Source organism: Lepeophtheirus salmonis, chromosome 1, assembly GCF_016086655.4.
Source record: "Lepeophtheirus salmonis chromosome 1, UVic_Lsal_1.4, whole genome shotgun sequence".
NCBI classification, from domain to species: Eukaryota; Metazoa; Arthropoda; class Copepoda; order Siphonostomatoida; family Caligidae; genus Lepeophtheirus; species Lepeophtheirus salmonis.
Genome location: NC_052131.2, coordinates 42,122,085 through 42,348,717, shown reverse-complemented (window position 1 = coordinate 42,348,717; position 226,633 = coordinate 42,122,085). Strand labels below are relative to the sequence as shown.

Below are 226,633 nucleotides of genomic sequence, written 5' to 3'. Positions count from 1 at the left end.
CTCCTCAGTTCCCATAGGAGTATACTACGATTCCATATAAGATCTGGAGCGGCGAATACATTCTTAAGTCGATAATCTATGAGATTAAAAGTCACTATCATGGACTTTTACGTTAAATTGTAGATTTGTAAATGGGTTGGAGTGTTGATAGGATCTGAAGTCCTTTTTGTTTCTAAATAAAGATGAATTTAGAAATAATAATATTCACAGGAATTGTTCATTTTGATATAAGATTCAATTTTAAAATAACTCTTACATATGTTTTGAATTAAAGTTCGTTTAGAGTTGAACAAAGAATAAAAAGTTTCATAAAGTTCCCCTGGATAGTCATGTAACTTCTGTGTGTATCAATAAACGTTCGAACTCTTCATAATTATCAATGCCAAGCTGTCTAAATAGTCTGGAATTGAGGGAATGTGACTGGATCTTCTTTAGCTGTGATAAAAGTATTAATTTATTTGTGGAGTCGACCACTAAGATTTTTATGGTACAAGACACAGCCTATAGATTACACAAAGCACTGCAAGTACACCATGTTCGGCTTTTGAAGAAACATATGAAACAATGATGATGATCTATCATTGATGTTCAAAGCATTAGCCCGATCAAGAAATCCTGAGCGCGCCAATGTTAACTATTAAATATATATATTTACAAAATCAATCAAAAAAGTGCTTGGCATAACTTTTATTCAATATGTGAACCCATAACTTTAATAATTGCCTCAATGCAAAACCTAAATCCCATGTAGACCTTCACTATGTAGTCGGACTCGAGCTTAGTCAATTCCTTGATGAAAGCAGACTCCTATGAGGTGTAGCACACATTTTTTCTGACAGACGCGCTTAGATAGAGAAGTCCAAGGGATTTGCGTCTGAAGAGGAGGGCACCCACATGTTGAGGTCTCAAAAGTCTGGAAATTTCTCATTCAGGAAGGCATGTCTCAAATCTGTACCTAGACCACATCTGTGACCATGTAGTAAAGATGTTTTAGTGTATTATCCTTTGATTGATTGTTTTTTCTTCCATATTAAGGTTCTTTCAGTACTTTACCACTAACAAACTTGGTGTTGACTTTTTTTTTCCTTCCCACTAAACCAATTCCTATAAAGAAGGTGATTTGCAGGCCTTGTTGTAGGAAATTAGCAGCACGAGTCTAGGAAGTGACCCCTACATGAAGAATCAAATCGGCAATATTTCCTGTGAATCTTTTCAGCTCGCCTGTTGATGTTAGGGTATGTTCTTAATAGCACTAATCGACAGTTCTAGGGCGCTGGTTAAAGTTGTGTGGTTCATCAGGACCTACGAGAGTACCAAGGATTGAACTTTTCCAAGAAACAGCCATTCTATACTAATAATTACTCAAGGTCTTTATTACTTTAAAAACAACTGGGCCTTAATATATCAGCAAAACAGAGATTACTTGATATTTTAATTTCAAAATATACTGGAACAGAGTCCTAAAGTACCTAAACAATATAGATAAGTTTATATATACCTAAATATCTGTATTTCTTTATCCTTAATACATAAAATCATGGGGTTGATCACCATAAACCAATGAAAGATTTTGAGCGTAAAAATTTCTGATTTGAGAGCTTACTCTTACAAAAATATGTTTCTTTGGAAAGCAAAACCATTGTTTATACAATTTGAAAAAACAGATTTCCATTTTAAAGTCATACTTAACCTTACAATAACTTTGTACTGGGATGATATTTTTAATTTTTAAATATTTTGATTAATTAAACCAATCAAACAGAGAGATGGTCTTTTTTTTGAGCTCATATAAGACATTTTTAAATTTGATAAGAAAATGGGCATCAAAATTTTCTTATTATAATTTATAATTATTTAACCTACGTTTGATCGATAATATCAAATTTGTGACTGTACTTAATGGTCCAAAATAACTCGTTTCTTTAAAACTTTAAACAACTAAATCTTAGAGGCCTTTTATTTGGCAACCATTTGAAGACCATTGAAAGACCATACTTATTTATTTTTCAATTGTGCCCAACAAAAACTTGTGTTGCAAACATTTGTCGTTAAATGAGAACCTAAATTACGTGCATTTACAAGGTTAAATATACAGCGTACTTGAGTATACTTATATCATCACTGATTTGTTTTATAATTAACGTCATTAATTAATTAAAAAAGATGAATTAAATTATATATAATGTTATAAGTAAGTAAGAGTATTCGATTTTTTCAAATAACTCTTTAGAGGGTTAAGCTTGTTTATATAACCTTTCATGGTAAGTTGATTATTTGAAGCTTTTAATAATATACACAAAAACACTTTTGATTAGAGTATATGTATACAATTTTGTAAATTTTGAATTAACAGGTCATTTCTACAATAAAAACGGAAGATCTTTTAAGTCAAAGAACGCAACCTTTCCTTATAAATATTTTTGTAGGATTCAAATTGCTATAATATCAAATAGGGTCAGAGATCTTATCCTGTAGTATTTTCTAATGAATGAGTGGGCTTATAAAGGTAAAAACTATTTAAAAAAGTTTTATACAACAAGAATATTAATTTACATTCATTAAATCAAATCCTTCTGATTACTAATTAATTTAACACTCAAAATAAGTGTTGGAGTTGACAAATATATAACACTTATACCTAGACTAATGTATTTCTATTAACCTTGATTCATACTCGAAATCTATTTGCAAAATGCATACTGTGCGTCATAAAATGTAAATAATATTTTAAACTACAACTTCATTGTTGAATAGCAGCTGATAATACATTTATTTACTATGCATATAAAACTTCACATCTTTTCTTGTTATGCATTCCTGTCAAAATGTATTCTTTTACCGGGTTCTACAGCCAGTACAAACAGACAGACAGACAATGCTGTAAAAGCCGTAAAATAGGAGGATTTGTAGAGACCTGCTGCCCTTTTTTACTTGTAAAACTTCTGCATGATTTGATACAGTAAATAAATAACTCTTTCGATGCATATGAACAATCGTCACGGGAGGGATCCTTTTAGAAAATATGTAAATGTATACAATATAAAATAACTCATAGTAAAAATATTTTATGGATTAGCTCCTAAGACCCCCTATCAAATAAACTGTAATAGACGTCACTTTAAGGATGGATTCAATTCCCAAAAATCCATTTTATATTCATAACAAAGAACACAAATAATTACACTTCCCGATGGTACAAAAGAGAAAAGAAGAAGAAAAGTCCTCTAGTAAGAAGCCGTCTGCCTTCTCTCTATAAATAAAAAGGCGGGAATGGTTTTATATAAGTTCTTTACAGGTTCTGCTATCCTATTAGTAATGAGCACTCCATTGGTATATTTCTTCCCTTTTGTCAGTGCGCACGGACAGGCGGCTCTGCTGAAGTAGTTATCAAATGGTTGAATTGGTATATCAAAAAGCAAATGGTTGTGTGTCCAAGGAAAACCAAATATACTTAAATATGTATATAATGTATGTTCACGAAATATGTGTACGTGAGAGGTTTGGTTATAATAAATGGATATTAGGAAAATAAATTATATCTATAGTATATAGATATTTTTTGTTTTGTTTTGTTTTTTGGTAAGTACCTCTAATAAAATATGGTTAGAATAACTTATCATTTGGTAATATATTATGAAAATTTAATCATTTCGTGTTTGTTTTGATGAAATTAATAAAATAATTATCAGATTATTTGATTAATTAAATATTCACGAAACATTTATTATATATTTATCACACAACCTTGTTTTGTTAATAAATGGTTTTTAATCCCATATCGATGAATGTAAAGACAAGATATGTATTAAATATTTCATTGCTGTACTAATTAGATATGGAGTGAGTCTATTTCAAATATTGCATAAAAATGAGGATACAGAGTATTTATTTTGTTAAAATAATAATGATTGATCTTCGAACAAATAGTTCTGAGAAATATATATATATATATTTATTATTTATTTGATATTGAATATCGTGGGTAAAATGCAATTTTAATTTTTAATAAATTATATCTTGTTAAAGTTTAAAATTCAAAGTGTTCAAATTTTCATGGACTACTCGTTAAGAAAAAGAATATATGACTCAAGTGGGGAAAAAATACGTTGATTGACTCCATGAATCATTAAACAAAATAAAAATGCAAGTCTAATTTTTATAAACTTTCAGCGTTGCAAACGTATTGCCTCAACGAAAAAGAGCAATAATTTTTTGAAGAATTACAAATCAAATTTCATAAATGTCATATGGAGAATATCTTTATTTATTTATCAAAAATGTTTATAAAAATCAGTCAGACTCTTTGAATTTGTAAAAAAAAAAAATCAATTTCTAACCCCGATAACTACAATTTTACCAGTTAAAAAAACTAAATAAAATTTTTTTCTTACAAATGGACAAGAAATCAAAATCAACAAAACTTTAAACACATTAATTTAGTGTAAGTATGTTTTTTTTTTTTTTAAATAGATTTTTTGATTTTTATATGAAGAGAAGACTAATTATTTGAGTGGACGTTTTCCTATCTTGCCCTTGCATATAACCACCCCCAGTTAGAATCAACTTCAATAAATGAACAAACCAAATATTATTGTGCCTTTATTTTATATTACATAAGTGAAAAGTTTCAACACTGATCGTAAAAACCTCCACAATATTCTGACTCACAAGCCTTGGCACAAATCTTTCTAATAATGTAACTATGTCTATTATCCATTTTGCAATAGCCTTTTGCCTTAAAGTTATTGCAAACAGCAGTATAAGCCACTTTATTTCTACATTCATCTGAAAAGTACAATAAAAGTTAAAATGGTAATGAAGTATTCATGAAGGGAAATTCTTACATTTACACTTATTGCAGGTTCCAGCACAAAAATATTTTACGTTTTCCACGTGGCACAAATATCGAAGTTCCTTACATAACTCATCTTTAATTAAATTTTCACAACCTGAAATAAATGACTGTTATAGTCAGAACTATGCAATTATCTAGGAGATTACCGTCACATAGTCCACAGAATCGATAACAGTTTCCATTGGTACTTAAACATCTATCCGGAATCTTGAAACAAACTGAATCTCCATCCTGACAATTACCTGTAAATAGGTATACATTATTATGGAAACTGAGTCCTTTATGCTGAACGTTACCTTTACATCCGCAGGTCCTCCTACACTTGAAGTAATATGCAGGTTTTATACAACTAGTTGCATCAGCTTCGCAGTTATGAACCTCATCACGACAATAATCTAATCCAGGAAAAATACAGTCCATTATTCTCCTACTTTAAATATTACTTATTGAAAGAAAAAGGTGCAGATTGTAATACTTAACGTGAAATATATAATAGTTATTTTGCAATCCTGAGCATCACTTATTATTTAAATGATTAAAAAAAAATATAATTTGAATAAAATATTAAACTAAACTTTATCATACATAAAGCAACAACAATATTGAAATAGGTATCTTACTTAAGCCTTCAATTTCCACTCCTATGACAAGTAAAAACAAGAGTAACAACATTTTCAAAAGCATGTTACTCCACTCAGAAATAACTTTTGAATAACCAAAAATTAGAGGGTTGCATATTTTTTAAATGGATTTAAGGTGAATATCCAAGTAACAGACATCATTGTTGTTCAAGTTGTCGTTTTAAAAAATATATTTTTGTACAATAAATAAATTCAAAAGTTTTGCAATGGCATTGAACTCTGCAAATATTTGCTTCTTACATCTGTGTTTGATCCATTTACAAATTAATTGCATTTCATTTGATAATAAATGATGAAAAAAACAGAAAATGATGCGTTAGAGGGTCAATTAAAATTTGCCTTAGAGTTTCATAAAAACGCTATTTTTTAAAATATAAAAACATTGAAATCGGTCGATATGGAATTCCTTTAGAAGATTTGATGATTTTGTATATGAATGCCGTATAATTTTTTTCGATAATATTTGCTCATTTCTTATCCACGGCTATCTATCCGTAAACCAATGAGTGAGTATTTTGATATATTGTTTAAGAAAGTTGGTTTTTAAATACATAAAAATATTTTCATCCAGTCTGTTTACAAATCAATTAGCCCTTGAAGAGATTGCAAAATTATATTTGTATCTGCAAATTATATTGACAAATGAAAGTATCTGACATTCTCCAGCTTTTCATCACATAATAATTAAATTTGAAAACGGCTTATTTTCACATGTGGTTTTTTACGTACTAAATGTTTGATTTATTTGCAAAAATATAATCTATGTCTTTGTTGTCATATTTTTTTTTGCCAACAGATGATATAATTATGTCAATAGGACTCGTAAGTCGTAATAAATTGTTGGAAAAAAAAATTACTTACCAATAGCAAATGCACACACTTGCAATAAATTGCTCAAGTCAGCAAAAAAATTTATAAAAGATAACTAACTGGTTTTTTTTTTGTATCAGTTCTTCCTCTCAAGAATTTTCCAAATTCAGGTATATCGACATTTTTTATCTCTTTTATTAAAGTGGCAAATTTATAAATAATGTTCATAAATAAGATCGGTAAAAATTACTGTTTTCACAAATTATAGATAAAAATATAGTGAAGAGATCACGTCAAAAAAATAGTCCATAGTGTACTCATGATATCAAATAAGTAAGCCTTACAGCACAAAAGGGCTTGCACTACATTTAGAGAACGGTTTTTGCCATGGCAGTAGGATATGACTGTGGAAGTTAGTAAAATCTTCAAAGGCGCAAGATGGTGCAGACATCCTGAGACGAGTAAATAATAGTCAAGTAATATGTTCTAAGAAAATGATCAATGTAAAAAATAGCCAGTCATTTATTAAAAAGTTCAGATTTCAATGTATTAACATAAATGAATTAGTTTCAAAAAGATTTCAAATTGCATTTGATTTTTAGATGAAGTTGATACATTCTTCAATGTTGTTTTTTGTGTCTAATTTGAATAAAACTCTAATTACGCGAAACCCTAACGTATTTTTACCTCAACCAATGAAGTTGAACGGAAGTTATATAGTTGGCTCTGTTAGTTGGTATTATTGTTACTCACCAGGATTACGGCAAAAGTTACGGATCAATTTTGATCAAACTTGGTACAAAGAATAAATAGGTTCAAAGTAAAAGGCCATTGAAATAGGATTTGCTTGAATAGAACCATCAGTCAGTGCAACTATATATTAGTTATATAGATAAAATTCTTAAAAATGGCAATATTTCAAGAAAAAATATATATTAGTTAATTCAATTACCGAGTGGTCCAATAAAACCTGAACACTTATATTGAAGAATCATTTTTCATAAGTGAGGTTTATTTCCTGCATGGAAAATTTCCCTTGGGAAATTTTCCATGCAGGAAATAAACAAAGTTAGGACACATTAAGTAACAAAATATTCATAACTGCCAGGTGGTGTTAAGATCTTGAGTCTAAGTCAAGAAGCGACCAATTAAAATAACCCTATTAAGAGGGCATCTATATATTAAATGCGAATGTCTGTGAGTGTGTGGGTATGTATATTTGACCGGGAATTTCGCCCAAACCAATGAATGAATTGTTCTAAAAAAATTCCTATAGGTTTTTAAGTCTCAAGAAGTGGTTATGGTATCCATCTTTTTAGCCTTCAAGGACATGGAGGTCTTAAAATAGCATTTTTCAAAAACCAATATTTTGACTATTTTATATAAAATAAAAGTCGTACAATTCTAAAAATTATTCTTGCTGCATTTCGGTATGTATCTTTGCACACTTTTTTTAAAAGAGATTATAAGATTTAGAGAAGAAAAAAACGAAGAGAGAATAAGACAAATAGTTTTTGACAATAATATGAAAGTTAAGCAAACGATACTTAAATTTGAATATTTTTTCTTCTCTAATCCTTCAATTCTTTAAAAAAAGGTATGTAAATGACGGATAAAATAACATGCAACGAAAATAACAGGGGCGTATACAGAATTATACATATATATATATTTTTTTTTTTTTTTGGGGGTTGGAATGTTTTCGAAAAAATTCCAATTCCAATTTTTGCTCTGCTTCATAATTTGATCTAAATAGTTTTTTTTTAGAAAATAAATCCTTAAAAAACAATTTTTTACCTATATTTTTTTAGTACAAAGCAAAAATTCCTTGATTTCACGGGAGGGATGTAGCCAACTCCCCCTACGGAGACTTCTGATTAATTCTTTATGTTTCATTTTATATAAAGCAGAAGAGTTCATATTTAATTGTGATTTCTTAATGTCCCTGTCAACGCTAGGAAAACCTACTCTAGTAGCCATGAAATGTCAAACATTACCTTGTGAATACAAATCTTATGGAGAAAAAAATTTATCACCTTGAATTCTTATTTAAAATTTTAAAATGTATTGATAGGTTTATTTGTCGAGAAAAGTTACAATTTTATTCTACTCTTGCTCTACCAACGTCATTGTTTCTCTATCCTTTGATCAAAATGGCGTAATTTTAGATACCTACATGTTTTTTTGTTTCATTATTTTTTCAATTGTCTTGCAGCTTCTTTTCTTGGGTATCTTAGGTAGATACAATTAAAAAAGTTTAAATTATTTTTCTCTGTTATGAAATATATATATACCTGTCATATTATAAAAAAAACGAACGTGTGAATTTGTTAGTTGAGTCTTATAATTTTATAAATATTGTAAGAAAATAAATTATGATAAAAAAGGCTCCAAAACTAAGAAGAACCAAATTGAACACAAACTAAATGTGAACCAAAGTGTTCTAAACACATGCAGTAAGTGCAGATATTGTTATTTTAAGGGAATAAGTTGTGTAAAGGAATCTAGGAAAGTTCGTCGTCGCAAAAATTTGCCTATAGAAAGTTTGCCGCAGGATTACTCGCCCTAGGATAATTTGCCTTAGAAAAATCTCGCCGGGCAGAGGAATTGCCTTCCTTCATTAAATGTAAATATTATTTACATTAAATAAAGGAAGGGAATTTATTTTATGAATTGTAATTCTTAGAGATTTATATCAAAATGATCTTTTAACTATTATTTAAAATATTAAAGAATGGGAATCAGCATACGGATTTTTTACTAGAATTATATTGGAATCGTCCCATCCCTATTTTACATATTGAAATGTCATTTTTAATAAATGGCGGACAATTTTCTTGAGGCCAAATATTGTATGTATTAATTATAACTTCAATTACTTGAAAATATCATGGTCACTTTTTTCCTCCTGATTGATACATCCATATACCTATGTTATTATCTTGCATTATAACATTTTTATTTCAGATCAATTAAGTATTTTTATTTAATTTAATTTATATATTATATGGCTTATGGAAGTCAATTACTTAATGTACAAACATTTTCTTACTTGTAATCCTCTAATTTTTAATATAAATTTTTATGCATAAAAAAAAAAGGAGACATAATTATGTACCTATCCACGAATTTCTAAACACCTCCATAACCTATCATAACGTCAACTCACTGACATAAAAATTTATGCTGTATTTTGTCGTCAGCTTTCAATTTTGTAGCTTATTGCCTCTTATTTGTGTTCTGAATGTAAATATATCCTTGAAATCTTTTCAGAACTTTCAGATATTAAATTTTATAATAAAAAGCAAGATTAGATTGACATCAATATGTCAAATAAAATATTGCCTACAAAGAATTGAATTTTAATATTAGTGATGAGATATAATAGATTATTATTATTTGTTTTAAAATCTGAAATATAAAAAACAGTATTTATCAATTGATTTGGTAATTACGTACCTACAAAATTAAAGAATCAATCAAAAAGAATAAAAGATAGGATGTGGACTTTTAATTATTAATCAGTGGATGAAATTTGTAAAACTTACATAAATACAATTAACCGTTTGAAAAGTTTGTACGTATTATGATTGGTGTGTTCAAAAAGAAAGGTGAGTTTTCAAATTTCGCGGTCAACGTACATTTGGTTATTTCGATTTTTTTATTTTTTGATGTTAGTACACTCGTGGTGAACATATATTTACTATTTCAGCTATATAATATACTTAGTTTATGCGTGTTCGGCTATTTTTTGCTATTGAAAAACATTGATAAAAGAATTTACATCAAATTTTGTGTACACAAATGAAATTAAGTGCTCCAAAGCACTTGAAATGTTGACAATGGCATAGTGTGAAAATGACCTTCGTAAAAATAATGTTTACAAGTGGTACAATCTCTTTCAAGATGGCCGGAAAAATGTCAATGATGAACCTCGCTCTGGACTCCCAAGACCGCCAACAATAGATGAAAAACGTAGCGTAGAGCATCGGGAGTTCTTACTATATGATTGGAGACATTCTCTTGAAATTATGCGTCACTTGCAAGAAGCAATACTAAGAAAACGTCCGGAATAGTGGAAAAACAATTATTGGCGATTGCATCAAGGTAACATTCTGTTTTATTGGCGAAAAACAATACCGCAATTTAATCTCAGCCATCATATTCACAGGATTTGGCCCCAATGTGACTTTTTGGTGTTCCCAACTCTGATGAGACCTATGAAAGGACGGAGTTTTGTAACAATTGTGGAGATAAAGTCTGCATCGATGGAAGAGCTCAATGCTATACCAAAAACTGCTTATGAGAAGTGCTTTGAGGATTGGAAAGGGTTGGCACAAGTGTATTGTATCTGAGGGGCGTTACTTTGAAGGGGACAGCATAAATATTTATCAATAAATAAATATTATTTCTAGTCTAATACAAAGTCACCCTACTTTTTGAACAACTTCGTACATATAAATGATATCGGGATAAGAGTTCCTAAAACAAAAACATGATTCATTTACCAACCGTTTCTACATTTTTTTAATGTTATTACATGGACATGTTATATTTTATATACTACGTAAATAAATACAATTTGGTCCACCTACAAACTTTTGCCTACCTCCTCCCCAGAGTATAAATTTCAAATTACGTGTATGAGCCTGACCCCCCAACATTTAATCTAAGAGAACTCTAATCAAAGTTTTGTTATTTATTGTGTAAAACTTGAGATATTAGGAATATAATCATTTATTTAGTAAGAAATATGACATTGCAATTGTAAAAAAAACTTAATTGCTAAGTGATGAACGAACTGATTTTTGTTGAAAATTTGTAGCTCCCCTAATACCAACATATGAATATTTACACTTCTTATACAACTATTATTATACAATTATTTATTACAAATCAATCATATTTATTACATATCAATTACAGTTTATTTTTCATAAATCATTCGTTGACACATTACTTCACTATTGATATATTTGCAATATTTAAATGAATATATCCCGAGCCAATTTTAAATACAAAAAAAGGGTATATTTAAATGCATCAATTATTTTCTCACCACATGTTGTATTTGGTGATTGATGTATGCAATATAATGTCTGAAGGATCAATTAAGCATAAAATGTTAGATAAAAGTCCTCTTTTCAAGAGAGCTTCTATGATGGAAGTACAGCGTTAAAGGTACACATTTATTTTTTTTCAATCCAGAATGACATAGGTGCACTATGTGTATTGGAGGAGGACAATGAGGCGTCATATTTCTGAATAGAGCCAGCTGAGAAGGTTGAAAAGAGCAAAGAAGATTTTAAATTTTCTCAAGGCCAATACAAATTGGGGCAAAGTTTCGCTCTTTTTTGATGATTTTTTTTTTCACCATTGATGCCACTATGAATAACTAAGCAGACGATACATCATAACCGAACATCCAGCCAATGTGAGACATATTTTCAGAAAAGAAATCCAGCCGGAACCATGATCATGGGTGTTGTGGCCAGAAGAGGCCTACTTTTGTGGAGAGGAAGGAACGGCTCAATGCAGATTTTTACATCGAATTTCTGGATAAGAAAGTGTTTTTTTAACAGATAAAAGTTCGGGGTAACTTTATTTTCACTCGAGAGTGAGCTCCTTTTCATCGCGACAATGAGACACAGGCCATCCTGAGAGAGACAGCATTTGGGACGTTGACATCCCCAGACGCAAACTCCTTGGACTACTATCTAGGTGCGTCTTAGAAGAGGGTGTGTGGTACTCCTCACCCGAGTGTCCAGCCTCTAGAGGCTTCCATCGAGAAAGAGTGGACTAACCTCCATTCTGACTACATAGTCAAGGTATGCAAGGGATTTATGCCTCGTATTGAGGCAATTATTTGAGCCGAGGGCTCACATATTTGAAAAAAAGTTGTGATGAGCACTATTTTCAGATGATTTTGTTAAATGAATGTCCTCACAAAATCTTTCGTTTAAATTTACATTAGAAAAATTGAAAATAATTAATTGCATACCACTTCATTAGATCAACCCAGTACATACATGAAACTTCTTCAAATATAAATTTTTTATCAAGCATATGTAAATTGATATTATTCCCATTTTTCAAGGTCTAAACTAACTGTATGTATACAGCAGTTACTTTGATTTAGGGCTTTGGCTATGTCTGGCTTCATTCATGACGTTTTTTGAAAACGGTGCAAATGAATTAAAAAAGTTCCCAAGTATTGCTACCATATTCTAGAAAAATGTATTTTCTTTAATTTGGTACCCCTTTCAATGGTATATAGCATCAACTTCTGGGAAGCTACTTCTTGGAAAACAAGGACATAAAACCCCTACTTTTGTAGGGGTTTAAATAACGTCCATTACACATATTTCTAGAGGATGCCATAGATAAGGTCAAGTCGACAATAATACATCATGCCTCTGAACAGAGCCAGCTGAGACGGTTGGAAAGAGCAAAGAAGATTTTAAATTTTCTCAAATCAAAATCAAATCATTTCTTTAATCAAAGTAACTGCTATATACATACAGTTAGTTTATACCTTGAGAAATGGGAATAATATCAGTTTACATATGCTTGATAAAAAATTTATATTTTGAAGAAGTAACTGGTCTATTTAGTTAATTTAAATTTCTGAATGGCAATAATATCAATTTGTATATATTTGACATACAAAGACCAATTTGATAAGGTATAAAGTGCATACATATAAATATACCTTGTTACAGTATAAAAGAATCAGTGATTTCTTGAGTGTATTGTATATTTGTAAATAGTTGTTGATTTATAATAATTAACCCACTCATTTTTAAATATTGTTTTCTCTTTATGAGATAAGCAGGAACGTGATGATTCAATTGAGTCTTTATGCCTATTATGTGGAAGACAAATTGATCACAATTAAAACGGTTACTCACAGTGACTCTGCTACAAACAATGACCCATTCATATCATTTTACACAATTGTATCTATACTAGAGTATGACTAGGTGTGATTCTTTCATTATTTGCATTAGTTGGGCAATAGTTGGTTAAATAAGCAAATAAATATATGTATTTTTCATACCCTTCCAATTGATAAAACAGTCATTTAAACATTACGAACCTTTGAGGGACTCCTCATTCAAAAATACGCCCTCATTAAAGGGAATACTTACGGATGTGTCACGCCTTTCAAAAGACTACAATTTTTTTCTTTAAAATAGGAGTATTATAGACTTAGTGTGTACTCATAGATCCACATTGTTCCAAATCGTGTTATGCACTCCTTATTTAGGTCTGAAGACTGCAGGCCTGTCCCATTCAGTCTTGGTTTGGTCCAGTTCAGTCCTGCATACAAGTCCAGGAGCTTCTGCAGGAGGGTGGCTAGAGGGGCTGTCTTTTTTTCATCCTATATTTTTCTTATTTTTTTTTTCTTATTAGTATGAAAAATAGGGGTAAAATTACATTTTTTTAAAGATTTATTTTCTTAAAAAAGGTCATTCGGGCCAATTATGCAGCAGAGCCAAAAATTTAATATATTTTTTTAAATCTAACTTTTAGTGAATAGCTATGGATTTTTGGAAATGTTTTTCCAAAAATTTAAATTTTTGTCATTGAAATTTTTTTGAAAAAATATAATATTTGAAATTTTTTTGAAAAAAATATAATAATTTAAATTTTTTTGAAAAAATATATTATTTGAATTATTTATCCAAAATACTCAATTTCCTGTGAAAAAAATTAAATTTTGTGTGAACAGCTGTGGATTTTTGAAATTTTTTCCAAACATTAATTTTTGAATATTTTTTTCCAAAAATATTCAAAAAACCAAGCACTCTCAAAAAAAAAAAAAATATATAACATAAATATATAATCCTGCGGACGCCCCTGCAGGGACTGAAACTTATAAAGTTCGGTCTTTGATTACGTCAATCAACTTTATTTCTTCTTTTTTTAAATTAGTTCTAGTACTGACAGTCGGAAGAACCAACAGTCTTGAGGACTGCTCCCAAGGACTGGTACACCATTAATTTCACACTCTACATTAGTTTTTTGTTGTTCTTTTTATTTTGTGTTCAGATGAATAAAAAAAGATAATCATCAAGACAGAGAATCTGGAATACGGACTCATAGACATGGTCGCTAAAAATAGTCTGGAATATACCACACGGTATATTTTCATGGACAACTGAACAAATCTAAGTTGTTAATGAGTTACAAGTATATACACAGGTTTCTAATCTACATTAAATTTGTTCTTAACTTATAAAGATGATAATCATTGGATGGATTATAATATTTTTGTAACAATTAAATGTATTTAAATTAACTAACCGAATTTCCTACATGAGGTAGTAAAGGGATAAGTATACAGAAACAGCAGGATGCTACCTTCAAAAGTATAGGGTAGTGTATTAAGATGAGTCGTACTTTCCATTTCTTCAAAAATCAAAAATGAGGGACTCCAATTCTATTAATTTGTGGATTGGGAATCCAAATATGAAGTTTTTAGAACGATTAAACAACTCTTAGCTACATAAATTTTAGTTTGAAAGTATTTTTAATCATGTTAGTTATATGTATTATCGAAGATAAACTTTACACAAATATTAATACTTTTTTGAACTGTCAATCCAAAGTTATTGATTTATTCTGAAAAATTATGAAATATTAGTCGTTTATACAGTTATTTATCTTAGGAAAAAGTAAGCTGTTTTTAGTAAATATATTATAACTCGACTAGAAATCAGCAGTTTACCACATTACATAAGGTACATAGAAACTGTACACTTAACATAATTAAGCTCGTACTTTTGTAGTTCTGCCTTAAATTTATATTGTATCGAGTCAAACAGAATACAAATGGCTTATGTTAAAACGAGAGCAAAATCAATCTCCCATTTGGGTATCTTTGACGGGAATGTCCGAGAGCTACTGATGTCTAACTTGAAAACTATGAGGATATCCTGAAATATGAAATTTACTTGAAGGAACAAAGTCAAGATGACCAGAGGAACTATCCTGTGGATAAACTGGTGGGTGACATCTACTCATGAAAACACAATGCTTTTTTCAAGCCACCTTTCATTAATAAAGAAGTCACCATCATTTCCAAGCTAAATGACATCCAGAATCAGGCAGTGAAGCTTTCCTTGGAATGAGCAAAAATAGAAGAAAAAAAGAGGTTCATGTTAAAATTGGACAAATTATTTAATATTTTTAGTTCGAAGCGTCCAATAACCAATTGTGAAGGCTGTGTGAACCAATTCCATATTCATTGTTCTGTTATAGAAAAGAGCTTACCTACATCAAAGGTCAGAAATAGAAGATTGGACGTGAAGGGCCCAACCAAATGAGGGAGTGGGGCCTTCCAGCGCACAAGAGACAGACGACGAAGTTAGAGAGGGATGATTGTACAAGAATAGACTTAAAAGGAGATGGATGAGAGGGGAAACATCCGGAGGAGCAGGAAAGGCAGCCAAGAAGGAAGGCGAAAGGTTCTTGCTAGATTTATGTGACGATTATCAGGAAGTGGATTAAAGTGATGCTGAATATATGATTTTCCTGAAACTTAGTTTGAACCTTGAAGATACGGAAAAAAACCAAAAAAAACTACATAGCCCTCGCTTTTATAAGATATGGCATAGGGTTGAGGCCAACTGCAGCCATAGTAACTGCAGTCCTGATTGATTCAGGAATAATTCCTCAAGACGACACAAGAAAAGGGATTAATCAGTATCCGGTCAGGAGTTACTTAATATGATGGTCAGAGGATGTATTATAACCAACCCTCACCTGTATCCTAACCCCTTCAGAGTTGAGAAAATTCATCAATACCCCTATGAAGGTACCCAGCTGGCCTTGTCACACATAAAGCGTTGAAAGGGAAGTAAAAATGGTGACTGAAACCTCGGTCAATTACTTCTCGCATGAAAAAAAAGAGATGTAGGAACTAAGACTCGAGGGACCAGACGATGACTAATCTCAAAAAATGCATCGAGGTAGGACTTGAGCAACTTGACTATGTTTATTTATTAATAAAATTGTTATTATTATTTTTTTTTCTCATTTATTTGGAGAAATCTTTGAAAAATTATATATATATATATATAACACTATTAAACATATTTTCAAACTAAAACTAATGTAGCTCACACTTGTCTATTCGTTCTATAGACTTCATTTTTTGATTCACCATGTAGAATACATAAATAAAGCAACCTTCATTTTTGATTTCGAGGAAATTTAGTAGGGTATAGTATAGAAGGGACAAAATACCCACTCAAGTGTCCCTCCCATAATAAAAAAACGTTTCCACGTATTACATCCAACACTTTTGATGATCAAACTCACAAAGTTTCTTCAGAGAGATTCTACTCATTGTTCAATTCGTACTTTTAATGCTTAACTATAGGCATGTTCATCACTAATTAAGTCCCATTCTTGAGATTTAATTATATAATCCATCCATCTCTCCTATTTACATTGCCATAACGAAGCTTCAATTTTTTGGTTTCTACGAGAAAAGAGTTAAATTATCTTCCATTTAGAGAAAGTGACTCAGTCAATTTAATTAAAAGTCCTCAATGTCATAAAGATCTTTGTTCCTATATGAGTTGTCTTCATATATTGAGATCCTATACAAATATATAAAATGATTATGATCAATCTAAATTTATTTATGAAGATCTGAAGGTAGTAAGAAAGAGAAACACTGGAATTGCAAATGAAATTGCCTTAACAATGAAATGATATGCCCATTTATGTAAATACATTTAAACAGCTAGCAGTATATGCATGCATATATATACATTAAGTGATAATGACTCTGGTAACCTTAATTTAATTATATTTCCTCTCATTCAAAGAATGATTGATTTTATAAATTTTTCATTTGTGTCTATAAATATAGAGTGACATAGATTAAAATGAAGGATCGAATTTCATGTGTGCCGGTTCATATCGAATATTAAAAGGGCAATAAAAAAACTATGACACAGACTTGATTGTGAATATCTTTCCAACTATTTCTCTTAAATTACGAGCACATACCTTTTAAATGAGACTAAATCAAGATAGGATGTACAATGTAGATATTTAAGAGGACTTAAGACTAATCGAACTCATAAAAACGTGTTGTTAGTAACAAGGCCTATTGTTTTAAAAACCATTTTTACTGCGATGCTGGTCCGAACCCAATCATCCTTAAAAAATTATTTCATTCCAAGACCAGTTTATAATTTATAGACCGAAACCCAACACAACTATGTAAAAGACAAGTGTGCTCTGAAAAGTCGTATTTTTCTGACTCGTAGTCATAAAGTTTCATAAAATCAACTAGGACTCGTGGATTTAATGAAACTGTTGAGCAACAGTTAATACTTGCTTTCTCTTTTGTTTTTTAGGGCATGTGTCTTATTGTTAATGTTTGATATCTACTATGACATTATGCATGCAAGTACATAGAGAAGTGGTTAGTTGATGACTTTGAGCTCAAACAAAAGTCTTTTGAACTCACGGAGGCTCATAGTAGTACAATATAAAATATTTTTGTAACGCTATATTTATTTATAAAAAATAATATTTGACTTTCAAATAAATTTCTTAGACTTCTTAGAAATAAATAAAAATATTATTTTGTAAAAAAAAAATATTGACACAGTTCTAGGAAAAGGGTCTTAAAAAGCTTCAACTTTTCCCAAATAGGGTAATTAAAAACCCCATTCTTTTCTTTAAAAAAGAATCAAATTATTTTATTAAGAAAAAAGTTTCTAAAAAATATACTTATTACTATAGAATTTATACCTATCTTTAACACCAAGCCCTTAAAAAAGCTTCGAACCTTAGAAATAGCCAAAAATAAGCAAAGAAGAAAAATATGATCTTTTTCTGAAGGACACGAGACTGAAAAGGAAAAAACAATGCTGTATTTGGTATTAAACTTTAATAAGTAGAGTATATGCTGTTCTAGTCCTTAAAAAAAGTTTGATTACGTTGGATAGTGTAATTCGTCGAAGAATACAAATACACATGCAGTTTGAAAAAAATCATTCTATCTTGTTTTTGTGTTGATGGGCCACATATGTTAATAAGCAATATGTTACAAATACTTTTCTTACTTAAGAACTATAACAAACGATAATGCAGAGAATACGCACTGATTCAAAAACCTTTGATATTGCAACTAATTATAAAAGGATGACTATATATGTTTCAAGAAGCTGTTGGAGTAAAGCATATTGCAGAGGGGGACAATGTTCTTGAAGGAGATTGCTTATTACCAACATATGCACTATGTATTGGTTAATCTGTAAAATGTAATCAAGGACAATGTATTTATATGAAGAAAAAAAACATCTTATCTAGAATGTAAGACATTGATTCATGAACACCAAGTGGTCCTTTACAATCTGAACACTTTGAATTTTAAAATTCAACAAGATATTATTTGTTAATTAACAATAGAAATTCATCAAAATTAATAATATAAAAAAATGTGGATCTGAGCTCTCTTAATCATTAATTTAGCTTCCCTTAGGGGGAATGATGACCTCACACCCCCTACGGATGTATTCGTCTGTCATGGCGTCCCAGTAGCTTTAAGAGCCTTGGTGTCTGGATGAAAGACACTGCAGACCTTCTCCTAAACATAAATCTAAAAGTGTTCGTCATCAGGGGTGAAGAGGGGGGGCGGGACGTGTCAAAAATGAGTTCAAAAGAGGCTTGTAACGAAGAAGATAAGGTTTCTTTCATTGGTTGTGTCAAAAGTGGACTCTCCACCCTCATAAGTCTCTTTCCACCCCCTTTTTTTATAGCTTTCTGTACAGTCCGGCGTGAAACTCAGAGATCTCATGCATGGGCCCTAATGGACTTGAGGAAATTGGGCTGTACTGTTTTCTTTCATTCATTCGGGTCCAGTTTGTCCTTTTTGACAGTGCCCTTATTACTTTTACAATTTTTCGGGCTTGCTTACGGCGTAGATGCTGGTCCTGGAAACGCCCAACTGCTTGAAGTGCGCGGTTGGAAATTTGCCGATCACGTTCAACTGTCATTTTCTCAACTTGTACGTAAGAGCTCAAGTTTTTTATTATTATTGTAACTAATTGTTTACATGTTAATATATCGAGATATTAATTTATTTCAATCACTCAACCTTCTTTAATTATTGATTTTGTAAGTGTTCAGATTTCAATGGACTACACGGTAAGAACGATCCATTTGCAAGCACCTTATGAATGGTTTAGTAACATAAACTTTATGTGTGGGATATTTTTTTGCAGTTTTGCTAGCTGTTGTACATATGATCACTCACTATAATTACTTTTTTGTCTGGAATATGCAAATAATGTATTAAATTTCTGCCATATTTTTTTTTTTTTTTTTTTTTTTTTGTTAATATTGAATTAACTCATACTTACAAAAACAAATACATATATATTCATAATAAAGAGATAGATTAAACATTTTTTTATCTTAGTTTTTTTCATTTCCCGGTATATAAATCCCGTTAATAAACAATAAATACTGTGAAATAGAAGTAATATTTTTCCCATTTTAAGAAATAATAAAAATTTTAAGCTTGTCCAACAAATATACGGGGTGGAAACTTGAAACATCCACACTTGTATTATATTGACTTGAAATAGAACAGTCTATAATTGTATCTCAAGCACGTGTTTCTTTTTGAATGCATTCAAATCGGACTACAATTGTCATCGCAACTACATACAAGGATTAGGATATTCACTCTTCTTCGCTGCTGCAATGGAACTGAACTTCATTCGAAATACTTGTAACTCTTTTCGTAAGAGACTTGTTGCCATCTGTGAGGCCAATGAATGCCAAACAGAATAAATAAATTTGACATTGGCTATGTATCAGAAAAAGATTAATAAAGATTTTTGTGAAATGTATAATTAAATAACTTTCTTTTTTCTTTCCCATTGTGAAAGATTACACAGTGGGTCCCAGGCCTTCTGCCATCGCCTGGAAGCAATCATTGCTGCTAAGAGCGGTTACATTAATGATTAAGAGAGCTCAAAAAAACATCTACTTATAGTACTAATTTTGTTAAAATTCAACCGTTAATAAATAAATTATATCTTGTTAAAGTTTTTTAATCTAAAGTGTTCAGATTATAATGGACCACTCCATATGTATTTAACATTTAATATATGAATTAATTATTTATAATTAAAAGAAGCCGATATTATGAAATACTTAAATGTATCCCACAATTCCCTGTAGGTGTAAAACTTCTTGAAAAATGAACCTTTTTTGTAGGTAAAGAGAATGAAGTCAATGCAGCCAATGGAATTAAAAATTGAACAAACTAAGGACTCTCCTTCATATGCATATAGTAACAACTTGAAATGAAGGCCAGCTCTAATGGTATATTCATTACGTGCAGAAACTACGTAACCAATTATAATTAATGGTCGACATACACACATTACAGTGTAGATTATGATCCAAATGATGGCCCCACTATATATAATAGTAGGAGCTATTGGTAGAATTAAAAGAAACTATGAGTCATAACATATTGCAACTTTGTTATCATACCCTTTTGGTCATGTCTCTCTTTTTCCAACGAACCAATTAATTTAGAAACAATGTTTTAACATAATGTAGAACAAAAGTGTCAAAAACTTTTTGGTGCCACGCCCTACATTATCACCTAAAGAATACAAAAGTTGAACAAAATCGTCAAAAATCAACAGCTGATTAGAAAAAAATTATAAATCATCAGCTGTTCACAAATTTAAAAAAAAATTAAATGATAAATATTAATTTTTTTGGAAAAAAAAATCAAAAATTCGAATTTTTTTTCAAAAAAAAAATTGAAGAATTCTGCAGCATTTCAATTTCATTAAAAATATTTTCTAGTTACAAAAAAAAGTCTACTCAAATCATGAATTGCAAGGAAAACTTAGTAGAACTAAGATTGTGTAAGGTGGAAGTTTTTTGAATTATAATAAAAGGATTGAAAGAGCTTCTTTCGTAGAATATTGAATACCCATTTAATGGGGTATTATATGCGTATATGTACGACTACGTAGGTATGAACAAATGTACACATACACGTATTGAGATAAATTACCGTTTGTCTTTAACGGTCGACCATCCTTTGTATATAGTGAATCAACTTGGTCTGTATTGCTTCATAACTAAAGGTCGTAAAAAGAATGAAATTTATTTTATTTTTATTCTTAATTGAATGTGGTATGGATAAAGGAATGTTTGAGACTAATTAGGATTCATATCAAAACCCTTCACCTGTCATGTTATTGAAGTAGTCCTTGCTCCTCATCTCGGAGATTATCGATATATTAGACACATTTATGGGATGACTATACTTTAACCATTTGGATCTGTGCTTATCTTTGTAATAAAGCTCATACCTATGTTTTAAAGGATTTGTGCATAGAACATTTTATTAGTAATGTATCAGTACTTAATATGGGAATTTAAACCAGTCATGTCGTACATTTTATAGGAGGGCAATCCAAAGGAGAAATTTTTTCAAATATTTTTAAAAAATCAATAGCTATTCACAAAAAATAAATTTTTTTATCAAAAAAGATGGAAAAATTAAATTAAGATTTTAAATAAATGAAAAAAACCAAAAATTATAGGAAAAAAATTTCAAGAATTTATAGGCATTGACAAAAAATTTAATTTTTTGGGAAAAAACAGTTAAATTTTTAATTTTTTGGAAAAAATTATTCCAAAATACTTACACAAAGTTCAATTTTTAGGAAACATTTTTTTAATTTCAAAAATCCACCGCTATTCACAAAAAATAAAAAATTTTGGAAAAAATTTCAAAAATCTACTACTATTTACAAAAAATTTCAAAAATTTTTTTTTACCAAAAAGTAAACATTCCTTTATTTTGGGGTGGGGCTACTGCTTTCCAGCCCACACTTCCTGCGGACACCCTTACATAGGTCTTTGAAAAAGTCCCAAATTTTAAATTGCCATCTAAAAGTAATTATTTCAATAATATCAGGACTGAAGTAACGATGTTTAAATGGGAGGAGGAAATTTAAGGGTGCACTAGATCAATTATATAAAATTTGAAGGGGGGGTTTCAATCTTTTTACCACCCCCTTACAGCACCCATGTCTAGGGCTGGGATTTCTAGGTCAGATAAATTAGTGTTTTCAGATTAGAAAAGGAAAAACGATTGTTGCGTTCTACATTTTTCTTATTTATTCATTCTTTATCAAATTATTGTTGTGATCACATCTCCCTCTAATGAAGAATCTATAGTTTGCCGCGTACCTTTGTACAAGATAATTAACATTATTAGTGTAGTCCCTAAAAAAATTATCCCTCTGTCTGGATTGAAATTAATAGGATCTGCATCTAATTCATTTTTCCTAGGAGCTCATATTTTTCCATTTGGATATCCTAGCTACACACCTTCTAATCCTCTCTTCATGTTCTGTTCAAGGGATCTCGGTATGTGTGTGCCTCACTCAGTGGATCTCATTTTCTTTAAACTAAGGATCGTTCATTGTGCAGATGTCCCTTCGCATCAAGTTCCTTGATCGTGACTTCTGAGCATTGTATCTATGTTCAAAAATATATAAATTTATCCAGATCTTCTACGGAATAATCGTATACTTCTATAAGAACTAATGAGTTCCATTAAAAGACGGAATAATCGACTGAAAGCCCAAGTAAGGAATACAAAGAGTTATCAACTTCCATCTACTGTTTATTCATTTAAATTCTGAAGTCTTTTTTTTCTTAAGTCAACTCTGTTTCGTATATATATGAATAATTATATTTCTTTATTACTTGGGTGTGGTTCTTTTGTCATGGAAAAACTAGTGTTGTGTCGGTCCTTACTTATTCTGTCCAGTCCAATCTTAGATCTGGTCCTATCAGTCCTTGGGACCGGTCCTTTGGACTATGACTACTACAATTGGGTAAAGAAAAAGAAGGAATAAATTTGAGAAACATCATCAAGGTCCGAACTTTATAAGTTTTAGGACTGATATGCAAGACTAAACTGAAGCAGACAGAGACTGAACTGGACGGCATTGAAGTCTTCAGTGCCAAATAACAAAACACTAACCATGACTAATATTACAGTGAAGTATTTCACTTTGCCTATTAAATACGTTTATTTTAATTCTTTAAGTACAATATTTCATACACGAGAATAGTTTTTTATTACTTTTAATTAAGGCTTAATTAACCTTTTGATTATTCTTAGAAAACTATGGAACAATATTTCTTCAAAATAATCAAGATAAAGGGTAGGGCAGCAAAACGTGGACTCGAGAGATGGATTTAGAAATACATTTTCAATAATAGGCAAAAGAATAATATTAACATGAAATGTAGACAAAGTTTTTGCAAAACTTTTTTCACTCAATATTGCCAACTTCATTATCAATCTCAGCCTTTACATGTCACCAGAAGGCTCTATAGGAGTTGATGAAAAACTCCTCTGACATGTTGTCCCATGCAAACACTATGGAGAAGTTCAGTGAGTCCACATTTGACGGTGAGCTAATGTTGGTTTCCCTCTCCAAAGCGCTCCATACAGAAAAGTCCTGTGGGTTCAAATCTGGTGAGGGACGAGGTCATATCTCTCTGGACAAGAATATAGCCATTTTATCTGAGCAGAACTTTTGGCACTTGGTGGACGTATGAGAGGAGATCCCTTCCTGAGTCCACGTGTAGTTACCCTCTGGGTAGTTGGTCTTCAGCCATAGCAAGATGGTATACCTAAGCACCTTGTAGTAGGCCTCCTGACCTATTTTCTGTCCAGCCTTGGAGAAAAAAAATTCGGAAGTAACTTCTTTCCATTTGAAGCATCAACGCCTAAGAACATCGTTTGGGGCGGATGTTTGGTGAGGTATTTGATCCCTTTGATCTCTCCTTCTGTTTCAACAACTCCCACTCGTTTAGGCAGTTGTGGAATTGATCAATTGTGAAAATATTCTTGTCCGAGAAAATTTTCATAATTGACCCATTTGCCTTGATCCTTTTGAGGATTTTCTTGCACTTCTCGAGCTTCTTGGTTTTCATACCCTATGTCAGAGGTAGCGTGGGCTCTTTTTTTTAATCCCAATTTGTGCGGTATAACCCTCCTGATGGTCTTAGGAACCACAGGGAAGTCGTTTGCGAGGTGATTCATCGACTTAGTGGGACCCTCTTTTATATTCTTCTCTAAATTATGACCTCCACTTCCTGACATCCTGGAGAGGTCTTGTCCGTTTTTTTTTGTTTTTATCACATCAACTTCAGGATCTAGGATATCTGAGATGCGCTGTCTTTTTGCTTATGGCTTGCTCATGATGATGAAATGACTAAATGACGAGTATATTTTTTTGTATATAAAAAGGACGGTGGAAACAGAATCTCAAAAAATAATAAAATTAACCTTTTCATAGTAATTAGCAAATAAACATTAATTGACAGTCCACGTTTTACTGTAAATAGATGATGATGACACTGGTTGATATTTACAATTACATTATTAAACAAAAGTTTTTACATTCAAGGCATGTTTTAGTATGAACGCGGCCTGAGACAAAGACAAATATGCATGGTCCTTTTTTTCAAATGATCTTTTTTTTTTAGGAGAAAAAAAAATTGAGTGGCCTTTTTTAATTATTTAATTTATTTTTTCTTCTATATTAGAAAAAAGTCAAGTGATCTTCAAAAAATACTATTTTTGGACATTATAGGTAGAACAGTATTTTTTCTCATCACCTCAAAGTGAAAAGCATCCATAAAAAACAAAAAATTACCACTCTCTAAAGATTTGAAGCTGTTGAATTGGAATTATATCTTCTAAATATGTTAAGCAATATTTTGCTTCCATTATGTGAGACTTTAAATTTTCGAATTGATATGGATCAAATTAATATAAACAAGTTTATAGTGTTTATATGATGCAAAAAGAAGAACCAATTAGTCACAGGCAATGAAGCAAATATTAACATATCTTGAATTTCTTTTCCATTTTTTTAGTAATGGATAGTGACTTTTCGAAAAAATCATACGTACGTAGGCTGATATATATGTGCATCTATTTCTGGCTTAACAATAAAATTCGAATATTATTAAACCCAAAAATGGTTTTATTGTTTTTCAAAGTATTCTCCAGCATGATTTATACACTTGTGCATGGGCTCAACCCAATTGTCGAATCTCTTTTTCCACTAAGAATGAGACACCTCCAAAATATGGTTTTTAAACGCTTCAACAGCATCTTTTGTCGACGAAAATCGTTGACCACGCATTTTTTTCTCTTGATGTGCAGGAATAAAAAGAAGTCATTGGGTGTTAAGTCAGGGATGTACAGCGGATGACCCATCAATTCGACGTATTGGCCGGTCAAAAAGGCGCTGGTTTGAGCCGATGTGTGAGAGCTCGCATTTTCATGGTGAACAATGATTCGTCTTCTCTTGTCGAATTTCTCCAAAGAACTCAGGCAAACAAATTGAGATATACCACTCAAAATTGACTGTCCTACGATGTTCAAGTGGAACAGCCGCCACATGACCAGTTTTGCCCAAGAAACAGGAGACCATTTGCTTCGAAGTATTTCTTCCACGAACAATTTTCGTTGGATTTGGCTCGTTTTTGAAGAACCACACGGTCGATTGTTGTTTTGTTTCGGCCTCATACGCATAGATCATTGATTCCTTACCTGTCACAATCTTATAAGCGTATTTTGAAGCACTGTGAGTGTAATTTTTCAATATTTCTTAGCCCCAATCGACACGAGCCTTCTTTTGAGGATTGTCAAATTGTGCGGGATCCAACGAGAACAAACCTTTTTTTATGGCCAGGTGCAATATTGAATGTATGCTGGGAGAAGAAATGCCCAAGGATTCTTCTATCTCACGGTATGTCACATAATGATCTTGCATTATCACTTCACGCACAGCATCAATGTTCTCTGGGACAACGGCCGTTTTTGGACGACCTCCAAGGAATTCGTCTTTCAGCGAGCGTCAGCCACAATTGAACCAATTCTTCACAGGGAAGAATTGGATGGTACTTCATCGTCTACAAAGATTTCAGTTCATCAATGCACTCTTGTCATGATAATCCACGTCGAAAGTTGTGAAAAATTATCGCACGAAAATGTTCATGACTTAATTCAATTTTATTGCCAAATTAATTTTTTCAAGTCCCTGTAAACAACAGAAATGATGGTCGTACGTCAAAACATTCTAAGTACGATTATGCTATTAAAATGTCAAACTTACCAAAGGAAATGTCAAATTGCACCAGACAACACTTAGTATAGCCTAGGGCAGAAATATATATAAAGCAGCCTACGTAACAATTAATAACCAGAATATTATAATCTAATATATATATTCTTTGATAAAAATTTTAGGCACATTCAAGAACACAAAAATGTGATTTCTATGGGTTTTTTATGATCTTTCTTGAAATTTCATTGAGTTTGTACTAAAGGTAAATATTAATATTAGTGATGTACGAATAAAAAAAAATCAGCCGAGTCGGGTTCCACTACCATCTTTATGGACGATTCCGATTCTTGATTATATATAAAGGAATTTCTTAAACAAATAACAAACTTACATATATAAATTTTGTAATATATAACTTTTTATTAATTTTAGATAGGAATAAAAAAAAATATATATATTTTTTTATAATGTATATCATAATTAGTTTTTAATACATTTTTATTTTTAAAATTTAATTAGTCTCCACATCTCAAGAGTAAATTAATTTCTGTTTGGCTCCTATTAGAGAGTTTGACCCCCCGGCCTTTGTTAGATATTTAGATATAGCCTCCTTGACTCCTCCGTCAATAAAAAAAATGTTGGCAACACTAACACAGGCTATTTTCTATTATTTTACTGCTTCGGCCCACATGAGATCAAATGGTCTTGAACAGTCTCCAGTTCCTAATTGAGTTTTATATGCTTGCCCTAGGAATTGACATATGTGCTCGAGCATGGACTCGTGTCTTTTTTAATGAAACCGGGAAGGATACTGATGACTCGAAATTAACTCAGAAATATATACTTGATTTTACTTCTGTTATTAATAATATTGTTCAACAAACATACAAAAAATAAATATTTAGTGAAAAGTTAGTTAATGGCTTTAAGAGTAAACCCCTCAATCCAGCTCATACCATTAAATACTTATTGAACGACTCATGATACAACTCAAATGTATGGGGCACAAATCTGGAAATTTGTATAAATTGGAGGTAAGAAAACTTCTGGAAGCTTATATTCCATTGGGAGAAGCAACATCAAACTTTTCTGAAAGAGATTCCAATCTCTTCACATGTGAGCAGGTGATTATTCACGCTACAAATAAATTTCGTACAATAGACATGTAATCCGTCAAAATTTGAGATATACTTTTATCAAAAAAAATCCTGAAGAGACGTCAGCCTGAACCAATGCAACTCATTCAGCATTTTCATGATTGTAAATATTTGACTAAAAAAAAGCTGCTTTTGATGTTGATTTCAAGTCCATTGTAAGTCGGTGAGAATACTTTTTTTCCAGTGAAAACGAGCCTCGTACTTAAGAAGTAATAGCAATTGTAGTTGTTTAAGAAGAAACCTCAATTCCAAAAGGCCAAACTTATGGAGTAAAGATAAAGGAATTATTAAATAAAAAACTACTTCTAAAGTAAATAATAATTCATTTTGCACTGATAAAGTATTTAAAAGCTACAACTTTGTATGACCAAAGTGGGGACTTGAATGAAACTGAAGTCCTTGTACATTTAAAAGAGTCATTCTTAACTCTATCAACAACTTCTACCGAACCTATACGAATTTTTTAGTCTTCGAATTTATTATAATAAGCTTTGCAATCGATAAGCAGATGATAATCTTATGATCTGCAATTATTACAAAGAAATATCAATTTAAAGGATCTAAAAACTAAAATGTAACCCTTATTTGTGTCAATAATTTTCCGATAATTTTTTAAGGCTTATCCATTTAAGAGAATCCCAAAAAGATTGATAATTTATCTGCTCTAGTAATTGATTATATAGAATGATAGATATTGTATTTTTATTTTTGTATGTTCTTAAAGGAAAACTTGATTAGAGAGTCGTTCAAAATCACTTTCTAAAGAGATGAATTTGCAACTCTATATTGTATTCTAATAAGGTTGTTGAATGGAGAGCAGACGAGAAGAAAGTGGACACATTCTTGCTTTATTAATATTCTATCATTTTAACTACATAACACAGACAGTCTACGTATATATACGTATAAATAGATTTATTAAATTAAATATATAGATTGACATTTATGTAGTGGAGAATATGTGGCCTGACGACTTCCATATATAATAATATGCCTTGATATTTATAAATAAAGCATCTCTTTATATACATAAACAGTAAAACTCTTATTATTATACCAAGACATTATTAAAATCAGACACTTTGAATTTTAAACTTCAACAATATATAATTTATTAATTAACAATAGAATTTCAACAAAATTAATACTATAAATAGATGTGGGTCTGAGCTCACTTAAAGATTATTATAGCCGCTCTTAGCGGCAATGATGGCTTTCAGGGAGCGGCAGTGGAAGGACTGGCACCCACTGCGAATGTTATGGTATCCCAGTGCGTGCTGGCTGACAGTGGATTTGAGAGCTTCGGTGTTTGCATGACGAACATTGCTGCTGTCCTTCGATCTTGACATGCATGCAAAAGGTGTAGTCTAGAGGGTTGGCCTCAGGGCTGTAGGGGAGCCAAAAGTGTCAGAAAATAGTTCAAAAGAACTCAAAGAATCATTCAAAAGAGTCTTGCAACGGAAGAAATGGGTTTCTTTAATTGTATTTATCAAAAGTGGCCTCTTCACCTCAACAGGCTCTTTCCATCCACTTGTTTTTATTTTTTTCAAAAATTTATTCCCTAATATAACAATATCTACACCGACTCCATTTGTTTAGAACACTTGCTCACATTTAGTTTGTGTAAAATTTGTGACTTTTCGGTTTTCCTATCTTTACGGATATATTTAATAATTTTTAATTAATTAAAAATACTATTTTACTGTCAGGGGCGTCAACAGAATTATACTTTAGGAGGAGGGAAGGCTTGGTTTTTGGGTTTTGTAAGAAAAAAATCCAAAAATTATAATCTTTTGGAAAAAAATTTGAAAAATTGTATTTTTTGAAAGTAAATTTCAAATAAACAATTTGATATTCATATTTTTTTTGGAAAATCTATAAATATTCACAAAAAAATTAGAAAAACTTATGTCTATTCTCAAAAATTTAATTTTTGCAAAAAAATAATCAAAAATCAACAGTTATTCACCGAAATTATATATTTGGAGAAAAAATTCATTAATCCACAGTTGTTCACAAAAATATTTTTTTATATAAACATTTAAATATTAAATTTTTAATAAAAAAATTCCAAAAATCCTCAGCTATTCTCAAAAAAATTTTAATATTAAATTTTTTAGTAATAAGCAAAAATCCCAAAAAAACATTATTTTACAATGCCAATCTCGATTCCAGAAAAAAACACCTGATTCTGATTTATCGTTTCTTCCTACGATCAAGTATTTATTTTTCTTTTTTATATATAAAATTAATAAAAAAAGCTAATTAATTTTTTTAATCAGAACAATAATTCCTCATAATTCAATTTTAATCTTCTATTATTTTTTGTATATGGCGTCAATATGTCTTCTGAGATCGAAACTTCTACTCTAGTAGACTAAAGTCGATTTTTTGCAGTCAATCGCTCTCTAATTATAATAAAAATCAAATTGTATGTGTTATTTTTTTGATTTTCGTCCTAAATTGTTTTTTGTTAACTTGATTCGCATCCTAATGTCAAAAAGGTTATACAAATATGTTAATATTATCCTATTTAAATATGTTTGAGATCCTTTGAAAAAAAAAAAAAACTAATGCCTTTTCAATATTTAATCATAGTCAAAGAAATTTTAAGAGATGAGTTGTTGACGTGCAAATATGGTGTTTGTTTGGTATGATTCGCCCACCTCAAAATAATAATAATAAAAAAGCAAAAGTTTTTGTCATATTTGTTAATGTCACAAAATATTAGGTTGGAGAAAAAGTAATTTCGTATTTCCCACCTTTTTTTTAACTAAGTATATCTTGTTCATTATTGATCACATCGGTCATACGATAAGGTGTTGAAAATGTTATAATGTAAACTAGTAATGATTGTATTATACTTGAGCCGTTCACCCGTGAATTATCATGCGTCTACTTTAGAAAGTCTCAGAGGAAGAAATTCACCATATTTACATTTTTAAAACGTAAAAACAAACAACGTATCGAAAGTGACCAAAAAAAATTGCCATGTATTCGGGGGCAATACTCTTTTGGTTCTTGTTGCACAACAGTGGTTCGAGCGATTTCATTCTGGCGTAGTGGAAGATAATGATTCACCACACACTGGAAGGCTTGTCGTCAAAGATGTCGGTAAATCATGGAAAATATCAAGATAAACCGCCATGTTAGCAGTTGTAGCATCACCTAGGAGCTGAACATTGATCATAAAACCGTTTTGAACAATTTGCATAAGGCTGGATACGAAAAGAAGCTTGATGTTTGAGTGTTACACAAACTGACCCAAAAAAATCTCATGGACCTAATTTCCATCTGTGAATCACTGCTGAATAGAAAAAAAATCTATCCATTTCTGAAGAGGATTGTAACTGGCGATGAAAAATGGGTCACTTACGTCTTTGTCAAGTGACCCAGACCGTGCCCAAACCAAGATTGACAGCTGGGAAAGTGTTTTAGTTTGTTTGGTGGAATTGCTTCTAATGCATCCATCCTACAGTTCGAATCTGTAATCAAGTATCTATCACCTGTTCCTCTTCACATGTCCAACACGCTTGGGGATACAAATTTGACCTCAATAGAGACTTGTGAAAATTGTTTGTGTAAGTTTTTTGCCAATAGGGACAAGGGATTCTAAGAGAATGGCATTATGAAGTTTGGTTCTCGTTGGTAACAAGTTATCAAACAGAACGGTGCATACTTGACTTAAATCGGATTAGTGTAACATTTCCTATAAAGCATTGAAATAAAGAAAAAAATACGAAATTACTTTTCCCCCGACATATTATGTAGTTTGTTTGTAGTATACTTATGCTTAAAGTTTATTTACCCCACCACTTTGGCAAAAAAAAATTGCATGCATTTATAAGAATGTCTTTGCAACATACAATAAAAAGATAAAAAAACCTGGCTTGATCTTTCAGTTTTGTATTTTCTTCATATTTAAATGTGTCATCATAAGAACAAAAAAAGGAGTAAATCCCAATTAATATATTTACTTCATATAAACAAGTACATATAGCTCATGGACTCATATATGTCAATTATAGGTTTCGTATTCTAATTTGTGGGATGAGTATTCATACTTAAAGCTTAGATCTTATATTTGATTTAAGTGACTTAATGTGGCCCCGATATGGTTTTTCAAATAAAATTGATCAACTTTTAATTATTTCACTGTAGCAATGAGTCTTTGATACATTAAATGAACCTTGCAGGTCCTCAAAATAATTAACAAAAATAGTTTGCTAATATAAATTGACGATAATTATTCGTCGAAGAATAAAAATGTAATTAAGACTCTATTTCGAGAAAAATAATTGAGGTTTGCTTCTTTTTTGTTGACGGGGCGTGTACGAGAGTCGTTTGAACAGTCCACACAAAGTCCAAGAGATGACATTACTGGTGCGTATCGAGGTTATGTTTAGTTAACAACATCTCTTAGAAGAACACTCACTAACTTTCAGCCAGATTGTTCTATTTCTTTCTGTTTAGTATTCGTTTGAATCAAGGAAGTGGAGTGATTTTCAAAGAATGGACGAAAAAGAATATCGTGTGTTGATTAAGCATTACTTTATGAATGGTAAAACACTTCAGTTGACTGAAATAAGCTTGATAAACATTACGGGGAATGCACCTTAGATGACAACAGTTTATAAGAGGTTTCAAATTTTTTGGAGTGGCCATATTGGCACAAGTGACGATGAACGTTCTGGACTCCCTGTTGAGGTTACTACTACAGAAACCATTGATAAAATCCAGGATATGGTGATGGATGAAATAAGAATGAAGGTGTATCAAATTACTAGTGCTAAGGTCATCTCAAGTTGGAACCCTAATTCCATTAATTTTGCCACCACAACTGGTGCAATGACATGATGTAAAATGACTTTTTTGTGGGCCACTCCTGGGAGTTTTCCTTACAGCTCGGGTTTCAAACTGTCCAATTACGATGAATAATTTACATTTGTAATAGTTTTACCCTTTCTTAGATAGTCGATGAGGATATTTCATGAAAAATTTGGTTGTTTCATGTAAAAGGCTGTCGATGTACGATAACATTTCAGCTATTTAAAAAAATGCATGAAATTGCATGAATACATTGCTAATATTTTTATATTCCTTGCGAATCCAAAAGACAATCGCTATAATCTTTCCGACCAATTCCTCGATTCAAACAAATGTCAAACGAAAAAATATAGACCGATCTGGCTGAAAATTGGTGAGTGTTCTTCAAGAGATGCTACTAACTTAATATAACTTCAATAAGCGCCAGTAGTGTCATCTCTTAGACTTTGCAATGCCTTTTTAAACTACCCTAGTATATGAATTGCTTCAAGAAGCAAATTAGGAAAAAAAAGATATATTCGTCAGAGGCTCTCGTAACCAGAGGCGGCAAATTGTACAGAATTCTTCTTTTCTTTAATACAATTTTTTTTATGTCCTAATAATAATAAAAATTCCCTCTCTACACCCCCTCCCCCCTCAAAAATGATTTTTTTAAAGGGTATAGAAAATTTACATTTTTACCCCTTGTTTTGAAGTCGCATCAGCCAAATAGACCGCCACTTTTCGTGAAGGATGGACAAAAGAATATGAAAATATTAAAAAAAAAATCGTCAAGATGACAAATAATTGTGTTATATGTCATGAATGTATTTCAACACTACCTCTACCCTAGAAAAAATACTTTAAAATGTCAAGAGTTTACTGTAACAAGTATGGTGCAGGTACAAATGAGTCATACTGAGTGATTTCCCGCCTTGTCTTATCTCTGGAAATTAAAAACAAGCTGTGGTCAATTCCTTATATAATAAAAAACAGAGACTTGTTTTAAATTAAAGAAAAAATTGGGGAAAAGGTAAGAAGTAAAAAAGAAATAGGAGTTAATTTTCCATTTCCGTTCTTGACGTCATTACAAGAAGAAGAAAAAGTTATAATTTGGAAGACGATCAATAAACATGCATTATCAGTGCTTATCTCCTTTTTTTCTTTTTTCAAGCATTTTTTTAACTGAAATGTTATCGTACATTGACAGCCTTTTACATTAAACATACCTATACTTATGTTGAACAAAAATGAAAAAATAAAAAATTCGTGTTAAATTTATGTGGGTGAAGGAAATTATCTACTTTTTTTTCAAAAAAAAAAAACTTTCTCTCTTTTTTTATGACTCTTTTCAAGTACGTTGTTAGAGTGGGAAGGGAGTAATTCCTATGATGAAACAAGAATTTAAACATGTATTTCAACAAGAGATGGAGCCAAGTGTGCACTTACTTTGTAAGTGAATCACGACCCATTATAAAGGAAGGGGAAGTGCGCCTGTGAAACACAAATTTAGGGTTTCTTAAACTATTACGGGATTTGTAAGGAATATATTTTACACATTGGGGCTTATGGTTGTCATATTTCACTATGACTTGGAGATGGATAAAATAGGTAAAATCTTATTCATAAAAGAATGCGTATATAAGTCATATTAAAGACTTGTAAGGGGTAACAAATTAGTCATAAGCTACTAAAAAATTTAGATATTGTATTCCATTTTTATTAAAAAGATTCAATTAATCGAAAATCGATTTAAAAGGATCTTTACAACAACCTAATCTTCTTTCAATGATCAAACTTATACAAATCGAAAGGATTATTCAGATGATAAAAAAATATAGAATCCGGATATAAATTTGTGGATTTGAGGTGGAAGGTACTAGAATAGCAATGTGTTCAAGACAAACACAGCTTTGGAAAACCGAAAGTGGGTGTCGCAAGATTATTTTCAGAGAATAAGAATATAATTTATATTAACATTAGTTAGAATGGTATCAAAACTTAAATCATTGTGCATGTTCTTTTTTTTTTAAAAGTCTCTTCTGGATCATTTTAGAAAGTACTTTACGGAAGAGAATGCTCCAAAAAACATAACATGGTACACCCTTTTTACCGCCAGAGCTAATCATCTATTGTTTGATATGGAAGATGTACTTATCAAACTTTCATGTGAGCAAACACTAAAGACAAGATTTTGATAAAATACTTTAAGCAGCTTTAGACTTACTTTTACCATTTGGATTAACTTATTTATGTGAGAAGACCTTTTTGTATTAACTTACATCACAAAAAAAATACAGATCGCGGCTTAGCGTTGAGAATGATCTTGGAGTTGCTGTATCAATAATTAAACAGAGTTTTTCACAATGCATAGTGACCATCTGTCACATTAATAAAATGTCACATCTATAAACCTATTTGCATATTCACAGTCTATTATTTCGTCGTTGTATTTCTTATTTATTTTTTAATATATGTAGAATTAATATCCTTATTTTGGATGAATAATGTCAAAGAAATTATATTATTTGCCTCCGTTTGGAGCTTTATAGGGTTGATTTGGCCCTTAAGTTATTTATTTACATAAAAATGTTATATTCAACTCTCAATGAGAGGTGTAGGGGTCGCACATTTTAATTTTTTGCAACGATAATTCAAATATAAAATTTTTTGGACAAAAAATTCAAATAGGATTTTTTTTGCTCCCTCCAGCCCAACCCCTGCAAACGCCCCTAACCATTTATAATTGTTCTAAAAACTTCGTCTCCATCTCCCTTTAGTCCAGCAGAGCACTATTGAGTTTCGAGAAGGATCCAAAGGGCTTCATAAAAGAAACTAAAAAAATTAATGATCTGAAATATAGGACTAACTGAGTTTTTTTTAACGCAATCGTATCGTAATATCAAAACATTATTTACAGTTCAATCACTTAAAACCGACACTGCAGAGGCCTCAAAAATTACAGGACTGAATAGAAATGTATAGCTTAATTTACGAGTAACAGGATAAAAGATACGACTATTATTCTTGATTTCATTTGGTAGTTTAATCATGAGTAGAGAATAAAGATAAATATAACATAGGTAAGTTTCTCATGAAGAAACAGAACACGTTTCGACACACTAATTTATATAATTGGAGATACCTTAGTACACCCAGTACCCCTCCAACGAAAAATAAAAAACTACCTACATACATTATGAACAGATCTTACCTAGATCTTGTACGCATCATGAGTTCTTTAATTATAGCCAATATTATCAGGGGCGTCCACAAGTTGTAGGCTGCTGTGGCTGTAGCCCCCCTCCTCAAATTAAGATTTTATTTTATTTTTAATTTTTTTTCGTCATTTTCGGCAAATTATGCAACAAAGAAAAAATATTAATATTTGAATTTTTTTTACACAAAATTAAATTTTTTGTAAATTGTTATGAATTTTTGATTTTTTCCTCCAAAAAATTTAATAAAAAATTGCATTTTTGAAATTTTTTTCTAAAATTTTTTTAGCAAATATTTTTTTTCTTCTGAATAGCTGTTGAATTGGATTTTTTTTTTTCAAAATATCAATTAATTGAAATTTAATGTTTGAATTTTTTTACCAAAAATTTAATATTTCAAATTTTATTTTTGAAATTTTTTTGCGAATAGCTGTAAATTTTTGAAATTTTTTTCAATAAATTTAATATTCGAAATTTCATTTTGGATCTTCAATAAAAAAATATAAATTTTCAAAAAATAAAAGCAAAAAATTTAAATAAAGTTTCTATGGATATTTGAATTTTTTTAGAAAAAAATTATTTTTTCAATTTTTGAAGAATAATTCTAATTTATCAATTTTTTTTTGCAAAAAATAATTTCTCTCCATAGCTATGGATTTTGAAATAATTTTTTAAAAAATTTCAAAAACCAAGCTCCCCCAAAAAAAATTGAATAATAATAATATATATAATCCTGCAGACGCCCTGTTTATGAATCATGCAGAGGTTGTAGAGCGCGAAGAGATAACTAAAAATATGTATAAGTGAGTAAATTGAATCTAGGATGGATCACCCATTGTTTCTATAATGCTTATCGTCATATGGAAAGAGATCTGAGAAGAACAAATCTCTTGGTTTATTTAAAGAATAGGATGGCAAAATGGGACGTAAAATTACAACCTTGGAAAGAAGACGAACCATGGTAATTTATTGTACGGCGTGGTTAATATAAATTCAATGATTAATAAAGAGGTGAAAAGGAATACAAGAAGAATAACTATGAGTAGAGATGCAAAAATTCTGTAAATCCTTATGAGTGCAAATTAAAAAAAAGAAGTTTATATTGACAATTTAGATAAATGACATATCTGCCAACAGAGGTAACTAGAATTGTATAAAATATGACGTTAGGTAAAAATTGAAGAAATTGAAAAATGACATAGTAACACTCATAATTTAAATAATGTTTGAGAGAAGAGCAGCTTAGCTGCCATGAAGATTTATTCGATTATCTGCAAGTATGGAAATAAAGAAAAAAACAGCTACGTATCTCTCAAGTACATAGGCAGGAAGTGCATCCATGGCCATTCTCCATTTTACTCCTCAGTTCAACGATGACTTAGCCCCCAAATCATTTTTAATACTACTGAGTGCTCCCTAAAAATCTGAATACTGAATTAATACTATAAAAAAATAGATGTGTGTCTGAGCTCTCTTAATCCTTTATGTATCCTTCCTTAGCCGCAATGATGGCTTTCAGGGGCGGTGGAAGACCTGGCACCTGCTGTGGATGTAATCTTCTCATGGCGTCCCAGTGCTAGATAATAATGACTTTGAGGGGCGCGGTGTTTGGATGATGGACGCTGCAGGCCTTCATCAGGTTAGCATCAGGGCTGTAGGGGGTCCAAAAGTGTCAAAAAAGGGTCTAAAGAGGCTTGTACCAGAGGTAATGGGTTTATTTCATTGCTGGTGTCAAAAGTGGCCTCTCCACCCTCACAAGGCTCCTTCCGTCCACTTTTTGATAGTTCCCTGGACCGTCTGTTGTGAAATCCCAAGATATTTTGCATGGGCCTGAGGGGATTGGCTTAGGCTGTTGGCTTTAACTAATCGGGGTCCAGGTTAGAAAATGTCCTGAAGACGCGCACAACTACTTCGAGTGTGTGAATGGAAACTCGTCGATTACGTTCAAGTGTCATTTTCTCGAATTGAACGTAAGCTAGAGAGATTTGTTTGTTCTCTAATTTATTTTTTATTTTTTAATATATCAAATAATTTTTATCACACAACCTTAATTTATTATTGAATTAATAAGTGTTCAGATTTCAATGGACCACCCGGTAAGACCAATCCATTTGCAAGCATCCTATAAATGGTTTAGTGACATACATATGGGCTGTGTTCATAATTCAAGGAACCATCCTGTACTATCCGTCATTCATGACCACATACTACTTTGATTTTCTCTCTTTGGGAATTTAAGAATAATGACAACAGCATTAGAAAGTTAAAAAAAACAATAATCTTACGTGTTAAGTTCATACTATACAACTTGGGGGATCACTATAAGCTATGATATGGCTATTTGCTCACAAATAGCCTTAAATTTCCAAAAAGGGATAAATAATTAATAAGAACACTAATATTAATAGCATTTAACAATCATATACTTTTTTTTAAATTTATCCTCACAAGGATTTCGACAATTTTCATATCTCTAACCATGAGTGAAAAGGTGGGAAAAGTTATAATAATGAACTCATTAATTTTAACTAAGTTTAAATATTGAATGGAAAATGATAGTGGAACATGTTTTTTGTTCATTTTTGAGTGCCTGAATGCCCCCCAACCCGTTACACGATTAACCAGAAAATTACTAAATAAAATATTTATTATTTTGAAAATGTTCAACCCTTTTTTGAACCTCCTGAATAATTTTGCTTAAAATGTTTTTTCATGATGTTTCATATTGGGAAGAGGTTGACTCTTTATATGAATCCCTTTTGTACTTCCCTGCATAGTATGTATTTCAATTGTTCAAGACTTTGTATATTCTGTCATGAATAAGACTTATCTTTTTAAGTGCAGTCTACATGGCATCTTTCAACTAAGGTTAAGAGCTACAGTTTGGCAATTCAATTAGTTAAGTAAACCTTTATGTATATTTCATTCAAAAGTTACTCTTAATTTATACCTAATAAAAGTATTTATTTTTTTAACGAAATATTGGAGCCTTGGATGATCGAAATTGATGGAGTCACTAACTGATATCTATAATGACATCATTTAATTAAAATAATATATGGGACACGACTTTTCAATCCCAAAGAATTAGGACAGGACCAGAAATTTCGGGACAATATAAGTAATTAATAATTAGGAATATTTACTAAATTTAATAACAAAGTTTGGATTACATACAAGTTAAAACTCAAAATTTGAGCCCTCAGGTAAATTGCATATTTTGGGAGGAAGGGGAAAACTCCAACAACCCCGACCAATTTATTATGGGTCCAATTTGGCTCATTCCAGGATTATAGAGTCCTGGAGTGCATAGGCACTTAAATGGTGGGCATGGCAAGCCCGCCATTCCAGAACGTCACAAAAATAAAAATCCAAAAGGATTTAGGTCTATTGATGAGAGGGGACATCTCCTTTGCCCAAAAATTTCCTAAATGTGTCGAGCAGAACTTTGATTTTTTAGACATTGTGACAAAAATTATCATCTTTTTGCAAACAGTTACAAAATTGGTGTCCATCCAGGGCTTGAAAACAACCTGGAGCACCTAAATGTAGGCATTGATGTCAATTTTTGTCCCATTGACAGTAAAAAAGTGGGGTGGTATGACTTTACCATCTGATGAGATGACACTCCAAATTCCAGAACAATAGATACAGTAGGGTCGATATCCACCAATTTTCCGGTCAATTCGTCTCAATCTCCTGACTGGGTCGTCCAGATCTCTGGATCTGTATCACGGCTCCATACAGGTTTTTTATACTCTCTTGGACCTTATAGAAAGTCAATTCAGTTACTCCATCGATTTTCGTGATTTTCGTTTAAAATAAACCTACATCGGCGTAGAATAAACAAAATTTTTTGTTGCCTATGGTGTTGGTGTTTAATTTAGCCCTCAGCGTTTATATAGTCGCTCCTTTTTTATTGTTCTCCAAAGACCAAATAGTGATATGATGACCACATGATCAATTTTTGAAGCAGAGGTTGTCGTTTTGTTTTAAAAAAATGAACGTAAAGAAATTAATGCATGAGCGACTGAATGGAAATTTTTCAGAAATGAACGGATGAACAAAATGAGTGTGATCGGGCCAAAACCTAATATAAACATTCATATAATTTTTAGCTATCTTTGATCGCCATACTTTTCTTAGTCCTCCAGGGGGAGAAGAAGGTAATCAGAGCCTTTATTGTTCTATTCATCATTTTTTTTAAGGAGATGGGAGTGCCGAATTTGGAAAATAATTGAGAGAACCAAACAATACGTACAATCTACGTACAAGCACATACTGCACTTAATTATGAGGATAAAAAAAGTCAGTCAACGACCCAAGATTGAGTGAGCAAGTATTGATTAAATAGTATCTTTTAATTAAAACATGTATTTATTAACTATCATATAGATCCACACATGATTGAATTATCCCCGAGGCTCAAAATGTTTTAATTCCCACGTAAAGCATTATTGATAAGAATATAATTATCTTTAGTTTCCATTAAGAATATTGATAGATTCTCCATTTTTTAAAGGAGATCAATCAGCTGATTTACTTAATTGCATTAGAATAGAGAATAATTATTGGTGAAAATCATTTTATAATGTAAGATACATTTATCCTTAATAGAAAGTTTGGAATTAATGGACTGCATCAAATATTTCTTTGCATTACCTGACTAACACAAAAAGGTCAGGGGCGACCGCAAAATTATATTGGGAGGGGTTGGGGGGAGGGCTTTGGTTTTTTTTATCGAAAAAAAAATCCAAAAGCTAAATTTTTTTTGAAAAAAAAAATTCAAATACCAAATTATTTCGAATTTTTATTTCAAAAATCCATAGTTATTTAAAAAAAAGTTTTGAATATTAATTTTTTTGAAAAAAAAATCAAATATCCCCAACTGTTCACATAAAAATAGATTTCTATGAAAAAATTTCGAATACTAAATTTTTTCTTTGCTACATAATTTCTCCGAATGACCTTTTTTTAAATAAATAATCTTTTAAAAAAATATTTACTTCCATGTTCGTGAATTTTTTTTCATCCCGACCAAAAATATTCTAGTAAATAAGGAAAATATTTAAATTGGTGAGGATCAAGGATTTTCGGTCATTTGGACGGGGGCTACAGTTCCTCCAGCCCTTGCAGACGCCCCTAAATGTACTACGTATTTTGTTGTTAGCTCTTAATGTTTCTGCTTCTTTTCCCCTCTAATCAGTGTTTTGAACGTTGATTGATTGAATTAGAATTAGCTCCTGTTAATCTGTGAACAATCCTCAACAATTATTGAATAACAACTCTAAAGTTGGGATCGCTATTGGTAAAATAATGTTAAATTTACAATTCCGATTCTAATTTATTATTATTTATTACTGGTATTTAATTATTCAAAACTTTTAAAAAACACCTCCAAATGAAGGATTTTTGGTTTTTTCTAGAAAATATAATATTTGAAATTTAATTTAATTTTTCTATTTTTTTTTACTCCAGATACAATGTCAATGTGGTATCATTATTGATTCCCAGCTATAAGGAATTTAGAGTTTGATGTGGAGCATAAATCGTTTAAATTTGCTATAAGAAACGGGGAGAAACTTCATTTTTATAATCACTCTTGAATTCCAAAATAACCTTATTTTCCTCGGAAGACACTTTAATGACTTGACTTCTTCAGGCATATGTATCATAAATCATCCTCATTCATTCAGGTCTTTTTTTGGATTCATTCATTACTTGTTTTTATTTTATAACTGAAAAAAAAATTTCAAAACTTTATAACTGTCATCAACAGTGCAGAAAAAAAAAATATATATATATATAACTTCTGCTAATTTTAATCTAACCAAAGATGTTTCCATAACAGTGGATATAATGAGGATACTCAATATATGCAATTTTTAATTTTAATTCAATTTAAAATGATAGTATGATAAATAATTATACTTCAAATGCTTGTTATATGCCACATAAGGTAAATAAATTAAGTGTTTTTTTGCAGACAAATATATTTTGTCTGCAATTATAATCATTATACACAATCTATATCTTTTTTTTTTTTTTTTGTTTCAGTTCCGACAATTTGAAATTTACTTTTCTCCAAAAACTTTTGCACACTCAATTATATTTCATCACTTTTCAATTTACCCGTCACCTCAGGCATTGATATAATACTAGTTCTTTGTTTAGTTCTCACTCATTTTTCTGTACTTTCAAGAGCCTATATCATTTTTTCTTAAGATATGTCTCTTTAGTTTTCCATTTAGTTTTTGTTTATCATGAAGAGAGCAAACAACTTTATTTATAGCTATGAACGGATTTACCATTTATATAGACAATAATAATTATCTAATATCACTTATAAAATGTTACTTGAATAAATATATATTATTTCTTAACAGTATTTAATAAATTGCTTAAGCTTATTGTAAGTATTCGTTTATTCTGAATTTCCATGGTTGTTTTTTTTGAAAATTTATGCGAAAAAGTTCTTATTTAATTATCTTTGAGCTTTGGAACAGATGTTTTAGCGGTGGGGCAACAAGGAACCACGGAAGTTGGAGGCACGTCTATGAAGAATAATCACTTATTAATCAAATTATATATTTATTTTTAACTAATGGACGATAAAATATATAATTAATTGAATCAAAACAGTAATGGTTATAATAGAGAGATTGTGTTATTTTAAACGTGAAGAGTTTATCCAAATGTTAAGTAATCCATGTATTGTATATGGTTATGTAAAGGTTGATGTTGCTCATCGGTGATATCTAATTTTGTGAAATAATCTGAACCCTTGAAGATCCAAACTTAATTTCAGGTGTTAAAAAAACAGTAATGTACTTCTGTAGGACATCTTTGCTATCCAAATTAAAATTGTTAGAGGTACTAGAACGTTATGATTAGGGGTACAGAGATAAAAAAGATGTAACATAATTGGATTGTAAAAAATGAATATGAATATCTACATTTATTCATGAAATAAAGATCTAGAGTGAAGGCTGTACCAAGAAGTATGTATATATTTTTATAAGGATTTTGGATGTCCTTCTGTGGCTCTATATTATAAAAAAGGTAATATCCTTCGATTTATCAAAGGGAGAAATGAAGAAAAAAATCATAAATATGTCATGAAACTCTTATTTCTTGATTATTATTTTCCTACAAATTATTACACACTAAAATTGTTAGTCTTGATCAAGAAATATCAGATTAATTCGAAAAAATTCTCCAAGCAGAATTACCAAAAAAGATTATTGGAGTTTCCTCAAGGACAACCTACACAATGTCCGAGCACCTGGATGTTAGAGACTACTTTAAACATCTTCTTTTGACTGATTTTAAGTTCGACTTAAGCTAAACTAGAAAAGCCTTGCTTGAGAACAAAGGAATTATATCCTCCAAAGAGTCCAGACCTCAATCCTTTTGACTTTTCAATCTAGCCTGCAAAAAATCGCACAACTGATTGGACGAATCTAAGACTTCTGTCAACAAGGTCGTGGCCTCCATGAGTCCCAAGTATATTCAAAAAGTCTTCAAGAACTTTAAATCTCTTTAAATTGGGATTATAGATGCCAATTGTGGTTTCATTAAAATGAATGTACTTTTCATAATATCAAATTTTGTATTTGTAATTATTAATTATTTTTTTTAAATTGAATTATCTCACAAGCTTTGGATATTTATATACATAAAATCTAAAATATATATAGACATATTATCATGAAATTAATTTAATAAAATTTTAATGGACTATATTTTCAACAAAATTATTTTCGGTCCCTTTATTTATCTAAGTATATCTTGTTCATTATTGATGAAATCGGATCATACGACAAGGCATTTAAGGGTATTAGAGTATAATACAAACGTTTTTCGGACAGTATTGTACTTGCCCTTGGTTATGAATTATCATGCGTCGAGTATGAACTTATCAAATGAAACATTGGCCATTTTTACTACCTATAATAGAAAAAACGTCGAAGCGACAAAGAAAATTTACAATTTACACGGAGCCGATACTCTTTCGGTTCTTGTTGCACAGCAGTGATTCAGGCGATTTTTTATACATTTCTTTACACTCAATTCTGCCCTCCAGTGTGAACAAATCGTCCGTTTTGAGCTGGCGATCGAACAGAAGCTGCCAGCTTAGTTGAATAGAAGACAAAATACATCATCAAGGTACCACCAGGCTGCATATATGTTAGATGACACCCCAAAAACTCCAAGAGCTCGGAATGGAAGCTCTTATGCATCCACCCTCAATTCCAGACCTGGTACCAAGTGACTAGCCCCTGTTCATGACCTGTCCATGGTCAACACGCTTTGGGGGTACAATATGGCATCAATGGATACCTTTAAAAATTGGCTGTCCGAGTTTTGTGCCAAAAAGGGATAATAGCTTCTATGAGAAGGGCATTATGAAGTTGGATTCTCGTTGGAAACAAGTTATCAATCAGAACAGAGCATGCTTAGCTTAAATCGGATGATTGTAACTCTTCTTATAAAGCATTGTAATTGAAAAATATTAAATTACTTTTTCTCCTACCTACAGTGTTAAAAGAAAGTAGCGCATCGAGGCAGCTTGCCTGTAAAAATTCGGTATACCCGGGTTGCCATTTTTTCTTACAATATGTCGCTTTTGAATCAACATATACGTTTGAATTTTCAAAATATGGATAAATAATTAATAAAAGTATGCTTGTGTGGATTTGTAGAATCATCACATTCTACAAATTCACGTAAACAGTAACATGACGTATGATGCATGTTATTAATCACATTCAAAATATAATTTAAATTATCATCCATTCAATTCTACTTACTTCATTCTTGAATAATTACGAGCATTTAATTTTATAATAGTTTCATTACTTATAAAGAGATACTTCAGGTAAAAAGGAACAAATTCACTGAGTAAAATTTTACAAAATTCTGTCAATTGATTTTAAAAACTAAATATGAATTATATAGAGCTATTGTTAGGGGCATATATACTTTAATTATTTTAAACTAATTTTTGACATATTCATATAATTCATATAGTTTGTCCTCCTTGTTCATTTTTTAGTTGTTGTTCAGATTACATTCATTTTTTTCTATTATGAGTGAATGCTCCGTGCTCGGATGTATGAGCCGAACTGTATCCAAATACAAAAAAAAATCCTGAAACATACAGTTCTTTAGATTTCCTTTTCCAAAAAATGCAAGAGAACTAACTAGAAGAAGACAATGGTTATCCAACCTTAAATATTTCCCTAATTGGTAACCAGCTCCAACCTCACTGATTTCTGAAAAATATTTTGAAGGCAAAACGTTTTGCCCAAATACGATGGGCAAAAAAAAAGTTAAAATGTGATGCAATTCCAACGATTGACGATCCTTACTATCGGATTGAATCCAGTGAAGTAGAATTAAACTTGTCAACCTTTAATTCTGAAGACCATGTGACATGTGTTACAATGGAAATGTTCAGCCCTCTAACTTTATTCATTTACAGCAATTATATTTAAAAGAGATAAAACATTTAAATTATGTTATATCTTCAATGAAAAAAAAAAAATGAAATTATGGGAAAAAAATTAAGTGCCTTGAAGACGAAAGTATTTCAAAACTTAATTCAATAAACACAATGATTTGTTCTTTAATGCTGGGATTGACGAAGTGACACGATCTTTTCATAGATTCAATTCATCAAGGAGTGACAGCCAATACAAATTACTAATAACAATACATATGGATTGAATTATAGAATTGATGATGACAAGGCTAAGGAGTAAACATAGAATAATCCTTCAATTTCATTTACCAAATGGGTTTGAGTGAACTCAGACAGTTTTCTTAGTAGATTGTATTGACAGACTTGGAGTAGGGGGACTCAGGACTCCCGATTCTTTGAAATAAAAGAACATTTTTTTCTTTGTGAAAGTCTTTCATTTTTTAATAAATGTTTAGGATGATTTCATACAAGATACAATATCTATTTATATTTAATAACAGAATATAATATGCTTTACAGTCCCAACTATAGAGGATAAAGATTCTAGAATGAGTTTCCACTTGTTTTTGAGTAAGAAAAGAGTCCAGCTTCTATAATTGACCATGTAGATCGTATATCATGGGCTCCACCTAATAAATGGAATTAATGTAAATGTGATAAAGATAAGTTATTTCTGCGTGATCTACATCAAGGACACTGAATGACTCTGAAGATAGAAATAGGTTTCTTAGAGATGAAGCAATGTTGACTTAAGTAGAAATGGACGCACGGATTTCAATGAAGGAGTGGAGGATGCAGGGAAAAAGTGAGTAACTCTCTCTATTTCTGAGTCACACACAGCATTGGAGTGAGTTTTATGGAGCTTCCTGTTTCTTGTGAAGTCAATGATAAGTCCGTAAAATTTTCAAAAAAAAAAATTCAAGAACCTATTGCTATTTACATAAAAATTAATCGCCGTAACTCATAGACAACATACTCGGAAGAAGTTATTCTCTTGAACTTAATGTCTCTACGTTAGCGCCCATGTGATTCCTAGAGAAAGAAATATACATTATGTATGTATATGGATTGCACTTAAAGATTCCTAGGTTAGATGGAGTAAATGTAATACTACATACAATGTTTACTTATACCTAATCAGTACAACTCCATCTAACCAATCAAAGGAACATTTAGAAAAAATAATATAAAAATTAAAAAATTAAATTTTTTGTAAAAGAAAATATTCCAATATTGAATTTTTTGCTGTGCTGCATAATTTAACCAATAATCTTTTTTCAAACAAAAAAATCTTTCAAAAAAAAAATTTTTTTTGCGTAAATTTTTTTTTTCATCTTGACCAAAAAAACTATAGTAAAAAGCAAAATTTCCTATATAGGGATTGGGGGGTGGAATAAGGAAATCGTATTATATGGTGTATAGTAAAATATTATAGATTTTCTCATATTGCCTTTTAGCCCCAGGTAAACTTGTACTAAATAACAGAATATTTTCGGAAGCTGGCAATATTGTAACAGTAAATGGATCAGGGTCTATTAGCAGAGAATGAAAAATAGGTAATTTTTTTATTTATAAAAAGTTGACTTGATAAGTCATAGACTTGTTTGTATTTCTTTATGGACAGTTTTGATAATGGTGAGGCTGACTTTTTCTTAACAGCTACTCCCAGGTCTTCCTTTGAGGTTTTCATATTCTTTTTTAGCTTTTCCATCTTGTAACTGAAGCAGTTCAGGAGGTTGTCGATCCCTGTTTTGGACCAACTCTGGTGAAGAAGCATTTTTGACCAAAATTCGTTTGACACCTATTTTAGTTTCACGAGCGTTCTATGATATAGTTTATTAAACAAAACAAAAAATAGAAATTCCTCTACCTTGTAGTAATAAAAAAAGTTTCAGTCTAACCGACGAGAAAACGACTCACTAAAAAAGTTATACAAAATATTTTCAAAATATACAATATTTAGATGCTGAAATAATCCGGTGCTTCTCAAACTTTTTCAGCTAAAGATTTTTTCAAATGAAATTTTCTATGACAAAGTTTCTAGTTTCTTCGAGTCCCTTTATATGTTAGAGAAGTTGTTAATTAATGAAAATTAGTAAATTAATTTTAGCCCTACTTTTCTAGTAGTATTTTGGTGAATGGTGGTCAAAATTTTTAAATCGACCACCAATAATAGGATTCATGAAATATTGAATGCGTGTGTTGTATAAAAGAAGTACTTTTTCTCTTTTTTTTTTTTGTTATTGATCTTGTATGGACATTATATTTCATAATATAATAATAGCCTTTTTAGTATATGTCAAGATTTGAACTAAACATAAACGCTACAATAGTGGCCACGGGGAAGGAAACACCCACAATAGTATCCAAGGCAGTTGCTACGTCAAATATGACCTTTAGGCAGGCTGTGAGAGAAGCATATTTTATTTTTTATATTCCCAAACGACGCCAGCTCATTGATGTAACAATTATAATCCTAAATTGCGTTTCCAACGTATTGGGGGGGGGAGAAGAGACCTTTTAGGTACTAATACTATCGGGGTCAGACCCCAGAGGCCAAGAGTGGTGTAATTTGTAGTATCTCACAGATTTCTATCTCGACTGAGGTTTCGGTCGGAAAGATTTTAGAATACAGTCACAGCATGCCATTGAATTTTGAATTCGTTAAAAAAATAAATCAACTTCATCCTTATCTCAAGAGCTGAGCAAAAGTATAATTCCAATTAATGGGGCTTCCTTTAAATGAAGTTTGAATTAGCCTCTTAGGAGTTACAAGAAATGACCATTTTCGTTGGCAGGTAAATTTTCCGTATTTCTTAAACACCCTGTAGTTTTAAACATTTGATTCTGAGTTGTGAAGAACAATTCATAAAACTCATTAATTCCCTTAATTAAGCTCAGTATCTATTTCTAAAAGATCAAATAGAGCAATTTTTATTGTGGAATCAAAGAACCTTAGGATTTAATTGAAATATGGATAAAATAATTAATCATAAGTATTAATAATAAAGCTTGGATGATTTGCATGAAGACATAATCCCGGATGGATAAACAATACTTGCTAATATAAATTGATCTTGTTAGGTATAAAAATGTATAACACAAAATGACGTTTCAAATAGTTCAAACACTGTGCATACATATATTAAAAGAGTGTTTGTCCATCAACTTAATAATTCCATGGTCAATCGACTCCAAACAATACAATACCTAGAACAAGGCCTTATTAAAAAGAGAAACAATTAGCAAAATATTAAAATAAATTGAAATGCACAATGCAAAAAACCTTAAATATCATTTATTCACAAAATATTATTATCTGAATACACAATATACATTACAAAAGAAAAAAAAAGTATAAAAGACGAGACTCAGCCATGATATAGGTGAGAAATGACAGCTGTACTATTATTATGGCAAGAAAATAATAAATACGAACTAAAAAGTTAGGAGGTACCGATGTATCAGAAACGGCAAAAATTGGCCTTTTTTGAAGTATCGGAAACGGTCATCGGCTCAATAATGCCGATTCCACCAATACCTATGCATAATTATTTATATGGATAATACAACTTAGTTGAACTCCTTTTGGGAGCTAGACTAGACGACGTCGTTACTTATATTTATCACGCAACTTTTCCATCAAAAAGAAACCAATAACCCCAGTAAACATCTGGTTGTTAACCAAATAAGTCAGTAACATCAAATGTTATTTATCTCTTATGTACTTCCAAACTATCACTGTCATATTTTTTCTTCAAATGCTTAAAATAAGTTACATATAGCTATTTTATCCTATGAAAATCCTACGTAGTATTTTATTTGATACTGTATAATAATATTGCCTTGTAATATTTTAGTAGATGCGTAGCTGTATTTCTATATGATTGCCAAAATTTCATCACAAAAATAATAAAACGGACCATATATATATATATTACATAAACGTTGAAAGGGATAAACAGGAGATTACATTCCTGTCCTTACTGTATCGGAGCTTAAATCTTTGTTATTACTTTGTTTATTTATCAAAAAGAATAAATTATGAAATAAATTTATTCTTTTTGATAAATAAACAAAGTGTTAGCGAGGTAACTATATGTCAGACAAATTAAAAAGAAAAAAGTAGGGGGAAAGTACATTGAAAGATTATACAAATTTGCTATTTTGTACAGGAAAATTACTTGAAATTAACAATTTATAAACAACGACATTTTTAGTATTCCATACATTTGAATTGGAGCATGAGTCGTTCAAAAAGTCTGTAACGGTAGGAATTGGGCTGAGGGGTTTACTCATAAAACCAATAACTAACCTTTTCACTATTTTTTTCTTTTTGGAATCGTCCAATCACTAATTTAATACAAAGTTTAGAAAAACTAAAAATAATTTAATCTTTATTATTCAATTTGAAATCCTTTTAATTAGTTCATAGATTATTTATACTTTAGACTCCTCCATGACGTTTTTGTCGCACGTCTTTTAAAAAAAAACAGATGATGACATTATGAAAAATATAGTATAAAAAAAAATATTTCAAGATGATTGACATGTACTACCATTTTCCTTTCTTTTTTAAAATGATGCACTAGGCTTTAGCTACACACGCTCATTGCTACATTTTTATTTATTAGATCAAGTAGTCACGTAGTTCCCAGTCTTTCATATTTTAACTAATACTATTTTAGATTTTAAAATTTTGGTCGATTTTTAACATGCACCCTTCACACATTATAAAAGCAGGCATTTCATAAATTTATATTTTTTTAAAGTTCCTGTACGTCCCGAGCAGGATGTAAAAAGATGGCAAGGGTACAGTTGATCACTTTATCTGAACAGCATAGAAGAACCACATTAATTACGGTGTTTATCCCACTAATACACAAATGTAAGAAGTACTTTTTTGGTCAGCTGTTGATTGATCTACTAATGATGTGCCTTATTAGTGGGTTGAACGTTAATTAGTCGAATTTTAATTAGCTTTTGTTAAGTTGTGAACAATTCCCTATTATAATTAGCGTTGTATCGGTCCTTATCTAGGACTGAGGACTCCAATCCCTTTTGTTGGTCCTTAAAAAAGGAAAAATGGTTCCTTTGTGACGTCATAAATAACATTTTATCCTTCGTAAATAGTCGGTTGCTAGCCAATATTCAGAGGGTAAGGGCGTACATATTTTTTATATTACAATATTTATAATGTATAATTATTACTAGTCTTAGAAAGCTTATAAGTTACAATATTATTCTAAAAATGGTCTAATTTCTAAGGCTGCAGCAGCTATATTAAGTGGGGAAGAGTCTTCTAGTGTAGTCGAAGAGCCTGTTGATGATGATGCAATGGATCTATGGAAAGCCATCTCCTATACAACAGCCAGAACCAAAAATTCTTCTTTATTTTTGGCATCAAATAATAGTTCTCTCAAAGGAGAATTGAGTTAATATTTTCTGGAATTAGTAGTCTCACCGAATGTTAACTCGGAGCAATGCGGGACATCTAAAGGAAAATATTCATTTCCTAAATTATTTGATATTAATAAGCAATATAGTGTATACCGGGCTCATCAGTTCTTTCAGAACGATTATTTTCTTCTGCTGGCAGAATTATCACCCAAGCGGGAAATCGATTGAGTGGAGAGCTATCATAAATTTTAATCACTCTGAATGGAAATATGAAAAATTAATTTTATTTATTGCCTATACATTAGTAGTTACTGATAGGATCGGTCCTAAGACTAGGTTGGATCGGACCGAATAAATTGGGACCGACACACCACTAATTATAATTATTGAAGAATGGTCTTATAGTTGCAAAAAATCGGCTGACAATCAACTGATTTAAAGGCGTTTTTCTTTTTCTTTTCTGGGTGAAAAGTTGCAAGATACAATAAAAATCCAACTATGTTATGGAATGTGAATTATGAAAATATACGTCTATTAATGTTAATGAGGTACTGATGCATTTAAAACGGTACAATATATAATTAGTATTACAACCAACCAGTACTTGCAGATTAGGTTGTGTGCATCTTTATTTAGGACTTAAAACTGCAATCCTGTTCAGTTCAGTTTCAATCCAGTTCAGTCCTGCATATCAGTTCCAAAATCAAATATAGTTTGGTCTTTGATGACGTCACTCAACCTTATTTCTTCTTTGTTTAATCAGTTCTAGTACTTACAGTACCAATAGGACCCACCTCCAGAGACTGGACTGTATATAATAAATAAAGACAGGGGAAAAAAAACTTTTAGAACCATTATTTCATGAACTATTGATAACCCAAAGAGTACAAGAGAAAAGGAGAGCCCAACTAAATATTTGAGAGGCTTCACTCTGTCTTTCTAGATTTGAACTTCTTTCCGTTTAAAATACAGCTTCCCCGTATGACTTTGTTGTATTATTGATATTTAAAAAAAAAATAATCCAAAAACCAAGCCCACCATCAAAACTAGGGGTTTTCATTAAGAGCACTTCAACTATTTTATAAATAAAACCCAAACGATTAAAGATTTTGTCAAATTATTTTTTTCAGTTCAAATTGTAAACATATATCAAAATATATTTTTCTAGCGTGACCTCTACTTTTCCCAATAAATTGACGGATATTGAAACAATTTTGGGTTTGATTTTTTCTCTGAGCTATTTTGACATCACCAGCTGATTGGTGTAGACCAATGGCTTGCCATGACCTCATATAAAATTGTTAAATTGCAAGATGGAAGCAGTAAATCAACTGTTTCAGTTCTAGAAATAACGCTCTCACCAAATTTGCTTTACAATAAATCGATTGTAACATTTGCTGTGTGACAAATGCTGTGTTATTGTGTTGAAACCACATGTTTGCCAAGCCCATACCTTGCAATTGGGCCAAAAAAAACCCAGTTATTGTGGTACGATAGCAATTGCCATTTACTAGAACGTGGCAATTATCATCATAAGGAAAAAATATGGCCCAATGATCCCTCCAGCATGAAGTCCATACCAAACAGTTTTTTTAGGGGGATGGAATTATGTCTCGTGAAGCACTTGTGGATTGCTGCCTGACCAATAACGAATATTTTGCTTATTACCAAAGCCAATGAGCCACAAACGAGCTTCATGACTAAAGGTAATTTTGCGATGAAAATCATCACCACCATTAAATTGTTATTTTATAATAAATTTGGATAATTTGCAATTGTTTATCAAATGTATATCGCTCCATGATAAAATATACAATAATTAAGCGTATTAATGTCAAAAGAAGAATAGATGGCGTCTTTGTTCACTAACAGAAAAAAATTAAAGCGTTTCTAATGAAAAACCTTCACAAAGTCAAACGTATGTATATATATTTTTTTTTTAAAGAAAGGGAAAAAATAAAATAGTTTATTATAGATAAATCATATAAATCTATTATATGTTATAAAATACTTTTAAATTAGAACCGTTTCGTGTACTAAAATTAGCTGGCTGCCCAACGTACTTTCAAATGCAAGTATAAAGTAAATAAAAAGGCAAATTTCAAATGAATAAATATTTGAAATACAACTCGGAGACAACATCAAATTCCGACCCTGTATGTACTTAATTTATGTAACAATAAATTAATATTAAATTATTAAAACACGTGTCTTTCAGAAAAGTAGACTCATTTAAATATCAGATATATTATAATTTGGAGTATTATGCCATACCCCCTCCACAAGAAAAGGCAAGAAGTAATATTTAATCTGTTCAATCCATTTTTTCATAGTCTCCTACTCTTAAGTAAGATCTCATCAGCCGTTAAATGGAAGGATAATAAAGAAAAGCTTTATCATCTTTTTACGTACAATTCCGATGTTGATCCTTAGAAATCTGTGAAATAAAAGGGATCAAATTCCTCCTTGATCTTCCAAGGTGGATTTATCTCCCAATTTTTATACATAATTATTGAAACAGTATAATAAGCAAAGAAACAAAAAGAGCTAAAGATAATTAATATGTGCTTTAAGGCCTGAGTAAGAAGAAATTAATAGAAAATTGGAAAACTAATCTGTCCCCTTTTTAAATATGCCTAACCTAAAAATATTTCTGAGGTCGCAGGGGTGTCTTATATATATACATATATATTTAAATTTTTTTTTGTTTGGTTTTTGGAATATAAGAAAAAAACCAAACATTAGAATTTTTTTTTTTAATTAGAAAAATTGATAGCTATTCAAGAAATATTTCAAAAATACAACTTTTTGTGAAAAATAACAAAATTTAACTTTCAATACTAAATTTAAAAAAAAAAAATTAAAAGTCCACAGGATTTCTGGAAGAATATTATTTTTTGAATAAAAAATTCAAAAATCCAAAAAAAATTAAAAGTCCACAGGATTTCTGGAAGAATATTATTTTTTGAATAAAAAATTCAAAAATCCACAGCTGTTTAAAAAATTATTGTTATTTTTTAAAATGCAGTATCAAATATTAAATTATTCGAAAAAAGCAAATATTAAATTTTTTGCAAAAAAAAATTCAAAAATCCATAGTAATTTTTAAAAAAATATTAAAAAATTACAGATATTCTCAAGAAATTAAATTTTTGAAAAAAAAAAATTAAAAATCTAAAGATATTCTCAAGAAATTAAATTTTTTGGAAAAAAATTTAAAAGTGTAATTTTAAATATTAAATTATTTAAAAAGAAATTCAAAAATCCATAGCAATTCACAAAAAAATAAATTTCAAATATTGAATTTTTGGTAAAAATTCTTATCCATATTTACGGGATTTTTTTTTTTATCAAGAGGAAAAAAAATCCAGAAAAAAGAAAAACTTATTTAATTTGGATGGGGGTACAGCACTACCAGCCTAACCCCTGCAGATGCCCCTAGGTAGCCACCCTGGCTATAACTTAAAATCTCACTGTAAGTGCATGAATGTAAATTTATTCTAAAAAGCATTAAAATACCGATTTCTATTTTTGTATTGGAATTTGTATGAAAATATTGCTGTCGTGACAACACTAATCCCTATATCGTATTAATCTTTTATTTTTAATGTCGTAATAACATAAAGTAACATTATATTTATAATTGGATTTTATAAAATATGATTTAATTACAAGTAGAAGTAGATTTTAAAACGAATTATGTACATGGTACGCACATAAGTAGATACAAGGTGCGGAAGAAAAATATAGTTAAATAAAAAAAGTTATGAGTTACCCTAACAAATGCCAAGATGTGTAATTGACTTGATGCTTATAAACATGCAATTTATTTAGGGGATGCATTCAAATAAAAATACATAGTTATTCCAAATAATTTAATTTCACGACCCACGATTTAAATTTCGTTTCACAGTTTCAGAGCGCAAACTGAACCAAAATATTGTTCTAGATCGTTCTACTACAACACAAAAATAAACACTGTATTTTGATGTTAGGTATTTCTGCTAATTTTCTCATAATCAGTACTCTGAACGTTGATGGGTTGAGTTTGAACTCGCTCTTGTTAAGGTGCTGTGAACAATTTCCAACAATTATTGAATAATAATTCCATACATAGCCTCTTGTTTTTTTGTTGCTTTTCTGGTGAAAGGTTGTGATATATAATTATGGTAATGCCCTACTAAAAAAAAATTACTTCAAACAAAAAACAGAGTCTTAACATTAGCAAATTCATTCTAAAACGTAGAAGATGTGAAGAAGGACTCATCACGGTAACCAAAGCTGCGTTAACTAAATGTAGATATCGGATATTTGTGAACAAAAAACTAAGAATAGCAAATTAGAAAATAAAAACCGGTTGAACTTGTTCTCTTTCTTCTTTTTTTGTTCATTATTTAATAAGTCGATTAATATCTTCCTCTGAAACAGTGCTCGTGGAACAGGATTAAATTAACCTAAATGGAGCAATTTATAATATTTTGGGGGTATGGGAGTTCCATGCCATAAAGAAAGACTTTTACTTCCTAGTGTTAAATGAAATAATCATCATGCCACTAGTTTGGTATAAATTAATTTTACTACAATTTATTTTAGTGCAACGCTAAAAAAATTTACCCAGCCAATGGTCTAAAGGAAGATTTATTGCTTATCTTTTGTGTAAGTTATTTTAAAAATAGAGATGAATAAATAATAACGGTTGGCCTAGTATGTGTTCGAAATCTTTTATGTCACGTCTTGTATAGAGTTAAAAGGAAAAATTTTTTTTTTTTTTTTTTAGGGAGTGGGGGCTACAGCCCCTCCAGCCCATCCCTTGCGGACGCCCCTACTACTGCTATACTTTTGTGAATTTTGAGTATTATTTATAATCGATCTTCTTACTTAATATATTGTTATATATAAGTAAATATCTAACAGAGTATATATTTGAGGTGAAACTCTGAACAATATGTCAATCATAATTTTGGTTCGCTAAGAGAATTAGTTGCATTTTCTTTCAAAGTCAATGTACTTAAATTATATAGTAATAATTAGAGTTGTAAATGTGAGGCACTTTTGGAATGTAAATAGGGCTCTAGTTATCATTCTAGTTGCAATTACTATCAAAGTGGTCCCTGCTGAAAGCTGAAAGAGTACAACTATTTAATTAAATTTAGTATACATATATACTACTTACATAATTAGGTAATTATCTTAGATAAGTGATGTTGGCACAGGAAACCATTAGCTACCTCTGTTTTGAAAAAATGATGAAAAGTTTCGTGTCATCGTTTATGAAACTACACCAAACTTATAAATTGTTTCCCGCGTCCACACTTGTATTTAAGAAAACTTATTATTATATTTGAGCGATGTAAAATCAATGTATAAAAAATGCGGAAGGAAACACATTTTCCTCTCTACTATTAAGACAATCCGATACATAAATCAAATACAAATCCAATCATCATTGACATGTCAAAAATTGTTGTTTTTTGAGAATGAGGTGAATGCCTTTAACTACCACATGGGGATCCTATTTTATTTTATTTTTCAAATCAACGAATTCATCACTCATTCATTTACAGAGCATTACATATTCTTTATAGGTATAGTATTTACTTTGTATGTTGAGCCTTTCCAGATAGTAGTTAAAACGAATGGTTCATATGAATATTATTAGATTAGCCGAGATAATTAGTACAAAGAAAATATATCTACAAAGTGGTCCATTAAAAGCTGAAACTTTGAACTTTAAGCTTCAAGAAAGATAAAATTCATTAATTAACAATAGAATGAAAACAAAATGAATACTACAAATAGATGTGCGTCTGAGCTCCTTTAATAATTAATGTAACCGCCCTTAGTGGCAATGATGGCTTCTGGGTGGCGGTGGAAGGCATGGCACCCTCTTCAGATTTATCCCTCTGTCATGGCGTCCCAATGCTGACTGACACTGGCTTCGAAGAACCCAGGGTTTGCATCAGGGCTGTAGGGGAGCCAAAGTGTCAAAAATGAGTTCAAAAGAACTCAAAATAATTTTGCAACGGGGAGATGGGTTTCTTTCTTGCTGATCTTAAAAGTAGCCTCTCCACCCTCACACGGCTCTTTCTACACAATTTCTTGATAGATCTCTGGACAATCTGGTGTGAAACCCGGATATCTCTTGCATAAGCCCTTGTGGACATGGAGGGATTGGCCTGGACTGTTTTCTTTAACTCATCGTGGTCCAGTTTGACGACCTTTTTGACAGAGCCCGTCTTGGAGTGCACAAATGGAAATTCGTTCATCACATTCAAATGTCATTTTCTTGACTTTTACATACGATAAAGAGCTCAGGTTTATTTTATTTTGTAACTAATTGTTTATGCTTTATGTATTGAAATATGAATTAATTTCAATCACTCAACCTTAATTAATTATTGAATCAGTAATTGTTCAAATTTCTATTGACCACCCAGTAGGTATTATAAAAAGAGTGACACGAGTTTCCTATTGTTTAAATATGAGGTGTATCAACACAAAAGCCATCCTAAATAGAAATAATTAAAACGCAAAATTTGAATTCATTTTTTACTTCGTAAATATATGTATGAAAATGTCCCAATATTTCATAGATTAATTTCGTTCAATTATGGGTTTTACATTCAAATTTCAAGGATGGGAAACACACCTAGAATTATAATGTATTAGCGGGAGAACTCGAAATTGCTCGAAATTATTTGTGAAAATATTACACAAAGTATTTATGTCTTTAGTACTCCGTCTTAAAATAAGATATACCGGGTGGAAACTTGAAACCTACACAATCGTAGTATTTTGATTTGAGGGGATCTGCGTGAGGAAATTATAACTGTCTGTAATTATATAGGTAGTATATGTATCTCAAGCATCTGCTGTTTTTTGAATTTCTTTAATCGGACGAGAAATGTCATCGGAGTGAGATTCAAGGCTTAGGGCATCAATCTTCTTCGTGCAGGTCACATTCCGACAGAGATGATCAGGGTAATGGGAATGGCTCGTATGGCCATCTACAATTTTAAGAAGAAACTAGACGACAACGAGACCATAGAGAGGAAGGAGGGCTCTGGAAAAGAGCCTATCATTAATGTGAATGCCCTTAAGGACCCCTCCCCCTGATCTGGTTCCCGAAAGGTGACGTGAATCCTCTCGAAATTTCTATCTGGGCACATATCGAAATGAGGGCCTGTAGCATTCGTTACCCAAATGTTGAAGCCGTTAAGGCTGCCGTCGACGAGGAGTGGCCTGTCATATACCTGAACTTAATTCTCAATACTTTCAACTCTTTTCGCAAGAGGCTTGTTACCATCTGAGAATCCAATGATGGTATAATATAATAAATCAATTTAACATTGCCTATGTATCAGAAAAAGATTAATAAATGTTTTTGTTAAATGTATAATAAATAATTTTTATTCTAAGTGTGCAAGTTTCAAGTTTCCACCCTGTATTATGTAACCTTGTTTACTATTAACTAAGCATCCCAACTTACATACTTTTTTATGAATGTACAGAGTTACACACAACCAGAGCTCCGCGTGGTTATCAAGAAATATCTTTTGTTATAAAAACGTTTTCAAAAATTATCGAGAAACATATTTTATATAATTTTTAAAAAAGTCATAAAAAATCCTAACCCCAAATATTAGGGCAAACTAAGCTGTTCTCCTACCCAAAAAAACAAAAAAAAACCAGTTAGGAGCTCTCCAGTGATCATTTTTGATGTTGTGTTACCTTGACCTTTGACCTTCTCAAAATTTAATACCCTCATATTGTGACAATATTCATTCTTCTTAACAAGTTTGATCAAAATTGATTGATCATATCATTTATAAAAAATATCTAGAAATTAAATAAATTATTTTGCAATTTAGAAAATTCTGGACCTGGGAAGTGCACTTCTATCTTTTCCCATTTTACGTCTAATTGGCAAGTCTTTAACAATTTTCTTGGTTTGAAGGATTCGATAATTTTTTGAAATTAAATATACACATGCAATGTAGTTGTTACCGACACTTTCTGAAGTTTGCAGGGCATCTCTCGATAGATTTCTGCATATTTTATTCATATTGATATTCGTCAGGACTTCAATTATGAGTTTTTTGTGGAAAATGAGCCACATACAGGACATACAGAGGAAATATCCTCTCGGAAAGGAAAGGAAGACAGCACATTGAGCCAGACGGTACTATTAGGCCTTTGTTTGGATTATCAGTGCTATAATCCTTACATGATATTAAATTTGAAAAAGTGCAAGGAACATCATCACTGTTTAGCAGTGTTACCTTACACAATATCCTGCAATAGGTATATGAAATTGTAACAACACAAAATCTATATTCAGGTAATACACATCCTTTAAGATGAAGTAAATTGCTATATGTATCTTCACTAGCAATCATCAAATCTGTCTCACTCACTTCATTTTTTTCATAAGTCCAAATATTTTTGGTGGTGTTTGTTATTAACGTTGGAAATTACTCATAACAAGTTCTCATCTTTATGTCACATTTGATAGTTATATTATGGAAGATCTCGTTTAAAGTGTGGCATAGAATCTTTCTGATATGAATTAAAAATTTGATGTATATGCAAGTAAATAACACTACACTTATTATGAATACAAAAACTGCGATTATTGCACCAACCAGTATTCTGACTAATTGCAGCAAAACGGTGTTCAATGTGATCTTGTTGTAATTAATGGCAGAAAATATATTTCAATTGTATATCTCCAGATTTCATGGGATGATTGAGAGAATAGATGCAGGAAATGATACATAGCGGACCATCGCGACGCCTGGAATCATTAACTTTCATACCATCACTCCTCTCAAGCACCTTATACATTTCTATGGATACCTGAAAAAATTCTTCAGTTCGTGATATATTAGTTGGAGATAATACTGCCTTTTGAGCAAGCCGATATTTGGAGCGGCTGTTCATTATATCAAAAATTTTATCATGCAGTTCCAAAAATTCTGCCCTCACTAGAACGTCCTCACTTTCAAATCCAGAAATTAGATTATCATGAGCCCACTATTGACCTGGCAACTGAATCCTACATTAACCGGGCAGTGAGTTTCACTTTCTTTTTGTATTTGTGAAAAGAAATACGAAATCTAGTCAATTTATTCCCAACTCGAAGGTCATGTTTGGTTTAGAGAAGATGAAGATCCTCCGGGTATGACCATCTTATAATTCCTTTATTGGGCAAACAATATTTTTGTACCCAGCAAACAAATTCCATACATTTTTAGCCATGTGAAGGGATCACAAATAAAAACTATTATGGAATTTGAGCAAGGATAAGGAAATACTCGTATTGTAGTCATGTCTTTAATATTCTTAACATATTAAAAAAAAAAAATCGATAAACATTTGAAACTTAAATTTTTTTAACAATATACCTTTGTTTAAAGATTGCAGCCAAGTGTGTTGAATGCCGATATATTGTATCCAGCACCATCCCAGCATACATACCTTATCATAACATCTGAGTCAAATCTATAGTTTATCACTTCGCGTATAATTCCCTCAAGAATTTCCGATTGGATTCCCTTAATAAGGAAGGAAGCAACTGGTATATTTCAAAAGCTTTTTAGACCAAAAAGCATTACTACTAAGCATTCATTCGCTGCTACTTTTCACCACTACTACTTTGCCTTCCAAAATTAATTTACTTGAAACACTTTTCTAGTTTAACGTCGAATTCGATCCTTTTCTTTATGGGGATCCCATTCAAATATATACTAGCATTTTAAAAATTTGGTTCCACAATCCGACATTTCAATTCCTTGAATGTGATGACTTAAAACCCAGGGTAGTAGTCTATTCTCCTTCTTGTGATAAAGGAGTGATTTGTCTCTTACTCTCCACCCATCTATTAATTACCCGTAATTGAACATCCGTTAAGGAATCTTGAGGAACAAAAATGTTTCAGGGAGTTCACAGCTATTTCTCACGGATTACATCGATAATTTCAACTTAAATGGAGCTGTCTCTACCTTCAACTTTGCCTGAAGAAGTTGTTGATCCTCTCTTTTTTTTTTTTTCTTTCACTGATATGGCTTTTGTCCAATAGTCAATACAAATTATCACATTTGATTTTCGCCAAAGTCATATAAGATAGAAATGAATATGCACGGTCTATGCTTATTATTCAATTTTAATCGATCACATTTTCGCTTTCCCAAATAATATTACTATTAACTGAATGATTCTCATCCTCAGATTTGCAAGTTGAAAGCCGTTGCTTTATCCCTTGATGTTGATTATCTGTATTTGAAAAATCATTAAGGAAGAGTATTGTATTTTAATTTCCTCATAGATCTCACAGATTTTTGGGTGTTTAAATAGTCCTCCGTCAAAAAGTTATCAGAGAATAATACAGAATGAGAAGACGGTGTGAAGTCTTTTCGGGGGACAACCCTAACCCATTTAACCCGAATCCCTATTATTATACAAGAAATCAAAACTTGAAATTGAATCAGACGATTTCATTTTTAATCTAAGCTTTACCTGGATATGTAGGAAACCGTTAGAAACTTAATCTAGTTGAAGAACCCTTGTCCAAATAGGAACAACTGTAAGCAACACAATATTTTACCTTTTTTGTAAAATTTCGGTCTACAACTACATTTTACTAACAGTAACAGAATAGGCCTATGAATTTACATTCAAATGAATTAATTATCAATTCTATGACGCTAAAAATGAATTACATTTGAATAAAATAATTCTTAGACTAAAAGGTTGGGAACTTCATTGATTGACGATCTGCAATCCCAACTGGAGTAATTATATTCCAATCTGATGAAATAAACAAAAATTTTAACCAATCAATTTATTTATTTTAGCTGACGTTGAAAATGACATACCCCTTTAACATGCTACTGTTCATTGCAGAAGACTGAAGATTTTAATCTGCTACTGCCTTACTATGCCAATGTATATCCTTCTTCTCTTTGCTGGTGACTAACAAATAAACAGGGGCAAAAGTATAAACTCTCTTCATCTTCGTTTAAGGAGGTAATTACTGTTCTGCAGTTTAACTGGAATGTTGGAGAATGTCTACGAACTAACATTTTGTTCTCTTCGCAACCAAGGATAAGGAAAAGGATATTATTTGCACATTCTTAATGGATCTTGAAATGAAAAATTGTATTATATCGAAACTTGAACTAATTGAATCCGAATTAAATGGGGTATTGTTCTATATTTGTTATTGATAATGTAGTTTATTTTATTCTAAACTTTTTACAAGTAACATTGCGTCCCAAATGATATAATGAGGCTGTTATAAAAAAATTTCCGAGTCTTCATTTGATTTATGGAACTATATTTGGCTCCAATAGGGTCTTTCAAAAATGAAAAATATTTTTCTTTAATTGAGACTGGGAACTTATATCCAACATAGTATTAAAATAATTTATGTGTGAGTGTGATGTACGTAACGCTTAGAAATACAATGATAAAAACACAATTATTTCAAAAACGAAGGCAAATACAGACTTTAGACATAATAAAAGAGTTGTTCATAATTTTTGGATACGTATGTAAGGCTATGTTTAATTCTGATCTGACCGGATTGGAGGGCAAGTTTGTTTTTTCGATAATAAGTTGATTTTTATCATAAAACAAGATTGATTCATCGTGTCTCAAAGTTTTTTTAAAGGTATGGGTTATCGATTCAAAAATACACAAAAAAATTAAAAAATGAATTATTATACTAACAGAAAAAGGGAGAAGGTATCTTAAAACGAATGAGAAAAGGGAATTAGGAAGAGGATTAGAGAGTTAGTCTTAGTATGTATCTTCCATCTTCATTATGGTTGAAGAAGGAACAAGGTAAGTTACCAATGGCAATAAATAAATCACAGGGCCATGCATTTGAAAAAAAAAAAAAAAGGATTTTAATTTTTCCAAAATCAGTAGTTTCGCAAATGTTGCTTTTTCCAGAGTGTCAAAGCAGATTTGATTATATTTACATCAAATGGACAGAAAAACAAAAAAAAATTGTGTACAAGGAGATTTTACAATATAAATTTACCTATTATATAATTATAGTTTATATTAGATCGTTTTAGTTTGGAATTTTAACATAAACATGCTAAATATAAATAAAATCTTTTTAATTTTTCATTGACTATCTTTGAGATAGCGTGTTCGTGCTAATATACTTTAAATACAATTTACATCCCCTATATAGGATTAATCAAAATAATTTATTTGTTAATTAATTAGGTGACGACTACAAATGTTATCCAAACTTACCTTTCTTTGTTTTGACGTGGTGCAAATATTTACAGTGTATGTAAAAGTAATATACTTAAATGATATATTATAAAAATAAGGGTTTGAACATTGATATTTGTAGAGTTTTTGTTCCTTTGTAATTAGACTTCCCACCTTGTTCAAATAATATTCTTAGAATTAATTCATTCTACTTCAAAATACATGTATATACAGAGAATCCTTCCTAACAATTCATACTCCACACAATCATCGTTCAACTTGACGATTCAAAGACTCAACTTGTATACATATATTCATTAATTTAATAAGATTCTTGCCATTAACAATAGTCAATTTATTAATTATAATTAATGATAATACGATGATTTGTCGGATAAAATAAGAGACAATTACAAATGTGTAATATAAAATATATTCTTAATAATAAATTTGTACATTTTTTATATCCGTTTTGTGCAATATTTAATGATTTATTTCGGAGAAGAAGGAAAAGACGAATGTCTAGAACAGCCCACATATTAAAAAAAAACATTATTACATTTTGAATAAATTCGCAGTAAAACAAATACATATAATCTCTTCCGGAGTTATTCATCTAACTAGGAAAAGGGATTTGACCTTCCCACTGCGGTCTGTTTCATTTTCTACAAAATCATACTAATTTATGTAGTTGTATGGAATAATGAAGACGATGTAATAGGTTGGAGAAAAAGTAATTTCGTATTTTTCACTTTATTTCAATGCTTTATAAGAGGTGTCACATTCATTCGATTAGAGCCAAATATGCCCCGTTCAAAACTTGTTGCCAACGAGAATCCAACTTCATAATGCCCTTTTCGTAGAAGCTCTTCTCCCTATTATAGTGTGAGGCCTTGTCATTTCTTGATGATATCTTGTTGTATCCTATTCACCAATGCGGACCGCTTCTGTTCGATTACAAGCTTCAAACGGTTGGGTTGTTCACAGCAGAGGGCATAATTGAGCAGGGAAAAATCGCTCGAACCACTGTTGTAGAACACAAAACAATAGAGTATCGGGCCCGTATACCTCTGAAATTTTATTGGTCTCTCCAAAGAGTTTTTCCCTTTAAGATAGTAAAAAAGTAAAATATAGCAAATTTCGTCCTTTAAGACCTCCTTACTCGACGCACGATAATTCACAACTGAACTGGCCAAGCGCAATACTGTACAAAAACGTTTGTAGTATATACTCACACCTTTACAACACTTTATGGTATGATCCGATGTGATCAATAATGCACAAGAAAGGGCGTAGAAATATGTATTATATATATTATTTTTTGCCCCAACATAATATTTTCCATATTCTTTGTGTGGAAAAATAACAAAGAAAGTTTGTTCATTCATCGATATTTGACACGACGTAACCTCGCTACCACAATAATATAAATTCTATTTTTGTTTGTCAGCTGTCGACGCTTCTTTGCTTCTAATGATAGATATGTGTCTGACCTCCCTTTAATAATTAATGTAGCGGAAATGATGGCTTCTAGGATGCGCCAAAAGGCCTGGTACCAGGTTTAGATGTAGTCCTCTGTCATGGTGTTTCAGTGCTGGCTGACAGTGGCTTTGTGGAGCCTTTGTGTTTGGATTACGGATACTACAGGCCTTCCACTTGACCAAATTTTTTGTTGAGGGGATTGACATCATGTCTGTAGGAGGTCCAAAGTGTCGAGAAAGAGTTCAAAAGAACTCAAGAGAGTCTTGCAACGGATGAGATGGGTTTATTTCATTACAGGTGTCAAAAGTGGCCTCTCCACAATCAAAAGGCTCTTTCAACCCACTTTTTTGATATCTAACAGGAAAGTCTGGTGGGAAACTCCGGGATCTCTTGCATGGGCCTTCATCGACTTGAGGGGATTGGCTTGGGCTGTTTACCTTAACAACTCCAGGGTCAGTCTTTTTGACAGACAGTTTTCTTCTACAACGTTTTGGACTTGCTGACGGCAAAGACAGTGGTATTGGAGACGCCCAACGGCTTGGAGTGGGCGAATGAAAATTCGTCGATTACTTTCAAGTGTCATTTTCTCGATTTGTATCCAAGCCCGAGAGCTCAGGTTTATTTTGTTTTCTAACTAATTGTTCATACTTTAATATATAGAAATAGGAACTAATTTCAATCACTAAACCTTCATTAATTATTGAATTAGTAAGTGTTCAAATTTCAATGGTAATTAGAAACAGGTCGTCGCAGAAATTACTTTTTTTTTAGAAAATACATATTTTTCCCAGTTTTCAACATTTTTCACGACTTCCGCAGCTTTTCCTTTAACTAATTTCAAATTTTAGTTATAAATATTTGAAATTAAAACATTATATTTTTGAGATGGCTCTGATTAGCACAACATTACCTAACTAACATACAAATTTAGACGGTGACCAACAATTTTTCTGTTTAGTTTCCCTTCTTAACTTTGATTGGTTACATTTCATTGTTAGGCAATTGTGAACAATCACCAATCATTATTATTAAATCACTATTCCATTATAGTTTGGAAGAATTGGTTAACTACTACCAGCTGATTTTGGCCCATTGTTCTCTGTTTCTTTATGGGGGAAATGTTGTGGGATACAATAAAGCTCCATGATGAATGGGTAATAACTAGAGATGATAATGAAAAAAGAATATTTGAATCCTTGTCTTTCACAATTTATTCTCTTGGATCCTCGGAGATGAAATTTAATATTGTGGAATAATCGAATTTAACATTTCAAATAATCAAAAAAATGTCATCAAAATACAGCTTAATTAGGATATAATAAAAATACGCTTAAGGTCAACGTTCGTTCCGAGAACAATTTTTTAATACATAAAATACTTGACATAGAAGAAACATGAAGTATAAAATCCGCATCAGGTTAACTTTTTCTTTCCTTTTTTTAGTAATAAATTCATAGGAATTCATGAGAATGAAGAAACACTCGATTTGGGGAATTTCCAAATCACTTAAACACATAAGTATTTTTTATAAACTTCGGATATTTTCCTTATCCGGATTTAACTGTTGTATGTTTCGATAAAAAGGTCATTTGACAAGGGCATCACTTTTTTTCGAAATTATTTAATTACTGTTGGACAAAATTTGAAAATTTACGATACTCAATTTTTGTTTCAGATAGTTTAACACAACTTGAAATATAAATTCTACATTATAATCATTAAGGGATGCCTAAAGAAAACTTAATCATAGCATTTTATTTAATAATATATATATATATGTTTTTGTATATATCTTTAAATAGAGAGATACAAGGACAGGAGTCAACAAGTTCAAGGAAGTTTTCTTATTAATAATAGAGAATATGAAAAATGTATCTCTTATGAGTGTTGTATGAAATACAATTATTTTATTATTTTTAAGTTAGTATTCAGTAAGTAAAATTCATAGACGATGGTAAGATGAAGGAACAAGCCCTTGAAATAGATAAGTTATGTGTACATAAACACAATCCATTCTCTTTAAATATAAATTATGTCTACTCTCTTTGAATTATAATTAAAAGGTTGGGGAAAAAGTAATTTCGTATTTTTCACTTTATTTCAATGCATTATAAGAGGTGTCACAATCATCCGATTACAGCCAAGTATTTGTTGCCAACGAGACTCAAATTTCATAATGCCCTTCTCTCTATTGATAACAAACCCAGACAACCAATTGTATACCCAAAGCGCGAAGGCCATAGATAGGAACAGGTTGCAGGTCCGGCATAAGAACTTTCCATCCGAGCTCTAAGAGCTTCTGGCGCGTCATAAAAGATGTGTGACCTCTGGTTGTGACCTGATGATGCATTTTGTTGCCCCTTATTCACCAATTCTGGACGCTTCTGTTCGACCGCTAGATTCAAACAGACGAGTTGTTCACAGTAGAGGGCAAAATTGAGAGTTTGGCCATAAGAAAGCAGTTCATACTAGATTATTCCAATCCCACCTACCTCACAGACCTCACCTTACTGGCAGTCCATCTTGACTTGGTCACAGTTTGCACCGCTTCGTTGGCTTTCAACCACGATTTATGTCACTTGAAATTTACGTAAGCGATCCATTCTTAAGACCTGTCACAATCCGCTTCAGAAATGGATCGATTTTGTTTCGGTCCATGAATGTTTTTAAATATAGGGAAGTTCTTCCTTTGAGACCTCTATAACCGATGCACGATAATTAATTAATAAACCGGCCAAGTGCAGTACTGTCCAATAATCGTTTGTTGTATACACTCATATCATTATAACACTATATCATATGATCCGATATGACAAATAATGTACAAGATATACTCAGTTTAAAAATAGGGCGGGAAATACGAAATTACTTTTTCCCCAACCTAATATGATACAATATAAGTAGAATATATGCACAAAGAAAAATGAACAAAACGAACGCAACAGGATAAATAACATACACAGAAAATGTAATATTTGTAACATTATGAATTACCTTGGAAGAAAAAAAAAATAGATTGTAAAGTAGAAATCAAAGTTTCCTTGACATTACAAAGACTGAAATTGGAATATAAGAATGATTCTTTGAGTGGTCTTGCGTCAAGTAATACCTTGTATGTTTATGACATTTTTTGCATTCTTTTATTTCTCTCTCTATGCATACATATATTATTTTAAAACTTATGTAAATATTACTACAGTATCGTAAAATGTATAAATTGTGAAAGATATGAAAATATCCTTCCGTTTGCGAAAGGTTGCAAAATCGTGTATTGATCAGATACGTTTATTCACTCCGATATACTCTTTTAATAATAATTAGAAATTAAAAAGACCTACATAATGTATGTATTAATAGTGTTGTGTCGGTCCTTACTTTTTTATTCCAGTTTTAGAACCGGCACTATCGGTCTTTGGGACAGCTCCTTATCAATGATAACTCATTAAACAAAGAAGAAATAATTATTAGTGACGTCATCAAGGACCGAACTCTACATATAAGTTTTGGGACTTTACTGGAATTCATAGATCAGTCTGAGACCGTTATAATTTTTAACTCATTCGCTCCGATATTGGTCTTGTTGTAATCTATAAAAAATGACCTTGATTCGAGCCTACGTAATTGTTTTTCAGAAAATAGATTTGAAAAAAAAATGAAATTTTTTTAGAATAGAGAAAAAATAATTCCGTCTCGGACTGAGTATATATTTTGTACAAGTAGTTACTTTTATCAGTTTTATTAGCTTGTCAAAGTTACTATTTGTACATCTTATAAACCCTTATTCAAATTACAACATCCGTCATTTTAATGACCATCCAAAAAAATATATGATATCATTCCTTTTTGGTCGATCAAAACTACGTATCTATCGTATAGCTTCATTTGCCATATGTTTCATATTAGAGTTTTTAATATATATATATATATACTTTAATTATTTTGTTTCATTGTTGTTGTTGTTTTTTGTTAATTTTTTTGGAGAACATAGGTAATGTTTGTGTGCCCCAAGTGTCTGTAAATACAGTTGCTATACAGAGTGTTCCATTAAAATCTGAACACTATAAATTTTGAAAAAAAATAATAATACTATAAATAGATGTATGTCTGAGCTCTCATAATCATTAATTTAGCCGCCCTTAGAGGCAATGATAGCTTCTACGAAGCGGTGGAAGCCCTGGCAGTCTTCTGGCATGGAGTCCCAGTGGTGGCTGACAGTGGCTTTGAGAACCTCGGTGGTTGGATGACGGACACTGAAGGCTTTCCTCTCGACATGCCCTCGAGGGTTGGCATCATGACTGTAAAAAGGAAAAAAAAGAGTTCAAAAGAGTCTAGCAAGGGATGAGATGGGGTTATTTCATTAAGGGTGTCAAAAGTGGTCATCACAAGGCTCTTCCCACACCGTATTTTGATAGCTCTCAGGAAAGTCTGCTGGGAAATCCCGGGATCTCTTGTATGGGCCTTCATGTAATTGAGGGGATTGGTGTGGGCTGATTTCCTTAAGTCTTCCAGGTTCAGTTTGTCCTTTTTGACAAAACGTTTTCTTCAACAACGTTTTGGACTTGCTGACGGTGTAGACAGTGGTCTGGGAGACGCCCAACTACTTGGAGTGCGCGAATGGAAATTCGTCGATCACTTTCGAGTGTAATTTTCTCAATTTGTATCTAAGCCTGAGAGCTTAGGTTTGTTTTGTTTTCTAACTAATTGCCCATGCTTTAATAAATCGAAAATAAGAATTAATTTCAATCGCTCAACCATAATTAATTATTGAATAAGTAAGTGCTTATATTTGAATAGACAACCCGGTACAACTGTATGTAATACCTATAGACTTTATTGTAAAAATATGAGTTGTATAAATATGTTGACTTCATATAGTGGCCCTGGTACATGAGGATAAAAAAATCAATAGTATTTGCTGTCTATATTGTGCCATTTTTATTTATGATATAACTCTTTAATATCTCTTCTAACGAAGTTAGGTGAGGTTATGTTTTCACCTAGGTTTGTTTGTTTGTAAGCTGGACTACTGAAAAAGTTACAGATAGATTTTGATGAAACATTGTAGGAAGATTATAAATACTTAGAGTAAAATTTCATTAAATTTACAGAGATGATGTTTCACAAAATGTTTAAAACGCAAAATCGACCATAACTGACATAATTGAGTTACATAACTCACAAGAAGTCAACAGTGTTGTGGGCACGTTTATTGGACTTTCTCTCATAGACATCCCACACATAGTAGTCCAAGGAGTTCAGAATCGGCGAGCTAGGAGGCCATGTGGCCATTAATTTTGATAACATATTCCATTAATTTAATATCAGTTATTAGCCCAAAACTATCATAAGTCTTCCTTGCAGGTAAATCGACCAATCAGACTCCTTGAAAGACTTGGTAACATCGTAAACAGTTATTTGTCCAGATTGTAAAATCCCTTATTTCCTTTACCGTGCACACCGCAGAGAGGCAAACCATAACGGTTGCACGGCGTTTGTATTCGGAGGACATCTCAAGGATTTTGTATGTTTTCAAAAACAAAAATTTGTCAGCTGAATCTGATGTACTTTTTTTTTAAACATCTTTTTCTCAATTTATTTGGACCATAAAAAACAAACAAAAAATGCAACACCTAGATGCATACAGGGTCAGGGACATCTGCAGGAATATATATATACATAAATATATTCGGGGAGGGGGGGGGGGAATAGGGAGTTGAGGCTTGGTTTTTGGATATTATTTGAAAAAAAATCCAAAAATACATGGGTATTCTCAAAAAAAACTCAGGAACCGAAAGCTGTTCATAAAGCATTAAATTTTTTGGAAGGGCTACAGCCCCTCCAGCCCACCCACGACGGCCGCCTCTGTGGTTAATGAGACATTGCATTTGTTTCAGTTCTCAACCATGCTCGAAAACGTAGTGTTGTCACTTTTAACTATCCATGACGTACAATACCTCATAATATATTGGTTGTTTTTAACATTAATTCAGTTTACAAATGGTTGTAATTTGAAATTTGGTTGAAATTGGTGAAATTATGAAGCAGTGGTTCTTCTCTCCGACCGGCTTTTCTCCACCATTCCCCACCCCTGAGAATTTCCCCACAACTTCAAACGTTATCCACATCACAAGTACTTTAAATTCTTCAATTTAATATTGTGCATCCCATTTTTTGTTTGCAACTTGTACACAACCTATTATTAAACTGCAACTCCCTCAAACAATCAATTTAAGGATCATTTTGCTCTTAATAAAAAGAAGGCACTGAGTAATAAAAAGTTCTTTTGTCAAATTGCATTAGGACAGTCATTAAATCATAAATATAACAATTTCCTAGTTTGTACAAAAAACGTAGGTGAGTATTTATATATTTATGTATGTTACATCTTTTCTTTAGGATAAAACTCTTAAATGTGATTTGAGTAACTCAAATCAACAAACATTTATAATATATAGTTATGAATACTGTTGAGTCATTATTAGTACTTTGCAGAGAGTATTAAAGATACTAAGTTTCCTCGTTTGTAAGTATGAACATTTTGAGAGCACAAACGAACAAGAGGTTTTCTTGGTTACAAAGTGATTGGCATCTTTGATTTGAGAAAGAGAACACACCCAAAGCATCTCTTCAGAGAAGGGCTGTGAACTTACCTAATAGATATATGGTAGTGTAATCCAAGCAAACGAAAAAAAATGCAACGAAAGGGAGTAACGACAACGGTTACTTTGAATAACTGTAAATAATATTCAAAGTTAATTTGGGCAAGCAAAAAATAGAGTGTATTATTAGAGGATATAAATGCATATATTGCTGAAAATACATATAGTGCATGTACAAATAATCGTTTGAAAAGTTATTTTCGTATCCAGAATACTTCTTCCCCTCTCCAAATTACCATCACGAAAAAGCTAATGTCAAGGAAATATACTATTTAAAATGCAAAAATAACAACATTGTAATAAAAAATATCCTTTGTGTATGCTTAACTTAAGGCTTCTTTATGAAAAACAGTGGCATATAATTTTTCGAATCGATAACACTTATATCTTATTATCTACAACTTTGATCAAAGTTGATAAATATCGATATTGTACCTATAGCAATATCTGAATGAGATATGCAGTCTTATGAATATCTTAGAGAACCTAAGGCTGTGAATATAAGAACTCATCATTAATATATATATAAAAGACTTGCAATCATAATTTGAATGACTTATTAAGAGTAAAAGGTCAACATTTTTTAATAGATACATGAGGTCATCGGAGAATAAATAACTGCCAATTAGCAAGTACCAAACGCTTAAAATAATTTATCAAAGCAATACTCCAGTGTAAAATTTGATCAGACCATGGGCACAGTTGCAGGAGAAGGACGCCCCTTCACATTTTCTGACACCCTTAACAACATTTAAGAGGTTACAGTCTTGAATGGTCCCTCTTCAGTTAGAAATCCTAACTGCACCTCTACATCCAACTGTATAGGAGCAGGATCAGTAGTGTAAATGAAAATGGTGGATTGCAAGGGAGGCCTTTACTAAGATTTATCTTCGAGGCGGCCCCTAAAGGCTGGTTTAAGGTTTTTTTTTAAACAAAACTTTGACCGTTTCGACAAAAAATTGACAACATTCTTTGATTGTTAACAAATTGGACACAAAATTTTAATACAACAGCACAACCCCCCTCTTCATATACCTACCCATGTGCAGCTCTATGAACAATTTAAGATTATCTTCCACTAAAATTTGATGACCTTTTTTATATACAGAGTGAGACAGCAACTTTCTCCTAGACGGCTGTATTTCTTAAAATTCTGTTTGTTGCATATGATTAATGCAGCCTCCGTCTACTTTGATATGATCCAAACTTTCTTCTAAAACTTATTCTTGAGCCTCTAACGATGAAATAATGAACTCAAAGTGCGGCATCATTTCGCTTCATTTGGAAGGGAGGAGCTGTAGGGTCATTACCAAGGCCCTGAAAGGCCTTAATGTGTCCAAGTCATCGGTCCACTACACAATTAAGCGGTACAAGGAGACCGAGAGTGTCCATGACACACCCAGGAGTGGTCTCCCAAAGTCCATGAGAACACCCAGGCTGACGGAAGCAACGAGATCGAAGATCAACTGCAAAAAGAAGCGTTCCATGAGGAATCTGACTTATGATTATGGTTTGTCTAGAGAAACTTGCGTCGGGTGGTCAGGGAGGGTCTGAGTGTGAAGGCATTATCGTCTACAAAAACTTCAACTTTCTCAGCGAGGCCACAATGTCCAAGAGGCTGACCTGGGCGAAGGTACTTCTGAAATTTCTCAATTGTTGTATGCACGTTTCAATCATATTGACTGACGAGAAAATCTTCATCCTGGAGCAGGCTTACCACACCCACAACAACCGGGTGCTGGGTTGGAGAATCGAGGAAATTCCTCTGAGCAAGCACAGCGTGCTCAGGGGACCAAAAATGGGCCTCAGTGATGGTCTGCTCGGGTTTCACCTCCCGCAGAAAGAAGACACCCTTGATCGTAATTCCAAAGGTTCTGAAGGTCAATCAACGTATCTATCTGGACATGTAACAGTCCCAAGTACTTCCCTGGATCCAGGAACAGCACTGGAAAGGAGTGTACTGCTTCCAGCAGGACAGAGCACCTTCAAAGTCTGTGGAAGAGTGGTCTCAAACCACTTTAGAGCACTGTTGGTGCTAGGACCCGTTGCCCTCTTCTTCCCCAGATCTTAACGTAATGGAAATCTTCATATATACCATGGAGAGGGAGGTTAGTGTGATTTCCTACACCAGTGTCGACGATTTGAAGGGCGCACTAGCGTTTGCATGGGACAACTTGTCGAAGGATACCATTCGTACAGCGTGTAAAGAAGATAGTGGCCACTAGCACTCATTTTTGAAGGAAATTTTACACTGATTCCAATGGTGTAAAAAGATGTTTTAATAAATAAATATTTTTGTACTTTACTTGGCTGTTGAAGTTGTCCGAAGACTTAACAATCATCGTGTAAAGGTCCCTTTTCTTTTTATGAATAATTTTTTTTTGTGAAAAATTCCAAATTAACTTAATGACATTTTTTGATAAATAACAATTTTTTGTGCCCTATATTTAGAAGCTGCTCTGCCACGACTCCCACTTTAATCAATTTTATTTCTTTTTGAGAGCCCAAGGCCTTATTATTAATTCCACCACTGTCCAGAATGTGAGGGGTTCATCTTATCTTTTCCAATGTATTTGAGTAAAAAAGAAGATTTTTTCGAATACGTCTCCATAATTATACACATGTACAGAGTAGTACCTAGGCCTAAGAGGGTATAATAAAGCGCAAATCTTCTTCTTTTTTTACTCATCAGCCATTTCCTTATTGGATGATTAACACATAGTAGGTACATACATAGAATTCAAAGTAATTGCATTATGATCATAAGAGCAAATGTAGCCGATGGAGGTTCATCCTTCTAGGGATGGATTTATATTATTTAGGTATCCTAATTTCCTTTGAATATAAACAAATGGGAAAAACCCCATTCGTGACTATTGCTAATTTAGCTATACCTATACACAATTTATTCTGTGTGCCCATACAACCATACACATGTTTGTAAATAAAAGGAAATAAATAATTATATTTTTGTCGAATGACGTTGCAAACTATAGCAGTATAATAAAATAATAATAACAATACGTTAACTACTTGGCTTTGAATAAATTATGATTATTATAAATCACAAATTCAAAGCTCATCCAAAAAGAAGACAAATTTCAATTATGCTAAACCTTAGCAGTGATACTAATGAAAAATGTTAGGGAGCCAACGTGACTCATGTATACGTAAAAATTTAAACTATTAAACATCTCTTACATTTGATCTGCACAAGGTCTTTATTTTCCTTAATCATTATTAGTAATGTTGGATTCAAATACAACTCAAACTACAAAAAAACTGGGGGGGACTCGAAACTTTTGACTTTTATACATCACTTATTAATAGGAAGTAGTAAAGGGTGGAAGCCAAGTTAGGAAATGTCCATGCAAGAAAGAAATTCAAGGAGAAACTCATAATTCAAGTCTTTCAAACATTTACAGAATAGTACCTATATGTATGTATTAATAAAATAACAAAGATAGGAATCTCTTTGTTTCCAGACTATTTCAAAAAGTGTAGGCCTATATTTTAACTATATTTTGTGGGTTTTTTTAACATTTTTATTTTATTTTCCTGGGTGACTCAACTGTTGTCACAAGTGAGATAAAAAGGGTGGAGCACCTACCATTCCTATCAAATGTTCAGACTAAGTTCTTTCTCTAAGTGTTTTTCCATTTATAAAAATTCAATGTATTTCACCTATAAATTTTAAAGGGTATATTGGACTTAAAATTGGTCCTGCCCTTGTTATCGGTCCATTAAAAAAGACCCAACCTTTAAAGGACCCTCTTGAACAGCGGTTCTTAACCTGTGGGGAATTACCCACCGGTGGAGAATGGTGGAGTTGCCAAGTGGAGAATGACCAGTGGGACAGAAGAACCACTTTTTCAAAATTTTACCAATTTTTCCAAATTTTCAACCAAATTTCAAATCACAACCATTTACAGACTGTTTTAATAACAAAAACAGCCAATATATGAGGCATGTTTGGTTCAAAGTGACAACACTGTTGGGTTCGAAATGACAACAGCAAATACACTCCTTCTGCGTCTCAAGAACGAAGCAATCATCTACCTCAACGCTGGACGAGTTTCAGCACTATTTTGAGGACTTCCAAAAACAACAACCCAATGATGGAGTTCACGAGGGATCGCTTTAGACTTTGAATTAACAACTTCCTCAAGGAAGCAGAAGACATCGAAGATCAGTTACAAGACATGATGCATGACTCCGCTGCAAAGGCTGTTTTTGAAGAGAAAAGCCTAAACGCATTCTGGGCCACTATACCGGGCTCGTATCCTCGCGTTACTGTGACAGCGCTCACACTACTGGTTGAATTATCTCCACATACATGTACAAGACGGAATTTTCGAGTATGGTTGAGATCAAAACAAAGTCGCAAAAACCGTCTGACCTTGAATCGGACTTGTGCTGCGCCATTTCAAAATTGGAAATGAACATTGAGGCACTCATCAAGGCAAAACAAATGCTTAAGTTTCTAGTAATCCGTATGCCTCTAGTGTTGCATTTTTTTGTGTTTGCCCATAAAAAATGGGGAAAAAATTTGAGAAACAAACATAACAAATCTTTTCATATTTATTTTATCTCCATGTGATAATTGTTAATAAAAATATATGATATACTAACAAAAAAATTTAAAAAGCAAAGCGAATACGATTTACGTACTAAACACTGCATGGGTTAAAATTGAATTATTCAAAGACCAATGTTGTGCTGGAAAATAAAGATTTGCTTCACTAAAAGAAGGGAATGGGAGAAAAAAAGGTTAAGAACCCCTGCTCTAGAAGATATCATTATAACTAATATCAGATTACATTACTTTATTTTACCAACTGAATTACTTTAGAAAAGCTTAAAGTATCTTTAAAGAACGAGAATATTTTGTCATCTCTTTGTAAGATATACTCTTATGAAAATGGATTAAGATTAATCGATGATGACGCCACTGGCTGATATCCGCCTTATGATGATGTCATTTAACAAAAAATGTTCTATGGGAGGGTTTTTCGTCCAATTCAGACGTGTCCTTCAGATTAAGGACGGGAAGTCAAACATTTCGCTAACTGTATTGTATCTTGCCACCTTTCCTTTTTTTTTTAAACAGAAAAAAGGTCTAAATCAGCTGATAGTTAGCAAATTCTTCTACGACACTATGGAATCATCATTCAATATTTATTTTGAATTGTTTATATTAACTTAACAAAAGTTAATTCGAATTCAATAATCAACGCTCAAAACACTGAAAAGGAGAAAATAAGCTAAAAGATAGACAGCTGACAACAAAGTACATAGCAAAGGTTTACGTCATGAGGTAATACTCTGTTATTTAAAGCTAATGAATATTGATTGATGAAAGATTGTTATATGAGACGGCTTATGAATTCAGAGCAGGACGTCAAAATTTTGGAACACATGACTAGCATTTCATCATTCCCTGGACAAACAATAGGTATCAAGTTATAGGGAGTTATGTAAAGTGGTTTCAAGTCCTGACAGGAAAATTGTGGACAACGATTCGTCATGGACTGAACACTCTAAAGACTAATTAATATCATAAAGACAAAACCAAGTTAGTTACCTATAACAAGATGTAAACATCATTAGCAATTTTTATACTGTTACATATATATTTGGCGTAAGTGCAGAATACGGACAACACATTGAAAAACATCGTTATAAATACGTGAACAGGATTCATCCCTTTCATATACATGTAATGGCTTTTTTATAGTGTTGTCTTTAACTTTAGGCGGGGCAAGGTGAGATAAACACACCCATTCATGGAAAATTTGTCAGACTGAAGGCTAAATTTAAACATATCAACATTAATTATAAATCATAACTTATATTACAATATCTGTGTAGCTCCTATTTTAATTTGATGAGAAATATGCTACGGAAATAGTCACATCATTACACATTGTTCATCGTATAGGTAAAAGATGAATTCCTAGACTTACATAATATATATTATTACACAATTATACGTAGATTTGACATCTATTCAGAGGAGGGTTTCCATTTATTTATTATAATCCGTATAGTAAATATTATGAATTCGTATCAGAAAAAATAATGCAGTCTTTTTAAATAAAAAAAGCTCACGAGTATGAGATGACGCGCTAATCCAGAAGGAGGAACCAACAAAAGAACCATTTCAAAAAGTATTTAAATAATCGGAGAATGTTACGTTCAGTCTTTAATAGCTCAAAAGTTGTAAGTGAAGTGAGAGTCACGTCAGATTCCTTGAGAGTAAGACTTTGTGTTGTTATTCCTGTTGCACTTTTGTTAAATATATATTTATCAAATATATTAAATTGCTCACGAAAAAATAACCACGAAAAAAAGCTAGATCATCGTTCTTTACAACAACCGCAAAATAGTTTATAGTTATATACATTGTATATTCACAAATTTGTAACAAAAAATAAAAATTGGAGCAGCCTAAACACAACATAACAGTAGTTTTAGTCCCTTCTTTAATTTTGCAGGATAAGAATGAAAGCCATACTTCAACTCCTTCTATGCCTTTTTCCATGCATTTTGGCTGGTGTACCACCTTACTACTACTACAACCAACCTCCTCAGGATGCTTATTATCAATATGCCCCTGTTGTTGCTCAGGCACCTCAGGGTGCATTCCAATACAGTAAGTTCAACATCACAATTGTAGTCTTATAACAAAAAGACACATAACATCATTTTATAGCAAATTTCCATAATGGTTCTGCTTCTTACTCACCACCTGAGATCCGAACAGAATGTCAAGCAGGATCATACTGCACAGTGGACATGTTCTGTGACGTGAATGTGACAATATCCTCCGTCCCTCTTAATTTGACAGAAGAGGAAAAGGATGACCGTGGAGAGTTAATTGTAAGAGACATCACACATTTGATTAATTACCCAAAAATATATGTATAAATATATATTTACTCTCTCATATCTTAAGCCATGTTGGCATGTGGAAACTCAAGAAATCCAAGTGTGTTGCAATCCCCCATCGGATGAGCCTAAAGAAAATGTCAAGTCTGAGGATTTGAAGGGTACACTTTTAGTTTTTATATCTCATGGGAAAGTTATTTTTTGTTTTGTTCTCATTAGATTTTGCAACTTGCCCACGTGTACCAAGAGCATTCTCAGAGTCTAGTTGCTCCGACGTAGCATCAACCTGTGCAAGTGTTGGCAAACCCGATCAGTCATGCCTTAATAATGAATTGTGTTGTTATGACGGTTGTGCTAATAGATGCATTTCAGATCTGTGTAAGTAATTTATTCTCTAATTCAATTCAAAATATAATGAAGAATATAATGGATGATATTTCACGTGTCAAATATCCATTAGATACCATTTAATATGTATGTAGATTAATTTTTCTTGATGCTTTGATGTGACAATAATATAAAATTAAATGGAATCAAAGTTGATGTAAATTACAATTATTTATCTATTTTTCTAAAGCTCCCGAGCCAGTGGAAGAAACATCACCCTCCGAAGCAGTTTCCAACTTTCTTTCCGGGTCTAATTCGCATTCTTACTCCGCTCTTCCTTATCGCCATTCATATTATCACCCTACACCCTACGCTGCCCCAAGTTATCATCATTCAGCATCCTATGCACCAAGACCATTTAAGGCCATATTTCCCCAATCTCCCTCTTATTCCATCAGAACCTCAGGATCTGTATCATCATCTACTCCAAAACCAAATTCTGTAGAGGTTGCATTCCCTTCATACCCGACAACACAGTCACCACCATCTCCTGCCTATCCTCGATACCCCTCATACTCTCAATCAACAATCTACAAGCCAGAAAAAACTGGATCTCCCTATTCATCATACTCGCATTCCTATTCAAACTCACAATCCTTTGGATATTCAAGACCAGTATCAACTGCCGCTCACACTCATGAAGCTCTTACCCAAGCTGAAGCATACCATTCTCCATCACCTGCTACCCAAGCCTCGCCATACCATTCTCCGACACCTGTTCCCCAAGAACATGCCTATACCCCACAACAGCAATCATCTCCTTACTCCTATAGAGTAAAATAATCCATTTATTCATGCAATGACATAATAGCCTAATTATATAATGTATTCATTTCATTCCAGACACCCCAAAATAGCTACTATGAGGCATCCCAACCCACCGCCTACGAACCAGCACCTCCCTCAAAAGTAAGCAGTTATACAAAAACAATTGTGTAAAAATATCCTTAAATCTTACAGCCCGTACAATATTCTGGATATGAATTGAGTGGTGCATCACATGATTTATGCCCCTCTGCCTTGAGCTGTGTTCCCAAGAAAAACTGTGACTTTAACGGAGTCATTGTGAGTCACGTTGTTTCCACAAGCCCGGAATTTGATACCGTAAGAGTCCCACTCTTGGTAAGTTAAGAAAATGAGAAACACATTTTTTTTATAATTAAAAATGATTTTTTATGTATTTCAATTAGCCATGTATCCACCCTCAAACTGGAAGTTCGAATGTTTGTTGTCGAGATCCAAATTATGTAGACCCATACTCTCAGTATTAAATATCGCCATAGAAATACTATTTGACTATATTAACACACTATATATCTATCCTTAATGTATCTAGTATAATGTACACATCTTTCTGTTTTGTTCGTAAAAAAAATAAAAGTATATATGACAATCAATATAGCAACGTTATTCTCCAGCAACACCACTCTAAATATGTACAACCCATATGGATATGTATGTAGTTCATTCAAGGAAGTGTCCCACAAAAAAACAATACACATGACGTGTACAAACAATCCTAAAAACTCTGATCAAATTGGTAGATAGTAAGTACTAATTTTGATTAGTTGTGCCGTAAACATATGTAGCAAAATTATTTATAGCGTATCGATCGTTTAGTGAACAATTAAATTTGTTACAGTCATCAAAGTATTGGATGGGGCTATAATTATTCGTTATTATACAATATAAGTACATTGTACAATACATAGAATCAGTGGAAAATATAAAATTATTTACTCACAACTGAGTAATAAAGAAGATATAAATTGTCTTTTAATATCAAGATACCATTAACTTATGTTGTTGTATGTTGAGCCGAATACTTGAAATTAGAAACACATATAATAAGGAGGACATCAATCTCTAGAAATCATGTTTCAATAGCAAAACCTCGCAAGTATTAATATCATTTCTTAAAAATAATTGAACATATGTATATTAGGTACAACCTTTGTACGAAAGTACATCTAGAAATATTCCTTGTATTCGTTAAAAGTAAATTGGATTATGTATGTATATTGTATATAGGTATATAGATTAACAAACAACGCCCAAAAAGAAAAAAAAACAGAAAAGATCCGTTTTGTAGGGAATCCGCTATGTGTAACATCGCCTATGTTGCTTAGTGACCATAGATTAAGAACTGCGCACAATGGAGTAAGTCAAATTATAGAGAATTCCACACAAAAAGAAAAGAGTTACCTACATATTGTATCCATATGGTATAATATGAAAGAAGAGATGCTCACGATGAGCCCAAGGTCAAAAGAACCATGCTCCAGCTTACCGAGTGGTCCATTAAGATTTGAACACTTTAAATTTTAAACTTCAACAACATATAATTTATTAATTAACAATAGAATTTCAACAAAGTTAATATTATAAATAGATGTGTGTCTGAGCTCTCTTAATCATTAATGAACTCATCCTTAGCGGCAATGAGGACTTCTAGGAAGCGGCGGAAGGCCTGACAACCACTGGGGATGTAGTCTTCTAGCATGGAGTCCCAGCGCTGGTTGATAGTGGCTTTGAGTGCCTCGGTATTTGGATTACTTACACTGCAGACCTTCCCCTCGACATGCACCCAAAAGGTGCAGTCAAGGGGGTTTGCATCAGGGATGTCAAAAAGTGTTATTTAAAAATAAATCCAGAAACCAATCCTCCCATCCTATGGACACCCACCCTTGATAGCAAAATGATGTTCGCAAAAGACTCATTCAAAAGAGTCTTGCATAGGATAAGATAGGTTTCTTTCATTGCTGGTGTCAAAAGTGACCTCTCCCCTTCACAAGGCTCTTTCTACCCACTTTTTTGATAGCTCTCTGGACAGTCTGGTGTGAAACCCTAAGATCCCTAAGTCCTCATGGACTTAAAGAGATTGGCCTTGCCTGTTTTCTGTTACTCCACCGGGTCCAGATTTTTGATAGATCCCTTCTTCCTCTCCAACGTTTCGGACTTGTTAACCGCGTAGAAGGTGGTCCTAGAAAAGCCCAACTGCTTGGAGTGCGCGAATGGAAATTCGTCCATCAAGTTCAAAGGTCATTTTCTCGACTTGTACGTAAGCGAAAGAGTTCAAGTTTGTTTTCTTTTGTAATAAATTGTTTATGTTTGAATATATCGAAATACGAATTAATTTCAATTAATGAATAAATAAGCGTACAGATTTCAATAGACTACCTGGTACTTGGATACAAATTTTGTTTTTATTATAATATTCCATCGTCCTTGTAAATGATACGTATGTAGAGAAGATCGGCTGCAGTTGTAACATGGGATACTTCAAAGAAATTAATTCTTACTTTCAAACTCAAACTCTATTTTTGTTAGACTTTATAATAGTATTCAAACTTGACTAAAATCTCTTTCCGTTTTACCCACAATATCCAACTAGACTCAGAAGACAAACCAAACTGTTTATGGCCTTATCCAGATTGTAAACAGTCCAGAATCTTGGCAATGTCCTTTTTCCCCCGTTCCTATGTGATTTTACTTACTATTCTGCCATCAATCACAATAGAAACTAATGTATAAAAATTATTGAAAAGAAGACATTTTCACCATTATAAAGAGGTCCAGTTAGACCCATTACGACTTATAAAAGTAAAAAAAGAAATACTGAATCAAAAACAAAATGTGTTGTATACGTCACTCGTCTCTCCTACTTTGTTGAAAATATGGAGTCTATTCCATTTTTGGAGGACAACCCACCTACTCATGCCATAAATGTAGTATTTAGAACGTTCATAGTATGTTAAGGACAATATTATTTTCTTTCAATTAGATTTTTTTTTTATAAATATCTTAAGATAATAGTTTTGTTAATTGATCAGCCTTGGATCTATATATATATTAAAGAAGAGATCCGATCATAATGAATTAATTCATAAATCAATCAGACTTACAAATAATTGTTTATGTCATGCAGTGACAGGAAGTCCTGAATTTACGTATTTAAATACTTAATACAGTGAGTACCTATGTAGATCAATTCACAACTCATTAAACATTCCATCACTTGCATATGTTATGAGTAATAGGATAATAATATAATACTGGGTAAATACATAATTATCCTGTCAGAAGTGTGACGGATCAGAGAACTGGAAGTACCTATTTAGTTACTTTATTAACTTAATATATTATATAGCTATACCAAAAAAAAGGATTAGATAAAGTTACAATCCATTAGTGGTCATGTTGGGGGGAAAAGTCAGTTATTGTTTAAATTGGAAAATAATTAGAGATAATAATCGGCAGCTTCAAAAAAAGACTCAGACCATTCCAAAAAAATGGGGATCTCAATTCCCTATTATATTCCTACAATAGTCACGCTGTTACCTTATAATCAAAAATGTACAGTGTCTGCAGAAAGTTGTGTTAAATGCTTATTAAAATACTATTGCTATAACTAATTACATAATTTCCATATAATTATAGACATAGGTCGACACAAGTTTCAAAAAAATATGACGATAACTTTCATTCGAAATGGTCGCCCTTAGCCTTGACCACAGTCCCTCCGGAAAGGACTTGCATGCTGCAAGTACCATTGAGTACCGGGCAGCAAGCCAGTTTGGCCTTCAGATCGTTCAAATTCTTACCGGGGTAACAAAGGCTCTACTCTCAAGAATGGAACACATGGAGTAATCCATGACATTTATGTCGGACTGGAGGGGGTCAGTGAAGCCACTCAAATTGCCCCCACACCACCGTAGCGTCTCTCTATGGCTCATTCTGGAAGTGCTGTTGGACCCAGGAAACAAGATATCCTCCAGGATGGTGCTGATGTACTCCTTGGTGTTGATCTTCACCACGGCCGGCACAAAAACCAAGGAGAACTTCCCTGTCTCAGTAACGGCCCCCCAAACCATCAAGACTGTGGTTTTTGCACTCTATTGACTCCATGGTCACCCAACTTACCTTTTTTGGCCAGAATACGATCATTTTTGGGATTAAAAGCCTGTTCGACACTAAAAATCTTATTATCACTGAACACAATGTTGGGAGCCGTGCCAGTTCTTCGCTTATGAAAATGGCATTGCTTCTCTCAAGTGTCTTAGTCTTGACCTTGCTAGACAGGTACTGTTGCCTCTTCAATTATTAGGGATACATCCCAAGATCATCCCAGATAAGGTTTCTCATTGTTGTTGCATCCATGTTGAAATCCTTGGTCATCTTGGTGAGGTTCCTCCTGGGATTTCTTGCAATACTTGTCTTGACGACTCCGGCCGTCCTTTTTGACCTTGGTTTGTCTAATCTGGATCTGTCCTTGATATATTGAGTCGCCTCGTATCTCGCAATGGTTCTCTTGATTAGCATGGGGTTGACCTACAGGCTCTTCAGGTTTCCTTAAGATGCCTGGTCGAGATTTGTCCTTCAGCTACTCCTTGTTTATAGCCTCTCTTTTGGCTTCCATTATGGTTAACAAAACTGTTTTTTTATACAAAACTGTTTGTTTTGATCTAGTTTTGACCCAACTAGAGTTTAAACATAATATATCTCAACGTTACACATAATTATGTATATATATTTTTTTTATAGTTGGCGAAATAAGTAAACCATACTAACTACTATATATTCCTATATATAATATAAAAATTTACATTGTATTTTATTCGATAGTGTATTATAATATTGCATAGTTGTTGTTTTTGTTGTTGTTTTTTTACACATAATTATATTGTATAAAGTTAATTTAACAAGGCTTTCCGTGGACCCTGTACACTGTATGTTGTTGTAAACTGTTATTTTTTCCTCCTTATCAGTGTTCTGAATCTTAATAGGTTGAATTTGCAGGTGCGTCCGGAGAAGGTGGGCTAAAGGAGCTGTAGCCCCCTCCCCCCCCCTCCCGACAAACAATAATAAAGGTATTTTTTCTTTGGACTAGAAAAGTAAACATTTGAATTTGAAATGCAATTGCCTCCACTTAATGATCAATAAAGCTGGCTACAGTATTAATTCCCAGCATCACTCAATCCAGGATCCGATAGAATATTATAAGCTGGAATAGCTTAGAATTTTATAGCCATTTTAGTTGTTTACAACCATTCAAATGGATTATCTTATCTGGCAAGGTTCTTCAAATGCATCTGTTTATCTCATTACATCACTAAGCTCGGTTAGGATCTATTGTAAATATGAAAATCATTGTTATTTTTGTTGTTGATATATATATTTTTTTATATATTTGTCAGCGGGTCCCCAAATTTAATATTTGTATCGATTTAAAAATAATAGTCATGGAATCGATTCTTCTGACAAGGGAATTGCGTTTAAGTTGAAAATTGACACAAAATCTGTAATCGATTATGATGAACTTTTAACTAATTAATCGTCTAAGCCCCAATAATTGGTAGTCTAGACATTGATTATATCATTATCATCAACTGTAGGAATCTATATTCATAAAGCAAAGTTTTCTGTTAGTTTGTTTGACTGCAAGAGGATTACTCATTTTTAACAAAGAGTGTGTGTTGCTTAAGCTCAGTTCCTCATATTAAAAAAACCAAAGGGGAGTACATATATTTAGGGTTGTAAATTATAAGCATTTTTTAATATGCGAGTTTTTTGTTGGTAATAACCTGAGCAATGTTTTTTTTTTTTTTGTTGTTTTTTTTTCAAGCTGTTGACATTATTCTTTCATTTTTAAGAAGATAACATCTAAGTATTGATTAACTACGTTTGAGTGTGCACATGAAAAACGGGGAGTAATAACTCATTTTTTGAGTGTACGCTTATTATCTTGGAACTGCGTGACTACTTGACCTAAGAAATAACAAGTAGGAATGAGTTTGTGTAGCTAAAGCTCAGAACGTCATATTAAAAAAGAAAAGGGAAGTACATATCAGTAATATTATACAAAAATTTATATGTCTTTTTGGCTGTTTGTCGATGCCGAATGACTAGCAAGATAAAATTAAGAAAATTGAAGTTTAGCAAATAGAGTGAGGGACAAGATTAATAAAAATGAAGTCACAAATTGATTCACATTCTAATTATGCAACTTTTTATAGAGAGTTATAATTAATGATTCTAGGGTTCCAATTTCCTACTCTTTTTCATTTACTACTTGATCAGTTCTTGTTAATCCAAAGTGATGAAAAGAAATTGTAGTTTTGGTACTGTTAACATGACATTCTCGTCAAATAATTATTTGAAAAAGTTGTGTCATTTGATGTTACTTCAGGTGAAAAAAGTGAAAATTTCATTCCACATTTACCTTCTTACATAGCATTTCTCCACTTTCGGAGGTCAAGGTGGCTGCTGTAGCCAAGCTACTACCCAGAAAAGTGTTGCTACTGAACATAACGTGCGATGAAAGTTTCTTTCAAATCATGGGCTCAAAAAATTCGCAAAACGATAGTGTATGGGCCAAGAAAAAGGATGATGTTCCGTACTTGCGAATTGTGAAGCACCCTCTCAAAACCATGGTTTGGGGAGCTTTTGGGACTGTGGGAGTGAGTTATCTTCATGTAGTGGACTGCAAGAAGAAGATTGATAGTGTCTACTATCAGACCAAGATTCTTGAGGAGTTTTCTTTACCTGCTGTGACTCATTCAAGCTCCAGGGGAACAATTATGACCCAAAAAATTGTTCCATTGCATTCTGAGGCCATCTCCATGCAAGACAATTATCCATCTCATGATTCCAAATCTACTCAAAAGTGGTGTTCTGAGGATCTACCTGGCTTTTGGGAGAAAGACCAATCGCCAGGAAACATTCTGGACTTGAATCCAATCGAAAATCTGTTGGGGCATCATAAGGGATAAGTGCACATCAAAGGAGAAGCTGATCAAAAAGGTAAAATCTGTATTGGAAACTTTGGACCCTAGAGTCTTGGAGAATCTTGCTACCGACATGCCCAGGAGGATGAAGTCATCAAGAAGAAAGGATGATTTATTGGTCGATGTACCGCCTTTCCATACTTTGTTGTCAATGAAATTACACTGCTTTTTCCAACCCAATCATCTTTAATTGGAACCCTCTAGTTCCTTTACATAGAAGGGAATCTATTCAGATCCAAAAAATCTATTTTTTCTAAAAGGCTTTGGAACCTAAAGACAGAGATGAATAAAACATGTCCTTGCAAGCAGAAGCAGCTTTTAATAGTTGGAACCTTAGGATGATATTTTTTTCCCTAAAGTTGTTATCATTATTATTGAATACATAACATCTCAGTATAAAGTAATAACCAGACCACGAGCTCATAAAAATGGAGAGTAACAATGAGGGATTGCCCGGGAGTTATAAGTTGGATTCGGAGTAACATTGAAGATCCACATCAGAATAATTCCAGTCTATATGTCCTTTTCATTTAAGGAGTGAGATTTTTGTTTACTTCCTTCCTCTTACGACTACTTGCAACTGATCTAGTAAAACGTCAGTAAGGCTAAGTGTCTCTCCTACCAAACATTCTTCAAATTGTAAGGATGGTCACATTCATTTTCATTTTTTAAATACTTTAATGCATCACTGTCTCAAACTTCTGTCTCTTAATTTGTTTAAACTTTTAGTATTCACACAGATGAATACAATAAGGGGCTTTGAAAAGAATATGTACGCAATTTCCTTACATTTTTTACTCTCAAATGATCCAATTTGGATAATAACGGGATTTAAAGTTATAATTTCTTTTAGAGGTACACATACCGAATGGTCCATTAAAAAATAAACACTTAGAATTTTAAACTTCAACAAGATATAATTTATTAATTAGCAATAAAATTTCAACAAAATTAATTCTTATAACAGATGTGTGTCTGAGCTCTCTTAATCATTAATCTAGCAGTCATTTGCGGCAATGATGGCTTCCAGCCAGCGGCAGAAGGCCTAACATACGCTGTGGATATATTCATCTGTCCCAATGCTGACTCACAGTGGCTTTGAGGGCGTTAGTGTTTGGATGACGTACACATCCGTCACATTCAGACCTTGATTCCTTTATAAACTTATTTGCACATCCACAGCCTGCAATTTATTTGTTTGTAAGTCTCAATTTTGACTTTATTTATTCAAAAAAGAGAACTAAATGTGTAGAAAAGATTTCAAATAGTACATAAATCGCTGATTTTATATTCACAATATATTCGATTATTTCGTTGTAGCATTTATTATTTATATTTTCGAATGTGAGGGGAATTAAAATCTATATTTTTTATCAATATAGTCAAATGACTTATTTTATTTGCCTCTGGGTTTAACTTTATAGGGTTGATATGGCCTTTAAGTCATTTATTTGCATAATATGCACTCCAAATATTATATACATCTTTAAATAAAAGTTGTCTGGGGCGTACATTGTCTAGCCACATATTTTAAGTGTCGAACTCAAAAAAGTTTGGAAACCACTTTGGTATAGAAAAGAGCAGGTCCCATCTTTTAGGAGTTAATTCTTATTAATATATACAATAGTTAATTAGAATTCCATTAATTCTAGTTATTACATATTTCATTTTCAAGCATATTTATGACTTCCCTCAAATCAAAAGTGCATACATGTGATAATGATAAGTGAGAAATGAACGCACGGTATCTAGAAGCAATAAAAAATAAGATACAAACGAATTCTAGATTTTATTAGCCATGAAACATTAAATGTGGTATTTCAAGTGTTAAATATTGATTTAATTTGAACTAAGGCATTTTCCAACGAAATATAAAACATTTGTTCATAAATATTCATATACCTTGCAATGCAATATCTATACATATGTACAATTTACATTTGAATGTTGGTAACATGCAAAATAAAGTGATTTCCAAAGCACGACGTGTTTTCTATTCACATGTATAATAAATTATAATTTAACTTAAAGTTCAAGCTTTGAGGTATAAAATGACTAATGAGATAATTTTTCCACCAGCGCTGTTCGGTATACTATTACTATAGTAGTACCGTACGCATTTAAAACGATCATAACAAAACAAATATTGAAACCAGTACTTACAACTCTACTACGTCATTTAAAAAAAATGTCCAGCCGATCACATACCCGTTGAAATTTCCAACTCCAATACAAAATTGTCCATCTTTAATTTGGGAGTGGGGGCTACAGCCCTTCCAGGCTACCCCCTGCAGACGCCCCTGTAGACATTTTTGTTAAACATTAATAACCGAAAAAGTATCGAAAAGTACTAGAACTTATTTTGGTACTCCAATCGGTATGCAAATATTAATATCGTGAACACAGTATTTTACACTTTCATTATTTATTCTTCTTGGAGCTAGGAACCTCTTAGGATAATAATTAATTTTCAACTTTAAAACAAAAATCCATCGATTTTTTTTACATGATAAAGGCCTTATGAAAATGGTTTTGGAATCTTGTAACATAAGGCTTCGAAATATATTCATATCATTTTCCCTTATCTTTATCAACAAGCGGAAAAATAGCAAAAATATATATATATATACAAAAAGTGTGTACTTTTTCTGAAGAATCTACTAAGTTCAGTATATTTCGTTCTTGTCCATTTTTTCTATTGTACAGTGTTATTATTTCAAAAAGGAATTCAAATTTTAAAACGGAACCACTCTGTATTAGCTAGATATTATAACTTGAATACTCTTGAACTAAATGTTATCAAAAAATAAATGAAAAATTTTATGCTCAGGCGTAGAATTAGATCAAATTGAGTATAATTTGATATGAAATGGGTTACTATTGAACCTTAAAAGTCATAATCAGTGACAGAGCTCCACACACGTAAACCATGAAAACAAATAAATATGGCTCGTAAATTTTTGCAATAATAAACCATATATTTAAAACCATAGATGGTTAAATAGAGAGTATGGACCTAACAACAAATATTCTTCATTTTTTTATAGCTACTATAAACAATCAAAAAAGGGATTTACTTCCTCTTATCCTGATCGATTTTGACAAAAAAAAAAACTATTTACCTAAACTCCACTATACTTATGAAATTAATGCATGAACTAAAGTTGGTTGATTCTATTAAAATTTCAATTCTAGAGGGGGATTTAGTTTCATGGAGAATGGGTCTTTGTTCTTCTCGGATAGATCATGCTTTAATACTTTTTTTTTTTTTTTTTATTATTTGAAGAGAGCTTTCAACCGATTCGAACCATCTTCTGATCACAAAATGGAGATATTAGAATTTTTGGCCAAAAAACAAACAAAAAAATGTAAAAAATCTGTAAAAACATTTTGGATTATATTGGGAAATCATATAAGGAGGATAAAGCCTCGGGTCCAGACTGGAGCAAAGGTAAATTCTCACTCTTTGCTCCGAAGACGTGATCCCTTATCTTTTAAGTTTTGGAAATGATATGGAGAGGAAGGATAAGAAGCTTCCCCCATCCTTTACCAGGGGAAGAATATCCCTAATCCCGGGAAAAAAATAAATGGAACAAAACTCATCCATTGGAGACCTTGACAATTTTGAACAAATCTAATAAGATATTGTCAGGTACTTAATCTAATCAAATATAACCTATTTTAAATGAAAAGCTGGGTCCTAAGCAGAAAGGTTTTCTTAAGAACAAAAACATTGCAGATATTTCTAGAAATATTCTAACTTCTATGGATTCGTTGAGATATAGAAAAAATATGGTGCACTCATTGCTATTGATTTTAGCAAGGTGTTCGACACTATTTTCTATTTATCATCTCAGAGCTGTGAAGAAATATTTATTGTTATACCCAAAGAAGGTCTTCAAGACTACCTCAGAAGTCCCATAGGTCTAAAAAGATCTAGATCTCCCTCTATCGAGAGTTAAGCGGTCTCCGATACTCCCTTTAGTGAGGAGATGGAACAGTATATTGTGTCAACATCATCTAACTCCAAAGCCAAAAATATCACACAAAAAATGACTCATCTCAACAGATAGATCAACCATTAGTAATCCCAATGAAGGACACCCTCGGGGCTAGCGAACTAAATGATTTAGATATAATCATGCCTCCACCACAGGACACTAGCCCCAACAGAAGAAAAAACAAAGTAAGAAAAATAGACTCACAAAAAAATCGTTTTAGGCATGGCCTTTTTATTATTCAATTATGTTTTATTTCGCTCTTTTGTGATAAAACAAAAGAACGTAATGTAACCAAATATATATATATATGTATATATCATGAGACAGTTTAGATAACATTACGAGAAAAATTTAAGTCGGAGTGTATGATAATTATTGTAGAATGATTGTTTTTTTGTTTTGCTTTTTATTTCATTTTTTCATGTCTTATACCTTTTAAAAAAGGCTTCTTTACACATTTCTTAGTCGGTTTTTATATTCCAATAGTGTATGTGGCAATATGATTGTTTTTCGATTTTGAGGTCTTAAAAAGGAAATTATTTGTTAACTACATTGTTGAATGATGCTTTTATAAACGTAATTTCTGCACAAGATTCAAAGATCTCCACCTAAAGCCACGTAAATGAAACTACTGGAAGGGCTACGCCCCTTAGTAGAAAAAGTATAGATTGTAGGGCATGGTCAATCTCTAATCAATCAAAATAAACTTAATCAACATACAGCCTTCAAAGGGCTAAGTAAGCCTCTTGGATCATGTAATTTAACCCTTTGAAAATTCCTACTCTCCTGCCAGTTAAAGGTCAGATAGGAAAACTTGATTTTGAGAACATAAGACGACAATACTTAAACTATTTTAGTTTTAGAAACACATTTTCCTATTTGCAAAAGTTATTCAATTTATTTCAAGGGCCAAATTTTGACAACTCTACTTGCATATATAATGCATATCAAACAACAACAATAAGATATACATACCAAAAAAAAAATATTCACTATTTTTCGACAGTTTCTTTTAACTACAAACCTTAGTTGAGTCTGACGTATTTTGACCTCGAGTTCGAGTCAGAAAAAATACGACCTAAGATGCACTTTGAGTCAAAGTTGCGAGTAGGAGTCTCAAAGCATGATTGATGTTACATAGCGCATGGAATGGGATCCTAATTAGATGACCACAGACCACCTATTTTGGAACGCTAAGTAATGAATTAAATAAGAAGATAATAGGGCAAAACATTTGGAGATCACACAGGCCTTGCGTACCTTAGACTTTCGCATAATTTTTTTCTGTCACTTTTTTAATTGAGAACACTTCATGGGAAACCTAAATACATCAACAAAAACAGATGAAAATCATAATAAAAGTAAAGCATATGAAATTCGAAATCTATTTCATAATTATATAACAGATATTTTTTGGGATGATCATTTCTAAGTGAAGTATCATGGTAATACTTAGTTTGGGTTCAGCAAATCTATAGATCAGCAATATTTTAGTCGTTTGTTACTTATCCATGATGACATAAAAATAATATGTAGACATATATGATAATTTATAGAGCCGAAGTGGATAAGCAATATTACTAAGGTCTCAGTTTTGATATTGATTAGAGTTTTTTTGTTCCAGTTCTAACAATTTAAGAACCAAAATCGATAGAACCACCAGACTGATATAGATACAACCTTGAAAGTATGTCGGCGTACTTTTTCAATAACTAAGATTTTATATTATTCATAGATAATTAAGTATTCACTAAGTTCCAGAGTTCGCAAAAGGTCCTTATACCGCAAGTCCAAGTCTACTCTCAAGTCTTTGCTCACAAATACAACTAATGTCTTAAGTACTTGAATATTTTCATCGATTACAGTTCAAGTCTTCATAAAATAAATGATACTTTAAAGAATGCTCTATAATGAATAAAAAAATAAAATGACTTTCGAGACCAAGTTGAGTAGTGAGTGTTAGGGTTCAAGTCTAAGTCTAGTCTCGAGTCTTTGATTGTGTGATCAAATCGCGTCGCTAGTATCGAGTTTATAGTAATTCAGGGGTTTAGTCGTTTGTAGTTATATATCATTTGTGTACTTATAATAGTGAACCGTAGATCTTCGAAAAGAAGATATACGAGTGAAAATAAAATAGTTATTTACCAACATTCAACAGTAGTACAATGTTATTTCCTTTACCCTCAAGCAACCCGCTATAATTAAGTATACCTATGGACGTGTTAAAATAATTTTTTTTTCATTATCACTTGTATTTTTCAGGTGCTATATATTATTTAAATATCTTATTTTCAGAGTCCTGCTCCGCTCTCAAGGGGAAGATCTCTTCTGGAGAAACAGTCATTTGTAGTTATATAACATTTTTGTCTACTTATGTATACATATATATGAACCGTAGATCTTCCTCTTGAGGATTTACCATTGAATATAAAATAGTTATTTACAGACATTCAACAAGAGCACAACATTATTTAGTTTACCCTCAACCAACACACTATAAGTTCAGGTCCCAACCTATGCTTATTTCAATTCATGTAAAAAGTTTCCCTAACTTCGACATAATTATATCAATAAATTTATATGGAGCTCGTTCCTCAATTGTATAATAAAAAACTTGGATGACAATTAAAGGATAAGAAAAGATACATTAATACTCTACTACAATGATCCCTTTTGTAATAAATATAACAACATTTAAAAAGTTCCACTCTTCATTATATTATTACAAGGATGAGTAAGGAAGGAACACAACAAACTATTTATGTAAACCCATAAATGGCCATGGGATGACAAAATAAACATTAAAATTATAATTTATTCTAAGGATTTTTTTTTTTAATGTACAATGTCAACGAGAAACAAAGGATGCCAAATGTGCTTAAATCTGCCGTTTGGCAGTAATCCTTCTAATATAAATGGAATTTTCAAAATGATACACATTTTTCACCGTATCTCTCAACTTGATCTTTCAGAAACCCCTACAATCACTTTGTAATTGGTCAATTATGTCATCCACTCTAATTGTTTCCTTAGTTCACGTTTCAATTAGATACCAGAGCCGTCTTATAGAAAAATCTTTGCTAAATCAGCATTCTGTTTTGAGCATCTAAGCAAACTATTATCGTCCATGTAAGATATTAAAGTTATACTGAACGAGTTCAATTAGTAAACTAAAGTAAAGGACTCCAGAACTAAAGTACTTACAAAATATAATAATCTAGCTGAAAATGATGTCTTGCAGATGCCGTTTTAAAATTTGGGACGGTTTTTTTATTTGCCTACACGTAATTTCGACTTCCAAAAAGAAAAGAAGAATATTCGACAAAAACATATGGTAGCTATAAGTGTCTAACCCAAAACTCTAACCAAAGAATACTAGCGAGGGAAAGACTTCAGACTTTACGGACCAATTTTTTTCGTTCTCAATTTATGGACCAATTTTTTCAGTCTTACCCTCTAGACTGTTATTTTTGTTCATTTTGTAAATTATGACAGAACAAATTTATTTTTTCTAGATCAACTGTCATTGATTTTTTCAAAAAAATATCTCAAAATTACACAATATATACAATTGCTAAGGCCTAAGATCATTCTTAATTCATTAACACAGGAAGAAGTGGACTTTTATGTTAGCCAAGTGATAGGACCAAAAGAAGATAGAGGGTATCGAACGATGATAATACTAATTTGATCATCCATCTCAAGAGACGTTCCAATTCAGAATTGCGTATTCCACAAGAGATGACAGGATTAGAATTCATCTGATCTATCTCAGTTTAAACATGGTATGACTTCATTGTATTTGAAAATACATAAGATGTTTTGTCATGTTCAGTGGCGGCTTCTCAATAGCACTGTGGAACTACAGAAGCCCTTATTAATTTCTTATATACACATTTCTGTTGATATAATATTGTTATACATGAATAAAATAAAGTAGGTATGATTTTCAATAGTCCTTAAACTTACAATTATTGCAGATCCTCTCATTTCTACAAACAATAAATATTAGCTACAAATAAAAGTAACAATATAGGTAACTGCATACTCAACAGTTCTATGGTAGTGTGCAAAGACATCTCGGGTATACTGTTTAAGTTTGCCCGCACGTCATACTTTCTCTTTCTATCTCGAAATTGGAGAAAGCCACAGAGGAAAGTTGAAATTGAATTCTCGCAACCTTTTAATAATAAGGAAATAACTTCGGTACGTCAAGCGAAGGAACATCTTGACTTTTTTGACTTATTTTATTCGAGAATTTAAAAAAAAAAGAAAAAAATATGGAAAAACCTCATATTGGATATTGACTCATAATATCGTCAAGAATTCTATAAAAAAACTTATTTCCTTAACACGCTTTCTCCACATATACTCGTTGAAATATGTCTAAAAAAAGTCTCTAGAGGTATTCATTACTCCTACCCGTCTGGGTATACCCTTGAAATGACTCCAGAAAGACTCAATCGTCTGAATATGAGCTCCAGTTAGTGGATCCACAAAGTTATAGTTATGCACAACATTAAAGTGTGCAATATCTAACTCCTTCCCAAGGTTGGGATAGGCTGCCCAATCGTCAAAAATGACAGTTGTTCCCGGTAAAAAGTAAAACACTTATTCGAACAATTGTAATCCATAAAATTGTAACACAACATCATATCGATAACAAACAAATAACTAAGTTTGAACCGGTGACATAATTATACACTGTAAACTAAGCGTCAATATGATAAAATTTGATTTGAAAAATCAATTTGACGTCAATTATATTTAATGTAGATAAATTTTTAATCTTTCACCGAATCTATTTATTTTCCAATACGTTGCTTGGGTTATGGCACCATTTTCTGAAAAATAAGTAATTTCAAAATAGCTTTCAAAATCACAGATAAGGTGTAATGGATCGAATAAAAGATATAGTAGAACGAATTAGTTCTGTTCAACAGAAAATATAACGTTCTCAAACCGGTCCAGGATTTCCAGACCGAAACCCAACAGTAATTATTATTTATTTCTTGTCATCCTTCGATCCTTATTCTTCCTCATTGTAAGTTCCTCAGGGTATTTCCCTGGTCCTACTGACAAATTCAGCGATGATTCAGTAATTTAATCATCATCTACTTATTCAGGTATATCAAAATAAACAATAATAATTATAGTAGCAAATTCCTTAGATTTAGTAGTCATTATAAACTTCTCATATTTAACATGACCACGAGTGACGACGACCATCCAACTTGCTATTAAACAATAATCAATAAAATCCAAAAAATAATTTCCAATATCAATATGAACAATTACTCTTCGTATCATTATTAATTGTATGAATCAAATTATTAATTTTATGATTGGAATTTGATCATTTTGATATTAAAAAGATTCGATGAATAGTGGTAGACATGTTAATTAACTCCCATTTCATTATATTTCCGGTATCATTAAAGGCAAAATGATAATGACTTAAAATAGGGTAAATGAGTATGTAGCGTATAAATACTTATGTAATTAAATATTTTCAAAAGGAAGATAAGGGAAATGATGTCGTGACATCACGAAAAAAAAGTATAAGTTAATACATAATATAGTATTACCACTTAGGAGGAGGTGGACAAAGCTCTTATTTTTAGGATCCATGTTTTAAAAACACTTCTTTTAAGGATCAATAAGTACCTCAGTTAAACGTAGTAATGCCCTATGGTTGATGCCATGTTTCAGAATTCGTAAATTTAAAAAAAAATCATGTATTTACCATATTATATCATGGTATTTATGTAAATAAATTCGTTAATGAGAGGTTTCGTGTTTCACTAAAAGCTACAAATTGCGTCTAATTTTCAACAACAAATTATTAAATTGAAATAGATAATAGATCAGCGAGGTCTGGAAATTACTTATTTTTTACAATATTTTTTTTAACATCAAAGATGTCTACCTGAATCAAACCTATAAATTTAAAACATCTTACATATATAAAGTCCAATCTGCCTCAAACAAATGTGTGTCAATTTTCCACTTAGTTACTCTTTGACTTCAAACACTACCACCGTACTGAATACTCAACCAATTCACAACAGATTAAATTAAGTACAAATAAATTATTGTATAAAAAATAGCTTATAATGAAGTTTGAGAGCAAATTTATACTAGGGACCAACCGATATCAGGCTGCTTTAAATTAATCAACTGAAGTTGCCGATAATTACCATAATTTTTTTTAAGCTTTATAAATATTAAACCATTAAAAAATTCAAAGATGGTGGGTGTTTTTGAAAGTTACAGATTTCACCCTTATTTCTTAGTTACTTATTATTTTTACCCGGACAATCGATTTATTTTAATTTTAAGGTATGATTCCCTAATACAAAAATTTTACTTCTGACAAGGATTCTACGCAGAAATTCAATAATTGTAGTAGGCAAGTATTGAGAGAAGTACAAATTATTAGTTATTAACTAATAGCTAAATAATATGAAATGAGGAATAATAATCAATTAATTAATAGAATATTACTAAGTGATTAAAATTGTTTTAAGGCATGGAAATCGCCTATTTAAAGATTAGTAAGATTAAACGACTAAATCCTTTTTTTTTTTTTAAACTAAATACTTAATAATCCAATCTCGATATAATGAAACTATAAAACTCATAGTAAGTTTATAAATATTTCGAATATATCAGGATACTCACGTCTACAATATTAGCTCTATAACAACAATCTTGTGATTCTAAATACAGATTACTCTTGTATGGATTTGAAAACTCATATTTGGATTAAATTATTGCAGTAATCCAACTTCAGACGCAAAATGGATATTTGGCATTAACTTTTCTTATGTTTTATACATAAAATATCATTTATAGCTCCATCTATTTTTGAAAACTTAATTAATTATAAACAAGGATAATGATAAATTAAAGAGTTCAAAATTCAACTCAAGATGAGTTGCAAAGCCCAACGCATGTTGCTTGAGGAATACATATGGTACAATGAGTCATTCTCAACTTATATTTTTAGTTTATATTCAATTAAAATCAATATAATTTATACCCTCTTACAAGCTGAAAAGAGTCTCATTTTTATTTCCCATATGAACAGTAGACCATGTAACTATTGCTATTTGACGCATCAATCAATCATAAATTTGCAATTATTATTTTTTTCACTTTCATATCAAATTATATTTTTTATTCGAAATAATGATCATCGATAATCATTTATTTGGATAATAACTTGTGTACTTTCAACATAGATATGTGGATTTTTTAAGAACATTATATCAAATAGGATCACCAACCGTCCTCTTTTTATATCTTGTCCTGAGACTTTTTCGTAAATTCGTATAATGTCCGACTTTATGGATAAGGTATAACTTTTGGGTAAACATTGCCTTCCATTTACTAGACATTTTATGTTGTATAGTACTTAAATATTATACAAACAGCTATTAATTTTGAAATTCTTTTGAAGGCAATTTGAATAGTGTCTTATTTTAAGCTGACGTATGTAGGCCAATCGAAAATTGGAAATCATTCAAAGAAGTTTCAAAGCACAAACCCTTCGTTTATGATGAAACTTTACACACTTTATGTCCTCCCGATCTAGAAACTATTAGATTAAGACCCTCGAAAAGGTCAAAGTTAAGTTTGTGCCGTTTTTTTCTTCATTAGGAGATGACAACAACTATACATACAAAAATAAAAATAAAACTTATCACTCTGTATCACAGACGTGTTATTAATTATGTTATTACGGTTCCCGGAATTTTAAGCCAAAAGATAAACCTATCTCCCCAACCTGGATACTAAACAAAAGCTAATTCTTCCACGAAAGGAGACTCTCTCATAACAACACAATCTAACTCCCAAAACAAAATATAGACATTCTCAACTATAGTTTTTATTATAGATCCCCTAGTCTTTGGAATTTTATAACTCTTCGTGAGGGAAGTGAGGCTGACCTTGAGCGATTTTTAGTTTTTTTTTTTTTTGTGACCTATTTATATATATTATATTATTTTTGGTTTATTTTATTTTGTTAATTCTTTTTTTTTCTGCTCTTTTATGTAATTTTTGAAGTTTTAATTTTCTGTTCTAACATGTATTAATTTTACAAATAACTATATTTTTTATATTTTATAAATACTAACTATAAGTCGACCTTTATGGGGTTCGAATATCACCGATGGTCGAAATAAAATAAATAAGAAAACGCAATATTTTATCGACACTTTAAGATAATCCTGTAATATGACAAAGAGGAATATGGTCGGCTTTATTTTTCCCTCTCTATCCCTGGTTTTACAAAAGAAAACATTAAAGAAGTTACCAACCTCCATTCTACTTTCTTAAATAGGTTGTATTCTGTGATAAAATTTAGCCGGAACATACCTGGTCTTATTTATGCTTAAAATGATGAAAATGAACATTATATATATTTTATGTAAGTTAATACATATATAATATAACTTATATAAAGATCAATTTATAGTTCTTCCCCATATTTGTCATCTTATTTTATGATTCGATGCGAAGAATTAGAAAAATATTTTTTTTAGTAAATTCTATTCTAACATTTAAAATATAAGTATAAGAAAAATATGAGGTTTTACTCAAGTTGCAGTCAAAAGTGCATTGAAGGGTATTTCCTTTGAGCAGGTATCTAACAAAACATAACACATTTTTAATCAATTTTTGCGTTTCTAATTTACCACTAAAACAAATGCAATCTTGGATCCTATTGAAACTAATGAATATTTATATGATATATCTTACAAGACTTTTGAATAAAAATTGATTGCATGTCTAATTAAAGCAATCGATTTAGGTCAGATTCTATCTTTGATTTTCCAAATACAAAAATCGAACTAAACCTTAAAAGCTGATAATAAATGAGTATATTAATATTACTTCGAGTTCTTAGTAATAATACTCCTTCATAATGATAATAAGATATTTCAAGACTTTTTTGTAAGTCAAATCATATAATACTAGTATTATATGGTCATAGGTTTAACTCTAAGTTTTACAGCCACCTGATATTAGCTCCATTTCCAATCTCTTAAGATGATGGAAGTCAAGTCTCAGTTAGAGACCAGATTTTGACTTTAATCCAATAAGTATATGGAATAAGATAGATCATAATTTTAGAAACTAAAGTATCCTGGTCCCTGGGGTATTTAGAAATTCCAACGTATCAAGTGGTTCATTAAACTCGGAACACTTTAAATTTTAACCTACAACAAGATATAATTTATTAATTCCCAATAGAATTTCAACAAAATTAATACTATAAATAGATGTTTGTTTAATCTCTTTAATCATTAATGTAGCCACCCTTAGAGGTAATTATGGCTTCCAAGAAGGGGCAGAAGACCTTGCATCCACTGAAGATGTAGCTTTCTGTCATGGTGTCACAGTACTGGCTGAGTATGGAACTGAGGACCTCGGTGTTTAGATGACGGAAGCTGCAGGCCTTCCCTTCGAGGTGTACACATTAGTTCAAGTCGATTGGCTTGGCATCAGGGCTATAAGGGGCCAAAAAGTGTCAAAAAAGAATTCAAAAGACACATTCAAAGAGTCTTACAATAGAAAAGAAACTTTTCCTTCATTGCAGCTCTCAAAAGAGGGATTTCCAACATCACAAGGCTCTTTCCATCTACTTTATTGATAGTTCTCTGGACAGTCTGGAGTGAAACCCGAGATCTCTTGGATTGGTCCTCACGAACTTGAGGAGACGTAGACGGTGGTCCTGGAGACGCCCAACTGCTTGGAGTGCGCAAATGAAAATTTGTCGATCACTTTCAAGTGTCATTTTCTCGACTTGTACGTAATCTACAGAGCAAAGGTTTGTTCTGTTTTGTAACTAATTGCTTATGCTTTAATATATGGAAATATGAATTAATTTCAATTACTTAAACTTCATTAATTATTGAATTAGTAAGTTTTCAGATTTCAATGGACCACCCGGTATATTTATAAGTCCTAAATTGTAACTAATCAAATATGGATGATGGTCCAAGACAATATATAAATTATATTTCAATATCTCTGAGACTTGATTAATATTAATTTTTTATATAATATTATTATTTGAAACTCGGATCCTGAATGATAGTAAAGGATGTTTCCTACCTGAAAACCATGGTTCACCGAACAAGTTAACCAAATTGCCGCTAACACATTATTTTTTAATCCACTCAGTACACTCCAGACTAGATTGATCATCAATCTACTATCACATCTATGTTTCTTCATTAACTAAGATCAAATTTAAGAAGTAGTTTAAAATGTCCTAAAACATTACTAACTTGATAATCTAATAAATTCCACTTGCAGAGGAGGGGTCACGTATTCTCTATAAGACTATATTAATATAAACGTGTATATTAAATATTGTGTGCAACAGTTTCGTTATCCGAAGTAAACTTACAAACAGTCTGCAGGATTTTATTTTGAAGAGGGCTTGGTTTTTGGATTTCTTTTTCGAAAAAAAATTTAAAAAATTTAATTTTTTGAAAAAGACACCGATTTTCGGGCCGAGCTTAATTTTTCCAACATTAGAGTGGCGCAAAGTTGTGCCTATAAAACTAGGGTCTGGTAGGTCTTTAATTGTAGGGCCCCAGTTGGATTTCATTTTGCCGTGTGAGAACATAAAATTAGTTCCGAATTAATTGTCTATGTTTCAGCTTCAACCCGACCTGAATGCACTGCTCCGACCAGTTAATAACTGAATTTCTTAGTATGAAAATAATACATATATTCGTGCAGTTGTAATATTTTTATTTAATAACACTTGTCTACAGTTTCCTTTTTGTACATAGTTCAATTTTATATATTGCATTGGTATAAATGTCTAAGGCAATTAATATATTCAGCTTTGTGTAACAGTATAATATTAAATATACATGTGTAGCGATAATATAGAAGCAAGTTGGGATTTTTTTTTGATGAAATAGAGAAAAACGCATTATAAGTTTTTTACTTAAATGAAAAACTGAAGATGATTTTTTAAAGAGTCAAATTCAGTATTAAACCACTGAAAAACTCTCTAACAAGTTATTAATATGATTGATATTTGTTTAAATTTTTACATGAGCATATTATATACAAGTTCAGTCAATTTGATCGTACAGTATTTGACTTTCAATCGAATTTTGATATCATCAATATAATCAATTTCAGTTGGTGAGGCATGCTCTTAACAAGCTAATCCCTGTCTTATTTTTGTTATTCTCGCAACGTGAATACTTATACCAAGGAAGGCTAGATACATGGCACATGAAAAATTGTAGTAGCTAAAAAAGGAAGAATCATTATTTTTATTTTCCTTAATACTATAGTACTTGATTCTTAGGAGCAGCGTACCTCCTCAGTTTGATATAGTTTTTTTATTAATATCACGATACCTTCTACACGTACTTATCATTACGTATTATTGTGTTATAATTATGTCTTACGTATGTATTGTTCCTGTCTGCGTCATTGGTCAACTGGGTCGTATAAATTCGCCCGACATTTCTACTCATCGGCTCCCGTTTTATCCGACTACGCGAAGACTATGAATTCATGCCATTAAGAAAGTGTGTGACAATTAGGATTTTTTTTCTTCCTGATGAAGTTTATTATACTCAGAGAGTTGAGTTTTCTGGAGGCAAGATATCCGGCTTGATTGATAGTGGCCTAAGACAGTTCTGTGTGGAAGGATATACTCTCCTGGGAGCTCCTTTTACGACATTTGTTACACACAAGAGAGTTACGATTTGAATAGTGATAAAATAAAAGAAGCTATCGATACACTAACGCGAGAAATCGAAGAAATCGGCTTTTGTTGTGGCTTCTGGGTTTTATAATCATGCTACAAATCGAGGTTATTTAAACAAAAAGAATCCTTCTCAGAGAGAGTATATTCTCTTCCTCTCAGCACTGAACGAATTTTTTTAGAATCTTTGACCCAACACACCTGTTTATATCTATATATAGCAATCTTTTCTTTTGGATCTGTTTCACTATCAAGACATGGGATGGTCTAATTTAGTCATATAAAAGAACTTTACCACATCGAAATTAGAAAAGGAACAAAAATTGTTCACGTATTAACGGAAAAATGCCTTGCACCCACTACTTACATTAATCCAACTAGCCAATTCAGAGTTTCAAAAACGTACAATCACGAGATTGGAATGGTATTCCAATCATGGGTTCCTTCATTTTAGTCTAACTATCCACTTTCTACGTTTAATTAGAGGATTGTGGAACCGCCTAAATGTTAAAGAATTAAACATCTCAAACCTTCTTCTCTTTGAGCCATACATGCAAAGAAATTCCTGGACTGGCTTTTAATATAATCGATGTTTCGATTCAACAGGGAAGTATCAATCAGAAAACATTGGAAAGATATTTGGTCGATATATCGTATGATAACAGGTGCTAACTACATCTCTATAAGACAGCTCCTCCAGGCAGAAAAAGCTCTATGCATGAGTTTTTTTTTAAAGTATACCAAAGTCCCAATTAATGTGTTATCTGGAATCTTTGACGAAGCAAATGAGTGTAAATCTAAAAGGGACTTCAATTCTGCATCAGAATAATGTGATCCACTGTCTTCTAAAGAAGTTGACTTTGCCAATGAAGACACTCCACCCAATACCATTCTTTTTTTACATTGGAGGGTTCAATCTGTGCTCCATAGGTTTAAAAAAAAAATGTATTGTCCTAATTGTAGATAACTGTTATTCGACGAGAGCCCGTTGGATGTCAGCAAGATTCAATGCTCTTAAGGATGAGAAAGGGTATAAAGTAAGCCCAATGAATAAATAGAGGAGGACTGATTGCTCCGTCGAATCTCCTTTTCTTAAAATTTCATATATAAACAACATTTTATTGTGCATAATGAAAAACTCTGATCTCTGGGAATTTTGCAATGCTTCTTCTCCTGTTGGGATATCGGCACTGCTACATGTCTGAGAATCTAGTCTGATGAAAGAACAAGTCGTCTCCACGATCATCAATGTGAATCTGGCCACAAATTAGAAGAATTAATATTTGTTATTGCGACTAAAGTATAAAAATTTTGTTAAGTCGAAAATGCTTAAGATCATCTTAATTCTATGAATAAAAACAGCATAAGAGCGGCATTTCAGCACCCTAATAAGTGATATATTTGATGACTTTCTTGGTAATCCTTAAATTGAAATATATAATTGTATAAAAACATTTTCCTCTAAATTTTATTAACACATATTTGATGACATACGTTCATAAAAATAATGTTCGATAGCTCATATCAAGTTATATTCCCCTTCTCACTTTTTTACTACTACAAACTCTTGATTATTCCATGTATTATACATTCCTTGACTTATACACTCTTCTTTAATAATAATTTTCACGTCATGACATCTCAGTATCTTCTATGACCAGTGTTACCAAATAACCGATTTTTGTCAGGTTTAGTTAAACTTAAAAACCGCGGCTCCTACGGACTTTTATCAATTTTTTAGATTTATATAAATTATAGTACTCATCTCAACGGATACGTTTATCATACTGTCACAATATTGAAAAAAAGTATCCCAGCTTGCTTTTATGTTATCGCCACACACATATTATAGGGCGCCAAATTGATTAGGATTGGCCCTGTTCGATTGCATGGTTGATAACAATACCATATAAATTAAATTTAAATACAAAAGACAAGAATAGTGTCAAACGTCATCCATTCGCCTTTTTTCTTTCTTTTTTTTCAACTGGCTTTGGCTGAGATCCACAAATGAGTAATTGAATCTAACCAACTCGAAAATGAAGCTATAAAATCGACTAGAATTATATAGGTACTCAAACACTCACAACTGCAATTATTGTTTAAAGACAAACTCAAATGATTTGAATTTAATATTGCAATAATAAATCCTCCACGGATTACTAGGCCCATTCATCAAACTGTGTATGCTACCGGGCCTTAAAAACCTATGTTTCTCTCTAAGTTTATTAAATAATTATTAGTGCCCAACTTCCCAAATATATGACGGTTTGATTTCATAGTGTTATGGAGATTCAGTAAATTAATTACCTTAGATTGGAGTTTACAATGAACATATAAATGTCTGTATCAGTTATATATAACACCTTGCCAAAAGTGCACGGAAGTATAGAAGTACTTCGGGGATTCCCATAAATTACTTAAATTGGAGAAATCAAATTCATGTTTTTTATATTTAATGTAGATAAATTCTTCATATTTCACCCAGTTTAAAATTTTTTCAATCCATTGTTTCGTTTAATTGTACCATTTGCTGGAAAATAAGTGATCTCAACATAGCCTTCAAAATTACAAATGGGGTGTAATGGATCAAATATAAGTTATAATGGACTTAAAAACATTTATTTATCAAATATCTTGTAAAGTTTCTAATTAATCTGTTACTGAGACGTACATCAATTTTAACCCGATATTATCACCTTTTATCTTTATTACTACACGATATGAAAGTTTAATTTTTAAACTCTCTTTTTTTCCCAATAATTATCATTTATTGTTTGGAGAGCGTGGGAAGGTATTCGTATACTCGAATTTCCTACAACAAAATTTGTGATCTATTAAAATATGATATTCCGATAAAACTACACTTCTTTCTTAAAAATCAAGACAATTGAATTAAATTTTCAGGAATTACAGAATACAGTATTGTGTAAAAGTAGATATTTTTAAATACCTGCAATTGAATTGTATAATATGAAATTCAAGAATATGAATATCTTCCCACGCTCTTCAGACAATTAATGATAGATATTGGAAAAAAGGAGATGTTAAGAATTAATACAAAGAACTTTCATATAGCGCAATAATAAAGATTGAAGGTGCTAATGTCGGGTTTAAATTTATGTACTTTTGATGGACCAATTGGATAAAAACTTAAAAGAATACTTCATACATAAATGAATTGATGAAAAAAAGAACAGGAAAAACCCCTTCCAACGTACATAAAAAGTCAGAAAAATTTTTACGTATGCAAACAGTATACTTATATCTTGGATTATTTAAAAAAAAAATTGTTTCATAACTTTAAATGTTGATTAGACTGTAATAAAGATGGTATAATCCTGAAAAAAAAATATATATATTGTATATCTATATCATAGGGCAGTGATGGCAAAACTATGAAACGTAGAGGTATTCTGTCTGACGCGCTGCTCAAAAGCTGCTAGGATTTTTTTTTAATGCTGTGGCCAAAAGTATTGAAAATGTAGACGAGAAAAATAAAATGAAAATTATGTTTCTCACGCGTGGTAGAAATGAGGTAGAGCTCAGTGTGTGCTCATAAAAGACAGAGCATAACCGGAAGATTTGTTGCAGAGTTCTGATCGTAAGTCCTTTCTGGACTCAAGGTAGTATTGAGGTTGGATATTGAAGTAATTCTAGCAAATGCTCTTGTTTATTTCCTTCTCCTCCTTATCGGAACTTATTATGGCAGTTCTTTTTCAAATTGTCAGGGTTACCATTTTGATTTTCGGTTTCTTTTTTATTACAATACCTAATCCACACAGGATGTTCATAATTATTCATAAAACAGTGACTCTTTTAACACGACCATTATTAGAAGTTATTAAGTTTTGAAAAATGAGACGGATATGAAACAAGGAAATTTGACGTGAGTTTAAGTGTTCTAATAAAAAAATGGAAGGTACATTAAGATACTTTTAATTTATAATATTTTAATATTTTAAGATGAAGTCTTTTCATTTCATCCTTTTTTGTGTAGTGAATCGCGAATTTCTTGGTTAAAAGAATATGTTCCTTCTTGGTACGCCAAAAGAGGATACCCTTAATCCTATCCAAATTTATATTACATTTTGTGGCAGCAAAGGATGTAATGAATATGTCTTCAAGATGAAAGTAAGGCAAATTGAAAGCTTCCTGAAAGAAAAAGTATATATAGTTTACAGAATAAATATGCTTAAAGAGATTGGAAAGAAAGAGGCAGCAAGCATATCAATGGCAGGATATCAGAGACACAGTTTTCATGAAAATAGGGGATTTGTAGTGTTTTTTCTCTTATATATTTTGTAAGATTTATACTTATTATGTTACAAAATTGAGCGTGCTTTTCAATCTTATTTCATGAAAATAGTGTTTCTCATACACCCTGTAACTAGGTATCTTGGATCCTTGAACTACAACAGGTTAAAAAATTGTTAACTGCGCTAAGTGCATCTTTTGCATAGCATAATTGTTAAGGATATGATTTTGTGTCTAGGAAATTACATCTTTAATCTCTTCGCAATCTACAAAAGTCCAACCCCAATTCATTGTTATTGCATGAATGGGTAAGCTGGATTTACATACCTGTTATTTTTTTAAAATTATTATTTAAATTGGTTTGGTCGTTTCTTTCCTTAGAGTCTGGTTCAATGTACATACCTCAAATAAACAATTTCCAGTCGCGAAGGAAAACAAATATGTGCTTCCAGACAAGAAGGCAGGATATTGTTTTCTTTCGAGCATGTAACTTGGAACACCCCATTTGCCAAGGACCCTGGCTGTTGGAGATAATGCATTGGGAGTGAAATTTCCAAGAATTACTCCTCCAAGATAGGGCTCTTTGCACCAAAGAGCAGGGGAAAACACGGATTTAAGGAGAAGGGGAATATTTAGGAATACATCATCATCGATTTTGAGAAAGCGTCGCGGTTTCTTGGTCCAAATCACAGTTCCTGGACGAATTTTGATGATATGAGAAGTCAAATATGGATTTAAATATATATATAATTAGCACTGAAACAAACTTGTTAGAAACTTTAATGAGATTATTGATTTGAGAGTTAGGTTGTAATATGAGTCGATAAAATCTTCTTGAAGGATGTCACCGTGGTCGGTAATTTCTGTGTCGAGAATTTTTCTATTTCCATTTGATAAAGATTCTTCACGTCCAATCACAAAAATATATGATGAATTATTTGATAGCTTTTTTAAAACCTTTCCCCAAGTATCACGGATTACTTTCCGGGTATCAAAGGATTCCAATCTCCTACAATGATTAATTATAAATTCATATAATTTGCAAAACAAGTTTGAATTTGATGGAAAACAAAATACATAAAAATTGAATTTAATTGCAATAATAAAGAGTTGTCAAATTCAAATACATCTATAAAAGACGAAAAAAATGTGCCCGCTCATTTATAAATTAGGGGGAGTGCGCTCATTGCTTTAAGAACGAGCAAAAGCGCGCTCAGGATTTCTCGCGTTGACTAATGCTCTGAGTTTGAGTCCTTTTGATTGATATAAGACATTAGAATGTTTCAAGTTTTGATCATTAGATTTCGAATTAGAACTGGAGTTCGAGTAATTTTCAGAAAATTATCAACTTTAATAAGTTCGAGTAATGCTCGAAACAATACTATTACTGATGTTTCAGAGGATTTCCAAAATATTATAAACATCTAATTTGGTACTTTCTCAAAAGTCGATCTACTGCAATGTTATACTTTGAAAAGTATTCTTTTGAATCAATTGAAAAATTTTCAAAATCTAAAATTTGAGTGTTAAATTATTAGAAACTAAATTAAACTATAGATACTACGGATCGAATTCCTATGATATGTATACATTTGGCTATAAGTGAAAGTTATTTGAGCCATAACTCAAATAAACTCATAGACCGAGTGGTCCAAAAAATATGAACATTTTGAATTTTAAACTTCAACAAGATATTGCTTAACAATAGAATTTCAACATAATTAATAATTTGAATAGCTGTGTATCTGAGCTGTCTTAATTCATAATGTAGCCACCCTTAGCGATAATAATGGCTTCAAGTCGGTGGCGGAGCTGGTCCCAAGGACTGATAGGACCATTCTTAATACGGAACTGGACTAGACCAATAAATTAGGACTAACACCACACAAGTTATATTCCATAGAAGGAGCTGGGGAAAAAAATATTTAATCTGCTAAATGGAGCCAAATTGTAAGCAAATGCACTTCCATAAAAACATAATTATTTTAATTTTTCTACGTCAATTTCAATTTTTGACAAATTTAAATTAATTTTACTTACGAGTGAATAACAATGAGAAAGTCAGTTTGTTTCACATCTAAGCTCTTAGGATAAACAAGGTATGATTCTGATTCTTTAGAGATGTATTTCGATATATCTCTAGATGCAGATGGAGGCCAACCCGGAATAGTGGGCCCATAATAGGAAGATGCATTTGTGAATTCTATATTAAAACGACGCGTTCGTTTATTAGTGATAACATCTTTGCGGCAAATTGAGTCTTTATATTGATGCCAAATGTCTCTTTCATTCGAATTTCTATGGATTAACACAACAAAATATTAGTAAAGTTGGAATATCTGCAATCCTCCTCATATTACGAACGTTTTTATGAAGGAAGGTAAGTTTTCGGTTATGTAAAAGATTTGAAGATAATAAGAAAAGAAGGTGTACAGACAAAGAACGAAAATGATCCCTAAACGAGTTGATATCTTGTTGAAGCTCATTAATGACAAACAATCGAGAGGAATTGAGAGTAATCTGAAAAAAAGATTCTGCTTGATTTAGAGTTATTGAGTGGATCAAGTGATTTGTATTAATAGTTCAGTAGTGGGGGAAGTCCCAAATTGGACTGTTGTTTTTATTATAAAAGATTAACAAAGAAACAGCTTCTACATGGGGCGGGTGTGGGCTGATTAATTATCACAAGTTATGAAATAAAATATAAGAATCGGACCCTTATTGAATGTTTCTCATTTAAAGGATACTTAAAAGAGTTCGAGGAAAGAGTGAAGTGATTGTGGGAAATATATTCTGATTATTTAAGACTCCAATGTATAGGTTGCATTATATGCTTATTGGAAAATTTGCGATTTCTTTATAAAATAAAATGTTTGGAAATCCAATAAAGTCTCAAGTCTTAGATTTTGATAAAAAGTCAGGTCTCAAGTCGAGTTTCAATTTTTCAAATATGAATTCGAGTCTAACCGAGTCCTAAGTTTCGAGGTCTAAGTCCTCAAATAAACACATTGCAGTGGCGTCCGCAGTGGGTGGGCTGGAGGGACTGGAGCACCCCCGAAAAAGAAATAATTCAAAAAAATTTAATGTTTGAAAATTGATTTTTTAATTTTTTTTTTCAACAGCTGTAGATTTTTAACAATTGAAGTATAATTTTTGAGAATTTTTTCACAAAAATTTTAATTATAGGATTATTTTTCCAAAAGTTCCAAAAAGCATCCTCAAAAAATATATATGTATATTTATATAATCCTGCGGACGCCCCTGCATTACCAAATTAACGTACGTAAATTAACACTAATGAATTCATGAGTAATGTCTGAAACTCACACGATATGTTTCCAATTTTAGAGTGAATTCGTTTTAAACTGGTCGCATTCCTCCTGAAATAACTATTAACAACATTCATAAGGTTTTCCTTGTTATCAAGAATTAAAAAAAACACTAATGAGGAAAGTAATTTAATATGTACAAAATATATGAGTGCACTCTCCATGCTGGATCCTCATTTGTGCACATGATAATGTTTGATAATACATTCATATTCGTATATATATTTAATTTGTGTATACACACGTATATAGTACATTTTATTTAATCTCAATATTTTAACTTTGATGGAAACTAGAGAGACGCAGAATTAGGCGGTGCGTCCGCAGGGGGTGGGCAGTAGGGTATGAACTCCCCATCCCCAAATTAAGGAATTTAGCTTTTTACAAGAAAAAGTTTTCCAAAAGAATTAATATTTTTTCCTACAAATTTAATTTTTGTCAATTTCTATTGATTTTTATTTTTGACCAAAAAATTGTTGTTTTTTTTTAATAGGTAAATTCTTGAATTTTTTTATCAAATTCCCAAAACCGAGCACTCCCCCACTACCAAAAAAAAAATATATAAAATCCTACAGACGCCCCTGATTACTCATAGTATGTAATTGTGTTGTCACGATAGCTCGTTAGGGTAACAAAATAGATCTCTATAATTTTGTACATTTTGATAGGTTTTTTTTCTGTAAATACTTAACAAAAGTGTTGTTAGGGGTAATTTGCATATGTGTACTTACCATAGAGAATAAATACAAAGATTGCATGATGATACTGAGCAATAACAAGGGAAATTATTTGTCGTCACGACAACAAATGAGTGATAAAAAAAAATTCCATAACAATCGAAAACATGGTATTTCCAGCTATAAGTTACATGAATTTTATAATAATAGTATATCATTTATAAAAATATCAGTATTTAATTAGTCCTTTTAGTCTGTGGTCTCCTGAATCAAGCCATATATTCCCATTAATAAAATGTATTTAAAAATGTTACACAGGCATAAAATTATATGATTTGGGAAAATGTCAAGAAGTGAGAGGATTCAAGGGATCAAAGTTTGGAGCGTAGTCAAAAAATTTAAAATTTTAATTTTCTGTAAATGGGTCGTTTGCATGTCAAGTGTACACATTTTTTTGCAATTTACGGCATGATCATCACTGATTTTGATGTTTTTTGGTGACCCTGGTTTTCTATATGAAATAAGAGAGTGTTAGGGTTTTGTTACTCAGCTGGGCCCACTCAAGGTTGGGCTTAATGTGTTGGACCAATGTTACTCAGAATCCCATAATTCAGCTCGTAGTGGCTCGGATTTAAAAAAAATTACGTCAAAAGATGCACAAGAACATAAATTTTAACTTATATACACTCTGTTTATGAGTAAAGCTGGTCAAATAAATTACTGTTTTGAGATTAGAAAAGGAAAACAGTTGGTAGAATTTCCCTTTTTAATTATTTATCGAATTATTGTTGTGCTAACATCTGCTCAAAGAATCTATTGTTCGCCTTGTACCTTGAGTTTGTACAATAAAGTTAGTGATATGCCGAAAAAATTTCTCCCATCGCCTGGATTGAAAATAATGGAGGCCATAAAATTTGGAGCTACCTACCGGACGATAGCAAAATATTTTGTGGAATATGCCGATGTAAGTACTCTTATACATCCCCCCTCCCATCCAGAGTCAAACTACACTTAATGCTCTCGTCCCACATCAAGAATATGAATGCATAGGAACAAAATTTTACTTATAATAATTTCCGATAAACTTTATAACCAACCTCTTAAAAATGCTAGTTTCCTGTAATATACCTTTTTTTCCTACCGGGGAGAACTCCATTTTCTCAAAGTTTATTAAGAAATGCCGATAGAACCGCCCCTAGTAGACTTTACAGAGATAATGTCAACAAGGATGTAATCTCCAAATATAAAGGGGAAATTGGAGATAAGGATATTTCTGTAGCTGTTGATGAGACTAAAGATAACCGGGAACGATCAATGACAGCTATATTGACGGGTCCTTTGGATGACATTTCTTGGGGTCCTCCTTATCTAATAAACATAATAGACATAGAAGTTGGTAATGCCTTTAATGTCAAATTTTGTCGTTCAGAATATTCAACTAACTCTTAGTTTGGACTTTGATGAAAATAAGTTAAGTTTTAATCATGGATGGACCTTCCTTCTGTAAAAAAAGCGGACGAAGACCTCAAAAGAATCTACCCCAATTGAAAAATATTATTTGTGTAGCTCATGTACTCCATAACGTAGCTGAACTTGCACGTAAAGAATTCTCAAAGAAACAACCCCCTTTCAGAAATTAAAAAAAATGTTTTTGAATCCCGGGCTAAGAAAACGGAACTTTACTGCTTCTTAACAAATTCCCTTACCTCCAGCACCTATCGTCACACGCTAGGGAATTTAGTTGAAGGCAGTTGATTACTATTTCAATAACTTAGAAGTAATCAGGGAATATTGAAACAACCTTAATGAAAAAACACTAATGATAGTTAAAGCTAAGGAGATGATAAATGATGAGTTTATTTATGAAGAATTGTCAATAATTAATCATAATCTCAACCCAATTACCGATACCATTACCACGTTAAAAGGAAGACTCCCTTTACGTGTTAGCTTGACTATTGTCGAACTAGAGTCATACAAAACAAAATTAAATACATTTTTAGATAAAAATCCAGTGTACAACAATTTGCGAGACCTACCAAATTCTGAGGAGACAATTTACAGAAACCCACCTATCGTAAATTGTGACTTAGAGATGTCTTTCAACATATTGAGAGCCATTCAACCAAAAATAAGATCCTATTTATCAGTAAAAAGTGTCCGAAATAAGCTAATTATTAAATGAAATATTGCAATATTAGATTCGTACAGTTTATTTAAGATAAGTATAAGACGTTTTAAATACTGAACATATTAATTTACTTTTTCTTTTCTTAGCTTTACAAATGACTTAGATGACGAAAAATGAGGATTCTACATGGAATCTGAAGTGTGATGGGAAAAAGACGGATTTTATTTCTACTCATAATTAGTATATTTTTTTCTGTATAAAAATGTTTCATTACTTTTGTATATTTATAATCCATAATAATTTGTTGAATCAATTTGTAATATTTAGTTTTCGTTTGTTATTATTAATTTGTTTTATTTTCTGTGTATAGCTACTATTAAAATTCCTAATTAATATTTTTTGTCATAATTAATCGTTTTTTATTTGTGTTTTTTCATTTTACACATACTTCTTTAATTTAATATCACAAAGATCCGTCATAATACTTTAATTGATTAATTTACTAGTAATTAATTTAACAAACAAACATTTATTGCTACAATTAAGATACATAACTCTATTTGATTTTAGTCTGAGGAAACAAGATTCTCCTTACTAAATGTAGAGCAAAAATTTCCAACATCCCTCTATTTTAAAGGTTAGAAGATAAATCATTAATATGGAATAATCAATGTTTGTGTGTCTGTCTGGATATTTGTCGATACCTCATTTTTGAGTGTATCCCAAAGAAAATACATATATAAAGAACAAGAAAAGCAATGCAGGCAGTTCAAATGAACTTGCAGCCTTCTTATATAGTGCGTTAAATAGAGGAAATCCAATTCAACAAGTGAAATATCTACTTCAATATCGTGTTTATTCTGGGACAACATGGAGGGAGATGAAATAAGAGAAGAGTTATAACTTTGTAGAAATTCATATTCTTCCATTTTTATATCCTAGCCACACGCCTTCTGATCCTCTTTTCATTTTCTGTTCATAGAGGATCTCACTTCTTTGTACGTCACTCAGTGGATATCCCCTACTTTAATGGAAGGAGAATTCATTTTTCAGATGCCCCTTCGCATCAAGATCTTTGATTGTGACATCAAGTCACTTCTGGAGTAGTGAATCTTTGCCTTTATGTTCTAAAATACATAAATTCCTCTATAAAAACTAAGGAGCTCCATATAAAGGCAGAAATATGGAATCACTGAGGAATAGGGAGAGTTCTCATCAATTTATTCTCCACTAAATTTGACCCTTTATTGCAGAATTACCGCTTCATACCAGAGCTTTGACCGGACGGAAACTAGCTCTGTTTCACACGGCTCGCGGAAAAAATACATTTCACGATATTCTTACCAATACAAAACCACAACTAGGGATCCCTTATAATTTTGGATTGTGTTCACTTTACCTTGACATACGAGTTTAATTCGTTCCTGAACCGAGCTGGTTAGTCAAAATCCTCGTACTCTTTAGTAATTAATATCATAAGAATTAACTTTAAAAAGATTAAACTGAAATCCTATTTCAATAAAAAACTACCATGTCTATGCAAATTTTTACTCGGAATCCACACCAGATCTCAAAAAAAATTATTACTGTATATATATATACGAGTATGTAGCTTTAGTTAGATTCATTGAAGTTAGAGGGTCATTTAATACTGATTTATTAAACATGATAAAAGAATTGATACTCTTTGAAAGAGAAAAACTAATATTTGTATTAAATTATTTCATATGTTACAACGTCTTGTCATTTTTATAAATATGCATAGTAGACACTAAATTCAACAGATGTGTCTCTATAATCAAGTTTCTGTATATGTTTTGTGTGTTTTTTTTTTAAAACATAAACTACAATAAAATATAAGACACAAGACAACTTATATTTTTAATCATAGAGGGGGATTGAAACTCTTTGGAATAAATGAATTAGGAAAAAAATGTTTCCCTCAATTACACATCATATGAAATTAGAATGGGTTCATAATTTGACGTATCCGTCATCACTTATCATATAAGATAATTCACTATCATTCTTTGGCTCAACGTGCATTGTTACAAGGTATGTCAATTGTGTGTTATTGAAATTATGAATCCATATCTCTATGGATATATGAATCGAACTCCAGAACTAACATTTACGCATAAACATATTTTTTATATTAAACTTACCCCTGAGTATTTTGTGAGACATTTGAATGAAAATGTCTTTAAGTTAATTATTCTCTCAATTATAAAAAGTAATAGTGATTCCCACTTAATTGATTGTAAATATTAGGGGTGTCCACCACAGGGGATGTGCTAGAGGGGCTGTAGTAATTAAGGAATTTGTGCTTTTTTATCTTTTTTTGGCGTCATTTGAGCAAATTATGCAGCTTCAAAAAAACTTTAATGTTTGAAATTTTATGTGAATAGAAGTAGATTTTTGAATTTTATTTGAATATTAAATTTAATTTTGTATAAATAGCTCTGGATCTTTTCAAAAATAATTTCTTTAGAAAAAAATTTTCAATTATTTATGAGCAGCTATGGATCTTTGATTTTTTTTTTCCAAAAAATTCTATATTTAGGATTTTTTTTAAAAATTTAAAAATCCCCCCAAAAAAAAAAAAAAAATAATAATGATAATATATATATATGTAATCCTGCGGACGCCCTTCTATATATCTGTGACCTCCCAAGACAAACGACTCCACTCTCACTTTATCTATTGTGAGGGATATATATATATATTAAGTTGGCCTTTTTTGTGCGGACATTTCCTCTTTTTATATCTTGTCAATGATGTGTTGAGATTCTTTAATGAAATGTCCGGATTTATGTGCGAGAAACAGTTGAAAATCAACTTCAGATGGAAGACAAATTATAAAGAAAGAAACAACTAAAAAAAAAAAAAAATTTAAAATATCAAAAATATATCTCCTAAAAAACAAGGAATGTAAAAATGTTTGAAACTCCTCCTTCAGTGTCTGTCATCCAAACACCAAGGTGCTCAAAGCCACTGTGAGCCAGCAATGGAATTACAGATAACTACAACTGCGGTTGATGCCAGGCCTTCGGCCGCCTAGAAGTCATCATTTGCCATTAAGGAAGGTTACAAAAATGATTGAAAGAGCTCAGACACACATCTATTTATAGTATTAATTTTGTTGAAATTCTATTGAAAGTTAATGAATCATATCTTGTCGAATTTTAAAATTCAAAGTGTTTAGATTTTAATGGACCACTCGATATTTATGAAACTAGGGACAAATTTATTTCAAAACTTTTTTGCAAAAAATAAATTTAAAAAAATAAAATACTCTTCGTGAATAAGATCTGGCCAACATTCGCTGTTGTATATTTTAATATTTAATTTTATTTGTATTTTATTATTCATTTCAATTAATTATCAACTCGATAATTACAGTTATCTAGGTCAGTGGTTCTCAAACTTTTTACAGTGTATACCATCGCAAAAAAATATCAAGATGCTTTAGTACTACCATTATGATAATACTGAATATACAATATCGGGAACATAACCAATTTACAACTAATCTACATGTACCTTTAAAGAGAGTTCGTGTAGCAGTATCATAGTTTGAAAACCACTGAACTAGATTAAGAAATGTATTTTTTATCAAATTAGGCCATGTTGTCATGGAATTTCCAATTGATGAATCAACTACACTCCAACATACCCAAAAAGTTTATTCAGTGAAAAAATATAGTGAATGTATTTACTCCAGTTTTTGTTCCGATAATTTTTATTGAGTATCCTATTTTGAAGGACTTGGAATATTTTTATCGAATAATAAAAATTACCCATAATATAACTCTTAGCATGCTTCAAAACTTTAATACATCAATCTGGATAATTTTTTTACAATCTCAAATTCTTAAATAATATTTGAATCCGTTTTACGTAAAGTTTGATTAGTGAATTAAACAAAAAACGTCACGCATAAAATGATTTCAATTTACCTAACTAGCTAAAATATATACATAGCTTAGAATATTTAAAGGAAATTATAATTATTTAAGCTTATTTCTAGCTTGAAAATCATATAAATAAAAAATAAAATCCAAATTATTAGACCCTTCAAAATCCAAGGTCATTATAAAATAGTCATCGGGAAAATGAATTTCATCAAATAGCTATATTTTTTATGAACGGATCAGGTACAAGTCTTGAAATAATTAAAAAACCTTAAAATATAAAATAGTAGTGAAATAATTTAAAATTAAATAATAAGACACTATATGTACCATTTTGATCAACTTATGTTTTATTTTTTTTAGATAAGTTTCTTTGTTCTCACTACAAAAAATCAATTTTGTAAAAAAAAAGTGAAAAAAAAGTAATTTCGTTTGTAAACCAAATGGAACGCAAGAAAACAAAAAAATATATAGTACAAAAACAATTGTTCTAAAGTATGTGTATATGAGGGCTTTGTAAGAGTCAACAGGTGTTCTAAAATATCCTTCCTGAGTGATCTTCATTAATTGTAGTGGATCGATTCCAAAGCTGTACATTTATCTTGATAAGTTGTTTGATTGAGTTGATGATACCTACACATTTGAATGTCGATCATTCTGTTATATTATGCATGACTTGGTGTTTCTTATGAGATCCCGTTTTCCCGGGATATAACTGGGTTTTATATCACAGAAATCCCACATTGAATTATTTCATAAAATAAGCTTCATTGGATTACATATAAATAGGTAAGTATTATCCGGCGTTGCTCGGGCTGAGGAGCGATTGGGAAATCACATTGAAAATGATCAAATTAATTAAGAAAATTAAAAAAAGGATTCAGAAAATACTTCTATAAACTAATAATGATAATATATTTCAGTGAAACATCTATTTTTATTTGGAAAATTTATATGCACACGAATCTCCAGACAAATGCTTATAAATTTCTACAAACTTTATTCCATTTACTAATCCTATATTCCATTGGAAGTTCATTTTTTTCTAACTGAAATAATCGAAATTGCAACTTTCCCCGATTTCTTTTTTACCTTTTTGATTTTGTATAAATTTAGAATTCGTATAGTTATTTTTTGAAACACCAATCACTTATTGATAAATAACTCAGCCCTCTATCTAGTCTTCTTAAGCTGCAAAAACAGTTTTTGCGTTTTGGGTATAGCATTATATAACCTTCCCAAAAAATTGATTACCCCGTCTTAGCCTGTCCAAGCTCAAAAAGGGGGATCCAATCAAAATTTCAGCCTCCTAGGTTAAATGGTTTGGGAACGTATAATGGACATCTACACACACACACACACAAACAAAATCTCTCTTTTATGTACATACAGATTCATAAAATTAAATGCTGAATAGGGCGCTAAGCAATTTTGCCTCAGAGGATTTTGCCTTAAAGCCATTTTGAATAATGCATATTTCACCTTAATACATAAATACATTAGATTTTTCTTCTTGTTATTTTTGGTTAAAATTGATGTTCCCTTATAATTTTTATGATGAAGTCATCTAAAAACTTAATGCATACATCAACAAAATTTCACTACATAATGAAGTAGAACAACCAGAGGAAAAATAGATAATAAAATTATTATAATAGTAATAACACAAAAAAATAAACACTTCAATGATTCGAAAAGAAGAATTGCTAATCACTTCTCCTTCAGTAATTATCATTAGATAATGATGGATTATTCATACTAGAAAAAACTAAAAAAATGGATTGATTAACAAACATAATATGAGCCAATAGCATAATTTCATCATTATTCCAACAGAAAACAAACATTTATTACATTTGATTGTAATAAATATTGCACATTTTAAATAGAAAATTCGCAGGGAACCTCAATTTCAACCAAAAATAAACAAGAACGACGTATAAACATCATTTATTTATACAAGGTGCGGTTTTACAATTAAGAATTTTTGAGGCGAGGACATAAACCTTTTTATTTCTTAAATTAGAAGAGATATTTACAAATCCATTTATATACAAACATAGGGATCCTCCATGAACCTAATCATTCAATCCAACTAACTTCAGCCTCAACCACGCCTCCAAACTGGCGCATAACCTGCTGCACGCCTTGATCAGGTGATCTTTATTCATATTGTTCACAGTCTCAATAATGGAGGCTCTCAGGGAAACCAAATTCTTGTGAGCACGCTTGTTGACTCCCTCTCAAAGACATCCCACACGAAATAGTTCAAAGGATTGCAGTCCGGGGAGGGGGCCACATTTCCTTAGACCAGAACATCTCCAAATGGTCTGAAAGCCAATTTTGTACGCAGATTGACCTGCCTGCTTCTTTGCTGGTGGTCCCATCCCTCAAGACTCCTTGAACTCCTTTGCAACTTTCTACACGGTAGGAGAGGACAACTTGAAAAAAATTTCAAAAATCCAAAATTATTCAGAAAAAATTAAATATTAAATCTTTTGGAAAACAATATCAAAAAGCTTTTGGCTACATGTGGAGGGGGTGGGCATTAGGCTGTAGGGGAGGCCAAAAGTGTCAAAAAGAGTTCAAAAGAACTCAAAAGAGTCTTGCAAAGGAGGAGATGGTTTTTTTATGCACTGGTGTCAAAAGTGAAATCTCCCCCTCACAAGGCTCGTTCCATCCACTTTTTGATAGCTCTCTGGATAGTCTAGTGTGAAACTCCGAAATCAATGTCTTGAGGGGATTTGCCTTGTCTATTCTTTTTAACTAATCTATATCCTGTTTGGCCTTTTTGACAGAGCCCTTTTTCCTCTCCAACATTTCAAACGTGCTGACGGTGTAGACAGTGGTCCAGGAGACACCCAACTGCTTGGAGTGCCCGATTGGAAATTCGTCGATCACGTTCAAGTGTCATTTTCTCTACTTGTAAATAAGCTAGAGAGCTCAAGCTTGTTATATTTTTTTGTGACTAGTTGGTTATGCTTTAATATATCGAAATATAAAATAATTTCAATAACTCAACCTTCATTAATTATTTTATTAGTAAGTGTTCAGATTTCAATGAACCACACGGTACATATAATCTAATACCCCCTGCCTATACCCCTGATATAAAAAGGGCATCAATGCAAATATCCTGCAGAGACCATCTTAAACACAAAAAATACAAAAAAACAAAAAAAAAAAACATTGTATTGTGTTATCAGCTATCGAAGAATTGACCTACTACAAACGGATTTTGATACTTTTTTCTGTTTCCTTTTGCAAGATACAAAAAAGGGAACGACGTGACTTGTATTTGATTAGCTTGGCTCAAAGGGAAACATTGAATCGTCTATAGACGGTTTTAACAGACAGTTAGGTTTGAAACAGTCCTTATTTAGAACTCAGGACTACTGTCCTGTACAGTTCAGTCTCGATCCAGTCCAGTTCAGTCCTAAAACTTATAAAGTTCCGTCATTCATGACGTCACTCAACTTTATTTCATCCCATTTTTATTTTTTTCTTGTAACGAATATCTGAAGGACCGGTTTTAAAGACTGATAGAACCAGTTCTAAAACTGGACTTCACTATACAGAATAAATAAGCACTAACACAACACTAGTTAAGATAATCGGTCACGGAAAAAATCCGTTTACACGGTTAAAAAGGTTATAAGATGAAACATGTTAATAATAAAGTTTTTTTGATTAATTAATAATTATTATTTAAATATGGTCTGACAAATGTATGCTCATATGAGTGTTTTTATTAAAATTCTTGTGACATCTTTAACGCCTTCATATGGCTTCTCTGACTAACACAAACATTTATCACTGTATTTTGTTGTTTTCTTGTGCATAGCTATGGATTTTTGAAAGTTTTTTCCAAAAAATTAAATATTTTAATTTAAAAATACACCGGATGTACACGTATGCAATGGCCCATTCACTATAGCTAGGGTTGTGGGAATCGTATTTTGCACAAGCGTAACTGCAAATGCAACTTAACCTATCTGGTTCCTCTGTTTTCTTTCAGACATAAACAAACCTTTATTCATAAATCATATTTGATAGGCGATGGTTAATTTCGAACATACTTATAAAGATATCTCAATTATGATTTTTTTAACATTACAACTTATCTAAAAGGTTACTACATATAGAAGCTTTCCTTTACAAAAATATAGGTTTACTTGGTACTATTTAATCAAAATGATATTATTAAGAAAATGTCTTAATGTTGGTTATAATTTATTGTATGATACAAATAGTATTAAATATTAATTTTCCTTATATAAAACTTTGGTTACAAATATCAATATACAGGGTGGATCTAATCATCATTAGACCTGAGATACAAGTATATAACCTCTATTTGAAAGAACATTCAAGGATGACATCTAACAAATTGACCGGAGTCCTCAAGTATAGAGAAGCCCAATTAAGAGATGATGCAAATAAAATATGTGAAGTATATATTAATGGAGAATAGTAGAAACGGCAAAGAATAATCAAAATAGTCTAAATGATTTAGTATCATAGGGTGTTAACGCAAATACAATCATGTGGATTCAATATATGTATATCAAAGAAGTCAAAGCTGTAGGAGATTGTGGAACAAGAGCCAAGAAAGATTGTGCAGACAGTGTGGTTTCCAATTTCCTCATAAGAATGGGAAAGTTTGCTTTCCAAAAAGCATCGAATGCACAAGATGTGGTAAGAGAGGCCACTATGCAAAAGTATACAGGTGCATAAAAGAAAACTCTATTTCAATCATCAACTCTATTCAAAAGTTTGAACTGAATAAATTACCCATCGATGAATGTCCATGGAAATTACTTCATCAATTTAATAGATACATATGAGAGTGGCGCAATTGTATCTGTCGCTGGATCAAGAGTTCAAAGTAAATATTGATTCCAACTCAATTCAAAGAGTATCATTTAGAATATATCTTTAACTTAAATTATTTATTTATTTATACATGAAGGAAGAGAGACTGTTGTATATTATTAATAACTTTATAAATGTATATTACATTGACCTCCCTTGATGATCTCTTGTGTCATCTAGTTCAACGAAAATATCCTTTTCTTCTACCTCTTATTTATTCGATTCAAAACTCCTTGACATACTTCCCCAACCAAGTTGTTAACGACCTATCGACCTGAAGAAGTTTTTCAGTATATTTTTCAATAAACTTGGAGAAATTGGGATGATCCAGAGCATTAAAAGGGATGTTACACTACAAAAATAATTGTGCTACGTCCAAATTGAATGATGAGCCGTTTAATTCTCCTTCGTCTCCTTGAATCTTGTGTGACTTTTAAGTTGTTGATGTGATGAGAGGTTTTGCAGGGGCGGATTACTAGCCATAAAGAACGAGATGGGCACGAGAAACCGCAAAAACGGCAAGACATACTTTTCTTTTCCAAATATCAGTACCTCCGTTGTTAGAACCCCCTGAAAAAAGGCTCGTTTTCTTCGGCATGATATAATGTAATTGAGAGAGCAGTGGGGAGAAGTTGCTTTGCTCTTGATAAGTACAATACTGAGGAAAAGCTGTTTAGAAGATGCAATGGTACCAATGTGTTTTATTCCTTTTATTAGGTAATCTCTTTCAACCAATCAAATTCGTTCTTTTTCAACGATTCCAACAACCCTAACCATGGCATACATGTGTCTGGTGTGTAGCCTATGGGCTATCACAAGAAATACACTCCTGAAAAAAATGTGAAATGGAGAAAAACGGTTCTTTCTATTTCTAGCTATTTTGGTTTCATAAGAAAAGAAAAGAGTAGCACGGAATTTGACCACTTTTAAATTGAATCTCCAATAACTACAAAGAAACCCGTATTGTTTAGAATCTCTAGATTAATTTGATTACCTTTTTTAAAATATTAAAACTTCAAAGGAGCTGCAATAGCCTCTTAAAAATGGCACAACATTAAATTGGACAAGAAGAGTATAAGGATGAGTCGAAATTGATGTTGGTATGATTAGGTTCTTAACTGGCTGATGCGGAATTATTATTATTTGTGTCTTGTAAAATGAATGTAGTAATATGATTGCTTGGTAATATCATCGTGTACATTTCCATTGAGAGACAGAATAATTGTGGGTAATATGATTGTGAAGTAAAATCATCGTGAGTAATATGTTTGCAAGACAATATTATCGTGTGCAATATGATTGCGATTTATATTATATTAGGGCAATAAAACACTTGGATGATGAATGTGAACTTTTGGGCTTCAACGTAGGTTATTTTCCTTCGTTGCTGCTTCCCTGAGCATCAAGGACCCCTTCTAATACCCCATAATTAACCCTGGCCCACGGGTTGTGTAAGTGAATTGCTTGGCTTCAAAGTAGTTTAAATTCAACCGTCGCTGCTTTCCTGAGCTCAAGACCCCCATCGAATACCCCATAATCCACCCTGCTCTCGGGTAATTCAGGCGAACTGCTTGGCTCCAAGAGAGTTTAAACTCCACTGCTTCCGCATTGCTAAACACAAAGTAACCTTCTATCATGCTATAATATACTGTGTAAATGAACTGCTAGGTCCTGGTGCAAGTTGAATTTATCCGCTACCGTTTTCTTGAGCATCAACGTACCCTTATAATATCCCCAAATACGCCCCGGTCCGCAGGTTATACAAGTGAAGAGCTGGGCCCGAGCCAGTTTAAACTCCACTGCCGCCGCCTATATAAGCACTAAAGAACCCTTCTAACATGCTATAATATACCCTGGCCCACATGTTGTGTATGTGAACGGCTGGCCCCCGAGGCAAGTTGAATTTACAAGGCATGGACATCTCTAGCTATTTTATAAATCGTCTACCGTAAATGATTGATCAAAGTTATTAGGACTAACTTAAAAAGTTACATTCACAAACCAATTAGGGTATCTGCTCATTATTTCCATCTCTAGCTATCTACACTAAATGCAGATAAATAAAAAAAGTGTTCCACCTTCAATACACAGCTTATTTTAAAGATTTATTAGTCATTGTTTTCAGTAGTGAACGCTACTATATTTATAGCTCCAGGATTCCGATCGTGACTCCTAAGTTTAAGGTGAGGGGATGGAAGTGCTGTACCCCTGGATGCTGTCAAGGTTATGACGGAAACTTCAAGAATCCTAAGATCCTATAAAATAGTTTTCCTGGTTTCAACGTGTTCTTAATCCGGAACTTGAATCCAAATCGGAGAGAACTGTTCCATGGCGGAAAGTGGATCTTGAAGGGAGTTAAAAAAAATATAGACAATTACTAAGAATTAAAGACTGTGCAGCCTCCATTTCACAAAATCGGACTATATTACAATATTACCCATATTGTACACCGAAGACAGGGCAGTGGTCGTCAACTTAATTGGAAACTGGAAGTAAGGACATAAGAACAAGCTCAAAAACAGGTTTTAGCTTGTGGGTAAAATACCTAGACCCACCCGAGTATCCACTAGTGGCCTACGACTCCAGCTCGAAAAGGAGTGTCAGGAAGCCTTGGAGCTCAAAATGTTTGGGAAGAAGAGGCGCTAACCGTAAATGGGCTTTAGGATAATGGTACTTGAAACATTACAGTAGGGATATACGCTCCTTAAATACTCCAAATTGGTCCTTGTTAAGCAGGAAGCGACTGAAGATTGGGGTCTTGATATTAAGACTTGCCTTGAAATCAAAGAACACCTTTCCTTTCGATTTTTTCATGAGCATCATACGCTAAGCAATAGTTCAGTCTCCCATTGTCTTACCACACTCACTAATGTTATCTAATCAGTAACTGAAGTAATCAAGATTTCTGCGTATTTAGGATCAAAAGAGTTCTTGAATAATGAAGAGACTTATGAAATCATCTTGGGTTAATTGAACAAACTACTTGCACCCCCAGACTTGGAGACAATTCATTCTTCAAAATTGTCTTTCATCATCGAACCGATGACATTTCTCTTCAAAAAACCCAATAAAAGGAGATTTTCACCTTGTCTTCTGTCTGTTTGCCTTCTATGGTAATATGTTAGTACATCCCTCTATGATCAAATCGTTTACGCCGAATTGTCTACAGTTCCATGTCCCAAGTATCTTAGAACTATGTCTACTGCAGTTACCATAGAGACTGGACTACCGTCATCTATATTTAAATATCCTTGAAAAAAGATCAAACACCTTAACAGCAGAGAGCGTAATGTCAATCTTATAAACTAAATAGTAATAAATTACTGCAATTATTTCAAGAGTACTTTACAGCCAAAAATAAAAAACAAAGACGCACACAACATTTTTCGTATGGATTTAAAGTACTTCACATTTAGTGGATATGTGAGTTAGATATTACGTTTAACGTTACTGGTTGCAAATGTGAAATACTTTACAGCCAAAAAAAAAACAAACAAAGACGCACACAACATTTTTCGTATGGATTTAAAGTACTTCACATTTAGTGGATATTTGAGTTAGATATTACGTTTAACGTTACTGGTTGCAATTGTGAAATACTTTATAGCCAAAAAAAAAAAAAAAAAGACGCACACAACATTTTTTGTATGGAGTACTCTTGAAATATTTAAGAGCGTGAGAATTTGTTTCATTGAATACAAGATAAATTAAATTATTACTGCTTAAAAGGGACATATATAATAGTTATGTACTTTTTAGAGTGGATTGTTGCAGTAATTTATTAATTATCAGAAATGTATCACGGGAAGCGGAAAACGCATTTTAACAGAGAATTGGTGATTTGCTCTATCTGTCAGAAGGAAATACAGAAGGACAACTTTAATGATCACAAAGTTAAACTCCATAAGAATGACCCCAGCTGCAAGTATCAAGTGAAAATTGATCATAAGAAGCAGAAAACATTGAACTTTGCTGTTAAGAAAACTTCCTCTGCTACATCCTCATCCTCAGTCACTGCCTCCTCCTGTCCCGATGACCCTGCTCCAGTTGAAGCCTTACTGCCTGAACCAAGATCTGAAAAGTCCGTTTCTGCTGAAGAGAAAGTTACTGCAGACACAGAAAATAATGGCGACTCATCAAATTACCCCAGCGGACGGATTTATCATGGAATAAGACTTCCTAATCTCGATATCGGACCAATCTTCTCTCTCGAGCAGCTCTCTGTAGTCAACAACAACAATATTCCCTCTGCAGAGGACTCTGAAACTAGCGACAATGTCCAGGGAGTTGAGAAGAGTAAGACTGACGAGATGGAGTTTGTGGACGGAGGCCCAGAGTACCCTGTCGTCTTCACGTGACAGCTGGGTGACCCGATACTTACCGGGTGGGAGCCAAAGCGGAAGGACATCCATACCAGAACCAGAGTGGAAACTGAGCGGGAAACTGTGCCTAAAGTTGAGAGAGATCATCCTCTACAGCCCAAGTTACAAACATACAGTCCTCAGATAGATGACAAATACACATTGAAGATACATTGTCGAGTTCAACAGCAACTTCTCTGCTCAACAGCATCTTTAGTCACGAATTTGTTTTCGGCATTGAACTGTTGAAGACACTCGTCAGACACACATCTAGCTTGTCAGATGAACTTCAAGGCAGAAAGGTTGACCTAACAAAGGCCGGAAACACGTCAACCTAGTGATTAGGACTCTTGAAGATCTTAAGAATGAGAAAATCTTTGAATCAATCTGGAAACTTGCTGAGTTGAAGTCGTCTGAGTTGAAATCAGTATTTGACCAGGAGGACTCAATTGATTTGGAATTCAAGGAGGCGAAGATTCCAAGGAGAATAAAGTGGAAAGGAACAACTGAATCCTACTTCCGTGAAACACATTTCGATGTTGTAATCAATAAGATTGTATTAGAGCTTGAGAGCAGATTTGCCACCGACGATACAAGCATCACAATGGATCTCATTGCAATCGTCAATGACAGTGAAGTGGAGACCTGTGTCATTGAGCGTGTCGCCAAGCACTACAGACATTTAACTCGAGCAGCTCCAGTCAGACCATGCAATCTTCCATCAATTCAAGGTTAATATTATAATGTTTCATTTTGCATTATATGTTTAAAATTTATGTTTCTCTAGGCAGATATTGACACAGAAGATATGGTTTCGTCACAAATTGCTGCGGAGTTAATAAGGTCGGGAGTGTTCCGCCTGATGCCAGAGCTATACAAGGTGAGCGTTATCCTGGCCTCAATGCCCATCAGCAGCTGTGAGGCGGAGCGGTCATTCTCCTGTCTCAGAAGGCTCAAGAACCACATGAGGACCACCATGGACCAGGAGAGGCTCTCCTCCCTCACCCTCTTGAACATGTACAGGGTGATGGTGGACAAGGTGATCCATGAAGACATGGACAGTTTGATTGACACCTTTGCGTCAAGGAAAGAGAGGAAAAACTTCTTCTTCTAATCATGATAAAGAACACATGCATTTTTTTCTTCATTTTTTTCAAACACATCACCACGTATACATGCGAGTTCAGAACATCAATACTTGTGAACATAATTTATTTTCTGTCGATGTAACCGTTTCATGGTATATTATAATCTCGTTCTTTATTTCATCCGTTATTATTTAAAAAATATTTAAGGAGGTTTAAATTGTTTGACTTAATTGTATAGTTCAAAAATTTTCTCTCATTCTTGCACCGTGCATTTTATACTCCATTATACTCCTTCCTTTATGAATAGGTCGGCATTGACTTTCCGTCTAGAGTTTTTCCTTTTCATTTTATTTTTCCCAATGTTTGCCTGAAGAAAATAATTGTCAGACAGTCCATTGGACGATATTCTTGCAAGATTGCATTTGCCCTGTTTAAATATCCCACGTTCCCCACTGAAAATCAACCGTTCAGCCTTGTAAAGCGGACCAAAAAATCTTCCTGACATACGGCACTGATTATTGCAATACCATTTCATTGCATTTTTTGAAATTAAATCAAATTTTCTAATAAATGGATTGAGAAGGAGGATTGGTTAGGGGGGGATAAATAGCTCAGGGCGGCAATTGTTTCTAACATACACATAAATAATATTTTCAATGTACTTTTTAGTGCGATCTGAGCACTGAATATTTTCTTTGTTCTATGTATTATCAAAGTAAATACATCGAAGTACTTTTGAGTGAAATCTGAATAGTGGATTTTTTCTTTGTTTTACGTATGACGCATTAATTTATTGGGTACTCTGTTATTAATCTTCTTTATATTTGCCAAGCATCCTTCAAATTAATATTCAGTTTTCTTTTGGTTGCTCCACTATCATATTACTTATTTCTACAAAATGGCAAATCAAAAGTGAAAGAAACAGTTTGATGCATGTGGATTAATTTCAATACATTTATCACAAGAATGGCGAAAATTCGAATGGAGGAAAAATTTATTGGGAATGCTCTCGTAGAAAGTTAAAGCATTGCAATGCAAGAGTTCATACTAATTCAGACTTAGAAAATGTAACAATTCATAAATTAATTGATAAACACTCTCATGAGGCGACAAATGATGAATTGAAGACTATTTAATTCAAAAGGGATCTGAAAGAAAATTATAAAACCAACCATCAGCAATCGACACGCTATCTTGTCTCTAAAAGCATGTCAAATCTTTCTCGGGAAACCATTGCAGAGCTACCTGCATAAAAAAATATATCCAGATGTGTTAGAAGCTGGAAACAAGAGACTCGCCATTTCCCATCTGCTCCTCTCTCTCGGACAATATATTCCATTCCACCCCAGTTTGGAGCATTGCAAGAGAATGGAAAAAATTTTCTACTATACGATTCTGGGGAAGATGACCAAAATCGGATTCTTATATTTGGTACAAATCCGGCATTGGAAGACCTAGCAAAGCATAAAAAATGGGGAATAGATGGGACTTTTAAAATTGCACCAGACATATACCATCAATTCGTTACAATTCACGCAATCGTTCAAAACACTTCTATCCCAAGAATATTTGCACTCCTACCAAATAAAATAGAAGAGATATACTTAAAATTTTATCAAAAATTATAGGAAATGATTTCAGAATTTCCTGACTCTGTTTTAGCTGATTTTGAAATGGCCCCTATCAATGTACTTCTGACTATTTTCCCTCATTGTAAATTGAATGGTAGTTTTTATCATTTCTCTCGTAAAATTTATACAATAAAATTGTCGATCTTGGCTATAAACAGCGATATAACAAAGAAAGTGACTTCATTTTAAAGTTGATACAATTTTCTTCACTTGCATTTCTACCATCAAATAATGTGATCGATGTATTTGAAGAACTAACTGAAGATGAAAGAATCCCTATTGAATTTATCCCATATTTCGAATTGACGTACATTGGAAAATTAAGAGGAAGAAGAAATAAAATGCGAAGAGATACCCCATCAAATTATGGAATGTGTTTGATTGAACAAAGATTGGTGAGCCCAGGACGAACAATGGGGCGGAGGGATTCCATAATGCAATTAATACGTATTTTATATCTTCCCATCCTAATCTTTGGCATCTAATTGACGCTATTAAATAAGAAGAATTTATGTCCAGATCGAAGCTTATTCAACACCATAAAGAAGATATTTTTCAACAAAATAAAAAATATAAAGAAATTAATAAATGTATTCCCAATATTGGTAGAAAATATGACGAATATGATGATAAAATTTTATACTTAAAAGATTCATCATATAATTTGCATTTATTTTAGGTGTTTAAAAATAATTGCAAGAAAATTTATTGTATTATTTTATGTGAGAATTTATAAAATGTGGATATTTGTCTAAAAAAATTGTAATCATTAAAATTTTATTTTATTTACCACTTACTCACTGGATAAGATAAATCAATTCCAACAGAAATCCGTTTGATACTCCAACCTTTCCAAAAAGAAAAACAAAAAAGTAATTTAAAATTGAGTGTACTCATTTAAACTATTTTTTGGTATTAGAGGTTTTTTTTTTGGATGTATGTGATGCTTTGGTTGTTGTTTTTATGGACCCAGGGGTACCCTCAAGTACCCCGCGCAATCCAAGGGATTGGAACTATTTTTTGATATAAGAGGGGTTCCTTGGATGTATTGGGTGAATTGGCGGGGGTTTTAACAATCCCACACTACCCCCGGTACATTGTCAAAGCCGAGGGTGGAGAATATTCAACCATATTTTAAGAAGCCCTGAGCTTTTTACCCCCCCCCCTCTTATCAATCCTCTCGATCCATTTATTCAAAGATTTGATTTAATTTAAAAAAATGCAATGAAATTTTATTGCAATAATATTACTCATACTTGAAGGTACTTCCTTGGGGGATGAAGCAAACAAATAATATGTTTAGATATTTGTCATAAATAATATTGAACTAATTTATAATGTGTTATTGTTCATCATGAAATCTTATCAAAGTACAGGCAATTTTCCTCCATAGCAATATTCCACTGGTAATTTTCCTCATGGCAGTTTTATAATATATATTTAAAGAAAAGGATGGATTGCAAACACAACAGAAACGAAGAGATGTGTTATTGTTCATCATGAAATCTTATCAAAGTACAGGCAATTTTCCTCCATGGCAATATTCCACTGGTAATTTTCCTCATGGCAGTTTTATAATATATATTTAAAGAAAAGGATGGATTGCAAACACAACAGAAACGAAGAGAAGGCGTGGAGGAATAATACAAGGTAATATATGGAGCACGTAAATATATTATTATGAATACATATTAGTGACTACTCTGACTAGTTATAAAGAATTACAGCTATTTATTTTTTACATAGAAACAGTACTTTCCATTGATATATCATATCAAATAACCATAATAATAATAAGAACATAAGAAGAATAATAAGAGGGGAGATGAAAGAAAAGAAGTTCCTTTTAACATATACTACACTCCAAATAGTGAGGTGAGAGGCTCCATCGAGCTCGTTAAAGGAGTGGTGCCATCCTTTGCATGATAAGTTATTTTTGGAACCACCCTCCCCCTCTGCATCATAGCAATTTCAAAGGGGATGACTGAAGCGCGAGGCAGTCTTGTAATGCCACCTGTCGGCCTTCCATCCAGGTATCTTGTAGATAGTCTAGAACTGGCAACGATTCTTCGGGATACTCATTGTAAGTGAAGAGATGTTCAAAGTATTGTTCCACAAACATTGGGGGAACAAAAAAAAAAGCTAAAGATGCGAGCATTTGTATTTTCAACACAAAGTTAGGATTATTTTCGTAGATGGATTTGAGAAAATAGGCTTTATTGATTGAAAAATACATTGCGAAAAATGAAATAAAACATCCCTGGGATTGGGAGGAATAGGGGAATACATTGGCGAAGGAATTGATTGCTGCACGTTCAAAATCAGTCATGATTTCAAGAGGAGCTAGACTCACCTCCTTCAGTTTGTTAAGAAGTCTTGTGCAACTTATTTCAAATTTTACAGCCATTAAAGTACACAACTAAAGGTAAGCCAAGAATATACCTATAAAAAAATGTAAATAAGTCATGTGTATTGAGTATTTAATATAGTTCAATTTATTTTTATACCTAAAGGGTAGTTAAACTTCAATTATATTGTCATACTAAAATATATATATATGGAAATTAAGATAATAATTTCAAACATATTTTTCTAATAGTTCACAAGATATAATAAAAAAAACTAAATATAATATTTTATATATCATAAATAACAAATATGTACATACTAAAAATTTCGTATTGTTGCATCACAACTCTTTTATCTAAAATATCATATCCCGAATTACTACTCTTTCCTTGAAATATTAACCTCACAATGGATTTAAGTAAGTAAAGGATTTATAATATAAAAATTAATATTTATTTTCTTAGATATTCATTATTTAATGCTATTTTCCTTCACATATTTGTTATTAAAAATAAAAAATTAAAATAAATTTTACAAAAATTAATCAACTAATCAATATTCTAAACTACCTCAAATGGCAATATCGTCGATCACAATATGTCAGTAATCAAGAAAAAATTGTCGAAAATGTTTAAAGTTAGAAATGACGTAGAATACGTAGACAACGAAGACACAAATGTCATTTGTAGAAAATTCGAAATGTATGTATAAGTAATTCCCTCGAAATAGTTTTCAAATGGCAATTTATGAAAAATTTTGTTCCATAGGAAAAAACATATTTACATTAATTGCATTCATATGTTATCAGTTGTATTTCGTACATATAAATCTTTTGCAGGATTTTCCAAAAAAAAAAATTCTTGCAATGTTTACAAGTTTTACATTTTTTAATCTCCTTCTTCAAATATTTATCACCTTGCGATGAAAAGCACATTTTCTGTCTTTTTCCATGTGATTTAAACACATCAATTACATATTTATGTGAGAGTCCTTGTTCTGGATAAAAATGGGTTGATAAGTTACATGTACAATCAAAATAGCATGCTGAGTCTGATAATAAAAAACTGGTGGATTACAAATTAATATAATTAAACAAGTTAATGTTGAGGGATACCTTCTAATAAATTGGCCGATAATGTTGGAGGAGTATCTTCACCCAAATAATTAGATGGTGAAGATAAAAATGATGAAAAATCTTTGGATAAATTGACAAATGTAGAAGAAGTGAACGTATGCAAGAAATCGTTATGTTAATTCTTTGTGGCATAAGTTTATGTCATTTTTTATAGATTTAAAAAAAGTTGTTTCTTTTCATTACAAGAAAGTAAAGAGACGACATTCTTCATAAGATATTCCATTCTTTCCCCCCGATAAGTCTTTTTTCTTTAGAATATATTCTTCAGGAATTGAGAGAGGCACGGACAAAATTCCACGTCACATCAAATTTCACAGATTAAGAATGTCAACATTCTCTAGCTCAAATTTCAAGTCCTCACTTTAATCGTTCTCTCGAGTCCGCCAGAACTCTGGGTAACTACAAATAGTATACATTAACTAAGTCTAACGTATAAATGTCCTATTTTATTAAAAGCGTAGCTATACATTTCTAATTCATTTTCTAAATACCTTAGCTATTTTAGAAACAAACCCCAAAAGTTTACCAATAAGTATATGGTCACCCTGAATCTCAACACTTCTACAACATGTGTTATATCCGCTTCCTTGTCGTCTTTCTGTTGATAGGCGAAACTCCAACTACGTAAAAGGGATGAACGGGGGGAGACTATTGACAAATGTATAGCTATGCTTTTAATAAAATATGACATATTAATACAGTAGACTTAGTTAATATCTACTACTGTTTTATGGCGTAGCGTAGCTATACATTTGTAATCATCCCAAATTGTTTTACTCCAAACCAGTTGGAAAGAAAGAACACAAAATTTAATAATAAACTATGTATAATAAATTTTCCTTTATTTATTTATTTAATATTAATTGTTATATACATCCATATTCACTTCTGAACTTTAACTTCAGTACCGGCCTGTAAATCATAAAAATAATATCTTATGATTTATAAATAAATTATTTCCTTACAGGAACATTAAAAAAACCGTGAAAAGTTCGTGATTCCTCACTCATAAAATGGTTGATTAATAATTTCTTAAACGGAACTTCCATTTGCTCTTTTCAATGCTACTACAGCTGACCTTTAACTATGAGCTTTAAAAGCTTCAATATTAATACATGCTCTTTGCATGATTTCCCTTAACTATCTACTAGTAGTCTGAGTGGCAATGGGATGACAATCCTCCCTCAAACAATTTGTCCTTTTTACCTTTTTATTTCACAGTCTTATAAATATACTCAATGACATGTCTAACTGGATCTAGTTTCTCATCTGAGAAACTCGCTAAATTAGCTCCATTCCTAATATGGCCTAAACTGTTAGGAGCACATAACTCTTCTAAATTATTTAGGTGCACTTTAACATCCCACGTATCTTTGGTATCTAAGTAACGGAGGAGTTAAATTAAAAGAACCTTTCATAAATCTGGTTAACAACAACATATCTGATGATAATATCTCCGGCCGTAATTGATTTTCTACTATAGCCGCCTCTGTTGTTGTGAGTGCCCAATATGAAGACGTGGGATGTGACACTGAGTAATACATTACAACATTGCCTGACACGTTAAAGGGATAGAAACCCTCTCCCAAACAAAACTTATAAAAATGCTTGAAAGCTCATGTGTCGAGGGACGAATGTCTGAAAAAATAATATTAATTGCCTGAGGCTTGAGACCCTGTCTCAGCAGGGGCCCCTCCAAATCAAACATCCCCAACTCTGGTAGATTCTGAGGATCTAGAAATGAGATAATTCTCCTTGCTATGCCTAATCTTATCGACTCCCTCGATAGCTCCTGTAAGTGTAGGAACCCTTTTGCTCCTGTCCATTTGGGAGTTATTATAATTGCTGGGGAGCAACCTTATTCCTTCAGTCTGCTTATGACTCTTGGAAGATGTGGAACTAGATGGAAGAAGTAAGCCGGCCACCTCCACCTGATGGAGAACGCATCCAATACTTCCACATTGTCGTCTTTCATCCAAGGTTCGTACCTTGAAGTCACATGGAAACCCTTTGATGTGAACAAATCTATCTCAGATTGAAACCAAAGGGAAATTATTAGGATGAATACTTCTAATTTCAACTGAACTTCCATGTTTTAAGAGACTCCCTTAATAGAAAGTCCGCTTGCATGTTTTCCTTTGAAGGAATCCAAATAAAATCCGCACAAATTTCTTTTTTCATCAGTCGTTTCCACGTTCTTACAGGGGTTTCACTTCGGTACCAGCCTTCTCTAAAAAATAGAAAAAGGCCGTTGTATTATCAACATGTACTAATATATTCGAATGATATGTAATCAAACTTAACGCTTTCTCTACTGTTAACATTTCGAGCTCGTTAATATGTAGATTTCTATCATCCCCTGTCCAATATCCTTTTTCAAAGGAGCTGTCTGAGCAAGATATACAATAGTCTGATAAGGACGCGTCATCGAAATTCCCCTTTTCTATATTAAACTGAAGATTTCTTTGGAAAAGTGGGGAAAACTCAAAAGCCGGCCTCACACTTTCAATTAATCCAGATATTTGTTGAAGGTCTCGGAGTAACAACCCTAGCGTACGGCGAAATTTAGCTGCAAGATCTCGGATCTTTTGCACTTTCTTCTCAGGAAGGGTTATCGTCATGGACACAGAGTGCCGTAACAACCCTTGATGAATAAGTTCAGTCCTTGAAATCCAAGAACTCTTATTCAAATTTACCTTGAAACCAAGGATTGGGTATAACAGTGGGGTTAAACACGAGGAGAACGAGGCGTGCATAAAGGCATTGCCCTGAAAAGTTAAGTCATCTAAGTAGATGCTACAACTTATCTTAACTTTTGACCTTAGATATGAAATCACAGGTTTTAATAGCTTTGTAAAAATTCTTGGCGTTGATGTCAAACCGAAAAATAAAACATTAAATTTATAAACTTTTTTTTCAATCAAGTTTTAAGGCACTCCCTTGATAGAAAGTCTGCTTGTGTGTTTTCCTTTGAAGGAATCCAGACAAAATCTCTATAGCTCCGGAAAATAACATTTCCGCTACTTCTCTATGTATAGCGTATTTAGTCTCCGGACATTACCTCCCACATATGAATAGGAATGTTGTTTGGAGAAAAATTATGGTTTGTAACCCATTCAATAATATCAAGTATGAATTCACTTTTAGTCACAAATGACCAATTATGTATACATATACTAGTTCTACCCGCTTAAGGTAACTGAAAAAAGTTATTAGACGGAACTTAAACCCCAAATGGGAAAGAATTTGAAGTGCTTTATCTAAAGTTTCAAAATCAAAGATATTCCTAAGGATGAATAAATCAAGGAAGTGTGCGTGAAATCACGAGCTCTTTGAAATAATAATAATTATGCCTGTAGTATTCCGTATCCTCTCGGAGGACGCATAAATTTCTTTAGTAGAGGTGGTGGTGCTGACCCTGCTGAAGGGCTGGAGATCGAAGGCACGTTAGAAGACGTCGACCCATAAGGTCTTTTTCGAAATCCCGAACCCCTCTGTATTGCGTTAAACAATGCCCTATCATTCTTATCGTCGTCCAATATCATTTCATGGATGTCGGACTAAACATTAAGTGGTTCGGCGCCGAACCCTCAGCCACCTCCTTTTAGAATAGAAGACTTAAGAGGTTCCTTCAGAGTTCAGACTAAGAGTCTCCTTATGGCATCTCTAAAGAGGGTTTCCATGCATCTTAAGCATTGGGCTGAATAGAATACGTTACAATGTAAAGAAAGAAAGATGGCTGACAGGAGCTCTTGAAATTTTCCCATTTTTTGAGTTTTAGAGACATGGCTTTAGAAAGGTCTGTTTACTTCTCCCATTATTTACCTCCTCTAAAAGGTATTTAGCGCTCGGAATGGATTCCAGCATCCTTGAAATTTCGCCTGTTTTTTCATAGGCCAATTCACCAGACGTCTGATTTCCGGGTTCGCTAATGAGATGGCTAGTGCTGAGTCTACGGTATTGGATAGAGTGTAGAACTCGTCCATAAAGGCCTTGAATTGGACATGACACTACTTCTCCTTTTTGGAAAAAATCTTTCTCTGAAGGTACAGAAGTGTTTCAATAGAAAATACATTTAAAGGGAAAGAGTGGACTGACAAGAGATCTACCACAACAACACAAATATAAGGGAAATAAATAAGGTTAAATTTACAGTTATTGCTCCAACTGAGATATAGCTGTTATTTTCTCATGATTCATGATTAAAAATGTTCATTTTTTTATAAAATAGTTGTTAATACTTTGTTTTTTTGTGAATGAATTCAAATAAAAATTAATTTTTATTAAAATAAATATAAAGTTAAAAAAGAAACAAATTAACTTTTTTAATATTAAATACTGAAATAAATTTTTTAAATAATATTTTCAGGAAATAATACATCCAAATAATTAGTTATAATTAAATGTGGCCAATAATCAAGACATGTGATGCAAAATTTTATGCAAACTTCAATTTATTTTTGTTTTAGTTCTTCGGGAGGTTTCGTTGTTTTTTATCTTAGATTGTTCAAATAAAGTAGGAATTGTATTATGTACCAAACGCCACCATCCTTTTAAAAACTTCCGCAGAAACATTGATTCTTCAAAGTGAGCCGAAAGCGAATAATTTAAGTATGAATAATTAGAAATATGGAGCCCAGTGACATCCTTATAAAATAAGTAACAACCCATCAATTTAATTTTCACATACCTCACATAGTAAAAAATAGTTGATTATATTACATTTTCTCGGGCGATAAGCCCGGAGACTTTTATATCAAAGTTGATCTATTATTATTATAATACACTGCACTACACGTTACCATAATGAAAATATATTGCAATGAATAAGTATTGCCTAATTATCATAAGTAATTAAATTAAGGTCACAAAGTAGTACATCAATTTCCTTCAAGCCCTTTAAAATAGACCTGATGGCGGCTGACAATTTTAAGCCAATCAGCAAAGAGAATGAAAAAACATGTTCTTCTTCTACTAATGCTCTACTTTTTCACTTGAGTCCTTTAGTATCGAAATTTTGAAAAAAAAAAAAAAAAAAAGAATTTCAAAATCCATTGAATTTACTCCTATGAAAAGATAAAAACTATAAATTTACCCAGAAAATGAACAAACTATTATGTTTTATTAACTAAAGGTGGAGTAGAAATCTGTTTTATATACATGGCCTTGAGTATAGGCAGTAAAGTGAAATGTTAAGAACGCCGACCAAATTAGCAAATATCAAAATATCTGTTGATTTGTTCTTCAGAAAAGAAAAATAAATAATAATAATCGAAACAAAGTGGATGAGACGCAACCTGAAACATTACTTAGGGCTCCAAAGTAGTAAGGGTTGTCCCTGCATAGTTGATTGACGATTGTATATGCTGAAATTCAAAAAAATTCTGACTCGACTCCTAATTTTTGTAGTATTTTATATGGTAATTATTAATTAATTTTTTGTATAGTAACTTTTCCACACTTTGTGTATGACCTGTTTTGTTATTTCTGTGGTTCTTCTTTGAATAAGGAAACTATATATAATTTTGAAAAAATATAATTAGGATTCCAAATAAGGGTTTATATTTCATTTCAAACTAGAGAAAGGAAACGTTATGGTATAAAAATCCTTTGTTTTTTAAGAATAGTTTTCGTAGATGAATGCCTTCGTAGTTCATCTGTTAAAGCAATGTTTTTCTCACTTTGTGAGTTGCAATCTCAGTGGATAACATCTGAGTATCTTCTACTTATTCTAAAGAAAGTGAATTATTATTATTTTTAAACCTATTAAGATATTTCCTTGTGGCAAATTTTGTAGTTCAAAAAATGAATTCCTCTACATATCTTACAAATGAATAGTGGATATTTCATCTGGTTTAATGTTTTACTTTTTTGAGATACAAATTTACTGACTTACCACATTCGGACTATTAATAAAACTTGTATCATTTAATTAAAGTATATATTATTTGAAAGGGAGGATCGCATTGCTAAAGGATTGTGCATATTATAAGTAGATATTCTTATTATTTGAAATGAAAAAGTTATCAATCTTACAGATTAAGATGTATTTATAGTTTAGATAATACGATATTTCTTATTATTCACTATTATATTACTTATTAAATGGATCTATCAGTTTGTTATACAAAGATAATTATTTTCAATTTATTATCAATTAGTTAATAAAGTATTTCGGCTCTATTTTCACAGTAACAAGGGGACAAGTTTGGTTTCCATTTACAAAATGAGATATTATGGAATTTAATGTAAAAAATAAGGATTGATAGTTCAAATTTTTCAAACTTTTTATTTATGGAACTAAATTGATTTAGAATAAAATATAAAATTCAAATTATTTATTTACATATCAATATAGATAATATGTTAACATTAAAGCAAGATTATTCATGTCTTTAATAATAAACAAAAATCAATATTTGGTTTATTAACAACTATAATTAATTGTATAACATAAATATATAATTTTATAATGGGTTCTTATCCATAACCAATTATTGTGAATATGGTAGGTAGACAACAAAAAACCATCAAACAAGAATAATAATGTTTTTTTATGCAATGTCCACATTTTTTGATTTCGTTTTCCAAGTATTTACTTTGCAAATTACTTCCATCACATGAAAATCACTTCTTTTTTCATTCCTTGGGTTTTAAAGACAACTTTTTTTTTCTGTCTTCATGGCGCAACTTTTATCTAGAACTAAATATAAACTTTTCGACAAAACAAAAAGGTTAGCACACTCCATAAAATATATGCTTAAAAGAAACAACTGTAAAAAAAAGAAAATTATCTCACTAAAAATTAAGATAACATTACACAGAAGAATAGTTAAAAATTAAATAAAATTATTGTCATAGTCTTCATTTAACTAAAGAACTAGTCCATATCTTTTATGACTTTGATATGTAAATTAATAATGGGGATGACGTCTTTAAGTTTTAAGTAGTCCATATGTTTCATATTTGCAACAAACAAGATTAAAGGTTAAGTTTTATTTATTTGTTAGTCTCATTTTGACATCCAAATACACTATAAATTAATTAAATGATTTATATTTTGTATCTTTAAAATATATCTAATTATATATTATTAGACTACAGTAATACCTCAGATTGTGAGACAATTTTGTTAGCGAGTTATATCAGCTCCGAGCTCCCATTTTCAATTTGGATAAACACCATGTTTTGAATTTATAGATATCTATCAGTATAGATTCTCCGTCAAGCACCGATTTTTAGTTTTACCTAAACCTGATAAAAGAAGATGGTCACATGATTTCAAAATTATGAAATTCTCGAACAAAGAAAAAACCAAGAAAGGAAATTAATATTCCAATAATATAATATGTTATCGTAGCACCTTATTTTTTAATTGCCTTTCAGAAATTCATTAACCATAGCCATCTGAAATCAAATCAAAGAGTGACCTTTTCCACATAGAAATACTAAAGATTATTGTTTATGCTTTAAGATTTATTTATATTACGTCACAGAATTTGGCGTATTTATCAATGACATTATATATGAAAATAGCGTCTCTGATATAAATTGTGTCTCAGTATCTTGCATTGATGATTTATTCGGTATTATAATTAGGGATGTAACGATTGTTTAATTTATTTTTAGTGTAAACCTAAAAAAATATATGCTTTTCACTTTGATGGACGACATATCTCCTGACAAAGATTACTATAAAAACAATATTGATCCTTTCTGACTAATAAGTTTAAATTTTTTAAATAGGGAGGAATAATTAATAAGTATTATAATGTCTCGCAGGTTATTTTTTAAAAGCTTACTTTTTATTTTGCTGACTAGAAAATCGACAATTTTCAAATCCCTAGTTATAAGTGGAAGCTTCTAATGGACTCTGAGTAGAATTAAAGATTGATTAATGTCAAAAATTAAAGTAAAGAGCTAAAACTGATGCCATCAGATTTTGGTGTTCTTCAGAAGTTTTAAATAGGTGCAATTTTTTAGATACATATATGTAGTTATGTTATATTCAAGAGGCAATAATAAGAGTTTTTTTTGTTTTTTTTTTCGTGTGTGTGTGGGGGGAATGTTGCAATCATGATACTAGTCCATAACCTTACTTAACCGGATTGATATAGTGTGAAGAATCCAAGAGAATTAGAATTATCAGGATTTTTTTTCGACAACAACTAAACATTCATATTATAATTATTAGTATATAAAAGTATTTTCTGAATATTTTTTTTAATTTTCTCAATAAATTTGACAATTTTCAATATGATTTCCCTTTCCTTCCTTAGCCCGAGCAACACCGGATAACCCTAAGCTAGTACTAATATATAAAACAAATTAAGTATTAAGATGTTGGTAATTTTTGGGGCTAAGCAAACCGGGAGGGGGGGTTTAGCTCCCTCCTAATGATGAAAGTCAACTACGCTGTTAACATGTAAAGACATAAACATATTATCAACGATATCGTTTTTATTAGACAAAATATATAGAAGCTTTATTCTTGTGTAGTTTCAATCTCCTAGAATCTTGATAACTGTCAATATTTGTTCGTTACGAAGTTCGTGTACATAATTAATGTTAGACCTAACCTACTTCCCATAATTCCCATTCATAACCCTAATCTAATAATCTATGTAGAGTGTCCCATCCGTCTTTTCATTCAAGTAGAGCTCTAAATACCACCGAAGTTGACAATAAATGTCCCACATTATTACCCCAATGGCATTTGAAAAAAGGTAATGGAGTTGTGTTGTTCTTCATTGGCTTTTGGTTCTTCTGCAGCTATATAAGCATAATTTTTCAGCCTATCAATGATCTTATCCTCAGTCAAAAATACGATGGGTTCGGTTGTTTCACATAGTGATCAGGTTGTATCTCAATGTGTCTTTATTGACCCAATACTGTCCAGGTCTTATCATCACATCTACCAGATGGATCACTCGTTGGTACTGGAGCTCCAATTGTCTCAATTCTTTAGAAGCATTATTCACAAGCAAAGTATTAAGCACTTGTCCTGAAGTTAATATCTCTTTGCACTTTTTTAACAAGATATCACAAAAATCGTTGGATCTTTTCATCTTCTTGATGTTCTTTCGTCTGTTCTGTCTTTCTATGATGTAATGTCTTCATTATTGTCCTGGTACTCTTCAATTACTTCTGAGGTATAAGTGGCAAGTATGTGGTCATCTTTGATCCTCTTTGCTACATTAAAATCGGCTTGCTCACCTTAGTTATGAGGCCAATCCCATTTTTGTCATAATATGATAGAAATAGACTATTGTCGAAGCTGAAAAAATGGAGGCTTAACTTAAATAAAGTTTTACGTCATACAGCCCACTTCTACTTAAATGAAAATATATCTTAAAAAAATGATATTAAGAAAGGAAAAATAGTTACTTGTAAGTAAACGATTTATGTTTTTCCCTCTCAATAAGCTATAATACGGATTCATTAATCCTAAAAACAAAAAAATATTTTTTATTTTATTTAAAGGAAAACGTTCATTTTCCTGGCATTTTTTACATTTTTAGCCATTTTTAATGAGGAGTATATTTTAAATATAATTTTGAAATACTCAAGTATTGATAATTGAATATTTAATACAATTTTTAATTTATGTATATTAATTCAAGGCAAAAACTACGATTGGTAAATTTGCAATTTCTTATACATAGAAATGATTAACAAACCAGAGCTAACCGAAAAAAAGAAAGACGAAATTTGAATTTAGCATACTAAAACTAATGCGTAAATAAGTGTTTGTATCAATTGCTTCTCGTATAAGAAGGTCTTGAAATTAATAATAGGGTTACTTCAAATTTGAACAAAAGTAAATAATTATTTATATATGAATACATTTATATTTCTACATTGTTCTAATCAATATACACGTAATCTTCATCTCAAAACCTATTGGTTTATAGAGTGGGTACCAAAAGACTTGCAGTGGCCTGAACAAATTACGAAAAACGTTATTTTTATAAAGTTAAGAAAAGACAGCTCAAAACCAATATGTGATAGATATGTTTAAATACATTATTTAGCTTTTTTTATTTAATAGGTCCTCCTTTAAAGGCAACAACAGCCTGGACACGCCAACAAAAAGATTGGCAGCTCTTGGCAATGAATGTCGTGATCAGCTAGCAAATAAAAAAATTATTTAATGTATTAATTCATCAACTATAACTCAAGTCTTAGAACTGTCGATCAATATTTTAAAGAAAATAACCTATATTAACAGGCAAACTCAATAGATTCAAAGGCAACATTGCTGATTGATATTCTTCCCGTAAAGGTCACCCTTTACTCGTCCTGCTAAATTCATACAACAAGGTACCCAAGTAGAAAAGAAGACAAAAAAAAAAAATCCACACCAAGCTTGTTGATGGGAAGGTGTTGGAAAAATCTTAATTTGTAAAACTATGAAATCAACCAAAAAATAATTCATGCAAACCCCTTTACTTTGTGGTCACATAAGTGGTTTCGGTACAGAATTCGGTACAACATCCTCGATTTAAAATAAAAAGTCGAATAAAACGAACTGTGAATTTTTTTTCCTGCAAAGTAGCTTTGTAATCTTCATTCCCCTTTATTTTAATACTGTGATCGGGTTTGATCTCTAATATCTATAATGGAGTGTATTATGGCTGATAGATTGGCATATGTCTCAAGGCGTCCGATTGGCTCATTTATGTTATAGTGGAAGGATAAAATGCTTTCAAAGTGGAGATGATAATATCAAAGACTCTTACAGTAATATATGCCTGCAGATCAAAAAGATCCATCCCTCATCTTGCTGGTCAAAATAAACATTCGTGGAGGTTTTAGCTGTATCATATTTTATATTTTTAGTAACTCTTTTAACAACTCATATGTTCCTTATTAATATTTCAAACAATTTTTAATTACTTGAGAAAACTCCATTTTTTTTAAAAATTTATTCTGTGTTACAAGGGTAATAAGGTGAGTTGTATTATTCCAGGGGTGTCTTTAGGGGGGGGGCTAAATTCCTTTCAGGCTTCTCCCTTAAATGAAGGATTTATTGAAAAATCATTGCTCTCGAAGAACAGATTTTAATAAGAAAACTGGGGATAAGTATTTTTTTTCCTAAAAAAGGACATTCTATCAAGCAGCGGACCAAAATGTTTAAATATTTGAATTTTTTTCAGGAAAACCCAAGCCCCCTCCCCCCATACAATAATTCTACGGACATCCCTGCATATTCTACTAATAACATACAATGTGGCTCTAAATAATAATAACATTAACATTTTAATTAGGATTATTCTGTATATAAGTTATGTTAAAAAGGATGTTTTTAAGCGTATTTTGAAATTGTAGAGTGCAAAGATAGTTAAAAAATAATGGAGCTCACACAAATGAAGATAAATAACGGTGCAAATACATTTTTGCGTTCTTTTGGCCATAGTCATAGCCCCATGACTTTTTTAATGTAGGATAAAGAAGAGAGCTAGACTAACAAAATTTTCAGGCTCATCAAGGACTCAGATTCCGGTTGGGAGATTTTCCGTACTAGCTGCAAATCAATGACGAAGCTTCTCCTCTAAGTTGTTTAGAAAATAGTTTACAAATTGAATATTATATTGCTCAATTGTAGTACAATTTTAAATCTGTAAAATGTATTAATACATATTCCAATACAAACTGAACCCTGTGAATATTTTTTTTCTTTTGATGGTACTCCAATTTTGGACAAATTTTTTTTACTTTTTCTTCATATCAATGATAAAGTATACCTACAACTTAACTCTTAAAGCCTTTATTTATTTTTTTGTCTCAGAAAATTATTTTATCGTTTGAAAAACATGTCATAAGAGTCATATAAAGTAGAAGAATAATTTTCGGAAATAATTGAACAAAAATAAATGAGGTTGCAAATGTGCCACATATGGAAAATTTGTTACTAAATATTTCTTTATATAAAATATGAAAGAAAATATATTGATTTACTTAGACCAAAATATACAAACATAAACCCCAAAAATACATTTTACTACGCATGCATGAAAAGAAAACACCTTATTGTTCTTATAATACCTGAATATATTTTTAATTATTTCCTACAAAATGTGAGAAAACAATTGTGATCTTTATTAAAGCAAAGCGCCACGTCTCATTTAATGCAATGTACATGAGTCATTAAACGACATCCTGGCATCTTTGACGGATCAAATCTTTGAACTGTAGAAACAGGAGTTTGTTTCTCCATTCAGAAATGAGGGCAACAATACAACATTATTATCATACCATTGTACGAAAGATACATCGATACCATCGAAGCTTGTAACCATCTCGCAAAAAAACCTTTTTTATGTCATTTCATATCTTTTTTAGTTTGTAATTTTCAGTTTGCCAACATATTCCGCCTAACCATGCCAAGTGAAAATATACCTTGTTTGGCAAGCCACATGAAGTGAAATAATTGTCAAAGTACAATTTAAATCCAACATGTCTTGGAATCTTTCAGCTCAACCGCACCACAATGTTTGAGGATGCTCCTAAATCTAGTTCATTGTCTTTTCTTCCAGAAGGATTGTCTTCTTTCCCAGTATACACCTCAAAATTATACGAATATCCTGAGGCACCATATAATAGAAAAAGTTTTATGTACCATTTATGAGGTTTTGCTGGCATTTAATGTTTTTAGAAACATTTACTTTTTTTTGCGCACATCTGCTTATCAATACTAAGGCTCTCTTCAAATGGAACCTGTTTAATAACAATTGGGCAGATTTTATATACATAATCTGTCATGATTTTCATCAAAGAGATAGGTTTCAATTTGGTTTCTTGCAAATTGAAGATTTCATATATATAACAAAAAATGGAATTGTTGCACATGCGCAACAAATATTTAGTTTACCGACAATTCTTCAGATTAACACATTTCTTAAATATTATATTTAATTAACGTTTTTTTCGGTTTACTACATATCTGCAACAAAAAGCAAATAAGAGTTCAGATGGATCCGATTTTAATAATTCACAAATTAGAACCATTATATTTCTTAAAAATGAAGCACACCATTGGCAGGGAGAAAAATCAAGAAAATTTTATAATTTGTCGATTGTATGTTCCTCCAATCTGCATCAAAATCGGTTTGTTTTAATTCTCCAAGAGATCATTACTAAGAAGACATTGTTCTATTATTATTGTTTATAAAAGTTTCAATTTCCACAATTATAGTATCCATTTGTTCCATTATAATCAAGAGACTCTTTTAAAATACTTTTTATAATGTTTTCAGCACTTCAAATTAATTTTAGTTTTATTGAATAACATTTTTTCCTCTACATAAAGTCAGATTGCTGATTTAATTTAAGAAATTAAATAGCTACTCCGTATAACCTGAGGCATTTCTTGATAAAAGATAAAAAAACAATCACTAATTATATTATTCGAGTACTAATTTCCTTTCTTGGCTTTTAATTTGTCTGAGAAGTTCATAGTTTTGTTATCATGTGGTCATCTACTCTTATCAGTATAAGGTAAAAAAAATGATTGTATCATTAAGACAATCACCAAATTGAAGTACGATGAATAAAACTGATGTAAAGGGTTTTATATCAGTATAAAAACGTCTTTATTGATTCTTTATTTATTATAATCTTCTTTGAGCTTCCCTTTTTTTAGGTACGAATTGGGAGATATGAAAATATAATAAACTAGATAAATGTAGATATGCTCCACCCACCTTCATATTTTTAATAAGAAACCATTCAACAATTCTTCATTTACATGAGCAATTGCTTCAGGTAATATCATATTTGAGTTATTTTCTGGCTTCTTTCATATCCGTTGCTCCAGTAATTAGGACATATGAATAAATATCATTCATGCTTATGATATGGCTTTTCCATATGACTCTGCATTACAAGATACAGAAGAAATTAAGGAAAAATCTACACAATGCATGTTTCTTTAGTCTAGTTCTGTATTTCTAAATTTGTTTAATGGGGGCTTATCTTTAAAACGGGCGACAATGGCAGAGATAAAATATCTTTGATTTTTTTAATATCAACTTTTGATCTACTTCTACGTTGTTCAACCTATGACTCTTTAAGTAACTTGTTTAATTAATTCATTAAATAACTCTGTCTATATTTCCAACGCTATTTATAGATTTTCGTTGCTGAACAACATGACGGATGTCTATTCTTAAATCTAGATAAAATTTAACTTACCTTACAACTGAGAAAATCGAGGCCCTTATTTTTGATTAGACAAAAATACAAAAACTCTTCAGATATGTTCTTCAAGAGATAGGAACAAATGCTGATAGATGAATCCATCTTAAGATATACTATTATTTGAAACTGCATATTCCACAAGGGACAAAAGGATGAAAATTCGTTCGTTCGAGGAAAACTATCAGGCTTCATGAGAGAGTTGAGTCAACTCTTTCGTTGGGCAGGGGGATTCCAGTATTGCAACAATGAACAGATCAATTAACGATGAGTAGGAAAATTTCAATATTTCAAATGTAATTAGTAATTACTTGATTTGAATTTGTACCAACTGGAGTTTCATATTGCGATATTAATTATTATAATTTATTACAGGGTATTACGTCATTATCGTTACATTGAAAAAACATATATTATTAAAATAATGTTTCATTTTTGCTAGGATACCCTAAGAAAAATAAGATGACTAAAAAAAATACAAAATCGAACCAATAACCTTGGATATTCATATTTTTAAATTAAACATGGAATATTTTTCTATAATATAAGCTACATGATGTTCCTCATCACTATCAATCATGAACAAGTTATCAGGGTCTAAAGAATAGTGCCGTTTTTCATCATTTCTTAGCTTACAAATGGAAATATGTTGTGTTCTGAACAAGATACTGAGTCAATAACAATTTTTTTAAAGCATAAAAACACTTAAAAGACAGTTTTATTTATCGTACTTCAATTTGGTTATTGTTTTGATTTTGAAAAATGACTACGATAGTAGTCTTAAATTTCTATAATCTAAGATATTTCTAAAATTTGATAAAAACTGAGATCAGTTTTGGATTTTCCTCTCAAAGATAAATTATATTCTTGGTTTCATTTCATTGGTAGAAATTTTGTGTTACACAGTGTAAAATCCATTGTACAAATGAATAAAAAAAGGGAAGTCACATAAAATCGAAAAACACGTCAATGGGGTTGGGGTGCCAGAGGGGGGATCTTAAAATGGATGACGTGACATAAAATAAAGATAAAATAATAATTTAAAAACACAAGAAAATAACAAAAAAACAACAACAACATTGTACAATGAAGTAAAACTAATTGATGAAACATTCGAAATGCTAAAATAAGAAAACACTTCCTTTTTGTACAAGACATTTATTGTTTTTATTATCACTGCATTTATTATATTTTCTTGCTTTCTAACTGTAAAAAATCCCTTTTTTGAAAAAATTATGAATTATAAGATGAGGAACCGATTTCGATATACGTTTTTAAATCTTTAAAACTGCTTTATAAATCTGTTCCTGGTCTTTTTTTTTTTTACTAACAAAAAGATCAGGAACAGATTTATAAAGAAATCCTTAGGGGATTCTCCTTTGATTACCTTGTTATCTCTTATGGATAAAAACATTGTCTAAGTTCCTCCCAAAAATACGGTTCTTTTTAAAGAAAATAGCTCCCTTCTTGAAGATAAATACAAAAACACGGCTTTCCTTGATTCTTCCGTTAGAATCCTTGTTGCCGATGAGGTAACAGCAAAAAAATTGAAAACAATGTCTTATAGTAGTGTTGTAAACACAAACCTAAAGAAAGCTAATGTAAATAATGAAAATGGTCTAGATTTAATGTGGAGCCGTCAACTTAAATTCAAAAAAGGACTTACGATCGTCTTTTGAATATATATCAGATGGTATAGTTAATGATTCTAAAGGATGGGAAAACTTCTGTCTATTTGCTCAGAGAATTGATAAAAGATGACTATTAAGTAAAACCCAAATGCATCCAGGCAATCTTGCTTTAATTGCAATAGCAGTTTTTAAATTCAACCCAAGTGAAGTATACAGCATTAATTGGGACAGACCTCATCGTCCTCTTATGATAACTCGAGAAAAAATTCCTATGGAGATAATGACAAACGAGATTAGATTACCGGTAGTGATTGATATTAAAGACGAAAATGACAATCCGTTCAAAGTTACATTGGATTGCCGCAAACTCATCCTTGCTAGAGATAGAGACCATGTCTTTGATATAAAACTCAAGTACGGCTATGAACATTGTGATCTATGCTACAACCTTTTTTGAGGTTAACTTTTTTCGCATTGGAAATTCATTCAATACTGAAAAGTCATATATGAAATTTTTTTCAATTTTTAAAGATTCAAGATTTCAGCATTGTAACTCTAAAAGTTCGGAGTTAATAATAAATGTAAAGGGAATTCTAAGGAATTCCTTGGATAGACGCGGCAATGTGGAAATTGTTTTATGTTTGGGCATTATAGGTCTGTTTATAAGGGAAAAAAAAAGTATATTGGCTATTATAAGTCGTGGATGATTTTAAGACTCGGAAAATCCGGACAAGGAGATTAAACCTTGCTCACCAAAGATTGTGTGCAAAAATCTGATAGTGATACATCGCCGTTACAGTTAGTTGATAATGGGAATCAAGAAAGTTCCATTATTGATGACAATATGGAATTTTTGTCGACAAAAACAAGCGAAGAAAACTCCCTCATAAACGAAGTAGCAGCCTACATTTAAAATGGTTGCGATAAGGAGGAAGCAGAAGGTGTTGATGGGAAGGTTACCTCGTATGTTGATGGGTTAAAGTAATCTAAGATCATTCAAGACACTATTAAGCTTTAAAAAACCTTCTCTAAAGGAGTGTGTGGTTTTCTTGGCTCGAACCAGATCTCAATCATTAAACAAAAGAAACAGACTTGATTCCAACAGTAACCCAAATTCAAACTTCGATACTTGGAACTAAAAGAAGAAGACGAAAAACGATTCAACTCATTAAGTGACTGATAATCAAATGAAAAAGATAACGAAGAAAATGTTTATGGAGATATGGAAAATTGGCATTGGGAAAATTATTTCTTTAGAAGATCTCATTATAACATTAAAATTGCTTGTTATTTCTTTAATTACGGGCTGGTGTGTTTAAAAGAAATTGTCCCCTATCTAGTTAGTTTTGGCTAAATCATGTTATGCATATGGAGAAATCTATTGAAAATGTAGGCCAACTCCCTGTATTTCTCATGCGTGGTAGGATGAATCTTATTCCAAAGAAAGTGAATGGAACTTTTCCGAGCCATTGGCGTCCTTTAATCATCCTCAGCGAATCTTACAGAATATTGGCTGGAGTTCTGGCAAAGCAAGTTAAGCCTTTCCTCAACAAAAGACTAGGAGTTGAGCAAAAAGGTTTTTCAAAAAACAGACAAATCTTTGATATTTCTAGAAATATTCAAACTGCTCTGGACTCAACTAGGCAGAAGAATGTTCATGCCACTATAATTGTTATTGATTTCAGTAAAGCATTTAATACTATACAGCATAATTTTCTTCTCATAGCCGTAAAAAGCTGTTACCTAAACGTTTTTTTATCCCCCATCCGATCTCTATTATATAACGGATAAATAAAGCTCGGAGAGATAGATGGGCATAGGAGCAATGTCATAACTGTTAGCAAGAGTTGTAGGCTAGGATGCCCTGTATCCCCATGACTATTTGTTGCTGCTTTGGAGATCATAAATTGTTCTCTACGTAGAAAATATAAAGAAAAACTAAATAAAAAGCATTTGTTAACAACAGATGACTGTACTTGTGAAAGGAAACTCTGAAAGTCAACCTATAAAAATAATCGAATGCATTCTAAATATCTTGAAAAATTTAGTAATATATCAGGCCTAAATATGAACAATGAAAAACAACCATACTCCCTATCGGCATGTAGAAACTAGCGATTTTAATAGTGGATGGATTTTGTCAATATTTTAGGAATTAAATGGACAAATAAAGGACCTCATGACTCAAATTGGACATCGTTAAACTGTTTTGCCAACATTTGGTGTCGCAAATGGTGAAAATTCAATCTTCAAAGAGGGCGGATCTTTATAAAACAAAATTAGTGTCAAAATTATTTATACTGCCACAGCTATTGTAAAATGTATAATAACATCATATATTCAGGTAGCAGTGACAAAAAGATGGGCCCTCTTCTATTATAATGTTCTTTTCATCTATGCTAATGATCAGTACATAATATATTAAAATAAAAATGAATATATCTCTATTTCTAAGATACCTGCTCCTGTATTGGAATTTATTTTTGACCAATAATTACACACTGCATCATAGGTATCACTGTTATCAAATATAATTTTCAGGGTCTTAGAGAAAATGACGGTTAAAACAATTGGTAGAGTGGGGACTGAAAGTTAGAGCAAAGTATCCGTCCTTATTATTTATAATTACATTTATAAGAAAGTAAAAAAAAATAGTTAAGTATTTATTTTGATATCTTTGCTTCCAATTAATTTCATTCATGGCTTTTTGCAATGGTCATTCTACTAGAAATTGAGGACTATGTACAAAGCACGTACTCAGACATAGAATACTTAACATCTCGATAGACAATAATGAGAAACCTTGTTAATAGAACCTTACAAATAAAGAATTATTCTAAAAAAGGACAATTGTATAAGAAAAGATTTAATTTTTGAGATGAAGTGATGAATCGTGAACGTGGAGGATTGGAACTTTGAAAAACAAGTTGAATCTAACTAGAACTATAAAACAAAGTTTTTAGTTTGGGTACATTCCTCGTTTTATTAGCATCCCTCTTCCCATGTAAGATGAAACTTTTTATGTTATGAAAAATAAAATCACTTTTTCTGTGCAATTATAATTTTGTCGATTCCATTCAAGTAATTTTTGGTATCAAAGATGCAACAAGCTCTGGAAGATAAATTGTCAAAAATGTGGATAAAATAATGGAAATCATCATGTCTGACCATCATGTAAGCATTGTTTTGATTACCAAGGAGATAAAGACTAATGGAATTTTAAAATATATTAAAAATAATGAATTTCCCCACTTTGGTTAATAGTTTTGATTCTAGGTATTATGAATTAAAATGTATGTTAATTATTAATGAATCTTCACTTGTCTGGAGGTATCTTAGCATGTTAAAAATTCACATAGGTACCATAATGTTTTTTTTTTCTAATTTTTTATTTTATTTTTGACAACAAACAAACTAGTCGTCTAGGATCCATAATTTGTTTTATTAATATATTATGTGAATATATTTTATCTTAATGATAAAAAAATTTAAACCATTTTTAAAATGTATATATCATACTTATAAACCAATTATCTTTATTGACAGTTGAAAATAGGTGCTTTTTAGATAGGGGCTTATAGATTCAAGACAAATATAGATAAAAAGTTTAAAAGTATCTCATTTGATAGTTGGAAATCTGAGCTTTAATTTAAAAAAGTGCTTCCTCAAAAACACTCTATATCGTTGTCAATTTGATATAAGGACACGACTATATTTTAAGGATAAAACTAATTTTTGAATTGATTTAATAAAAAAGGCTATATATTTGCATGCCCTAGCTAAAAGAGAAGAAAAGGGAAGAAAGAGAGAGATAAGGAGGAGCGGAACTAAACATGTGTGAAATAAAGTCCCTCTGGATTAGGATTCGGGATTGACCTTCATCAATGGAGAAGAGTTGATCCCTGGCAACGAAATCCCCTCTGAACTGCCCCTTACAAGAGGTTTTGCCACGAGGACTCCTTTTTGAAATCTGGCTCTCACTATATGTGTGCAACGAGTCATCTTGTGTCTATGGAGCTTGAAATAAGGATGCATGTCCCGTATAACTCAAACTAGTGAATTTTAGAGTCAATGATAAATCTCTTATCCAAGGTTAATGCTGTATCGGTATTGATGGATGGAGATGCTTTGCTCAAATTCTAACTAACGGTTCTTTACCTCATCAATGCGTAATACGCACCTATGCATGATGGGAGAAGGAGCCTATGAAATGTAATTTTCTTACAAAAATTAGAAAATTGGAATTTTACAATTCGATATCATCAACTTCTATAGAGTCTTTTCACTGACGTCATGAATTGCATCATAATTGAAGGAGACACCATTTTGGGGGCTCTAAATTGAAGTATGCTGTTCTTGTACCATTTTTGCTGTTAAACAGAGTAATTAAAGAGAATTTTTTTTTTAGAGAAATAAAAGAACAATGTTTTTTACGATTACTTTTTGGTGTTCTAGAGGTATTGAGTATTGATTTATAACTAACGCTGCAATCACTATGAATTTAAAAAAGTGTATAAATAACTATTTTAATTTGAACTATCCTTGAAACTATTATTAAAAACAGGGTTTAACTTTTTCTTCTTCACTTAACTTTAATTACGTGGTGTTCAATCATAAGTATCTCTTGATGTAGGTTGAAGGTAATACCAAAGTTTTTCTATAAGGGTTATTCCTAACTTTCCTCTCCATAAAGAGAAATACATTCTTAAGTGAATTAAATTCGAGAATGTTATTATTCTGTAAAAAGTGTATGAATGACACCTTATACCCAACTTATCCCTTTTTATTAGTACATATTTGAGGTAGCATCGTTCATCTCGAAGTAGTATAATATAATTAGAGTTGTAAATTCTAAGCATTTAATTACTGCGTTATTTTTTTGTAGTTGCCAATACAAGCAGTGTTTTTATTCTGTAAAGCTGTTACCAATATTTTTTAATTCTTGAGGAGAGAAAATCTAAGTATAAAGTAATCATGTGCGTGTGCTCATGAAAGACAGAGACTAATATTGATGCTAATAGCTTCCATTTTTAAGCTCGTCTGTTTTTTGTTTTTTTTGAGTTGGTAAGCCAAGGAGTGTATTTTCTATTCGTAAGCTGTCATAATTATTATTTAATCCCAGAGTAGTTAACTTCCGTTTCTACTACATATACTTATACAAAACAGGATTGAACATTTGTGTTTACTCATAAATGATGGAGATTACCCTTGAGGATTTGTTGCGAAGTAATAATTGTCAGCTTATCACAAGAGCTTGAAAATCCTACCCAAAACATCAAAGATCAGCTTTTGACTCAATATTAGATCCAGTAAATCGTCCAATGGGGTTTGTTTGGAAGTCCTAGCAAAATTCGATAATTTTGTTGGTCAAATTTTTGATCCATATCTAATTATTTATCGTCACTAAAGACAATGCTGAGCTTTCTGTTTCTTGAAACTCTTAATTCTATTAGTTAATATAGGTTATGTGAGTTTCTGATCTAAATTATTGACTTGGCTTAAAAGGTTTCATTTTAAAATCATTCCAGACAAACGTATATGTACATCAATGAGTGCAAAATTCTGATTTCTGACTCCATTTTAGACATTGTTTGATTACAGTTCAATCAGTCCTTCTTAATCAGAGCTTTTCGATGTTCCTCTGGGTCCTTATCGACCTTGGATGTTGCCTTGTCAATACAGTTATCCATCTAGGTACAATTTCCTTGCTTTAGATGGGTTTTTTTTATTAGCCAAAGCTGTTATTACTATTCTTGTATTCCGGGAGTATAAGGTATAGAGTAGAGATGTACAGTACCAAAACTACAGGCAATTCCTTATTATACATAAATAAATTACATTAAACAAATATAAAATGATTTTTTTAACTATGTGGGAGTCCCAAAGGTCAAGATATACATATACATTTTTTGATCCTTTAATAATCTAAGCCCATAAGATATGCAATTTATGAAATACATCTCTTAGAAGAACAGATAAAATTTAAATTCAGCTTCCTTTAGCTCCGCTTTTATAAGAAAACTAAAAAATTGCGAATTCCCAAAAATCCATATTCAAATACAAAATGGAAAGCAAACCAATTTCCAACAGCTTTGGAAAGAATCATATAACTCATTCTTCTTTGGGGCAACAACATTCACTGATTATTTGCAACTCTCCCTTTCAATTGGAGACACATTATGGACACTTATACTATTCTGATTTGACCACTGATTGTTCGAACTCAAGTCAACAAGTCAAATTCTAAGGAATTTACTGAGCATCCATGACTTACGACGTCTGCAGGATTTTGCTCACTAGGTGCATAATTCCAACATAAGCTACCAATCAAATATTGGAATTCTTGGTCACAATTCCCAGCGAATACTTTTCAAGTTTTGTTAGGTTTTTGAATCTAAGAAATGGCAACTTGAAAATGGGTACATAAATAAAATGAGCCGACATGTAAATGTGTACCTTCAAATGAGTCAAGAAATTAAAGTCTTGTCCCAGTAATCCTGCTAATAATTCTAATCGATCAAAAGTTTTCTCTGCTACACAAGATTTACTGATGATTATTTTTTTCTCAAAGAAATAGTCATTCACAAAGTGAACATAAGCGATGCTCACGTCGCATGTAGCTCCACATGTTTAAATGCAAATTTTGGTTTAAAAAAAAGATCAATACTAATTTTCGAAATATATTCCAGCTCTTTTTCCCAAATTTTGAACTTGAAGACGCTGAACTCTCCCAGTTCTTCATCCTATGATTTTTCTCAGCTCCAGAAGGACTTTACGATAATTTTTGCTCGAATAGTCAGGGAAGAATAAAATCCAAAAATATCGTAAACCTGAGACACCGGATTGAGAATGGTCTTTTCGTTATATTGACGAAGTGTTCTATGAAAATTAATCTTCTGTTGATATTGGAAGAATTCATTAACCACATCTCGAAAATACCTGGCGTCTCAATAGCATCACACAACGAAGTATCCTTCAGATTAACGAAGCTTTTAAGATGCCACAAAATCCAACAATTCAGAAGAATTAGAGACAAACATGGTCAAATTCCAGCTACAACTTGAAATTTATTTTTTCTATTTTACCAAACTCTGAGTAAGGGGTAATTATGTAATTATCGACATAGACTTCATAGGAGCAAGAGTTTTTTCCATCTTTGGCCCAAATGGGGACTCTGGATCCTTTTTTAGCAAAAATAATAAACAGATGGATGCCAGGAGAGCTCGAGATAATACTGTTTGGCATCTTAACATCACAAGGAATCCAAAAAGGGATGCGTTCAATTACGGCGGCCCTAGAAATGTAAAAAATGCACAAGATCTAGATATTATATCATTTAATTTTCTGGACGATCTTGCCTTGAAGTTACGACTGCAAAACCCAGGCATGACTTTCTTCTCATGGACGTCTTCAATAAATCCAATAAGAAGCCGACTGGAATATATGTTAGATTCTCCAATCTTTGCTAAAAATATGCTGGATTTCAATGTTCAATGTATCTATCCGATCATTCCCCCATCTTAGCCAAATTTACATCAGGTTGCCCTAGAAAAAAGTATTTTTGGAAACATAATGTCTCTTTTCTCATGTCTGAAAAAATTAAGAAAAAAGTGAATATTAGCATAAATTATTATAAAGAAAGGTAGGATATGGGATATACGACTGCTATTCAAACTCTTGAAAAAATTGAAAACTCTTATAAAGAAATTAGCAGGGAAGGAGAAGGCAAGGAAAATAAATACGGTCAAAGCGGAAATTGAAGTGCTAAGGGGATCTGAAGAGGAAAAAAATAGCAAAATTAAGAAAATAATGGAATACATAAACAAGGAAAATATGATAAAAGCAAAAGTTGAGCTGGTTAAAAGCAACATGGGAATTTTAAAAGGGTGGATAAATACTCTCGAAGTAGAAAATTACCAACGTTAAGGTTACTCGACGGCTCAGTATCTAACGATCCAAAGATTATTTCAAAACTGACGACCCAATTTTTTCGAACTTATATAAATGCAAAGACTGCAACAGAGACACCAAGTACAATTTCTGCGAAAGTTGGCGACAAAGTAATTCAGTCTACGTGTGGCAAGTTTTACGGAAGAATAAATACTCAAATTCAGAGAGTCAGACTAAGATAAATTTTGAGGGAATTGATGAGCCAATTAAGTGTAGTGAAATTTTAGAATACTTATCCATTTATAAAAAACACCATAAGTCCTCGGGGTTATCAGGACTCTCTAACAATTTTTATTAGACTTTCACTTCTTACTTAGCTCCGGTACTTGAGGGTGCCTATGAGGAGATCTTTGATGAAGGTGGTGTTCCGGATTTCATTAGTTCAGAAATTTTGGTGTTGTTCCCTAAAAAAGGAATATATGTTTTAGATATCAGTAATTATAGACCAATTACTCTACTAAACTTATAATATAAAATAATGACAGCCATACTAAATATGAGATTGGCGAAAGAGTTGCCAAGCACTATTACGAGCGAACAGAAAGGATTAATGAAAACGAGACTGGCCGAAGACATTCCTTGCATTATCTTTATTCTACCAGGGAATAAAAAAATAAGAATAAAGGCTGGGTTTTATGTTTGATGGATTATGAGAAAGTGTTTGCCACCTCCATTTTCATACTGGTTGCCAATAGCCTACACAAGGAATTAATATGTAATGACCAGATTCAAGTTCTCAGATATCTAAACAAAACTTACAAATTATTTTGGTACGCAGACGACCTCACACTGATCCTTGGGGGTACTCCAGAGAGCATAACCCAGTCTCTAATTACAACTTTACAAACACTAGATAAATGTAAAGATGACTCAGGCCTAAGAGTGAATCTCGACAAAGAGGTCCTTACGGCTTATGGGCAAGTATTGAGATGCTGCTATAGAAAGAAACGAGACACAAGTCATTTCAAAATTAGAAGATCTGAAATTTTTTTACTCATCCCTACATCTAATTCTCATAGACAAAGTCAAGGTTTGGAATACAATTATTATTCCAAAGGGTATACATCTGCTGAAATTCATTCCATAAAACGAAAGCACCTCTCGAAAAATAGATCGTATTCGTGATGACTTCTTCTGGAGTAAATTAATACAGTAAATATCAAAATGAAGAATTGTAGGTCTCCATTCACGATTGGGGGTTGAGTTGTTTTAACACTGAATCCCTATGGAAATCCTTAAACTACTCATGGTTTTTAAGGCTGTTGAATAGTGAGGACCTTGGGGCTCTAAAGATAAAAAATAACTTTTTATGTGGACAGGATATCAGCTGAACGAAAGAACTCATATGGGTCCATTAGAACTCACAAAAACAATAAAGACTTTAGACTCCTTTTGGGCCAAAATATGCGTTCTGGAATTCCGTTTTCCGATCGGTCCTTCCTTTATTAGGGCCACATAAGCCTCTAAATTATAATATAAGGATACATAGTAATGAAGAACTATACATATCAGATCAACTCACCTCATTCAGACAATTAAAGGGTGGGAAGTCGTGTGATTAATCAACGACATGACACATGTTGGGACTACCTGAAATTGGGACTCTACACGCCGGGTGTTATTACGCTCTCGATATTGAGCATCAAGAAAGTCAGGAGAACCTTTTCTGGAAGAGTCCTGGAGCATAACAGGAGATATTTTATAAAAAGTCGTCTGGAGCAGTTAAATATATCCTCCAACATTCCCGCAATATTTAGAATCCCTTCACAAACTCGAAACAAAAGTGGTTTCACTATAAATTATCTACTGGGTCATTATTCACAAATAATAAGACCTCAAACACACTGGAAAAATATTGTAGATTTTGTAAAATTGAAATAGAGTCATCTTGCCATGTATTTTATAGTTACCCTAGGGTGGACCCTTCTGTAAGGCAGCAGAAGGTTTAGTGTTCAGTGCTTTTGGAGTGATGATTTTGGAGAGCGACTGGCTCACAATGATAGACATTGCCTTGGAAGAAAATACGAAGTTGGAGTGCATCATTAAAAATTTCCTACTATTAATTTATGAACATAAACAGAGAAGTAGCTGTCCCACCCCACTCTTAGTAAACACATTGGAAAATTATATTAACTTAATTAATTTTATAATATTTATTTTACACACACGCGCTAGCCTTCTCGTGCGCTATCTGTTTCTTTTATAATATATATTATTATTATCTCAAATAGGAGTCTTTGACGCTTTTTTTTAAGGTAATGAGGTATAAAATTATTATTGTGTTTCCACTTTTAATGTAATTAGAATTGTTCTATTTGTAATTGTTAATTTATTATAACTGTTTTATATCAATTTAAAAGAAGTATCTAAATAAATGGTGGTTGTATAGAAAAAAAAGAAGAAGATTATTTGATTTAATTACCTTTTAGTTAAAGCCTAATCCATCATAGGTTTTAATTACTTTAATATCTTATTCACTTTCGACTCCTTCTCATCAAAATAATCTTGAATGATCCTTTGCCACTATTCCTTCTTGGTACCCTGCATTTACAATTCTCTTTCAAATCTAACAATTTGAATAAATTTAAACTTTCCATTGCTGACATCATATGTCTGACGTAAGAGTGAAGAAATGTAACGAAATTTGAAAATTAACCATCGTAAATTTGACGTAAATACGAAAATCACTCAACTTCACAATGAGAGTCAATTTTATTCAAATGTTGCGATACCACCACATTCACAGAGACTATATTAAATGAAGTAAGTGGGAAAGTTGTAAGTATATATGTGGCTTTTGATTTATTGTAAGGATGAATAGTTTCTAATAAATTGAGGTGTACACCAAAGTGAAAATGTGCACTAAAAATATACACAAAGTAAACTAACAAAAAAACTAAATCGGAACAAAAATATAAAGACAATTTATCAAACTCCTTTATTAGGCCTTGCTAAATATATATTTTGGGGTTTCAGCCCCTCCCACAAAGGGCAGATCAATTACTTTCAAGTATGTTCATAGTTATTAACATTTACCTCCTTCTCCAGTTCGCAGACATCTAAAATGAGCCCAAAACTTATAAAAGAATTGCTTATCGTACTATTATTAATTATGCTTAAAATTGAATAGTACAAACTACTTTATTATATACACTTGTCACAATAGGATAAATTTTCTTTATAATTGTACTTTTAGGTAACTTCATTGCCATAGGAGGTAGCATCATCCTACATTTTTGCAACTTTATTACCAGGAGGAGTTACTGTTCTTTCTGTATTCAAATTACAAATTAATAATCTTCTGGAATTGCCAAGGCTTTATAAAAAGTAAACTTAATTGTTTTAAATGAAAGTACAATGTCATGCTGAGGGGAGCTTAAAAGAGAGGATCGATCATTACGTACATGAAAATAAGGACACATTCATGGGAGAATGTTCAACTCTAATTCATATGTTGACGTGCTTGAAGTCTAAATATTTCAAAAACCTCAAATAGATTCGACCAAAAATGATGTAAATGGAGATACTTTAAAAGGTTATCATGCTTCTTAATAACTTTCATTTTTCATTAAATATGTACTTTTTTTGTAAAGTAATTAAGCCTTTCATAAATATAAAAGGAATTTTTAAAAAGAAAATACTTGGATTAGACATTAAAAAAGAAAAAAGGTTGGTTCATGTGCTCTTTTTCATTATTTATGTCGTATTATGTGTTATTAACATCCCCTCTTAAATAAGAATTATTTAGTTTAAACTACATTAAAAAATGCATAATAAAATAAAAAAGATAATTGTTTATAAATTTCATATTTTTCCTGTACTATTACTATTTTAATTATGGAGGGTTCTCCTCTTTATAGTAGTCATTCATTTTCTCCCATCACAATCACAAGTTGATATTAGGAAGGGTATTCATTAACTAATAACATACTTCTTGCATCCGCTTGTTCGTCACACTTCCCATTAATACCATCCAGACTAATAAAGAAAATCAACTTATCCTTTACATTTTGATTCAATCTCTAACCCACAAATGTAGTGTTGTATCGGCCATATTTTTACCAAGGACCATAGTCATGTCCCATTTGTGATTCCTTAAGGAAGATAAATTCGATTCCTCGTGGTTTTTCCTTTTTTTATTCTGCTATATAATAGAACAAATTATGTCACTTCGTAAAAATATATTATTTTCGTATTAAATTGTATTATAAGGAATATTACAAGATACGGTCATTCCTCTTAGTAAATATCTCATATATCTTCTTTGCCTTTATAATCCATATACATTTTTCAGGAAAATTCTAAGGACCAACGGTCTTAAGGACCAATCCCAATGAACAACAGTCCTAAGGACCTATAGGACCGTTCTTAAGACTGGACAGGACAAAATAAATAAATATGGACACAATATTAACAGACGGAAGTACTATTCGCCGTTATAAAAAATAACTACTATCAAGTAAACAACACAATTATCACATTGAACCCAATCTTCAAAAAGAGCTATTATACCACAGCTATAAGCTCAACTCGGAACCAAAGGGAAAGTACTTCTTGCAATTTGAAATAGACACGAATTCAATAAATTTGGACTTGAACAAGACTGAAGTTTTGAGACTCAAAAATTATCCTATATTACAATTGATTATTAGTTAAATACCTTCTTCTATTATTGACATTCGAGAAAGCTACTTTACTTCAGTTAGATATAATGCCTTGACAACATGATCAGATCTAAAACTTAAAGCAAAGTGGTTAAAAATTTCTGTTCCCTTGACTACATTCTTTGTCTAATAGTACAATTTTCCCCACGCAAGGTGTTAATTTTTTGATACGACAGATGACGTCAATTTATTATTTTCTGCCATTCTATTTATGACATATGTAACTTTTTCTTGCCTAAAAAAACATATTTTGAAAAGTATTATCACGTAGTATTTAGTTCGCCAGATGATTTATAGCTTTGATCAAAACTAAATACTTCATTGGAAACTATCAAGAATTCTCGTGAACAGTTCTGTAGTCCTAATCAACAAAAAAAATAAAGGAATTAATTAGTTTTATCTATTTATATCTTATAATTATTTAAGTATCCCTTTTCCTCCCTTTCGACAGTGATTCTCAAAAAAAAATTCTCAAATGTATGCATATTACGGCAGGAGGACGTGCTTGTTGGAAAAAATGTGATTTCAGTCGGAAATTTGATGTATGTAATATTTTGTGGAAAAGCAACGGCTTTTGTAAAAAAATGTAAAATATTTATAAGGTCATCCAAAAAATTTCAACTAAATTTAGAATTGTTTTGAAGACCGCTCTCTTTCTCAATGAAAAATATTCCAGATAGCGTTATAGTTTTCAAACATAGTGGCGAAACGCGACTGTTTGCTGAGTAGATTCCCAATCATATAGATATTTTTTTTCATGTAAAATGTCGTTTTTTTATAAAATCAGAAATGACGTCAATTTTATACCAATTGTCTACATGTAGAAAGCAATTTTTTCTTCCCTATGCACTATTAAAGTTAATTAAAGTAAAAGGGGGAAATAACGGTGGTTTCAAGGTTAGTGATATATTAATATCAAAGTATGCTAAACAACCCAAGCGGAGAAAAAAAGTATTACTACAATCACTATTTTGTATGCATTTTGATAAAGTGGTTTCCGTCCAACCACTGGGTTTATTGCTTTATATATTACATGGAGGCGTGACTAGGCAGAATTTAAAATGAAGACATCTATTAAATTTTGAAATAAATATAATACATAATCAAACGACCATAAAAAAATATAGGGGAAACAACAAAATCTGGTGCTTTAGATTTCCAGATTTTCCCAGCATATATGATGACGAAATTATACAATGATTTTATGTGTGGTACATGTAAACGTTCCATTTAGTAACCAAAACACCCCAAAATTTAAATCCGATTACATTTTCAGAGGCAGAACGCAGGTCTGTTGTTCTGATAATTTTGTAGAACAACTACCTGGATATTAGTAAAGTTGAGTTCTCAAAAAGGACATGGATTGGTAGGATAAAGGTTGCAGAGTCGAGGAAGGCCCTGTTAGGGACCGAGGGCGCCAAGAGAGTGATGACAAGGTCTGCTAAGATTAAGTGTCTATTGATATTTGGCCTCCTAGCTCCACTGATCTGCACCTGATGGATTATTTTGTCTGGAGTTACCTAGAGGCAAAGGTCAACAAAGGTACTCACACCGGCATTAAGTCCCTGATCGACTCTATCGTACTAAAATGCAAAAATTTAGATCAGGCTCTAGTTTCCAGGGCCTAAGCACGGTCCAAGACACAAATCGATGCCGTTTTTGAGGTCAAAGAAGCTACAATGATTGTATCTGCTGCTTAATTATTTCTAAACAGTCTTAAACAATGACCATTCTATATTAATTTCTGGTAGATAAATCAACATTGCATGATTTCGTTGTGATGCTCATGAAAAATTGTCCCAATTATTAATAATAATGTAAATGGAGATCTTTATATTTTACAACTACTGGATACCATTGTTTCAAGATATTCATTTCCCAATTGATTTTATGAAGTTGTTTATTTCATTTCACAACTATTTAAGACTAACTGGTCTAAGTTTGTAAAATAAAGTGTGTATACCATATATAAAATATTTCTTGCATAAATAAAGAACTTTAACGCAATGCAAATTAAAACTTTATTTTTAAGAATGATTACTTTAATCTTTAAGAATGAAGATTATAATTTTCTATATAATAACCAATACTGCGAACTATTGTTGTTCAATATACCAGTACTATAGTCGTACCGGAGTAAGCATGCATGTAAAACGAACTATACTAAATTAGTTTTAAAACTGGTAATTGCAGGTACACTACTCATACAAAAACTAGCATAGCGATAGGGTAATCTCTCAAAATTATAAAGGAGTCACCAAACAAAATTAACTTTTATAACAAGGTCTTCAAATTTCTAAACTTTCGAAGTCTGTTTTTTTTCATAGTGAGGTTAAGCTTAATACCAGCTAGATGTAGATCCAAACATGGTAAATATATCAGTGCTCTTACGGTATATCAAGTTCTAAGTGTTTTCATTGATGTCCGCATGTGCGTTCTTGTGAACTCCACTTTCTGTAGTGTGATGCTTTCAAAATCTTCATTCAGTGACTTCAACTTATTCACCCACATTTCTGAGGCCTTCAGATCAGCCACCTCTTATACAAAATCTCTGACGGAGGCACAAGGAATTTAACTCATTTTGGTTGTGTGCAGTGAATAATTATTTGCATGATGATAAAAGTTAAAAAGATGAAATTCTCCAATGTAAAAATTGAACGCCAGTGGGAGACTGGAAGTGAAGCCAGTTAGCTGGTGGAGATCAAAGGTTTGAGTGGTCTCCCATACTATAAATGCATCTTTAATTTATCTCAAGGTTTCAAAATGTAGTAAACGACCCCCAGCTTGTTTTCTTAAATAATAAATATAGATTTTCAATTCATAACATAAGACAACAAAATTTATTATAGTACAGCATAACTATAACTTCTAGAACCAAATACTCTTTCATAAATAAAAACTTATGATAATTGATTCAAATACATTGCTTTGGCGCAGTATTTACTTCGTCAAGCCTGACGAGACAAAATAATTTCGTCAACAAACCTTTTTTTCAACTGTTTAACAACAGCTAATTCAATCTAACAAACCAATTATCATTAGTTAGATGATAAATGGAAAATAAGCATACAAATCGACAGCTGAAAAATGTATTCCTATTTTTATGTGAGTTCCACATTAAGGAACATATATTTTTTCTAAATGTTCCTTTGATTGGTTAGATGGAGTTGCACTGATTAAGTAAAAGTATTATTATAGAATTACAATTAATCCATCTGACCTAGAAATGGTCTTTAAAGAACATATGCAGTTACGTCCGCAGGATTATATTTGGGGGAGGGGGCTTGGTTTTTGAAGAAAAATTTCAAAACTCCATAGCTATTAAACTTTCTGAAAGAAACAATTTAAAAATTAAACTAAATTTTAAAAAAAATTTAAAAATTAAATAGAAAAAATAAAACGTTTGAAAAAAAAATTGAAAAATGAAATGAAATTTCAAAAGTAGTATTTTTGAAAAAAAAATCAAAAATTAAATTTTCTATAAAAAATCTAAAATTCCTTAATTTGGGGTTGGGCTACAGTCCCTCTTGCCCACCCCCTGGGGACACCCCTGATATATCTGTATGATATTTATTTCATTGCCAAGGAGGGATTATGAATTGAACCAACATACATAAAGGTCAAAAGAATAATTTATACCGAGCTCGTCGTCTATTGAATAACATCGCTGCATTCCCCCTAGTTTAAATATAGCTAACATAAAGTTGTACTGGAATAGCATTAAACGGACATTTTGGTAGTGGAAGTTACATTAATATTTCTGACCTTCAGATAAATATTTCTTTATTGAAAGTGATTTGATAAAAATACAAAATTAGTCATTCCCTTATTGTACAGATGTGCCTGTCTAAAACTGAACACTCCTTTAAATTTTACAACATGCACATATTCGTGATTTTATGAAGTTGAAACCAATTTATACTTCGAGGCAAGGGTCTTGACTAGTATGAACAAAACTCCAGCAAAATTTAAATAGCAACAGTGAAGTAACAGCCGATAATATGGAGAGACGTCGAGTCGCAATTTTGGAACTTTCCGCGCGGGGAGATACTCCCACTGAAATTGCCAAAGTTCTGAACGCAGCCACACCACGGTTTACAGCGTGGTAGCCAAAGGACTCCTGAGGCGACTACAAGATCTAAGTCAAGGCCTCGAAGGTCGGACGAAATGGTTGCTGCCGTGACAAAGTCTGTTGAGGACAAGAGAGGCAAGGTCACCATCAGCGGCCTCTCCAGGGAGTTCAACGTCAGTAGAAGGACCATCGACCGGCTAGTTAAGAAATATCTTGGCCTTAAAGTCCAGAAGAGAACCCCTCGTCAAGCCCTCAACCCTATAGACAAGGAAAAACGCCTCGCAAGGTCGAAGAATTTTTCTCAACAAGCTTAAGAAAAAGCCAGCCGATGTCGACGTTTTGTTCAGTGATGAGACGCCCTTCAGCCTAGGCGAAATAGTGGCCAACGAGACTGAATTTTATCTGGCGGAGTCTCTCGGTGCTAGGGATGATGACGTGGTGCATGTGGGTAAGGAACGGCACTTCGCCAACCTCCAGGTCCTGGCTGTTGTTGCGTCCGACCGTCAGAAATGTGATCTCATCTTTTTGGATGACCACGAGAGGGTTAACTCCGAGACGTACTGCCAGTACTTGAAGGACAAAGTGTTCCCTTGGGCCAGGGCTACTTACGGGGACAGGTGGTGATGGCAGCGAGACAGTGCCAGCTGCCACACTAGCAACTTTACCCAAGAGTTCCTTCGGATCGAGACTCCAGCCTTCTTCGATCATAATTTTTGGCCACCTCACTCGCCGCTTGACTTTGCCGTGTTTGGGCGTTTAAAGGGGATGCTGTCGGGAGTCCAATACAAGTCCAAGGGCCAGCTGCAGTCTGCCATGAAGAATGCCTGAGCCAACCTCGACCAGACCTTCATCGCCAAGTCATGCAGCAAGTTCCGGTCCAGGCTGGAGTGGTAGTGGAGAAAAAGGCGGCCATATTGAATAGACATGTGTTTAAGACGCTCATCTTTTATGTTAAATAAATTAATTCGTTGACCACTTTAAAAATTACATAATTATTGAACTTTTAAAAAAATTTCAGAGTGTCAGTTTTAGACACGAACACATGTATGTAGATTCTAAATACTTTACGGTTTTCTTAGAGATCAAAAACTTCTTATTGAATTTATTAATATTACTTATAACTCCTTTACAATTAGGATTTTAAAAATCATGATGAGAGTTTAAATATTTTTTATTTCTTAAGAACATGTACCTAGTGACACATAGAATGAAATGGCATGTATTTTGCATTTATTTTATTATCATAATATATGTTATATTAAAAAAGGCTCAAAATCGCATATATCATTCCTTATACACTATAAAAATAAAAATAAAACTGGGGCATGGTTTCGAGTATATTTATTCTAACACAGTAGACATGAATAATTTTGATTTGGATGAGGGTAGAACGGATAGTTTGATCTTGCGAATAGTCTTGTGAGCCGGATAATTCATATTATATAATTTTAAATCTGTTGTGTACAATTTCGTACTTGTTTAAGCAAATTGTCCAATTTGCAACCAAAAAATAAGATGAATAATTTTAAATGTAGAATTTACAGACCTTTGGAAAAGGATAGTGCAAATATTGAATATTCTATTTATTAATACTGCAATGTTTTATTATTTTATTAAAAGTATTCTGTGACATACTATAAACTAGAGGTGGTACCCAGCATTACCTGTAGCAATTAAGCGTTGGCAAAAATACAAATTTTGATTTAATAATTAAGAAGATAACTCAACAAACAATCTTCAGAGATATTCTCCGTTTTTCATGAGCACACTCAATCATCCATAAGAAGAAATAACAATAAGAGTTTGAGAAAAAAAGAAATTATTATGTTGAGATGACGGATTATTATTTTTTTTACTACTCAAGGCAGCACAATTCAATACTCAGATGCCCCTCTGGACCATCAGACCAGTTTTGAAGATGTGAAACCGCAGGAAATCAACCTTACCATTCAAAAACGATTATATTGAATAATAATAATTTTTCTTATTAAGTTTTTAGCTGGAAATGGTTTTTATCAAAAATGTATTATTAGTTTAGGAAAAGATCCATTTAAAAAAATCGTGTTGGTTGTTAAATATTGGTTGCATCTTAATTATCTCATAAGAAATTTATGGGGGCTTCAGCAACTTTTGAGGGATTTATTATCTAAACATTAATCCTCCGTTACTTCTCTTAGAATCCTAACGCAAATCCTAGGATCTAAGATTGGTTTCGCTATCCTAACATTATAATAGATCTTTTAGTGGGGTCCTCCTTGATAACTTTCTCCACCTGTACAAGAACTTCGCGTCCCTTTTTAAATTGTGCATTACACTTTTTGCTTTCCTGGAGATGTCTTCTACATCATTTTTCTGGCTCCTGGAGCACTTCACAAAAATCCTCGCTACCTTAACTTTAGTATTAAGGATATCTTGGAAGCGCTGTGCTTTGCTTTTAGCTCACTCATGATCACCAGATAACGTAATGTTTATTATAGTTTGTTTAAATACAAATAATGGCCGAAAAAGAATGTAAAAAAAAAAAAATCTTTAAGCCTTCCTTTATTAATGAAAAAATTAACATTTTTTAACATTCCACGTTTTACTACTCAACACTGTATGATGTAGATGATAAATACAAATCTTTTTAGATGCGAATGTAACAAACCATTTAATATAGCTTTTAACCTATTTATTAGAGGTGCATCAAAGAAAATTATTATTAAAAAAAAAAACATTAGTATTTTTGAAATGTTCTGTACAGTACAAAATGAAAGTAAAATGTGCCATTTGACAGTTTAATACCTAGTTGATATCCTTCAACCTATGATTTTGCAACATTCCAATCAGATAGTTTTGCTTCTGATACTCTTTTCTATCTCTCTTGCTGAGTGAGTCAACTTCAAATCTAGTTATTACATCCATTTGATCTGTCTTGTCATCTTTAAACAACCTGAATGTATGAGTTTCGGATCTACAGCTTATTTTTGGAAGATATGTTCTCCGAGTGCAAGTGGTTAATTTTTTAACCAACTAATTCCAAAATGAAATATAACTGTAAAAAATGAATGGAAATGATTAAAAATTGATTCCAAACAATATCAAGGATCATAAAAACATTTACAATAGAAATATAATAATAAGACCTTATTCTTCACAAGATATTTGCCTTTTCCCGGATAAAATGATTAACTTTATAATAAATAAAAAAACACAAGAGAAATGCCAGTTTAAAAACTTGCATGCCGACCTTGATGCTGAATCTTTAGGGTCATTTAAGCACTAAAATGGAGTAAAAGAAAGCTAAAATTTTAAATTTTGAAGTTTTTATCTAATTTAAACTATATGTAAAATTATAAAAATATGGGAGATAATATAAAAACGGTATTTTCTACGCCACGTAGAATATGATATTTTTTTAGTATTTCAACTTAGCATCACAAAATAAAGTTAACTCTATCTAATTAACTTAATCAAGTTAAGTTAAAGTAAAGATCATGGAATTTTAAAAGATTAACTAGTTAAGTAAAAAATTAATTTAGATAAATAAAAAATAAACTTGATAAGTTAAAGTTAAAATAACGTTTTTTTTTAAATAATTAACTAGTTAAGTTAAGTTGCATTAATTTACACAACTCTGAATATAATGTATTTAAAATGTTGAACAACAAATGAAATGAATCAAAGTTATATGACTTTGTTATATCCCTTGCTAGGAAAAACAAGTATCCCAAAAACTCTATATAAATATTGATTTATTTAAAAATACATCCATTATTTAGGTACATAGAAAATAAACCATGAAAAAAAATTATAAATAGATTTGAAGAAAAAAAAATCACTTAGCTACTTGAAGAAAAATAAATATTTCTAATTATCTAAAAATAATTTGTCATCAAAAACAATATTGTTTTCGTCAAGTTTTCATTCATAGAAGCTCTTAAATTTGATCTGATTATACGTAGAGCTGATAATAGTCTTTCCACACTTACTTGCGAAGGTGGTAGGGCTGTAAATTTCTAGCAAAAGCTTGAACTATCAATGGACATTGATCGATTTCATCTTTTACATTTAGGCTTGATCTTCTGTCAATCTTTTCTACATCTTCTAAAGCATTGAAAATTAATTTTTGAAGTCTGTTAATGCTGACGTAGAGGACCGGATGGTTGCATCAGGTGATGCAGAAGAATTTAGGCATACTCGACGATGTTTTACCTGTTCTTCACGGTCAAGGAACTTCTCAAAATCAATTTCTTCATCCTCGGTGTTTGAACTGGATGAAGCTAGGCACTGTAAGCTTGCTAAATTATCCTTATCATTTGCAACATTCTCCTTCAATCATTTAATTCGGATTGCAACTTCATAAGGATAGGTTTTAGCTTTGTTAGTTTGCTCATCACATAAAAGTATTTGATGCATTGGATCAAGGCATGCAGCAGCTTCTTGTCAAGAAGAAGAGTCTCTCTCCTTCGCATAGATGTAAAATACCCTTAGCTATTAGGTCGCCTTTTTTAGATAACATATGGACCAAAAAAATCCACTCTTTCAAAAAAATTCCAGGAGTTAGATCTTTTGCTGTAAATTTTTTAGATAGAACATAAGGATGTTTGAGCAAACTGTCCAATTCAGAGGTTTGCTGCCATTGAATCTCCATTAACATAACTTGTGGATTTGCCATATCAACAAGAACATGTTTGATGCATAATAATATTTCAATCATTAGGTATGTGCTCCTTCCAACAACTAGGGTAATCTAATATTGCTCCTTTTCCTGTTCTGCGCTTAAGAATTGAATCAATCTTTGGATTTCTAGCTGATGTTACTACTTTTTCGCAATTTACTAATAAATATAGCAGCGTGACCTTCTCTATACTATCACGAATAGCCAGCTGTTGGATTTGCACATCGCAGCACATATGTTGAATTTGAGACAATCTTGATGCAGCTTCAACAAAGTCATCAAGTGACTCACATTCATCATCTCCACTGACTTTCACTTCCTGGATTTTCTTCCTCAGCCTCGCCATCAAAACACTAAACCAGAGATAATTGCTCACCGACTTGTCTCTCACATTGTTTATTATGATTGTCCTCATTCAGTTTATCAATTTTTTTAATCTTGTTCGATGATTTATCTGTTACAATTTATAAAACGCTTTATTTTTAATTCCAAACTGATCGAGTACAGAAGATACTAATCCTTGACAACTTTCAATAGTGTGTCTAGCTTTCTTGATTGCTAAGGTGCCAATGAGTGATTGGTAATTTTGGTAGTCGACAAATATTATATTGATGTCAAACTAATTCACTCTGTGTCTTTTTGCTGAATCCATTTTTAGAAAATCAAATTTCACTGTAAGAGTTTTCCTAGGTTCTTCTTTTTGTTATTCTGCTCTATCAATGACCCTACTTTTTATGTTCTATCAATTTAACAATATTCCAAATGTTCTTAGTCATTTCACCATTCAACCCAATAAAACTATTTTGGGGAAAAAGTTGTAATGGCACGCTGTTTTTTACTTCTAACTCGATTCCTGAATTTTTCAGCAGTCATAATGATAGTAATTTTTTCATTGAGAATCTTGGAACAGAAGCAGTAGGGTACTGAACTTGGTCCAGGTTCTGCTTCTGTTTTTCGTTGTCTTTTTATTAAAAATATTGTAATGACGTTTAGATGATGTCTTTGAAGATGTTTCTGTAGATTCGATGCTCTATTTAGATTATGTTTATTTCTTCCTGAAAACGCGGAAATTTTGGCGTTACAAATAAACATTGTTATCATCACCGCTTATGCATTTGTACACAAAATGTTTTCCATCAACTGTAAATGAAAAATGTTAAAAAAATGCCGATTTTTGTTGAAGTCTTGGGGTCATTTTTACTTATTCATCCAGTGTCAGTAATCAAACAAAATTCAAAAATAGCTATATCCAAAAGGTTTTTTTTTAAATTCTTAAAAACGCTTATGATACCATTAAGTTTAATAAACATACAAGGTTAAACCATCAATTAATCGGGCTTGCTAGAACCTTCAATTTGATTTACCGTAACAACTGCTGAGAAAGAAAGACAGATTTAAAGTAATAGACTATAACAACCGTACTCTAACAGTAAGAGTCAAGCAAGGCTGTATAAAGTACTCTTGATAACAGTTATACTCTTCGACGTGACTATTAAAAAGTGTGGTGGATGTCAAACATTTGTATGAAAAGCCTTATAGTATAGCCTTGGATAACATCTTATCTTATTCTTCTTTATATACTTATGGTATCATTGTTTAAAATACTGATGTGATTATCAGCTGCCTGCTTTGTTATGATTTTTGAGCGTATAACGAAAGTATTTATTAGCAAAATGTTTAATAAAGATATACTAGGTATAATTGACTGAGACGTTTTTTATCCGTTACAATAGATTTGAAAACGTCACACTCCATGAAATTGTAATTCATTATTAACCATATTCTCAGAATAATAACTAATGAAACGACAAAGTAGGGTATTTCGAAATATATTTGAAGTTCCAAGTTTAAAAAAGAAAGCTTAAATTAAATATAATCTACATTCTAAAAAAAAAAACAATCATCTATTTATATTAAATATACAAAATTAAACAATCGTAATCATGTAACTAATAATAACAATAAATTATAAATACAGAATATTGAAATAATAGATTGATCCAAATAATATTTTTTTGTTCTGACATCGGAATTCAGTTAAATATGTCATAACTTTATGTTGCAAAACACAAGCCAGACGTGGAATTTAATCAAAAAGATTATCACCCCTTTTCTTCATGTGGAAGTTGCTATATACAATTGTGCACATGATAGATATATCTCAACGGATGAGATCTAAATATTTATTAATTATAAAGTAAATGTCAAAATCATAAAATCAGACAATAAATATACTAATAAAAAAAATGTTAGAAATAAATCTATCTTAAAGATTTAGAGCAAAAGCTAATTATGTAGTAATGTCCGGCGATATTACTCCTTATTAAGAGCATCAAAAAAGATTTCCCTCCACCCCGTTTTTTATGCTTGTGTATTAACATACAATTATGATGAAGGATACACACAATTGCTAATTATAATGCTACACCTCTTGTAACTACCCCCGTTGTTGTGACCATGTAAGCAGTTGTTTTTGCCTTTTATGCACCTTCATTTGGAGCTTATCAACCATAGCTAAGCCTTAAGTGATAAAAAAGTAATATTTATTGACTATGTAATATTGGAAAACCTAATTATCATACCCATGTCTTTAAGTGAAGAAACTAATGTCAGACAAAATAGTTGCGAACAAACATGCTGAAAATTATCTCAACTTCACAATTATCAATGGAGGCATTTCTATAAATGACCTCATTACCAATATCCTACATTAATCTAATAATTGTTTCTCGGGAACGGATGGTTTTACCCGTGTATTTCTCCATATTTTTTTTTAAACGTAGGAGAATTAGCAATGGATAAGGGTATATTATATCCAAGAAGCATCTTTGTGAGATCAGAGTTAAAGTCTGATTTGATGTATTCATCATTAACTTGATTTTTTTAGATGAAGATCCATGCTCTTGATATGAGATGAAAACAATGAGTGGCGTTTAATTCTGGACAGGGACTAAAGGTACATTTATATCGACAAATCTGACAAGCCATCTGTTTCTCGTCCAGTAAGTATTTCCAAATTCCTGGGGCTCCATTTCTAGAAATCTAGATAGAAGGAGATGTTATTTTAGGCATTTATTTCAGTTCTCTAACGACTATCACCATCTAATATTATTATATTAATATTGAATAATAAAGGGGGGGATCAATAATGTTCTTGATAGAGGAAGATATTTATTATTTTAGTCAATGGATAATAAGTCTTACCATAAGTCTTTCTCACCCCTTTCTCTTTGCACGCGTTTTTCTCTACAGGATTATCAACTTTGCTTATAAGATGTAATTAAGGATATAAGAGAAATGCCACAAAATTTAAGCTTTTCTTAATAATTTTCTAAAATTATTTTAAAACAAGATTACAAAGACTGAAAAGATTAGATAAAAGTGTACCTGCTTAGCTTCATCAAAAATATATCTTTTGGATGTTCCTAATCCTTCATTCTCAATAGCAAAAAGATTAACTTGATAAGGAGAAATGAAATGTGTCTTTCCTATTTGAATTAGATTATAAAAAAATTTATTATAATAAAAAAAAAGCTCTATCTTTGACTCCACAGCCCGGCTTTTAACTGTGTCAAGCTTTCTCCATAACTGATGCTCACAAATATAATTTGTATCTGCCTGAGTATATTTTTTTCCTTTTCAATACAACTCTAAGTGACCCAAGGTTATATAATCGGTCGGGCTAAAATTTTCAATTTAATGTATTGTACCAACTGCTGGGAAAGAAAAAAACAGATTTTCACAAAACATGCAACCACTCATACATACACTATGATGCTAATATTAAAAAGTGTGGTGGAAGTCAAACATCAGTCGTACACTCATTATGATATAACCTTCTATTTCTATTGACCTTGCAAGTGACCGAAGTGTAGTGCAAAAGTTATGACTCATCAAATCTAAGTTATCCTAAATAGTTTATTCATGTATATAGTTCCTATAAGGTCTCTAAGTTAGAAAAATATAGAGTGGTCAATTCCTCCTTTATCCATTCAAGGTCACTTTGGTAGAAATATGTAAATAATTATCTAGTCTCTATAGAAGGGTTTCATTTGACGTAAGCACAGTTAAAGCCTAACTATCCAGTTAAATACCTTTTTCATTAATATGAAGGAAAACAGTTATCTATTGGCTCTCCAAATTAGATTAAAAAATTAAATGACTTACAACTTACTGTCAATCAAAAAAGTATCCTCTAGTTATATTATATAAAAAACACTAATAAGTATTAAAAAATATGTTATTACATCATTCTATAATACTATTTTCATATTGTATATACAAATTACATTTACGTAATTTTTTATTTATATTTCTGGCCTCAAATAAACTATACATTGTAAGCTCCGTCTGTTACATACAGTTAATTGCTTGGTATGCACAAATATCAACTTTATTTTCAGTTAGTGTTATTTGCACATGATTTGAGTAGTTTATATTACGATAATAAATGATTATCTAATAATTAGGATATCATGCAATGTGATACAAAACCTGTGTATAATATGTCTAACCTGTCTACTCAGAAATTCAAAAAAAACCTTATTAGTAATTGTTATGAATTCTAAGCCCCTTTGGGACAACACTACATGACTCATAACATCTTATGAGGTTTACTGAAAGAAATCAATCAAATATGAAGTCGAATCGGTTTTTTCATAACTTCAAAATTACCTCAAGTCTTGTCAAAACCGAGTCGATGATTATTTGAGTCGACACAAATTAATAAATTTGAATACAAAATCTATAACTGACCGAAATATATAGGTATATATGAAATATCGAGTTCTCTCTCTATATATATAAATATTATTAAATAGACTTATTTTGATTTATTTTTTAAAGGTCTTTATTTACAATATATAATATAAAATAATTCATCATACAAAATTGGGTAATTACGTTTTGTAAAAAACTAAATAAATATTGTAATTTAAAATTAGTGCCCAAATACAAAGACCTTTTGAAATACAAAGGTACACTAAAAAGCTATACAATAAATGAACACCAAAAAAATAAGATTAGTGAAAAAAAAACCAACATCACCAACAACAAAGAAAAACTTAAAATGCCCCAAAAGTCAGAAATCTAAATTTAAGTACCTTGGATTGACCTATTTTTATGTCTATTGAATATATTGATAATGTGATTTAAAGTTTGAATGTAGATTATAGAGTTCTCCAAAAAATACCGAACAATATCCACCGGTTCATTGAACTTCAATATATGGTCCTTAGGCATTTTCAAAAAGACATGTATCTTGAAAAAGCCGAAATAAGTATGCCTCTTAACTCTATGCTATCCATGGGTTTCTTCAACGTCAACTTTTTTGCAGTAAGTTTAACCCGATTGCTTTAGCGTTCTTCGAAGGAATTAGCTTATTTTTGGGTAGCCAAGAACAATTATGGTCGAGATGTAGTTTGGCGAGGTGTTTATATGTCCTTCTAAGTTCCATAAAAAACTTTCTCAGTAAAAGTTATAACGGAAATTCAGCAAAAACATAAACAACTGAATTGAACACCTTAACACAGTCTTTGCAATTATCATTAAATGCTATGCAACCCGTACATAAATCCGTTGAAATAGGGCAATGAATTCCCAACCATCGGTAATCCTTTTAGTAGAGTTCATTATATGGCTTGTCCATTCGTTCTTTAAACTTAGAATACAGAGATATTTTCTACAAACAGTGATGGCTTCTAAACTTTCTTGTATTACATAGCTTCGAACTTGGAGTTTATATATCGGAGTATACAAAAAATAGGTTGTATTTTCGTTTTATACATGTTAAGGCCATACTTTATCTCAAACCCTTTTAATGAGTTGTTTCTCATACTCTCTCATAGTATCTACTATAAGAGTTACAACATCTACATCGAGATCAATTATTTTCATGCTCAATTCCAGTTGAAAACAAAATCTGCCATATTTCCTTTTGATAATATTACAGAGTTCTTCATTGGCCTCAACCAAAAGTAAAGAAGATACCGGGTATCCCTGTCGGCAACTTCTCTTCTATTGAATCTATTGATTTATTCTCCAACACACCTATATAAATTGTTGAAATTCCATTAAAAAGTAGACCCCTAATCGGATTATAAAAGTTCGTGCTCTGGACCGCATTTGATGTTTAAATTTGGCTCAATTTGCTTGCCTCTTACATTATTTTGAAAGCACCCATGAAAATAGTTCAAGATGTAATATGTTTTTACCAGTCTTTTTCCATCAACTATTATTAACTTACGCCTGAAAATTAGAGGACCAAATTTTCTTCCCAGCTTTTTAAGCTGAAGACTAAAATACTTTCTCGGTCAACTTTCCTATTCTTCACTTTATCAACTATATCATGAATTCTAAAAGTATTGATCGTATCATACCTTAACAAAAGGAGAGCCTTGAGTCAGAATAACATCTATGTTATTATTAAATTTTCTCCTTGCTTCTTTTGAGAACATTTATTGGTATTAACTTGAATAGTATGACCAAGTCACGAGGCTATCATAGAAGCAGATAATGCGAGATCATAATTCACTGTTAGCCTACGTTGAAGACAACGTTAAAAATCTCCATCCTTCAAGATCCAGCAAACCATTTTAATTTTTTTAAATTTTATAGTTAACCTTGAAATCCCATTGAACGATCTTGTAGTCAGATGAGGGCTCTGTGAGATATTTTGAACTCAGTGCTTTTCATAGGAATAGATGAAACAAAAATTAAATATATTCTTAAAGTATTGTTATCTGTTTAAAAATAAAATATTAAATATAAAATACATTTAAAAAAAATATAAAAATATATATATATATTAAAAAAAAAAAAAAAAAAAAATTTTAAACAGCGAAAATTTTCCTAAATAAATCAACAATATTCATCTCCAACAAAGAAATTATGTAAGTGATTCCTATATTTTCTTTGAACTCAACATGCCTTGAGGATCTATTTTTTTTTTTTCAAAAGTATACCATGAAAGTATGATGAATATTTGTAATTACAAAGTCGTAGGTTCAGAGAAAAACTTGTTTTCCCTACATAACAGTTATTCCAATGAAATATTTTCTTTTTGAACTCTTCTCCACTGAATCTTCTTAAGAACTGGAATATATTATGGATCTCTTTTTAGAATTCTGGAGCTTACATATCAGAGAACACAAGTTTCAAGTCCTCTCTCAGGCGAACTTTAGATGAAGAGCGTCTCTCCTCGTCTATTTTTGTTTTATGATTTTTTTGGATCCATACAATGACTTCCAGAGGGGGAATTAGATTGTATTTTGATAATATCAGTCCTCTTCTTTGAAGCAGATGTTTCTGTATTTATAAGAATCTCCTGAACTTTCTCGTCGTATGTCTTAGGTTCATCTGAATAACTAATTCTGGTTTTGAAACCTTTGATTGGAAGAAATCCTGGTATTTCACACTTAGATATTATGCTTAAAGTGAACTTGTTACCATTATTTAAACCCTTTAATCTCCCTCTCTGAAAAACGCATGGTTTTGTACGATTAACAATAGTTCCATTCTTCTTTAATAATACATTAACTTCTTTATTTTCGGCATCTTCATATAGGGAATGGATTATAACATTTATCAAATAAATAATGAGATTTACATAAGAGTCTTTAAGTTGATTTTTTAAGTTCTTTACTATTCCTTTGACTCTTTTGTCGTTTTTTACTAGTTTCCTTATGACAAACTCATCTTCATGAGCAAAGGCAACGCCAATGTTCAAATCTTTGTTAAGAACAATAATAGTATTTCTAGCACGGGGCCCTTAAGTAGAGAATGATCTAGCTAAAGAGTCTCAAATATAAAATTATCTACTACTTCATAAGTAGGACGCTTAGGTGAACGAAATCATCAATCTTATCTCTTTTTGATTCACAAAACCTATGGACACTTGTAGGTATAACTTTGAATTCCATTACTCAGTAGAATGAGGTAGGTGATAGAAGAGCTGGAACTGCGTGGAAAGACAATTAATTTTTGGTCATTTGAATGGATCTCTCCTACAGAGCAATCGGATATATGGATCCACACCCATCCTTCCTTCCCCTTTCTATGAATTTCCAATTCACATGCCTTATGATACTCTCTTTAACGTCATGGTCTGTTTAAGGGATCACGACTCTTAAGGCGATATACCTTGAACAAGTGCTTCAATCGGTGGATTTCCTATCTACTAATGGAAGGACTTTTCATTTTGCAGGTGTCTCTTAATATCAAGGATAAATCTGTGCAATAGGAAAAATTATTTGGAAATTTTGGTTTTGTGTCTATAACTTTGATCTTAATGGGTTATACACAGGTATTAATTTTTGAACATATAAGATTAAAAAAAAACAAAAAACATCAGGATTGGGATAACAGTGATGTAAGTATTTATTAATGTTTCTACATATTAATTTTATACACGACTATCTTAAATGTTTGTTTATACAAAATTTACAGCATCTACATTTTTGCTCTTTTTTATTGAAATATCGTTTATATAATGATCACCCAATACAATTGAAGCACCTTTCTTTAAATCATGATAATGATGAGAAAGGAAGCTGATTTAATATAGGGGGCTTGAAGTAGGGAACAGATTCAAAATGGGAGAGGGACATGAGTTTAAGACACGACTTTAGTGTTAAAATATGGCTCAAAATAAGAAATGGAATAATGGTAGGAGATAAGTTTGAGGCAGGAAACAGACTTATGGTAGGGAAGCTGACTTAAGGTAGGATGAGTGCTAGAATTAGGCATATACTTGAGGTAGGAAGTGAGCTTGGTGTAGGAAGATGACATGAGGTAGAAAACATATTAAATGGTGGAGGAGAGCTTGGAGTAGAAAGAGGGCTAGATGTAGAAAACAGATTTAAGGTAGGAGGAGAATCTTGAGTAGAAAAAGATTTTAAGGTAGGCAAGATTGATGACGAGAGTGCTCCATTAGTTTCTTAAATTTTTTTTCCCCATTTGTTATCACAATTAATTAGAGGAGCTATATTTCCAGAAATCAAAATGGTCAATTCCTTAGATTAAATGCAATTCTTTAAAAGCCTTATCAATTTAATTTATTTACTATGGGACCACTCTTTCATTTTACAATTCCAGGATGATGAGAGGGAAACATAATTAAGTGATATTTTTTTATTCCTTTTATATTATTAAAGTATTCAGTTATAATTTTTTTACAATTGAACTATTTACCTCAATCTTGTTTTGTAGGTTTTGCAGATAATTTTGGAAATTTGGTCAATTTTGCGTACGTGTTAATATATTAAACGTATTTTATGATTGGAATAGACTTAAAATAAACTGAATTACATTAATTCATAATATTGGTTAGAAGTTGATACATTTAAAAAAAAAATATGAGGAGGTTATATAACTTCTTTATGAAGCTGGACATAATTTAAAATAGATTGCTCATTCTTTTTTAGACTTGGAACTGTTATCCTGTCGCTCTTGTTGGTGCATTTATCAAACCAATAACATGGGTATGGGGAGCACAACAAACATAGCTACTAGGAGGCCAATGATAAATGGGAGATGGAAAATAATGATAGAAAAACTTGATATATACATAATTGTTTTCGTCGTCTTCATCGGTAACCACACCAATCCATAACTTTTTGTCATAAGTACAACTAGAATATTGTGACAATTCTGTTTGTTTGTATATACTATCCCCCCCAGAAGAGTTTTTTATTAGCTAATACTGTAAATATAGAGGAGATTGTTGATGTTCCGGGTAAATAATAGTTGCGGTAGAAATTATCGCTAGTCTTTAATGTATATATTTCAGAATTGTTCAGGTAGTTGATCCATTTCGAAAACTCTTAGAAAAAAAACCTGACTACTGATGATTATATACATTTTCTGATGGTAATGCAGGTCAGTGCAAGGACTGCAAACATTTTTTGAAACTTTAACACCATTTTGAAGACTTTGGTGTTTATTGTTCCTGATCATTATTTGTAATTATTATTTGTAGTTATGGTAAATCACTTTTTGAAAGAATGAAAGAATTGGTAGAGCCATGAAGTTACTAGTAGTATGAGCTAGTCTGCAGCGACCATTTGAAGATCAAATACTTGATCCAATTCGTTTTTTCAACTTCTACCAAAATGATAAAGCACGTATTACGTCGTTTATTTTCATAAAAGTGATATGTATCAAGTGTAATAAAACATGAAGAGTCAGTATGAAGTTGCTAAGGCCATTCTAGCTACAAAGAATCTAAATTTACACTTTTTGTTTTTCTAATTAAAACATGTATGTATCAGTTGAGCTTTTTGGCGGCAACACGCTAAATAACAGACAGATAGGCAGAAGGCTAAAATTCCTCTCACAAAACTGAAATTTTTTTTGGAAACGTAAATTCGGAATTGTCATGGAAATTTATAAAAAATTGTACATATAAATTTTTTTCTTATTTAAAATTTGTTAACTGACATAAAAAGCTTTAATGATTACTAAATAGATGGTATCAAAACAAATGTCAAATTTCAAAACTTTCGGGTGGTTGAGCTACCTCCAAATATTTTTCAAAAAAGTTCAAAGTTGTTCATAGATGAAAAGGAATTCTTTGAGACTCTAAAATTATCATATTTCAAACACTTAACAAATAAGCTCCATCCTACTATACAGGTTATGTTATATTTTTTATTATATGATAATATAATAAATGTGAGAAAGTCAATGACGTCTTACCTTATTCATATACTATTCCTACTTAATTAATTATAACTAATGTGGAAATTATAAAGAAGATTTATTATGTCAAAATCTATATTCTTCATTTTTCTTTATTTTTATAAGTGAAATATTTAATTACATCCATCAGTGTATCTGTTTATTGGGATGTATTATACACAGAATTTAAAAAGCCACAATTTTGATCAAAGTCAAAAATTACCCGGTTTTGTGGAATGTATTTAAAGAATTCTCCTCACAATTTGAATATATAACATGTTTATCATTCATAACAGTTCTTTAATCATTGATGTAATCTTTCCTCTCCTTATATATTACAAAAAAATATTATGGGTCAAATTTTTGCTGGTTCCTCATGATCTTCTATGGAAAATGAAATGATTAAACATTCTCCTAGCCACATACTCTTTAAATCATTACATTTATATTCTGTTGTAATAAAGTTTGTCTGATTTGGTTTGCAGATTCTATAGATAGTTTAGTGACTTAGTCTTCAGATGAAAAAAATTGTATGAACATTAAAAAACAAAGTCACCAAAAATATATCCAGGTCGTTTTCGGATTAACTTGCAAATTTTTAAAGTGATTTAGCTAGTCAAATTTAATATCGTAAAATTGAATATAAATTTGTCGTTAATTGTTAGAGAGGAATCCTTTTCCTTTATATTATCCTTTCTATCATAATAAATGCTTTGAAATTTGACAATTGATGGTTTAATATGAACAGTTTTTGACGGAACTATGATAAAACCGAAATTTGATATGTCCAAGAATGGACAGAAATAGTAAAAAATAAGTTTTAAAAATGACGTTAAAAATATTAAAAGTTTTTAACAAATAAGTTTTAAAAATATTTAAATTTTAAAACAAATAAGTTTCAATTTTATATTAGAACAATAACTATTTTTAGAATTTTTCGTTATTTCGATAATTCTGCTTGGGACTATTTAGTTGCTGTAGTCTTGCAACTAAATGAATGCCATATATTTTTTGGAGTGATGATCTTCAACATAGTATTAAAGAACTGCCATCCAACTTCTGTTCACATGCAATTCGTTCCTCAGCTTCCTAAGTCTGTACTTGACCACACTTCATTTACAGATGTCATTTAAACCTTGGTGTACATTTCACAAACAAACTTTTCAACTTCAGTATTAGTGGATGCTGGCTCCATCTGACACAACCTGACTAAAAGCAGACTGAACTTCTTTGTTTTTCTGGAGAAGCTTTAGTGATATTATTTTCCCCTTGCCATTGAATGAGGATATATAGTCAGTACCCGTGAAAGCATGATAGGTAGGCAGTGATTTGTAGAATATATCACCAAGCACTGCATGCATCTGAGTGATGCTTTGTTTTTTAGGGGGGGGGGGCATAAACTTCAAGTTTCCCACCGAGTTTTTTTTTCATTTTTTTTTATTATGTCTTGATGTAGTACAATAAATTGGTGCAAGTTTTGTCCATCTACCTAATGGTTAAAAAAAAATCTGTCCAGAGGCTATTTTTAAGGGGGTCTGGAGGCAAGACCCAGCTGGAGGACTGACAAAAAAAATAAAGAAAATTCAATGTTATATGTCATATAAATAATTTCAAGGGGTCAAATCTTCAGTACTTTATGGGGTGAAATCTTCCCTGGCAGTCTCCCACACTATAAGTCTAAGGTATGTCTAATTCAAATAATCTCAAAGTAGTTGAATAAAGCGTGTTTCAACAGTTTTTGGTCTCTCCTACAGTAGTAAAAAGTCATCTCGCTTAGTTTATTATTCAAAATTGACAATTGATAAGACCATTGCATATATAAATAGTTTTTTTATTATTTTAAAATACTGCAATACATATTATTTGATATATTATATTTTCATGGTTTTATTTTACAATCAGGATATAAATTCCTGATTGTATAAACACAACGTAGTAAGAATTGCTTTTATTCTTCATCTTTTCTAGACCATCAAATTCTTTTTTTCCATTTTACCCCTCTATTAGTTGCATCAATAACTGCACTAATCATTAGCAATTTTTATAGAAAGCAACCTATCCAATAAAGAAGGATTCTTGCTGAGAAAAGATTCATTATACATTTTAGAAACAGGAGAATAATTTTATAAGTTATATGGAAAAATTAAAGAGAAGTGCTCCCTCTCTGAATATACTTTTTTTTACTAGTAAAAGATTATCCAGCGTTACTCAAGCTAAGAGGGAGCGGGAAATCACATTAACAATTATATTTAATGTATTATTATTAAATAAAAAAATTTGCCCCCTCGAAATTCACGAAGACGATTGAAAAAAACATTTTTGCAATCATTTTGAAAAAAAATAATTTAAAGGATTTGTTGCCATTTTAAAGAAAAGCACAAAGGTAGGTAACAAATTTTTTTTTACTTACAAAAACAAAAACTATTTGAGAATAATGTCATTTTTGTGTGTAAATATTGCAAAAATTATTTTGTAAAATGTTCTAAAATTCGACAAAAACTATGTTTTACTCTTGGAGTCTAAAATTTCATGAACAAAGTTTATCGTTTAGTGGCATTTTTTTTAAAGTTAAATATTGATGTTTGATGAAAAAATAGATAAAAAAAATTAAAGATGATTTAAAAATGTGTACTTAAAATGCCCATGACATTTTGATCTTGAACAAATTTAGAAAACGTCGTTAATCGTAGAGTTGTTTTTCTCTGACCCCAGTCACTATTTGATAAATAACTCAAACCCCTATCTAGTCTTCCTGTGCTCCAAAAAACGGTTTTGGTGTTTGGGTTATAGATGGGGTACATTATATGACCACCATCCCAAAAGTAGCGCCCTGTCTTAGCCTGACCATATTCAAAAGAGGCACTCATGCACAATTTCAGCCTCTTAGGTTCAACAGGTTGGGCTTCCATAAAGGAAACGCATACATAAACTCTATTTTATATATATACAGATTTACCAAGCTATCATCATTTTTCATTTTCATCCTCACAAAATAATGGCAAAATAAATGGAGCCTCCAAGTTAATTAGGGTGGTCAAAAATTAAGGAATAACTTGTGGGGAAGGCTATTTTGCTTTAAACGATACTACAGCTAGATCCAGACATTACTTACTTGACCATGGACCTAGAGCATGATGACTTAACTAGGAACCAGAAAAATCCGAAGTATGAAGAGACGGACTTGACCTGAACACTAAAAAGATAGAAATATTGGATTTAATGATTCTCTACGCTCTTCTTTATTTATATTTGGTATTTATTATTTAGAATGAATAATTATTTATGGAATATGAAGAGGATCTATAATGAAGATGCAAAATAAAAAATGTGAATTATGAGTATTGGTAAAACCGCTTATACGTAATATTAAAAATATATATATGTTAAATATTCCTCATATTTAATATACTATGAAGGTGTTATTGATGAAAACCTCAACTATATCGGCCTCACTCATCAATACCCATTTCAGCTGTATTTAACAATTTCCCTATACCAGAGGTCTTATATGCCATGAATAGATAACATTATCAATGTTACTTTATTGATTACATCACTATTTTTGTACATAGCATTGAGATTACATGCTGGCTGCTCTTCTCCAGAGTATTCCCAAAGTGGCTAATACCCCCCTAGGAGTGGTAATTTGATTAGGGGGGGGACTGCGCAGAGAGGTGAGGATCTTTGTATGACCTCATATATAAGAAGGAAACGTCAGCTACTTACTGAATCAGCCAAAATCAGCAGACTGGATAGAGGAAAACAGGACATTGATTGGCTGAAGAAGAAACCGCAATTCACAGTCCTGGTCTTCTCAGCAAAAAGAACTGGACTGCAAACCATGCTCACAATGCCTGCAACAACAAGTACCTTACATTCAAGTTGGATGGGGTACCCCCATCATTCCGCCAGCACTATGATACTGAGGGGTGAGGTCTTGGATGAGCAGCACACGCCCTATATTGGTTCACAGAGGGCTAAGGTCAGAGCCAAAGAGTGTCTGGAGGTCATGGAAACAGCCTTGAAGCCTTGGCTGTGAATAAACTATTTTGAGAGTAACTACGTGTGACAGTAAGATGGTGCTCCAGGGCACAAGTTCCAGACAGTCAAGGAGTTATTCTGGCTGACTTCTGGTCATCCAAATTTGGCCCATTATCCCCTGAATTTTCTCCTCTAGACATTGAAATCTGGGCCTACATGGAAAGTCGAGTCTGTGCCAACCACCACTCATCTGTAAGCTCACTTAGAGCTACTTTTGAGGAGTGATGGGCTGCCAGGCCGGAATACTATGTTGTGAGGGTCTGGAATGACTTCAGGGATAGAATTAAGGCCATGGTAGAGGGAGACGGTGGACATTCTGAAAATGAAGGTTGAAGATATAAATAATTAATTACATTAACAAAGATTGTTTGTACCACTAAGTTTATTTCTTCTATTAGCCATTTATAATTTTTAGTTTGCCCTTACTCTATTAAAGAAAAATATACAGTTCTTGAGTAAAGAAGTATAAAAGATTATAAATATTATACATTATTGAGTTATGGAAAGTTAATTAATTATATCATATGTAAATATATAGTTAAATGGTAAACTTCTTTCTAAAATAATGAGCTTACCAATCATCATTTTTCCTCTCCAATTTATTATGTTTATTCATTAATAAACATTATGTTTCAAAATACATCATTATATATTTGTAAATGGCATTCAATGTGTTATTTTTTAACATTATTTTGAATATATTTCTAAGGAAATATGTTCAAATAATGTATCCTTATCTTCAATACAATCACTTAATAAACCTTTGACACTTAAAAATAGCTAAAATAACAAAAAACAATTTTAGAGTTTTCTAAAGACCATGAGACAAATAGAGAAAACATATTGTCATATTGGAATCAAACTCTACTAAGTACATTATATGTCGTTCTTGTGACAAAAAAGAAGGGTTTTTTTTTGGATAATGAAATCATTCAAGTTTATTATTTAATAAAGGATTAAATGCTAAAACGAGTTTCATTTAGTCGTATTTATAAACAAGATTATAATAATTGTATCTACATTTTTCATTAATAGTTTAGCATTGTTTTACTTTGTTTTATAATTAAGAATTTTTTCTTTAGCAGAACATTCATTACATGTACAAACATTAAATCATTGGATTAAATTAAATATTTAATTATAGGAGTACTTAACACGTGCAGTCCGAATCTGTAATTAATTTTTTTTTGTATAAAATATGGGTTTCAAGAATTTTCTATTTAAGTTTGTGAACTTGTGAAAATGAAGAAAAAACAATAATTCATATAAAAGTTTGTCAAACTTTATGCTTATTTTAAATATGAATTCATGTTATATTTGTGATCCTCCAATCCTGAGAAAATGCAATTTAGATTTTTTTTAAAAACACCATACTCTAAGGTTTTGTTTGAAAAGGAATAACTCTTTGGTTTTCCATTCTTTTTATACTAAAGAAATTTACTTGAAGCAATACTAAGGTTTTCATTTAAAAAAGTATTTGGTTTTTTTGGTTGTTCTAGTTCATCTGCAACAAATCATCTATCAACAACATTTAGTTAAGGATTCCGTACTAAATGCAATTAAAAACTCAAGATAATTGTTTCACAATGAAAATATCAAAGCCTATATCTAGAAAAAAATAATTTCAAGTTTTAGATTAGAAAATTTACTAACAGTATTTAATTCCACCTTATCTAATTGCATGTGCAACTATGCAATTGTACATGTACATAGTTGTACAAAACAAGTAATTCCACGGCCATTCTTTTTTTTAGTTAAATATAATTCAAAAAGCTGAAAACTCTTCAATTTAAAAATGAATAAATAATTATAGCGCCTTTAATTTTTTTTCTACCTGTTAGGCAATAAGATAAATTTTTCAGCACCTTTTATGATTTGTATCTACACTCTACAGATTATGACGCTCAATCATTTACTTCTCAGGAATTAAATACAAACTTGAGCCACTCAACTTTGAAAAAGTTAGAATCAAACTCCTCTACTTGCACCACTTCTTATAGCCCATTTACATGTAGGAAGCAGTATCTTCAGATAAATTTATTATAAAAACTTCAGTTAATCGAAAATAAAATATTAATGAAGAAATTGAAATGATGATACTCGCTATGAGTTCACCTTTTCACCTTGTTAAGGTCCCCAAGTTTTGCTAAATGGTTCAAACCCTCAGATCAGACTATAATTATTCGTCCAGAAAAGATATTGATATTAGTTTTTGGAGCGTGTCTTAGAAAATGAGTATAAAAAATGTACAGATATTCTGTATGTCTTTTTATTGATGTTTGACCTATATTATTCGTCACTCCAACAAAAACTTCAAGTCAGATTTTCTTACTCGATACAATAAACACATCAAAAAAACCTAACACAGCTAAATATAATTTGGTTCAAAATTCAATAACAAATCCGAAACATGATTTCAACTGTCATGTATGTTTGAACTGCTCTAACAGATAATGCAGCTTATTTAAAAAAGATGAGAAATTCGCTAAGAACATCAAAAGAGCCTGATAGATTTGTTCTAAAATTATTTAATCTTGTAGCTCGGGACCTCAAATTTAAAGGTGTAAAAAGTCAAGCAGCCCATGTCGTTAATATTTTCGTAATATTTACTTTCCCGGAGCAAGATATGAACAAGAAGGTGGACAATAGCTCATCATACCCCAAGAAACACGATTAAATACAATGTAATATTGTCTAAAGACATTTATAAATAACTGGTCCATTCTTATGAAGATACCGGGCGTACAAAAAGTAATGAGACCTCCTGAGAATACAGTTTGAATAGGTGTTATTGATTCAACGTTAGAGTTCCAATTATTTTGAATAGCTTAGATTCTATGCCTTTGATTGATGTACATGTTGTAAACAAAATGTATAAGTCTTAATGGAAGCAAGAAGAGCCTTCATAGGCAATTTTATCCGCACCGGGAGGACCACCTCGTACATCAATAAGAGCTTAAACGTCAGCAAGACTACAGTTTGTCGGGTCAGAAATCATTTGACTCATGGGGATAACCTTAAGGACAACCCCAAGAGGGGAAAACCACCAAAGTGAAGACTGAAGACATAATGCAGGCATTTAAGATCAATCCAACGATGAAGATGTCAGATTATACCAAGAAGAAGAAGAGGCATCATTCTACAAGGCCATCCGAAAAGCTAAAGGTAGGTTGCTTAGAAGAATTGAGAGACCACTCCTGTCCCAAAGTCAAAAATAACTACGTCTTCACTGATGTCGACAACTCTCGAATGATCTGAAGCACATCAGCAACCGGCTAATTTTTTTCTCTGATGAAAACACCTTTACCATTTAAAGCAAGAAAAATGATGGGTGGTATCCTTTGGCAAGGGTGACAACAGTATCAAGATAGTCACCAAGACCAAACATCCAGCCTCTGTGATGATGTTGGGGGTTGTAGCATAAACTGGAGAATTTTTTTCTGTCGGATACCGGTTACCCACGGCCGACTACTTGATGGTGTTGATGGAAAATGTTGTCCCATCGATCACCAAGACAATGAAGATGTACAACAAGACAACGTACGTATTTCACCAGGACGGGGATCTGGTCCATACTGCTAATATTCCCACTCGAATATTGATGCCTTGAAGACCTCCGTTAACCAGCAGTGGAGGATCTTGAAAAAGCACTATTTTGCCAATGTGTGCAAGAGGTTTCGGAGGCTGATTTTTGACAGATTCATAATTAATGTGCATTGTTATATTAAAAAATATTATAAAATACAATTTTATATGTACAGTATCATCCTGATCAATGATGAGTATTTTAATGAGTACTTACAAGCAGGTCTCAGTACTTTTTGTACACCTGCTAGGTGAAGTCTGCAGGGAAGTGATTGCCCATAAAATAAGAAAAATAATATCAAATTTAGACGTAGAACGTTTTGTTGAAGAATTATGTAGTTGATTGCAGTTTATAGATGATGTTCAGAGCAACAAGTACACTATTGGTTATACGTCAGGCTTGTGGCAAAAATTGATGACCCATTCATTATAAGGAATCTGAAAAGTTGTTTTAATAAGGTAAGAACAGTAAATTACAAGATCTCATATGCCGGCCTACATGATACACCCCAAACTTCATGGAAAAATGCTCAATGAAGAATAAGTGAATAATCCTATGGAGTTTGCTCTTGAAAACTACAACAAACTTGTTTCTATTATAAAAAAGGCTCAAGAAGATCACCACCTTTTCAAAAGTTCATGCTATATAAATCTATCACTAATAACCTGACAGCCATAGAGTGGTGGGATTCTCATGCAATCCTGTTGGACAGCGATGTTATGTTGATAGTGGGTCAACTTTAACAGCCGTTGCATCTTGATCGGGAGTTGAAATATATTTTTTTAATAAGGACTTTTCCATTCAAAATTAAGGAATTGTTTCATTACTACAAAAGCAACACAAGTTGTTTTCTTCTTTAAAAGTTAGGGATCATAATGAAAATATTGTTTAATATTATGGGATGGGATTCGAACGTGTTAAATTTTTATCTGAATAAATAATTATCCAACTTAATATTAATATAAATATTTATTTGTGGAATAAAGTACAATTATAGAAAATCAAAAACTTTTAGATATAAAATTTTCTAAAAGCATTTTATTTAGTTTATTGTATTTATATTACAATCTATTTATTTTAAAATTTGTTTGTTTACATCGGATTATGTTAAATATAGTTTTGTTGTTGCAAAACTGCAAAAAATACTTATGTAAATCCAAATTATGGTCTAAATAAATCAAATAACAAATTGTATATTTTATATAATTCATGATCAATTTGCATTCAAGCGAAAATATACAAAAAATTGAATTAAATTATTTATAAAAAAAAAAAGCTAATGATATAAATCATAAACTTAAAACTTGATTTAAATAAGCTAACTCTGAGGGCTGTGATGATGAGATGCATGCCTCTAAGATATCTCCTTAAGATCTCGTCAACTTCAAATTTGCTACAATACTAATGTAGATGTTGAACTTTCTATTATGTTTTAACCACCAATAATGATCGATGCAAAAATTAACAGAAGGAAATCTTTCTAAATTTCTAATTTGTTGATATAATATAGCTACATTACTTGAAATTATTCTAATAAAACTATTTTTTGTATAAATACAAATTGTTCAATTTTAATAGTTTGTGAACCAATTATATAGAATTTTAGCACTATTTTTTGCGCTCAATTTGACGACAAAAAATCACTCAAAAATCATAAGTCTAGATATAAGTAATATGCCTTCATTCGACTGGGGTTTTAAAGTACTGTGAATATTTCTTCACTGTTTATTATGAGTCATTATTTTAAAGCTTGAAAACTTTAAAATAAGTTCAGAGGGATATCCATGCTATGACGTCATTCTACCGTGCTCTCATAAGAATGAAAGGAATTTTGATAACTGTAGAATAATGCACGGGAACAAAAAAATCGATTTGACTTCAAATTAAACGTTAAAATTCATTCATTGTTTTGAGGCCTTCATAGAGTGGACGGATGGGTTGCATTTAGAACATTGTGTTATAATAATATATATATTTCTTAACTGTTTTGATCGGTGGTGAGTGAGAAATGAAATGTTGGGAAAGAGACAATTTTAGTGTAAGCAGAGCATAGAGAAAAGATAACTGTGTTGGGCTCTATTTTTTTTTAAAAATATGATTTTACTTTATTAGAAAATAAAATCTAGGCCCTTTCTTTTTTCAAATGACCATTTTATAAAAAAAAATGGAGTATTTTTTGATAATTACATTGTAATCATGTTTATAACATAACTTATTTAAAAAAAAAAATTCGAGTGTTTTTGTTTTTTTTTTAAAATTAAATTTGACAATAATCGTGTTTTTTGTTGTTTTTTTTTAGAAATGAACGTGTTTTTTTTTTGTCTTTTTTAAAGTAGTCAAGTTTCATCTTTTTAATACATATTCCATTTCGAAAAAAAAAACTTTTTTTAATTTAATTGCCTTTTAAAAAATTATTCTTTAAGAATTTATTTCAACGTTACCAACAGCCCATGCAGGGTCTGAGGCGAGTGCATAAATATTCCCAAAAATATAGGCTGTTGATTTTTTTTCACTTAAAGGACCTGAAAGGCTTACATTTTTCACAACACAAATTTTTTATGTTATAAATAGGCTCTAAAACGATAGTATAGATTTTTCATACATGACCTACTTGGGTCACTGCAATAAATGTACAAGTAAGGACATCAAAATGTAGTCTCGAGATATGGATTTAGTAATACATCAAAAAATTTATATTTTCAATAATACTAACTGTAAGAATACTATGTGATAATTTTCTTGCACCTCTCGAGCCTTACCTTACCATTGCCCAAAATGTATTAAATCTAACTGAGAATGATGGTATTGTCTCTGTAAGCGGCTTTTTACAAATTGAAGCAAGTCGGACGTTAATGTTGGCAATGTTGGATGTTACTGAAATTCAAATAGGAATAAAATGGCAGATGACATGATCGAGAATGTAAACAACTACTCCATGAAGTATCTATGAGTAAGTCAAAGATATCTTTTATTTGAGGATTTCAAACCAGTAGGTATACATTCTTTATTTTTATATAGTATCCTATTAATAACTAGATACCTTAGTTTTCTAGCAAAATGCCGGTTAAAATCTATATCAATAGGACTGAGTTTCTTATATAAGTTATAAGTTTTTACAAAAACACTAAAAGTACACCCCCTCCCTAAAGTAAGAGTCTTCATTTTTAGAAATCAAAATATGATCACTCTATTAGTGACATTTAAATAACTAAAAGTTAGACTTTGCATTATTCTAAACGCACATTGAGCCCAAAACCTGACAAAATTAGTCACCCCAATATCGCCCCTTGAGGACCTCTGTTGACAAGTGCTCGGGGCCTAACTCCATAAATAAGCGCTGTCGTTCCTTCAGGAGGAGACTAAGAGCCTTTATCGATGCATGAAGTAAATTAGTTATTTCAATGTATAAATATAAAATTTGAACAAAAGTTTCTTTAATTTCGGACATGTCTCAGAAATACGTTTGATGAAATTTATTGCATTCATTTGTAAAGATTAAAAATCTACGCACGGATTTTTTTTTATTAGACTAAAATTAATCAGAGTTTAAAAAAATACACATAAATACATCAAAGCATAAACATCTATACTATCAAGCTTCACTTGAGTGTGTGTGTGTTCATAAATACTTAACAAATGCATAAATTTGACATATAGAGTCGTATATCATTCAATAATCTTTTTCTTTCGTTGATTTCACAAGATTACAATTTATGTTATTATTTTAATAGCACACTAAATAATATTTTACAACAAAAGGATATGCCTGTAAGCCGAAACATTCATGTAAAAAAATATGTAAAGTTCGGTTAATTACCCGTTAATGGGTAAAATAAAAAAGGATTCGGATCTTATTTTTTTGGTGGGTTCCCGTTTTTTACTCGAATGTTATATATATATTTTTTTTTTCTGGAGGCTTATTACTCATTAGTAGGTGGGGACATACGAGGGAGCACAAGCAAAGAGCGGGAGCGAGAAATATGGTACTTATGATTAAAGTTTAATTCAAAAATTAGGGGCCTTTGATGATATGATTTTGGAGGATAGACTATGACGTGGTTTCTGGAGAATATTCTATATTTCTATATTATAGATCTACTAAAAACATTAAAGTATTATAGCATATATTTGTGTAAGTATGTTTAATGAGTATGGGTAAATTAAAAAATATACATCTGAGAAAACAATAAATTAAAAATATTAATTTGAAATTTTAATGCAAGCTATTTGCAGATAATCTGACAAATTACAAATGACCAATGATACAATATACATAGAAGTTATTAATATAAAATAAAACAAATGCCCTTAACAAATTAACAAAATCATTTGCGACAAATGTAAGTTAAAAATATGCACAATGAAATGAGACATTTTCTGCACTTGCAAAAAAAAAAAATTTTACTTCTTGCTTTCAATTAAGTTTTTGATAAGCTTTAAAATTTTCCGAGTTTTGATAGACTGTTCAAGTGCCCTTTTGTCGATTGGATTTTTGGCAATAACTACTGATCTGCTGCTGTATAAAATGTATTACATATATCATACGTATATACTCGTAGTTAAATAATAATTAAAATCAGCAGAATAAAAAGTAATTTTTCCTTATCTACTCTTCACTCAAACTATTTGTGGCGAACTGTAACATATTTTCGTTCCTCTCTTCCGAGTAAAGGGTAAGAAATCCTTTTTATCCCCTCTCAATCTCGATTGTCAAAAAAGAAAGATTTTTTTTTTAAACATATGGTAGCCAGTCTTCAGTATTTTTCTTGTTGCGACCTATTGATTATTATTTTAAGAATAGATAATAATATTATATCCATTTAATTGATCATTTTATCAATGACCAAGTATGAAATGACCCGAATTTTAAACGAAGGCCCTTGATTGATATGGATTAATATAAGCCCTATGCAATATCCTTTTTTTGAGTTCATAGTATGTAGAGTCTGCTCTTTTAAATCATACAAGAATTGACTTATAAAAATGTATAAAAACAACTGAAAGGAAAATGCAATACATCTTTGTTAATTAACAAAAAGTGAGGTGTGGATGCTATGAACATTGAAAAATGATTCAGTTATTCCTTTTTAAGGTTGTTTTTCTCTTTTACTCATTTTAAATTGTTCTTTATGATTGAATAACATGATTTTTCCTCAAAATAACTGGAACTCCGAAATATGCTCAATTCCCCTGTATTGCACGTTTAATCAAAGTGTATAAAAAGGTTAACATTTATACTGTTAGTCAATGTGATTTTTTTGAATAAATAAATACATTATTATACTCGTATAACAAAAGTAATAAGATTTTTGTAAGATGAATACTATACCAATACGAAAACGAATAGATTTTATTAAGATGAATACAAAAAAGAAAAAAATATGAAAAGGAATACGAAAGAATAGAATTATAAATATTAAGAGAGAGGGCCTTATTTGATCTTTAAGAGGCCCTGTTTTTATCTCCTTTTATGTTTTATATATAAGGGACCATAAAGAGCAAGACTAAAGGCACATTATTACTTCTATTGTACTTGTACACGTCTATATATATATATATAATGTGTGGTGAGACAACTAGAAATGACACTTGAAGGATTTTTTCTCAAAAAAGTGTGGGATGGGTTTGTACTCTTCAACTAATTATCTTCCAATTCCTTTATTAAATTATTTGAATTAGCCCTACAGAGGCCCTGTTATTCCTTCTTAAAGATTGCAAAAATAAACGGTCACAATAAAACATATGGTGTCCCTGATTTAATTTTCTTTTGACATATTTGGTGTGTTAATATACAAATGTTATTGAATAAAAGTCAAGATAAGGAAAAAATACCAATTTTTGTTTTGCTTAGTTTTAAGATAATTTTTGATAACGTAATTATACTATCATTGCGAGTCGATGCTAGGATTTAATAATTAAGAGAGTATTTGAGCAACTTATCTTCAATGAAATATTTAATCTGGAAATCTTTATTTAAAGAACTTATCCTTTTTATATCATTAGAGGTTTTTAGTCAATTTTAAAGAGTGATAAGCTCTTTTGAATATTGTCTATTTCAACTCACAACTAGTAATGCAAATAATAATAAAAAGTATTGACTGTTTTTCCCCCTCTTTTCCCAATGCCCTCTAATATTTCCAATGAATCCTCTAAATTCCTTCACTTCAACTTCTGATCTAGCCTCTAACGTATATAATTGTATTATTATTCAGAGGAATATTATATATTAGTTAGAATATAAGCACAAATAGATCTTTGGAGGATAAGGAGAACAGAGATTGCTTAATTCTAAGCATGTAATAAGTGTTTATTGAAGTAGTTGAGAGGATGTTTCAGCATTTATGATTTCCTTGATGTATTTAGTGTTGGAGGGGCCTTTCTTAAAGTCTTGATGATGATGTGGTAGGAAGAAGACTTAAAGAAGTAAGCTGATTAAATATATGAGGGGTTGAGATAGGAAACATATTCAAAATAGGAGAGAAGCTGGTGGTACGAAATGGATAAAAGGTTGATAGAGGGCTCGAGATAAGAAATTGATTCAAGGTTGAATGAGAGTATGGTGTGAAAAGAGGACTTGAGGTAGACAAGATTAAAAATTTTTTTTTGCTCTTTTAAAAAAATTAAATTTCTATACGGTCTTTTGGCCAGTGATATTTTTTTAATCGAATAGTCATTTTACATTCTTTGAGTAATTGCCCAAGTTATTTGCTAATTTGCATGAAACATATCGTTATCAGGCTGACAAATATGTAAGTAATCGATAAATAGAGGATGTGAGGAATTATTCCAACTTAGCCTCTATTAACAGTTCATTGTGTCCTTCACTTCTCTTTCCCTCTGAATCCTCATTATATCCCTCGACATGATTCTCGCATTGTAGACAAACTTTCTGGGTTAGTAAACTCAGATAGGGTCAAATTCGAGTCCAAAAGGACTGCACACTCTGCCTCAGCTCCTTCACCTCTTTTAAAATGCTGCACCAACTTGTGCTACAATCTACAAAGTGAGAACCCAAAACTTGCAGTAGCATGACTAAATAACGAAAAAAAGGGATTTTCATGGAATCAAGAAAAGACTACTCAAAACCAATTTCTTGAATAAAAAAATACTATATTTACCTATATTCTTAATTCAATATGTTTTCCTTTACAAGTAATAACATCCTCAACATAGTGGTGAACAGATTGGCAGCTTTTGACGATGAAGACCCTGTCCACGGCGTACCAAGCTTCCTTGATGGGCGCTCAGAGGAATCTGAATTCGGATGAGAGGTGTAACAGACATTTTTCCCCAACACGTCGTAAACTGCAAAATCCAGAGTGGGATGGAGGAGGGCCACATGGAGGCAGGCCAGAAGTTACTATAGAAGTTTTGGTTATTCTTGACTACATGGGGCTGTGATTGACTTCTTGATTTTATAGGCAGTCCAGATAGAGATAAAAAAATGTCTCTGCAGCCTTCTTGGCACTGACACCAGAGGGAAAGGGATCACACAAGTCTTAGTTTTGTTTTCTTGCTCCTTGACTCCTAGTTTTTACACTGAGAGACATTGGACAAAAACAAAACCCGTTTATAATTGTTTCAACTCTCGTTGGTTTGCGTAGTTAAACCTCATAGCTAAATATATCGCTGATAAAATCGTAATTGAATGCTATTGCAATTCTATAATGAAAATTGCATGCTTGAGTCTTATAATAGAAAAGGGGTGGATTAAAATTTATAAAAATAATGTTGAGTGATACATTGTAATAAATTAGTCCATTATGTTGAAGGAGTATCTTTCCAAAATAATTAGATGGTAAATTTATAAATAATGAAGAATTTTGTTGAAAGTGATGGATGTATGAGAAGAAGTGAACATAGGCAAGAAATCCTTATAGTGAGGAAAATGAATATTTATTTATTCTTTGTTGGATTAGTTTGTTTCATTTTTTTATAGATTTTAAGCAACCTTGTTTCTTTTCATTAAACATTCTTCATAAGATATTCCATTCTTTCCTCTGGTAAGTTTTTTTTTCTTTTGAATATACTCTTCAGAAAGTCAGAGGTATTCACTAAACAAAGTTCAATATTTTAATAAGTTTATAGAAAGAGTTTTTGAACTATCAGACCATTATTTTACGTGTACAACTCCAGGAGAAGTAAATTTGAAGGTTTAGACTTGACTTGTCTAAACGAACTAAACCACTGTATTTGTAGTCATGCCATCTTTTTGGAGGAATTAACATTGAATTTAGTATATGCTTTGACGACAACTTCTTCTAAATCTTCCACACATACAATTTTATGTTGATAATAATAAGATTTGGAAATTATGCAAAAGACGTGACTTTAATGTCTATAAGAGATTATGAACTGTAAGCATTAAAATATTGTATATGGTCGTATATTTACTATTCACTTTTATACATTAAAAAAAAATGTACAAACTTAAAAAAGTTGAATACTTAAAAATTGATTAATTATTCCATACTATGAAGGAATTATGCAAGAGTTTTACATTAACACTTGTCCGACAATCAGAGACAAGAAAAGGCCCTGCACAAACTCCAAAAGTGTTACATATTTTTCAAGAATAATATGGACATTTGGTCCGAGGAGATGTGGCCCTTATACTACCCGACCTGTTGGACTTTGCGTCCTGGCTCACATTGATCCCAAGATCTAGTCACCCCAATATTGAGGACTTCTGTTGACAAGTGCTCGGGCACTAACTCCATAAATAAGCTCTGTCATTCCTTCAGGAGGAGACTAAGGACCTTCATCGATGCATGAAGTAAATTATTAGTTCAATGTATAAATATAAAATTTGAAGAAAAGTTTCTTTAATTTCGGACATGTCTCAGAAATCCGTTCGATGAAAGTTATTGCATTCATTTGTAAAGATTAAAAATCTGCGCACGGAAAATATATTTTTTTATTAGACTGAAATGAATCAAAGTTTCAAAAAATGCACATAAATACATCAACACATAAGCACCTATAATATCAAGCTTCACTTGTGTCCATAAATACTTGACAAATGCATAGATTGGACATATATCATGTAATAATCCTTGTCTTAGTTTATTATTCGCTGATTTTTTAAGATTACAAATTATATTATTAGACTATAATTTTAATAGCTTTCTAAATAATATTGTAAAACAGAGAAGATGTGCCCGTAAGCTGAAAATTTAATGTAAAGAAACGTTTAAAATTCGGATAAACGGGTAAAATTAAAAAAAAATAATATTTTGTTGATAATAAGACTTGGAAATTATGCTGAAGCTGCGGACTAGCAAACTTTTGAAATGGTTTTTAGAAAAAAAGGTTATAAAAACTTCATCAAATGCACCACAAATTACCATGTATGCTAGAAAAGCCATTATATTTATAACCAGATTAAAAGGATTCTGTACAAAAGTCATTTTTTGCCAAAATTAAATGGATACAAAGTGATTTTTTTTACTCTCCTTAACTTCACAATTTCCCCTTTTTATATAAAAAAACTATTATTTTTTGTTAGTTTAAGCTCAAGAACTCCCCTCTTTTCCATTTTATTTGAGTTTCAAATTAAGCTTTTCATTCATGATGTAATATTTAACAACATGCATGCTCAAATGTATACTTGATACCCTTAAATAAATTATGTACCTACAGTAAAAACAGTTATAAATTGGTTTGAGTGTTGAAAGGATCTAAAGTCATTTGTTTCTGAAGAGAAATTAAGTAACAATATTGTTATTTTAATTCTTTATTTTGATAGAAAATTCAATTTTTAAATAAATCTTCTATATGCTCTGAATTAGAGCTCTAAAAACTATAACACTAATAACTTTTAAAATTCATAATTAAAATAAGGAGATAGTTTAATTAAATGTCAATTTTGCTGTTATGAAAATATAAATGTATGTGTGTTGAACTTCTTGAGTTGTTGAGTCTCTTAGTAATAATATTTTTTACTCATCCACCTTGACTCCAATTAGATTATATGCTTATACCTGTACCTATCAATTTCTAAATGTTTGATATAATTTTTGAATAGGTATGTATCTCTATGATTTTTTTATAATTTTCTAGAAAAAATGTTTAACAAAAGCTTAGTATTGGGTCTGAGACCTACAAATGGGAGATTTTGACAGGATATATATCCAATTCTTACCTCGTTTTAACTTATGATTACTTTGATTAATACATTGATAGTTTTAGTCAAATGTGACACCTGTAGTATATGTCACTTACATCTATTTATTTCTTGTTGTCCTTTTTGTCACTATTTTCTTCACAGTTTCAAAATCATTGTCCACTAGAATATCCAGATCTTAGAACATAACAAATTTTGAGGATTTTGTGGTATTTTCTTCGTATTACTTTCTCTTTTGGGGACCTGCTTCCAACAATTTCCTTATTTACTAAAGTTTTCATTAAAGCAGTTTGTTTCTGACCCTTTTTGATACCCTTCTGGACTTAAGTATGGTGATAAGACGAGGTTTAAAGAAAAACTGATATATACTATAACATATATATATAACAGAGGAAGACCACATTGTTACCTCGTGAATGCCTTATTTATTGGTTGTGTATTGATCAGCAAGAATTAAATGATTTGATATTGATTCGAGCTTAGGGAAAAAAGACCTGAGCTTTTAGCTTCACTCATGAATGAGAAAAGATTGCTAAAGTCCTAAGTTAATGTCTCATACATTCGAATAATTTAAAGTGTGTTTTTGATGGCCCAAAAATATTAAAACTCTATCAAAGATGAAGAAGAGTTGATCAATAGAATGACGAATCTTAAAAGAAATGCTGTTTTTTTTTTTAAATATGTGGATAACTTCCTGGGAAACCTCAAAGAAACTAACTACAAAGAGTAGTGCATCTAATAATGGAGGACTACAAAGCTGTATTTAGTGCCCCCTGATGTATATTATATACATATATATAATCAAAGAAATAACAATGTAATAGTATAAGTCAATTACGTGAGGCGTGTGCGTGTAGCATGGAATATGAAGCACTGTTTCTATTTGTTTTTGTTATTACACTCTAATGTATGTCATAATTCATGTGAATTTTCAGTATATGTTCACATTTGAATAGTATATGTACGCTAATTTGTTAAAATGAATTAACTTTTGCAGATGTTTTGTATTTAACCTACTGGTTTATTATGGTCGTGTTACAGTTCCGTCTTGTTTTGCAACTTTTCTCAGTCTCCTTTATTAGTAAAACTAATAACGTTATAGTAGTGTAATTATCAATCATATTTTATATTATAATTTCTGATTAATTTATATACAGTATGCAAATTTGAGTGTAAAAAAATTAGTACCCTCGGGTGGTTTATTTTTAATACTCCCTGTAGGGACTCCGGCAAAATATTCAACATAGTTTATGCGTTCGCGAGCTGCCCAGCACTCCAGAATTTGAGAGATTTTATCATAATGAGCATTGCTGGAATTACAGACATTTTTATAACGCCTTTAAATATAGTTGATCTTTCCTTAAAGATCCAAAGTTCTCCTACAAAAACAGAAGATATTGAGTTTGGCTTATCAAGCTGTAAAAGCATGATTGTAGAGAAATTGGTAGTAGTGGAGCATATCAGAGTCGAAGAAATCAGAGCTATTCTTATTCCACCCACAGCCCGATATTCTGCCAACTACGTTAGGATTCCATGGGCCGAATATGTCTTCATGGAACTATGCTGGGGACATGTTATACTACTAGCACTCATTGCCAAATAAAAACTTAAAATTCTTTCACCCTTTAATACACCATTACAAGAAATCTAAAAGCTATTCCAGATCTTCGAATAATGATTCTTTTTTTTTAAATATTATGTACGTACTGCTCATTTTTTAATGATTGTCTTAGGTAATTTTTGGCGTTGTTTGATTTATTATCGAATTTTATAGAGGGAATGTTTTGTTGAAAATGTATTGATTACTAACATCATATATAACAATTTTTCAAGATGTTTGGCTTTGATTTAGGGAATTGATTTTATACTCAAATGTTTATTTATGTATATTTTTTTATATGTAACTACTCTGAATAAAAAAGCCATGAAAAAAGTCTAAGGTAAGGAGATCCAAAAATTGCAGTAGCATTGACTCATGATTTTATCGCCTTTGTTTCTAATTACAAGTTTCATTACGTAACCAAACAACATATCGGCTTGTTTTGGGCACTTAGAGTGATGCTATCCCTACAACTGGTAAAAATAATTAAAACCTATGCCGCGTTGAACATTTTGCCACCAATAGCAGATGGTATGTCTATGCTATTAAAGAAATCAAATTATTCGTGAAGGAATTATTGACTGAATAATTTCACAAATGTCATATGGTCAAAAAAAAAAAAAAAAGATATTAATAAAAAGAGTAAAATTAATGTCTTTCTTTTTCCCTATGGCCAAGCATGCTGTTGTGTTTGCTTAGGATGAAATTAATCACGTATTTTCCAAATAATAACAGTAATAATAATAACAATTGAGTTCTTTATGAAGGAAACGTCATTTTGATATTTTTACTACATAAAATAGACAAATTTCCAATAAATCTTAGCTACACACCATCAAATTGTTTTATGAATAAAAACAGACTTCACATTGTAATTGAATACTACTTTTTATTAATAAACTGTGATTTTTTAAACAAACTAAAGTAATATGTGTTGAAAGTCTCTATAAATATTTAAATTTGCACTTTTTTTTCAGGGACGAGAAAAGTAAGATAATTAGAGAAAAAAATCCTATTCTTTCCTTTGTAATAGTTATTTTTTATCTACAATATAAAAATAAGATTGATTATCCCTAAAAAACCTATTTTTAAAAACATAATCGGGTCGGATAAATAAAACTTTGTAATGAAAGGATATATTTTTGATAGAGTTGAAGGTTTATGTTAATTTATTTGTTGATCCTATTTTGACAACCAATAGTACACTACTTTCCTCAATATAAATGAAAACAAGTTTTATTGTTATAAACTTGGGGGCTTAGTTACCCAAAATACAATGCTAACGTCACATGGAATTGCAGTTTAGGCATATTCAGAAACATAGTCCAATTTTTATTTATTTTTTGTTGCTTAGCAATAAATTGATCGACAAAATGAATAATAACATTTAATAAATAACACTCCAAATTTCAAATCAACTCATTTATAATCCAACCGTTACATTAGTGTGTTCTTTTTTTCTTAATCGTCAAAAATGAGCCACGATTTTAATCAAATGAACTTTGAAACAGGGGTTCAAAATATGTCTGTTTATCAAACCTATCAAGCTATGCCACTAATGATGTGTGCAATTATTTGTCATGATGAATTAAAATCCAGGGCCTTCCAATATAAAATGAAAGAATGTAAATTAATTACTTCATATTTAACGTAAGTGAATTTATATAACATTAGTTAACAAAATTTCATATCAATTTTTTTTGCCCTTGGATTGAAAATGTATGATCCGGATTAATTTTCCCTTCCGAAACACACAATGACCTTTTAACTCGAATATTTTATTTTTGTAAAATATTTTTTTAAATTACATCAACATATTATCGTCTTACTTTTCATAATTAAAAGATCTAAAGAAAAGAAAAAGTATTCACATCAATGTATGCAGATACATATTTCCATATTCAATTTATTTAAAATCATTATGAATTTTTAAATAAATTAGACAAATTGTAAGTACAAAAAGATGGAACTTTTCTTTGAAAATAAAATGAATTCGTCATTTTGGATAACAATGATAAAAATCATATTTATATATAAAGTGAAGACAAACAAATTTATAATAATAAAAAGGAAGCACAATTTATTTTATATTTGTAGTCAAAAAAATATTTTTGTACATTTATTAAGCTATCAAGCTACAAAAGCAAAAATTTTTGGTCATTTGTATACTTCATTTTCATGTTTCTCCAATTAAAATAAATTATGAATCTACCATCTCAATCGATGAGCCAAATTTTGCTATAAATTATTTAGATAATTATTCGATACCTCATTTTTCTTTGAAGCTAGTATCTCTTGGAATTTTGATACGTATCCAGGATATTACAAATTGATCAAAAAGGATACATTGGATGACTGTATATTAGAATGTAAAGACAATCCGAAATGTCATCATATTGTATATCAATATTCTATAAGTAATTGCTACTTAAAAGATAAGCTAAATTACTTTTATTATTATAAAGGTCTCATCGTTGCAAGGTCATGTCTCGAAACTTTAAAAAAAGTGGGCAAAGTAATAAAATTGACCTGAATAATTATATAATATATATGTATGCCTCCGTTAAGAAAAAAATAAGTTAAAGTGATGTTTCCAAAATAGAGTTCAAACTATTACGTTTGGAGTCATTCATAAACAATGTTGTTCCTTTTCACATAATTTTAAATCCCCTCCTCATTAGAGGCCTTTTTTTAACTCTTCAACAGAACAACGTGTTTTTTTGTTACGATACCAACCAAAAAAAACAAAAAAATGGCATTTTGAAAATGATTTGAAACCATACTAAACAAAATGACTTTATTTAATGTTATAACTTCAGTTTAGTTTTTTTTTTCAGTTTTTTTCAGTTTGGTCAGTTTATATCTATTTTTAAACCAGAACTTCTTTTAGAAAAAGTCAGGACAGAAGTAGTTTTAGGCATTCTTCTATGTGATCACGTGGTTTTTAAATATTCTCTGTTTGTTTTTCAACTAATTCTTCTAATTAATCCTTTGGAGTCCTACCAAATTGTACTTATCAAATTAAGATTTAGAAAATGGATATATTCTATTTGGAAAGTCATATCAGAGTAAAATTAAGGATCAAAAAACAAATTAAGGTTCCAAAGTATACTTAACATTTTTTAGTATCTCAACTTATCCCAGAAAATTGAAAAAAAACCTATAATTAACCGAAACATGTGCTTAACCAATTACTACTAGGCTCTATTTAGTATGTATATATGATGTAAAGTATTAATTTGGACAATTTTGCTATTATTAATTTTTATTCAATATTTTTTTTTTTTTTGTCAACTCACCAGAAATATATATATACTTGTATTATATTCAAACAAACAAATATTACTTTTAGTAATTTTAATATTATCTAAATTTCATAAAAATTTATAAAATATTTAATTAATTTATATATTTATTTGACAACGGTAGAAGTTGTAAGTCTTCAAAACATATACTTCAGTCCAAGTATAATAGCTAGTCTCGAATCCAATTCTCTTTCTCGAATATAAATTATATGGTGTGGATTCATTTCAGCGAAGATTTATTTTTACGAAGTGTTTGATCAGGATTTATTAGAAATTTATCCATTTTATGAATTAAAATATCTGATCAAATAAATGACATGAGTATGATGCAATAGGTTATATATTGGGTTTCCAGTAAAATGATTGTAGTAAAAAGTTTTTAAACAAAATCGTTGTATAATATGGATGAATGGTAAAATCGATGGTTACATTATCATTCGTATCTAATTTAAAACATTAAAAAAACACGTTAGCAGATACAAAACCTTGTCTTCTTCATCGACCTTGCTCCCTATTACAGCAAGTTCATTAAATATTTCCGTCATTTCTTGACATGGCCTTGAACACTCCCGCAGAGGCATCTGTTCCTTCACCGACTAACTATAGTAGAGTTGTATCTATTATAATACTATCTGTCTACTATAATAACAAGGGCTTTTTCTAAACGAATTCTAAATGCAACATGTTCAGTCAGGTTCTCAGCCGTTATCTTAGGCTCTGTTTATTCTCTTGTGACAATTTTTCGAAGATTCACCTTCATCAATGCCATGCGACACTGAATCTTCCACGTGGGGTAGTTAGCTCCTTTAAGGGGAACGATGAACATTCAATCTACTGACATATAACTTTATATACACTGCAATACTCAATTAAGCACGATAGTACGGTACCTGGCCTATGATAATATGAAAAGATATAAGGAAAATAATTGTTCTTACTAAAGCGTCCATTAATCAACTAAGACAAAAGAGTTATTATAAACAAATATATACACCGATCAGTATTGACATAATAATTACAATAATACTAATAAAACTGATTTTCAATGATAGTAAAGTGAAGTTAATCACTGTCGCTGAGACTCTATAGATATTAAATGAACATGTGTGCAATGTGGGTGCCGCACAAACTCACAATGGATTAGGGGAATTATTTAGGGAAATTCAACCCTAATATATTCAAATTTTTAAAGAGCCAAATAATTTACAACGATTATTACATAATATCGTTGGAGAGATTAAAGGATGAAATGACAAAGAAGAGCCCCATTTAAAGAATTTATTTTTCATTTCATCCAGACAATGATCCGCTTACAAATCACTAAGAACGATGGCAAAATTGCATATATTAGGGTAAGAATGGCTTCCCTATCCACAGTATTCTCTAAATCTGGACCCCAGTGACCTTTTCCGGTTTTCAGAATGCATAAGAATGCTACATGGAAAAAAAATCAGAGGTAATGAAGAGGTAATCATCGAAACATAGGCCTATTTTGATGTTGAAGATAAATCATTCTAGTCAAATGTCATCGAAAAATTGATGCCCGCTATAACCGTTGTATTGATTTTGAAGGTAATCACATTGAATAACTAAATCGAATTTTGCCAAATAAATGTGTTTAATATGTTAGCCTACAAACTTTTAGGCTGACCTGTTATGTTTGTTATATATATTATATATTTGCTTCACCATCCCTTGTTATTTTATCCAAGGGAAATAAAATATATAAGAACTAGAAGAGAAATGTGTGCAATCCAAGTGAATTGGCATTCTTCTTTTGTAGTGCGTTAAACAACTTATATCCAGTTTAACAATTAAATATGAGTGTTTAAAAATGCATTTACCTAAATCGTGTGTTTATTATACAGTAGAAACACTGATAAATATTCTATTTAATAAAAATGTTTAAAGGGAAAAAAAGAAAAAAGATTTAAAAAAATTATAAAATCAACAAAAGTTTAAACCATAAAATTCAACAAATTTCTATTGAATTTATAGTATGTCCAAAAATTGATGGCAGTATTAAAAATATCCTTTTTATAGTAAAAAAAAATTGTATAAAAGGGCTCAGAAAACACTACAGGATGTTAGTTGAAATTCAATATCCGAAATGGTGAGAGACCAGGCCAAGGCTGTTGGCATAATAAAGGGTGGATCAAGCCAGATAGACGTTGCTCAAAGGTTACAGATTCCTCTCAGGACAATTGAGAATTGGTGTAAGAAAAGAAAGGATGTATAAATCCTTGCAAATCAGAAGGGTCGAGGAAGGAAGAAAAAAGTTAGCAAAATTCGCAAACTGGTGATTTCAAAATTTTTGACCAAAAAGAGGCAATCCACAAGGAAACTTGCAGCAAGATGACTTCAAAGGGCTATCCAATATCCAAGTCATGTATCCACAACTACCTGAGGCACTCTTTGTATGTTTTTTTATACAAACCTCGTCTGCACCCCAAACCTGTTCCCAAGATGTGGAACCCAATCCAACTGTGAAGTTTCCTCTGAAAATTCAGGTTTGGGCCGTTATCAGCTACCAGGCAGTGTCAGATTTTCACCTGAATCCACGAAACCAAACTATGACAGCCGAGTACTACGTAACGGAGATCCTCAGCAAGTCTCTGATGTCAGTTTTGTCTCGTAGTGAAGAAACTGGACCTCCTTTGAACGGGATAGTGCCCCTGCTCATCACTCCAAAAAGGCACAAAATTGCTGTTCAAACTACTTGGATTCTTTCTGGGGCAAAGACACATGGCCTGCCAACAGTCCTGATTTGTCTCCCATTTAAAATTTGTGAGCCTTAGTCCAGAGGGAACTCTATAAGAATGCGCCAGCAACTTCAGAGGATGAATTAAAAAAAAAAAAACTGACAAAAGCTCGGGAAAAATTTCTCCAAATACTTTGAATAATCTGTATGAAGGTATGCCAATACGTATAAAAAATGTATTAAGCTTAAAAGTCGTCATATTGGGAATTATATAAAGTTTTTCGCTAGTTTGACATTTCTTCCCCTCACCCAGTATTGAAGGGGGGGATTCAATTCAACATTTACTCTGGTAAAGGAGGAGTTTCGAGCTATTGCCCCTTTTTAAAGGCAAGCCAGTCCGCCACTAGTGTCATAGAAGATAAATTGAATAGTAAAATAAACTTAATTAAGGGAAAAAATCACTGCCATGTTGCTGTAGAGTTGAGTTATTGCATTGAAGGTCCTTCCTCTCCTGAGGATACTCCTAATATATATATATATGTACAAAATTATAAATAGGCCTTTAAGTTTTTATTTTTTCAAATTATGTCAATGTAAATTTGTATCAAGACAAATAGGTTGCGTATGTATTTTTTTTATTGGAGTCTACTTTTTCAATTCATGGTTTTATAGTTTATTATACATACACCAGAGGGAGCACAATTTCCCTTATAACTTCATTTTTATGATATAAGATCGTTTATCGGAGAAGGGTCATTAAAGGTATAGCTTATACTATGTATAGAGTTTTTTAAATTCTGGAGAGTGCTCATGTCCTCTTTTTTTTCTTTTTTTACATGATGCTAATCAAATAATAAGTTTATTCAAATATGATAGTTGTTTGAGTTATGATTATTTTATCCTTTATTTATAGACAAAGGCAAATAATTATGAATTTAATTGATTTTGATGATAATCTAGGATCAGTTTGAAGATAAAGACAGAATGGATCCACGTTTGTTTGGATCCAGGTACATATAATGTATATATTTATAATAAAGATGTGTGTGAATGTGTGTTTCCTTTATTGGTGTCCACACTGTTGGGCATATGAAGCTAAATTTTTTTGCATTGGTTCCTCTTTTGAATCTGGTCAGGTAGGACAGGGGAGCCAATTTTCGGGTGAGAGGGATCATATAAGCGGAGCTTATTCTATACCAAAAACACAAAAATTATTTTTTTGAAGCTCAAAGATACTAGATAGTGGGGTGAGACATAAATCAAAAAGTGGCTGACGTTTCAAAAAAAAAATGTTATCTAAATTTATTCAAAATCAAAAAAGTTATGGGAAATAAAGAAAACGGTGAAAATTGCACATTCGTTTTTTTCATGTCCAAAAAATGGATTTTCAATGAAATATTGGATTTGTAAATCTAAAGTATTTAAAAATTTGTCTGGAAGTTAGTTTGGATATAATTATGAGATAAAAATAGATGTTTAAGAGAAATATCTGTCATTTTCTGAAGAAAAAAAAATCCCATTTTTTCATTAAATGCCAATTTTGTAGATTAAATGCCACAAAATAAGGCATTTTGAACTTCAAAATATAAACCTCAGCAGTTCAAAAAAGTATTGTCAATTTCCAGAAGGTTCTATTACATAATTTTTGCAATTGCAAAAAAACAAAAACCAGTTATACAGTAAGTATAATTATTCGACTACATTATTCTCCATTATTATTTTTGATTTTGAAAGTACTAAAAAAAAACTTGGTAGGTTTGTGTTCCTCTTTACAATGCCAATACATGCATTTGACTTCTTTTTTGTTGTTTTTTTTGTTTTGTAAAATGAGTGCTTAACAGTTTTTCGATATTTGACAATTCAAAAGATTGGCTTCCCATCAAGATTTTTTTTTCTCATATTTTAGTATGTATTTTTTTTTTAGGCTTTTTAAATTTAAGAGACACTTTAAAATTAATCAATAGATCAAAATTTTAATACAATATTTAAAAAAAAGCAATCATTTTGATTTTTTTGTTTATGTATTGTCATGGTGAAAGTGTTAGTTTTTTCTCTCTGCGAAGAAACAATAAATTTAATAGTTTTTATATGATTTTAAAGTTTAAGTGGGATATCTAAGGATAGGCATCCTTCACGGGATCTTTCTTTTGATATTTAATTGGTCCAAGTGCTTTGTCATAAGGCGGAGTCACTTTTTAAGAGGAAAATGAGCATACTTTTGCCGGGAAAACCGTCCGACGAAGAATATGTACAAGGTGAAGAGAAAAATAGTGACGAATTAAATGTAAATGAAGGTAAAAGATGAACCAAATGCAATTAAAGGTAAGGATATTACTTATTCAAAAAAGGATGAGGTCTAGCTCTCAGAAGATATAGCAAATTCAGATTGACCCAATGTGGAATAAAGTATACACTGACGGAAAAGATAAAGAAAGTAAAACATTACAAGGTTTTCACCCAAAAGTAAAACATTTCAAGAAAGTTTTCGAACTTACATCACTTAAACAGGAAGAGATCAGGCAGTTTAACCACTGCAAGAGTGAGCAGGATTTGGAATACCCTCTTTTAAAAAAACTTATCAACAAAATAGATGGATTCAAGAATATAGAAGGACGGGTAGAAGTCGATGAGGGTTTTTTCTCAATATAAGAGGATTGGAAAATCTTTGAACAGACCTAAGTCCAGTGGAGGTAATAATTAAAAATATATGGACCTAAAAAGAACTGTAATAAATTTGTCTCTAACATATTGTCAGAAGGGTTAAATTCGAGTATTATTATTCCAAATACCACTAGAAATAAAGATAGAGACTCAATTAACTATGGTGGCTCACACAACTCTAGAAACCTTCCTTACCTCTAAAATATAATATGCAAGATCTGTCCTGTGGATAAGGGTCTTTTTGGATGCCAAAATAACCCTGGAATGATTTTTTCAAAGAAAACCCACCTGAAAAAGACAATCAGGAGTAGACTGGACAATATTTTTGCATAATCCGACCTTGGTAAATACCTGGTTGATTTTAAGACTCTTCCGCCCTATATCTCAGATCCGTCTAGTTAGAAACCACTTTCTTCGCTTGGGGCATGAACCAATAAAGGAGGTTCTCATGAACTTCAGGTTACTTTCTAACAATCCCTTCACGTCTTCTAGAGAAAAATTATTCCGCTATGGAATGACAACCTCATCTATTTTCACTTATAAATCTGAGGATGATGAGGAGAAGAGAATATGCTCCTTAAGCAGTTCAGAAATCGAAACCTCGAGGCATATATTTCATGATTGTCCAAGAGTCTCCCACATTGTAACTTTAGCCTCCGGATTGCTGCAAGAAGCGTATTGGACTCCAATCTCATTAGATGAGTGGCTTGTAATGTCTTCTCCCAGTCATAAAAACCACGGGGAGTTATAATTACAGTTTTACTAATGTTTTACGCGGCCGGGCTCCAACATACCAATAGGACTGTATAAACTCATATGGCATACAATCTCTATTTTAGACGCTTTTAGGGAGGACGGCTCTCGCTGAGTTCGGATAAAGCATAGCAACGGACCAGGGAGTTCTCTAGAGAGTCAAGATGGCTCTTCTTCGTCACTTTTATATTGAATAAATAAACAAGATTCCCACTTGGTGACGTGACGTTGATTAATAATACGTCATATATGTACTATATGCGTAGTCCATAGTGAATGGATATATGGGAGAAAAGAAAAAGAATGAGCGAGGATCAATAGAGAAAAGAGCAAACACGCCTTCAAAAAAAATGTTTACCTGTTTTTAGGTTGACACTTGTGCAATATTGTTTTTTTTATTCATTTTTAAAATACTGCTATGTTACTTCTAATTTATTCTATGTACCAGCTTTCTCGACTTTCTCGATTTTGAATTATCAAATTTTCTAAACAATTTTTTCTAAAACAGAAAATATTTTTTAAACAAATAAAATACAAAGTTATTTTAAATACTCTTAAGTACGCAAAAAATAAAAGAAGCTCTCAGGAAATCGGCGAAGATTAAAAGTATTTGTTTATAAGGGGATATATACATATATATAAATAATATGTATATTAAAGAAAGACAATGACGAACTAATTAAATCGAGCAAGGAATGTTTATGATGATTGAATTTAAAATTATCGACATCCTTTTCATTCGAACTGGAAGACCATCATGCTTCGCTAAGTAGCCTTTCCAAGGAATATCCATGCTGTTGGGATTGTAATAAAAAATATAAAGTATTTTGAGATAACTATTTATCTTCATGGGACATCTCTTCTTCTTCTTCATCGTACAAATCATGACAAATATGGTTTGGTTTCTTTTGAGCTTTTCCACGTCATATTTACGTATTACATTTAAAACTTTCAACATTTTAGACGGAGGGGGTATAATGATAAAACGGATAGATTGCTCCTCTTTAAAGTGATTACTGCTTGTATTTTTAAAAGGATTATCCGAAACAAGTGTGGCCTCAAATGAATCAATATACTTCTGTTGCTCATCAAAGGAACTAAATCGACTAGAAAACGTAGAGGAAGAATAATTTTTTAATTCTTATTTTGTTTAGTATGCTATTTGAAGTTTATAACACCATTTTTGTTTGATTCATAATAATTTATTTCATATAATATACAAGCACTATATGTTAATGTTCGCCCGCACCGAAGGTGTTTAATTAAAACATTTATTGTTACATTTCATATAAAAACATAAAATCTTTAGAGGTACAAATAAAAATAACTTTAACTTGTAGTACTTTCGCAATAGTTTGCCGGATTAGGTATCCTACTGCAGTCGGTCCTGAAGGTGTTCAACGCCCAATATCAGAATTCATTATGCAACGAAAGAGGTTGGAGAGGGAATGCCCTTAAAAAGGTCGAATATTGACTAAAAGCCGTGTCCGCTCAATTATAGATTTAGTACATTCATAAACAAGATGAAGTGGTTTCTTCATCTCTTACATCAGCTGCATAGCCGACAACCCAGACCTTAATATCCTTGAACTTCACAAAGTGATCATTGATGATGATATTCCAGAAAATAGGGGGCAGCACTACCCCTGGTTGGGTGGACTTTCTTCGTAATTCCTCGAAGATTGGCGCTTACAATTATCTCTTTCAGTATATTTTCGTTCCAAAAGCAGATAGGGAGATCCACAATTTCATCTTGGAGTCCTGTTGAAGCACCAGCAAAGGAAATGTTATCAAAGGCTCCATAACAATATATGGGGCTTTATTCCGGAAAATACCTTCCCTGTGAAACGACGATTCTTGGAAGATAGCTGGGAGAGAGAAAAATACTTCATAACTCTCTCTTTGCAATACAATATGCAAAATAAGTAAAATTAAAAAAAAAAATATAACAATTCCATTTAGTCTATTTTATGCTACTGATTACCTGATTATTTATTTATTTTGAATATGTCGCTGAAACTTTAATTTTATTCTATTTTTACAAACTAATTTACTTTTGTATTTTTATCCTTGATTATACTTTTAAATGTACAAAACCTCAAATTTCCATGTAAGCTCAAACCCGAACTTAAAAATTTGAACTATATTAATTATTCATGTTTCTATATTTAGGCATGAGCTTCGCTTTTGTATATTAACATCTTAATGATCTTAATTCAAAAAAAGACAATTCTTGGAAAAGTTTATAATGAAATAGGTAAATTAAGCTTTGAGAAGGGCATTCCAGAATGGAATCCTTTCATACTGGAAAACCCAAATCCAATCTGTGTGTCTATGAATATAACAAAACCTCCTTTTACCTCTATCAGAAGAATTTTAAAAGATAAAATCCTTCCCAAAGTCGATCTCCCATATCAAATACGTTAGAATTGACAGATCGAAAAGGTTATAAATTCCCTGCAAAAGTTTAATCAAGACAGCTCATGAAGAAAAAAAAAAGGTGCAAATTCCATTCGAGATTAAAGTACTGGAAGTAAAGGGGATGACAGTCAAGCACTGTATCGGCATATTTCCAAAAGTTGAGTACAACGGAAAAGTACCTCAAAATCGGGGGATAGATTTAAGGCATCAAGAGCCGACATGGTTAAGGATCGGGCAAGAGAGAGGGGACAGAGTAACAACCTCTACACCTCTTGCTTCTGTAAGGGGTGTGGGTAGCCCTAAAAATTTACCCTGGTTCCTCCCAATTGGTTTGCATATTAGCCCGATATATTTTAGCGGAAGAACAAATCAGATGCTTCAACATAGGATATATAGAAAAAGAATGCAATAGTAAATTGAAAAGTCCATCAGAATATAGAAGATGGGTAGGGAGAAGAATAAATAGAAGGAGCACTTATAGAAAATCGATCCCCATTACTGAAGAGGGAGTTATTGAAAACAAACAGAAGCAAGAAATGTATCTACGATGTACCTACTCCAGTGGAAGGCAAGGTTATTAATTCATCAATCACACCAATGGAAGAAGAAAATGCAGAAAAAACAGCTCCCAACCCAAGAAAATATCATAGATAATTATGATAAGATCCGAAAAGAGAATATACTAAAGATAGTGAAAAATACAATGCATTAATGGGATTAAGAAATTCGTTATGGGTCTCAAGCAAATGAGAGAGAGAAGAAGCGAAAACAACGAAACTTATCAAGCACAGATTGGAAGAGTGGGGGCACTATAAAAAATTAATATGGCATGCCTTTAATCGCTTAAATGAACCCAAAAATATAATATTATTATAGAGTTAATCAAAAATCTTAGCGACCTGAGAATACTACAGGCAAATATAAACGGACTTTCGTCAAAAAAAAAAAAAAAAAAAACTAAGTCAAAAGGAGTCTTTCATGTCTTTTTACACCATCTCAAATCTGGCGATACGTTGACACAAAACTAAAATCTGGATTTGTTTGCTTCCTATCAATTCCCTGAACTAGCTAAATATCTAGCTATACTTTTTAATAGGGCATTTTTTGGTGAAGGTCTAACAAGAAAAGAAAAACGTTGACTAATAATAATATTTCCTAAATGGGGAAAGGATAAAACAAAAATAAAAACTGGAGACCAATAACGTTGCTAGAAACGGAATGTAAAACTTATTCGTGATACTTAACGGAAAGAAGGAAACCAATTTTAGATAAAATTCTTCCTGTTACTCTGGTTGGTTTCCGGCCCGGACGTCAAATAGAGGATGTGACTAAGTCTTTACAAGTGACAAGTCCTTACTTAGTTGGTCAGTTGAAAAGGAATGAGGAAGATATTGGGCTGAAATGTCTGTATATATATATATGTGCTTGTATTTAGTATTTTTAATTTGTTTTTTATTTGAACTTCTTATTTATGTCCATAAATTTTAGATATTGGATATTATTTTATAAAAATGTATAATATTCGCAAGTTAGGTTGCCAGTATGTAGTTTGGAGGGGCCACAAATAGATAACATATTTTAGTAAATATGTACATATTGGGGTGACTTTCTCACGTTAGTATATTCAGGAAAAATAAAGCCAACTTTATATCCTACAAATCCAAAGTTAAGAACAAGGCTTTTATATAATTATTTTCTTATAATAATTTATAAATGATTTTTGAATTGTTTTTCGTTTCATTAAAATAATTAAAAAAAGCAAAAAAATATGAAGTAAATATTGTTTATATTATTTTTTTTAACCATTTTATTTAAAGTTTTTTTTTCAGATAAATGTTTAGTGTTCCTTGTTTTTTGTTGTTGCCATAGTATCAAGGACCTTGAAATCATAATAATATTATAACAACATATATGCCGTGCGTTAACATAAAAACTATCTTGAGCAAAAAATTGTAGAAAGAGATAATCCCAAATGATTTTTTACCTGTATGTATAAAAAAATCTAATATTACACAGAAATATTTGATTTAAATTTAGGTCTTGTGTTTAAATTTGTTGAATAATTTAAGTCCCCAAAAATTTTAAACTATAATTTAAAACCTTTTTTTAAATATTTTTTCACACTGGTAATTGATTATTAGAGAAAAATACAACATATACAGTCTATAATGTACACATGAATTCCATTAAAACAAATAAAACTAAAACTAGGAATAAAGAAATATTTGAAAATACAATTAACAGATGAGAGGTTTTGTGGATTTATAAAAATGTTGCGATAAATTAATTATTTACATAAATTTATACATAAACAATATCACACTAGTAACTAATCAAAGACATCTTTTACTCCAGGACTTGAATGCTAAAAACGAGCGTGTGTATTCCACAAGAACTACGTGCTATTGATTTTCATATTAGTTGCTTTAGTATATTATTAAATATTATATTTGTAAAATATGTCTTTGGTAACTAATAAACACACGCCACATGTATCTCATTACTTTTCCCGTCCAAGGGCTGCATTAAAATTTATTTCACCCACCGCAACCTGGGCCACTTTCCTTGAAATATGGCATCCCAGGGATACCTTTTTTGCCCTTATTGTCTGAAACTTTGCCACTGCCTTGGACACTATCCTTAAAGCCCCATTTTGGCTGTCCGGTAAGAAGCTGTAAAGAAGTTCGTACTGCGATGGTGCTCTACCAACATTTTGGATAATACTTTCTACCAGGACTACTCCCACCGCTTTTCTCTATACTTGTTCACTCCACCCAGTCGTACTTATGTCCGTGTCTCATTACAGTGACAACAGAGGCTCCACCACTCATCGTGAAATACTCTCGGCGTTAAGTAGAGGATCCTTTATTTGATTTAAGAGACTTATATTAACCACAAGATGGTCTTTCAAATAAAATCTAGATTTAAATATATCATTATGTTATTGTGACGATGAATTTTAGCTACTCTAAAATCGCTTTTAGCTTTTAGCGCCTCAAAAAGGTTAACACTACTAATTTGTAGATAGAAATCTTTGATAGCTCGTCGAAAAATAGAAATGTAATCTATACTTAATTTTTGAAAAAAATCATTCATGCTCTATTTTGTGTTGACGGCCGGCCCACATTTATAAAATAAGTTAATTTATTTATTAAACTATAAAACAAAGGTTTACAACACCTTTGTTACACATATTCATTATGTGAATTATCACACAATTAGGGTCATTGTATAAGCTTGCCCGCAAGTCATACTTTCTCTCTCTAACTAGAAATAAGTGAGAGTGACAGCAATAATTAAAATTCAATTACTGTAACCATTTAATAAAAAGGAAATCACTTTTCTAATTAAACAAAGACACACACCAACATTTTAAACATTCTCTCAGTCAGCACTCAGGCAGTTTGGAGGGTGCATATAACATTGACGACAAGCCTTGAAGTGTTGGGCAAGCCAAACGAGTTCTAGAAGCTGCACAGGAGGTCAATCCAAGAATAAAAATGTATGATTTCCCTGCCAAGTTTACTACTGTATCAAAAGCCATAAAAATAAAAACTGCTGGTGGTAAATACTTTAAGCTTCAGAAAGGAAGTTTATCTTTGTCAGGTCAAAAAAAAACAAAAAAAAAACACTCTTCTCCAGTGCTCTAAACGCTTTCTGAAATATTTTAAACATTGTGGAACCAGGTTCATTGCTTCTGTAATTGCAAAGCCTTCATTTTTGATTCTGTTATTAACAGGCAGATATAAAACACTTGATAATTCATGGGATTTAAGAGTAGCGTGTAATATGAAATAGATGTATGTAGCTGTACCTAAGTACTAAGGGTGATAATTTTGGTAAGAATAGAAAAGCGTGCGAGGAGAAGAGAGGAAATACTTAGGGCATCATTGATTAAATAATATACATCTTCTTCTATCAATCAAGAACATTATCATTCCCACCTTTATTGTTCAATATTAATATAATATTAGATGGTGATAGTCAAAAGAGAACTGAATAAAATGTCTAAAATAACGTCGCCTTCTGTCTGGATTTCTGAAAATGGAGGCCCAGGAATTCGGAAAATACTTACCGGATGAGAAACAGATGGTCTGTCGGATTTGTCGATATAAATGTGCCTTTAGTCCCCTGTCTAGAATTATACGCCACTCATTATCCTCATATCATATCATATATCAAGAGCATGGATATTCATGTATCAAATCAAGTTACCGATGAATATATCAAGTCAGACTTTAACTTTGATATCACAAAAATGCTTATTGCATGTAATATAACCTTATCCATTGCTAATCATCTACGTTCAAAAAATTTATGGTGAAATACACGGGTAAACCTATCCCTTCCCGAGGAACTATTATTAAATTAATGGAGGATGTTGGTACTGATGTCATTTACAGAAATACATATAAAAATGTTTTGAGTCATCCACACCAAATGACGATCAAGTTATCACTAAAAAGTATAAAATATTTACTAATTTCGAAATGGAACTCTGAATTTTGTACTATCTAACAGTAAGTATTCCATTTTTTTTTACATCTAACCCTAAAATATGATTCTATTTTAGCTAAAGATATCAAGAATTATGATACACAACTCATTAAATAGCAAAAACAACTGCTTAAATGGTCACAACAACGGGGGTAGTAGCTTTGGATGGTTCACAACTAATTTGTCTGAGACTAGTTTCCTCACATAAAGACTTGGGTATGATCATTAGGTTTTCCAATATTACATAGTCAATAAATATTACTTTTTTTATCACTTAAGGCTTAGCTATGGTTGATAGGCTCCAAGAAATGGTGTTCAAAAAACTCATAAAAGGCAAAAACAACTGCTTAAGTGGTCACAACAACGGGGGTAGTTACATTGGGTGTAGCATTACGATTAACAATTGTGTATATCCTTCATGATAATAGTATGTTGTTATATATGCATAAATAACGGGGAAAATATCTTTTTGATGCTCTTAATAAGGAGTAATATCGCCGGACATTACTACATAATTAGCTTTTGCTCTAAATCTTTAAGATAGATTTATTTCTAACATTTTTTTTATAAGTATATTTATTGTCTAATTTTATGATTTTAACATTTACTTTATTATTAATAATTATATAGATCTCATCGATAGAGATATATCTATCCTGTGCACAATTGTATATAGCAACTTCCACATGAAGAAAAGGGGTGATAATCTTTTTGATTAAACTCCACGTCTCGCTTGTGTTTTGCAACCTAAAGTTATGACATATTTAACTGGATTCCGATGTTAGAACAAGAAAATATTATTTAGATCAATCTATTATTTCAATATTCTGTATATATAATTTATTCTTATTAGTTATATGATTCCAATTGTTTAATTTTGTATATTTAACATAAACGTATGATGGTATATTTTTTATTATGTAGATTATATTTAATTAAAGCCTTCTTTTTTAAACTTTGAACTTCAAATATATTTCATATACTCTACTTTGTCGTTTCATTAGCTATTATTCTGAGAATAAGGTTCATAATAAATTACAATTTCATGGAGTGTGACGTTATAAAATCTACTGTAACGGATAAAACGTCTAAGTCAATTATACGTAGTATATCTTCATGAAACATTTTGCTAATAAATACTTTCTTTATACTCTCAAAAATCATAATAAAGCAGGCAGATGATAATCACATCAGTATTTTAAACAATGATACCATATGTATTTTCCCCCCCCCCTCTCCTTGCACGCGTTTTTCTCTACAATATTATCAACTTTACTAAGTACACAGTGTGGCACCATAACTTCCTTTCTATAATGTGTGGCAATCAGGCTGAAGAAAAGGAGTGGGTTGGGAGTGGTTTCACTATAAATGCGACAATCTAAAGTTTACATAAAAATAAAGATAGTTGTGAGTAGTGAAGAATGTACATTTACTGTCAAAAATATTTTGACATAATATTCATAAAATTAAATTTCCACAAATATGAAGAGTATAAAAAACAATTCGACTTACCACTACACAAGTTCATAGAAGATGTATTTACTTGGTGGATTAGCCTTTATTATCATCTGGAGAGGATTCAAGAACAGAAAACTGCAATTATTGTTTATTGTAGTGACTATGTTAAGCTATTTTGCTTAGAAAACAACCAATGGAAAAAGTCATTGTTGAGTTGAAGCCTTAAGAAAATGATCCTTTTGCTGGTCTTGAATCCACAATATTTTCATGGAAGGCCTGAATTAAAACAAGATTTTGTTCCTATTACAATGACAATTATCTATTTTTTGCCCAATATAAATTTACATTTCTTTATGATAGAAATAATAACGAACAAAGTTGTCACATCAACTATCATGGACAACATCTCCTGGCAAGACCACACAGACAAATTTAAGAAGGCTGCGTGGGAAAAAAAAAGACTACAGGACTTTATCAAGTGCGTTTGGCATACTATCCTCACACCAAGCCGGATGTACTTGAAATATTATATCTCGTCTTGCGTCTTTTTCTAGTACGAGCAGGCAATTTGCAAGGAATGTTCTACAGAAAAAAAGTCTTGCTCTGGCTGCTCTAAACGAGTTTGTATAGACAAATTAGGGGGGAGGAGAGGAAGATAATAAAAAAACTATCTTTACTGGTGTGAAGACTAGACTTTTAGGAATTATTTACAAGGCCTCAGATTAAGAAACTGGATTATCTCATCTCTCCTACTTCGTTCTGTTCTCTTATGAGAGAAAAAGGTTGTATTAAAGTTAAGTTTTATTATTATATTAGTTCATATTTTTCATATTATTATCTCAACAGTCATCCGATAATTTTAGTAATGATTTTGTTACATTTATCGTTTGAAATTAAATGTGATTGTGGATTGTTTCTTTTTATTTGAATTTATTAAGATAGTAAATGTCATATTTTTGTGACGAAGTAATAATAATATTTGAAAAAATTATAATAACAAACAGTGTGAAGAAATTATTCGGCTGTGAATGTTCAAAGTTGTTATATCGTCCAGGATCTTGATACTCTTCAAATGGATATTTCATATGTTTCAGAAAATTCAAATTACTCTGTGTTTGATGACAGTCATCAAGGGGGAAATGTCAAGATTAGCTTTTCATTTTTTTTTACATAAATTAAAAAAAATGATTCTCAAAAAGATGAAAGAAATAATCAGACTTCCAATCAAATAAAAAAACATCTACAACTCAAGAAAATGAGAAAATTAATGCAGAAATAATGTTTTAGAGGGAGAAATACAAAGCAACAAGGTTGATCCAAACAGAAAATAATCTTGTAGAGTTTTGGAAAATTAATCAATCAAGTTTTCCACACATAGCCTATCTTGTAAAAAAGTATAATAACGTACAACCTTCTTTTTTTTCTTTATAACTACCATTTATTTAGGTATATCTTTAACTTGATACAAAATAGTTATAATAAATTAACAATTATAAAGTACGAATAGAGCAATTTTAATTATATTAAAAGTGGAAATATAATAATAATTACATACATCATTACCTTAAAAACACAACCTTCTTTAGTGGAGAGTGAAAAGCTCTACAGTGTTGGTGATACAATATATTCTCTCAAAAGAAATAGAATAACTCCCATACTGAAGTGATATTAATGTTCCTACAGTTTAATGTGAGGGTATTAGGCTTGAAGTATCATTTATACGCTGTTTTTTTTTTTTAAAGTTTTAGTTAGCTAAATATAATTAGAAAATATTTATAAAAGTTATAATTTTACTACTATAATAAAACCACAAAAAAAAAAAGAATTTATGTATTTCTTTTTCATTAAAAATAGAATGAATTAAATACATATTAGTTTATTTTATCTTATTCTATGCAATCCTAATCAATATGAAAATAACTATAGTCATTTATAATACACATGAATTATAATTTATCAATTGTAATTCTTATAAAATTACAGCAAAATGGTATTTTTTTAACTATTATTTAAAATATTGGCCTCGGTAATTTTTACTAGAATCCCATCAAACTTGGATTTGTTTAACAATCTTCTCATCATTAATTTTCAATAGAACATTTAAAGATGTTTTATTGACTTCAAATATTGAATCATTTGCTTCAATTATTGTTATGGATAAACAAATATCAAATTTATTTTTAAGTAACTCAGCTACGTAAGAAATTGTTGATTATTTAGTATTTCTTTTTTTTAATAAAATATTTAGTGTGTGAGCCATTCTTTGAATATCAGGTGCATTGCCATAAACTTTAATTACACACATCACACCTTAATTATATGGCAAAATGGATAGCATTTTTTTGGGCAACAATGTAATCTTGTTCTCAACACTTCAAATGTGGTTTGGAAATGAGTATGAACTCAAGATGGGGCTCTATGCTACTTATCGAAGGTCACTTAATCCTACTTAAAAATAAATTAAGGTCAGGGGATTTTGGTTATAGGAACATTGCCTCTGTCATCGCCGAATCCAAATTCCCTTGACCACTATTTGTGTAGCTCCTTTAAAAAAAAGCCTTTTTTACCTACCAACGAATTATCACCATCCTAAATATATCTATGGAGGAGAACTGGGACAAAATGATATCGTTGATGGTAAATTTGATGTGTCAATGGTTTAGGAAAATTGTAGATATACATTGGCAAGAGAAGGGGGAATTTTTAAATATTAAGATCTCTATATATGTATCTAAACTTATAATTAATAAATGAATATGCAAAATTAGTATTCAACAATTGATGGATTATTTGCTTAAATACAGCATATATCCTACCTTATCTTATTTTTTTTCAAGTTTTCAAGATGTAAATTTAAATAAGAGGTTTTATGAGGACACTTATTTCACAAAATCATCTTTAAATAATCCTCAGCAAAATGTTTTTTGAATATGTGAGACCCCAAACTCTAAAAATATCCTCAATCAGAACCCTATATTTCTCAATACGACTTATTAAATAATGAACAAAAATGATGAAAGAGCACGTGCAACAACCGTTTTTCCGTTTCTAATCGCTGTCCTTAGTTTTTTTTCTTCACGCACATCCCCTGCTATATTTTATTTTTAAAAGTAGATGTTTGATCTAATAGATAATAATACAATCGAGCGTTTAATTCGTATTAAAAAAGAACAAAAACTGAATAGGGACTGTTGATATACAAGAATAGCCACTACAGCGCCTTCTACTCTGCTTCTTTTATGAGTAAATATACTTTATCTATACTAGGATGTTCCCTCCGTAAGAACGAAAGAATAATAATAAATAGCTATGGAAATAAAAATAAAACACTGGTCCCATTGCAAGCTAAAAAATCCTTAGTATTTACAACCCCAACAATCTATCATCATTTTATTAATTTCTGCTTAATGTGAGATCGAGTAATTCTTACAAAACTGTGGTATCTATATGTCCAGTACATAGATAAAGAAATGCATTCATTCCACCAGATATACGAATATTTAGCAAATATATCAACTGAGTCAAGGGATATATGCCGTTACATTTGTTTGTTTTTCTTACATTAACAGGTTAAGAATAATCTCCTATTCCAACTAAAGAAATGATATTCAACTCTGACTGAGTCTCTGATGGTGTAATAAAAGTTAAAAATCAACTTATTTCCTTTAATTTCTTGAGTGATGTAAGTAATTTATTGTCAGTACCCTTTTTCATAGCTGATGCTCATTTCAGCAGACTGAATATATTAATCTATAATTACTATACCGAATGGTCATAAGGTTTATTGTTAATAATCAAAGGGATTCAATACAATATATAGTTGACCCGATATTTATTTTTCGAGTTGACAAAACACTAGGTACGATATAATAAGCATTTATTGTTATACAGTATCATCAAAACAAGACATCTGTCTTTATAATATGAATATATATATCTCTGTAAAAAAATTAGTGTCAATGCACCCTGTTTAATGGGCAAAAGAGTATTTATTTGAAGGAGGAAAAACTACATATTCAATGTTCAAATAAAAACTTGTATTGAACATAATTTTTCACTATAATATATTTCACAAAATATTTCATTTGAAAGAAGTTCAAATCAGTTTGCCGTATTCCTTGGAATTTTGCCAAATAGGACTCATTGCGATAATGAAGAACGTATATTACTCCTCAACACCACCCAGACATTAATCTTGATTATTCTTTTATTTTCAACATTTTACAGATTTTCAGATCAAAACGCGTCCATGAAGGTCTATTTTTTTTCCCTCAAGTTTAATTATTATTTTCTTGTTTAGAGGGGGAAAATGCAAAATAAAAAATATCCGGTGATACCAAATTCCCAACTTTTGTCATTTCGGTACAGTCTAATCTACATATACATAAATAAATCTACCTATTTCATATTATCTCCTTTCAAGCCCTTATAACATATAAGTATGTTAACAATTTTAATTTACACTTAAAGAATTTATTTAAATATTATGCAATACCTTGTAAAGGCTCATTCTAAGTACCTGCCCCTAGGGAAAAAGTGGACATCAATCACATTGGTGTACCTAAAAACATGTCCTATAGAGCAAGAGTTGTTTTTTTCTAGTCGGTTATCTGAAAATGACTTTTTATTTTCCAAAGTTGATGCTAATCGGGAAATTGTTGGGGATGGGTACCCCCAACAATTTGAAGAATGTTTGGGAGGAGAGCAGCTTAGCTGTCATGGCATTTTATTATATTAGCTACACTCAGCTGTGGCAAGGAAGGAGAGAGAGAAGTAAATCAACAAGGACTTAGTCAAGAACTACTCCAAGGTCGATCCTCAATTCTACTCTGAGTCCAACTAGGACTTACAATTATAACTCCACAACAAATCCTCAAGCTTACACCACCCGAGGAGTGAAATAATAATGATAACAGCATAAGAAATGAAAAAATCATCAGGGTTACACCACCCGAGGAGTGAAATAATAATGATGGCAGCATAAGAAATGAAAATTCACTCTTCAGTTAACCTACTCCACAAATAATGGGGCAGCTAAAAACGCAATCGATTTTCATTACTTAACATCTGACTAAAAAGTAAGGAATACTGCGTGTGCTCATGAAAGACTAAGACTAACAATGAGGGTGTCCTTGGGAGTTATAAGTGTAGGTCTTTGCTGAGGTCGCAGTGGAGTTGAGGATGGGCATTCCTGCCTATATGTCCTTCCTATATATGTTTAAATTAAATATTGTCACCCTGACAATATTTAATAATGTTTTATTAGATCAGCTGCAAGCAAATAGAGATACATAAATCAATGGAATTTTAGGTGAATGCCCATTTCATTTCTATTTCAATTCTTTTATTCTGATTTTTCTTCTGAAGTCATATGAAATTGGATTAAAAATAACTTAAATGACAACAAAGCTCCTGGTCCTGATGGAGTAGGAGGAAAAGTGCCTTCTCTATCTAACCATTTATTTGACCATTGATCCCGGAGGATCTATTCTAAAGTATAGTGAAATTATGTAAATACAGAGAGAGAGAGTAATGGCCTAACTAAATTATGAAAAAGGGATTTCTATGGAATTCTGATAAGACAACTCAAAAATAGTTAGTGATAGGTTTAATACTATTTTAGCTATATTTTTTAATCAATATGTCCTCCTTTAGAAGCAATAACAGTCTCGACACTCCCGTGAACAGATTGGCAGCCTCTCATCATAGCTGCTCGGAGCAAATCCAAATTTGGAGAAGAATCTCTGGAAGATATTCTTCTCCAAAAGCTTCGAAACTGCAAAGTCTAGGGTGTTGAGGTCAGGGATGGAGGAGGGCCACATAAAAGCTGGCCAGAAATCAACCATATTGAAGCTGCAGAAATGTTGGTTTTTCTTGACTGTAAGGTGATTTAATTGACTTTGTGAAATTGTAGGTAGTCTGCATGGAAATGCCAATGGTCTCTATAGTCTTTTGGGTAAAAATTGTCAACTTTTGTTTCACCTCTCCTTTGATTATGTAATGAAACCTCATATTTAAAAATAGCGGTGATAAATTGATAATTAAATGCTAGGGAAAATTCTTGGTACTCATTCTGTATATAAAAATATTACTTTTGAAAAACTTGTAAAGAAAATAAATAAAAGATGAAGCCATTTAATATTTTTACTATCATTTTAGAAGCACCCGTACCTTGGTGTCATAATAGTATCGGTTAACCAAACATTATTATTGCATATTTGGGGATTTATTTTTTATTTCACCAATTCCATTAAAGGTTGCTTGCTTGTATTGAAATAATCTTTCATTTATATCTGATGTTTGACGAAGATTGAAAGGGAGAATATATTTTAAATTATTACTGTAATTTGTTAAAAGTAAAAATATATTTATATTTTAATTCTAAATATGTATTTTTTTTAAAATAGGAAAGCTGTTGATAAGGGATCAGGGGAGGGGGGGGGGAGAGAGAGAAAGTAAAAAAAAGGCCGACTTGTACAAACCGATAAATGTCTGCAGCATTATTTCTTTTTGCAATGAAAGAGTGCATTCTCGATAACTTTCTCTTTTCTATATGCGTTGTAAGTCACTTCAGTACGTACCTATGTCTGTTAATAACATATTTTATATTTTTTCAAATAATATGTACAATGAGAAAGGTTTGAGTATCAGCAAAGTGTATTAATGTACATTTTTTATAATGTACTTAGTCACTTCTCTATATTTATAAAAGACCATTTCGCCCTTTCTCCCTTTCTCATAGATTTATCAACGCAAGATGATCCTTAATGAACGATACTTTGAGTCGGCAGACAACTCATTGTGTCTAAGCCAGTTTTACCGTGACCAGATATTATCAATATGGGCTCAGGGCCAAATCTGGACAGCCAGCGCATTTCATACGGCTGCTAAAAATGTTCGAATAATTACCCTAAATTTTACATTACCCGATAATCTTAGGCGGAGTCAACTAATAGCCTCAACTATTTCTGTAGGTGAAAGGTAATACCCTTTCTTTTTTATCTCAGACCATTACATCAATCAACATTGTCTACACACTAAATTATTCATTAGTTAAATTGATTTCAGTGTTCCCTGTTTGATCATATAAAAGTAAGTATCCTACTAAACTCACTCATGAGTATGGATGGGGGTTGAGCGAGTGCGTGTAAAAAGCGGGAGCGAGACATATGGTACTGTTGATTAAAGTGACGGTTTTGGGGGATAAAATATCACGTGATTGTACTATAGAAATGAGAATCTTCTATATTTCAAATTAGACTAGATCAATTAATATAAAAAGTAGTCGAAATTTTCAAAGTCAAAAATATTTGATTTACTTCGTGAAAGTAATAAAAATAACTTTCATATTTATATTATAGATCTATTAACATTGAGATATCCTAAATTCCTTCCCTTAAAGTCGCTTTTATGATATTTTATACAATGAGTAATCAAAAACTAATGGATATCACTTAAAAATGAAATCCGTCTTTATCATATCATACTTCAAAAACACTAAAAAGACTTAAAATTATCTTAAATAAATTCATCATCTTCTGATTCGAATACATGGAGCATATCTAAGTGTTTACCCAAAGAAAGGGGTTTTAGACAAACACCTAGAACACCATTTGAATCTAAGATCCCCTTTGAGACCATTCAGGCAGTTATTCTTAAATCCAGATACAACTTAACTTGCAGCTGCGAAAATTAGGGCTTGTATTTTTTGATGAGACGAAAATACGTACAATCTTTAGATTTGTTCTCCAAGAGATAGGACCAAAGCCAAATAGAGGAAATTGAAGAAAGATCATCTTGATAACTTGATCATCCATCTGAAGAGAATAGATTCGACTCCTCCCTTGCAAAGAAGATTAAAACCTTCCAACATTGAAGAGATCCATTCACGATGAGTAGGGAATTTCAATATTTCAAATATAATTTTTATTTACTTTATTTGAATTTGTACGAAGCAGGGTATTATATCGAAATATTAATTATTACGAAGTATGACGGTTTTATCGTTAGATTGAAATAGTGAAATTATTAAGATAATTTATGAAATTATTATAACGTTTACTTATAATAGTCAGTTAAATGAGTATAGGTAAATTTAAAAAAATACAACTAAAAAAACAATTATATTAAATATAACTAGAAGTTATAAGCAGCGAATCAGACAAATTTAAAAGGACAATTGGTACGATATAGAAGTTATTAATGCAAAATAAAAAAAATAGAATCAACAAATTATTAGTGACACTTTACGGATACAAAATGAAATGAGACATTTTTATACAGAAATAAATATACTTATTAGTAGAATAGAATATGCATTGTCAATGCAGACAAAACTATCGAAAAATAGAGGCACATTATCTTTAGAAGTTCCAAATTATATAGGTAATTATATAAGTCCATATAGATTATACATCACAAACTGCACCTTATAAATGGAATTATGATTTAGGAAAAAGGGATCGATGGAGATCCATTTAAATGCAATCCAGGTAGATGGGGAACTTTTTTATAGACATTTTACTAATACAATAAATGATATTAAATATTACTAAGGTAAACAGAAAACTATAGTCTTTATTAGAGGAAGATGCTTTACAAGAAATATTAATCAATAATGAAGGAAAAAAGAAGAAAAAAAACTGTTTACCTTTTTTAATCTCAAAACAGTAATTTATTTGACCAAACAGCCCATCTGTACTCATGATCACTTAGATCAGATAATGAAAATTGACACAACCAGTCCGGTTTTTTGATTTAAAAAGATAACTCAGAATTCACAAGCAAAATACATACATTAGATTTGTAATATGTTAAAATAAAAATATTCAAACTTTTTACTTTTTTTTGAAAATATTTTTTTTTTATGAGAATACAATATACTCGGATAATTTTATATTTATTTTATTGAAGTAAACTTTTTTTACCCTTTATTTATAGATATTTTGTATAAATGTAATGTTGATATTATTTACCGTCCTATAAAATTAAAGCCAATGTTTTATTAGTTTGGCCATCAAAATTATCTCTGAATCTTATTTTTGTTATCAAAAACTGTCGACATCCCCTGGTTTACTGGAATGATAAATGAGCAAATCACGTTCGTTTGTTCAGTTAAAATTTGATTTTTTTTTTCGCATTTAGATCTTATTAAAAAATACCAGGCCTTTTTTTTAACGTTTTATTTATTTATTATCTACACTGCGACAGAGTCAATAAAGGCGTGCAGTGTAGCGTTGTATATTTTCCTCCAGTCTATGAATGGCTTGAAAAAACTTATAAAATCATTCGAGATCTGTATTCGGGAAGCCAATTTCCTCCGGTCATGAATTTCCCAAGATACTGGCAGAAATACAACATTTTTTTACAAATGTTTCCTGGTTCTGCATACTTCTCAACCCCATAATGAACTTATAGATACCATGGCAGACGAGGTAGATAAATTTTCGATGTTCTCTGAAGAGCAAAAATAATTTTTTCACTATTATAATAGGAATTGGGTTCTAGATCGAGAATAATAAATATGTCTTCAAACAGCACAATGCTCTCAAGCTCCTGCAAAGTTTATGTAAGTTCTGTTGGATGATATTAATAATACTATTGGTGTCAAACCTTAGAGTTATGTACCAAACAATTATTTGTACCCATTCAACAAATATTAATAATATATTCTCTGCAGATAACAGAAGCAAACATAAATTTGTCATAGACAAACTATTCTATGACAAAACTTCTCTATTCTAATTGAATCCCTCTAGCAATATCAATAAATAACTTTTTATATATTTTAGGAAGAATAATTGCTATTTTTTTTTTGCACACTTATTTAGGCAGAAATTTATGTATTGTTGGTCAAACTTATCACCCTTTCATAGTTTTCTCAGTAACTGAGGGACTAGCAGACGCTAAATAACTCCTTTTTTGTAAATTCAATTTACGCCATTCATAACAAATCTTATACATATATTTATATATATAATTAATAAATGTATATATGTTATATAAAGAAATGACCCACGAAACTTTTTTTTTTTGATATTACTATAAAAAAAAGATGGATAGATATTTTTCAATAACTTTTTTTTATTTGAAAGCCTTAACATTCCGGTTAATGATGGAAGACCACTTTATTCATAT

The 226,633-nt window shown here is 31.5% G+C and overlaps 3 protein-coding genes and 2 long non-coding RNA genes across 10 annotated transcripts; 2 read left to right on the top strand and 3 right to left on the bottom strand.

The window, feature by feature from the left end:
- Positions 1 to 4,586: 4,586 nt before the first annotated feature.
- On the bottom strand, positions 4,587 to 100,276 carry LOC121129302 (uncharacterized). 5 transcript variants are annotated; one of them, XR_005868412.2, is made up of 5 exons: positions 100,121 to 100,276; positions 5,152 to 5,250; positions 5,002 to 5,097; positions 4,845 to 4,949; positions 4,587 to 4,785 (listed from the first exon to the last, which is right to left on the bottom strand). XR_005868412.2 is itself a non-coding variant. In XM_040725019.2 (5 exons), the coding sequence occupies exons 1-5, from the start codon at positions 100,129 to 100,131 to the stop codon at positions 4,628 to 4,630; spliced, it is 504 nt and encodes a 167-aa protein (XP_040580953.1). In that variant the 5' UTR covers positions 100,132 to 100,261; the 3' UTR covers positions 4,587 to 4,627. The 5 variants fall into 5 exon arrangements, 3 of the variants coding, with proteins under 3 accessions (XP_040580953.1, XP_071749324.1, XP_040580946.1); XR_011783456.1 differs by lacking the exon at positions 100,121 to 100,276 and adding an exon at positions 13,458 to 13,810; XM_040725019.2 differs by having other exon boundaries at positions 5,152 to 5,285; positions 100,121 to 100,261.
- LOC139907123 (uncharacterized) lies at positions 11,028 to 13,450 on the bottom strand. The gene is made up of 2 exons (XR_011783460.1): positions 11,918 to 13,450; positions 11,028 to 11,861 (listed from the first exon to the last, which is right to left on the bottom strand). It is a non-coding gene; the product is annotated as an uncharacterized lncRNA (long non-coding RNA).
- On the top strand, positions 34,251 to 34,863 carry LOC121129320 (uncharacterized). The gene is made up of 2 exons (XR_005868415.1): positions 34,251 to 34,373; positions 34,483 to 34,863. It is a non-coding gene; the product is annotated as an uncharacterized lncRNA (long non-coding RNA).
- Positions 77,038 to 79,601, top strand: LOC121129292 (uncharacterized). Its single transcript, XM_040725002.2, has 9 exons — positions 77,038 to 77,184; positions 77,424 to 77,581; positions 77,642 to 77,808; positions 77,885 to 77,978; positions 78,037 to 78,195; positions 78,395 to 78,978; positions 79,048 to 79,113; positions 79,165 to 79,326; positions 79,395 to 79,601. Exons 2-9 carry the CDS (start codon positions 77,431 to 77,433, stop codon positions 79,473 to 79,475), a joined length of 1,464 nt encoding a protein of 487 aa, XP_040580936.1. The 5' UTR covers positions 77,038 to 77,184; positions 77,424 to 77,430; the 3' UTR covers positions 79,476 to 79,601.
- A 5,350-nt stretch (positions 100,277 to 105,626) lies between the features above and the next one.
- LOC121129282 (beta-1,3-galactosyltransferase 1) lies at positions 105,627 to 109,447 on the bottom strand. Of its 2 annotated transcripts, none has more exons than XM_040724991.2 (6): positions 109,332 to 109,447; positions 108,369 to 108,524; positions 108,045 to 108,302; positions 106,772 to 107,013; positions 106,407 to 106,699; positions 105,627 to 105,902 (listed from the first exon to the last, which is right to left on the bottom strand). In XM_040724991.2, the coding sequence occupies exons 2-6, from the start codon at positions 108,488 to 108,490 to the stop codon at positions 105,675 to 105,677; spliced, it is 1,143 nt and encodes a 380-aa protein (XP_040580925.1). In that variant the 5' UTR covers positions 108,491 to 108,524; positions 109,332 to 109,447; the 3' UTR covers positions 105,627 to 105,674. The 2 variants fall into 2 exon arrangements, with proteins under 2 accessions (XP_040580925.1, XP_071749319.1); XM_071893218.1 differs by having other exon boundaries at positions 108,369 to 108,538; positions 109,332 to 109,423.
- Between the last annotated feature and the right edge of the window lie 117,186 nt (positions 109,448 to 226,633).

Excerpts from the sequence above, each read along its gene's own strand:
- LOC121129282 (XM_040724991.2), bottom strand. The coding sequence starts at position 108,490 with ATGAGCTTCAACAAGATATCAACTCGTTTAGGGATCATTTTCGTTCTT. Across the intron at positions 107,014-108,044 it reads TTTCTCATTGTTATTCACTC|GAGATTGGAATCCTTTGATA; the intron begins GTAAGTAAAATT and ends TAATCATTGTAG. Across the intron at positions 105,903-106,406 it reads CTGGAAATTGTTTATTTGAG|GAAGCTTTCAATTTGCCTTA; the intron begins GTATGTACATTG and ends TTTTTCTTTCAG.
- LOC121129302 (XM_040725012.1), bottom strand. The coding sequence starts at position 5,539 with ATGCTTTTGAAAATGTTGTTACTCTTGTTTTTACTTGTCATAGGAGTG. Across the intron at positions 5,251-5,475 it reads AGTGGAAATTGAAGGCTTAA|ATTATTGTCGTGATGAGGTT; the intron begins GTAAGATACCTA and ends TTCCTGGATTAG. Across the intron at positions 4,950-5,001 it reads ATTCTGTGGACTATGTGACG|GTTGTGAAAATTTAATTAAA; the intron begins GTAATCTCCTAG and ends CATTTATTTCAG.
- LOC121129292 (XM_040725002.2), top strand. The coding sequence starts at position 77,431 with ATGAAAGCCATACTTCAACTCCTTCTATGCCTTTTTCCATGCATTTTG. Across the intron at positions 77,979-78,036 it reads CAAGTCTGAGGATTTGAAGG|ATTTTGCAACTTGCCCACGT; the intron begins GTACACTTTTAG and ends TGTTCTCATTAG. Across the intron at positions 79,327-79,394 it reads CCGTAAGAGTCCCACTCTTG|CCATGTATCCACCCTCAAAC; the intron begins GTAAGTTAAGAA and ends TATTTCAATTAG.